Consider the following 237,962-nt stretch of genomic DNA (forward strand, 5'->3'; position numbering starts at 1 on the left):
AAATCAACAGGACAAACACAATTTATTAAATAAGATATGAGGCTTTTGTTACTCCATATGCACTTTTTGTATTTTGTTATGTATTTTGTAACTCTATGGTACATTTTCTAACTCTATATACTCTGCCACTAATTCACTCTTGATCAGTCCTGAATATTTCAGCTCTTCAAGGCCAAACTTGTATCATGGACAGGTTCAGGTGACGCCTCAAATTTGTGCAAATCTTCTAAGAGGTGTGTATATATTTTTCCTTGCACAAGTCACTAATACATGCAATACCTGGTAAAAATGCAGAAGTAGGAACTAAATTAACATGGACATTAATTAACTTTAAATAATACATGTGAAATTATATATCTATGACTATAATTTCTAACGTGTCATTTTATATATATGGTTTCATATATATGAAACTATTGAAATTTCAACTTGCATCAGCTTGACATACTGTTTACTAAGTTCCTATTAAAATAAATGCATCATCTTCTTCAAGTAGGTTTTTATAAAATTATCTCCTGTAAATGCTACTACATAAAGGCAGCATGGCTCATGTTCATGGCTTTTAGTCACCTTTATTACTTTAATGGCATTTATATAAATTTCTACCCAGTGATAGCATCAAAGTGAATAACTAATAAATTTATAATTTATTTACTGAGGAATAACAATTTAATATTAAAATGAGAGAACTTTTATCTTTCTCTCGTGAGATAAAAATAAGAATAACTTTGTTACAAAGTGTTGATTTCCCTTAGATTCCAGTTTTGGAAATGATGTCTTATTAATAGTTGAAGCAGCTTACTGATTCCTAATTTTTCTCCTGAATATTCTTTTTTTGGTTTTATCTTGCTTATTAGGGACTAGATCAGTTGGAGACTGGTTAGGTTGTTAAAATTAAATTGAATGTTTGTTTAAAACATTTAAACTAGAATGAAGAGACATATGCCAAACTACATGTGATGTTTGCTACATTGGGAAGTCTAAAGATAAAATTTAAGGAACATGAATTAGTCTATAGTCTTCCTGTGCATTTTTCTATTCTGACCCTATATGTTAATTCCTAGGAAAGAGTTGATTCTGAGCTGCCACCTCCTCTCCATACTGTGACTCCACCATAGTGTGGGGTTCCAAGTTCCTCCAACGGTCCTTCTGCATTCCAGCAGACAGTCAGAGAAGAGGACTAGCACATCTCCTGGTAGGGGTGCAGAAGCCAGGCCTGAGGTGACACATACCACTTCTGTCCACAAAATTCTGAAGACTGTAGTGACATGGCTCCACCTAAGTGCAAGGGAAGTGTGTGTCCAAATGAAAATGATGTGGGATTTGGTTAGCGTTCAGCGCTGTCTCAGTCACAGAGAGCTGTCGTGCATAGACACCTGTGAAATACGCACATCTCAGGCTGCCTGGGTGGCTCAGGCCGTTAAATGCCCAAGCCAGGCTCCCTGCTCAGCAAGGATACTGCTTCTTCCTCTCCCTGCCCCCAGCTCTTGCTCTCTCTCAGATAAATACAATTTTTAAAGAAGAAACAAACAAACAAACAGAAACCTGCACATATCTGTGTCAGTATCCAGCAGAGCTCTCATTCAATATGTGTTAATTAGTGGTAAAGTTTCTATTAGATATATAGATGAATAAAACAGTATATGAAGACTATATGTACAAGGTGATACTCAATATTTTGTTCTACTCTAACCTAAGATAACTTGAGATCAAATGGAGTCGTTTGACCCATTCACCTAGTGTTTCAAAACACAGCCATCAAATGCAAAGTCTGTTAGAAATTGTTGCAGAAAATTGTAAGCAGCAGTAATATTGATAGAAGTAATGTCAGATGATATACATATATTTTTAAAGATGGTATTTATTTATTTGTCAGAGAGAGAGTGTGTGTGCACAAGCAGGAGGAGCAGCAGGCAGAGGGAAAGGAAGAGGCAGGCTTTTCTGCTGAGCAAGGAGCCCAATGTGGGACTCCATCCCAGGACCTGGGGTCATGACCTGAGCCAAAGGCAGATGCCTAACTGACCGAGACACCCAGTGCCCCCAGATGGTGTATATATATTATAAACATTCCATCTGAAAATAAAGACATCCTCTGGTATATTACTAGGCAACTATGAACAACTTTGAATCAAAAAAGAGATAGAAATATGTATACATAACTCAAAATATCCAAATGAGGAAGCATAGAACTCTTGCTACAAACACTTGTGGTAAGACACCTTTTTGCCCGAAACAGGTATGTTTACTGCAGTTCTCTACAGAAAGAATGAGCTTTTTACAGAGAAAGTATTTCTGTGTGTGTATGTGTGCATATGTGTGTGTGTGTGAGGGGGGTGATTTTATCAGTAACCAGTTCTCTAAAAAATGTTGCAGGGGCGCCTGGGTGATTCTCTTGGTTAAATGTCCAACTCTTGATTTGGGGCCAGGTCATGATCTCAGGGTCCTGGGATTGAGCCCCACATCAGTGTCCCTGCTCCCTGCTCAGTGGGAAGTCTGCTTTTCTCCCTCCACATCCCTCCAAAATAAATAAATAAATCTAAAAAAAAAAAAAAAAGATTGACAGCATCTGCCCACTTAAAAAATAGGTTATTTCAAGGTTACTCCATAGGTGGCTAGTATGGTAGTATTGATTGCAATACCACTTTTTTATAGAACCAAATACATTAAGTTATAAATTTTTCAATTATGGTGAACTCATGGTAATTGTAGTAAAACTTATTTCAATATTAACTTGTCTTTGAAACTACTTGTTTAAATTATTTCCAGTACTATATATAGCACAGTAGATAACACTGCAATTACACTGAAAGTGAAACAATGTTTAAGGGCAATGTAGTGATATGCATAATAAATCCAAAGGGAGCAAAACCTCCTTTCAACAAGGTCTGAAAGGATGCATTAAAAATTAGGGGGTATTTCCTTCTCCTCAGTGGTGTGTCTATTGAAGTATCAGCCAAGTAGACTGAGACAGTTGAATTGCCCTCCTCAAAGGTTACTTCAGGAGGACTGGATTAAGGGCTAACCTCAGTTTGCTAGAGGAGATGTTACCTGGGTGAAGGACCATTTGAATAAATATGGAGTGGTTTCTCAGGTGAAAGTGATGGCTGGGGAACTTGATCTGCTTGAGTTGGAACGCTGGAGTTCTTGGAATGTCCTTTCCCCTCCTATCTCTGTGATTTTGGAACACAATCCCTTCATTATTAGAGTCGCGAATTTTTAAGTGCACATAAACCAATTTAACATGTATTTTCTTCAATTTGCTGTTTAGCTAGTGTTAAAACAACAAATTAAATGGACTCTAACGTGATTACTAATACAGTCCTAAAAGTGTTCATGGTGATGGAGGGTTCTGATGCCCTTCTGGAAATCTGTGGATTGTTAGCGCCACCTTTCTCTTTTACTTCCACACATCCCTCATCATCTCTAGTCTGTGCTTCTGGTAAGATAATTTGATTCGGTGAGACAAGGACAGACATTGATGCAGAAACTCGAGTAGGGATTCTAGGTGTGCAGCGACTCACTGTAGGTTCCGCGCTTTGGTTTCCGTATCTGAAATACTTAATTCACTGGGTATCTCTAGGACATAAATAAGATTATTTTCAAGCGCCGGGCACAGCGGCGTGAGACCGCAGGTAAGCGCGGCTGACCTTTTGAGCACCCAGGTGTGTGCCGCAGGTGCGCGCCTCTCGGCCAATGGGCGTGCCCGCTACGCGCCGGGCGGGACGGGGGCGGAGCCGTCCGGTGAAAACCGGCTCCCGAGCCGCGCCCTGGGCGCTTCCAGCAGCACTGCGAGTCCTTGGCTGCTTGCCCCGCTGGAGGCGGAGGCGGCGGCGGCGGCGGCGGCGGCGGCGGCGCGAACTGCCAGTACTCTGCGCGCTCTGCGCTCCGCCCTCGGGGCTTGCGGGCCGTCCGCTCGCAGGGAGGAGGGTGGACGCAGCCCGGCCGGCCGCTGCAGCGGCGTCAGGTGAGTGCGGGCTCCGCAGAGACCGAGGCGTTGCGGCAGCGCCAGGAGTCCGAGCCAAATTCTCAGCGCGGCCCAGTGCGTCCCGGGAAGAAGGGGACGGCGGGGCACTCGCCGAGGGGACGCCGGCGCCGAGCAGCCCGCAGTCGCCCCTCTTGAGTCGGACCGAGCGTGGCACGCAGGCGACGCCCCCCGGGGTCCGGTCACCCCGAAGGAGCCAGCCGGTCGAGCGCACATTTGCTGACGGACGAGCGTGATAGAGAGGCGGGAGCTGCGAGCGAACCCGGCGCGATGAGCGGCGAGGGCGGCTACAACTTCAGGCGGACGGCTATACGGCGGAAGCCCGGTCCCTTCTACCTGCCGCTGGGGACCCCTCAGCCCTGGAGACCCTCGGGGACGCACTGGGGACGGCCCGAGACGGACGCCTTCAGGAGCCAGGCACCTGCGGACTGCCCAGGTGAGTGCCCCGCGGGGCAGGGGCGGGCGGGGGCGTTGCCGCCGGAGAAAGCCGCGCCGAGCGCCCTGCAGGTGCGTCCAGTCTCCTTGCTGCTAAGGAAGCCCAGTGGGGGGAGCTTCCCAGACGCCTGAGCCGGGCCGTCCACCCCTTACCGATTGTGTCCCTTTCCCCCAAAGATTGTGTCCCTTCCCCCAAAGGACCTTGGGCAGGAACCCGCGGGGGGCTGAGCTTGCCCTGGAGGTCCCTTATCAGGGAATTCCGGGCTAAAGGTATTATTTTAAAAGTTTGGCTACGAAGTAATAAAGCCCATTCTTTTGAGACACTGAAGTTTAAGTTTCTTAGTTAAATTCGGCAGACCTCGTGAAGGACTAGTACAACACATGTAGCCTAGTTGTACTAGGCTGATGTTCCCCTTAGTCCGCTCGCGTACCTGTTAGTAACCTCGGACCAGCTATCCTGAGTGCTCCGGTTTTCGCTTTTGCAGAATACCCTTGACTCCCACCTTACGTGTGAAAGGCGGCGTCTCTCATAAGGAAACAGGTTCCTAGTACAAGAAATGGAACTATTATTGCTCTTTTCCTATAGATAAATTCAGCTGTCAGTAATGCGGTATTTTGAGTAGTGAATTCTCGTCGAATCTTAGAATTGGAAGAAATTCTAAAGATCTGTTCAAGCCCACGGCATTTCGGAGGGGAGCTTGAAACTATGTGGAACGCTAGGGGTTTTTTCTTGATTTGTTAAACTGTTCTTTAATCCCCTCCCCTTTTTTTGTGCTCCTATCATACTATAGCTAGAAAAGTTTTGTATGTAGACCAGTTATGAGACAAAACCCTCATTCACGCAGCAGAAACGCAAATACTTTTATTCACTTTCATTTTATTTTGATTATGCAAATGTGTCATGATTATTTAAATGTGATAGCTGTTGGAGTTTTAAAATTTCTCTAATCCTTGTCCTGAAGTTGTAGTTAGTAGTCATAGGGTAGAAAAACATGATGGATGATTTACAAATTTAAAGCCACATTAGATAAGGGCAGAAATAGTGATATGAGAAAATAATGCAACCAAGTAACTGAATTACAGTTTGTTACCTCTCAATTTCCTCTTCTGTAAAATGAGGACAGTGAAATCATCTCTTCTAGATTTACGTGTGATTCACTCTAAAATGAATGGAAGAGTGAAAAGAGTGAATATGTTTCTTAGTGAATATGTTTTGCTTTGTTTTGAAGTTATTTACACATTTTTTTTTTTTTAATGTGATCTCTACTTCCAACACGGGGCTCGAACTCATGAAGCCAGTGTCAAGACTCTCATGTTCCTCTGACTGAGTCAGCCAGGTGCCATGAGTTACCAATTTCTTAATCCCTGACTGTTTTCAGTTTTGAGGGCAATAGGATTCAAGTTCTTTACATCATGATTTTATTTAAAATTACATTACGTTCAGTTTCCAAACTGAATAGGTGAGCAAAAGATGAAGTGACTTAAAAGTAGGAATGAAAGGAGTTGTCTCAGGCTATATATAATCTTCTATAAAGTACCTTTGCTTATAGAAGAAACAGTCCTTTTTTTACTTCAGAGAAAATCCCAGAACACTTTTTTTTTTTTGAAAGATTTATTTATTTTAGAGCGTGAGTGAGTGCACATGCAGGGGGCAGGGCGGTGGGGGGGCAGTGAAGGAGAGGGAGAGGAAGAGAGAGTCTTACCCACCTCCACACAGAGCAGAGGTTTGATCTCAGAACTCTGATATCAGGACCTGAACTGAAACCAAGAGTTGGTCACTTAACTGACTGCCACCCAAGTGCCCCCACAGCACTTTTTTTCTTTTTCTTTTTGAATTTTTAAAAACTATATTTCTTTTACAGAGAGAGCAAGTGGGGGATGGATGAGAGAGGAGACTCTCAAGCAGAGTCCCCACTGAGTGGGGACACTGCCTTGGACTGGATTTGATGACCCTGAGATCATGACCTGAGCTGAAACCAAGAGTTAAGACACTCAACTGACTGAGTCACTCAGACACCCTTTTTGTTCTTTTTAAAATGGTAGGTAGGGTCATCGTAGGGAGTCAAGGTGCAACTCTTTTTTTTTTTTTAAATTTATTTACTTGACAGAGTTCACAAGTAGACGGAGAGGCAGGCAGAGAGAGAGGAGGAAGCAGGCTCCCTGCGGAGCAGAGAGCCCGATGTGGGGCTCGATCCCAGGACCCTGGGATCATGACCAGAGCCAAAGGCAGAGGCTTTAACCCACTGAGCCACCCAGGCGCCCCCGAGGTGCAACTCTTGATATCCCCATTAGAAGTTCAGACCCCATGCTGGGTGTAGGGATTACTTAAAAATAAAATCTTTAAAATAGGGGCGCCTGAGTGGCTCAGTGGGTTAAAGCCTCTGCCTTTGGCTCAGGACATGATCCCAGGGTCCTGGGATCAAGCCTTGCATCAGGTGCTCTGCTCAGCGGGGAGCCTGCTTCCCTCTCTCTCTGTCTCTGCCTGCCTCTCTGCTTACTTGTGATCGCTGTCTGTCAAATAAATAAAATCTTTTTTAAAAAGTCTTTAAAATAAAATGATATGTAGAGTGTAGCAATAACTTTTCTAGCCTGTTACATTGTCTTAATATTGTTTACACAAACTCAAAGTTCTTGCTGCTCTTAGTTTCAGGGTTGAAAAGTGAAAATGACTTAATCTTCCAAGGTAAGATTGTTCCTCTTTACCAGGATATATAAACTATAGTATCTATTGGAGAATGATCCAGGGTTCTGACAGGAAGTCTTAACCTATTGAGTGGCCACACCCTATTTAACTGGGTAGTGTAAAAACATTTTAGAAAGCGCTTCCTTCTTTGAATCAAATCTGCCTCCCTATTCAGTCTCCTCCAACCATTATTTTATAAGATCCTCTCCAAATCAAAAACTAAACCAGGTTTAAATCTGCAAGGAGTGCCAGTTTCACTGCAGCACTTAGAAAAATATTTATATATGAAACCACAGCATTTAGACCCATTACATACAGAGTGGATGTTACTCATAATTGTTACTTTCCCTCTTAAAGAAGGAACAAAAACTTGAGAGGTCAAGAGCTTAACAGAAAATTCAGTTTCATGGTATTGTTTTATATCTATGATTGTGAAAACCACTAACTTTAGAGTTTTGTGATTTTTTCCCAGGAGAAAAGAGAAAGTCTACCAACTGCATATGCTGTATATACCTGGCTATAAATTTCCTCATCTAGGTGAAGCAGAGAGTTGAGGTGATTAAGATCTAGGCTTTGGGGTCATATAGCATCCAAGTCCTAGTTGTGTGAATTGGACCAAGCCTCTTAATTTCTCACTTTCTTCATTTATAAAATGGAGAAAACAGTACTTTAAAAGATAATAGAAATAAATGGCACAAAGCAAACATTCCAGGTAGTATCATAACAAGGAATCTTTATTCTCTGTGTCTCAAAGAATCTGGCACTAGGATACTCTAAAAATACTTGTTGAATGAATGAATACCCTCCCCCTATAATGTTTATAATAATGATTTATTGAGTGTGTTTTCTGTATGAAAGACTATGTGATACACACATGTATATGTATATGAATTTATTTTATAACAGTCCTAATAGGTAGCACAAGTATGCCCATTTTACAACTGAAAAAAATGGAAGCACAAAGAGTTTTACTAACTTGCTTGGAGTCCTAAAACTGGTACTTGTTTTATTAGGATTCAAATTCAAGTGTGCTTAGAGTCAAAGGTGATGGTCCTATACATAAAACATGAATCATGTAATTCCATTACGGGAAAAAAAAATCCATAAATTTAAACGGTTACTTGTATACACATAAAGTAAGATGAAAATTTTCTGTTGTGCTTCCCCCCAACCCCATACTCTGAATACTGGTTGCCCTTGATGATGGGGACGAGTTGATCTAGTCAGTTCTTTGTTTTGTGTTTTTTTCTGCTATCATTCAAGGCAGCTTATTTCCAGAATTCTGTAGTTTTATGGGAATCCTGAAGGCCTTTATTGAAGATGACTTCCTGTAGAAAATATTTGTTTTTACTTGCAACCTAATACTACTTCTATTAGGCAGGCATTTCATGACTTGAAGATAGTGTAAATTTGAGTTCAGGCTTGCTCAGGGGAGATCAGCATCATTATCATCATTAATTTTTCCACTTGGTGTAGGGGCAGACTTTATCGTCAGTTTGCTGTGATGGCAAATTTTTCCTAGGCCACCTTTTTATTCAGGTGTAGCTCTTTCAGTGTGGAACACTGGTGTCCGGTTTGAGGTTCAGTCCTTTCCCATTTCACAAGGTCAAGGCCAGTCTCCCCTTCTCCTGCAAGCCTCTCAGTTCTTGGGCTTTAGGTTCTTGGGAATGGTATTGCCCCCAGGGTAGCACGGGCTTACAAATTAGTTTGCCATTCAGGTTTAGATTTACTGTTCTTTTTCTTTTTTTTCCCTCTTGTCCTTGGAAACCTCCTTTCTTATAATCTCAACAATAAAACTACATTTCAAAGCATAACTGTTGTAATGTATTCATCATCTGGGTACTTTGTGGCCATAGATGTTTCACATTGTATGATGTGCTAGCTTTACATAAGTAGAGTTTCTTTTTCTAGTTCTCACCATGGCTGGAGTACTTGGATTTTCAACACTTAACTCCAATATCCTGAGTGCTTTTAGAGAAATAATGTCACCACTGTTGGGGGGAGGAGGGATGGAGATTTGGGATCCCGGGATGAGCACTTACTGTGTATTGAACTCTGTCTCTGAGTCAGGACCATGTGTGTTTTACTTCCACTACTTATTCTTTTTTTTTTTTTTTTTTTAAATTTTATTTATTTATTTGACAGACAGAGATCACAGGCAGGCAGAAAGGCAGGCACAGAGAGTGGAAGGAAAGCAGGTTCCCCGCTGAGCAGAGAGCCCGATGTGGGGCTCAATCCCAGGACCCTGGGATCATGACCTGAGCCGAAGGCAGAGGCTTTAACCCACTGAGCCACCCAGGCGCCCCCCACTACTTATTCTTATGACAATCCTATAAGATAGGCTATATTATCCTTTTAGAGAAAAAGACCAAGTTTCAGAAAGTCTTAATTTGTTGCTGTACAAATGGCCTAATCTTCAGGGGCAAGATTTGAACCAGTTCTCTCTAGCATCAGTGCTCACATGCTTGACACACTAGTTTTGAAGGTTTCCCAGGGCTTTGAGAGGCAAAGTGCAATGCAACAATGATGTGTTATGTATTTAGGGCTAAGATTATTTGTGACGTTAATGAATATAATGATCTGAGCAAATAATTTATCTGAGGATTTAGAGTAAAATAGCAGTGTCCATCAATATTGTTTATGTTTCTTGGAAGCTGCTTAAAGATGGACTTTGAAATAAGAAAGTCCTTCAGAGGGGCAGGAACCAGGAAGCGTTTTCTTACTTGGATTTCCTTCCAAGAGCGGTTAGTCGTCTCTTAAGGAACAGCTCTGCCAACTTGTGAACCTGAGGACATTCAGAGACTTATTCCACATTTACTTATTTGCTTGCATTCTTCCTCTGCTGATGGTTCATAGATCCAACTGGTGACAGAAGAGGATGTGGGACTTTTGGGGAATGGAATTAAGGGTCTGCCCAAAGCCCTGGACTAATGGGGCACTGGATTCCTTCCTTGTTATAGTCAAGGTTGTACTGAAGTTCTTCTGTACATGCATCTGCTGAAAAGTTGCTTGAAAAAGGAGTCAAACATGATGCATTTAATTTTGTGAGTATAGTGTGAGATTCACTCCGTTTGGACAGAAGCTCATGAACCTGTACTTTTTAAAAAGTACATCAGATAATTCTCATCATCTGTTTGATTTCCAAATGTTCTCCTGATGGCTGCATCAGAGTTACTTGGAGTGCTAATTAGAAATTCCCAGCCGCACCCTAGGTATAATGAGTCAGAATCTCCAGGGGTAGGGTGAGAAAAGCCGTGTTTTTAACAAGTGCCCCAGATGATTCTGATGTGTAACCAGCTTAATGAACTACTGTGCATTCCCAAACATGGGCAAACCCTGCCTTCAGTCTTGGGCACAGGCAACCAAAATTTGCAGGTGCAAAGCAAAGAGTAATCTAGATGGCTTCTCAACTAGCACATCATCTGGGCCCTCTGTAACTTTTGGCAAATTTTCTGCCCCTAACTGGCTGATTTTTTTTTTCTTTTTTTAAGACTTTATTTATTTATTTGACAGACAAAGATCACAAGTAGGCAGAGAGGCAGGCAGAGACAGAGAGAAGGAAGCAGATTCTCTGCGGGGCTCAATCCCAGGATGCTGGGATCATGACCTGAGCCGGAGGCAGAGGCTGTAACCCACTGAGCCACCCAGGCGCCCCTAACTGGTTGATTCTTAATTGCATTTTTTTATATCTGTTACAGGTCTTTTCTACTTTGTCTTATTTCTCAGCCCCATCCTGTTCCTCTTGAAGGAGACTTTAATTTATGCAGATGTACAATTTATATCTGACTGGATTATCTGATATGAACCCACGTACCTTCCTTTCACTTCAGACTTGGCTTCTTTGTACTTGATAGCTGACCTCTTTCTCTGGTGGACAGATCTGGTCCTCAGCCACATTTCTCCTTTTTTACCTTCCCTGGGCTGCATGCCTCTTTACTATCCCGTCCCAGGCTTGTCTCTCACCCCCTCTTTTCCCTCCAGATGAGGTCTGCTTACTTACACTTTATACTTGGAAGTTCTTTGGAGCTATGACCCAACAGCTTTCTCCCTTAAACTACTCTGTACTTCCCTTGTTGCCTCCACTTCTTTCTTCATCCCGGTCACCCTGTCTTTCTCCCCACTTCCTCTTCTTTTTGGCTGGCTTCTCTTCCCAAGCTGGCATTGGTAGGTAGTCTAGGTCAGCTGTAGATTCCCAAGTATCCTCCTATAGGCTGTTTTTGGACCTTTTTCTTAATTTCTCTGTGGTGTTTGCTTCCTTTTTTTTTTTTTTTAATGTATTTATTTATTTGACAAAGAGGAAGAGGGGGAGGGAGAGAGCGCACAATGGCAGAGGGAGCGGCAGACTCCCTGTGCTGGAGCAGATGTGGGGCTTGATCCCGGGACTTCAGGATCATGAACTAAGCTGAAGGCAGGCACTGAACTGATTGAGCCATCCAGGTGTTCCATGTTTGCTTCCTTTGAAGGCACTTTTCTTGGTCTTGATTGTCATCTGAGTTTATTATTGCACCAGATCTCCAGGTTTCTTCCTCTGGCTAGTCCATTTTTCTTCTTGCCCCATTATTTCCTGCCACCTCTATTCTTTGGTGGTGTCATTCCCCACCCCCAACCCCGGGCTTCTCTAGCTTATCTATACTGCTCTGCGTTTTCAAGAACTGGCTTTTAATACATGTTAATGTGCTAAGGGTACCAAAGTGTGACTTCTTTTTCTGACAGCAGCACAGCCCCTCCTCCTAACTTTGCTTGGAGGTGTTACCAACCTTTAGGCTTCAAAGTTTATTTTAAATCTGCTTTTTTCTCTTGTCTATTTGCCACCCGGTCATCTGCCATTTCTTACCTTCATTTCTTGATGGTGACCTTTGTCTTATTTCAGACCAGCTTCTAACCAGTAGTGTTATTATCCACCTCACACAGTCCCATTAATTTTCTTAAATCTGGGTCTTGATCATAATCTTCACATTATCAGCCACCTTCTGTGGCTCCCGAACTGCCTGTTATTGATGTCTCTGTTCTAAAATGATCACCTTAGTGATTCTGGGTCAGACTTCACCAGGAACCTCTCAGTATGAAGATTGACCTTTTAAAATTCATGCAAATATTAACTCTTATTTGAACTTTGGAAGTTGGACTAGTCATACATTGATCGCACCTGAGAAATTGTGTGTGTGTTCAGGAATAAATTTGGCATGGTTTGAAGAGCATTGTCTAGAATTAGTTCTCTGTTCCTGGACTATAGTTGAAGGTGTGCACATCACAAACAAGTATTCTCGTGCCTGTAATCAATTTTGTATTGCCTCACTGATGCAGGAATGGAGTGGAGAAGACAAACCCAGCTGCCATTCCCCCTTATGCATACCCGTGCATTGAAACCAAACTCCGCTTCAGCATCTGCAGAAGCTAGGGAGCTGCCCCCATTCTGGGGAATGCATTGAGCCACCGGGCAGCCTTGCTGCAGACCAATCTGCCACCTGCTCTGCAAGGCTGGGCTGTTCTCTGGGACCTCTAACAGGATTTTGGGTTAGGCCACATGTTAATAGTAATCCTAAAAAGTGCAGTGACTTTAAGAAAAGGTTCTTTGTATTTTTAAAATGTATGCTAGTGAGTGTATTTAGGAGTGGAAAGTCCCAAATAAATAAGATGCCCTAACTGAAGGATACAGAGGGATCATGCTTATAGTTTCACATACAATGCAAAATGGTGTATGTGAGTTTATCAAATTATAGCCAAATTCAGTTAAAAATGCATTTAATTTTCCTATCAAGGATTTTTGTAAACAAAGTCATCTTCATTTTCCCTGTAAAAAGTTGAGTAACCTATACCTTTTTTTCCCCTAAATTATGCTACATAACAGTATCATATTGACAAAATACCATACTGATAAATGGTATCGGGAGTCCAAAGCTGAATGAGACAGATGCCGTGACCTTTAGTGATTTCCATCCTAGAAGGAGGAATATGATCTATAATAAACACCAGGGTGTACATTAGTATTGTTTATAAGAGCAATAATTAGTGTGCTTGTAGTTCAGGGGAAGGAAATCTATACCAGGTTGGAAAAACGATTTCATCTCCAAGTTCTATTCAGAGCCCTATGCCAATTACCTTCATCTATATCTCTGTTCTCTTTTCAGATCCCTGTATCCTGCACTCCAGAGTTTGCCTCCTATAATCCCACTAAAGCTAGGGATTCCTCAGTCCTTCAACAGATATTTCAGTGTTTACTATGGATCAGGCATTGTGGCAGGGTCTAGAAATCAAGGTGAGAAGAATCCATGATAAGAGCTGAGTGTGGGCTTTGGAGTTAGACTGGCTGGTTTTGAATCCTCCTCTAGTAATTAACTGGCTGATTTGGATCTCTTTTTGGCTCTGTTCTCTCATCTATAAAATGGGAATATTAATATTACCGCATCATAGAAATTTTGGCAGGATAAAAATTGATATTCTTAAAGGGCTTAGAACAGTGCTTAGGAAGTGTTCAGGTAAGTTTCAGTATTTTTGTTGGGATGAACACAAGTGCTAGCTTCACAATCTGGCATTCTCTTCTCATTTTCTGTGTCTTTCTAGTCTACTGCTGTTTCACAAGATTGTGATTAGTTGCCTCCAGTCATCCCCACAGAGTGCGAGCTCCTCCCCAAGCAGCAGGCTATGCTGGGCACATGTCTTCCATCCTTTTACATCCCCTTCCTGCTCAGCCCCACCCAGCCCCTCGTGAAAGTGCCTCTCACTGCTGACCTCTGTCCTCGGTCTTTCCTCTTGTGCTGTCTTGAGTCCCACTTTGATGTCAGACTTCCCTAAAGCCTGGATTGTGTCACAAAACCATCTCCCTCTGCCTCTGTTTCCTAACATTCTGGCCTTCTCCTCTTTACCATGCTGCTTTTCTGGTGACACAGGTAGCTGCTGGGCATCTTGCAGGATCGATCCACAGATCTCCTGGTCAGGATATGAGGCCCTCCCTCCCTTAACTTTCCCTGACTATTTGTTGTCTGTGTTCCTAGAAGAAAATCTTCCTGCACTCACTCTTCCCAGCCAACTCAAGTTGCTGCACCTGCTGTCCAGTCCCTAACTTGTGTGGTCCATTGCCATCACTCCTTAGGGGCTTTTTGAAGTCCATTTGAGGACTCAATAAATATTACGTACACAGAAGAACCCCGAACTAGCTTTGCACATTTTGGTTCAGCATGAGAATTTTCTGGCAACATTGCCAGAAAATGGAATTAGGTTCCTTTGCTGATTGTGAGCTTCTTATTAATGAGGATGCTCAAGGAGGGGCTGGGGGACTGAGCTGCTGAGCTTAGAGGAGATATGCTGTCTCTCTGGCCTGTGCACCTTGTGCACAGACCCTTCTTGCCTCCGTGCTTGTCTGCTTTCCTTCTGAGTCTACACAGTTCCTGTGCTCCCATCAGCAACATGTTAGGGAAGGCATGGGAGTGGTGTACTTGGTCTTTGAGAATTCATGTACTAGGTGTCCTTTTTAGGTTACCCCTTGTGCTTCTTCAGGCATTCTTTCTGCTGTTGATATGTCTTGAGTAAGAGACCATTGGAGTTGGGAGGACCTGGGTGGTTACTGCACTGGAAGACCCCGAGTGCTTTGTTGTAGAAGTTTTGTTCTCTTCTAGCTTTGCCTCTCGTTTTCCATTTCTGCTGCCCTTCTTTCTTCCTTGCCCTGTTTTTTTTTTCTTCCTTGCCTGTTGGGTTTCTCTCTAGTAGGACCTGTCTTTTAAGGTCAAAACTCTTCCCTCCCCCTGCCCCAAAACTCTTAATAATCATTGTCTTTCTGCCCAGATCTAATAGGCTTGTCTTAAAAGCCATCTGAGTGGTAGGTGCTAGGTATGATCAGAAGCAAGGTTTTAGCTTCCAGCTCTTATAGCAAAAGATGGGACTGTGGAGCAGCTGATACCTGAAATAGCTCTATATTATTTTCCAGATCGTAGTGTGTTTCATCAGATCTAAAATGTATATTTTATCACATTTTAACATCTCTGAAATGGGATGCTTTCTGTTGATGGCATTAAAAAAAATTGTAAGATGGTGAAATGTAGATTGGCCTGAATTTTAAAACATAACTGCACAATATTTACTGCTTCTAAATACTAGTAAAGATTACAAAATATATTCCTGGATTATATAACTGAGAACATCGACTAACAGCTTTCCTCTTCCTCTCCTCTAAACCCAAAACATACTTTGCATTGTTATCTCTCTGTATCTCTAGCAACTTCTTCAGCCTCCTTAATTATAATTACTATAAGAGTCATAATAATAGCTACCATTTATCCAGCACTTTGTTGGTCAGACACTGTCTTAAGTACTTCATGTGCATAAACTCACTCATTACAAATAGAATCCATAATCCCCACTGTAGAAAAATGGAATCAGGGTGCCTGGGTGGCTGAGTGGGTTAATCCTCTGCCTTTGGCTTAGGTCATGATCTCAGGGTCCTGGGATCAAGCCCCACATAGGGCTGTCTGCTCAGCAGGGAGTCTGCTCCCCCCCACCCCCCCGCCTGCGTCTCTGCCTACTTGTGATCTCTCTTTCTCTCTGTCAAATAAATAAATAAAATCTTAAAAAAAAATAAGAAAAATGGAATCAGAAGCCCAGGCAGATTCAATAATTTGTTGAAGTTCATATGGCTGGGCGAGTCAGGATGTAAACTCATGCCCTTAACCCCTGGACTTTTCTCTCTCTCTCATTAATTTCTTATTGCCAGTTTTTAACATCTCTGAACCTAAAGATATTAGTTGTTGGTTTTGAATAATGGAGGAAATACATTTCCCTGATAATTTTGTCTACTTTATCCATAGTATTAAAAACAAAAGCAATGCTCTGTCCCACTGTAGCTAGCAAGGAAGGAAAAAAAAAAAGATATTTTCAAGAAGAAAGAGAAACCTATTCTTAAAAAAGATTCTGGAGATGGAAATGGAAACCAGAAATAGCTTCCTGGTCTTTGCTGTGCAACCTGACTCAGGAATACTCACCTAATTCAAGTCCTCTACTGCTTTCTTTCTAGGAGGTTTTGATTAGACTAGATCCTACCTTTAGCACAGTGATAGTGACCAATTGAACTTGGATGGTACATGAATGGTATTGATTTTCAAGAATCCTGTTATTTGTAGATGTGCTGTGAACAGGCAAAACTACTTTTCTCCTACCTAATTAAAAAATAGAACTATAGTTTATGGTTATATAATAGATCATATCTACTATACACGATATGTGTATATGTCTAATGTTAAATATATCAATATCATGAACCTACTGGTATTTGCCATTTTAATTTTTCAAAGAGAATTATGCATAGCTCCCTCTTCCCCACTCCTAACATCTTAGTGTAATAAAAAACTGGGTGTGAGTAGTCACACTCAGATGCCCGCTGCTGTGAAAGAACTAGGCAACTGACAAGGGTGCTAATTAGAGCCCCTCTGTAGTCCTTTTATAGAAAGTGGCAAACTCAGTCCACTGGTTATGAAAACAGTGAAAAGAAGGGAAGAGAAGGATTCAGGGGGAAGCAAGGAGGAAACTGCCAATGATGGCAATCATTGTTCTGAAGTCAGTGTGGTGCCCAGTATAAGCTCCTTTTCAGTGGAGAACTAATGCCTGTTTCCAAGTTTGGGAACTGAATGGCCAACTTGCATGTTTCTGTTAACCTGGGAGATTTGCTTTAACCACATGGTGGGCACTGGGGAGATAGAACAAAGAATTCGAAAATTAAGATACTGATCTAATCCCTACTTCTCTTCCTCATGGTCTTGACAGTAGCTCATTTCTATAAATCCAAGAAAATTATATTGGCAATTACATGTATCATTTCACTAAAAGCTCTTGTTTTAGAATATTCATCCCTATAGATCTTTTGTTAATTGTCCATTTCTGGCAGAGATTTCTGGGTCCTATTATTTATACTTTTCCATCTGGAAAAGGTCTCAAAGCCAGTTCCTTACAATTAGTTCCTACAAATGTTATAGCAGCTCCTTCAGAAAATAAGCTTTTTCATGGACTTTTAGAAAAGCTTAATAGTTTATATCTGCTTATTTTCTTTTATCCAAAAATACCTCTGCAAGAACAGATGAATAAATTATTCCTCTTTATTTTTTTTTCTTATAATATTTCCTCTTTGCTCATGTGTTAAGTGATACAACTTATCGTAGACCTGAAAGTCTTGACTAATAGGAAGTTTTGGCCACTTGAAACATCATTTTTTTTTTTAAAGATTTTATTTATTCACTTGACAGACAGAGATCACAACTAGGCAGAGAGGCAGGCAGAGAGAGAGGAGGAAGCAGGCTCCCCGCTGAGCAGAGAGCCCGATGCGGGACTCGATCCCAGGACCCTGGGATCATGACCTGAGCCGAAGGCAGAGGCTTTAACCCACTGAGCCACCCAGGCGCCCTGAAACATCATTTTTAATGTTAAAAAAGTATTGAATTCGTCGGTTTCATGTGTTTACTTACATTTGCCTTTTCACTGAGGACCCTCCCTGATCACCTGATTTAATGTTGGAAGTCTCGCTTCCACACTTCTCTCCTTGATCTTTTGTTCTCTATGATACTTGCCACTATCTGTTTTTTTAAGTTTTATTTTCTATCCCTGCCTCTCCTGCCCTAGTGCATATACTAAATTCCATGAGAGCAGAAGGTTTTTGTTTTTAAGATTTTACTTGTTTGAGTAGGAGAGAGAGGGAGGGGGAGAGAGAAAGAGGGAGAGCTCCTGCTTTAGCTGGGGGGAGAGGGAGAAGCAGGGTCCTCCCTGAGCCAGGAGCCCAACATGGGGCTGGATCATGGGATCATGACCTGAGCAGAAGGCAGAGCTTAACCAGATGAGCCACTCAGGCACCCCAAGAGCTGGAGGTTTTGTCTGTTGCACTCTTTTTTTCCAAAGGCAGGGTACAGTCAGGATCCCCGTTGTGGAGACTGCCCAGCCTAAGCCTGCAGACTTGGGAGACAGGGAGGTAGGAGGTGGGTGTGTGTGGCGTGAGAGAGGGGGTGCAAGGCCTAGGCCCTTCCCAGAGCACTGGTGGCTGCAGCAACCCAAACACTCTTGGCTGAGGTTTTAACAGGAACAGGTGGAGGTAGAGTGTGGGGTCAAACTGATTTTAAGAATAAGGTAGAGACAAGAGTTGGTGTGAGGCCTTCAGTTCATTAAGTTGAAACTATGGATTCTTAGAAGCTTTCTTCATCACCTCTTTTAGTAATTTGTTAAATCACTTTGACATAAGATGAAACTTTTTGTTAGTATAATGAGAGCAGTGACTATTGGTCTCGTTCCCTTCCTGTTTCTCCAGTACCTAGAAGAGTTTCTTGTTCACTGGGTTTTTGTGAAATTGAGCAAGAGTATAAAAATGTAGCACTCAACATAGGCTTTCAATATGTCAGCCCAATATTTAGAAATCTGGCTAATACACACGTTTTATCGCATCTTACCTTAATGGTTTTCTCTACTCGGTTTCTTTATTTTTCCAAAATAGAGTTCCTTTAAGTAAGTTTTTTTTGGTGCTGTTGAGAAGTAATTCAATTTAAAAGTGTATAACTTTTAAAAGTTTATTTGTTTGATATACAAAGTATCCTTTAATTATAGCTGTTGAAGTTATATCTCTGAATTGTTTCTTTGAGACAGAGTTGTATCTTTGAAAATCTCCCCTGGGTTAGGGTAGGATGTGAAGAAAGAATCCTTTGACAAGCGGAGGGATTAGCTATTTGATGATGTACATTTAATCTGAACTACAAAACAAGCTGAGCCTTTTCCCTTGGTTTTCTAAGGTTTCTCACAGGACCCAGGAAGGTTTCTCCTTCAGCTCTTATTTAATAGTACATTCTAAACTTTCCATCTACATTTATATAATGGAGGAAGACCTTAAACCACGCTAATTTGTTCTGTGTTAGCTTGCAGTAGATCTTCCTTAGCTACGAAAAAGTTAAGTTATCCTGTAACTAAAACAGTAACTGCAGGTGAGCAGTTAATCATTTGAATACAAAACTTTTTATAGCTGGAATATCTAAAATGGTTTTGTTCTCCTCCCCATAAATTTAATGCACATGAAAATAATTTTAAATTCATAGGCTAAATTCATTTCTTAGCTCCTTTATAATAGTCTGGCCTTTTCACAGAAGAAAGCTTTAATTATGCTGTCCACAGGAAGGTCACTTCCTTCATGTAAATTAGGATTTTTGTGTATCTGGGCCCACTCTGGTTTCTTTATAGGCATAATTAACTTAATTGCCTTCTCAGTTCTTCGTGCCAGGGGGCAGGGAACGGTTTTAAACTTCTGTAGATACTGACATTTAGAAAAGGATTAACTTATGAACAGAGTTGAGATTTATTCTAATGCAAAAATCTGTACAATGTGATGAGGCATCATCTGGTGTTTGGACGAAACTTTGTCTGTGCCCTGGATATAAAGTCAGTAGTGGACAGCAGTGGAGTAACAGACAGATTACAGAAAAATCCAATACCATGATGAATGAGAGAAATTTCTTTTCTGAGAGGAGTAGCTTCATTTCTTGAAAGTGGGGCAAACTGGTTAAGAGTTCTGGCTCAGTAATCATCCAGGTCTGGGTTCAAATCTTGCCTCTGCTACTTTACAGCCTGAGCAAGTTGTCTTACCTCCCTAGGGGTTTCTTTATAATTAGGATTATAATGAATAATGAAAATATTCATAAGGTTGTAAGGGGTTAAATGAATGGCAAGTTTGGTACATTTACATATTCAGTCCTCAATAAATGCTGGCTACTAATTATATACAGACTATATATGTGTGTGTATGGTGGTGTGTACATTTTTTTTAAAAAAGATTTTATTTATTTATTTGACAGAGATCACAAGTAGGCAGAGAGGCAGGCAGAGAGAGGGGGAAGGAGGCTCCCTGCCAAGCAGAGAGCCCTATACGGGACTCCTCCCAGGACCCTGGGATCATGACCCAAGCCGAAGGCAGAAGCTTTAACCCATTGAGCCACCCAGGTACCCCGGTGTGTGCATTTTAACTGGTAATTAGAATTGGACTGGGCTCTTTTGAAGACATCTGCTAAAACTAATGTAGCAAAACTTCTAGACAGATACCCACAGCATTTAAGTAGAACTAGCAGATTTCAAATTAGGAAGTGTTTTTATTAGCTCCTAAAAATCTTACAAATCTTACAAATCTTACAGTTATGCTTACAAAGTTTTTTAAAAAACATATATATTCTCCTTATTCCTTGAAATATCCTTTTGGATGTTTCACATTTGACCTGTGTCTTTTCATTTTCAGTACAAGTGAAATATCTTTTGTAGACCCACAATCTTACTATTGCACATAATTTCACTCATTTTACTCTCCCATCATCCTCTGTACACTCTGTATACCACTGATGTATTGTCACCATGAAAATTATTTTTCATAATGTTGCTCTCCAATGTTAGGGTTAGGAGTTGGCAGACAATGCTTACTTCCTTTCATTTTAGAAAACAGTACATTTACATTTGCATTATAAAAATGGCTTGGAAATACATAGCACCTGACAGCATTGTACCTCTATATGTCAGTCTTGAGATAACAGTAGTAACTATTAGGACACCATCCCACCTTGGAAAAGGAAGAAATATCTGCTCTGAAAATAATGTTGAAAGCTCTGCACTTAATTCATGTTAGCCTTCATGAGCAAATTCTTTAAGCATGGTTTTACTTTTCCCCACTGTTCACAGCAGATGAAAAGCCACAAATTAGGAGAGGCAAGAAAGTCGGTCTGCAAGAGAGTGACTACAGGTGTGTGCTTTTAGACAATACACCAGAAATTACCTGATAATCTGGCATAAAGAATAGAAAAAAATTAGATACCATCCAATGTTTCATTAACAGGTATTCACAACTATATCTTTCTCAATAAAAATGTTAAATAATGTCCAACATTGTAGAAGGCAATAGTATATAATTTCCTTAAAATTTCAACTGTAATAGTTTTCAGGTATACCTTCATGTACCAGACTAGGATTATAGTGTAACATAATAGAAATAACAATCTGGCTGTTAAATCATGACCAGGCTTCTTCTTTTTTTTCTTCCCTGTGGTTTCCATTGGCCTATCTCTTAGGTCTTTGTGAGAACAAAGCAAACAGTATAGGTAATGGGTTTTAAAATTCTCTTCAAATGCTAGTGGTTGGTAAACAGGATTTTCTTTATCAACCCCAGTTATGATGTTTAAGAGTACTGCCGATAAGGAGTTTAGTTGGGGCAGAATTTCTCATCTGCACTATTGGCATTCTGGGCTAGATAATTCTTCGTTGTAGAGGCTGTCCTGTGCATGGGAGGATGTGTAGTAGCATGCCAGCCTTTACTCACTACATGCACGTAGCTCCAGACATTGACAGAATTTCCACTAAGAGACAAAATTGCCCCAGCTTGAGAACCACTGGTTTATTGTAAGTGTATTTATATTAGGTATAAACTTAAAACCAAATGCATTGCTAACATTGTTTTAGCCATGCAAAAATATCCAATCACCATCATCTTTTTTTGGTAGTTCTGGGTACCTTCTGTTCTCACTTTTTTTGTTGAGTGACGAAAGAACTGCCTATATTTGGATATTTGTTTCCTACTTGTTTTATGTTGTCCCTATTGTGACTTTAAAGTACTGAAAAAGATGTCTATGACTCATAGAGGGGAGTATACATCATTGTTTTAGTTTCTCATTATGAAAGCTTCTAAACTTTTTGGTGGGGCATATAATTCTTAGTAGAATGCCAAGTGCTGGTTGAAGAGGAGAGTATTTGTAACTTGCCGATTTGTAGCTGGTGCCCTGGAATAGCTGATACCCTTAACACTGGTCTCTGGATATGCCGATCAGCACGGACACAGTGGGGCAGAGTGCCAGAGAATCTACCAGGGAGATGAATGTTGCCAGCCTTTGCTTCCTGCCAACTACAGAAGGTGTGGAAGGCTGTCTTTCTCATTTTTTTCTTCTTCCTCCTCATTCCATCAGGAGTCACATCATTTTTGTAGTGGCTTTACAGAAGCATGAATTGGACCAGGCGGGTGGGCAGGAGAGCCAGAGAAGGCTGGGGCAGTGGGGAATGCTTTGAAGGAGAGCTCTGAATAGGTCCAGGAGCAAGTGCAGAGTGTAAGAAGCACATGGGAGACCAGAGAAAGCTTTAAGAGCTGTTGCTGTGGAGTGGGCATTGTATTCCTTGTGCTTGAATGTCTTCTATATGCCAGGTGTTGCGCAAAGAGCTTTCTATGTGCAACTTTATGGAATTCTCCCTTCAATTTGCTGAGGTGAGCACTGTTCCACTCATATTATAGATCAGGATACCAAGGTCTTGGAGAAGTGACTGACTTGCTCTGAGTCTCACAGCTAGTGTATGGTAGAACCACGTAGGTAGGTATTTGTAAGGAGATTACATACATGGTCACTGTTGCTTTTTGGTAAGATAAATGTAAAATCACCCAGGCATGTCTCAAACCATTGTTTCTGCCTACTGCCATCTTTATAGATCTCTGGATCAGTACTTAGAGAATTACTTTTGGTGATATCCGTTCATGAGCTAGTAGTCCTCTGGTTTTGTGGAATGTTTTTACAGTAAATTCCTCTGCCCCTCCTACTTAAAGTTCACTGAACCATCAGCCCTAGGATCTGGTCATGGTGGCTTAGCTCTTTTCTGTCCCCAGCCATTCCTTAGCCAAAAGTTTTATCTTTAGAGCACCATTCTTGTTTGTAAATTTTCATGTTTCTCAGTGTTCTTGCTTTATGACTAAGAAAAGGGTCAGTCAAAAAAATCTGTTTTAGGAGAGTTGTAGTACTTGATGTAGGAAAGATGTTAGGGTTCCAAGCCAATAGCCAAGAAAGAATTCTTGAGACATCTTTGGTGCAAAAAGGGGGTTTTGTTAAAGCACAGGGACAGAGTGCCTGGGTGGCTCAGTCAGTTAAGCGGCTGCCTTCAGCTCAGGTCATGATCCCAGGGTCCCGGGATGGAGTCCCACATCCGTCAGGCTCCCTGCTCAGCGGAGAGTCTGCTTCTCCTTCTGCCCCTCCCCCTGCTCATGCTCTCTCTTGCACATATGCACTCTCTCCCTCACTCAAATAAATAAATAAAAATCTTAGAAAAAAAAAGAAGAAGAAAAAGCACAGGGACAGGTCCTGTGGGCAGAAAGTGCTGCACTGGGGTTGGGACCGGTGACATACATACTTTCAAGTTTGGAGGGGGTTAAGGATAACATAAGTCTCTAAGGAATTTTGGGAGCAAGATTTCCAGGACCTTGAGGGGGCTAGCTATTGTTGGGAAAAGATCATTTATTACTGTCTAATAAAACCTTAGTCATGAGACCCTTTAGATATATATCAGTAGGTCATATGCTTTGGGGATGACTGCCAACATATATTTTGGGGGATAGAGATAAAGGAAGTTTCCAAGGAATTTTTATATGTTAAAGACTTACAGGATCCTGGGGGTTGGGCTAAGATTGCCTTTTGCCCTTAGCAAAGTATTAATATTAACATCAAGGCAGCTGAGTTCCTAGAGGAATGTCACTCTGCCTGCTTCCAGGACTTGTCAGTAGTGGACTGTAAGTAGTAAGGAAATTTAATGTTTCTTTTGCATTTGTTTCCCACATCAGTAGGGGTAGTCATCAAAAAAAAATGAAAATGAACCATAGTCTTTTGCACTTGATTGTGATGACAGTTTTGAAGAAGGAGCGGTATTTGAAAGGGCTTAAAACCAAATCAAAGTAATACGTTGTGAGGTAGTGGTTTTTTTTTGTTTTTTTGTTGTTGTTTTTAGAAAATTGACAAGGTCTCTTTTTAAAAACCAGCTTTATTGAGATATAGTTAAAATACTATACACTTTACTCATTTAAAGTGAATCAGCTGACTTCTGAGGTGGAAAAACTTTGGATTATTTCAGTATAGTTCCGTAAAGCTCTGAATTAGGCAATGATTTCTGATAGGAGTCTCCGTTCTTCAGAAGTGCTTAATTATGGAAAAGTAGGAATAAGGCAAAGATCAAACAAAATGGGTGGCATTTCTTCAGAGATCAGTGGAAAGTTTTGGCAACCCTTAAGAAGACACTCTGTCCCAAATTTGTAATGATTTAAGTGCTTTCTTCCAAACTGCATAACATTTGAAATGGTGATTGATAATGCATGAAGACATGGTTGGCTTATTAGAATATCTTTCACAGAAGCTTAGCAAATTGAAATAGAAAAGCAAGGGTCCAGGGTGCCTGGGTGACTCAGTCATTAAGTGTCTGCCCTAGGCTTAGGTCAGGTGGTGATCCTGCAGGGTCCTGGAATCACCGCACATCCGGTTCCCTGCTCAGTGGGAAGCCTGCTTCTCTCTCTCCCACTCCTCCTGCTTGTGTTCCCTCTCTCTGTGTGTCTCTCTCTGTCAAATAAATAAATAAAATCTTAAAAACAAAACAAAATAAAAAACAAAGGTCATTAATGAATAAGTTCCTGTGCAAACATTGGCTTTCTTTAACACTTCCCAGTTGAAGACTAAGGGGTGTGTCATGAATTGGCCATGAAAGAATGTGAGACAAATGGAGTATGAAGATGGTTCAAAGGTTCTTAAAGAGCTAGGAGAACATGTACTTGGCATAATGAGATTTATTAGAAAAAATGATGTCCAGTGATGTCTTTAGTGAAATCTCTTTAGTCCTTATCAGAAAAAAAAAATCCTTTAAAAGAATATACAATCTTCATAATACAACTCTTTAAAAGTAAGTTTTTACATGCTTAGTATTTGTAAAAGCCTGTGTCAAGGTTTTCTTTTCAATTTACAAAATAGGTATTTAGGAAGTTGAACTTTGACTTACATAATTCTTACCCTTTGACCATTGCTTAAAAATGATGAGGTTGAAAGTTGGAGTTTGCCTCTGGTACAATAGCTTTTTATATGGGTACAGACTGAAGGAAACAGCTAGCTCATGATATGATTATTGAATTAAATCTTTTGTTTCTGTGGGTGCTGAAAATGGCAGAAAACCTATTTCCTGCATTTCATCAGTAGGTCTTTATGCATTCATTATTTTGGGACTGAACTTACATGTTTCACGTAAGCAGTCACTGAAAGTGAGGCCCAAGTTGAGACTGGGAATTGGGCTATACTGTGAATTGGGAATAAGATACATATTCTTTCTGAGTTTGAAATTTCTTTGCTAAATTACTAAACATGGAGACAGATCTATCTATTTATGTATCTGTCTCTATGTGCTTCTGTAAGGACCTCCTGCCTGTGGAACTTCTGATTTTTCTACAGAAGACCAGAAGCGGGAATTGTATGTAAAAATTTCTTGATGGTTGCCACTAATGAAAAGTTACTTTGTTTTGTGGGCCAAACTAACCTGCTCTTTTTAGCGGTGTGCACTCTCAGGCTAGGCAGTGTGGGTATGATTCTCTCCTCCGTGGAGAGACAACAGCAGCACCTGTTCCACACACTCAAAGTTGACAAGTCTGGAGCACAGGGACGTGCTGCGCACGGTCCTGCAGCGGGACCCGGAGGAAGAGTGTAGATGGGAAGTGGCATTGATCTGGAGCCTGAAGCACAGGTCAGATTTAGAGGGGGGGTCAGTGAGGGGCACACATCCTGCCCAGAGGGGGAAAGCACCAGCCGATTACTGGGAGTAGCAGTTGTTCAGTTTGCCTCCAGCCTTCTGCTCTGGCGATGTCCCCAGGAAAAGAAGGATAAAGCCAAGCGCTTCCCATAATCTGTGTGCCCCCACACCCCCAGCCTCTCAAAATGATTCATGCACTATAAGTTAAAAAAGAGAATGTGAAAATTCAAAAATAAGAAAAATCAGCTTTAAGACAGGTCCCCTAGACTGACCGGATTGTTGATTCTTAAAAAGTCTCGTGTGGGGGCGCCTGGGTGACTCAGTGGGTTAAGGCCTCTGCCTTCAGCTTGGGTCGTGATCCCAGGGTCCTCTGCTCAGCAGGGAGCCTGGTTCCCTTCCTCTCTCTCTGCCTGCCTCTCTGCCTACCTGTGATCTCTGTCTGTCAAATAGATAAATAAAATCTTAAAAAAAAAAAAAAAAGGTCTCGTGTGTAGTGGAGCTGCTGTCCTGAGTAGTCTCACATTTTACTTTTAAGTAAAGAGGACATTGGCTGAGTACCAGCAGAATTAAAGGCTTTGCTCCCTTAAATTTTGAGTTTCCTTCACTAGACTTTCATATTTTAGAATCACCTTTATATTTCTCCGTAGTTTCCTGAGGTGTGGTTGGATGACTCAAGGTTACTAAAGTTACTCTTTGACTTTCCTGGAGTTCAAGTTTATTGTCTTTACTGTTAAACATTAGATTTCTGGTTTAAGGTGGCGCCAGTGTGCTGTATGAACTATTGGGTTGTATTAGGTGAGACTATCTGTTCCATTTGCAGTGTAGGAGATAATCTAACACAACTGAAATTAAACGTACCACGGAAAGGCTTAGCCTTTCTAGTCCTGGGTCATCCATTAACTTGCTCAGTGACCTAGGGCAAGTCACTTACCTTGAATGATGTGTGATGTTTTTCATCTGTTAAATAGAGATGGGTAGCCAGGTTAAATGCCTGATAGGGCAAGATTTGGAACAGACACATGCAAATGCTGTCCCTTCCCACCAGTGTCCTGTCTGATTTGTTCACCTTGGAATCCTAGTGTGGTGCGTCAGACATAGCAGGTTCTCAAGTATTTGTTGGATGAAATCAATATGGAAAAGAAATCCACCCTCCTACCCCACCATGGTACTAGAAGAGGCAGAGATAGGTATCTTCAGTGTTTGTTTTGATGAGTGTGTGTGTATGTGTGTGTGTGTGTAAAAAACTCAACTTATTGTGAGAAGGACACAGATACAAGACAGAGAACTGTGTGGCAAAAATTAAAAGTAATTGCTTGCCTGATCTGTTCCCAAATCTTTAGGTCCTGCAGATTGTAATCTTGGCCTTTTTTATGCCTTTACTTGCTCATTCACTTTGGTTGATGCATTTATTTATTCAGAACTCATTTCTTGAGCACCTGCTAGGTCTTGAGTCCTGGTTTAAGCATGACAGTGGCTAAGGTGAATTAGGTTCATACCATTAAACAGACCATCACCATTTTTTAAAAAAGATTTTATTTATTTATTTGACTGAGAGAGAGCATGAGAGGGAAGAAGGTCAGAGGGAGAAGCAGATGCCTTGCTGAGCAGGGAGTCCCATGCGGGACTTGATCCTGGGACTCCGGGATCATGACCTGAGCAAAGGCAGTCGCTTAACCAACTGAGCCACCCAGGTGCTCAAGAGGCTGTCATCTTAATAGAGAAATGAACAGAAGCAGATCACAGTGCTATATGGTGTTAGAGGTATTATGGTGAGTGTATATAGAAGAAATAGTGGAAATGCAAGTAAGGGAGCCATTGTATCTGGGCTCTTGGAGCAGAGTCATTTGGGCTCATAGAAAAAGGGGTACTTGAGCTAGGTCTTAAAATGTGAATGTGTGTTGGGGTACCTGGGTGGCTAAGTCGGTTAAGCATCCGCCTTACCCTCAGGTCATGATCTCAGGGTCCTGGGATTGAGCCCCGCGTCGGTTCCCCACTCCTCAGGGCATCTGCTTCACCTTCACTGTCTGCCTGCCACTCACTCACCCTGCTTGTGCTCTCTCTTTTTGCCAAATAAATAAATGAAATCTTAAAAAACCGTGAACATGTGTTGAGTAAGAGGAAGGGAAAGGTAGGGCACTGGGGATCACCTCCTGTAGGCTGAATTATGGGGAGAGACATAAGGGAGGGATGCAAGGAAAAACTGGGAAAAATCTGACACCATAAGATATCTCCTGAGACAGAGTTTTTCTGAGGTAGAGTTATAAAGTAATGTAGTTTTATGTTAAAATATTTCTTCCAGCATACTAACCTTTGTATTTTTTTTTTAAAGATTTATTTATTTATTTATTTATTTGACAGAGAGAAATCACAAGTAGATGGAGAGGCAGGCAGAGAGAGAGGGGGGAAGCAGGCTTCCCGCTGAGCAGAGAGCCCGATGCGGGACTCGATCCCAGGACCCTGAGATCATGACCTGAGCCGAAGGCAGCGGCTTAACCCACTGAGCCACCCAGGCGCCCCTAACCTTTGTATTTTTATGTAATTTTATTTTCATAATACTCCTGGAAAAATAGGCAATATTGTTTCCATTTGTAGACTGAGAATTTGAGGTAATCAAAGTCAGATGATGTGTTTAGGGTAATTAATAAGTACGGATTCTGTGTCTTTTAAACTTAAAATTTAACTTAACAGTTTATTTTATTTTATTTATTTATTTTTAAAGATTTTATTTATTTATTTGACAGACAGAGATCACAAGTAGGCAGAGAGGCAGGCAGAGAGAGATGGGTAGGCAGGCTCCCTGCCTGATCATGACCTGAGCTGAAGGCAGAGGCTTTAACCCACTGAGCCACCCAGGTGCCCCTAACTTAAAATTTTAAATAAATTTAAAATAGTATCAAATGTGCCAAAAAATTAAAATTATAGTACATAGAATTTTTTTTCCTGATTGATAGTGAATGGTCTACCTGATACCCAATCAACCCTGAATATTTAGTGCATATGTATGTTTTAAACTAAGGACATTCACCTATGTAGTCATAATACAGCCATCAAAATCAGGATAGTAAATTGCTTATAGCAATTCAGGTCCTGTTCAACAGGTCCCATTCAAGTCTCACCAGTTGCCCCAGTCATGTCCTTTATGGCGGGAGATCCAGTTCAGAATTGCCCCCTTGCTTTTAGCCACTATGTGTACTTATCGTCTCCTACAATCTGGAACAGAATCTTAGTCTTTCCTTCATTTTCATGACCTTGACACTTCCAAAGATTGAAGGCCAGCTGTTGTATGGAATGGGTTTGTCTGAAGTGTCCTCATGATGAGATTGAGTTTAGATGTCTTGAATAGGCATATCACAAAACTTACACTGCTTTCCTTCTAATTGAATCTTAGCAATCATAAGATGACTGATTTCTCTGTCTCATTGCTAATGCTGTTCACTTTGATCCTTGACTAATGTGATTTCTGCCAGCTTCTCTAAAGCAAATTTCTTTCTCTGTAATTAATTACCAAGTATTTTGTGGTTGAGTACTTTGAGACTGTAAATATCTCCTTTCTCATCAAACTTTAAGTTTATTTGGTTACAGTAGTATGTATGCATCATTTCCTGGTAGGTTTTTATCTGTTATACTCCTTTCACTTTGTAGCTTTTGTTCCTGTTTGACAAGTTCCCATAATTCTTAGAGCACTTCTGGAGGGCACAAGTTGTTCCAAGGTCATCTTGTTCTTCCCTTTTGCCTCCGTACTGGAATCATCCTGGAATCAGTGATTCTCCAAGGAGTCCTTGTTTTTCTTAGTGGAGAATGGTATGGAGAAACCAAGATCATGACTATGGGGGTGTTAACTGCTCTCAGGGCTTCTCAGCTAGGGGAATATATGCAGTTATATGCATACATACACACACACACACACACACACACTCTCTCTCTCACACATATTTATACATTCTCAATCTAAAAATTGTGAGCTGTTCATAAAGATATAGCTAGTTCTAATCTGACACCACAGGACTCATTCCAGTTTTCTCCCTTGCCATATTTGCAACTTCTTTTCAGAAAGTGGGTATTCTGGCTATTATCCTTAATGTATTTTCTTATTTGGTCAGTTCTGCTATACATACCCAGTCTACTGTTGCTGCTGCCTCTCCTCCCTCTGTGTTGTTGTCCTCACACTGCTTGGGCTCTGATACACTGTCCCATATTGACCCCATTTGGATACCTTCTTGATTGAACATGGGCATGACTCTAATTAGAAGAGTGACGAGACTGGAGGCACTAGGTTTACCTCTCTTGCACTTCAGATAAAGCTTGTGAAGGGGTAATTGAGATCTTGCCTGTATTCTCCAAATCTTATATTGTATATTTTTAGTCAGTTTTTTCATGTAGTTAGGTTTCTTTTTGTTTTGTACTTTGTACAAAAGCAATGAATGTATTTATATGTGGGTATTGTGATTCTTGTATAGTGCCTACATGTATCATTATTGGACAGCTTGTGGTATAAGTGGTGAAGCCATATGTTTGTGTAGTAACATAAAATGCAAAGATGTAAGAACCAGTTTCATCTGTAATCCTCTTTCTCATGGATTGCAATATAAATTAGAATACTGCACAGTGGGGGCGCCTGGGTGGCTCAGTGGGTTAAGCCGCTGCCTTCGGCTCAGGTCATGATCTCAGGGTCCTGGGATCGAGTCCCGCATCGGGCTCTTTGCTCAGCAGGGAGCCTGCTTCCCTCTACCTCTCTCTCTGCCTGCCTCTCTGTCTACTTGCAATATCTCTCTGTCAAATAAAAAAAAAAAAAAAAAAAGAATACTGCACAGTGTCATGATCCTTGAATTTTTTTTGAAGATTTATTTATTTTAGAGTGTGCATGTGTGTGCACACACATGTGAGTGGGGGTGGGCAGAGAGAGGGAGAAGAAGAAAATCTCGAGTAGATTACCTGCTGAGCACAGAGCCCAATATGTGGCTTGATCCTCGGACCTTGAGATCATGAGCCCAGCACCGTTCCGCTGCACTACTCTGCTCCCATGACCCTGAGATCATGATTTGAGCCAAAATCAAGAGTTGATTGCTTAACTGAGCCATCCAGGTGCCCTGTGTGATCCTCTAATTTTAAAATTATAGCAAAGACATTACCAGTGGTGTATCAGTTTCTTTTGGTTTATATTTGTGTTTTTCCTTAAATTTATTTTTCTTTTAAATATGCATAAGGAGGAAATTGCTAATTAAGGTCATGCCTGTCTTTTAAAGATAATAAGAACAGGGTTTCTTACTTTCCTGAACTGCATGCCTTTGGAAATCCTTCACAAGTCAATTTGTTGGGAAATAGAGCTTCCTGGACTTTCCTTTCTTGTGTGCACTTGTGTGTTCTGTAGGAAGCATATGTAAATGTGGGCACTCTGAATAGTTGTTGACTGATTGCCAATCTGATTGATTAAAATTGATTAAATATCATGCTGAGGGGCGCCTGGATGGCTCAGTCTATTAAGAATCTGTCTTCTGCTCAGGTCATGATCCCGGCATCCTGGAATTGAGCCCTGCATCAGGCTCCCTGCTTGGTGGGGAGCCTGCTTCTCCTTCTCTTTCTGCCTGCCACTCCCCCTGCTTGTGCTCACTCTCTCTCTGTCAAATAAATAAAATATTTTAAAAAATAAAAAGCATGCTCACATTGAGGTTCTTTTAAACTTTGCTCCTTAACATTTTCCATTCGTAAGTCTGTCCTGAAATAGCACTCTGAGAAGCCATCCTTTTTCATTGTTCTTGTGATTTGGGGAACAATTTTATAGGAAAATGTTTTGCATATATGCCCATGGTTCAGGGTAGCTCTTGAGGAGTTTACTGTCAGTATGTACCAGACACTATTCAGATCTCATCTTTCTTTCTTAGTGAATGTGGAGATCACTATGCACCCATGAACGGACAGATCACTCTTCATCCAAAAACAAGTTAAAGATTCATTTGTCTAAGAATGGCATGTTGGTTAAAAAAAAAAAAAAAGTGGGAATCTGCAGAAAAAAATAGCAATATACATGTAGGTACCAGTTTGTGAGGTGCAGTTCTATTGCAAAGTAATATAACCAGCTGGATTGGTTGGATGTGCTACTTTTTGGAAGTTGGGACCCTGAGGCAAAAGGTAGAGAACTTCAGGGATCATAAGATGGGTGAATTATTTGAGCATTTTCCCTGCTCTGAATTCTAGCCCTTCATTGCCCTATGGAACTATGTGATCCTTAATAGCTGAAGTGTATAAACACCTTATGCACAAAATGAACAATTTTTTTGTTATGGAAAATCTCTACTTTGCATAAGTTCGGAAAGAGTATGACCTCCAGTTCTATCACCCAGTTTTGCCATTTAACATATGGGCAAATGATTTTAAGTTACAAAGTATTTTTAAAACCCTTTGAATTTTAATGAAATGGGACTTAGAACTTTTAGCCTGCTATGTTCTCAGAATTAAGTAATTTATATTTAAAGCATCGTACATATGTAAACTTTGTCTATACCATGGCAAATGAGAAATTTTCCTTGGATTCCAGTTTATCATTGCCTTAGGTACAATTTATTCCATTTCTCCTTTTGTTTTGTAAAATCATTAAGATTTCTTTCTGGGAAAAAACCTTTCCTCAAGGCTTAACCAACAGTAAATAAAACAAACAAAAACATTAATGCACTGATGATTGTTAGTTGCCTGAATTAATCAAAGGAGTTCAAGAAGATGTTTGTGTAGCAAGATTTCTTTTGCTCCTGATTTTGTGGTATTCTTCTTTACTTCTGTGTCTGCTCAAACATCTACAGAACTTTTTTTCCATTTTCAAAAACTGTGGTAAAATATTCACAACATAAATTTTGTTGTCTTCATCATTTTTATGTGTACAGTTCAGTGGTATTAATTACAGTCTTGTGCAACCATCTCTACCTTCTACCCCCAAAACTCTTCATCTTTAATAAAATTGAAACACTATACCCATTAGACACCAACTCTCCATTTTCTGCACCCCCCCAAAAAAAACAACAACAAAAAAAACCTGTGGGTAATTTTTTTTTTTGAGTTTTAGGAATTCTATATATAGTCTAGATATTAATTCCTTATCAGAGTTGTAAATATTTTCTCCCATTATGTAGGTTGCCTTTTTATACTCTTTTGATAGTGTTGTGTATGCACAAAACCAGATTTTCATCAAGTCAAATTTGTCCATTTTTATTTTGTTACTTGTGCCTTTGCTTTCTTGTCAAATTAAATGTTGTGAATCTTTTGTCCTATGTTTTCTTTGAAGACTTATATTGTTTTAGGTCTTGAATTTAGGTTCTTTTTTTTTTGTTTTGTTTTATTTTTATTATTATTATTTTTTTCAATTTATTTATTTTCAGAAAAACATTATTCATTATTTTTTCACCACACCCAGTGCTCCATGCAAGCCGTGCCCTCTATAATACCCACCACCTGGTACCCCAACTTCCCACCCCCCTGCCACTTCAAACCCCTCAGATTGTTTCTCAGAGTCCATAATCTGAATTTAGGTTCTTGACCCATTTAAGTTTTTCCATGTGGTATTAGGTAAAGGTCCAACTTAATTCTTTTGCATGTAGATACCTAGTTTTCCCAGCACCTTTTGTTGGAAAGATCATCCTTTCCCCATTAAATGGTATTGGCTTCCTTGTCAGACATCATTTAACCGTATATGTGAGAGTTTATTTTTTACTTCTCTGTTCTATTCCACTGGTCTGTATATCTTTATGACAGTGCTACACTGTTTTAATTATTGTATCTTTGTATTTAGTTTCAAAATCAAGAAGTGTGAGTTATCCAGGTTTTTTTTCTTCAAAATTACAGCAGGTATTCAGAATCTGTTGAGATTTCATATGACTTTTAGGATGGATTTCTCTATTTCTGCAAAAAAAGTCATTGGGATTTCTATAGAGATTGAATCTGTAGGTTGATTTGGGTAGTACTGACATTTTAGCAATACATTTTTTAAGGATTTTATTTATTTGAGGGGCACGTGGATGGCTCAGCTGTTAAGCATCTGCCTTCGGCTCAGGTCATGATCCCAGGGTCCTGGGATTGAGTCCCACATCGGGCTTACTGCTCAGCAAGAATCCTGCTTCTCCCTCTGCCTACTGTTACCCCTGCTTGTGTTCCCTCTCTCGCTGTCTCTGTCTCTGTTTAGTAAAATCTTTAAAAATATATATTTTATTTATTTGAGAGAGAGAGAGAATAAGCAGGAGGAGGGGCAGAAGGAGAGGAAGAGAAGCAGATTCCCCATTGAACACAGGGCCTGATGCAGGACTGTATCCCACAACCCCAAGATCATGACCTGAGCCAAAACCAAAAGTCAGATGCTCAACCGACTGAGCGAGCCAGGTGCCACTCCATTTGTCTTTTAAAATCTCTTTCAGCAATACTTTATAGTTTTCATTGTACAGGTATTCCTAAGTAGTCTACTTGATGCTCTTGCAAATATATTTTTATAATTTTCTTTTCAGTTCATTGTTTACAGAAATGCAATTGAGTTTTGTGTGTTGACTTTGCAGAATTTATTTTTCAGTTATAACAGGGGTGTGTGTGTGTGTCTGTGTCTGTGTCTGTGTCTGTACGTAATCTTTAGAGTTTCCTAAATGGCCAATAAGATCATCATCTGCAAACAGATAATTTTACTTCTTCCCTCAATTTAGATGCCTTTTATTTCTTTTTCATGCCTGTTTGCTCTGGCTAGAACTTCCAGTACTATGTTGAATAGAAGTGGTGAAAGCAGGCATCCTTCCCTTGTTTCTGATTATAGAGGAAAAGCTTTTAGTCTTTCTCAAATGAGTATGATGTTCACTATCAGTTTATCATATGTGGCTTTTTTTTTCATATATGGCTTTTATTATGTTACAAAACATACCACACTCCCCACAACACATACCCTCCCTCTCTAGTTTTGTCTTGTTTCATTTTTCCCCTCTCTTACCTTGTGATCCTCTGCCTTATTTCTTAAATTCCACGTATCAGTGAGATTATATAACTGTTTTTCTCTGATTAACTTGCTTTGCCTAGCATAAAACCCTCTGCTTCCATCCATGTCGTTGCAAATGGCTACCAGAATTTCTTTATTTTTATTTTTATCATTTAGTAAATGATGAAATAAGACAATTACTGGGTGTTTCATGTAAAGTTTAAAATAAGTTATTTCTAAAACTAAGCTTTGAAATTTCTATTCTGACAAGATTTCTTAGCTCTTCAATGCACCTCACACTTACTTTTTTTTAAAGTGAAATATAGTTGGTATACAGTGTCAAATCCATTTCAGGCATATAACATAGTGATTCAACTAGTCTGTACATTTTGCTATGCTCACCACAAATGTAGTTACTATCTGTCTCCATATGATACTGTTACAATATCATTGACTATATTCCCTGTGCTGTACCGTGCATTCCTGTGACTTCTTCATTCCATACCTAGAAGCCTTTACCTTTCACTTCCCTTCACCCATTTTGCCCCTTCCCACAAGCCTACATTTACTACTTATTTTGATTTCTGAGGTTTGATTCATTTCAGGACTCTGCACTACATGGTCATCTGTCACTCTTTATCTCAGATTACTCAGAAACTGTTTGTTTCGTCTGTCTTCTCTACTGAATTATAAGCTGCAGGAGGACAGAAATCATGTGTTCTTCACTTACATATCTTGATAGTCTGGAATGTATTAGACACTTAATAAATATTTATTTTGAAAAATCAGAAATGTCAAATGTGACTGTCATGATGTGATAAATTCCATGTGCTCCTGAGTATTCTTTATTAGAGAATCCATGCAGTGTAGATGCTTTTTGAGGTGTCTGCCAGTCAGTCTCTGAATTGTTTCTTCTTTCCCTCTTCAAATGATAGATTTGAAATTATGCTTCTGCCTATGATGGGATAACTGAATTTACCCTCCCATCTAAAACAAAACTAAAATAAGCAAGCAAGCAACCAACAAAACAGACAAAAGACGTGGCATAAAGTAACAAGGAACAATGATCTTGAGAAGTGTTATCCCCAGGAGATGGGAAATAGATGAGGCAAGTATTAAGATTTCCCAAGTTTTACTGCTTTGAGAGTGTTTCTAGTCCACAGCTCAGGGAGGGCAAAGATCTCAGGAGGAGCACAGAAGATTCTTTGAGTTGAGAAGTTAGACCACTGTGGTTAGGATTTGTAGGACAGAGTACCAGAGCGAAGAGATCTGCAAAGGGAAATCTCCAGAGATCTGTAGGGAGACCCCCTATAGAATACTGATCATTGTTTACATATAAGGAAACTACCCAAAGGTCATGATAAACCACTGATATAGATTATAAGAAACAGTGCCCAGTGCTCAAAGGGAATAGTACTTTTTCTGAGTCATGGGACCTTGGGGAGAATACTCAGAAAGATTTTTGCCTTCATAGTACAGAATAAGTTGCCCTAGACTGAGCAATGCCTTGGACCTACCTAACACATCATAAAAGCAAGCCCTGAGAGGCACAGATGGTTTTCACTTAATTTCTAATGGCATTTTGGAACAAAACTCAAGAATATTTTTAGTAGTATAAAAATATCCAGTATCCAGAAGAATAACATTAGCAATGTCTGGCATTTAATCAAAGATTACTAGGCATGCAAAGAAACAAGAACATAATCCTTAATAAGGAGGATAATCATTTGAAACCAATCCAAAACTAATAGACATTGTAACGATCAGAAGTCATTAAAACAGGTTACTATATATGCATTACATGTTGAAAAAAAAGGCAAAACAAATGAAAAACAGACCTGGGAGATGGAAAAAAGACCAAAATCGAACTTTGAAAGATGGAAACTATAATATAAGATGAAAATCACACCAGTTGGGATTAATGGCAGATTAGACATTGCAGAAGAAAAGACCAAAGAACTTTTTAAAGAAGATTTTATTTATTTGAGAGAGAGAGTGTATATGCATGCAAGAAAGAGCATGGTGTAGAGGGGGGCAGAGGACAATGGAGAAGCAGACTCCCTGCTAAACAGGGAGCCCCACGTGGGGCCCTGTCCCAGGACCCTGGGATCATGACCTGAGCTGAAGGGAGGTGCTTAACTGGAGGGAGACACCTAACTGAATTAGTCTAAAAGACTAAGAAACTTTTGAGCATGATAGACATTATCTGAAATAAAATGAGGGTTGGGGGACAAGACTGAGAAAAAGTGAAAAGAAGGTAAGTGAATCATGGACAAATTTAAGTGGCCTGATATAATTTACTTGTAATCTTTGAAAGGCATAGGAGACAGAAAATAATTTTGAAGGAATAGCCAAAAAAATTACCAAACTTGATGGAAACAATAAATCCATAAATACAAGAAGCTCAGGAAACTCCAAACACTAAGTTACACAGAAGCACATCATAATCACATTACTTCAAATCCATGATGAAGAGAACATCTTAAAAGCAACCAGAGTGGGCCACCTGGCTGAGGCAGTAGGTAGAGCATGCAACTTTTTATCTCAGGACGGTGTTCAAGCCCCATGTTATATGGGAGTGGAGTCTACTTAAATTAAAAAAAAAAAAAAAAGGAGAGACATCCAGTGGGGAAATGATACCATACATACAGAGGAATAAAGGCAAAGGTCTTTGACAGCAGATTTTGTCTAAAAAATGCAGGTGAGAAAACAAAAGAGCAACATCTTTAAAGTACTCAAAACAAAAAAAACCCTAGAATTCTATATCACCAAAAATGTCTTTCAAAAATAAAGGTGAAATAAAAACATTTTAGACATTTTCAGATGTACAAAAGCTAGAAGAATTCATCAAGAGATGGGCTTCTTAGCACCCTATTTGATTGGGCCCAGATGACTTCCTTAGTTGGGCCAATCCAAATATTCTTCTCGGACCAATATTACACAGTGTGTTAACTAGAATGTATTTTATTTTTATTATTTTTTAACTGGAATTTAAATTAAAAAATATATTCTTGTAGGAATGTGAAACTTGAACTGAGGAAATCCTGTTACTATGTGAAATTGGGGCTTATGTGTAATAGTCCAGGGGAACTGAATAACAAAGGTTTTGAGCACAGAAAACAATTCATGAAAGCAACTTGGAGGCAAGAAGCAGACATTCCCATGGTTTTCAGTGGTCTTCCAATTCCCAGTTCTAGTCATTCTTGAGGCTGAGTTGCAGACCTGCATTTTGAATCTGTGAGAAGCCACTCCATCGTTAGGATAAATTTACCTCCTTTTTTTTTTTTTTTTTAAGATTTTATTTATTTATTTGACAGAGATCACAAGTAGGCAGAGAGTAGGCATACACAGAGAGAGAGAGAGGTGGAAGCAGGCTCCCCACTGAGTAGAGAGCTCGATTGGGGGCTTGATCCTGGATCATGACCTGAGCCGAAGGCAGAGGCTTTAACCCACTGAGCCACCCAGGTGTCCCTAAATTTACCTCTTTTTTAACATGTTCTTAGATACTTGTCACCCCCCCCCAAAAAAAAGATTTATTTTAATGTAAATTAGATGTCCTATCTAGGCATAAGAACAGAAAGAGGAGTCAGTTGTGAGGATTTAGCATTTTTAGGCCAGTCACCTATTTAGGATTGTTATGGTTTTCTCAGCTGTAAGGTCTTAGATTTCTGTTGAGTCATGGAAGGAAAAAGATGCTCTAGCATTTGCTTTTTTTTTTTTTTAAATAAATGTAAGTATTTAAATGAAAGGGTTTTTTTTATTGGAGCATATGAATTTTTTAAACTATTTTTTTATTTTTATTTTTTAAACATATAATTTATTATTAGCCCCAGGGGTACAGGTTTGTGAATCGCCAGGTTTACACACTTCACAGCACTCTCTATAAAGATGCTCTAGCTTATAAAGTTAGTTTTCTGTCTCACTATCTGGAGTACCCACACAGCCAGAAATTGTTAAAGAAATGAGGAAAACAGTGGCAAGAGCTTCACAGTGTTAATACAAGAGTCCCAGAGAAGTTAGGGTTTTCTGTATGGACTGTTTGCTTTTCTAACATCCTCCACAAGATGCCCCTATGCTCTGGTTGATATTAGATAAAATCTTTGACTTAAAAAAAAAATTGACTTTTGCCTTTCCATTAATCTCTAGTCTTTTTATTTTTACTGTTTTTAAAAAGGTTTATTTATTTATTAGAGAGCAAGAGTGGAGGGAGGGTCAGAGGGAGAAGCAGACTCCCCGCTGAGCAGGGAGCCCAATGCAGGCAGGGCTTGATCCCAGGACCCCAGGATCACGACCTGAGCCCATGCAGAAATTTAACCGGCTGAGCCACCCAGGGGTGTCCCTTTTCACTAATGCTTAAAAAAAATATATCAATGTGATATCCCAGCCTCTGAGTCTGTACCAAATGCTTGTTGTTTTAAGTAAGGTTTGGTTTCCATGTAGTCTGTATTTCTATCCTAGTCATTAGATATTATTTTCTTTTATTTAACTCAATAGGATCATAAGCATGCTTTTGACCAAATATTTTACTGCTAAATATCTGAAGTTGACTAGACTTCAATTCAGAATCTTAGAAAATTTAAATCTTTAAACAGTTGCTCTTTTTATCAACTTTAATGTTCTTGTATCTAACAATCTATTTTGTGATTCTTTGTAATTTTTCCACCTTTTGGGTAATGTGGCAGTATTAAAGTCTTTTTTGAAGGTTCTGGTGATCCTAAATATCATTTTGGGAGTGTTTTGACCTACTTGGAATGGCTTTTTGCAGTAGAGAGAATGTTTATCCCCAGGGTAACTCTGCTACAGAATTGCCCCGTGTGAATGCTCCGAAACTTCCCACTTACCAGATCTTTTATTATTTGAACACAAGGAACAGCATGTAGCCAAAAAGCAGGGAGGAAGATTGCATTGTTCTTGACTTCCTTGAATTAAGACATTTTATTCATCTAGTGTTTTCTACAGATTGTTTGTCGGTAATATCCTGAACAAGGATTTTACAACAGTTGCTTGCACGTGTGTTCCTTCTCAGTATGTTTGCTGTAGTGAGAAACAACTTAATCATTTTGTTTAATACAACATGATACTTTTAGATAAAATTTTACTTTATACCTTACCTTTCTTAGGTGTATGGCTCTATTAAGTATAGCATTGTAGTCTTTTTTGGTATTGAAAGATGAACTGTCAGGTCACATATTTAAACTTACAGTATACATTTTCAATGTTTGCATTTACTTTATGCCATATATTTTTTAAAGATTTTATTTATTTACTTGACAGAGAAATCACAAGTAGGCAGAGAGGCAGTTGGGGGGGTGGAACAGGCTCCCTGCTGAGCACAGAGCCCAATGTAGGACTCTATCCCAGAACCCTGAGATCATGACCTGAGCTGGAGGCAGGTGGCACACTGAGCCACCCAGGCACCCCTCATACACCATATTTGTGATTGACAGCAGAATATTTAGGTCATTTGCTTGATCTTTTCAGGTTTGGGTCATTTACAGTAAACATTTTTACCTACCCATTTCAGTTTTGTTTTGTTTTGTTTTGTTTTGTTTTTAAGATATATTTATTTTAGAGAGAGCACAAGCAGGGGGAGGGGGAGAGGGAGAGAGAGTCTCAAGCCAGCTCTGAGCTGAGCACAGAGCCCAATGCTGGGCTTGATCTCAAAAGGCTGAGATTGAGACCTGAACCGAAACCAAGAGTTGAAAGCTTAGCTGACTCTACCACCCAGGTGAGGCACCTGGGGCACCAGTTTTTTTTCTTAGTTTTTTTTTTTTTTTTTTTTTTTTAATGCAAGTATATGTTTCTACAGAAATGAGAAAGAATCACTTAAAGTAAAAAACGAGCAGGACATGTTTTGTTTGGTGATTGTCAGCACTTGAACTTGAGGTTTTGTGATGTTTGTTGAAAGTAGACAATTGAGATAAATGTAGTATTCTTATGTATTTTGGCCTCCAGGAGGCAGCAAGATCTAGTAAAATTTCTACATCCTAAGGATCCTTGGTCCTTTGTCATTTTAAGAACTTTTCATTATGAAAACATTTGCTCCTTGATTCATAAAGTTATACTGGGAACAAGTAACGACTGATAGTCACAGACTTACAGATGGAGATTGTGATTGTGTTGTTCTCTTTTGTGACTATTTAAAAAGAAAAAAGAATTGTTGTCATTGCCATAGTAGTAGCCTAATGATTGAGAAAACAAAGGACTTAATAACTTTAATGGACAAGTACTTTTCCATTTGCAGATCAGTTTTCTTATGGAAATGCTGTGTGAGCATTACTGTCATTAATAGTTTGGGACTCTTGGGACGCCTGGGTGGCGCAGTTGGTTGGACGACTGCCTCCGGCTCAGGGCGTGATCCTGGAGTTCCGGGATCGAGTCCCACATCAGGCTCCCAGCTCCATGGGGAGTCTGCTTCGCTCTCTGACCTTCTCCTCACTCATTCTCTCTTTCACTGTCTCTCTCTCTCAAATAAATAAAATAAAATCTTTAAAAAAAAAAATAGTTTGGGACTCTTATTTCTAGCTGTTGTTTTTGCTAAAATACTATGGTAAGTGTTTAAGTATAATTTGATTAAAATTACTGGCAAATGTTATGGCTCTCTTATAGCTATTAAATGCTATCTAAAATTGGCTGAAACTCAAGAACTACATTATGTTAGTATTTTCATTTTAATTATACTTTCTGGGTGTGATCAAAATGTGTTCATGACATTAAAACTATTGGCTTCAGGAGAACAGGAATTGTGAATGTGTTGTCAGGGGATAATGCGTGAACAGCCATTTTGACCTATTTTTCTTTTCCTGTTTTCATGCCCCCTGAATGATTGCTATTTAGTGACTTGGATGACAGTAATACAGTAGAGGAATAATACCCATTGCTTTTCCTAGAATTGCTACTTTTAGGAGAATGTATTCTGCTCAAAGTTCAAAAGTTGGTTCAGGGGGCAAAGGAACTGGTGGGAAGACTTACTTATAACCTTATTTATGATGTTGATATTGTTAATTTCAGTAATTTAGTTTTGGGTCTGTTTCAACCCAAACCTCAAAGTTCAGGTCACACTCTTTTGACCTTGAATGTACTTAATTCAGAAAGGATTAATCAAATACTGAACGAATTGATCAATGTGAAAGAAAATTAGAGTACCGTATATTCTGAAGAAGTCCAGTAGTTCTTTTTCCATAAAAGGATATAGTCCTTTAAAAACAGAAGTCTAAAAAAAAATATATAAATTATAAAAATGGAAATCTGAGCATAAAATCTGAAATTTTCTGTTTAGAATGGTCTCAGGTTTCCACCTCCCCTTTTGTATTTCTTTCTTTTTTTTTTTTTAAAGATTTCATTTATTTATTTACCTGACAGAGAGAAATCGCAAGTAGGCAGAGAGGCAGGCAGAGAGGCAGGCAGAGAGAGAGAGGAGGAAGCAGGCTCCTTGCTGAGCAGAGAGCCCCATGTGGGACTCAATCCCAGGACCCTGAGATCATGCCCTGAGCCAAAGGCAGTGGCTTAACCCACTGAGTCACCCAGGCACCCTCCCCTTTTGTATTTCAGATACAAAGGTCTACAGTCACCTAATGCGCTGGGCTGCTTTTTGCTTTTTTTTTTTTTTAATGTTCGTTTAATGTTTATTGTCTCTGCATTTTCAGGGTGATACTTGGGACAGATTGGAAATGGGAGAGCTAGAGCTGGCATAAGCTGTGTGATTTCTGTAATGAGTCAGCATGTACTTGAAGGAATTAAATCATTTGGAAATCTTTAGATTTTAAGAAGCAAAATAGAGTTTCTATCTCAAGTTTTTATGTATTCTGCGTTAGGTCACTAGAACGTTACTTACAGGAAAATACAGTTTCTATCAAAAAAATTGAGTATTCTATTTCAACATTGTTTAGTTTCTTGTTTTTCTTTTAACTAGAAATCAGAATTTTTTTTTTAAGGATTTTATTTATTTGAGAGGGAAAGAGGGAAGGAAGGACAGAGGGAGGGTGAGAGGGAGAAGCAGGCTCCCTACTGAGCAGGGGGCCCCATGTGGGACTCAATCCCAGGACCCCAAGATCATGAACTGAGCCTAAGGCAAACACTTAACCAACTGAGCCACCCAGGTGCCCTAGAAATCAGAGTTATATGAAGGAAAATCACTGTGAAACATTTTGTATTTTTTTTAACATTTTAAAACTTTTATTTATTTATTAGCATTTTATTTTTTTATTAAAGAGACAGAGTAAGAGAGTGCACAAGTGGGGTGAGGGGCAGAGGGGGAAACAGACTGCCCGCTGAGCAAAGAGCCCAATGCAGGGTGGGATCATGACCTGAACTGCAGGCAGACACTTAACTGACTGAGCCACCCAGGTACCCCAAACATTTTGTATTTTAGCCCAAGTGTATCTAGGGTTATTTTTGTCCATTAACTTAATTCAGGATTATTACAGCTGAAATAATAATGCTTAAAAGATGTCCAACTCCTCTTAAGATGGAGAATTGTAGTAACAAGATAATTTTTCTTACCATTTACAACTGTCCTCATTTCAAACCTCGTCTATCCAGCACGTGCCACAAGTATGCATTATAAATATATTGTAGTGTCGGTAGAGTGTGGGGTGAAATTTCTAGTATCTAATTGCTAGGATCTTTTGTAAGAAAACATAACTTATGCTTGTTTTGTCAAATACGGAAAAAAAATGTACTGTTAGAGCATTAGGTGTGCTTCAAGGATAGATTCAGGGGACCCAGCCCTCCAGGGTTGTGTTTTGTGGGTATGTTTTTATGTGTGAGTATATATACATGTGTGTGGGATGGGCTGTTTTCATTAAAATGGTCAGCTTATTACACGTTATTAAAAGCACAACATTGTTATTTGTGCCCAGAACATAAAGAATATAGGGATAGAATGCAAATTTCAGTGGAAACCAAAGTCCTAGAGCTTAAAGCGACCTTGGAGAGTATCCAGGTCTTTAGTCATCCATCTCTGCTCCCAGGAGCTGGGGTGAAGACTTCTGCTTTTAAAACTAAATTATCAAGTGATTAATAATTAAATTCAGTAAGGACAGGATTGCTTTCCTTCCTGTTAGATAATGAATAGCATTTCCTCATTAAATTTTTTTTTTAACTCAAAATTTCTTTTAACCTTTATCACTTCTTGCCATCTATCTGTTTGGCAGTATGAACTGAATTCACGGTGAAATTTGTATAAGTACATATGAATGCAAATTAACGGGAAAAACACAAACAGCCTATTTTTTTGTGGCCTTGTTTGCTTGTGGCTGTGATTTTCTTTCTTTCATTCTTTTTCTAATAGGTATAATAGAGTTACATTTTCTGGTAATAAGAGTCCCCTGTGTGTTATAACACTGAACTTGTTGGTAAATCAATATTTTATCCACAAGAACATGTTTTGCAAAGAGCATCATGAATTTCAAGTGCTCTATAGCCCAGACAATTACTATAGCCAGTGGTCTGGTCTGGTGTTTGTTCTTGGCAAGTAAGTCTAAGTGTCCGTTACAGTATTTTTCACATTATGCTGTAATCTTATTTATTTGATAATTGTGCTGGGAGTCTGGGCATTTGCAGGCAATGAATGACTGGGTCTTCCTTATTTTCCTCAATGCCTGGTATATAATAGGTAGCCAGTAAATGCTTGCTGAATGAGTGAAGGTATGCAAGACCATATGTTAGAAACATCTAACAATGTGGTAGGGCTCCAGAATAAGGCGTGGTGGAGGATTGGGAAGAGATAAAGCTGGATGTAGATAATATCCTTATCCATACCTTAGGCTTTTTATGCAAGGCCAAAGGCTTTGGATTTACCCTGTAAGGAGTTGTAGGGCCATTGAGGATATCTGAGAAGGGAGTGGATAACATGATTACTTTTATAATTTAAAAAGGTAACAGTTTTAAGCCGTGTAGAACGTGGACTGGAGGAGCTGTATCAAAAGCTGAAGGCCAAGTGCAGTGTGGGGGGTGTGTGTACTTGGAGGTATCTAAGACATTTCAGGCGTTGGGAGAAAATTTTCAAACTTTTGGTTATTTTAAAAAAATCCTTACCAGGAATTATTATATATGTTGAAAAATCGTTATTACATTCTGTTGATGGCGACTTCCTTGTGTGACTGTTACATTGTCGCATCCCATGTGTTAGGTAAGGCTTCCTGAAAGGAGAATCGCAACTCTGTGACTCAAAGGGGATGGCAGAGCTTTTCAGTCTTTGCTTTTAGTATTTTGCTAAACATTACAGTTCGTATGTACTCGGTTCAGCGGATTTACACGATTTGTTGGCTAGCTTTAAACTCTTACAGAATGATAACAAGAGTGCAGAAATACTCTTAAGGAAACCACAGTTTGAAGATAAGCCTAACAGTAAAATGCAAGTGAACAATAAGTCAATGGTAGAGCTTACACTTCCCTGTAGCTCCGAGTCACATTATGATGCAAATACAAGGTTTAATCTGATAGGACAAGAAGGTGACCAAAAAACTAAAATCAGAATTATCACAAAGATTGCAGTGCCTGGGTGGCTCAGTGGGTTGGGCTTCTGCCTTCGCCTTGGGTGATAATCTCAGGGTCCTGGGATGGAGGCCCCCCACATCCGGCTCTCTGCTTGGCAGGGAGACTGCTCCCGCCCCCCGCCACCCCCTGCCTGCCTCTGCCTACTGGTGATCTCTCTCTGTGTTAAATAAATAAATAAATAAAATCTTAAAAAAAAAAAAAAAAAAAAAGAAAGTTGACATCTGGGTGTTCGTCCAGTGTGAAGTATGTGCTTGGCTTAAGCTTTATTGTGCTTTGAAATATTAAGTAATACTATGAATCCAGTATTTAAAACTACTTTTCATTTTATCTTTATATCCTCTTACTAAAAGTTCTATTTTTGTGTATTCTGTAATATATTAGTGTAGTCATACATGTATAATTTATAAATGCTCATGTTCTGGGGTGCAGAAGCAGAAGTTTTAATGGGTTGTATGAAAAAAACTCAAGAAGATTGGTTTAGAGAAAGATACTGAAAAACTAAGGCAAAGAAGAGGCGGTGATCAGAGGATCTCCTTAGATTCTTCCTAGGCACTGTAGACCTTATGGTGTCCTTTGTATATTTTCTGTGATAAGTTAACATTACTCCCCTGAAATAGATACTGTCATTCTATAGACAGCAAAACTGAGATTCAGAGAAATGGAATACCTTGCCCAAGATCACAGTTACAATATGTATTACAGATTGAGTAGTTCAGCCCAGGTCTCTTAAAAATTCATGGGCTTTCTACATATTGTTTCTATTGAATAACTAGGGATTTTAAAATGCTATTAACTGAGAAAAAGAATATAAGTATCCCATTTTTTTCCGGCTGGTAGATTACTACTGAATTTTTAATGGAGTTGTGTTTATAGAAACCCTACTTAAAACATCTAATCCATAAACGATGTGTGTTATTCCTGTGTCTGAGGGTCCAACATTTATTCATCATGATCGAAGTCAATATGGATTTATCTAAGTTTTTGTATGATAATAGAATACCCAGTTAGAAAAAAAAATTTTTCCCTTTGGAATGTCTGTCCTAATTTGAACCAGGAACATATGGGAGGGGGGAACATAAGCACTATTCAAGCAACTAAAACTGATGTAAATACAAAATTTACTGTTGTATTTAATTAAGCCCTTGTCAGATGAAGGCTTTCATGGCTCCTTATGTATCTCCAGGCTTGTAATAAAAGTTCTCAAATGATTTCTTCAGTCTTAGAAGCTAACAAGGTGAAGAAAAATGCCTCAGAGCTTAAGAGGCTTTTACTTATTGAGTTCAGTAATAATATTTCCCTTGATTCATCTATTTCTCTGGTTCTTTTTGATCTCCTTTTGCCAGGTACTTAATTTATTTGCTGTGAATTTATATAACTAGCAAAAATGGAATTTGAGTCTGCATATTTTCACAGAACACTGAGAGGTGCTTCAAAGCAAACAGAAACCTTCCTGGGGGAATTTCAAGAATGTTTTAAATGGAAGTATCTGCTTGTTCCAGTTTATGCCCTCTGCCCTGTGACTATTATTTTGTCCTTTTAAAGGTTTTAACTATGCCCTTTTTGTTATGGATTTGGTTTGGTTCCTGCATGGTGTCAGGTGGTTAATAACAAGTAAACACTGCATATCTGTTGTAGGAAAGTTGGTAGAAAAACTACTTTTCCATCCACCATACGGCAGCCTGAAGTGCCTTCACAGCTTACTCCACGGTTTGCCTTTAATGATGATTGTCAGATACGATAATGCATTACTTCTTTTCCTGCCTATATCTTTTCCATCTATGAGGAAATGACTATATGCTTGTATTTAAAATAAAACTTAATTTTCATCTAAATAGGTTTGCAAGTATTTTTAAAAATAGACAGATTTTGAAGGCAGTTTTCTAAGTGCAGAAATGTTTGGGACCCAACTTAGCTCCCTAAATCTGCCGCCCCTCCCCGCCTGCCTCCAGTTAGAAAGTATAACTGGGGCCACAATAAAGGAGATAATCCAACCAACACATGCCAGCTACAGTGCATAGCTGTGTAGTACCCACTAGGAATGTAGTATTTCCATTTTACCTGGGAGGAAAGTAGGCTTCAGAAAATTTAAATGTGTTTTCAAGGTTATACCCTCAATAACTGACAAAGTGGGGATTGATTTCTGACTGTGGTCCCATTGCTTTACTTTTTCTCAAGAGAGATAACATATATATTAAAAAAAAGTCTTAGCTTGCTGTCTGTCGCTTGGTAGGTTCTTAATAAATGTAGATTCTCCTTTCTCTTTCTCTGAACTTTTGTACCTTTCACTGAAACAAACAGAAATCCCACAAAGGGGATTGGCTGCTGTTTCCCCCCTTTGGGGGAAGGGACAACTTGATTAAAAGAAAAGAAACATATGCTGATGCTGCTTTATCCCTTTTGGGCTTAGCATGAGGGGACCACTCAAAGAAACCTTTTCTTATCTTTTTAACTCTTGTTACTGAAGTACAGTTGACATAAAATGTTATATTATTTTCGGTATATAGCACAGTGATTCGACAACTCTGTATTACTCAGTGCTCACTGTAAGTATAGTTACCATCTGTCACATACAATGGTATTACAATATTATTAACTATATTTTCTCTGCTGTACTTTTCATCCCCATGACTTATTTTGTAATTGGAAGTTGGTACCTCTTCATCCCCTTCACCTACTTGCCCACCCCCGACAGAGTTTTTCTATTTTGAATATAAGTGGGAGCTGAACAAGAGGTGTAGGGAGCTAGAAGCCATTTGATCCCTTAATAATTAGGGTTATTATGAGAGACTATGGACTCTGAAAAACAATCTGAGGGTTTTGAAGGGGTGGGTGGTGGGAAGTTGGGTGAGCCTGGTGGTCGGTATTAAGGAGAGCACGTTTTGCATGGAGCACTGGGTGTGGTGCATAAACAATGAATTCTGGTACACCGAAAAGAAATTTAAAAAATTAAAAATTAAAAAAAATAGGGTTATGGGCGCCTGGGTGGCTCAGTGGGTTAAGCCGCTGCCTTCGGCTCAGGTCATGATCTCAGGGTCCTGGGATCGAGTGCCGCCTCGGGCTCTCTGCTTGGTAGGGAGCCTGCTTCCTCCTCTCTCTCTCTCTCTCTGCCTGCCTCTATGCCTACTTGTGATCTCTCTCTGTCAAATAAATAAATAAAAAATCTTAAAAAAAAAAATTAAAAATTAAAAAAAATAGGGTTATGGGCGCCTGGGTGGCTCAGTGGGTTAAGCCGCTGCCTTCGGCTCAGGTCATGATCTCAGGGTCCTGGGATCGAGTGCCGCCTCGGGCTCTCTGCTTGGTAGGGAGCCTGCTTCCTCCTCTCTCTCTCTCTCTCTCTGCCTGCCTCTATGCCTACTTGTGATCTCTCTCTGTCAAATAAATAAATAAAAAATCTTAAAAAAAAAAAATTAAAAATTAAAAAAAATAGGGTTATGGGCGCCTGGGTGGCTCAGTGGGTTAAGCCGCTGCCTTCGGCTCAGGTCATGATCTCAGGGTCCTGGGATCAAGTCCCGCATCGGGCTCTCTGCTCAGCAGGGAGCCTGCTTCCCTCTCTCTCTCTCTGCCTGCCTCTCCGTCTTCTTGTGATGTCTCTCTGTCAAATAAATAAATAAAATCTTTAAAAAAAAAATAGGGTTTTTATTTAAGGAAGGATTTGTTTGAAGATTTTTTTTTTTTTAAATGAGTAAGCGTTTCAGGAGCTTAGCTTTGCATATAAGGCCAGACAGCTCCTGTTGCAAAGAGAGAAGTAAGAGGGCGTTCTGACAAGTTTAGGTTCTCAAACTTAGGTATATTAAGTACTGGTGAGTCTCATCAGGACTCTTGGGTGTTTGCAAAAGGTCCATGCAGTGCCATTCATATAGGCTAGCTTGAGAATGCCCCATCAGGACCTCAGAGCTATATAGCACAGTGGCCTTGAATCTAATAGATGGATAATTTCCGAATAGAGATCATTTTCTATTTGTATGGGTGTTTAAGTCTCTTTAAAAATCCCATCTCTGTGTTTTACCATTTAAATAAATGGTAACAAATACAGTGGCTTCTCAATTGATGGCTCATCTGAAAGTGAGGTTTGTCCTAATGAAGACAGGCTTTGTGAGGTAGGTAGCATCTGAAGACTAGGGTCCAAGGGAGAGGCTCTGTCTCAGCAGGGGCTGAGAGAAAAAAAAGAAAAAACCAAAAAACCCCACAAAAACTTGCTTGGCTGTGGAAACGGCGCTTGAACACAGGGAGTCTACCCTTGACTCTGGTCATGTGAATCCTTGCTGCCACTAGAATCCTTGCTGCCACTAGGTGGCAGGACAGGCAAGAATCCTGGGGCGACCTAGAAAGTTAGGAAGCCAGGTCAGCCCTACCTGCAGGGGGTGGGAGAGGGTGGCATAGCCAGTCAGGATGCCACAGGGAAATAATTTGTGCCCTAGGGTTTATGTCTTTGCTACTTTTTAAAATTCTGTCCTTAATTCTGAGGAAATGTCTGGTGATGGGATTTATTACTTAGAATGTGTCCTTTAACGGTATGAATCATAAAATCTTTGCTGTCAAAACCTTGCAAAGTTTTGTGATCAGGGAGTTAAGACACAGTTATACTTATTTTATAGACACGCAAATAGAGGTCCATGGAGAAGTCGGCTTTCCCAAGATCTTACAGCAAGTCGCTGGCTGTTCTTACTCATTGAGTTCCAGTTCTGTGCCAAGTAAGCTGTTGTTTTAAGTGCTATTTATGGAAAAATCTAGAGATGGGAGGATGTTCTAAATTGTACCTTCTGGTTATCCATAACCCTAAAGGGAGGCCCTGTCCTACCCGAACCAGGCACTGCTGGTCCACGGGTGGTAATGACCAAACTTGTCAGTCCTGTGACTACAAGAAAATGACCTTCATTAGGTCATCACTTAAAATGCAGAACTGCGAAGTGTAGCTACCACACCATGATACTTACAGGATTGGGGGGATTAAAGGAGGAAATCTATATGTGCGCCTAGAATATAATCTAACACCATACCTAGAATTAGTAAAGTTTTTTTCCCCTCTGTACCTGCCCTCTCCTTCATGATTTGCTCCGTATCTGCCTCTTGACTCGAAGATATTTGGACCTATTAATGATCAGTTGGACCAACGTGCTAAAGGAGGAGGGAGAACTTTCTTCTTAACAGTTCAGCCTTTTAAACTGTCTTTGTGATAGCAATGACCTTTTAAAAAATAATGTTACCATCAGTGACTTATTGTCAAAAGGAGAGTAGTCAGTCACTGTGCTTTTGAATAGTGGTTTTCAAGCTTATGAACCACAACCCCATATGACACCATGTTTGTGTGGAATAAAACTTATCCTTTCTGTGTGCACACATAACTCTATTTTCTGTCAGGCCTGCTAATGGAATGAGACTGCACTTTGAAAAATCTTATGCCTTAGTGAAAAAGATGGTAAGAAAACGAAACATTCTTTTTTGGCAGATTGGCAACATCCAGGGCCGAATTCAAAGTGAAAAAGTGTTGGAAGGTCGGGGAGAGACAGTAAAGTATCTCCCAAATGGAGTGGGCACTTTGAGACGGGAAAATACAGCCAGCTCCCTTGTAGAGTTTACACAGAGCTTTATTCAAGGTGCCTGACGGACACCAGGGATCCGGGCAGAGGGTGATCCTTGGCAGCCACATAGGTGTTCTCACAAAGTCCAGCCCTTAGTCCACAGATTTTATAGGGTGAGGGGACACGCAGAAGGACACTGTAGTAGGATCAAAGGGTTCACATGCACTTCAAAGGGCTTGCATGCACTTACTTGACAGTTAACCCTTTACTTAGATCTGGTGGCATCCCCTGTGCATCAAGAAAGAAAGACTATGTTATCTCTAAGAGATTCATGAGAGGCCAAAATAAAGTCTTCCCCATCCTGGCCTTGGTGGGCATCTCTAAGGTATATATATTAATCTCCAAGGGGCCCAGGACACGTAGCCCCAGGAGAGGTCATCGAGCAAATATGAACAAGATGGAGTTAGTATTGTCAGCACTCCTACAGAAGAGGAACTTGAAACATGCAAGTTTGGGCCGTAGTCCTTGGAGCTTCAGATGGGGCGTTGTCTTTTTTATCAGCTTTCCCTACACGTACTCGTGCCAGAACTATGGTTAAAGGCAGTGAGAATGGAAAGAAAATGCAACATAGGTACTGTGAATCATAGCTAACAGTCTTGCTTAAACGTTTACTCCCCCTGTATTTCTTCTGTGGGTAGGTTTTTTTGTTTTTTTTTTTTAAGATTTTATTTATTTATTTGACAGACAGAGATCACAAGCAGGCAGACAGGCAGGCAGAGAGAGGGAGAGGAGGAAGCAGGCTCCCTGCAGAGCAGAGAGCCCGATGCGGGACTCGATCCCAGGACCCTGAGATCATGACCTGAGCCGAAGGCAGCGGCTTAACCCACTGAGCCACCCAGGCACCCCTGTGGGTAGGTTTTAAACTTATCTTGCAGTTCTTGGATCAGCGGACTTGTGTTAAATCACATCATCTAGCAAATCCACTTGAGACAGCTTGGAAATCCAGGTGTGAATGAAACAGACTGCTGCCACGGCTGCTGATGGAGGAGGGCAGCCGTGTTGACTGGTGCTGCCTTGTTCGTAATGTGCTGTGTGTGTGTGGCCTCATTTGCTCCTCATCATCCTGTGAGAGAAAAGATGAAATTGTCTTTTTTGTTCAGCGTGACCACCAGCACCAAAAGCAGACAAAGCGCAGGGATCTACAAGGTTAACCAGCTTCTCAAAGTCACGGAGCTAGTGGAAGAGATGCTAGGAAAAAGCTTCAATCCAGGTCTGCCTTACTACTAAAAATCTGGATACCAAAACCTTCTGTGATATGAGCTTGGAAATGTCAATGTCAAGAGTATTTTTATTGTGGATTACATACAAATTAAAATACTAGTTCTTTGGGAGACAAGTTAAAGAGCACAGCACATGAAATTGTCCCTCATCTGTCATTGTTTCAAGGCAAATAACCCATTCTTACAAACTTTGTACTTCAGATATTTAAGATGCCTTCATTGGGAGGAACATTGATACCATTCCCACAGATGATTTTTTCCCTCTGTGCAGCAAACTTGGAAGCCTGTGCCTGTGTTTCATAGTTTGTCTTCACTGTTTTTGTCTGAAAAACCTGTGCAGTAAGGAGACTTGTGGTATCCTTGTTGGCAATATTGAGGTCTGAAAAGGTTATGTGAGAATTTAAATGAGAACTTGGGTCTTCTGGGACCACCTGCCCACTTTTTTTTGGCAGAAGCGTTAAGCCATGTGGGCAGAGTAACTGAGTGTTTGGGTAAAGGCCCAAGGTCTAAAATGGCAGAGGAAAAGCACCACAAAATGTACCTGCCATTTAAGTTTAAAATGTAGTCATGTCAAGACTGATCAATGTTCTATAAAGTGACCCCATGACAGAATAATTAAGTTTTGCACTTACTGGCTATTTCACATATCCAGTAAGCAACCAACTCAACAGGTAGAAATGTTATTTGAGTTGTGATTTTTCCTTTCTCTCCCAACTTTTTTTTTTTTTTTTTTTAAAGTAGGCTCCATGCCCAGTGTGGAACCCAACGTAGGGATATGAACTCATGACCCTGAGATCAAGAGTCAGACATTTAACCAACGGAGCCACCCAAGCACCCTCCCCCAACTTTCTTTTAAAGTTTTTGCTAAGCACTTATTTGCATGTGACCCAATAAAGCATGTTATGTAAATAAACCACTGGATATATCAGTGGTTTTTAAATCTTTTTTTTTTTTTTTTTAGGATTTTATTTATTCATTTGACAAATAGAGATCACAAGTAGGCAGAGAGGCAGGCAGAGAGAGGAGGAAACAGGCTCCCTACTGAACAGAGAGCCTGATGTGGGGCTCGATCCCAGGACCCTGGGATCATGACCTGAGCTGAAGGCAGAGGCTTTAACCCACTGAGCCACCCAGGCGCCCCATATCAGTGGTTTTTAAATGTGTTTGGTCTCTTTCAGGTGAAATTCATGACTCTGCAAAAGATTAAAAAGGACAAGTGTGAGTAGGTCATGTATATCATAACCACTGAAAAGCTGATTTCATTATAAAACAGTAAGGAGAATCGATAAAGTTTATTAATATTTCCTATGTGTTAGGCAGTGTTCAAAGGTTTTATCCTTTTTATTTTGTGAAATCTCAAAACCCAAGGTCAATACTATTCTCGTCTTTACAGTTGAGGAAACCAAGTTTTTTGTTTTGGGTTTTGTTTTGTTTTTTTAAAGACTTTATTTATTTGACAGAGACATAGTGAGAGAACACAAACATGGGGACTAGGAGAAGGAGGAGCAGACTTCCCATTGAGCAGGGAGCCTGATGAAGGGCTCTTTTCAGGACCCTGGGATCATGACCTGAGCCAAAGACAGACAATTAACGACTGAGCCACTCAGGCGCCTGGGAAACCAAGGTTAATAAACTAATTGCTTCATATACTTAATTGAGGGTCATACTGTGATAAGTGGTAAAACAAGTATAATCTGACTTCTGATCTTAGGCTTTTGATAAAAAGGCTTTTTGATATATAGCCTCCTGGTGTAAAAGAAATTTAAGTTAATAGAAAAATTGGTCCTCATTGTCGTTTTAATAATTTGTAGTCTGAACTTGTACAAGTCACTTCATCTCTTTATACCTTTTTGTCCTCATCTCTAAATTGTGTATATTATCTAGTCGGGGGGGTGTCTGGGTGGCTCAGTGGGTTGGACGTCTGCCTTCGGCTTGGGCCATGGTCCTGGGGTCCTGGGATCAAGCACTGCCTCAGACTCCCTGCGCAGTGGGGAGCCTGCTTCTCCCTCTGCCTGCCTCTTCTCCTGTTTGTGCTCTCTCTCTTTCTCTCTCTGACAAATAAATGGATAGAATCTTTAAAAAAAAAAATGAAATCTTAAATAATCTATTCTCACATCTTCAGTGGGGATTAAAAACTAGAGTGGTATAGTGGCCCTGGAGCGGGATATATTGTGGAAATGAGAGGCAATGAGGAGGTAAAGATGATAGAAAGTGTAGGTTTAGAAAGCTTATCTGCAAGAAATATTCCAAAATGTTTGTGTGGTAACACTTATTTTTCTCCTAACATGGAAATGGTCAGGGTAGGCTGCAGGTACCATATTAATGGGAAGATGAAGAGCTGTAAGGAGAATGGAGAAGTAGCAGTTTCAGTGATCAGAGGATGGATGTATAGGGATGCCCTCTGGGTGCTGCTGCTCAGTGGGGTCGCCACATTAGAGAGCAGCAAGAGTGGGTCGTTTGCTTAACCAGGCAAATGTTGGTGGAGGGGGCGAGAGCTGGGTGGAGAGATTCCATAACTATGTAGATAGATATTTGGAAATTGAGGTATTTTGAGGCAAGCATGAATAATTCAGCCATTTGTAATGGAGAAAAAAATGTGTGTGATGCTCCAAAACAAAAATCAGTGTACTTTCTGGTACTGTCTGTTGTCTCTACCTGCCATTTTCCTTTCATTACCACCATGGCCTCAGCAGGTCATTGATGAGGCCAATTTATCTAGTTATGTGATTTTTTAATATTATGTTTGTCTTTTGAAGCTTTGAGCAAAGTATAAACTCTCTTCAGGACTCTTTCTCTTCTTAAACAGCATGATTTGCTGGCAACACCATGATTGGAAGAAGGGTTAGGCATGTTGTGGTCAGGAGAGGCTGTTTCCCCTCACTGAATTACTCTTCCTCTGTAGTTATTAAACTGCTGGTAGCCAGGCTATGTCCCAGAGGGGATCCCTGTATTCAGGATTTTCCAGAGAAACAATACCAGTAGGGTATGTGGGTATGTGTATGTGTACATGTGTGTTTTAAGGAATTGGTTCATGTGTTTATGGAGTCTGGCAAGTCCAAATCAGCAGGCTTAAGACCCAGGAGAGCCAACAGTGTAGATGAGGTCCGAAGGCAGTCTGCTGGAGACTTCTCAAGGGCTGGGTGTTTTGTTGTTGTTGTTGTAATATTGGGGCTGTCAACTGACTGAACAAGGCCTACCACATTATTGAGGGCAATCTGTTTACTCAGAATTCACTGATTTAAATGTTAATTTTCTCCAAAAACATTCTCCAAGTGGGCACATAGAATTAACCATCACACCCCTCTGTGGGGTGTGCTATAGGCAAGGCCTTCATAGAACATTAGAGCCTTTAACATCTCATCCTCAGAACATCTCTTAAATGCCAGCTTTTTTTTTTTTTTGTTCAGTGTATTAGGTAGAAATTCTATAACCTGTTTGAATCAAATTAACAGGCAAGAAGGTAATTTTAAAATTGTGTCATAGGGGTGCCTGGGTGGCTCAGTTGGTGAAGTGTCTGCTTTCAGCTCAGGTCATGATCCCAGAGTCCTAGGATCGAATCACTCTTTGGGCTCTCTGCTCAGCAGGGAGCCTGCTTCTCCCTTTCACTCTGCTGCTCCCTCTGCTTGTGCGTACGCTCTGTCTCTCTCTCTCTCTATGAGATAAATAAATAAAATCTGTAAAAAATAAAACAAAAAAACTGTAATAGTTTACAAATGCAAGGAAATTAGGGATGTGGTGAGGGGAGAGGGTGGGTACAGTTAAGTGTAAGAGTGTGTATTGCCACCTGTCATGATGAGTACAGTTTGGCAAGAGAACAATAGACCCTTGTTTTTGTGACTGGACAGCATGTTCCCATATACTGTGTATGTGTCGGGAGCTGCTTCTTAGAATCTTCTTAGATCTGCAGGAAAGTCCCGTCTTCATTCTGGGAAGGAGTGGCTTGGTGGGGGCCTTTGACACTCTGGTCTGCTACCTAACCATTGAATTCTTCCCTGCCGGCCATGCTACTGACTCCCTGAGAGGACCCCCTTAGTGGTGCCGTGAGCCCATAGGTTGAAGAATTGCATAGATCAATACAACTTGTTTCCATAGCAGCTATCTTCTGGGCTGTATTGTCTCATAAACCGTGGGAGAATCAAATGATTTGGAAGCGGTGATTTTGTTGCTAATACCCTTACAGATACAGCAACCACAATTTTAATTCTTCTAGTTAGTACAGAACTGTATTTTGCACCTAGTTGCTCAGGAAGGGTTTGGAAAGCTTTATTCTCTTTCTGTATTCATTCTCTTTTCTCTCTCCCTTCCGATGATCCCTGCAGCTCACATTTGAGTGCCTGTGATACGAAGAATGCTGTATTATTTTTTTCCTTAGGAGAAATGAAGTAAATAGGAGTTTTAGATTCCCTTGAGAAATTTTTAAAGGAGATTGGTCTCAGTATCAGGGTGGAAATAAAGTGGTTAATACTCCTTGTTACATACCCTCTAACACCTTTCAGTTTTTATAACTGAACTCTTTCATTTTACTCTAGAGAGTAAGCCTTTCTTTCGTTTGACTTGCAGAAGTGGTGGTGGTTTTATTTTCCAGTAAACTCTTACAGCAAAATGTTCATTAATTAAAAATAGCTGCCCCGTACAGGAAACAGCTCATTTAGCAGCTCCTGACACGGTTCTAAAAACAGACTTGAGCCGCTCTGAGTGCTAAAGAGGAGTGAACACTGAAGACCATGTGAGCAAACTCAGGTAAAAGCATGCTGTTTTTTAAGAAGGCTCTGTGTGCCTTTCTCTCCATGTCGTTCTGATGATACGAGTCATGTGCTCACTATTAGAAAACCAAATATTACAGCAATATGTTCTGTAGAAAGTGAAATTCTCACCCAGATTGTGGTGTCTAGTTAGTCTGGTGGCTTCTGGCAGATTTTTTCTGTGCATATACAAGCAGTATAGACATATTTTTAAAATGGGATTATATGTTCTTTCAACTTGGTTTTTCATTGATATGTATTGGAAATTTTCCACATCAAATTTTTCAAAATGCTCTGGCTTATTATTTAAGTTAGCATAGTATTTCACTGTATAGCTGTACTACAATTTGTTCAAACCAGCTCTCTGCTAATAGACTTCTGAGTTGATACTCTATTTTTTTCCTCGAAGATCATTGTTTTTAGGGTTAGATGCACTTGCAATTGAGCAAAGTTACCACATACAATATACTCATAGTGTAATATATTGAGAGTTTACTACCTGCCTAGAACTTTTCTAAGCATTATCTTGCGAAAATTAGAGTAATTCTGTTATGAGGGATTTCTTCTTGTCTGTATTCTTGAGATGCAGACATTCTTGAGATTCTGAGATCCTTGCATACCATCATGGCCATCCCTAAGATAAACTGAAAGACAGGAGTCACTGAGGCAGACACGTGAGCACTCTTTAAACCCAGAGGAGCTAAGCAGGACAGCAGGTGTGTCAGCATAAGAGAAAGCAGAATTGAGAAAATCTTAATGGTGTTACTGATGTTAACAAAAAAAAAAAACTTCGCTGGTTGTCATAACAACTGGCTTCGGAAGCCCTGCCATCTTAACCCTTGTGACTGTGCCTGGAGGATTCCCTGGTTGTCACCACAGACTGCTTGGTATTTGCGTGTCCCCACTTCTCTTCCGAATTCCTATTGTGAATTTGTCTGATCAGCAGGGCCTTTCCTCGGATTTGCCTGTGCTCCTGGAGTGCCTTACTGAGCACCAAGAGATGTCCGCTAAAACTGAGGGTCCCATCCCTGGCCAGTCCTCTCTGCTGGCTTATGTAGCTGCTCGGTGCTTACTACTGGAAATGGAAACTTTCAAGTTTTTGTCACTCTTAGAGACTTGGACTCTAAAATAGACTCTGTGAAAAGTCTCCTGAGACCTAGAAGGTATATTTCATTTGCTTAAATGGTTGTTGAATTAACCCTAGGTATAATAGGTTAAGTTTGTAGAGGAAAAAAAAGTGTACGCACATTACAGTTCTTCATAATTAAGTAGCCTAGTGTGACTAGAGAGAAGTAAAGCTTAAAATACCGCTAAAAGCGACCTGTTTGGGTTATTTATGGTTGTGTAATAAACCACTCCAAAATTTGATAGATTAAAACAGTGATTTATCTCATGATTCAGTGAGTTGACCAGGAGGTTCTGTTCTGTCGGTATCAGCTGGATGCTGGGATGGCTGTGGTCCTCTGAGACTTGCTTGGGAGCTGGGACTCAGTGGCTGTTTAGGTAGCCTTGTGGTGTCTCTCTTCCCAAATAGAAGTAGATGCTATCCAACCAGTTAAGGGCTTGGCCCCAAATTGGCACTGCATCATTTCTGCCATATTCTAATGGTGTAGGCAGTGATAGACCCAGCCCCAGCCCAGCGTCCGTGTGGGAAGGAACTGTACAAGGACATGAATACCCACAACTGTGGTTCATTGGAGGTGGTCACCAGAATGACAGTTTACCACTGTGTGCTCTCTGGCCCCTCACATGCAGACAGACTATACTCACCCATACATAAGACTCCCACAAGCCTCACTCCATTGCGATGTTAGCTTGGGTCCAGGAGCTCATCTAAATCAGGTCCAGGTACAGATGAAGCTCTTTGGGTACAGCTAGTCTCAAACAAAATACCTGTGAACTAAAGGCACAAGTTCTTTGCTCTCTTCTCCCCACCCAACATACAATGGCAAGGAAGGGACAGGAAAATTGCAACAGATACTCTCCTTCAAAAAGGTATTAGAGGGGCGCCTGGGGGCACAGTCAGTTAAGCATCTTCCTTCGGCTCAGGTCATGATCTCAGAGTTCTGGGATCGAGCCCCACTTCAGGCTCCCTGCTCGGCAGGAAGCCTGCTTCTCCCTCTCCCACTCCCCCTGCTTGTGTTCCCTCTCTTGTGTGTCTCTCTGTCAAGTAAATAAATAAAATCTTCAAAATCGTATTAGAGGTTTTGGAGAGGTCACAACACTGATACATTGCTGGTGGTAATATAAAATGGTACCATTACTTTAGAAACAGTCTCGCAGTTCCAGAAAAATTTTAAACATAGAGTGACCATGTGACCTGACAATACCTTTCCTAAGTGTATACATAAGAGAAAGGAAAAAATATGCCCACCCAAAACTTATACCCGAATACAACATAGCAACATTATATAGTCAAAAGTTGGAAACAACTCAAATAACTATCAACTGATGAAACATAAAATCTAGTATATCCATACAGTGGAATGAAGTACTGACATATACTGCACCATGGATAAACCTTGAAAATATGCTAGGTTCAAGAAGCTAGTCACAAAGAGCACTTACTATATGATTCCATTTATATGAAATGTCCTAAATAGGTAAATCTATAGAAACAAAGTAGACTAGCAGCTTCTTAGAGCTGGTGGGTTGGGCGTAGGGGGGTAATAACTAAGGGTACAGGTTTCTTTTTGAGGACATGGAAATGTTTTGAAGCTATCTGGTTGTATCTGTGGATATATACTAAAAAAAAAAAATCTGAGTTGCAAACTTTGGGTAAATTTTATGATATGTGACTTATATCTCAGTAAAGCTGTTTTTTTTTTTTTTTTTTAAAACAAAATAGAAGAGGGAAATGAGAGACACCTAGCAGTCCCTAGTCCACAATAGTTCTAAAATCCAGCTAGGTAAATGTCAGTGGTTCCTTGTTTGGGACTAATTTTTTTGTTCTTGTGTTTTGGGGTTTGTTTTAGGGGTTTGGGGAGAGAGAGAGAGAAGGGAGGGAGGAACAGAGGGAGAGAGAGAATCCCAAGCAGGCTCCACACCCAGCACAGAGCCTGAAGAAGTGCTCGGTCTCAAAATCCTGAAATTATGACCTGATCTGAATCAAGAGTTGGATGCCCAACTGACTGAGCCACCCAGGCACCCTGGGGCTAGTTTAGAATCTAGGTGGTTCTCTGTGGCTCTTGTCTCTATTCTCTAGGCTCTTGGTTATGTCCTCTGAATCTTATTTTTCCATAAGAAATGACTTATGTTTGTAGCCTCTTCCTATCTGAATAAGGGCCCTGATAATTTTCATTTTGAACTATGTCTTTTTAGTCCAGATCGATGGTCTTTCCATTCATATGTTTTTATTTAGAGTTTGAGTATTCCCATGGATTTCTTTGGGGTTCACAACATTAGATTAAAACTGTTCCCACTAATCTCTTTGAGACAGGGCTCTACCTCGAACTGCCTTTAAGTCAGGGCATTGTGTGAAAATACCATTAAAATTCTTACAAGCTCAGGGTGCCTGGGTGGCTCAGTTGGTTAAGTGCCTGCCTTTGGCTCAGTTCATTATCTGGGGGTCCTGGGATTGAGCCCAGTGCTGGGCTCCCTGCTCAGAGGGCAATCATTTTCTCCCCCTCTCTCTGCCCTTTCTCTCTCCCCCATTTGTGCTTTCTCTCTCAAATAAATAAATAAAATCTTTAAAAAAATTATTACAATTCTACTGTCTGGTAGAGATGGTTCTTAAGACACACTTAAAATCCTCCAAAGCCTTTTGGTCTCACACTGATTCGCAAAGTATGGTCTCTGTATCAGCAGCATTAGCATCACCTGGGAACGACAGGGGTCAGACAGCATTGCAGACCTACTGAATCAAACAGTGATTGGATGCAACAGTCTGGGTTTTAACACACACACACACACACACACACCCCACCCCACCCCACCCCCACCCCCACCCCCCAACAGCTGAGTCTGGTGCACATGAAGTTTTAGAGCCACAAGTCTTAGTCTGTGAGGAACCAACCACCTAAAATCTTTGAGGGCTCAAAAAATGTTTGGAGGCCACATTTTACTGGCACTATAGGATTTGATCTTTGCCTTGAGCCATGTTCTACTTTGAGACATGCTTACTTTGAGCTTGCTTTTTGCTAAGATGCTCAAATGAGGAATGGTTTTATTTTTGAACCCATCAAGTCCGGCTCCTTTTTATTTCCTCTAAATACTACTTGAAAAGGAACCACCCTGTTCCTTTTTTAGTTCATTTCACTACTCCCATATTTTATCATAGGCAGCTAACATGCACCATTTGGTACTTTCAGCATTCTTCCTGAAATTCTCCTTAGTCAGATCCATGAGTTCACTAGGCGCCCTTTCTATTTCCATGTTACTGCATGGTTTGGGTTTGCTAATTATTCTGCCAGCTTGGATGTAGGTTCCTTTTCTTCAGCCACCAATAACATTTCTTCACTTTTTCAGATTTTTATTAACTGTCTCCTCAAGATTCTTTTGATTTCTGCCCACCACCAGGACCCAAGGCCAGTATATATTTTAGGCTTTTTTTCCCAGGCTTTCTAGTTCTAAACTTTGTTTTGGTTATCTGTTGCTGCCTAATAAGTCATTCTTAAATTTTGTAGCTTAAAGCAACAACTATGTTTGGGCACCTGGGTGGCTCAGTCAGTTAAGCATCTGCCTTTTGCTCAGGTCATGATCTCACGATCCTTGGATCAAACCCCGGGTTGGGCTCTCTGCTCAGCAGAGACCCTGCTTCTCTATCTGCCTGCCTATGCTTCCTCTCTGTCAAATAAATAAATAAATAAATCTTAAAAACAACAACAACAAAAAAATTATTTTCTTGCTCATAGCTTTGGAATCTGGCCATGGTTTGGTAAGGATGACTCATTTCTGGTCTATGTGTTGTCTTCTGGGACAGCATATTTAGGGCTGTAAGATTTATTTCCAAGGTAGCTCACTTGCAGGCCTGGCAGCTTGGTGCTGTCAGCTGTGATTTTAGCTGGAGTCGTCAGCTGGGCCTTCATTCTTTCCCGTGGAGGCTTTTCTCATGTGTGTAGCTATTTGGACATTTTCATAATGTGGCAGCTGGACTCCAGAAAGGAAATAGAAATGGCCAGGCTTCTTAAAGATTTATCTCAGGACTGGTGCAGTGTCATTTCTGCTGTTTTTTATTGGATAGTCTTTCAAGGAGGGGGAAAAAATAGATCCCATCTCTTGGTGTGGGAATAGTGGCAAAGAATTTGTGGCCATCATTAACCCACTGTAATCTGTTAGAGATATTTTTGGGTTTTGTTTTTGGTGTTTTGGTGTTGGTTTTGTTTTTGTAATACTGAAAAGGCACTTGGCCTAAGTTATAAGTTGGTGGCAAGTAATTGTTTATTAGTTGGAGAAAGGTTCAAGCTCTGAAAGGGGGTGAAAGAAACATTTACAGATAAAGAGCCTCTCAGTATATCTGTGGAAATTTTAAATGTTGTACTTCACTGGTACACAAAAGTCATTTTTATGGGTAGAATTAAACTTAAATTCTTCATTAACAGAATATAGTTTTTAGCACCTTTGTTGTGTCAAGATTTGGATGTGACAGGGATGTCTGAATACATTTGTGGTTTTAATTGGTCTGAAAACAGAAATGGTTGTTTTTAGTACAGATGGCCTTATATATTACCAAAAGTAGAGAAATACCCCTCTTCTACAGACTTTCCTTTTTATAATAGGGATTAAATCTTGTTCAGGAATTGGGAACAATAAAAAGCAGACTCTGGGTCATTGTAGAAATGATTGTGGTAAAGGCAGAAATAAATAATGGGCTGAAAGAGTCCCAAGGTTTTCTACCATTTGGAACTTTTGTGTGCAGCTGTTTTGACTGGTGAGAGAGGACAAAACAGCCAGCAGAAGTGGCCTCTGATTTTGTTTATTCATCCGAATCACGTATTAGATTTGCTCATATAGCCTGGTAAATGGCTTCCTGAATTTGTCAGGCACTTGTGTTAGTAGATTTTTTCACTATTCAAATTGGAGCTCTATTTAAAAAAAAAAAAAATCAAGGAGTGCTTTATTCCAATGGTTTATTATAGATTTCGTTTAGATTCAAGAGTTTAAATACAACTTGTAGCTTTAAAATTAAAAGACTCTGACGCTGTTAAATCTTTGACCTTTAGTTCCTATTTTTAGCTCAGAATCAAACATTTGAATGCTTTTGGTTTTGGTTTATACGTTATCTTGATAGTACTGATAAGATGTTGTTAAACAGAAAATAAGTTGCATATTTTTTCTTTAATTTGATCTTTTGTAAAAATGTTTAAGGCAGCACTTGTTTCCCTTAGTTTTAGTTTTTACTCTTCTATATCTAAGTAGTTGTCAAGCTGACTAATAATGTACTTCCTCTTTTTTTTTTTTTCCCCCTCTCTCCTTGGTTCTTCTGTTTGTTTTTTCTTCTTTATTCTCCTCATACCCTGCACAGTCTGGTGTAGTGACCTATCCAGGAGTGAGATTATGGATAGTGTGGATAAGATGACCATGATACCTGTATTTGAGTCTGTGGAACAATCCTTCTACCTGTCAGAGTCCAACTTCCCTGGCATGATAATCATGACCAATGGTTTAGAAAATGATGCCCATGCTTTCGGTTTTTCAGAAATTGTCTTCCTCTGTTTCTCCACCAATTAGAATTCCGTTTGCTTTGGGATATCCTAGGGACTCATCCGCCCATCAAGCAATTCTTGTGTGTGAACTGATAAACATTCTAGGAGACAAAGGTAAGCAGGGATGTCACTGTTAATCGTTCCTTAGTCTCCAGTCCTCAGATTCTTCTTTATCCGTTAGATTTGAAAGCTGGGCGCGGTATTTGGAAGACTTGGATCATACACTGGTCTGAATTATTGTGGTGCTCTCCTATTTCACAAATACACTTCACAATTATACTCATCATGAATAGGACCTTACTTATTTGTACAATCTACTGAGTTCTATTTTGTTTTTTTTTTTTTGTTTTTAAAGATTTTATTTATTTATTTGAGAGAGAGACAGTGAGAAAGAGCATGAGCGAGGAGAAGGTCAGAGGGAGAAGCAGACTCCCCATGGAGCTGGGAGCCTGATGCGGGACTCGATCCCGGGACTCCGGGATCATGACCTGAGCCGAAGGCAGTCGTCCAACCAACTGAGCCACCCAGGCGTCCCTACTGAGTTCTATTTTGAACTCCAGTTGTTAAGAATGTATTCTTGTGTGTATTTTTAAGTTTTTCATTTCCCTTGGGTAGGTGCATAACTTACTAATTACTTTACAGGTATTTTCACAGAATTCTCATTTCTGGGCTAAATAATTTTAATCTCTTCAAAATTTTCTTGTATCTCACTTTTCCCTGCAGCTTTCATGGATTGTCCAAATAGTTACATACACTTCCTATTCAACAGAAGTTTTTCCACTTGACCTGCCCTTTGTAGATCTCTGAGCAGCAACGTTCACAAAGCATTATTTTCTATCACTTTTCAAAAATAAAATTCATAAAATACTGTCGGACTTGGAATGGACCTTTGCAAATGTGTAATTTAGAGCTCCCATCTTGCAGTGTTACTGCACTTGTAATGCACAGCTTTGATACCTAGAAAAAATAACATCAAGGAAGGGAAGAAGTGCTACTTGTAATAGGACGGTAGATATTCCATCCTTTAAACTTCCAATGTGTCTTATGTACTGTTTTAATTGAAGAATTACCTATATTGCCCTTTTATTTCTTTGTAAATGATAGGAAGCCAGTCTTTCAGCAAAATCTGCTTATTTGCCCCAAGTGAATATACTTGTGTTTGTGTGATTCTTGGTTATTAACTTTAGTTAGATCATGCTGGATTCCAAAACCTGTGTAGACTACCCCCTTTGTATTTTGGTGGCATTTATTTTATTTTTTTTTTTAAGATTTTTATTTATTTATTTGACAGAGATCACAGGTAGACAGAGAGGCAGGCAGAGAGAAAGGAGGAAGCAGGCTCCCTGCTGAGCAGAGAGCCCGACGCGGGACTTGATCCCAGGACCCTAGGATCATGACCTGAGACGAAGGCAGAGGCTTTAACCCACTGAGCCACCCAGGTGCCCTTTGGTGGCATTTATAAGGTATTTCTAGGTCACTTCTAGGTTTGCTTTTAAAAGATATACCCATGAAAACTACAAAGTGCTGATGAAAGAAATAAAAATCTAAATGAATGGAGAGACATACTGTGTTCTGGGGATATAAGTCTGTCAATACAATGAAGATGACAGTTCTCCCAAACTAACATATAGGTTTAACAACATTCCTGCTAAAATTCTAGCAAAACTTCTTATAGGTGTAGATAAGATTATTCTAAAATTTACATGGAAAGGCAAAGTAATCAAAACAGCTTTAAAAAAAAAAGTTTTGAAAAAGAAGCATAATGTGGGGAGAATCACTTTAATTTTAAGAAGTGATGTAGTTACTGTAACCAAGACTAGGGTATTGCCAGAGGGATAAACATATAGGTCAGTGCAACAGATTTGAGAACCCAGAATTAGGCCCACACAAGTGGAGCCAGATGATTCTTGATAAAGGTGCAGATACGGTGAACCTTTCAACAATGGTATCAGAACAATTGAATATCTATGGACTCTTCCCCCACCCACCCCACCCACCCCTGGCCAAAATTAACTTCCACCTAAACCTTAGACTGAATACATGAATTAACTCCAAGTAGGTCATCAATCTAAATGTAAAACATAAAACTGTGAAACTTTTTTTTTTTTTAAGATTTTATTTATTTATCAGAGAGAGAGAGGGGGAGAGAGCGAGCACAGGCAGACAGAATGGCAGGCAGAGGCAGAGGGAGAAGCAGGCTCCCTGTGGAGCAAGGAACCCGATGTGGGACTCAATCCCAGGACGCTGGGATCATGACCTGAGCTGAAGGCAGCTGCTTAACCAACTGAGCCACCCAGGCGTCCCGAAACTGTGAAACTTTTTTTAAAGAAAACCTAAGAGAAAATCTTCTAGACCTAGAACTCAGCAAAAAGTTCTTAGCCATGACACCAAAAGCATAAAAACCATAAAAGAAAAAAATTGATAAACAGGACTTCATCGAAGTTTAAATCTTTCGGCTCTGTGACTTTTAAAAAGGGCAAAAAGACAAGCTATAGACTGGAAACAAGTATTTGAAAACCCTATATTTGACAAAGATCTCTAGAGTGTATAAAGAACTCTCAAAACTGAAGAGTAAAAGAAAGAAAAAAAGAACAGGAAAGAAAGACAGAAAGAAAGAAACCCTAACAACCTAATTAGAAAATGGGCAAACACCACAAAAACATTCAGGTTAACAAGTGAAAATAAGCACATGTGGACACTCATCATATATGACACTCAGTCATCCCCGGATCATTCATCCCAGAGAAATGGAGACTTAGATCCACACTAAGGCTATAAACGAATGTTCATAGCAGTTTTATTTGTAATTGTCAAAAACTGTTAACAATTTAATGTTCATTGACATGTTAATGGCTGAACTCACTGTGGTATCACCACACCATGGAATTCTACCCAGTGAAAGACAAGGAACGGACTATTGATATATGCAAGCACTTGAAAGGGCCACAAGAGGGGTGCGTGGGTGGTTCAGTCGGGTAAGCATCTGCCTTTGGCTCAGGTCACGATCCTGGGGTCCTGGGATCAAGCCCCGCATCAGGCTCCCTGCTCTACGGGGAGCCTCCTTCTTTCCCTTCCACTCTCCCTTGCTTGTGTTCCCTCTCTTGCTGTCTTCCTCTGTCAAATAAATAAAATCCTAAGAAAGGAAGGAAGGAAGGGCCTCGAGCATTATGCTGAGTGAAAAAAAGCCAGTCTCAGAGTCACAGGCACATTCTGAGTAATTCCACTTATAGAGCGTTCTGTAAACATGACAACATGATAGAGAACAGAGTAGTGAGTGCCCGGAGTTAGGGACAGTGAAGAGAAAGTGTTGATGACTAGAAATGGGTAGTGTGAGGGAGCTCTTAGTGATGCTGGAATCCTTCAGTATCATGATTGTGACTGTGCTTACCCAGGTCTATACAAGTGATAAAGTGGCATAGAACTAAACACACACATTGTGCCAATGTCAGTTTCCTGGTTTTGATATTGTACTATAGTTATATAATATGATGTAATCATTAGGGGAAACTGGACCTCTCTGTATTATTTTTGCAATTTCCTGTGAGTCTATAATTGATTCAAATAAAAATTTGAAAAGACACCCAGATCTGAGGCCTATGCTGTCCATTAGCCACTGGTTGTTTTTAAAATTTCAATTAACAAAAATAAAATTAATTTTAGCCCTCTGGTCACACCAGCCATGTTTCAGGTGCTCATGTGACTACTTTCATATTATACAATACAGAACATTTCCGTCGCCACAGAAATTCAATTGACAGTGCTGATTTAGACCAGCTCAACAGCTCTGATTGCCATATGTGTGGGTACCAACCCATTTCTTAGTGTACTGTCTTAAATTTATATATTAAAGATCACGTTCTGCATCAATAAAATTTAGATAGAAGAAATGGATTTAACATGACACTTCTTGAAAGTATCAAACTTCTTGAGGCTATATCCCATATTTTAATAAGAAAAGGAAATGAAACTTTGCTTCATGTTTGAAATAGGAGTAAGTTTTTTTTCCTTATCTGCCAAAGCAGTTGCAGTTTCTTTCCATAATCACAATACAGGATATATAGGAAATGGGCAAAATAGAGGGGAGGGACAAGTTAGGGGAAAGAGATCAGCAAAATAAGTATTTTAAATATCCCATGCTTCTTGTTATTTTTTGTTTCTTAATAACCAGTCTACCAATAGTAGCTTACCATTGCAGAGGAAGCGTGGTTTAGCAACCAGACCTTAGACCAGAATTATATTTCTGGCTCAGAGTGGCCTTGAGAAAATGACAAATGTACTCTTCTCATTCTCCCAACCAATGAGCAAACTAAGCTAAAACGGACTATTGCTTGAGAGAACTAAGGGCTGAGGTATACAAAAGGAGGATCCTTTGTAAAACTATTGGTTTACAAGTAGATTAATTACAAAGTTTTGAGGAATTTGGTTATGAAAAGGTCACATGGAATAGAAAGCAGAAGTTTACCAGGTACAGACCGTTTCAGTTTTCGAGTTTGGGGTTGAATACAGGAAAACTCAGGGTGAAAGTTTTTCTTCTTCCATCCAAGGTTAATAACTTCAAGAAAGCTTTGGGAGACTAAGCAGACATTTTGGATTTTAGAGACCAGGTTTTGAAATTCAACAGTGCAGGGTTTGAATCACAGCTGCGCCACTCAGTCTCTGAGAAAGGTGCCTAACTTGAGTTCTCACTTTCACCATCTGTAAAATGGGGCTATAATAATCTCTCTTTGTCAGGTTTTTCTTGAGAAGGACACATACGTAAACAGCTCTAGTTACTAATAATTTTATCAAGTCATGGAACAGAATGATGGTGTTAGGAACAGTTAAATAGCCTTGTTATTTTCCTTTTTTAAAGGTATATTTTTAAAAAATATTTTATTTATTTGACAGAGAACACAAGTAGGCAGAGAGACAGGCAGGGAGAGAGAAAAAGAGGAGGGAAGCAGGCTCCCCGCTGAGCAGAGAGCCCGATCCAGAACTCTATCCCAGGACCTTGGGATCATGATAAAGGTGTATTTTTAGTTAAATATTTAGATAATGTTTTTGGAGGTAGGATACTAATTTTAGCTTTGTAATAGATTGGTTAATATCATGGTTTCTAAAGCCATTCTCAAATTTAAGTGATGTATATAGTATGACTAAACAGAGCAAATCTTTTTTTTTTTTAAAGATTTTATTTATTTATTTGACAGAGATCACGAGTAGGCAGAGAGGCAGGCAGAGAGAGAGAGAGGAGGAAGCAGGCTCCCTGCTGAGCAGAGAACCCGATGCGGGACTCGATCCCAGGACCCTGAGATCCTGACCTGAGCTGAACGCAGCGGCTTAACCCAGTGACCCACCCAGGCGCCCCAAAACAGAGCAAATCTTGATTTGAAGCTAAGACAGATCAATCTGTTCTTATAAAAAGCCAGTAGACCAAAATATAAGTAGCAAACTAAACAACCCCCCCACATTTATGAGAGAAATGTTATTTCAGTATAATTTTTGTAACCTGTTTCTACAACTATAGCCACATAGTATCTGAAAGAACTGTGAGGAAGAGTCTTAATTAATTATAAAGACATATAAAAATCTACAATATACAGGGTCAGATCATCAGAAAATACTTGCTTTTGATTTTCTTTTTCTTTGATTACCACACTGCTAAAACAGTGAAAAAGAGGTCAGGAACCAGAGCCAACCTACTCATTAGGATCCTTCTGGCCCTGGTACGCTTAGCGGAGGAGGACAGTTGCAGTTTAGCCAATACTTTACTGGCATGTGGTCAGTTTGAAGGGAACCAAGAATGCTGACATCCTCATTTGACTTCATCACTGGAGCCTAAGTACATATACCAGCATTTCCTGTATAAAACCTACCCTCATTCTGCAGAGGACACCCCAACCCTTGGCTGATCTGGGTAGGAATGATGGCTTGGCTTGGTGAAGCCCTCAGCTAGCTGGTATCCACACTATGTGAACATGTCATGTCTCACTGTACCTTTCACTTCTTAGAACTCAGCTTTCAAAGCTGATAATAATATTTATCAAAAGCAAGACATTGTTGCAGGTGGCTTACTAGCTCTTAAAATCGCCAATCCTTGGAAGTATTCTACTGGATAACAGCATGTTTAAGAACTAATTTAGAAATATAATTCTATGGAAATCATACAAAAAAAAATCTACCAGAAGATCTGGATTATATATAGCTTGTCTCCCTAATAGGTCAGTATGGCTACATCTACCTTGACACCTATGGTTTCTGTTTTCTCACCCACACAATGGGAGGGTTTCTAAATTCCTAAGACTTCATGATTTTAGTGTCTCCAAGTAGTTTCCTCTATACTTCTACCTGTTGGTTGATAAGCTACATGAAATGCTTTTTCTCTCCATCAGAATTTCCTCACATATTTTCAAGTTCTTTAAGGTAGCATGCTATTTTCAATTTGTCATTCTTTCAGAGATACAGTAATTTGAAGCAAAAGTGAACTGACCCTCAGTATTTAAGTTTGATTCTGACAATATCTAAATATCACATGAAAGGCAAATTAGCATTTGGATTATTATGTAAATGTTGAATTCACATGATAAACCATTAAGTGTCTTGAGAAGTCTATGATTTATTAACTAAAGCATTGACTTTAATCAGTAATTTTTTCTGATATAATATCTGGCAAGGATGAGAAATTTGTTCTTTCATACCGCTCCTCCTCTAAGATTCTGATGTTTTTATGAAGTTATTTGGCATTGTTAGGTAACCTAGGAAGGAAATAGAAGGCCCTTTTGCTCAGGAAACAGAGGGCATAAACACTATTTCACTGTGTTTTGCTTTACAGCATTCTTTATGACTTTCTGATGAATGTGAAAAAAATCCCAAGACCATTTAAAGCCTGTTTTTAAAGGAGAGTTTGTTATGAATCTATAGGCTATAATTGCAGTAAAATCACATGCCGTTGGCCCCATCCTTCCCATTCCACCCCAGGACCATAGAACTCTCTCACTACATTTTGAAATACCTTCATGGAATTTTGAAATGCTATACTTGCGTAGATCTTTGAGGCTACACCAGTGCTAGAAAAGTTATGAAACCTAGCTCTGCACTTCCCATTAGTTAGTTCTTCACCATGTCAGACAGAAGATGTGTGCGTGTCTGGTGTCTAAATACAGACTTGTAGGTTTTACCCATAAATCAGAGATCCAAATAATTGCTCCACAAGCAGGAAAAAAGTATGATTAATCAGAAGAATAAAAGGCACTGCTGGATGTTGTTGGAAAAAAGTCCTTTATGGGGGGCTGTGAGTATTGTCATTTTTGCAATTTCTATTTCTAAAATATCTCCGGTTAAAAACATTTGAAACTTTTAATATACAAAGTATATGAGTAGATGAAGTAACTGATATTTGTCTTTTGGTTACTACTAAATGACAAGTAATTTGTCACTATTAAAATTATCATGGCTCTTGTTTCGAATGGTTTCATGGTGTGGATTTAGCATGAAGGTGTACTTTTTCTTTTTTTTTTTTATGGTCCATGTCTAATACCTTGAAGTAATGGACCTTCTCCCTGGGATTTATAGCATAACAGTGCTCCCTTAGAGTGATGAACGTGAGCTGTGCTTTGAGTGAAACTGTTGACCCTTCTAATCAGAGACTTACAACCTCTTACTATCTATTTCTAATATCCAGTTCTTCCTTCTGTTTCTAATACATAAAAGCTATACTTCAGTCAATTTCTTAAAACTCCAATCAATTTCTTAGAACTTACGCGTGTAGTTAATGTTCTCTTAGTCATCAATTATTTGGGGATAAAATTCCCTGTACTTCTAAAACATTAGCAAGGTACACTGATCATGTACAAATTTAAGGATTTCTTGAAATTACATACTAGAGTCTGAATTCTAGTTGACTTGATCCTCTGTCATTATGGCTAAATAATGTTCTCATGGTCTTTTGTATTTTTTTTTTTTTTGGTCTTTTGTATTTAACTGAAAAGCTACTGAATGTTTTTATTCAAAAAAAGAGTTTTAAACAGATTATTCTTAGTAAGAAAGAAGATAAACACCAAGGTGCAACTAACATTTTGAGGTGTTTTTCCTCTGTGTTCTGTGAAGTTGAGGTCTTATTTTTTTTTTTTTTTAAGATTTTATGTATTTATTTGACAGAGAGAAATCACAAGTAGATGGAGAGACAGGCAGAGAGAGAGAGAGGGAAGCAGGCTCCCTGCTGAGCAGAGAGCCCGATGCGGGACTCGATCCCAGGACCCTGAGATCATGACCTGAGCCGAAGGCAGCGGCTTAACCCACTGAGCCACCCAGGCGCCCCTTATTTTTTTTTTTTTTTTTTTTAAGATTTTATTTATTTATTTGACAGAGAGAGATGACAAGCAGGCAGAGAGGCAGGCACAGAGAGAGGAGGAAGCAGGCTCCCCGCCGAGCAGAGAGCCTGATGCAGGCTCCATCCCAGGACTCCGAGATCATGACCTGAGCCGAAGGCAGTGGCCCAACCCACTGAGCCACCCAGGCGCCCCGTTGAGGTCCTATTTTATGTGGATTTTTTAATCATGCTTCTCCATTCCCATGTAACATTATATTACTTCTTGTTACTAAAAATCTTTAGTAAAAATTCAGTAACTGTATGGTTCCATTAAAAACTAGTACATTAATTTAGTTAACATGTCCTAGATATTTAAAATTTTTCAAGATTTTGGATTAAAAGTAACTGAGAATACCATCATTTTAAATTAGAAGATTATTTTGCAAAGTGTGGGAATTGCACTTTACAATTTAATTGCACTCGCAAACATTGCATTAGGATTTCAAACAAATGTGTTGGGTGCCATATTGCTTTAAACTATGGATTTCACATTTTTTTCAGTTTTTGCTTCTGTATGGCAGACAGCCTGTGCTAGCTGTTTTTCAAATGTGAATGACATTGCTTTCTTTAGAGAGACAAACTGGAGTGGAATCTGTAACACTTTTGCAAATAAATGGATCACTGAGGAAAACTAAAAGAGGACTTCCCTAACTAAGGTTGATTCTTAGATGCACAACATCCTATGAATGGAAGACTAGATCCATGCAACAAAATAAATTAAGTATGGGCTATGAAAATGTGCCTTGGAAAAACAGATTTACAAGGCTTTGGGCAGAGTTTTTCTCTTTGTTTCACTAGGATAGAAGTGGCCTGGGATTCTCCTGATAATTCATCCACAGAAGAAAAAAAAGCTTGTTCTTCATTCCCTTCTTATGGAGCTCCTATGTCACTGACTTGGCCAGACAGAGTTCTGACCTTTCTTGTGGAATGACTGGAACTGAGTTTAGAGTTACTTTGAATTACTCATAAATTCGGGGCGCCTGGGTGGCTCAGTGTGTTAAGCCGCTGCCTTCGGCTCAGGTCATGATCTCAGGGTCCTGGGATCGAGTCCCGCATCGGGCTCTCTGCTCAGCAGGGAGCCTGCTTCCCTTCCTCTCTCTCTGCCTGCCTCTCTGCCTACTTGTGATCTCTCTCTGTCAAATAAATAAATAAAATCTTTAAAAAAAAAAAAAAGAATTACTCATAAATTCTTTAATGTATCTTCTTTTTAAAACTTGATAGGCCTGATGATAAATTTTAATAGAATTGAACCAGCTATTCTATTTGACTACAGTCAAAATATGAAATTTTGGACATTTCTCTTCAAGAAACTATTTTGGATCAGGAAATTTGATTTCAAGATTTCAGGAGACTTATTCTTTTTTCTTTGCCCTACCTCCACCTTCCCCTTCCTAGTTTAGATGGCAATATAAGTTAATATCCTAACCTTTCTTAATAAATGAGTAAAAATTTTACTGAATATATATTATACTTAAGAATAGTAATTTCTCTTAATATTTATTATAACTTTAAAATTTAGGATCTGGTTGCTACTAAATACAAGACCTTACACACACACACACACACACATTCTTACATTAAGAAGTCGTCAATGTGAGATTTATTGCAGCACCTGTTTGTTTTAGTCTTTAATGACAAGTATGAATAGATTTATTTTTAAGACTAAAGTAGACTAAGAATTGGGCTGAAAACCGTAGTAGTACTAAGGGGCGTTTTGTTTTTCAGACATCCTAACCTGCATATGCTTCTCTTCAGAGTGTACATCCAGTGTGCATAGTTTCTAAGGATCAACTTTGTAACTGAACCATTTGGACTCCTGTCCAGTGTATGCACTAGTTGACATTTCTCCTGCCCATTTGTTTAATCTTTCCAACTCATTTGATCCTCTGGCATTAGAGGCGACAGCTGCAATTGCATATGGGTTCATGAAGTAGCTGAGTAATAAAATGCCATGAACTGATTCTTGTGTAGTTTTACCAGTGACTGAGTTGGCAACTTAGAAATGCTACAAATTGGTTTGGCAGGTCAGATGGAACATTATCTTCATAGAAAGAGAGTTTATGGGGCGCCTGGGTGGCTCAGTGGTTTAAGCCTCTGCCTTCAGCTCAGGTCATGATCTCAGGGTCCTGGGATCGAGCCCCGCATCGGGCTCTCTGCTTAGCAGGGAGCCTGCTTCCCCCTCTCTCTCTGCCTGCCTCTCTGCCTACTTGTGATCTCTCTCTGTCTATCAAATAAAAAAAAAATCTTAAAAAAAAAAATTAAAAAAAAAAAAAAAAAGAAAGAGAGTTTATATATTAAAAATTCTGGTATTGATCCTGACTGATAGAAGTTCCATTTCCTAAATCCTAGAAAATGTTTACTGAGCACCTATTAGACGTAGTGTTTTGTGTTATGTGCATATTACCTTTAATCCTCAGATTAATTATAAGAATAATCTTGTAAGACAGGTGATATGACCCTCTTTTTCAGATGGAGAAAGCAGGTCTACATATTTAGTATTACATGAGAAATAGCAGGGCTGAAATTCGTGTCCAGGATCATTTGTTTCCAAAGCTTGTGTCCAGTCCATTACACATTGTAGCAGTAGTTTTGTTCATTTTGAAGGGTCTTTATTTCCACGGATGGACATTGACCATTATGCTGAATGGTGCTATGAATATTTTGTACATGTCTTTTGGTGGAATTATTCGGTCACAGGGTATGCATATATTCAGCTTTAGGAGAGTCTAGCCTAAAAGTTTTCCATAGTGGTTGTAGTGTGTGAATATTTTAGTTACTCCAATTCCTTGCCAGTACTTTCTGCTGGTTTTAAAACATTTTAGTCATGTGGCAGATGTCTAATGATATTATTTTGACTTTAATTTGCATATCTCTGATGATTAATGATTTTTATGTACTTATTAGAGACCTTCTTTCTTGAAGTTCCCAGTCAAGACTTTTGCCCATTAAAAAAAAATCAGATTGTCTCTTTTGTCTGAGTGCTTTATGTATTCTGGATATGGTTCCTTGAACAGTGAGTTACAAATGTTTGTTTTTTCTTTAATGCTGTCTTTTTTATAGTTAGTGGTGCCCTTTCATCAATGATGTCCAATTTAAGTTTCATCCTTTAAAGTTAGGTCTCTGTGTTCTTTTTTAAAATTTTACCTATCTGAAGGTGGTGAAGGTGTTTTCATATAGTATTTCTAGAAGCTTATTGCTTGTTTATAATTGTTTAACCTTTTAGGTCTATGATTCTTCTGAAATGGGTTTTTGTAAAATCTGTGTGGTAGGAGGTCAAGATTTATTTTTTTGTGCCATGTGGATCTTAAGTGGATTTAGCATCATTTACTGAAAAGACTGTCCTTCACCTACTGTAACTCAATGTCAGTTTTGTTACACAATTTTAAGGGAGAATTCTGACATTTGACATTTCCAGAATCCAAACCATCTTAAATTCTCTTCATGGCTTTCCTTAAGTCGTCTCAAGTGTAGGCCATGTTTTCTATTTCCTCTAGCCTCACCTAGTATAGTGCCCTATACACACTGTAGGAAAGAGTAGAGAATTTGCCATTTGTGGAAAGGTTTTTATTAACAGAATGGCAGCCATTTGGGTATATATCACTGCAGGGGAAGGAAAAGGAAGTGGCTTTGCATTGCTAGGTGGGAGCAGTGTATGGGTTTTTTTGAGGCAAAGTCTTCCTGGCTGCACTTTTCACCTAAATTTCTTTACACGGAAAACTATGGAGGTTTGGATTATAGTTCTCACTGGACTGAAAGCAAGAATCACAGGACTCATTCACCGAAAATGTAGTTCTTTAGCTGCACTCTCTGATGCGTTCTATATTTGCTCGATAAACATACATGTTCCCCATAGTGGGGAACTACCCCCTCCCCCCATTTGTTTTGTTTCTTCGGTTTTTAATTTGATTTTTAAGTAAGCACAAAGAAAGCATCCATGAAGGATTTTTGGTTCTGGCCATGATGGAGTAATTGGTATTGGAATACTATTCTGCCATAAGAAAACTTTAAAAATGGAAAGATATATGCAGCTTCATGTGCTTATATTAGGAAAGAAGCTTTAGAATCAGTGAAGGTAAATACAAGGAAAGGCATAATAAACATGAAAGTGAACAATATGCAGTAGAGAACAGACAAGAGAGAAAATACAACAAAATGTTTCCCTGAAATATAGTAAGATTGATAAATCACTGTTGAGACTGATCAAGAATTAAAAACAATTCCAATATCAGGTTTCTTATAGATATTAAAGGGATAAGTAGTTACTATGAGCAACTTAGATGCAATACACAAATTTCTTTGAAAGACAAATTAAGGTGGCCCCTGGGTGTCTAAGTCAGTTGAATGGCTGACTCTTGATTTTGGCTTGGTCATGATCTCAATCAAGGTCCTGGGATTGAGCTTGTGGCATTCTCCTTGCTCAGCCAGGAGTCTGCTTGAGCTTCTCTCCACCCCCCACACTCCTGTATTCTCAATCTCTCTCTCTCTCTCAAATCTTTAAAAAAACAGAAATTAGAAAATACTTTTTTAAAAAAAGGAAAGACAAACTGAGGAAACAAAACAAATGGGAAGAAATAGGAATTTGAGTAGTCATAGAACCTACTAAAGAATTTGAGCTGGAAATTCAGAATTTTCAGAAATAATGATGTTAAAATGACGTTGCTGAACCCAGAAACCACTGTGTTAGGCTGTGAGGTCTATGAGGGCAAGGAATAACTTTCGAACCTCTTTATTTGCATGTGACATAACATTCTTGGGAAATGTTTGTTAAATAGAATTGATTGGATAACTCAGTACTAAGTAGAGAAATTTCTTCCCTTGAGAAACCCTACAATTCTTTACCTTTCTTTAGTAAGGAACTGAACTTTGATCTAGTTCATTTCAGAAAATGTGCACACCCTACTGAAATGAAAGCACTTTAATTCCTTGTGTTTGTGAAGCTATAGGATTCGGAAAGCCTCAGGGTATCCTTGGTTGAACATATAAATCATGTTGGGTGTAAGTGTGGGCTGTGTTGGTCCCAGACATGATCCTTTAACCTAAAACCATAAATCTTGCTGTCATGAATTAAACCAAAAGTAATGTGGCTCCTCTTCCTACCAATGGCAGTTTGGGGTGGGCTGGAAAGGGCAGATTGTGGGAGGGCAGCGTGTGTGTGTTTCCTGGCTTTACAGTTCTGTTGAACACTATGTTGCCCATTTAAGAAAAAAACCTTTTATTTATTTTGGTGGGGGGGGGGGAGGGACAGAGGGAGAGAGAGAGTCAGCATGGAGCCCTATGTGGGGCTCAGTGGACTTGAGATCATGAATGGAGCAGAAATCAGAGGCTTAGCCTACTAAGCCACCCAGGTGCACCTATGTTGCCCTTTTTTTTTTTTTTTAAGATTTTATTTATTTATTTGACAGAGATCACAAGTATGCAGAGAGGCAGACAGAGAGAGTTGGGGGGAAGCAGGATCCCTGTTGAGCAGAGAACCTGATGCGGGGCTCAATCCCAGGACCCTGAGATTGTGACCTGAGCCGAAGGCAGAGGCTTAACCCACTGAGCCACCCAGGTGCCCCTATGTTGCCCATTTTTAAAGAAAGAATCAAATTATAGCACTCCAGTTGCTGCTTAAAATTCATGAGTTTCATCTTGTATGAGATATTATTCAGCTAACAGTTAAAAATCCTCCAAAGTGAACAGCATTTAGGAGACTATTAGAAACCTTATTAGAAAGTCAGATAGCAACTCTGCACAAGAAATTAGCTTAACCTACAGAAGAAAATGGTACATCAGCTGAAAATAAGTCTCCTTTGAATTGGGAGGCAACTCTTCTTGGGTGGAAAGTTTTGTTTATTTGAAGAAACTTGAAATGACTATACTGGTATTTATTGGACTGTAACAGAAATTATGTCCCTTAGCTGTACCAACTACTACAACATGTTAAATAGCTTAATTATATATCAAAGTCACTTTTTAAAAATATTTTATTTATTTAAGAAAGATAGCACACAAGGAGGGGTTGGGGAGGGAGAGAGAATCTCTGGCAGACTCTGCACTGAGCACAGAGCCTAATGGGGCGGGGCGGGGGTGGAGGAACCTCGATGCCACGACCCTGGGATCATGACCTGAGCAGAAATCAAGAGTCGGAAACTTCACCAACTGAGCCACCCAGGTGCCTCACAAAGTCACCTTTTTAACCCCATCTACCCTGACATAATTAAGAATAAATTATTTATTTATTTATTTAAGAAGTTTGCTTTTTTAAAAAAATGATTTCGTAAAATTTCTTAAAAAAAAAAAGATTTTATTTATTTATTTGACAGGGATACAGTGAGAGAGGGAACACAAGCAGGGGGAGTGGGAGAAGCAGGCCTCCAGCTGAGCAGAGAGCCTGATGTAGGGCTCGATCCCAGGACCCTGGGATCATGACCTGAGCCGAAGGCTGACACTTAATGAATGAGTCACCCAGGTGCCCCTAAATGATTTCATAAAATTTCTTAAAGAGCACAATATTTAGGGCGCCTGGGTGGCTCAGTGGGTTAAGCCGCTGCCTTCGGCTCAGGTCATGATCTCAGGGTCCTGGGATCGAGTCCCGCATCGGGCTCTCTGCTCACCAGGGAGCCTGCTTCCCTCTCTCTCTCTCTGCCTGTCTCTCCATCTACTTGTGATTTCTCTCTGTCAAATAAATAAATAAAATCTTTAAAAAAAATAAAGAGCACAATATTTAGAAAAATTCCAATACTGATGTGTATTATATGAATGTTTTAAAGGAAAGGCATCAAAATATTGGTCATGATTATATCTACATGATTGCTTTATAGGTGATTTTTATTTTATTTCTGTAATTTCTTAATCTGTAAAAATACATTGCTTTTTAGTCATTAAGGATATTTTTGTTTAGTAATATTTTCAAGAGTTAACTAAAAGTAGAATTTTTTTTCACGGTGAGCATAGCAGTTAAAATTTGTTGTACTTTGGGGGTGGGGGAGGCTGGCTGGTTCAGTCAGTAGAGCATGTGACACTTTTCTTCTTTAAGATTTTAATTTATTTGAGAGAGAGAGAGAGAGAGCATGAAGAAGGAGGGGTAGAGGGAGAAGCAGACTCCCCGCTGAGCTGGAAGCCTGTCACAGGACCTGGTTTCAGGACCCTAGGATGGTGACCTGAGCTGAAGGTAGAGTCTTAATAGACTGAGCCACCCTGGTACTCAGAGCAGGTGCCTTTTGATCTCAAGGTCCTGAGTTCAAGCCTCATGTTGGGTGTGGAGCCTACTTAAAAAAAAAGAAAAAGAAAAAAAAGAAGCCATACTTTTTATTGAAATACACTTAGAAACATGTTAACATAGTGCATATCTGAAATGCTATAATTTTTCATACAGGTAAAGCAGGATATGTAATACACAGTTTTTGTAAAAATAAAACATTTTTGTTATATACATCTGTATGATATATGAATGTGTAGAAAAGAGTTCAGAATAAGTACCACAAGACAGTAATTAGGGGTTATCCGGAGATAGTAAGGTAGTGAGAGTAAGCTGCTTAATTGCCTTTTGCTTATTTCTTTAAAAAAATTTTTTTTCTGGGGTTGGTGCCTGGATTCTCAGTCAGTTAAACATCAGCCTTTGGCCTTAAACAGAGGCAGCCTTGCTCTCCAGGGACAAGGCAGTGAAGGTGGAGATGTATGAAGAGAATGTAACTGGAGGCTTATGAACTGACCAGCTATTTTCGACTCCCAGATTGGCTGACTCTGCGGTTTCTTGTTTGTTTGTTTTTTTAAAGATTATTTATTTATTTATTTGACAGACAGAGATCACAAGTAGGCAGAGAGGTGGGAGGGCGGTGGGGAAGGCAGGGGGAGGCAGGCTCCCTGCTGAGCAGACAGCTCGATGTGGGGCTCGATCCCACGACCCTGGGATCATGACCTGAGCTGAAGCCAGAGGCTTAACCCACTGAGCCACCCAGTCGCCCCGACTCTGCTGTTTTTGAGAGGAAAACCCTATAGTGTGATCACACTGGAATAGGATTAGGATTTAGATGACTGCCAGGTTTGTGTCGTGAGGTAAAGTCCGGGTCATAGCCAGGGAACATGGAGATCTGGTGTCAAAGTCACCAGTCACTGTCCAGCCACCCCGTAGGAGACCAAAGAAATAGGAAAGTGCCAAAAGAAAGTTTTAAAAATTTCCCTTGATTTACAGTTTGGCTAAGGCAGACATCTCTTTTTCACTTTTCCCACTGAAAGCATCTAGGATATTAGTGACCTCTATAGGATCCCTTATTATCTCCTGGGCTGCTAGCCATCTTTCTTTTGAGCCCCCTCATTTGTCCTGGACGAAATGTGATACCTGATGAGTCGAGATCATTAGTTCTAGACACAGGCTTACTGCCTGCTTGTTTAAGACCAGCAAACATACCTGCTCAACTTGCTTCAGAAATTTGTCGCCTATTTCCACTCCCATTCACTCAGATGTGTCAGGGACCTGGCTTCATGGCCACTTCCCACATAGGTTACAGTGGTGTAGCCCATCTTTACACGGTCTTCTTTCAGGCCCTACCCTTTTTTATTCTTTTCATTTGTTCTTGCAGCAAAGATTTAATGAGCATCTTCTTTGGGCCAGACCTTGAAGATTCCTTAGTAAACAAAACAAAGGTTCCTTATTTATGGAGTTTACCATCTAGGGTAGGAACCCGAAAATGAGTGGAAAAAGAACAAACATTTAATGTTGGGCAGTGATTAGTGCTATTAAGCAACAAAGAGACGAAGGTGTTGGGGTCGGTAGAAAGTCACAAGAGATAGGGTTGTGAAGTGACGTGGCATCTAAGCGCAGACTTGTATGGAGTGTGTTACGGAAGCAAGAGGAAGATTTGGGGAAATGTTCTAGGCAGAGGGAACTGCAAGCACAGAGGATCTGAAACAAGAATGAGGTTTGGCATCAGAATGTGGTTGGGAAGTATTTAAATTCCTGTACAGTTGTTGGGTGGACTATTATGAGGGCTGCTAAGGCCTTTACTCTGACTCACCTCCTGCTCTATGCTCAGTAAGATATCATTTACCTTGGTTTTTTTTTTTTTTTTTTTACATAAAGGGATGAAAAGCTTCTCATCTGTTAATGGGGTCCATGTTTGAACTGATAACTACATATTTTGCCCATGAATTGCTGTATAATATCTAAGCACATTTGCTTGGGATGTGTTTTATGAATTCATTCAGTGAACATTTACTGACCTTCTCTGATTAATTGGTTGTGACCAAAGAGGGGGAAGGTAGAGAAGGAGTTGCTGATAAAAGAAAGGAAAGGAGTTGCAGGAGAGCGTCCTGGAGAACCAGGAGAGGTGGTAGTGAGGTGGCGCAGGAGGAAGGAGTGTCAGAGAAGCACAGGGTCAGCACAGCCAGACGGATGCAGGAACTACCGTGTAGGGTACGGGAACGGAACAGTGCGACCTGCGGGTTGGGCAGCTGGAATGTCCCTGCTGATCTTGATGGGAGCAGGGTCGGTGCGTGTGGGTCAGACAGAGGTGAGCTGAGGAAGTGGAAGCAGTTGACTGTAGAGGTCTCACCTTTTGAGAAGTGCAAATGAGAAAGAAAGGAACAAGATTGGACAGCTTCACAAGAAAATGAATGAAGCTCAGAGGGGTTTTGTTTTTTATTTTAGAAGAAACTTTTAAGTGTGTGTGTGTGTGTTTCATGACAAGAAATGCTATACTTGGCTCACAGAGTAAACAGTTGTTTGTGTATGTGTCCACCACTCTACTTTCAAACATGTTTAAAACATCTTAGACCTGCATAGTTTTCCAGGTATTCAAAGAGAGTTCACCTGTGTGATCTTGAACTTCTTGAGAGGACGGTACCAAGTATTGTGCCTAGGTTTCTTAGATGCAAGTCTCAAAGCTCAGAAGTCACCCCACTAATATTTTAGGGACAAGAAGTTTAATCCTGGGGTGCCTGGCTGGCTCAGTGGGCTAAAGCCTCTGCCTTCGGCTCAAGTCATGATCTCAGCCTCCGCAGGGAGTCTGCTTCCTCCTCTCTCTCTGCCTGCTTGTGATCTCTGTCTGTCAAATAAATAAATTAAAAAAAAAAAAAAAAAGAAGAAGAAGTTTAATCCTTCCATCCCATCCTGCCCAGAATTCGGCAGTCTGTATTCACAGCATTAACTAACCATGATTTGCCCCCGGTATTCAGCCAGTTATCCTCTGGTTACCTCGGAAAAGAACCCAGGGCATTTAGAAATAATTTACAGGGCAGATGAAGAAACTTTTCAGAATATGCTGTTAGGTCCCATGTGCCACATACACCCTTCTCCCCCACATGTGCAGCTTCGTACGTATACCCCCTCACACACACACTCCTGCCACACATACCACACACGCACACACACACCTTCAAATGTTCACAGTTGAGTTTACCTCAGTCTTAGTCTTAAAGGATTCTTGCTCACAAAGCCTGGCTACTCTTTTCAATACTTTCCTCTCTGGGGTTTGGGCTTATGATAGAAAGATAAAGTTAGGTGGAGAGAATTGATTTTATAAGACCAGATAGGCCATAAATAAATCTCCAGGATTCAACAATAAAGGTTCGGTTGATTATTTTTGCAGGATTTGCTTTCCTTCCTAACAAAGGAAATCCTGGACAACTTAAGCTCAATAGTTTTGGATAAATTTGATCAAAAGTAATAGTGGTTTGCACGTGTTATCTTTCAGGATATTTATTTTTTGAGCTATAAGTGTTATTATTGAGCCTTGAGTTTTATAAGCACAAAACCTGGGTTGTCATTTTTCACTCTGGCCTTATCTCAGCCTCTTAAAATAAAAGAATGTTCATAATGTTGATCATTTTGATAATTTTATGGAATGACATTTGTGTGATGTATCTTTGCCACTTCCCTAGCACTATAAATCTATCACTGCTTTACCTTTTTTTTTTTTTTAAGATTTTATTTATTTATTTGACAGACAGAGATCACAATTAACCAGAGAGGCAGGCAGAGAGAGGAAGGGAAATAGGCTCCCTGCTGAGCAGAGAGCACTATGCGATGAGATATGGCGCTTGATCCCAAGACTCTGGGATCATGACCTGAGCCGAAGACAGAGGCTTTAACCCACTGAGCCACCCAGGTGCCCCCTCACTGCTTTATCTTGTTAGCACCATACCAGCTCTCACCCCTGCACCAGAGGTAAAACTGTTTCTTAAACATGCTGAGGACTCCTTTGGAAAAAGGAGCCTGTGTCTCCTTTTTCTTACCTATAGAGTTTAGGTTGGCACTTTGCAAACTGTGGAAACCTAATGTCTTGTTTACATAACATTCTTTGTTCTTACCCCGTTTTCCACTTATTGCACCCTCTCATAAACATTTAACTTAAATGTATTTACTAATGTAATTAATATAATTAGTACATTAGCAAAAGTGTATATTATACATATGTACTCCCTGTAAAGAGTCTTCAACTTTCATATATTTCTGGAATTTTCTTACACAAGAATTTGAAACATCTAGATTCCAACTTAAATGAATCACTTCTTTTAAAAAAAAATGTGGGTACGAATGGAGAATGGGGAGAGCAACAGACTAGGACCCAATGCGTGAGTTTTAGAGTCAAAGTGAAGGATTTGGAAGGAGAGGGAATATTACCCTATGGAAGACAGCAGTAGATAATCTAATGATGTGAAAAATTGGATCCTGTTATTCACATTGGACTATGACATTGTTCATCTGATTGTAAATAAAAATATCCCTGTGGGGTTCTTGGCTGGCTCAATTCTTGATCTCAGGGTCATCAGTTCAAGAGACACATGGGGTATGGAGCCTACTTAAGAAAAAAAACCCTGAAGCATTGGTAGACCTGAGTCTACCTGATAGTTGGACTTGCATGAAAAATTACTAGTACATGAGACCCCTGATATAGATTTATCCTCCTTATAATTGTTTTCTTTACAATATGGTAGCAAGTCCTAGAAAGGAAAGTACTTCTTTCAAATGCTAACCACAAGAGAGGAATGAAGGGCAATTAAAAAAAAAAATTGCTTCCATCAAATCAGACCAGATTTGTTACTGTATCATCTTAACCCCTTGCAAACTAGGCAGAAAATTTCCACTTATTTCATTTGTTTTCATTTATTTTCTTTTGTTCATAATATGCTCTTTACCCTGTAAATACATTTTTTAAAAAAATTATTTAAATTCAATTAGTTAACATAATGTATTATTAGTTTCAGAGGTAGAAGTCGGTGATTCATCAGTCTTATATAACACCCAGTGCTCATTATATCACATGCCCTTCTTAACGTCCATCACCCAGTTGCCCCATTTTCCCCATCCCCCCCCCCCCACAGCTACCCTCAGTTTGTTTCCTATGATTAAGAGTCTCTTATGGTTTGTCTCCCTCTCTGGCTTTGTTTTGTTTAATTTTCTCCTCTCTTTCTCTATGCTCCTCTGTTTTGTTTCTTAAATTCCCACTTAGGAGTGAGATCATATGATAATTGTCTTTCTTAGATTGACTTATTTCTCTTAGCATAACACCCTCTAGTTCCATCCATGTCATTGCAAATGGCAGGATTTGGAGGTTTTTTGATAGCTGCGTAATATTCCTGAGTTTGTGTGTGTGTGTATACCACATCTTCTTTACCCATTCATCTGTTGATGGACATCTGGGCTCTTTCCGTAGTATGGCTATTTTGGACATTACTGCTATAAACATTCAGGTGCAATGCCCCTTCGGATCACATCTGTACCTTTAGGGTAAATACCCAGTAGTGATTGTTGGGTCATAGGGTAGCTCTATTTTCAACTTTTTGAGGAACCTCCATACTGTTTTCCACAGTGGCTGCCCCAGCTTGCATTCCCACCAACAGTGTAGGAGAGTTCCCCTTTCTCTGCATTCTCACCAACATCTGTCATTTCCTGACTTGTTAATTTTAGCCATTCTGACTGGTGTGAGGTGGTACCTCCTTGTGGTTTTGATTTGTATTTCCCTGATGCCGTGGATGTTGAGCACTTTTTTATGGGTCTGTTGGCCATTTGGATGTCTTCTTTGGAGAAATGTTTGTTCCTGTCTTCTGCCCATTTCTTCGTTGGATTTTTCATTCCCCGGGTGTTGAGTTTGATAAGTTCTTTATAGATTTTGGGTACTAGCCCTTTATCTGATATGTCATTTGCAAATATCATCTCCTATTCTGTCAGCTGTCTTTTGGTTTTGTTGACTGTTTCCTTTGCTGTGCAAAAGCTTTTGCCATTGTTTCCTTTGCCTACATTTTTGTTCTAAACCATTGTTTTAAAAACTAATTGCAAAAAAAAGTCAAATTAAAAAAATAGAATGTTCATTAAGAATACAAAATTCTTGGTAACACGGTATAAATATCTGAGAAAATGTCACCTCTTTATGAATGTTGTATTTTGTGTTTCAGTGTCTGTACCTGGTTAGTGCTGTTGTTTAATTTGGTGCTGCTTAGGCAGAGATGATAAATTTGATTTCTAATCAGGATAGGTCATTTGAATCTGTTTCATTGTCATACTCCAACCCTGACAATATCCAGTCACTTAATCATACAAATCTTTTGTCCAGAGGAGTTTCATTAAGAGTAGAAAGTGCTGAAAGCGTGGCCCTGGTGACAGGGTCACTCAGAGTGTGCCCTACGTGGGATCCACTTACCGCCTTACCTGGTACTTCAGTAACACCTCACATTCAAAACTTTATCATGGCACACATGAATTTTAGTCTGGGTTTCCTTCTGGAAAATACTTGTTCTGGCTGCTCTAGCCCTTTCTCCTTTTCCTCCGAAACTAGTAAGAATGAGGAAGAACCCTCTTCCTCCAACATTCATTCTTACTGTTTCAGAAGAGAAGGAATGTTGGAGATGATCTAACCTAGCTCCCTTGTTTTGTGATGGAAGCGCACAGGATAGAGAGGACAAAATGGCATGCCTATGTCATGAGTGGCTAAGCAGGCAGTCCAGGCTTCTGGATTTCTAATCAGGGAGTCTTTCTGTCATGGGGCACTGCAAAATCTAAGAGCTTAAAAACATCATTGCCAAAATATGTCCCTATGCTTATGTGCTTGGAGGGCATAGCTCCCTAGCTCATTGGAGTGTGCTGCCTGCTGGACATTTTAACATTTCTAGACAAGCACCATGACATCTATCAAACACTGTGGGAACCATTAGCTCTAGGTGTTTCTGCTTTAGTATTAGATTGAACTGTATTTCTTTAGGAGACATCCAAGTTTTGCAGCGCTGGGGTGTTGGCAGGTTATTGTGATAACAAGCAAATACCTGTTAAAAATCCATGTGAAGCAGGAAAGAGGATGGCAAGGTCTACTATTAGATCCTGTGGTGTGAGAGGTTTTGCAGGACCCAAACCCAACAGGCACCCACATGCCATTAGTAAGTAGACATAGTGATTTAAGAGTGGAGTAAGAGTATTTTTCAGGGTATCTGGGTGGCTTAGTCAGTTGAGTATCCGACTCTTGGTTTCACTCTGTCAGAGTCTCAGTCATGGTGTTGGGGTTTTGGAATCAACCCCAAGTCGGGGTCCATGTTCAATATAGAGTCTGCTTGTCCCTCTCCCTCCCTCTCTGCTTCTCTCCTCACTGGCACATGTGTGCATGCTCTTTCTCTCTCTCTCAAATAAGTAAAATCTTAGAAAAATTTATTTTTTCTGAATGTTGTATATTGCATTTTCAAATGATGCTAAGTTGCTGGGTCAGAAATAGTTATTAAGTTGTTTATACCTAATCACTAAGTAAATGAGCCTGTTAGGGATGTCTGTTGGCCTGGAGTGCCTTGAGAGGCTAAGGGCTCCATAATTTGAAAGAGGTTGGGGATCTCTGACTTAAGAGTATCTTCCCGGATAAAACTTCATGCTAAGAAAGAGATAAAGGTTGACTAAGGGGGAATGAAACCAGGTACATTCAATAGTGAAGGGAGATAGAACTATGCTCACAAGGTTATTTCCTCCCTTAGCTGGCATAGTCGCTACTCTAACAGATTCTGGGCAGTGATGTTGCCCGCCCAGCATCTGAAGAAGATAAATTATTGGGCCTCTTTGCTTCCAACACTTTTTCACTTTGAGAACCTTTCTGAGGATTGTTGGCTCTGCCCCCTGCCCTACAGCTTACATTTGGAGGTCCTGTTACTAGATTCTGGGCAATGTGGCTTGAGGTGCTGTTGTTGTAGACGATGTCAGAGTGCCCAGAGTTGACTATGGTTCTGAAGAGGACACTGTTGTTGACATGCCTTTCTTGAATCTGCCACTGTTTTTTCTTTCTCATGAATTCCCATAGAATCAATTCTCAAGAAATTGTGAGTCAAGTTATTTTTAGATTTTTTTTGTTGTGACTTGCTACTTAGTAGATCCACCCAAGAACATAGATAGTGAAGAGGATGTGTAGTAGGAATAAATATTATTTTTAGAAAGTAATCATTCCTGATATTAGAAATTTTGGAAAATAGAAGAAAGGACAATATCACCAATATTTCTTCCTCACAACTGCTCTTATAATTTTGAGATAGGTAAGCCTAGGCTTTTGTTCCTAAGAATCTTTTCCTTTTTATGTAGTTGTTCATAGCGAGTGTTCAGTTATGTATTTATTTTTCCCCTTTTACTTCCAGGAGGGAGTGTAGCAATAATGACTTAGGCCAAGCTTTGGCCACAAATGAGGTTCAAATTTTAGCCTTGAGACATAGGGCATCGAGCTGAATTTCTGAGTCTGTTTCCACACTTAAAAAACAAGGATAATAAGATCTACTTTAAAGTCCCTGTGAAGTTTGAATAAAATATTTGTAAAGTGCTTATTACAATGCCTGGCACATACTAAGGACTCATTGTATATTGTTATTAATATGCCATCATCATTCTCCTCGTTTTTGTGACTTTATTTTTAATAACCACATGATATTCCATCAAACACGCATTCTTGTGTAATCATTCACTTATTATTAGATTGTTAGGTTGTCTCTGAAGGTGCACTGGAATAAAAAATTCTGCAGCAAGCTGTTACTCATTGCAGATTTAATAAGTGCTCGTGATATACAAGGACCTTTGCTTGGCACTGGGAGCACACAGTCCATGGTGGAAGTCCCTGGCCTTGAGGGGCTCACAGTCTGGTGGGGTTTGGGGGGATGTGTACAGATAACTGGCCTGTGGGAAACACCATCGCTGTCCCAGTTACTGAGAAAGTGCTGAGGAGAGGACAAAATGTCAGACTGCTTGGAGAGCTTGGGGAAGGCAGGAGAAGGTTGTAGGAAAGGAGTTGAGTGAGTTAATGGGATGGGGCCCCATTATCAAGGGCTTTTTAAGCCGTCACACAGAATGGGACTTGTATTAGTGCAATGGGAGTGGCAGTTTTGAGAAGAGAATTGGCATTATCTGTTTAGGTTTGTAGCCTGTAAGAGGTGAGATGGAAGCAGAGTTTAATTAGGAAGTTATTAAGGAGACCAGGTGGTAAGAAGTGGCCAGATTGGAAGAAATAGCTCATGACATGAACTGTCAGGTTGGATGAGAATGTGTCAGCGAAGGCTGGGAGGTGGGCTCTTGGGTGTTAGACTGAAGGATTGCAGGAGTGGAGTTGCCATTTCCAAAAACAAGGAAGGATACAGGAGGAGCAGGTTTGGGGAGACAATCAGAAGTTGAGTTTGGGGGACTTAGGTTTGAGATATTTATTAAACATCCAGGCAGAATAGGTAATTAGATGTAGGAATTCAATGAGAAAGAGGTTTTTCCTGGAGATATAATATGGGAGGTATCAGTATGTTGTATTTATAGCATGTTTTAAAAACTTGGTATAGTTATTTTACCTATTATTACTTATCTCATATAGAATTTTCTTTGGTATTTTCATCTTTTTGAAATCCACATAAACTTTAGAGCCACTTTGTTAAATTTATTTTCTAAAGTATGTTGGAAATTTTACTACTACACTCTACGGTAATTTGGGAAAACTTGGCATCTTTCAAATAGATATTTCTATTCAACAGAATACTAGGTGTCTTCATTTCATTTTCCTTTACCCCTTCTGGTAAGAATTCATTCTTTTTCCCCCAGGTAGTTCACACAAATTTCTTGCTACTATTCTGATGAATTGTATACTTTGCCTTGCCCTTGTTATTAATTCCCCTTTCGTTGGTATTCTGATAGTTTTTGCTCTTCTAAAGGAATTGTATTGATTTATTGGATAGTTCACTGAGCTTCTGGTACTATAAATAATAGCCTACTTGATTTCTGTTTTTTTTTTTTTTAAGATAGAATCATCATCTGCAAATAATTTAGTCTCTTTCCTTTCGATATTTGTCTCATTTATGTTCTTGCCAGGAAAAGAACTCCTAAATTTAAGATAGGAAGTAACTGTGAAGGCAATTAATACCTACTTCTAGTCATAACGTACAAGTTTTGTTTTCTTTTTACTTAAGCTTATCCTAATTATTTCTTTGCTGTTTTAAAAATTTATTTCTGATGGATTTTTGGAGTATTTGGAGTTTATCTGTTTTAGATTTGTGCGTTACTTCTGATAGTTGGTTTTGGTGTGAAGTTGTACTTGGTTTTCAGCCATTTTGCTCCTTCAAGGACTTACCCTCTGATTTCTTGAGCTCCATGGGTTGAGGGGAAAGCTGTTTCCCTGCTGACCCAGCATTTAACTTTCATGATTGCAGAAACAAATTAAACCTGTGGGAAGCACCTAACAAAGAGATTTCAATCCCATAATTGGGTGAGGCTCTAATGAAAAGTTTAAATTTAATAGCCTTCCCCTCAACCCCCAAAATCCACAAACACGGTAAAAATAAATATATACAACTTATTTTTTAAATGATTAGGTGCACATTTATAAAACAATTGGTTTTGAAAACTTATTTTCAAACTAAGGTAGTTCAGCAAATTTAAAAGTTATATTGTTTAAAATAAATCTAAATACAAAACCAGTTCCACTTCTCATGTGGATTGCAAATCAGAAAACGATTTGCTGATGCAGCTTAGATTTCTAGACTGCTTTATCTTGAATTTTCAAGTTAACTTTCAAGTGTTATTTTCTGTTACTCAAGTTAAGCTGCTTGTGACCTTTCTCCCTGAATGAGCAGTGGACATTATCTGAAACGTTAGGACTTTGAACCACCAAGGGTAGATTCGCTGAAAAGCTTTTAATTGGCCTGCATTGCCTTGTTTAAATAGCCAAACACCTGCTAGGCAAGCCCTTGCGCATGTGAGTGGCTATATGTTGCTTCCTTTAGGATTTGCAAGGCTGGAGCACAAAGACAGTGATTGTTACCCAATAAGCTGTAGTCACACACTTCTACCAATCGCCTTAGGAGGGCTGGTTACCATGGAATCCACCATCTGTTCACTCCCCGCTGGAATGTGATTATCCTTGCTGGGCTGGGAACTGGGAAGCGTGTGCTGTGTGAAATTATCTGCAATGGACTGGGTTAATGGGAAGCTAGATTTGGCTCGCTGGAAGAATAAATGAAGGGAGTTTTACTTAAACCATTTGTGACTTCTAATCAAGAGGAAAACATCCAGCTTTTATAAGGTAAGTAACCCCAGTTCTGTGTATCCAGTTTGTACTACATTTGGTGTGGGGCACTATCTCCATGTGGTCCCAGGAACCGGAGCTAGAAGCTCTTCTGGAACACATCTCCAGCATTATACACTTCTCTTGTATTGAATCTGAGCAGCTTAATAATGCCTGTACAATTTTATGTTGATGGAAAAAATGAAAGAATTGTGTTTTAATCATTTTAAATGCTTTGTGCCTGTGAAATTGTGTTATGACCTCTGAAAGGGGCAAAGAGGCAGTCATTTTTAATGGTGTCTGAGAGTGAGTTATACCCATATTCTTTTTGAAATACGCCCATGGCCACAGCATGTTCCTATGCCTGTTCGTTCAATAAGAAAATGTCTCAGGTCAGGGACATTTGTAGGTTATGGTTTAAGGATTATTCTAGCCCACATGGCTGACCTACCACTACTAGCTCATGTTTTGAAATGGATGTTGATGCAGTTTTATTTTGCAATGCTTTTGCACAAGTTTCGAGGGCCCTGAGCATGTGGAAACAATGTGACCGTGCTTTACCGGCAGGCATGCAGGCACAGTGATAAGGGCAGGGGCAGCGCTAGGGAGCTCGGTTTCTTTTTCAAGGGCTTCCTTTGTTTTTCTGGTTCAACAGCCCCTTAAAATGTGTGGTGCATATTGTAAGCAGTCGAAGGAGATTTTGGTGCTAACAAATGGATGACTGACATTTTTCTGTGTGGCTAAGAGGTTGGTAGCTCAAACAAGGGACTTCTATGTCCTTTGTAAAGCAGCATTGTATCCCCTTCCCCAAAACAGCGTCCTAAAATATAAAAGTGAAAAACAAGAAGAGTGCTGTCTATACTCCAGATACTCCTTTTGTGTTTTTCTGTCATTTAAACCATAGTACCAAGGGCTCTCTGAGTCTTGCTAGGTCTGCCATTTTTATTTGCTATAGGAAGGGTTGCAAAGAAAAGCTTTTACTTATGCAGCTGGAGTCCTTCTAATTGTGCTGTTTGGCTGTCACCTTAGACATTGATGTCAGTGGGTCATTGGCTGCCTGGAGAGCTAGAAAAGGTCATTGCTAATAGGCCCTACCTTGTTTGATTTTTTTTTTTTTAAATGATAGTTATAAAATTAGATAACCTTGTATTGGTCAAGGACTCATGGTCTTACTTCAAGAACAGGATTTGGGGCCTGACTGCTAGTTGTGGGTTCTTGGTATTAACTGTAGTTTACTTTAAAATCCTAACCTTCTTTTGCACTTACTGATCTATATACCTTATTATTATTTGAACTGTTTTTACTATGAAGAATTAAATTAGGTATATACCTGCTCTAAAAAGCATCTTTTTCAATAATAATGTCTCTCTGCTTGAAATTTTCCTTAGCATCTGTAAGAAATTTTAGGCTAATCTTGTATTACTGGGGTGAAATTTTCACCCATAAAAACACAAGCATTGTAAGTTTAAGGAGGAAATGAAATATTCAAAAAACATCCATATTTAGGATGTTCATGTTGCTTTAGTTACCCATTATCTTAAAAACCTGAAAAAGGCTCTGAGTAAATGAGCGTGTGTGAGCATCCGTGGGCCTGGGGTGTGGTTGAGCACAACTGCTTGAGCAGTTGAGGGAGGCTGGATCAATCTGTGTATTTCTCAAGTTCTCTAGTGTTTGTGAACTTCTTTACCATTTTTATCATTACCGAATTAAAGTTAAAAGTTTGTGTTTGCTTTCAGTGGGTATCCATGTCAGAATTCATCCCGGCGTTTTACGGATATTGGCAGGCACTTAGTCATTTATCTTCACTTGTAAGCATATTTATTAATATCACCCTTGACTGAGTTTTCCGAGTAAGAAATAGTGAAGCCACAAGCATATTTAAATGTGTTGAAAACCTCTTCTGTCAACCACGGACGTGAAACCTAAGGCTGCTCTTTCAGAAATTAATGAATAGGACTGGACACTTCTGGAGCATTTGAGATCCCTACCAGCATACCCGAGGGACGGGAGTGCACGTTCATAGAACTATGTGAGTTCGTTTGAGGGGATATGACTTTGGGACCTGGTGGTTCTTACTGCAGGCGGTGAGGTGTTTGTCTCCATTCACGAACACTGTTGGGAGTGAGACCCAGCATCATGTCCACAGTCTTGTAACGAGTTCAGACTGTACTCTGTTCTTGGGTCTCCTGCCAGGTGTAGCTTTCTGATTCTCACTGTCCTTACCTGTAGGTACTAGATTTTTGTGGTTTCTGAGCCTTCTTCCAACTTTTCAAACTGATGGCATGCTACTTTTCAGTCCTTCAGTACAACTTAGGATTTTACCAAAAGGCAGTTTTATAATGTTTGTTAACCCTGGTTCAGAGTTATTTCTTATGAAACTATTATGTAGATGATGTATTTTGGAAACTCTGAATAAATAGCTTGTACTGATTCAAACCCGGAACAGTCTGAGTAGACAGCAAATCAACCCACCACTACTACAGGGCAAGCAAGTGCTTCTGCTGTTTCCTTTGACACATTATACTGGAATGCTGCCTGACTTGACTTACATTTGAACAGGTAGACTGCAGAGGTAATAAATAGCACTTAAATGCTTACATTTTTCTTCCTGCATTTTATTGCCACATTCTTTGTAACTTCTAAACTGAGTCTGTCTCTTTGCTTTGGGAGTACAGTTTTCAAATCCCATTTTTTGAAGCTAATGCTTTTGGGCAGCCGTGGTCCATTTGGCCCTTGAGCTGTCTGAGATGATGGAACACTAGGGATTTGATGTGGAGAAGAAACTGCGGATGCTGTCATTGCTGATGCTGTGTTCACATGTCCTTGGTATTGATGCTGTTTGCATGTTACATGACATTTAAAAACAGGTTTATGGAAAAGTGCTCTCTTTTACGCTCTCCAACAATTCCATATTGCTGTGGTTTCAAGAAATGCTTAGAGTGAATGGATTTTATACACAAGTAAAATTTTGTGTTTGTGTTAGATATAGACCTATGGGATGGAAAGCCTCTATCTAATGTGTGTGTGTGAAAGATGCAAGCTCACCCAAAATCTATGGCGCAAACATTGAATTTGACAGGATGCTCCTCTGTATGAGTGTGCTGTATTTTTGATTATCAGAGGCTGTTTCTTCTGAGATGCTTCCTCCTCTGTGTTTGTAACTCCTGCTCTGCTTCTGTAGAAGGCAAACTTTGTAACAATTGGCAATGAATGGGTCTGTGGAAGCTGCATGTTTTGGAATGGTTTTGTGTAGCACGCACATCCTACTCTGGTTCAGTTGCCAACACTTTAGGTTTAGAGGAGGCTTGATGGAGTTGGGTTGAGGGTGTCTAGCAATACCTTATTCTTAGAAAAGTTCCATATTTTACAAATAACCCCCACACTGAGGCTAATTGTTCTTTTGTAACAAATGTGTTGAGTTACTGACTTCCCTTGTAAGGAGCTGTTTTCTTTCCTTCCCTCCTTTGCTTCCTTCTTCTTTGTGTAAATCCTGTGTTCTTTTTACTTTTTCACCAGTTTTCTGGTCCTGAATCCAGATTAATAAGATCATGAGGCAAGGTATGTTTTCCATAAGGCAAACAGATGGAATTTATTGGATTTTTTTTTAGATTCCTGCTATATATTGCTATTTATTTTCACATAATTTCATGTAATTTTCACATATTGTTACCTATTTTGGGGATCTGTCAGGATCATCTTGTTTCACAGCTCTCATTTTACAGAAAAGAATCAGAGACCTATAAAGATTAAGAAACATATCCAAGGTCACAAAATTGGAGTTGCAGAAATAGCTAATATTGAGTATTGCATGTTGAATGCAAAGATACAGGGTAAAGTCAACTGACTTCCTACACTGAAGCCTTATGTAAAGAGCAGAACATTGGGTTGTCACCATAAAGTCCCACAGGTGCAATTTTCAGTATGTCCAGAGGAAGAACAGCTTTGAAAGCTGGTTCCTCAATAACCAAAGTCATGAGAAAGAGTTTTTAAAACGCTTAGGCATTTTATTTATTTTTTAAGATTTTATTTATTTGAGAGAGAGACGGGGTGAGAAAGAGAGCATGAGCAGGATGAGGGGTAAAGGGAGAGGCAGATTCCCTGCCCAGCAGGGAGCCTAATGCAGGGCTCATTCTGGGACTCTGAGATCATGACCTGAGCTGAAGGCAGATGCTTAACCCACTCAGTCACCCAGGCACCCAAAGTTTAAGCATTTTTTAAAAAGATTTATTATTTTAGAGAGGCGGGAGGGGCAGAGGGAGAGAATCACCAGCAGACTCCTCACTGAACATGGAGCCTGAGGCAGAGCTTTATCTCACTACCCCGAGATCATGACCTGAGCCAAAACCAGGAGGTGGACGCTTAACCGGCTGAACCACCCAGGCAGCCCAAAAGTTTAGGCAATTAAATGAGAACTAAAACTTTCAAGCCAACTCGATGTTTGTGTTTTTTAGTTTGCATGTTTTCTTCCTTGTGTCCATATCTGTGGCAGAAGTAAAGTGATGATCAGAGTGTTGCTTGGTGATTACGGAGTGCATAGCAGGTGGGGGTGGAGCCTTGGGGGAGGATACCCTGATGGACAAGTACAGTTCCACTTGAGGGCACACTTGTCATCTGGCTAGTGGCTAGTTTATTTCTGATGTGGGCTAATGCATCCTCTTTGAACATTGCTGGAGACATACAGCCTGTGGTTACTGATCTGGCACCCCTTTTCTCAGCTTCCCACCATGCCAACCACCTGCTTCCCCTTGCCCAGGACCACTCTGTGCTACCTACTGAGACTTTCTTTCTTTGGTATGTTACAGTCATCAGTGTTAACCTTGCATTCACTCATTAAACATTTATTGAACATTTACTCTCTACTGGGCAGTATTGTAAGTGTGGAGGGTGGGGCTCAGAACACAAAGGAAAAGGACTTAATGAGAAGTATATAGTAGAAGGGGAAGACAGTACACAAATAAATGAAGACTGTTAATTTCAAATAGTAGTGACAAAAAATCGTGATGTATTGAGGAATTTTAGGGCAGCAAATTTCAGATTGGTTAACTGGGAAGTGCTTATGTGGGAGGTCTCATAAAGCTGAGACACAAATGATAAGAAGCCAGCATGAACTAGTGGAGTGGTTGGGGAGGCTGCTATCGCCACTTCATTCAGGAGAAAATTAAGGAGCGCCTATGGGGATCATACTGTGTTCAGTTAGTGCTTCAAAAGCATATTGCGTGTTGGCTTTACTTCAGGACTTACTACTGAATATATGCTCTCTTCCCAAGTCAGAGTTTAGTGGGCTAGCATGGGAAAGGCATTCAGTACAGTGGTTTAGAGCACAGGCAGCCTGACTCAGACTGCCCACCTGGAAGTCTAGGCTTGTTATTCTAGGCAAGTTACTTAACCCCTCTCATCCTGCATTCCCATTGTTAGAATTTATGGGGTTATCATGGACACTTTAGCTGCTAAAGATGATGGTGATAGTTCTGATGTTCTCTAGGGGCATGGGTGAATAATCCCATGAATATTGAAATATTTGCTCCTGTTTGGCAGTGAAAGACTGGACGTACGTTTAGCCTTCTCTCTATAGGGTAAGTTTTTCTTTGATCTCTCCCATCAGTTTCACCCCTCACATCCATTCACTCATCTCACATATTCATTTATTCAACAAACACTTTTGTTTTAAAAACTACGTTGAGGTATGAGTGATGTACAAAAAGCCATACATACTTGACATCTACAACTTGATGAGGTTTGGAGAGAAGTATACACTTGTAAAATCCTTTCCACCATCTATGCCTCCAAAAGGACGGTTTTTGCATGTTCATCTGCCCTTGCTAGCTTCTGGATGAAGGACTTAATGAGACGTGGTCTGTGCTCACAGGTGCTCAGTTAACTATCTGCTCATCAGGCAGTTGCATTCACTGTGGCTGGTGACTGAGGACATGCAGGGCACCGAGGAGCAGGTGATTGACGATACAGGTAAAGTGGGCTGGGAATTCTAGTCTGAGGCAACAAGAGCAGAGAGGCATGAGCTGGTCTGGCAAGTGCAAGTAGCTGAGTGCAGAACTTGAACTAAGGCAGGCTTGGGGTTTGTGAGTGCAGAACTTGGCTCGCGTAGACGTTTTTACTATCCTGTAAAGAATGAGGAACATGAAATATTCTGAGACTAGATCTCCAGTTTTGTAGTCTAGAAAGATAACTGGCAGCATAAATGATGGAAACCCTGGAAGGAATAATATCAGAGGCAGCGTAAAAATCTTCTTTTGCATCTTTATCGTCTTCTTCATCCACAGGAGGTAGAGTTTCTCTTCTCTTATCATCACCACAATACAGTCATCCTGTCTTACTCCTGATATTTAGATTCCAACATCAGCACATAAAGTAAAACCTGTCTAGAGCCCCCACCCCCAAAAAAAGTCCTTGAGAATTTTCTTAGGAAGGCATTGCTTTGGAGATCAATTCTTTAATGGAATTTGGCCTGGTGTTTTGTTTTGTTCCTAGGTTTGGAAGAGAGATCGCTACTGCTTTGCTTTGGGCATGAGATGAAATACTGACTTTGCTTGCATTTCAGGGCTATTCTGCATGAATATGAAGGAGCACCAGGTTCATGATTTCTAGTTCACGCCGATGACAAGGCGCAGGAGCTTTGGTTGCCTCAACAACTTAAACCATGGCTGCCATGTTTGTGCTGCTCACGTATAGCCGTTTTCTATGTCTGCAAAGGACATTAGTTCAGCAAGTTTCAATGCACCTACAGCACAATTGCTGCTGTTGCATTAGTACTAACTTGGAGTGTTTTCTGTGTCAAGCAATGCAAAGTGTATTCATCATCTCATTTAATGTTTAACAAACATGTGAGATGAGTGGGACTTATCCTCGTTTGAAAAAATTAATCTTGTTATGAGATGTATATTGTTCTCAAGTATACCAATAGTTAAGTGATAAACTGGGATTAAAACCTCTGTTCACTCTGGCTTCAATCCTATATTCATAGCTTCTATGCTGAATTTTCTTTAATTAGAAAACCATTGCTTTAAAACAGGCAGAAACAAAACAAAACAAAAAATAAAAAACCTTCTCCCAAACCTAGGAAACTTAAAGACTGCGGTAGCTGAAGGGGTAGAGAAATCATAAGATTCCAAAGAAATGAAGAGAGAATTGAGATTTACTGTCTTTAAGAAGACCATAGGTAGGTAGTAATTGTCAAAGAACATGAACAGTTATTTCAAAAAGGAAGAAACACAAATGACTCATACATGAGAAGAAAGCTTTGTATAGCTGGCAATCAAAGAAATACACAAAATAAATATTCTTTTATTACACTGGCACAGATTTCCTGAATGGTTATATTTTGGGTTGGCACCCTTACTTACTTCAGGTGACAGTGTAAATTGATAGAATTTTTTGGAAAACAATTTGATAGTATGTATTACCTTAATACAAAAACATTTTTGAAGGGGCGCCTGGGTGGCTCAGTGGGTTAAAGCCTCTGCCTTCAGCTCAGGTAATGATCCCAGGGTCCTGGGATCAAGCCCCACATCAGGCTCTCTGCTCAGCAGGGAGGATGCTTCCTCCTCTCTCTCTCTCTCTCTCTGCTTGCCTCTCTGCCTACTTGTGATTTCTGACTGTCAAATAAATAAAACCTTTTAAAAAATTTTTTTGAAAAAAAAATTTTTTTTTGCAGGAGATAGAATACCCTGTAACTTAAAAGAGGGATGTATAGAAATAATTTTTAAAAACTATCTTCTGGAGCCAACGGACAGTACACCCATTCAGGCCTCACAGGAGCCTGGAGCCAAGGCATATTACGGATATGGCTTAGTTACATTCTCTCTCTCCCTCAGACCAGCCTCTTCTGTATCTCTGTGTGGATGGCAGAAAACAGGGTCACTCTAAATCTCAGTCACACCACTTCCTAGTCCCAGTGCCCAGCAGAAACAAAAGTCCCCCCCCAAAAAAAGAAACAAAAGTCCCAAATACCGATCCTTGGAGAGAAACTCTGATGGCGAAGCATTGATCGGCACTTACCCATGATCCCATCAAATGTGGCTACAGAACACAGAGGTCATTTGTCTTATCTACCTACTCAGAATGTCCTGTGAAGCAGAAACTCGTTGAAAGGAAATAGTTAGGGTAGGCAAATACGAGAACACATCTGGTACATGTATCATGAGCTCTAAAAATGTTTATGTCCTTTGATCCCACAGTCCCAATTTTAGAAATCTACCAGTAGTAAGTTATCTAGTGATCCAGTAAATGATTCCTCACATCAGGTGCTCCAGTGGAATGGAGAGAAGTGGGAAACTATGGATATGTTCCATAATAGGGAAATAGCTACATGAATTATGACTTAGTCATGAGATTATATGTTACATAAATATTAAAAACAGGTTTTCAAAAAATATAGAATGTGCTTACAATGAAATGTAGTATGCATGCACTGTACTGTTACATTTTATATAATACACACAAAAAAATATTAGAGGGAATTAATGCCAAACACCAGTTACTACTAGATTTTCTTTTGTTTGTTTGTTTTTTTAAAGATTTTATTTATTTTACAGAGAGAGAGAGATGACAAGTAGTCAGAGAGGCAGGCAGAGAGAGAGAAGGAAGCAGGCTCCCCACTGAGCAGAGAGCCCGATGCGGGGCTCAATCCCAGGACCCTGAGATCCTGACCTGAGCCGAAGGCAGAGGCTTAACCCACTGAGCCACCCAGGCGCCCCTACTACTAGATTTTCAAATCCCTTTTGTCATTTACAACTTGTTTGTAGATATTATTTTTTTATTTTATTTTTTTAAAGATTTTGTTTTTAAGTAATCACTACACTCAATGTGGGGCTCAAACTCCCAACCCCAAGATCAAGAGTTGCATGCTATATCAACTGAGCCAGCCACTCCCCTTGTCTGTAAATTTTAAATGATTAACAATGACCTTACCATAATCTTAATATTAAAAAATAAACAAATATAAAATGACTCAAACTATAATCTGGTAAGGAAGATAAATCTGTCCTAAGTAAAATAACAGTAACTGATACAACCTCATAATGTATTTTTGTGTTATGGATTGTGTAAGAAAAGCTTAAAGATGGGTTTCCTAATAATTAGACTCTTTATAAATAGAATGGTGTATTCAAGAGCTACTTTCCTATCACTCATGGTATTCAAATAGAAATGAGACAAGCCCTTACAAGAACTGTGGAGAAGATTCATCTGTCATGTATGAAGAGTTAGATGGCATCTAAAGTCCTTTTCAACCCTAATGTTTTATTAGAGAAACAGGTTTACTGTGGTGATTGTTTAAAAAAAAATAAAGTTTGATGTTAGGAGACGATACACAAGGCAAGTAGCTTTTGTGAAAGAGATGTGAGGTTCTTATAGGGGAGATGTCACAATCTGTAGGATTAAGCAGGAAGCAATGAATTTGAGTCATATCTTGAAGGGTGTGATCGTCAGGGATTGGATTATGTGATAAAAGTCATTTTAAGGTCTGCTAATGGTTGATGCTGAGGCAGATTTGGGATTTGGCCATTTATGGATAAGGATAGTAACCAAATTGGTTTGCCAAATTGGAGAAGATTTTCCTTGTTCATTTTCTACTGAGATAAGTGAAATGGTACAAAACTTAAACTGCACAAGAGCAAAGTCAAGCCAGTCTGCTTGTTTGTGGCCTTGACAATATTCTGAGAAGAAAACTTCAGGATTATAGGGCATGATTTTTGGTGGGTTTGTTAAATTGTGGCAGAAATATACTAATAGCTATGCTATAAGTTCAACCTGCTTTTTTAACTCTCAGACATTAAAGTTTTTTGAAACTACACACAACTACACAGGAACCAAGGACCTTTAATTGTGTGTGTGTCTATGTGTGTGTGTTTGGGGTGGGGGAGTCATCTTTATGCCAAAGTAAAGTAATACTGAGCGCATGTTCTTTCTGTTCATTAGAAAACAGTGTAGGTCCTTAAAGAGTAAGCTGATCCCAGGGCTGACACTTGATGTAGCATTTTCTGTAAAGCTGATTTTCCCAATTGGAATAGGCATAAAATTATTTGCTGTAAAATGATCAATAATCTAGCTCTTCCTTGATTTATTTTTCTGCTTTCTGATTATTGCATACATTGAGTCTCTTCTGTGATGATTAACAACTTCTAGGCCAAATCTCTCTCTTTTTAAAAGATTTTATTTATTTACTTAATAGAGAGAGTTCACAAGCAGGCAGAGAGGCATGCAGAGAGAGAGGAGGAAGCAGGTTCCCCGTTGAGCAGAGATAGGCCAATTCTTATGAGTACATCTTCAACTCATGGTCATGACCACTTGGAAAGCTCTAAGGTGTAGAGTGTTTATGATTTTGAGCTCATGTAGCTTCAGCCTTCAGCTACCTGATAGAATTATAGCATTTGGCACTCCTTTTCCAAATTAGCACCCAATCCCTCGTTAGAGTTTGTCACGGCCTTTTTGTCGTAGAATATTGTCAAAGGAGTCTCTGTTCTCAGAAGAAGCAGCTCTGTACCTGGTATACTAGTCACTGGCTAATTCAGTAGTTTGACTACCTCAAATGCACAATTGCTTTGAAAAAGGCTGTTTTAATATCTATATTTATGTAAAATGTCTAAAATCTATCCAAGCATGGAATTAATTTGTTACATATATTTTAGTAGTAAAATATTGAAGCAGTGTGAATGTTGAGGCAAGAAATGGTTCTATGTTGTACGTTTTTGTTTTTAAACAACAAAGAAATTTTAGTGTTTACCGCACTCCTAAGACACTGCTGAACTACCAGTCTTCCAGTTAACCTTTCTTTCCAGTTGCATTCCTCTCCTCTGAGTCCCCGAAGCACTCTGTGGTTCTATCTGTTATCAACATATTTTGCAATTGGCTGTTACCTTGTCTCTCTACCCAACTGGATTGATTTCCTGAGGCCAGGAACTATTTTATTCATCTTCAGTCCCCAGCTTTTGGCTCTGCACAGAACCCATGCTTACACTTAGATCGCTGAACTGAACTAAAACAAATGAAAAAAATGTAAAGCAATTTACCCAAATTACCTGCAACAGTTGTGTGTTGCCATTTCAAAGATTGGAAGATAAGGCTCAGTTGATATAGCATGCAACTCTTGATCTTGGGGTTGGGAGTTTGAGCTCCACAGTGGGTGTAGTGATTACTTAAAAACAAAATCTTTTAAAAAAAGAAACAAAAAAATAAAATCTACAAACAAGTTGTAAATGACAAAATCCCCATAGGATTAGAAGAGTAACTGCCTCACCCAGCTCCTGTATTTCTTCTTCCGGAAAGAGCCCTTCCCCAGAAACGAGAACTAAGCAAATCCTCCTCAAATCTCTGATGGTTCTGGATCCATTATTGTCTCTTCGTGATTACATTGGGTGCTGGTGGGGGCCATGGATTTCGTTAATCAAATTTATGCGTATCATTGGCTAAAGCCCAGAAAACGGAAAGTGCTAGATAAAGCATCTGATGAAGGAATGAGAAGAATGAGTCATACCCAGAAATCTTCAAAATCTTCAAAATATTTGAAGAATCACTGGTTTCTCTGCCCTTTGGAATTTTAGGCATGGTTGGTTAAAAAGACCAAGATTATGTCATCATATGTAATTGTGACGATTACATATCTTAGATAATGTATTGGGATTCTGGCAATACTTGGTGACAAGTCATCGTAAACATCAGGTTTATAGGTTATTAATGGCACAATACTTCAGTGAATTGTCAGACCAAAGACCTCTTTGTCTTTTCTTTTGTAAGAAAACAGAAATGTTCCGCATTTACTAACCCTGTTAGAGAAGTGTATCAGTACATATTTAACAGGTTCTTACCTAGCAGATATATTTGAAAAAATAAGCAAAACCTGTCCTTTTGAGGTAAAGGTAACAGTTGAGTGAGTAAGAAAGTAGCTGCAATCAGCAGAGGAAAAAGTGCATTATGGACAAACATTTTTGAAAGGACTGTTTGGAAATGTTTCCATTATTGTGTCATCACCAAAATAGATATGTGTATCTTTTTTTTTTTTAATTTCCTTTAAAAAACTATTTCTGCATACACATTTAAACTTAAATACACGATCTTTTTTAGCTGTTTTAGAATCTTTGAGATAGTTATAGTAGATTTTAGACCAAAGGGGGAAAAAAAAGGTAACGCTTTCTAAGACATCAAGGCAGATGGAAATACACTAGAAGAATTTCAAGGAAAACTTTTGCATAATTGATGGATGGGATTTAGAAATCATGATTTAGTGAGTGCAGCCAGTGATGTACTTCTTCCCCTTAGAACAATGAATCTTCCTCTGCTAGGGGCAGTCATCAAAACCACGTATGGAAGTAAACCAACTTAGATCTGTTGTTTCAAATGGCTGGATCATCAAATATTTAACCAAGATTTTTAAAAAAGCAAAGCAGATTAAATCACACTGATCCTTCAAAAATAGTATTTTTTTAAAATATTTTATTTATTTATTTGACAGAGATCACAAGTAGGCAGAGAGAGAGAGAGGAGGAAGCAGGCTCCCTGCAGAGCAGAGAACCCAATGTGGGGCTCGATACCAGGACCCTGGAATCATGACCTGAGCTGAAGGCAGAGGCTTTAACCCACTGAGCCACCCAGGCGCCCCTCAAAAATAGTATTTTATCTTTACCTCATCTTACCTTAAGTTTAATTTTTGTATTTTACAGTATGCATTTTAGTGCATAATACTTGTGTTTAATGCATTTAACTTACGCACATACCAATGGATACATCCACACTTGAAGGTGCATTGCCTAATTTTCACACTGAGAGGGAGATGCCATCATAAAGTTTGGATGTCACTGTTCTAACAAGCCCATCTTGACCTCCCTAACCCCGTGGCAGTAACTGGGCCCCCCTCAGATGTGTCAGTCACTGTTCTACTTGTCTGCTCTCCCTTTGACTCCTTGGAGGAGACGACCATTCAATGAGATTGCATTAAGTGTCTGATCCAGCGTGCAGAGGGCCTATAGACACGAACAGGACAGTCATGGTCCTTTTTTTCGGACGCTTTGAGAATGGCAGGAAAGACAAATGCTGAACAAGGACACTGTATGAACTTTCATTTAATTACAGTTGTAAATGAGTATTCAAAGGAAACCTACAGGGGATAGTGAGACCTAATCATACGAAAGACCTTAAGGCCATAGGAACTGAAAAGAATAGTGTGGTAGAAGGCATATGAGATGCCATTGAAAGTGATGGTGCAGACTTCTCCAAAAAATTCCCAGGTACTTAGCAGCCTGCCATGTATACTGTATTAAGCCCCATGTAAGGGCTCAAAAATTCCTTGTGAATAAATGGATAAAACAATTTCAGAACAAACCTCTAACTGATGGCTCAAAATTTTATTTGATCTGCACAGTGTTTTTGAGTTATTTTGTGGTTTTGAAATTTTAGAAAAATTCATAGTCTAGGTTGCTGTAAGTAACTCTAATTCATACTGTTTTAGACTGCTATTCTTACCCATTTGTGTTATGTGCCTCGATGCGAGATCCATTTGCCTTTCTGTCCTCTATGTAGAGAATAAAGGTCATGCTACACAGTAAGCTGTTGACTAATAGATTATTTGAGTTCTAGTGATTAAAGTACAAACTAAAGTATTAGGTCTTAAAGACCATATGGTTATTTTATCATTCTTAGTATAATATTGAAAATCTCTTTCACCATTATTGGTAAAGTTCAAAATACACAGATTGCTAGGATAATAATTTGAAAATTTCAAGCAAGTAAATGTGTAATTTACATGTACTCATTCATCAATTTAAGGCCCTTATGATGGAAATTGCCCATTTTCTTTTTTCTTTTTTTAAGTTCTTTTTTTATCCTTGATCTTCATTCCTACCACTGAAAAAGGTATCTGAAAGCTTACTAAAATTTGGAAGGACTAATACTCTTTTTCTTTTTTTTGCAGTTTTCTTTATTTCTGTAATAGATTCCTGAGATGGCATCAAAAAGGAAATTGCATGTTTAAGTGAGTTATCTGTGGGCTAAGAGGGAAGAAATAAGAAAAATGGATGATTTGCAGATGGGATGGTGCTGGTTATATTTAGGTTATCTTTTCTTTCCATATTCTGAGTTTGTCCTTTAAGAATGTTTGGGCCAACACAAAAGGCTAAGCAGCTGCTGTTACCCCAGCAAGCTGTGCATTATGGTCTTGAGGAAAGGAAGACAAGTAATTAAAAGAAATCTGGATGAAGCAGCTGATCAAGAAAGGAGAGAAACAAAATCCCTCCCACTGTTCTCCCAAGTTAGTAGCAAGTAACTGGCTGTACTTTACCCTTTATCTGACCTGCCAAGGGCAAAGCCTAAGTTTTATTTTCTTAAAGCCTCAGAGGAGCTTTTCTGGAAGCTGTGTGGCTATTTCAAAGTTGGAAAAAATAATAGGTTCCTGTGGAAATTTATGGAAAGAAAACATTTTTCTTGACTTCCTTCTCAAAGCCGGTGATTGATAGAGGGAGCATGGTTTGGGAACATACTTTGACAGCAAAGTGGCAAGAAATGAGTCTAGAAAGGTAAGCAGGGGACAGACTTGGGCCTTTGTGTAGTTTGGATTCATTCTGAGCCCAGTAAGTAGCCATAGAGGATATCATCTGGCAAGTGATGAATAATTCTGCAAGCAGCAGCAATGTTTGCAAATCTGCCACAGATGTCTTCACCATACAGCCCGAAATCAGGCCCTTTCCTTCCCCTTTGCTGCCTAACAAAACCTCAGGAATCCTTCAAGGTAAAGTTCAGTCTTCTTCAGTGAAGGAGATCACTTGCAGATATATGGAAATGAGAGCGTGAAGCTGAAAGAGAGGTCAGTCCTGGAAATGCTTCCAAATCTTCTGCATAGTGGAGGAGTTGTAGCTGTCAGGTGGGCCCGTTGTCCAGAGTAGATACTGAAGAAAGAAGAATGCAAAGGAATGGTACAGGCAGTAGAGAGTAGGCGAGGGAGTTCATAAGCGTGAAGAACTAGATTGGCCGTGACAGAGATAGGCTGGCTGAGGTTGAGTGTCGTGAATCCATGGAGGAAAATGTTCTAGTTGCAATAACTTTTTATGGTGGTACAATATGCATGGCATAAAATTTACCATTTTTGCTGTTTTTACGTGTACAGTCAGTTCTGTAGCATTAATACGTTCACATTGTTCCGCCACGGTCACCACCAGCCATCTCTAGAACTTTCTCATCTTCCCTAACTGAAATTTTAGATCCAGTAAGATAATTGCTATAGTATTTTGTTCACACACAATGTCAACCTCAGCACCAGAACCCTGTGGGTAGACATTGTTGTGGTGCACACAGGGGAAGGAGCTGCGGTGCAGGACAAGCACTTGCCCGAGAAAGCTGTAAAGAGTGACTCTGTTGTGAGGTGGGTGAGGCAGGAGGACTGCGATAGGGGTGAGCAGAGAAGTGAAACGGATATGTAGTGTGTGTCCAGCATCATGTTCAGTGCTGTGTGTATGTTCTTTAATGAAGCTATTGTGAGAGCTAAAGAAGACGTTGATTCCAGAGTTTAGGAAAGGGAGGAATCTAGGAGGTGGCAAGATGAGGATTGTAGAATTTGAAACCTCAGAATTAACTTGCTGCTGAAGTGAATGTGATTTCCTCAAGGAAATGCACAGCTCTTCCAAGGTAGGGTAGTCACTAGGTATGGATCAAGTGGAACCCAAAGAAGTTGTGCAAAAATAATAATGATCATAATTAAAGAAGAAGCACTGTATTTATCAATTAACTTTGTTTCTCCTTTGAATTTAGGTAACACCAATTACCTGGGATTAAGATAAAGGCTAAATGAGATAAAAAGCATGACACCGAGCTCCTGAGTGGCAGTGTTTGTTTAGGGTCTGATTCTTGGTTTTGGCTCGGGTCATGATCTTGGAATTATGAAATTGAACCCTGCTTAGGCTCTGTGCTCAGCAGGGATCCGGCTTGAGATTCTCCCTCTCCCTCTGCCCCTCCTGCTCATACTTGCGTGCTCATGTGCTCTCTCTCAAGTAAATAAATCTTTAAACAAACAAAAAAGCATGCCAGATGTGAGAGGGACTGTAATGGGGGGAAAGGCCAAAAAGAGAGACATATCACCCACTTAAAGTGTGTTTGCTGTTGAGCTGTGTAAGCGAACATGTGAAATGAGTGGTGTGATGGAGGAAATTCATAGTGGTAAAATCAGACAAACAATAAATTGGGATATGGAGATGAATTCCATAATTTACGTTAGAGAGTAGTGTTTTTATTCTCTAGGATTACGCATTTTTACTTAGAGAATTATGACATTTCAGGTACGATGTTTCTTTTATATACCTAAAATATATAAGCTATCCCTATCCACATGCCATAAGAAAGATGTGTAGCTTTCCATGGGCTTCTGAAGTAGAAGAGTAATGGAGTTGTATTAGAACCCAGAGTGAACAGTAATGTAATCTAAGATTATATTATCATCCATCCAGAAACTCTGTTCTGAGGGGTGCTATCTACTTTAATACTGTGCTGTATGGTTGGGACTTTAAGCATCTAACTGTGGAATTAATATAAAACATTTATATTACATATTTTTTTTAAAGAATCTAGGTTCAGGGATAGTAGGCTTTCTTTGAAGATCTCTATAAAAATAATTTGGTACAAAATATTTAAGCCACAGCATTTACCTGGCACATATTCAAAAATATGTAGGTCTTACTTCATTAAGTCTCAGACATGCAAAATGGAAATTATGCATCAGTTGGTTGGCTTTTTAAATTAAAATGTGTTTTTCTAGGCCAACAAAGGAATCATTTTAATATCAAATTGTTATTTGATTTTATTAGATTGTTGTTAGAAGACTAAAGAGGGCAAAATGGGTTAAGATTTAGATTAGTTTGGGGACACCTGGGTCGCTCAGTGGGTTTGGCCTCTGCCTTCAGCTCAGGTCATGATCTCAGGGTCCTGAGATCCGGTTCTCTGCTCAGCAGGGAGAGTGCTTCCTCCTCTCTCTCTGCCTGCCTCTCTGCCTACTTGTGATCTATGTCCATCAAATAAATAAGTAAAATCTTTTTTAAAAAAAGATTCAGATTAGTTTTGTTCTGTGAAAATGGCGGTTGCCTCTCAGTTAAATAACATTAGAGAATGAGTATGAGGATTTTACTCCTTAGCTGATAATTGAAAGTCACAAGTACTTATTGTTGTATCTAAACAAACTAAAATACGAGTATTCACTTGGTGTAACTGTCCTGCTATTTATTGCCAAAATACGTTTATTAGTAAATAATTATTAAATCTACTTTTGCCATTAGTACATGGAAGTTTTCAATTACATGACAGATGATGTGCTAGATAGCTTTAAATAAAACTGCCAGGTCTAACAACTTAATCTACCACCTTTTTAAAAACATTGTAGATGAAAAATTTTGTTCAGGAAGTGCAAGTTGCATGGTAAAATTTTTGTTTTAAATCATTCCCATTAGAAATGGTAAGCTATTGAAAATAATAGAAGTAGGCTTTAACAGAAAAAGTAAACCAAGATCAATATAATGAAAAAAAAACAAGTGGTTATGAAATACCATCTGAATGTGGGGCAGAACTTTCTAAGTCATTATTCAATCAATTTGTGAAGAATAACCTTTCTTTAAGGAGACACATAAGAACAGAGGGTATTTTATGAATAGCTGTGAGTTGTTTAGTATTGATTTTGGGTATTTTCAGAGCTGATATCTGTGACAAATAATCATAATAAATTAATGAAATGCCATACACTATTGTAAACTTCAATTTTCCCAAATGGACTTTATATGAAACTAATTAGGTCACTTCTGAATTTAAGATTTTTTTAAATCACAGGAAACAGATAAGATGAACCAGTGATTATCTTTGCTATTGATGGGAAAGACAATGAATATACCCAAAATCATAGTTTTGGGTTTACAGTAATACCATTCATTTCATAGCCTATTGCTTTTTATTTGCTCCTTAATTTTTAAAATTAGAGGATAATTTATATACAACAAAATTCACCCTCCTGAGGGTAGAATTGAGTTTTGACAATTGCATATGGTCATGTAACCACCACCACAATGAAGATCTAAAGCAGCCCCATCTCCTCCTAATATTCCATCATGCTCTTTAAAAAATTTTTTTTTAAATTTATCATGCCCTTTTGTAATCAGTCAGTCCCTCTCCCCACCAGCTGCTGCTTCAGATTTATTTTCTGTCCCTATAGGCTTTCCTTTCCAAAATGTCATATAGAGTCATGTATGTGTAGCCTTTTAAGTTGGCTTCTTTCTTTTTGTTTCAAGTTTTTACTTAAATTCTAATTAGTTGGGGTACCTGGGTGGCTCAGTTGGTTAAGCGTCTGCCTTTGGCTCAGGTCATGATTCCAGGGTCCTGGGACCTAGTCCCACATCCAGTTTCGTGCTCAGCAGGGAGCTTCCTTCTCCCTCTGCCTGCCACTCCCCCTGCTTGTGTGCGTGTTCTCTCTCTCTCTCTCTGACAAATAAATAAAATCTTTTAAAAAAATTCCAATTAGTTAACATAGAGTGTAATATTGGCTTCAGGAGTAGAATTTAGTGATTCATTACTTACATATAATACCCAGTGCTTATCACACGTGCCCTATCATCCATTTAGCCCATTCCCCCCACCTCCCCTCCAGCAACCCTCAGTTTGTTCTTGATCTTTAAGAGTCCATTTTATAGTTTTATAGTTTTTTTTATAGTTTGATCGGTCTTCTTTTTAAATCCCCCTTCCCCTACATCATCTATTTTGTTTCTAAAATTTCACATATGAGTGAAATTATATGGTGTTTGTCTTTCTCTGACTTATTTCACTTAGCATAATACAGTCTAGCTCCATCCACATTGTTGTAAATGGCAAGATATAATTTTTTTTGGTGGCTGAGTAATATTTCATATATGTATGTATATGCATATATATGTATCTGTGTGTATACACACACACAAACACACCCCCCACATCTTTTGTGGGGGCAGGGAGGGACAAAGGGAGAGAGAGAATCTTAAGCAGGTTCTATGCCCACTGTGGAGCCTGAGGTGGGGCTGGATTTCAAAACCCTAAGATCATGACCTGAGCTGAATTGGATACTTAACCAACTGAGCCACCCAGGGGCCCCTTACTACATCTGCTCATCAATGGATGGATATTTGGGCTCTTTCCATAATTTGGCTATTGTTGATAATTCTGCTATAAACATTGGGGTGCATGTGCCCTTTGAGTCAGCTTTTTTGTATCCTTTGGGTAAATACCTAGTTGTGCAATTGCTGGGTCATAGGGTAGTTCTATTTTTATAAGTTGGCTTCTTTCTAATGCACATGTGAGTGTCCTTACGTGATTCCTTCTTATTGCTCAGTGTTATGCCATTGCATGGATTTACCACAGTTTGCTTATCCATTCACTAATTGAAGGATGAGTGGGTGTTTCCAGCTTTTGGTGACAATGAATAAAGCCCTGTAAGCATTCCTGTACAGATTTTTGTGTGAATGTAAGTATTCTTTTCACTTGGTTAAGTACCTTGGAGTGTGATTGCTAGGTCGTGCAGAAGTACATGTTTAACTTTGTAAGAGCCTTTCCTGGCTACTATTGGGGTGGCTTAGAATTTAGTACAAGTTTATGGTAGATGCTGAATATAATCACAATTTACCATTTGTGGACAATGAGAGTTGGTGACAATAGTTATACTTTATTTTAATTACCACTTACTAGCTGCAAATCATGTCTTGGTTTTCTGGCTTTCATCCATAGAACTTCAAAAGTGTATTGCATTATATCTTAATTTATTGTACAAAAGTGAATTTAGTTTCTTAAAGGTTGTCATTTTACTCATGTTATTGGCCAAAATTTTTAACCTCTTGAAACTCATTTTCTCTTCTACAAAATGGGAATTACTATTTCCTACCTTACCTGTATTATTCCTTTTACAGAAGAGTCTGTAAAATACTGATAAATTATTAATACCTTACAGTGAGAATTTAATGAAATGCTGCATAGAAAGTGCCTAGCAGTACTGGCACAAAATAAATACTAACTATAAAAAAAAGGAAAAGTTATTTATTTGTTTGAAAACCAAACCTGAATTTACAATCTAAACATTGCTATCAAAGCTAAGAAAGTACAATTTAAACATTGCCATCAAAGCTAAGAAAGCACAGAAGTTGGGGCATTTTTATGACAGGGAAGTGTTCTGTTTTTTACATTACTGTAATTTGCCAAGGTTAAGTGGTCTTGGAATCAAATATAGACAGTTTTCCTGCCGCAGTGAAATTCAAATCCATGGGTGGAGTTTGCAAAGGAAATAAAAGACAATTCACATTTCTTCTTTATTTGACTCCTTCTCTCCATGTTTCTAATTATCTATTCTTTTTAGATCAGTTGTAAAACCTATTTCCTTTATTAAGAGTTAAGTTGATAACCCCCACTTCCTAATGAGCAGGTGGCGGTTACTGTGAGTCTCATTTGAACAAATACATAGCCCGTCATACCTCATCCTGAACATTGCCCTCCTGTCCAGACATTGAGCATTTCCTAAGCAGGTGCAAGTGCCCCAGAGCTTTAGGACTCAGTGAGTGAGTCAAGAGTCCAGACAGGCAAGTCTCTGCCCCATTAGCTCTCCAAGTGTGGTCCGTGACGTGCAGACCCAGACTGGCTGTGTCTGGGTCACTTGGGAGCTCGTCAGAAAGGTAAATTCTGGAACTCCACCACAGACTTCCTGAATTCAACTCTGGAGACGGCGTTAGGCAACATATGTCTTAAAACGCCATCCAGGTGATTTGATGCAACTGGAGGGTGACAGCGATTGTGTGTGGACATCTGAAGAGGGGATTAGAGAGATTATTTCCAACCATGAGAGTGATGTCTGTGTAACCTGTTACTTCATTGTGATTTTATAAATGTCTTCATTGATATTTTCTGGTATTTCAGGGGATCAGGAATTTTAAAGCACTTAATGAATGATATATACTTATAAAGATATACAAAATAAGTAATAAATATTATACCAGTTAAAAAGTATTCGGAAATCACCTATAAAATTTGTTTTCCTTAGGAAATCTGTGAGTAGTATTTACTCACCAAGGTCAATGAGCTGTGCTAAAATGGAAGGTCAAAGTGGCAGAATAACATTTGTGATCATTCAAAATGACATTTTTAACATCTGAAGCCTGTGAATCCTGGATTCTGTAACCTCTTCAGTCCAAGGCATGGACCCAGTTAAAGTGGAAACAAACAGTTTTCATGTTGGCTTTTTTAGAACATTACTAATAGTTAAGGAATTAGTCAGTTTATAAACCATCCTATTCCCCAACGTATTTCTAGTTCACTCGGAGCCTCCATGTGCCTCCGTTGTTGTTTCTTTTACCGTAATAAATAGAAGTCTCCCATCTTCAGATACTTGGCCTCATGAACAGCACTGCGGCAGCCCTTCCTCTGGGGGAGGTGTGGCATATTATGCATGAGATTGTCTGAGCTGTAAGGTCTAAGAATGCCCTGAAGTAAACAGTGTCCTGGTGGGGCTTCTGGCTTGCCTGTGTGTGATCTCCAGTCTACCAAAGGCTTTAAGCCAGAGTGAGATTTTATCACATGATCATTAAGAGAGTAAAGGCAAATATTTTGTCAAACCTGAGTAGACTATCAGTATATGTGAAGTCATGTCCACTGATCAAGGTAAGTGGTTTCATTTTCTAGTGTATCTTTCTTATGTTTTTTTAGAGTGTGTGTGGTCAGTTGATAATTGAGCATGCCGAGGGGCATACAAGTGGCAGAGTGTAGTTTTGTTTCAATGTTAAGAATAAGGTTCCCTTTATTTTTCAACTTTAACATTAAAATATGTACTATGGCTCTTCCAACAGGCGTCTTCTGGGTTTGCAAAGTACAAATTTGTTTAAGTTCTGTTTCTCTGACTCATTCTTACTAACGTTAGAACAGTTTGAAAATTGAGTCAGTAAGGAGAGGAATGCAGAGAAGGAAAGCAAGAATTTTTTCTTTTTTCTTCTGTTTCTGGTGTGAACAAAGCTCACAGATGTTTACCACTGATCCTTTCCTAGAGCTATTGCATGGAGCAGCACTGTGGTCAAACAACCCCCCTCCCACCCGCCACCACCACCCCACTCTGCTCGTTTTGGTAAAGTTCAGGGGACTGAGTGTTCTGGGTTTTTCATTTTAGATAACATTGTAGAGATAGGCATGGGGTATTTTTAAATTGTTAGTGGTATTGAGCCTCTGTTGTTTCTTCCAGTATTCTAGAGAGCATATATATGGGAAATTATTCAAAGAAAAATGAAATTCTACTGTGTGGTAGAAATATAATCATGTGATAGGAAATTTCTGCTAAAAATATTTTTTAAGACTAAAATGGGTTCATTTTGTGCAGCTAATATTCCCTTTGTTTCTGCATGGACAGAATTCCTCCTAAAGAATACATCCATTGCTGAGCCAGGTGGGCTGCACCTTACAGCGGCTGGCCTGCATAGCTACCAGGATTCTCTTCCCTCTGACGTCACTCCTTACTTCTTGCGGGCAGGCTCACTCCGTGGGGTTTGCCCTGCGGGTGGAAGCCCGAGGGCGGGGTTGGTTGTAGCACTGCAGCAGGGAAGCTGAGGCTCCTTTCTGGAGCTGCACAGCCTTGGCTGGCTCTGCTCCCAGGCTCCCGTAGTCTAGAGAGGAAGGAGCCCAGTCGGTGCCTGCCCCTGGTCCCTCCATCATCTGGGTGGAAGCCTTCACTCCTTTGTGGGGGTTCTACTCTTCTTGCTTAAGTAAGTTCAGAGTTTGTGTCCTCTCTTCGTGGTTTACCAGCATATTCCAAATATGAAAATATTTTTTAAAGTGACAATAGGGAAGTATTTTCTTTCTTCGAGACTGATGTTCCCTCTGTGCTTGAAATAGCTTCTGTCCCTTCTCATTCCATTGTCAAATAGTTAGGGATAATTAGAGGGACTTGATATTCCCTCCTGGAAGGCAACTCTTAAATGGAGAGAGAACTACTAGAATTTTCTGCTCCGAAGGACATCTCCCTATAGCGAGTGACCTGAAATGTAGGCTTAAGAAGCTTCTTTTAAGGTTTTTAAACTGAAAGGACAGTAATAGAGCACTTCCTGTCCCCACCAGTGGTTTATTTTGTTGCTGTTATGTTGTCTAAGAAAACATTTTTTGCATGCATATTTAGTGTACATGTTATTTTGTAGAAGTTTTATCTCCTTTTAGCGACTGAAGAAATTTTCCTTTACAAAACCTGTACTTACAGGCAAACTCATATGGAAACTGAAAAGTGAAAAATAATATGAGGAGCACTCAGTAGGAAGTATTATTTAATCTTTGCAAGGATGATAATATGGGCTTCATTTCGTAGTCATCCAAAATATATGTAACTTACACTGTGATCCAAGAGTAAGATTTAAACTTTCCCAGGTCTCCTTAGACACTAGAATACCATTCATTAAAATAAATAAATAAATAAACAAACACACCTTGTTTTTTTCTTCCTGCATTTAAGGCATTTAACTTTGAAATTGTCCCATAGGAGGAAAATAAGAAAAGAATGAAGATAAAATAAAATGTAACCATCTAGAAATGTTTCCTCTTAATAAGTTCTTGTAAAGCTTGATTTAAAGGGGATAGAAAGCCAATTCATGGATTAAAGTGTGAGAATTATTTATGGGTTTATCCTTCATCCAGTTTCTTTCAAAATTCATCTGGATAATTGGAAATTGACCAGCATTTAAAAATTTAGAACCAGGAGTTAAATTCTGTGAACTATTATTTGCTATGCGATAATATATTTCTCAGAGTAGTAACAATGATATGTTGCTGGGTCACATTACTGGGAAGTATGAAATCTATTTTGAATATAATGAAAAGTATATAAAGCTTGACTTTATATACTTAAAAATAATTATTTTTGTGACTTTGCAAATATAAACCCCCTAATGACTATTGAACTGGTGAAGTTACCTATTTATAAAGAATATCACCAGTTTTTCTCTTTTAACATTGCCCAACAAATTTTTTTTTCTTGATTAACTTCCGTCAGTGTTGCTAATTCAGAATGGAAAATAGCAAAATACAGAATGAAATGAGTAGCAAAGAAGATATTTTTTGTACTCCTTTATTCTAAAATTCACTAACTTATTTAGATACAGGACAATGTTAAGGAGACATGATTAGGGATAGGGAATATAACTGTACAGTAGTTCCCCTTCACCCAGGGTTTCACAAGCAGATGATCCTTCTTTTGATGTGTCGTCAGAAGGTCAGTAGTAGCCTAACAGTATGTCACAATAACTGTGTCATTCACCTCCCATCAGCTTATCATGCAGACGTTTTATCATTCCACATCATCACAAGAAGGGTGAATATGGAGCAATAATATACTTTGAGAGACAGAGCAAGCACAGTCACATAACTTAGCATAGTATGTTATAATTGTTTTATCTTATTATTGCTAATCGCTTATCTGTGCCTAATGTATCAAATAAACCTAATCATAGGTATGTATGTATAGGAAAAAGAGTAAATATAGACTTCAGTACCATTTGCAGTTTTAGGCATCCACCTAAGGTCTTAACATCCTCTGTGGATAAGGTTGGGGGTGGGGCAGGGAACTAATGTATTCACTAGACCCAATTCTTTTTTTTTTTTTTTTTTTAAGATTTTATCTTATTTATTTGACAGAGTGAGAGAGCACAAGCAGAGGGAGAAGCAGACAGAGAGAGAGGGAGAAGCAGGCTCCCCACTGAGCAGGGAGCCCAATGGGGGGCTCTATCCCAGGACCGTGGGATTCCAGGGTCCCAGACCTGAGCTGAAGGCAGATGCTAACCTGACTGAGCCACCCAGGCGCCCCTCACTAGACCCAGTTCTAAAAACCTTCCACTATTTCTGCCTTCAAGGAAGTTTAAGTATGTCTCTACCCAGACACAGATAAAAGCAGTGACTATGCCTGACAAATGTAATAATATAGATACAAAATATGTGTTTGGAGAACAGAAAAGGAGGAACAATGACTGATTAAAGGAAATTTCCTCAAAAAAGTAACATTGGAACTAGAGTAATATGATAAAAGACTTTCAAGCTAAGGGAACCAACATAGGCAAAAAATACAGAGACCTAGGAAAAGAATATAATTATGTTATTGAAGGTAGAGTGCTGGGTTGTGTATGGCTGTGAGTAGATAGACATGAAACCTTTGTGGGTAAATGTCTAATGCTAAGATGTCTGATGTTGAAGAGCCTTTTATGCAAATTAGAGTTTTTTCCATGGCTCTTGCAATTCTGTTAAAGGATTTTAAGCTAGGGGAGGAACAAGATTGGTTATACCATGGAATGAATAAAATAAATTTGGTCTTTGTAGGAACAATCCTCTTAGACTTAGCTAAACATGACACATATAATGCAATTTTAAAATTCAGAACTAGAAAAGTGGTTATATATGGTAAATTGGCTTACTTTTCTTCCTTCCTCTGTCAGCCGGGGTTGGGGGGGGCAGAAATAATAGAAAAACTAGATGGAATATTTGCTTTTTAAGTTTTCATGACTGAAACAATCCCCTACACTGTTAGAAGCTGAACACACAATGCTATTGTGCTCTGCTCTAGAACCCAGCCAGGGAAAAATACAAGGCCGCGAGGCCTGCTGGTCTGATTACATAGCAGGGAAAGCAAAATCTAACTTGTTAAGGTGTTAAATATTACATATTTAGTAAAATGGGATTTATATTAATGTTTGGGTTAAAAGAAAGGGTAGTAAAAAAAAAAAAAAAAGGTGGGGTGGGATAGATTAAAGACTGTCTCCAAACCTTTTTGTGGAAAGCCACCTACCTTGTCAGAGTTTTTAAAAATTGCCACTCTTCAAATAGAAGTGTTGAGGTCTGCGTACTACCTACCTGTGACCCATAGCCAATCAATGATATACAGCAGTAAAAATTTCTCTCATTTATAAAGGTAAGTAACTTTCTCATAGTCACAAAAGTAAATAATCACGTCAAAACTTTGGCCTTTTACTAATCTACCCTCTTTTCTCTTAGGAAAAAAATGCCCTTCCCAGATAAATATTAGCCTTGCTTCCCACAGCAGGTCTGGCTGGTGTCCTGGACTATAGTGATTGTTAGTGTGTTTAAACAAGTAACTTTCAGGATGAAGGACTTGCTGGCCCTGAGGAGTTTTTCCTATTTTGTAGGGGTTGGTTTTTTTTTTTTTTTTTAAAGATTTTATTTATTTATTTGAGAGAGAGAGAGAAAGAGCACAAGCAGGGAGAAAGGGAAGGGAGAAAGAGAAGCAGACTCCTCACAGAGCAGAGAGCCCGACGCAGGTCTCAGCCCCAAGACCTGGGACCATAAACTGAACTAAAGGCAGACACTTAACCAATTAGCCACCCAGGTGCCCTGCTAGAGTTCATTTTTACCCATGATTGCTGTGAAGCTAAATTTAGGTTTGAAAACTGAATGAACAGTGTCAATAACCGCATAACGAAGTGTAAGAAGACAGTGGGCTGAGAAGTAGAAGTTTGCCAGTAATTTTAAGGAAGCAATGTGAAGTAGGCAGAAGCTTACAGACACTAGTTAATAAAGAGTGTTAGTCTGGAAGGTTTTAGCTGCTGGAAATCGGGTTTAGAGAAATCAAGTTCAGAAAAGCAGGTACAGAATTAAAATAAGCAAAGTCAAGAAGGATTTGGTTATGAAAATGATTTTGTGTGTGTGTGAAGAGAAACAGTAGTCAGTTTTTGGTTGCTTATGATGAAGATAATTAACAATTCTGCTTGGTCTTAGCAACATCCTTGTCAAACCTTATGCAACACTGGCCAGTTTGATTTTCTTCTTCCTGGATCTTCAGATAAATTTATTGTGAATAAATGGAAAATAGTTTGGCAGTGGGTAGAAGGAAGAGGAAAAGCCAAGATTCTGGTTAATTTATAAACCAGACATCTTGAATAAATGAGTTGGCTATAGCTCTTAGAAAAAAACAACTTTATTTTGCCCTTCAAGTTCTTTTCTTACATCTGTTTTTATTTCTTTCAGAGTTTTTGAAGTCAATAAAATTTTTTAATTTTATTGTTTCAGAAGTCTCCTTTCATAGCAGGGCTTTCCATACTTGGCCAGAATAATCTCCCTCTTTTGAATTCTCAAGCTTCTAATTGATACCTGTTCAAATATACAGAGGATGTCTAGATTTTTGGCGTTTTGTGGTATTTTAGAGAGAGCATGTGCATGCACACAGATTGGGAAGGGGGAAGAGGGAGAGAGAATCTCAAGGAGACTCCATGCTGAGCACAGAGCCCATCATGGGGCTCGATCCCATGACCCCGAGATCACCACCCAGGCTGAAACCAAGAGTCAGATGCTCAACTGACTGTGTCACCGAGGTGCCCCTCAGTAGTAGATTCTAAAATCAGATAATTTACTTTATCTACCATATAGCAAAGAGGGCCTCATTCTTGAGATTAAATTTTGGGTTTACCTTAAATAGCCAGTTTATAGCAGCAATGGCCACGGTCGCCAAACTATGGAAAGAACCAAGATGCCCTTCAACGGATGAATGGATAAGGAAAATGTGGTCCATATACACTATGGAGTATTATGCCTCCATCAGAAAGGATGAATACCCAACTTTTGTAGCAACATGGACGGGACTGGAAGAGATTATGCTGAGTGAAATAAGTCAAGCAGAGAGAGTCAATTATCATATGGTTTTACTTATTTGTGGAGCATAACAAATAGCATGGAGGACAAGGGGTATTAGAGAGGAGAAGGGAGTTGGGGTAAATTGGAAGGGGAGGTGAACCATGAGAGACTATGGACTCTGAAAAACAATCTGAGGGGTTGGAAGTGGTGGGGGGATGGGAGGTTGGGGTACTAGGTGGTGGGTATTATAGAGGGCACGGATTGCATGGAGCACTGGGTGATGAAAAAATAATGAATAATGTTTTTCTGAAAATAAATAAATTGGAAGGAAAAAAAAAAGATCTCAAATAAGCAACCTAACTTGACACCCCCTGATTATTGCAGTGTTATTTATATAGCCAAGATGTGGGAACATCCCAAATATCTATTAGCATGTACATTGGAATATTATTCAGCCATAAATAGAAGAAAATCCTGCCATTTGAGACAATATGAATGAATCTGGAGAGCATTATGCTAAGTGAAATAAATCAGACAGAAAAATAGAAACACTGAGTGTGGTGAAAAAATAATGAATACTGTTTTTCTGAAAATAAATAAATTTTTAAAAAATAGCCAGTTGATGCTGTGAACCTAAAAAATTTAAAAAATTCATTTCATACAGCTTCCAGTGAAAATACTAATTTGATCTCTGCCTGTTATGATATCAGAAACAGTGGATCTCAACCTTGACTATGCCTTGCAATCACTTCAAAACAGATACCTTGGGACACCTGGTGGCTCACTTGATTGAGTGTCTGCCTTCAGCTTGGGTCTTGATCCCAGAGTCCTGGGATCAAGCCCCAAGTGAGGCTCCCTGCCCAGCGGGGAGTCTTCTCTCCCTCTGCCCCTCCCCTGCACTTGCTCTCACTCGCTCTCAAATAAACAAAATCTTTAAAAAATACAAAAATAAAACATAGATACCTGGCATCCCTCCCAATGATTTCATTGACTTGGGATGCAGTGCAGGTATCGCAGGTTTTATTTTTTAAAGCTCCAAAGGTGATTCATGGGTGAGCACGATTGACCAAGAGCATGACCTATTGATTTATTAGTTCAACATGCTGTAGATAACTGGAGAAGATAATTTTTACTAAAAATACTAGGAAGGCAACTGAATTAATAACATAGTAAGCATGTGGGATTTAGATCAATGAGAAAGTCAAGATCATACCCTGTAGCACTATTAGGTTACCCCAAAGTCATCTGTAAGCCCAGATGTGCTAGGTGAACTATGTTAGATCAATTGTGCCATGATGCCATTAATGAGTTTCCTGAAACCTAGAAGTTTTTACTCAAAGAGGTCACATGGCTAGCTGGGGACAGAACCAAGAGTGGTTCTGGAAAATTATAGTGCTAACGTAACACAGTGTATACGAATAATAGTGTGATCATATAGCACTTACACCACTAATCCATAGTTTGTTGACTTGAGTATTTAGATCAAGGTCTGGAAACCTTTTCTGCAAAGGGCCAGATCATATGTATTTTAGGCTTTGCAGAACACAGGGTTTCTGTCACAGCTACTCATTTCTGCCAATTTAGTGAAAAGGCATCACACACAGTATGTAAAAGAATGAGTGTGGCTATATTTCAGAAAAATTTTATTGACAAAAATAAGTGATGGACCAGATTTGCTCTGTGAGCTGTGGATTGCAGACCTTGAGTTCAGGTTTATTTTAATTTTCCCACTGAGGGACCTGTGGGCTGTAGCTTGTAGCCCCCTGATTCAGGGGCATTTTAAACTTCTTAGTTGAGAGCAGGGTGAGAATCCTGGTGACCCTAAACACTGATCACTCCACTGGCACTCATTGATCCTGTTTCGATGCCCTCTCTTGCAAGGTGCTAAGTACACACTTACTGAATTAATGTATACATGCAACTTTTAAACTTTTTTCTATTATGTTCAACCAACCTGTGTAACCAGGCTTCCAGTCAGGGAAGAAGTTGGCACATATGCCAGCTATGGAGAAGAAATGCACTTCTGTTCTTTGAAGTCTGTGGCAGGCTGTAATTGCTGGGTTTGGTAGAATTCTCCAAGTGAATAGGGATCTGATTTGCTCTGAGGACATTTATTATCCTAATTTCTTAGAGCAGATTCTAAGACTTTATTTCTAAAAAGGCATTCTTTTCTTTTTTAAAAATTTAAATTCACGTTAGTTAACATAGTGTATTATTAGTTCAGGGTAGAATTTAGTGATTCATCACTTGCATGTAACACCCAGTGTTCATTATATCCAGTGCCCTCCTCATTGCCCTTCACCCATTTAGCCCATCCCCCCCCTCCCCTCCAGCAACCGTCAGTTTGTTTCCTGTAGTTAAGAGGCTCTTATGGTTGGCCTCCTTCTGTGTTTTTATTTTTCCTTCCCTTCCCCCATGTTTATTAGTTTTGTTTCTTAAATTGCACATATGAGTGAAATCATGGTATTTGTCTTTCTCTAACTTATTTTGCTTAGCATAATACTCTTAAAAAGTATTTCTTAAACTTGGTTTTGTAATAACTAGGGTGTTGTTAGTGATTAAAGAGTATGTTTAGTTTCTCAGAACAATATTTCAATTCATTTGGATTTAAGATCTCTATCATGCTTGTATGTGGTGAGTGGAGACTTTGGCAAAACAGAGCAAATACTGGAACTCGCACTTCAGATCATGAGTCCATTTGCAGTACAAAATACAAACGGGCCTGACCCTAGTTGTGCTGGAAATTTAAAGCCCTGGTGTGACTCTTGGCTTTACCACTATTTACCAACCTTACTAGAACATGGAGATCTCTGTCCTACATGCTTCTGTCCATGCTGAAGATCGACAGTGGTGAGATCTATGGGAAAGTGCTTCATGAGCTCTTTCCTAGCCTCTCCTTGTAGAGTCTGAGTCGACTGTAGCAGGAACCACAGAGCACCCCCAAGCTGACTAGGACTGCACTGTCATGGAGGGAACCTGAGAGATATGCCCACTGGTACTCAAAGAAAATGTGTAAAAGTATATAATGGTGTGGCCTTCTTGGCCTCAGTAGAAGATGAGAAATCTCAAAAATTAAAGGCCAAGTGAGAAGAAGGTCAAAGCAGGTTAGAGGCAGAGAAGTCTGGAACTCTGTCTTGATCTGTTTAGTTACCCCAAATCAAAATACACATTTTTTTTTAAAGATTTTATTTATTTATTTGACACAGACAGAGATCACAAGTAGGCAGAGAGGCAGGCAGAGAGAGAGGAGGAAGCAGGCTCCCTGCTGAGCAGAGAGCCCAATTCAGGGCTCCATCATGACCTGAGCCGAAGGCAGAGGCTTTAACCTACTGAGCCACCCAGGCGCCCCTTAAGTGGGATTTCTTGAACCTCCTGGCTACCTAGCGTTGACTGAAATGGAGGCACAGGATCAAGGCAAGTGGCTGGAATATAACAGATGCAATCACTTGATGATCTTCTAAGTGAAAGCCAAAGAATTATGTACTAGAGTCCTTATCCAGAGTGTTTACAAACTGTGTGTGGATGTGACCTCTCACATTAGCCTAGTCACTTAACCACCACCACCTCCATTTATCACTGCCTCCATTTACCACCTTCATAAATGACACAACAGTGCCTGCCTGCCTTTATCTCATTAGATTGAGAGGAATTAATGAAATGATGCATATAAAGTGCCTCACATTCTGCATACTTGGCTCAGAATAAACAATAAACAATGTTATGTTTTTTTTTTTTACTACTGCGGTTAACAGTATCTGTTGTATACTGTGTAAGTTTTAAAGCATGAGGAAATCCCAAGTTACGATTGTTAATATTTTTGTGATATTTAGGGAAACAACCCGTGTATGTTGCTGAAGGATATGTATCTTGGCATCAATGTATCCCTGTCTGAAGCTATGCATTGTACTGCGTTTATCCAAATGCTGCTTCCTGTCTAGAGAACAAATCATTTGAGAAAAGGCCATTTTGAATACTAGTTTTTTTCAGGGAGCATAAGCCTATTCTAATTCCCTGTTGGAATTTTGGGTTATAAGTCTTCAGGAAGAAGTCAATCTTCCTATCAAATGCATTGTTTTGCCTGATCTTGGGATTTAAACCCCAGGGAGGTCACAGCAAAGGAGCAGTTGGATCTGTTTGTGACTCAGCAGTAAAGGCGAGTGATGTGCTTTTATACTCAGGGGTCTTAGGATATTTTTCTCAATGAAGTAAAACTGTCCACAGTATTCTATGTATTGCTGTTCTCTGCATGGTTAATTATTGTAATACTTTACATCCTATTTTATAGCCACTTTGAAGGGGAAAAAGTCCCTTTGGAGATTTTTCTGTGTTTGCTAAGTTTCAAGTCTGCTAGGCTGTGAGATTTTCCAGGTGAGGGGAGGAGACTGGGGGAGAGACAGTGGACTAGCAGAATTAGAGAACTGTGATCTCACCTGGGCTCTAAAACTCTAGTTTTAGATTACAGAACTCAAACATCCAGGGCCTGGTGCTAGTGATGCTTTTTTGGTCAGCACATTGTGTTGTGGGATTGGGCAGCCACAAAGCTGGGGGCAGCAGCATCACCTCAAGAGCCGAGGAGGGCAGCTTAGAGTTTCAGCTCAATTTTAGTCATGAGTGCAGCCAAAATGAGGGTGAGGTCAGAAAGAGATGCCAGTAGCAGAGATGGGGAAGTTGGGGGGAATAGCCAAGCCTATAGCTGTCAGAAGGCAGGAAGGATCCTAGGGCCACTTTTCCCAAAATATGTTCCAAGACACATTAGCCCTGTGGGATGTTGTCTTGTAAATCTATGATGGCAGGTTTTCCTGGACATATAGTGGGTTCGAAGTCAAACAAGTTTTTCTACTTTAGGGCTTGTTGTAGCCTCTAACATGCCCAGTGGTATCATGCAAATACAAGGTAAAGCTGTAAAATTTAGCAGGTCACTAGTATTTCACACAGAATCATTGTTTGTGATGGGGGTAGTGGGAGATGGAGTGGACAAGAGGGTTGCAGGGGGTGGGGGGTGGGGATGAGAGATGCTGTTGGCAGAGTAGAGTTTCCCAGAGCACACTTTGGGAGAGGCTGCCCTAGGGTATGTGGCATGTGCTGTGAAGTTTGCTGTGGCTTTTCACCTGGGCTCTTGAGTGGACAGCTTGAACCCTGTGGAATCCTGAAGAACCCACAAATACCCACAAATTTTCCCCAGGCTCTCAATAACTGTTCTTGTTTCATCTCTCTAGCCTCATCACTTGACTAATAATTGTTACTGCTATTAATAAAATTAAGGAAATTAATCCTCATATAAATAAGGTTAAGTGATTTAACCCGTAGTTACTGAGACCAAAAACAACAACAACAACAAAATGGGTCAGAACTTATGTACCGTTGGCCCTGCCTCAGGCATATAGGTCTACCCTGCTCCCTTAAAAGGCAACAAAAAACACTTTTTTTTAAGGTTTCAAAGGGAATACATTTGAAAATTTAACAATGAGTTTGAAAAATGAGGCAGATGGCGTGTTTAGGAATGAACTTAATGAATATCAGGGCATACTGTTCATTCAAGCATTCCCACAGGCTTCTGGAACTGAACACGCAACTGTATCCTTGCATGCTTACTTAAAATGAAAGGCACTGTTTCCTTGTCACATTAGCCAGGAACCTGAGCAAGCATCAACTTACTCTTCTCTGTCCATCTCTTCTTCAGCCAGGACCCTCCCTGCCGCCCTCAGGATGTCTCACCAGGCGCTCCTCTCCTCTCTTCAGCCTCTGCCATGGGCATGGTGCCAGTGCTTAGCCTACGCTAGACCAGAGCAGTTAGCAGGGGGATGCGGGAACTGGGGGAAGGCGAGCATTCCAGATACCCATGGATTTGCACATACCTCTTCTCTCGTGTAAATCATGAGTTACATGAGGGTGCAGATTATGGCTTATTTGGTCTCCTGTCCCCAGTAGTTAGCAGAGTCCTGGGGCATTTTTAATTAGGGAGTTACTGGTACATTTAAGTAGACAGAAGGAAAAAGCAAAGAATGAAATGAAGTAGGAACTTGATAGGGTCTGTTAATCCCTTTGTGGCTGATTATTAGATATTTTCATTGCTGACAGAACAGCTTGTATTTTGGAGGCATAAAGACAAGACCTGCTAAAATTAAATACCAAACTTCTTTAAGTGGTCATAAGTACTTATCTGTGCTTTTCAGAAAATTGTCAGATTCATTGTCAAATTTTCAGAGTCATTGTCAAAACGGCAGTTATGATTAATGTCTAATGGAGGAAAATTGAAAAAGGTTTATGGAGTCCAGGACATGGTAAAGGGTGAAAGACAATGATTAAATCATTTGGGATTGAAATTGTCTGCAGTAAATTCTCTATAGCAAATATCAGACATCATTTTATCATTACGGATGCTGTTACCTTTATTGAATAAAGATTCATGTTTGTAGCAGGCCATGTGCTTATTAACTAATTATTAATTTGCAGAAGGGCCATTATGTGGCTTGATTGAACCAAAGTGGTTTATTGGGCCTCCTAGAAGTAACAGAGGAACTGGGCACTGAAGCACATGACAGGTGCTGAGAAACTAAGCCAGTATGAGCAAGTGCTAGGTAGTAAATCGAAAGTTGGGTAGTGGTCAGGGCAAATACAAGCAAGGCAGGCAGAGAAGGAGGCAAGCGAGGAGGGCCCGAGGAAGCTGGAGGGAGGAGAGAGGGAAGGATCTGGTTCCCTGATCCACTACCCTGACATCCTATAGCACTGAGTATTCAAGGGGAGGGAGAAATTCTCCTCTGTCTAGGGTTCTTCTAGCTGGACTAACAATTAAATTTACATGAGACAGATTAACTGGAGAAAAAGCCATACCTTTATATGTGTGTATGAAGGCCCAATTATAAAATTGAGACCTAAAAGGATGAGCAAGGCAGGCAGGTTTTATACTTTTGGGCAAAGAGACAATAGTGAGAAATTGACAAGACAAGGAAAACGTTAGAATTCCCTACTAGCCAAAGCTCCCAAACAGAACTTGGGCTGAGGTTGTAGATTAGTAAGAAGTCACCAGGGTGGTTTATGCAGCCTCTCAACTCTAAATTCCCTATCTCTATAATAAATATATCTCTACCTCCTGGAACAGGGAGAGATACCTTCCACATAGAAGCTATATTTTCTGCTTTCAAGACGACAGAGGAGGGTCTGAGTGTCCTTGCACAAACTGTCTCTTAAGTAATTTTTATTTGAAATAATCAGCTTATGCAGAGTGTTTAGATAAATCTAGGTCCCAGTTTAATCCACCTGGTTACTTCTTACTTTGCAGTAAGAAGCAACTAAGAAATGGGTGTAATTATAAATTGAAAACAACCGATCAGATAAAGCACAGCACCTCTTCTAACTCTAGGTGGTGAAAACTAGAACCACCCTTTGCAAGGAGGCAAAAAGAAACACATACTTGATTGTGGTTTCTGTTTACTCCCACCTTCCGCTCTAGTCAAGGCGATAGACAGAATGATCTTTGTGCTTTAAATAGCCAGAGCTTTCTGTAATCTTGACCAACAGTCTCAGTTGAATGTAACAAAAAAGTGAACCTCCATAAGTGCATGATTTAGGGGTGGAAGAACTATCTCTCCGTCCCTTCCTGATGCAGAAGGGTGCTGGAGGAAGTTCAGTCTCTACGATCATACCATGCCAAGGGCACAGCAGAGCTATCCCAGCACCGATACAGAAGTCATCATGGAATGTGTACTTTCAACACGTCTATGCAGGAATTCATGGGACCTAACAAATGGTCACACTGAAAGGGGGAAACAGATTCAGAAGCCTAGCACCAACATTTAAATTGTAGTAGTAAAATGTAGTCAGCAACATAACAGGCACTCTGGTCCTGGGCCTCATGCTACTCAAAACTGGAATTTTGACAAGCTTCGTACAGTTTGTTTCAGTTCATCTAACAGAATTCTAACTTTTAAGGGAGCAGACAATAGCATTCTTTAGAAATGTTATAGCTTTCATTCCTTATGCATAACAAAAAAAGAAAAAACACTCAGTAAATAATTATGGAACGTATTTCAGGAACATAAATATTTCTCTTTTGAAAGCATTATTTCTGTGTCTTTAAAGGCTGTACATTTCTTTCATCTCATTGCATTCATGTAATGTTGCATTTGATTAGGAAAAACGGAGTAGTCAACAGTTGCCTTTTTATACATTTTATTTGGGCTCATCCAGCTATGGGACCTTGAAAATATTGACTGTCTACAGTTACCTACCTTCAAGCTTATTTTGAATTCATACTGCTTTTGAACTTTAAAGACATCAAGCTATCTGCTTTCTCTGATAGTATAAAGTTCTGTAATTTTAGGTAGCATCATCTGATGAGGTCTGAAACATTGGCAGCCTACATTGCCTATTAGTGATTCTAGTAAATGTAAACAAAATTACAGATTATGATGGATGGAAGCATTTGAGTCAGTTGCTGGGATTTTTAGCTGCTGCTGTTTTTATCAAGACATCTGGATAGTTACACAATTCCAGATGTTTAGAAATCTGCGGGGTTGTGAGAAACATTACTTGAGTAAAAGGTTTTTCCTAGATACTTAGAATTTGTGTAGAAGTAAACTTGAATGTTTTAAAACTTAGATAAGAATGGAAATGTTTGAAATTTCATGTAGAATTGGTCTCTCAAATAGTTATATGTACTTATTATTGAAATTTAGAAAACATCTCTCATGGGGATGCCTGGGTGTCTGAGTTTGTTAAGCATCTGCCTTTGGCTCAGGTCATGATCCCAGGGTCCTGGGATCAAATTCTGCATTGGGCTCCTTGCTTAGCAGGGATCCTGCTTCTCCCTCTTCCTGCAGCTCTCTCTGCTTGTGCTCTGTCTCTCTCTCTCTCAGATAAACAAAATAAAATAAAATAAATTATTAAAAACAAAACAAAACCCAACAAAACCCTCTCTCATGAAAGGCAAATGAAGTTAGGCAAATGAAGGGAAACTTGCCTAAGGTCTTTAGAGTTCATTTGTTCAAAACTATTTATTGAGCATCTACTGTGTGGCAAGTGATATCAGAACAAAGGTCACTGCCTACTCAGAGCTGACATTCTAACCAGGGGTCACAGATAATAAGTAAATTTGGCATTGATTTAATTTTATTGAAGTATAATTGATATACAACATATTAGTTTCAGGTGTACAACATAACTCAATATTTGTATACATTGCAAAATGTATACAAATATACATTTGTAATATGCATATTTTGTAATATGCATATACATTTGTAATATGCAAATATACATATGTAATATACATATTACAAATGTAAGTCTAGTTACCATCCTCACCAAAGTTACAATTTTCTTTCTTGTGATAAGAACTTTAAAGATTTTACTTTCTTACTTTTTAATTTTGCAGTACATTATTGCCTGTAGTCACCATGGTGTGCATTACAATCCCATGACTTATTTTAGATCTCTAAGCTTATACCTCTTGAATCTCTTCACCCTTTTAGTCCACCACCCTAGCCCTTTTCCCTCTGGCAGCCACCAATCTGTTGTTCTCTATGTATGTATTAGATCCCACAGATAAATGAAATCATATAGTAATTATCTTTGACTTATTTCACTTAGTATAATACCTTCAAGGTCCACCATGTTGTCACGAATGTCAAGATTTCATTTTTTAAAATGAGGACTATATTCCATTGTGTGTGTGTGTGTGTGTTTGTGTGTGTGTGTTTATCCATTCACCCAATGAAGAACACTTAGGTTTTTTGCATGTTTTGGCTATTGTAAATAATCCTACAGTGATATAGGGGTCTATATATCTTTTCAAATTAGCAAATTCATTTTCTTTAGGTGCTGGAATTGCTGGATCATATGGTAGTTCAATTTTTAACCTTTTGAGTAACCTCCATACTGTTTTCCATAAGTACTGCACAAATTTGCATTCCTATCACTAGTGCACATGGGTTCACTTTTCTCCACATCCTTACCAACACTTGTTGTTTCTTGTCCTTTGGATACTAGCCAATATGACAGATGTGAGATGATAGCTCATTGTGACTTAGATTTGTATTCCCTGACGATTAGTGATGTTGAGCGTCTTTTCATGTGTCTTTTGGCCATCTTTGTATCTTCTTTGGAAAAATGTGTATGCAGATCATTTGCCCTTTTTTTTTTCAATTTATTTATTTTCAGAAAAACAGTATTCATTATTTTTTCACCACACCCAGTGCTCCATGCAAGCCGTGCCCTCTATAATACCCACCACCTGGTACCCCAACCTCCCACCCCCCCGCCACTTCAAACCCCTCAGATTGTTTTTCAGAGTCCATAGTCTCTCATGGTTCACCTCCCCTTCCAATTTACCCAAATTCCCTTCTCCTCTCTAACGCCCCTTGTCCTCCATGCTATTTGTTATGCTCCACAAATAAGTGAAACCATATGATAATTGACTCTCTCTGCTTGACTTATTTCACTCAGCATAATCTCTTCCAGTCCCGTCCATGTTGCTACAAAAGTTGGGTATTCATCCTTTCTGATGGAGGCATAATACTCCGTAGTGCATATGGACCACATCTTCCTTATCCATTCATCTGTTGAAGGGCATCTTGGTTCTTTCCATAGTTTGGCGACCGTGGCCATTGCTGCTATAAACATTGTATTTGCCCATTTTTTTAAATTGCATTGGCTTTTTTGTTGAGTTATAGAAGTTTTTTGTATATTTTGATAATAATCCCTCATTGAATACATGACTTGCAAAACTTTTCTTCCATTCAGTAAGTTGCTTTTTAAATTTTTTTTTTTTTTTTTTTTTTTTTTTATTTGAGAGAGAGACAGTGAGAGAGAGAATGAGCGAGGAGAAGGTCAGAGAGCGAAGCAGACTCCCCATGGAGCTGGGAGCCTGATGTGGGACTCGATCCCGGGACTCCAGGATCACGCCCTGAGCCGGAGGCAGTCGTTTAACCAACTGCGCCACCCAGGCGTCCCGCTTTTTAAATTTTTATTGGTGGTTTTCTTCATTGTGCAGAAGCCTTTACTTTGTTGTAGTCCTGTTTGTTAATTTTTACTTTTGTTGCCATTGCCTTTGGTGTTAGATTCCTTACCCCCCGCCAAATAAATAAATAAATAAATAAATAACCCAAAAAACCAAAAGACCAATGTTAAGGAGCTTAGCCATTTATGTTTTCTTTTAGGAGTTTTATGGTTTCAGGTCTCTAATCCATTCTGAGCTTTTAGTGTATGTTATAAAGAAAGTGGTCCAGTTTCATTCTTTTGCATGTGGCTGTCCAGTTTTCCCAATACCATTTATTGAAGAGAGTGTCCTTTTTTCATTGTATATTCTTGGTTCCTCTTTTGTAAATTAATGACAGTACATGCATGAGTTTATTTCTGGGCTCTGAATTCTGTTCCATTGATCTGTGTGTCTTGTTTTTATACCAATACTATGCTGTTTTGATTCCTATAGCTTTGTAATACAGTTTGAAATCAGGGAATGGTATGCTTCCATCTTTGTTCCTCTTTTTTAAGATGGCTTTGACTCTTCAGGGTCTCTTTTGGTTCCATACAAATTTTAGGATTGATTGTTCTTATTCTGTGAGAAATACCATTGGATAATTTGATAGGAATTGCATTGAATCTATAGATTATTTTGGGTAGATGGACATTTTAACTATTAATTTCTTTAATCTATGAACACAGAATAACTTTCCATTTGTTGGTATCTTTTTCTATTTCTTTCATCAGTGCCTTACAGTTTTCAGTGAACAAATCTTTCACCTCCTTGGTCCAGCTTCTTACTGTTTTATTCTTTTTGATGCAAATATAAATTTCTTAATCTCTCTTTCTGATAGTTTGGTGTTACTGTTTAAAAATGTAGCAGATTTTTGTATATTAATTTGTTTATTCTAACAGTTTTTTGGAAGCCTTCAGGGTTTTCTCTATATAATAAAACCATGTATCCAGATAGTGACACTTTGACTTGTTCCTCTCCAGTTTGTATGTCTCATTTTTTTTTCCTGCCTAATTGCTCTGGCTAGGACTTCCAATACCAAACTGAATAAAGCTGGCAAGGGTCGGCATTTGTGTCTTGTGCCTGATTTTAAAGAAAAGCTTTTAGCTTTTCTCCATTGAGTATGACATAGGTGTGGATTTGTCATATACGGCCTTTATTATATTGAGACACATTTCATCTATACCCACTTTGTTGACAGCTTTTATCATAAATAGATGTTGAATTTTGTCAAATTTTTTTTTTCATCTATTAAGATTATCATAGTGACTTTAACTTTCATTTTGTTAATGTGCTATATCACATTGATTGGTTTGCAAATGTTGAATCATCCTTGTATCCCTGGATAAATCCCACTTGATCATAGCGTATGATCCTTTTAATGTATTGTTGAATTCAGTTTGCTAATACTTTTAGGGATTTTTGCATCTATGTTCATCAGGGATAATGGACTTTAATTGTGTGTGTGTGTGTGTGTGTGTGTGTTGTCATTGTCTGGTTTTGGTGTCAGGGTTATGCTGGCCTCATAATGAGTCTGGGAATGTTTCCTCCTTGTCGTTTAGTTTGTTGTTGTTGTTGTTGTTCTTTGTTTTTGTTTTTGAATAGTGGGGGAAGAATAGGTATTAAGTCTTATTTGAATGTTTGATAGAATTCACCACTAACACTTTCTTGTTCTGAACTCTTGATTGTTGGGAGTTTTTATTATTATTATTATTATTATTATTATTGATTCAGTTTTCCTACTAGTGATTGGCCTATTCAGTCTTAGAAGATTGTATGGTTTTTTTTGTGATTTATCCATTTCTTCTAAGTTGTACTATTTAGGGTGAATAATTGTTCATAGTAGTCTCTTATGATCCTTTATACTTCTTTGGTGTCAGTTATAACTTCTCTTTCATTTCTGGTTTCATTTATTTGAGCCCTCTCTTTTTTAGTCTAGCTAAAGCTTAGTCAATTTTATTTCTTAGATACAGTTCTTAGTTTCATTGTGCTTTATTTATTTTAGTTTCTATTTCATTTCTTTTCACCCTGATATTTATTACTCCCTTTCTTCTAACTTGGGATTTTTTTCCTTTTTCTGGTTCCATTAGGTGCAAAGTTAGATTGTTTATTTGAGATATTTCCTGTTTCTTGAGGTAGGCATGTGTCTCTATAACCTCTTTTATCCCATTGATTTGGGTATGTTATATTTCCATTTACATTTCTCTCATGATATTTTTTAATTTCTCCTTTGATTTCTTTGTTGACCCATTGGTTGTTTATTGTCATGTTGCTTAATCTCATATTTTTTATTTTTTCAGTTTTCCTCTTTTAATTGATTTCTTGTTTCGTGCTATTATAGTTGGAAAAGATGTTTGATCTAACTTGAGTGTTCTTAAATATATTGAGACTTGTTTTGTGGCTTAACATGTGATCTATCCTGGGAATGTTCTGTATGCATTTGAAAAGAGTGTGAAGAGTGTGTATTCTGTTTTTGGATGGAATATTCTGTATATAACTGTTAAGTCCAATTGGTCTAATATGTTGTATAAGGCTGATGTCTCCTTATTGATTTTCTGTCTGAATGATCTATTCATTGAGCTAAGTGGAATGATAAAGTCCCCTACTGCTATTGTTTTGCTGTCAATTTCTCCCTTTATGTCTGCTAATATTTGTTTTATATATTTAGGTGCTCCTGTTTTGAGTGCAGGAATATTTATAGAAATTATATCCTCTTGCTAGATTGACCCCTTTGTTGTTATGTAATATCCATCTTTGTCATTTTTATAGTCTTTGGCTTTCTTTTAGCTTGCACTTACATACAATGACTTTTCCCATTCCTTCACTTTCAGTCTGTGTCCTTACATCTGAAATGAATCTCTTGTAAGTAGCATTTAGGTGAGTCTTATATTTTCAATGCATTTAGCCATGGAATTTAGTCCATTTTTTTGAACCTAATTATTGATAGGTGTGCACTTACAGCCATTTTGTTAATTGTTTTTCTGGCTGTGTTGTAGTTCCTCTGTTTCTTCTTTTCTTGCTTTCTTCCCTTTTGGTTTGAGGACTTTCTAAAGTATTATGATTAGATTCCTTTTTTGTTATCTTTTGTGTATCTACTATAGATTTTGGCTTTGTGGTTACCATGAGGCTCACATATAACAGACTACATATATTATATATATAGTGTATATATATTCTAACTATATATATTTGTCTAATATTTAGAGATATTAGTCTAGACTAATCTCTCTGTATATGCATGTATGAGTCTATTTTAAATCAATAGGAAATTAGGTTTGTGAATGCATTCTAAAACTTCACTACTCCCTACCCTCCATGGTTGTATTTTTAATGTCCCATTTTACACCTTTTTTTTTTTTTTTCCCAGAAGAAAACTATATCCTGGGTGTATTTCCTTCTCAATTTTATTTTACTTTATTTTATTTTTTAAATTTCTTTTCAGTGTTCCAGAATTCATTGTTTATGCACCACATCCAGTGCTCCATGCAATACGTGCCCTCCTTAATACCCACCACCAGGCTCACCCTCCCATTTTACATCTTTTTATTTTGTGTATCTCTTAACTAATTTTTTTTAAGACTTATTTATTTTAGAAAGAGAGCACAAGTGGGTGGGGCAGGGAGAGGGAAAGAATCTCAAGAACTCTTGGAGTGTGGAGCTGGGCGCAGGGCTCAGTCTCACAACTCTGAGATCATGACCTGCCGCCAAACCAAGAGTCAGATCCTCAATTGACTGTGCCATCCAGGTACCCCTCCCTTAACGAATCATTATAGTTACCGTTATTTTTACTACTTTTGCCTTTTGAATTTTTGTACTAGCACCGTTATCATTTCCATATATTTACCTGTAACAGTGAGGTTTTTACTGTTTTTTTTTTCTTACTACTCAGTGTCCTTTCTTTTCGGTGTAAAGAAGTCCCTTTCACATTTTTCTTAAGGCCACTTTAGTGGTGGTGAACTCTGCTAGCTTTTGTTTGTCTGAAAAGTTCTTTATCTCTCCTTCAAACGTAAGTAATAACCTTGCTGGATAGTGTTTTCCTGTTTAGAAGTTTTTTCCTTCAGCACTTTAAATACACCATCCCACTCTCTTCTGGCCTGTAAGGTATCTGCAGAGAAATCTGCTGGTAGTCTTATGGGTGTTCCCTTATATATAACAAGTTATTATTTTTTTCTTATTGTTTTTAAAATTTTTAACTTTTGATATTTTAATTGTAATGTGTCTTGGTGTGGGTTTCTTTGGGCTCATTTTTGAGGAATTCCTTGTGCTTTGTGGATCTAGATGTCTGTTTTCTTCCCTAGGTTAAGGAAGTTTTCAGCCATTATATCTTCAAGTGAATTTTCTGACATTTTCTCTCTCCTCTGGAATTTCTATGATGAGAACGTTAATCTGTTGTCCCATAAGTTTCTTAAACTATATTCACTTTTTTTTTTTCTATATTCACTTTTTAAAGTTCTTTTCTTTTTATTGCTCTGTGGGATGAGTTCCATCATGGATGCTTTTGTTTGTGTCATCTATTTTGCTATTGAATCTCTCTACTATATTTTTCAGTTTAGTTATTCTGTTCTGTAGCTCTGTGACTTCTGTTTGCTACTTGTATTTCTAACTCATTTTTGAAGTTCTAGTGTGTTTATCATTCTTCTCCTGAGTTCATTGAGCATCTTCATGGCCAATATTTTGAACTCTGTATCAGATAAATCTCATCTCTGTTTTATTAAGTGTTTTGGTGGCGGGGAGAGGTGAATGTTGTTCTTTCATCTGGAATATATTCCTCTATTTTCCTATTTTGCTTGATTCTCTTTTCACTTCTGTGTATACTATGTGAAACAGCTATGTCTCTCAGTCTTGATGAATGGCCTCATATAGATGATGAAACTTATTGCTAACCTTGTCCTTTATTATCTCTCGAACCTTTGTGATTGTCGAAGCAATGTGATTTATTCCTGATTGGCCACAGGTGTTGAGGGAATGGCTAACCCTTTGAGTCTTCCAGAAAGTGGAATCTCAGTCAGCTCCTAGCTCTAGGCTAATTGGAAGCTTAACTCTCAGGCACAGAGTCACCATGGCCACCAGAGAAGATTCACCAAGAAAAGTGATGAAGCCAGGGAGATGCACCCTGCTCTGGATTTGGAGCAAATCCCTGTTCATGCGGCCGGCCCTGCAGAACCCCTGCCCCTCCTCCTTTGCCCATCAAAGACTACAAAATCTAAGTGGGCTTTTACAGCACTCCAGTGAAGTTGGGGTGTCTTTGAAGACTGTCTTGGAACATCTTTGTTCTTTCCTTTTTTCCTTCTCTCACGATCACTGAGTGGTGTTTATCCTCACTAATGCTCTTAGAGCAATCTTTGGTTTTTCAAGTCAAGTCTCTGACATACATCCACATTTGATCTTTAATTTGTGTTGTTCTATAGCATGTAGTCAATTATATTTGAATTTTAAAAAATGAAGCTTCAGTGTTTGTTATTAAATCAGGATGAATGAAAATCCAGGAATCTGTGACTCTCAAGTTATGAGCTCCAGAGAACCATGAGATATTTTGGGTTTTCAAAACTCAGCCTGGGACACTACAGTTTTATGACCTTGTGCACTGGTTTAACTGAGCTGCATCCTGTCTGTTGGTGCCAGGCTGATTGTGGTTCACATTTATGGACAGTGCTTTTAGGAGATTTAAGTGAATTTCCAAGATGTGTTTTTAGGAGATTTAAGTGAATTTCAAACTCTGTAGTAGAAGAAACCCAACCTGAAAAGCAGGCAAGTGCAGAGTGGAAAAGAAGTCTGTTGCTCAGATCCCATGTAAAAGAAACAAAAACAAAAACAAAAAACAAGGAGCACAAATATATACAGTCTTGTGGGACCACAGCTGTAAACCCTGCTGGCCTCCAGACCAGGCAATGTGCAAGTGTCTCCTTGGTGGCAGTTGGAAAGACTGGGGCTCCAGAATAGTGTATAAGCTCATTCTGGGAGGAACAGTTAAGTTGTAGCAAGACCAAGGGAGTGCACAAAGGTCATGTCCCCTGGCCTGCATACCCTGAGATCATGTCTGTGGCCTTTTAGTATGTAGTAATGCTAAAGTGTGTCCTTCTTTCTGAAGTTCTAGGACAAGTAAATGCCGTTTTTCACATGAGAGTGGGGTTGTGTTTTAGTCTGCTGTCTCTGTAGTGTTCTGGGGATAGGAATCCATCAAAAACTGTCACTCCAATGTTTCAAACCTGCTGGGACCAGAACCACAGTCTTCCCTGGCCCCAGAGCCAGGTGCTCAAGGGACATCTCTGTGAGGGGTGTACCTACCTTCACTAGCAGGTTAGAGGGGAGTGCAAAAATGGCACCCACCAGTGCCTCTCTCTCTAGAGAGAGTCCTAACCACCTTTTGGCAGATACTCTAAGATTAGCAAATGAATCTCATTCACATATGGACTAGGTGCTTTTCAAACTGCTGCCTTTGTGCTGGGTCTCAGGGTGGGTGAGTCTGCAGTCAAATGCAAGAATGGAATCTCTGTTTCCTAGAACCATATATTCTTCTGAATGTAAGCCCTCTTGGTTTTCAAAGCCAGCTATTTTGAGGGCTCCTCATCTCTCTGATATAGGTTACAGGGTCAAGGTGCTTCATGGGAGGCATGTCACCTTGCTCCCCAAGGAGAAGCTCCATATTTGTGACATCCTTCCTAATTGTGGGTTGCCACAGCAAGTGTAAGGTTTTTGGTGAGACCCTCTCTGCTTCTCCTACCCATATTGATGTGGCCCCGTAGTTGCTTGTTATAGAGGAGATGTTCAGTTAGTTTTCAGGTCTTTTTCAGGGGGATTTATTTCATAGGTAGCTATAAATTTGTTTATGGGAGGTGAGTTCAGGGTCTTCCTGTGCTGCCATCCTAAATTGCCTTCCTGAATAATGTAGTTTCTAGAAGGTGATAAGTGCTGTGGAAAAAAATAACCTATACAGCTAATAAGAGGAGTAGATGTACTGGGATGGTCAGTATAGTCCATACTGACAAAATAAAATTTGAACTAAGATGTGAAGAAGACAAGCAATTAGCCAGCAATTATATGGGGAAGAGCTTTCCAGCAGAGAATGCTAGACCGAAGGTGTACTTGCCTGTTTGAGGAACAGCAAGGAACCAGTATGACTTACCAGTGAACAAGGGGCAATATTAGCAATGAGGTCAGTGGTAAGAGGACAAAGACCCAATCATGTAGAGCCTGTCAGCCCTTTTAAGGAGGTGAATTTTTATTCTGAGTGAAATATAGAGCCATTGGAAAATTTTTAGCACAGGAGTGACATGATCTGATCAGGTTTTTAAAAGGGATGTCTCTCTGTCTGAAAATATGGACTGTACTACATAGGGGGTTGGGGGGAGGGTAGGAGCAACGAGACCAAGTTGGAGTGTTTTGCTCTAATCCAGTTTAAGTTTATGGTCATTTAGGCCATAGTAAAAGCAATGGAGAGGTAGTGGTAAATGGTGGAGTTGGCAGAATTTCTCGATGGGTAGGATGTGGAATGTGAGCAAAAGAGGACATGAGGTTGCTTCCAAGCTTTCTGGCCTAAACATCAATGAAGCTGCCATTAGCTGAAATGGAGAAGACTGTAAAGACAGTGGTTTGGAGTCAGTGTTGAGAGACAAAGGTGTCAGATTTAGGTATGTTGAGTGTGAGATAGCTCTTAGACATACTAGAAGAGATGCTAAGTAAGCAACTGAATGTATTAATACTTCTTGATCTTTTCCTCAATAAGCAAGTGATATGGTTTTTATTTTTGTACTTTATTTTATTTATTCATTTTAAAGTATGGGGCTTGAACTTATGACCCGGATATCAAGATGTGAACTGAGATTAGGAATCCAGTACTCAACCAACTCAGCCACCCAGGTGCCCCTTTATTACTTTTTTGGGCAGGAATATTTTTAATTAATTTTCAATATATATATAGTTTTATTCAAGTTTTTCAACATTTTTCTTTATTTAATTATATCTTTTAACCAGTTTTTATAAACTACCAATTTTGAAAAAAGTATTGCAAATATGTTTACATCTAAATGATCATCAAATCCATTTTATGTTAGAAAATGTTTTTTTTTCCAAATTTTTAACTTATATTCAGTTGATTAACATATAGTATATTACTAGTTTCAGAGGTAGAGTTTAGTGATTCATCAGTCTTAAATAACACCCATTACATCCCATGCCCCCCTTAATGTCTGTCACCCAGTTATCCTATCCCCCCCCACCATCCCTCCTGTCCAGCAACCCTCAGTTTGTTTCTTGTGATTAATAATTTCTTGGAGTGCCTGGGTGGCTCAGTCAGTTAGGCATTTGCCTTCTGCTCAGGTAGTGATCCCAGGATTCTGGGATCAGCCAGAAGCACTTTTCCCTGTCCTACTGCCCCTGCTTATGTGCATGTGTGCTCTCTTTCTCTGTCTCTGTCAAATAAATAAGTAAAATCTTAAAAAAAAAAAAAAAAAGAGTTTCTTATGGTTTGTCTTCCTGTCTGATTTTATCCTCTTTTATTTTTCCTTCCCTTTCCCTATGCTTCTGTTTTGTTTCTTAAATTAAATCACATATGAATAAGATCATATGATAATTTTCTTTCTCTGAATGACTTATTTCACTTAGCATAATGCCCTCTAGTTTCATCCACATCATTGCAAATGGCAAGTTTCATTTTTTTGATAGCTGAGTAATACTCCATCATATATGACCCAGATCTTTATCCATTCATCTATTGATGGACATCTGAGCTCTTTCCATAGTTTGGCTATTGTGGACATTGCTGCTGTTAACATTGAGGTGCAGGTGCCCCTTTGGATCACTACATCTGTATCTTTAGGGTAACCATCAGTAATGCAGTTCCTGGGTCATCGGGTAGCTCTATTTTAAATTTTTTGAGGAACCTCCATACTGTTTTCCAAAGTGGCTGTACCAGCTTGCAGTCCCAACAGTGTAAGAGGGTTCCTAGGTGCCCCTTTAAATTAAAGCCTTTTCAGTTATTTTTTTTAAAGATACATACAATTTGCCATCTTAACCATTATAAGTGTATAGTTCATTGGCATTAAGTACATTGGCATTGTGTGATACCTGACAACCATCCATCCATAGAACCTTCATCTTGTAAAACTGAAACGCATTACTCATTAAACAGTAACTTTGCATTCTCCTGTCTCTTCAGTCCCTGGCAATGCTACTTTCTGTCTGCTTCTTACTTTTCTGTGTAACTGGTGTAAGTGGAACAAGACAGTATTTGTGTTTTTTAACTGGCTTATTTCACTTCACATAATGGCCTGATGGTCATCCATGTTGCGTCCTATTTCAGGACTTTCTTCTAAGGCTGAATAATATTCTGTTACATGTATATGCCACATTTTGTTTCTCTGTTTGTCTGTTAATGGATAGTTGCATTGCTTCCATGTTTTAGCTATTGTGAATAATGCTGCTGTCTATAGAGGTGTGCAAACATAAAGGATATATATTTTTAAATCTTTAATACACCCGACTTTCATAGATTTTCTCTTTTTCATAAATAATTTCTAAGCACCTTTTCATTATAAAAGATTTAAATGATACAGCTATATAGACACCAAAACGTGAAGGTTCCTGTTCATCTTCTCTTCCTACTCCCACTTCTCCCAGTTAAGTTTGCCCTGTTACTAACATCCCTTTCTAATGCATTTATGCACATTTGTATGCATCTTTCTTTTATAATGAGGATCCTACTATACATATTTTTCTATAGTTTGTCTTTTATTTAATAATGTCTTGGAGATCTTCCCAATCTTATTTTTGTTTTTCTGTTTTTAACAATCATTCATATGTTCCATAAAGTTGCATTGACTAGTCATATACTTCTGTATATGTACATATACATATACGTACATATACTTTATGTACGTATATGTATATGTACATATACTTTTATGCACACAGGATTCTTTCTGTACATTCCTAGATGTCGAATTCCTAGGTCCAAGAAAATTTCTTAAATTATTATTCATATTTTCTTTTCTAAGATCCTTTATGGTTTGCTTGTTTTTCTGGAAAAGCTCTTATGGAGCTCTAGAAATTTGGAAAATGTATTCTAAAATAAATTTCCTGGCTATGGCTTTGTTCCCCTTTGTAGAAGAGTTGTAAACCATGAGTTTTATAACCTTAATGTGCTTATTAAAAAAAAAAAAAACTTGCTTGATCTTTTTTTCTTTTTTTATTATGTTCAGTTAGCCACTGTATAGTACATCATTAGTTTTCAACGTAGTGTTCAATGATTCATTAGTTACATATTATAACACCCAGTGCTCATCACAAAATCTAGGTATTTTAGGTAACACATGGGAGATAATGACCCTTATTTGAAATTGTAGGACAAAAAGAGATGATAAGAAAACATTGTTGAAAATGTCTTTTAATATTTTTAGTGTAGAAACCTGGCAGATACCACCTTACCCAGGGTCCAGGGTTAATATCACATGTGTTATTCACATTGATAACATGCCATGATGTAATACGTAATATGGTGAGATGGTAATACAGTGAGGTGGGCACATTGTCTCTATGACGTCCTGCCCTCAAACTCATAAACCCAATTTAATCATGAGACAACATTAGAGAAACTCAGTTTGAGGGACAGTCTACAAAATACCTGACTGTGACCCTTCAAAAGTGCCAGCATCATACAAAACAAGCAATGACTGAGTAACTGTCTTTGGTTGGGTGCCGTAAGGAGACAATGAGAACTAAATGCAATGTGGTATTTTCGATTGGATCCTATAACAGACAAGGGATATTAGTGGAAAAATTGATGAAATCGGAACTGAATCTGTGATTTAGTATTTTTTCAATATTCTTAGTTTTCATAAATGTACCATGGTTATGTAAATGCTAATTTTAGAGACCTGGGTGCAGTTCCCTGTAAACCTAAAAATACTTCAAACAAGTTTTGGGGCGGGAGTGCAGATCATGCTTGGGTGGCTCAGTCGGTTTAGCATCCGACTCTTGGTTTCCACTCAGGTCATGATCTCATGGGTTGTGAGATTGAGCCCTATGTCAGGCTCTGCACTCAGTGGGGAGTCTGCTTAAAGATTCTCTCCTTGTGCCTCTCCCCTAGTTCATGCTCGCATTCTCTCTCTCTCTCTCTCAAATAAAAAATCTTTTTTTAAAAAGTAAATTGTAGGGACGCTGGGGTGGCTCAGTTGGTTGGACGACTGCCTTCGGCTCAGGTCATGATCCCGGAGTCCCGGTATCGAGTCCTGCATCGGGCTCCCAGCTCCACGGGGTGTCTGCTCCTCTCTCTGACCTTCTCCTCATTCATGCTCTCTCTCAGTGTCTCTCTCAAGTGAATAAGTAAAATCTTTAAAAAAAATTAAAAAAAAGTAAGTTGTAGTTTTGTTTCCTTTTTTAAGGTATCATTTTGCTCTGGACAATGTACCCCTGAAAAGTTTGTCGTCTCTAGAATACTTCTTACCCCTTAAGCCCGAGAGACCCTCTTGTCCCAAGGAGGGGAGTCCATTGAGCTTTGATAGACTTGAGACTTGGCGCAGTTGGAAGAGATGTCATGAACGGTTGAGGCAGTATAGACACGGCCATGGCAAGGCCAGAAAGATGTGATCTAGGGAAATGGATACTACAGCAAGAGAGCAAGCCTGAAGACTCACAGAACTGAGTGGACTTTGCTTTGAGATGGATGGCCAAAGACTGTGAAAGAGCTATTTGAGAATGATTTGGCAAAATATCACAGTTCAACACAAAGTTTTCCAAATAGGAGACAAAGTCACCCTTACCAGTAAGAGAGATTATCTACCACTCCCAAGTGATACAGAAAAGACAAACAAATGAAAGTGAAGCTGCAGTGGTAAGCTCTCCGGCTACAGTCAAAGACGAGGCTGGATTTATTAGCTGAAAATATCTGAGGCCTTTTGCAGTTAGTATATATCTAGACATTCCTTATAGATGTGACCCAGCAAGCACGAATCAGTAACTCAAATGCAGAGGAATGCAGAATGGGTAGGACCAGTGGCTGAAAAGATCATCGACCCTCAGGAAGAGACATTTTTTAAATAGGCCGCCTTCCCTTACACTAACATCATGTAACTGTTGTACTTTTATCTGAACCCAAGATTAACTGTTTAGTCACTCTTCTCGGTAAGCTGGACTCTAAAAGTTAATATTAAATTTCTTGAATAGGTGAACCATCTGGTTGCAATTTTGTTTTCGGTTCCCTGTTATGCAACTGGCACCCAAATAAGAACTGTCTCCAAATGTGAGTAGGCTGAGTCAGTCATAAACACTCAAAAAAAAAAAAAAAAAAAAGTTTTGTTTTGTATTGCTATTCCAAGATTAGTTAGAAGATGAAATATTTAATGAAATGGCCCTTTTTTAAATGGCAGGTTTCTTTACCATGATGTGTTTAACCTAGAGTAGTGGTCAGCAAACTTTTCCTATAAAGGGCCAGATAGTAAATATTTTTGGCTTTGGGGCTCCTGGTTGGCTCAGTTGGTTAAGTGTCTGCCTTCTGCTCAGGTTGTGATTCTGGAGTCCCAGGGTGGAGTCCCATATCGGGCTCCCTGCTCAGTAGGGAGTCTGCTTCACCGTCTACCCCTCACCCTGCTCTCTTTCATATGCGCTCTCCAACTCTCTCTCTCAAATAAATAAAATCTTCAAATATATATTTTTGGCTTTACAGCCGCAAATGGTCTCTGTTGCCTATTTGTCATTGCTTTTTTTTTTTTTTCTTTAATCCTTTAAAAATGTGTTTCCTGTATCTTTCACCATATTTTCATACTTTGTGATAGTGGCTAAAGTTTGTAGACTGGTATTAAGCAATGATCTAAAATCAAGTTTCTGGTTGTAGATTTATTGCCAGTGAGAAAAAAAAAAAAAAAGAAAGAAAAAAATTATAAACATGATTTCAATGGATTTATAAGAAAATGAATATGTAGTTGATTTCTTACTGCAGGCATTTTGGCACATTCATGGAAGATACTCTAATAAATATGAGACTTGGGTAAAACCCATCATACCCTGAATGTTTGCTATCCAGAAATAAAGAGCATAGTTTTAAATTTTAAGTTACTTATTCAAGACATCTTTTGTTTCTAAATAGGCTAATTATTAGAGTAGTTTCATCTTTTAATATGTAAGTTGGTGATCTATTTTTCAAAGCTTCAGTATAATCTGTTTTCTCATTTAACCCCTTAGCTACCTCCTTTTTACAGTGTTGCTGCTGTAAGCGACATTCTTGCTTTCAGTGCCTCATTTTACAGTCACATTATAGTTTGTGCTTCTGATTTGGAGCTAAACTCTGGCTTTTCACTGTTTCTGTCCCAAGGCCATCCTTCAGACCCCAGCTGGTGGCCTTTAGGCCCAAGAAGCCATCATTGGGATCACTGTGGAACAAACATCCTAATGCTCCTAATAAAAGGCTGAGTCGTTGGATATCATGCTACCGATTTTAGAGTTATACTTTGCCTCCCTCACATGGTGTTTCTAAAAAGGTCGATAGGGTCCCACATTTAAGGACTTGAGCTTTTATTGCTTCTGTTTGTATTTGTCATAACATACTGTCAAAAAATCTATAAATCTTGCATTCAAAGCCTTTGTTCTGTTTGTCTAAACAGTGCTTCATCCAGCTGGCAGGCCGTTTGAGCAGAAGGGTGCCTGATGAAAACCCATTGACTTTGTTGTCCCACTGGATCTCTCAAACTTGGCGACAGTACTTGGAAGGGTTAAGACCTTCTAAAATTTGTTTTACCAGGATAAATTTCAAGGAGAACACAGAAAATAAAGCAGCATGTGCAGTTTTTAATTAATACTGCTTAAGAATCAAAATAAAAGAGAATCATTTTACTCAGTAAAAAGGTGATTAGGTTTTATTAGCATTTCTTGTTTTGAATAATTAAGGCTTTTTATCTTACAGTTCTCTCCACAGATATTTGGATTCTGTAAAAATGGAACTATTTTTTAAAAAGATTTTATTTATTTATTTGATACAGAGAGAGATCACAAGTAGAGAGGGGGGCAGAGAGAGAGAGGGAAGCAGGCTCCTCGCTGAGCAGAGACAAGATGTGGAGCTCAATCTCAGAACCCTGAGATCACAACCCAAGCCAGAGGCAGAGGCTTAACCCACTGAGCCACCCAGGCACTCCTGAGACTCTATTTTTTAAACAGTGATGGTTTCTTAAGTGGAATACTTTTATTTAGTTATCACCATATTCCTGGTAGAAATTTTATTTTCTCCTAAGCAGGGTCCAGTCTGTTGTTAATATCATTGTGTCAGCTAAAAGAAAGGGAAATTTAATACAAGTGGTATAAAGAGAAAGCAGTGGAATATGATTTCTTAAAAAGTCTCTGAAATTCAACAATTCACTTCTTGTATCAGGAACCAAACAGAAAATTGATCTGTTTTCCTCCATCTATGTCTTACAATGTATTTCAGTCTCAACATTTTAGAGTTTTGAGTTTTGAGCTGTAGATAAGATTGTATAATCTGTATAATCCTTTTTTTTTTTTAATATACGGGTATTAGCTTGGATGTGTAGATCTGGAGTCTGAGTAAGCTCATGAGTGAGAGGGGCGTGTGTTCGTTTCTCACTGACCCATTCTTCCAGAGTCTTTAGGTCAGCTGTCATGTCGCTGCTTTCCTGCTTTGTTCTTTGGAGTCGATGACTGGTGACTGACTGGCTGCTGGAAGAGACACTTGAACAGATGAATACTGGGGCCTCCTGTCCTCGCCTTCCCCTGTAGCAGCTGCATTCTGCCCTTTCTGTGGCCTTGCAAGGAAAGGAGGGAGAGAGGGTGGGAGTGTGCGTGTGCGTGTGTGTGTGTGCGCCCGGCGATCTCTGTCAGTATGCATTACTGGGTTTCTCGAGCACATGGAACGAGATCTTTCCCAAGAAATTCTGTCAAGGCGGGCATACACTGGAGATGGGTTGCTCTGCTTAGTCTTAGATCTGTGATTGTTTTTATTTCGTGGGGTAAGAAGAAATTGAACTCATGGGACAAAGCTGTGTTCCACCTCTCTATTTACCTGTTCTTTCTTTTTGAACTCTCGCAGGCGGCAGTACCTGTCCAAAGATCACTGTTGTTTCACCTTATTTGAAAAGAAGCACGACCCCACAGGTTGATCAGAATGTATCTAACGAAGAGGCTCAGGGAATAAATGGAAAAACGCCCGCGAAACACTCAGCTGCAAGTCCAAAGCCACAAGGTATGTTTTGGTGTTTGTTTTCTTTTTGTTTGTTTGTTTTTAATCAGGTTGGGTGTTTTGTTATTGATGAAGGCTACCCAGAAAAATGATAATGACAAAAAAAGGGTTTTAAGCTTTAAATGAGAGATATTGGGTGGATTTTTTTTTTTTAACCCAGGAAAAAAAATCAGTCTCAGGCAGAGTTGGGTATAAAACACCGTATATGTTTTTCTAATATGATTCTTTTCTCATTGCAGAAATTTACATGTCCCCTTAAGGGGGACATGTTATGCCTGACTTAGTACTTACTATTTGCATAATAAATGTGTGACTAATGAATGACTACTGTCAGAAAGTCAGTGTGACTTGCTCAACATCAGAGGATCTGTGAAACAGATAACTGTAAAACTGTGCTTAATATACTTAGTAAGAATGTGATTTTATACTCTTCAGGAACTAGGGCTTGAAAATGCTTCTTAATAAAGTCATCCACAGATACTAAAATAAGTGGCTCCTCCATTCAAGAATTGAGCAGTTAATAAGGGGAAAAACAACTATGATGGTGGAAATCTTTGACGGTTTTGTTCAGGGACCATTTCCTTTCAGCAATAAATTTCTGGTGAATGGGGTATTAGCTTTGAGGAGCACAAAACTGCAGTTTTGATGACAGAGAGCAAGGCTTTGGAAACATTAACACAAAGCTGAGCCCTACTGTGATTTAATGTGTAGTTTCTTCCCAATAGATCTTTATTTATACCAAATGAGGAACATTCAGCCAAGAAACAATACTGGGCATTTTCAGAATTACTACACTCTGGAAAAAATTTCTATTTGATTTATGTGGTATTCACTTTTTGGTCTCTTTCTTGTTCTTTGAAAGAGAAGTTGTTACAGAGGCACCTGGGTGGCTCAGTTGGTTAAGTAACTGCCTTCTGCTCAGGTCATCATCCCAGTGTTCTGGGATCGAGCCCTGTGTCAGGTTCCTTGCTCTGGGGGGAACCTGCTTCTCCCTCACCCTCTCCCTCTGCCCGCTACTCTGCCTGCTTGTGCTCTTTCTCTCTCTGTCAAATAAATAAATAAAATTTTTTTAGAAAAAGTTGTTACAGAGAACACGTCATAAAAGAACAAGTGTTCTTTAAAGTTCTTATGTTTTTAGGATTTCTGAAAAAGTCTTAAAGGTGTTTAAATAGAAAGAGGCTTAAAATAGAATCTGACAGATTGTGGGACATTTTTCTTTTGTTCTCACTACTAGCTATTTTTATGGTAGTATGGGGGTAAGGCTATCAAGTGAAGTCAAATAATTGGTGATTCAAATGAATGACTCATTCATGAGTTCATAACCTTTTCTTTTGACCATATTCCTCCCTATGTAAATGATATGAATATGAACATAGAAATTTTTGTGATCATGATTTAAGCTATTTTATTTGCAAAATACAAAATTCCATCTTGCTTATTAGACCTGAGCTGACAAAGATCAAATGAAGTAAGAATATGAAAAACAAATGTAATTCAGTTTTATTTAATTGCCCAGATCACAAACAGGAATTTCATTATTTATAAAGCCTTTTTTGGGAAGATGTTTTACTTCTTTGTGTTTCATAGTCCATTGAGATAAATTACACCAGTGTCCTTCTGAGTTGTTATGTGCCAAAATAATCGTATTCCTTAGGGAGATAACACATGATCTTGCTTTTGCTGTTTGGAATTATATTAAAGTCAACATACTGATATTTAAATACATTTATACTTCCTGTTCTGAATATGGATTAAGACATATAATTTTAGGGGCGCCTGGGTGGCTCAGTGGGTTAAGCCTCTGTCTTTGGCTCAGGTCATGATCTCAGTGTCCTGGGATCAAGCCTCACATTGGGTTCTCTGCTCAGCAGGGAGCCTGCTTCTCCTCTCTCTCTGCCTGCCTCTCTGCCTGCTTGTGATCTCTTTCTGTCAAATAAATAAATAAAATCTTTTTTTAAAAATACATATAATTTTATAAAACTATAAGGGCTATTTCCAGGTGTTAAATAAATCATTTAGAGAAAATTGTGCTTTTTGAAAGTACTATCATTCATTGTTTGCTTCTTCCCTCGTTCCCCAGCTAAAATTTTAACCCCACTGTCACCTTTGACATTTCATATTTCCTCACACTTACTTAATTTTTTTCTCATTCACTATCATTTAACCTACTCTTTATGGCACTCCTCCTTCTTAGTTTCTTTCTGCCTTTGTACTGCATTCCCTTGTTGCTTTGCAGGCCTTCAGTAATCCTTATTGAATGACTCCCTGGTCCATTGCCATGTTTCCTCTACTTTGTTTCTACTGTTCTTTGTTTAAAACTTGGAAGAATGTGTACTATATAGAGAGAAACATTTGGGAAATGAGGCTACACCTTGGTATTGTCAGATCAGCTGCCAAACAAATTGGGCACTACTTACTTATGGGCCAAATAAAAGAGTTTCCCCACCCTCTAGTGGAGAGAAGCTTGCTTTTAATTTCTCCAAACCCTTAAGAATATTTGGGTGACTGAGGCAAAGAAAGGAAGGGATTATTAATGGGGACTTCCTGTACAGATCCAGGGATTATCCCACTGACACCTTTATTCTCACTGTGTGGCAAGTCCCTTACAAATTTATGAATGGTGAGCCTAGTGAGGCTTCAAGATCCATTATGTAACTTTAAGGTTCTTACTTTATTTATTTTTAAAAATTTTAAGTTTTTATTTATTGAGAGAGAGAACAGATAGTGATAGAGATAATGAGAGAGAGCACAAGCAGGAAGGAGAGGGTGCCCAATGCGGGGCTCGATTCCCAGGACCCTGAGATCATGACCTGAGGTGAAGGTAAACACTTAACCAGTAAGCCACCCGGGTGCCCCTAATTGAAGATTCTTATTTTAGATAAGTGTTTATTATCTTATTTTAGATAAGTATTCTCAACTGGAGATAATTTTGCAGCTCTCCTACCCCCACCCCATGGCCTGCTCTTGATACTGTCTAGAGACATTTTTGCTGGACACCACGTGTGGCAGTTTCTGAAGGCAGCTAGTGGGGAGAGGCTGGGAATGCTGTTCAACATTGTACAGGGCACAGGCCAGCCCCCCTAAAACAGAATTATCTGTCCTGAAGTGTCAGTAGTTAGAGAAACTCTGATCTGGATCCTCAAAAGAGCTCATAATTAAATCTTTGTTTTTTTTTTTTTTCCTCCCGTGGAATGCTAATAGTATCATAGCTACCATTTATTTTAGTGATATTTAAAGGAGAGACAATATTGAATACCTTTATTAGTGGTGATTATGTAGTAATGTGTCTGGAACAACATTAGGTTTTTATTTTTATGTTTACTAATAAGTAAGTTATGAGGATATAGTATATAGCTCAGTGACTATAGTTAATAATACTGTGATGTATATTTGAAAATCACTGAGAAGAGATCCTAAAAGTTCTCATCACGTGAAAAAATTGTGACTGTGTGGTGGATGTTAGACTTCAGTGATCATTTCACAATATATACAAATACTGAATTATATTATACACCTGTAATTCATATAATGTTGTATGTCAATTTTATCAATTAAAAAATACCAACAAGTAAGTATTTTTGAACAATCACAGTTTTAAAACAATGAAAGAGCTGAATTTTAGATGAGATAAGCTTCTATTTGAATCTAAGTAAGAGTCTGTTGCTTGTGAAATGGATTCCTTTAATAGTTAGGGCTTGTTTTGCCTCAGCCTCAGAAAATACCCTAAAGCCGTGGAAAACAATGGTTTATTCACTTCATATTAATCCTACCCTTCAAACAAATAAATTACTGAGCAACTTCCAACATAAGTCTTTCTTCTTGTTCACCACTTTCTATATCGGCCTATTTCCTGCCATGCTAGACATAAACTCAAAATAACTTCTTTAGCAATTAAAGCTAATAGTTCTTTTTCTCTCAGGAGCTTTGATCCACAGCATTCTCCATAGTTGTTTATTTTGTAGAGCCCATATATCATCTCTCATCAGTCATTAAAGCTTAGTGTTTAAAAAAGTTTCATGAACTTTGAAAACCACATTATTGTTTGAATAATTTAAATGTGAGGTACTCAAACCTATTTCATTTGCTTCTAATGTAAAGCATCCTATGTGTAATGTTCCGTTTTTACAGTATAATATGTTATAAATTTATAATGTATTAAAAATAGCGACCTATGTAGGGCACCTGGCTGGCTTAGTTGATAGAGCATGGGACTCTTGATCTCAGGGTTGTGAGTTCGAGCCCCACCTTGGGCGTAGAGTTTATGTAAAAATAAGATGGCCAGCTGTTATTTTCCATAGTAAGTAAAATGAGACTAATCAAAATCCACTGGCAATCCCCAAACTTAAGCTGGCAATTCATTTTTTTCATGCTCGGTAATTATCTCAGATGATTAGAAATTTTTAAATTGTTTTGTTCTATTTACGGTCTGTAAAGTTGGCTACAATAGGGCCCATTTTCCTTACAGTCAACTAGATATCTCAAAGTTAGCATGTCCACAACCGGACTACCGATTTCTCAAAAAATTGCTTTATGTGTTGTGTCAGTTGGTGATAGTTCATCCTTCCAGTGGTTCAGGCCAAAGGTCTCCAGAGTCATCCTTGGCTCCTCTCTCTCTCATACCTCACATTTATTCTATCAGGAAGCCTACTTTTAAAGCATACTGGAATCCTACCTTCTTCTAAGTACCATTATTTTACCTGAATTTCTGCACTAGTCTCCTGACCCTGTTTCTGCCCCATTTCCACCCTGTTTCCTGACATTCTCAACAAAGCAGCCAGAGAGACACAGTTGGTTAGAAGTCCTGTCATGTTACTCCTTTGCACAGAACTCCAGTGACTTCTCATTTCACATAAGTCACTCTCCTTACAACGTGCCACCAGCTTCTGCATTGCCAAGTTACCAGACCCTCCCTCTGACCTCTGTACCTTCTCTTGCCTGCTTGCTGCTTTGGCTTCAGTCACATTGGCTTCCATTGCCTCTAGCTTGGTCTCTGCTGGATGGAAATACTCTTCCCAAAATAACTCGCTCAACTTCAAGTCTTCTTCAAATCTGAACTTTTCAAAGAGGCCCACTTTCAGTACCCTACTTAATATATACTGCAATCTGCCCTTCTCCCCATTTCCTATACTCCAAATCCCTTTAAACTTGTTCTTGCATTAGCCCTCCCCCATTTTTTCTTAGCTCTCACCACCTTCTCATAAATGGTTTACTTACTAGCTTTTTTGTTTCTTATCTTTCCTTTTGTTCATTGATAAGATCAAATACATAGAATTTAATAGTTATTCATTAAATACTGAATTAATGAAAAAGTGAAAATTTAACAAAACCCTGTAATAGGAGTGCCTGGGTGGCTCAGTGGGTTAAAGCCTCTGCCTTCGGCTCAGGTCATGATCTCAGCGTCCTGGGATCGAGACCCTCATCGGGCTCTCTGCTCAGCGGGGAGCCTGCTTCCCCTTCTCTTTCTGCCTGCCTCTCTGCCTACTTGTGATCTCTCTGTCAAATAAATAAATAAAATCTTAAAAAAAAAAAAAAACCTGTAATAGATATGTAAGAATTTCTGTAGGATATGTATTTTGTAAATGTCAAGTTCTTAATGCTTCTGTTAATTTAAATTCCCTCTTGAAATACATGAGATATCATATTGCTTGATATCCTCACTGACTCTTGGTATTGATTTAAAATTTCGGGTTAACCTGATGGGGCTGAAGTAGAATCCTATTTAGATTTAATTTTCATTTCCCTGATTATCAGTGAGGTTGAACACTGCTTTTCCTATTTACATCCATTAGGCTGCAGAGGGAAGAAGTAGTAGGTTGAGTTTAAGACAGATTCAATGGAGGTGCTGCTAGAACACCTAGGAGATGTCCAGGGAGCATTTGGAAATGTTGACCTCCATAGGGTAAACGATCAGAAATGTTGAGAAAGGGGGCAAGGGAGGGGAAGAGGAGAGTATTTTTACTCACCAGTTATGTTTTTTTGACCAAAGCACACATTATTTCCCCCTAAGGCAGTGTTTATGACACTGTAGCCATTCATGTATCATCTAGAAATTTGTGTCATATACATGTAATATTTGTGTTCTTTTATTTAAAATGTGCATATTTACTTTATATTCCATTTGGGTTGTCTCCCTTGATGAGATGCCTCCTCTGTGCTTCTAAAATAACAGTACCCGGTGCCCACTTTTATCAGCCTCATTAAACTGTCTCCTCACTAGACTATAAACTCTTTGATGACATTTTTTTCCTTCACATATTCCACAGATTTGCCAAACACTGTGTATGTGGTTACTGTGAATATATTTGTGATCAAAATAAACTTGTTTCTTACCCTCACAGAACTCCAGCCTTGTGGAAGAGAAAGCTTTACATCTGTACTATACTTAATATTTTATTTCTGGTTTCTTTAATACTATTTATGACTACTTAATCATAATAATTTATTATAAGCACTTTGGAGACAAAGTACACAATGCTATGAAACAGTTTAGGTAGGCATAATTAAGATGGGAGAAGTTAGTGGAGTTATCTCTGAGAAACTGACAACATATTATTTGAGTTTTCTAAGCATCTAACAGTGTCTGATATGTAGTAAATAATATTCACTGAGTAAACTCTAGATGGATGAATTAAAACAATTTTATAACAATTTTTGTAATAATTTTTATAGAATTATTAAGAAAGAGAACACATTCTCTTCCTTTTTTGAATATTCTAATTAGGAATGTTGAAATTATTCCTAATATTAAAACTGCTTGTGTGTGTTTGTGGTGGGAGGGGTAATATTGTCATAGTTTGTTATTTTGGTATAATTCTACACAGGAAATTTTTCCTTAAAATTAACCAATACCATGCTTATATAAGTCCCTTCTTTCTCAATGGATACTATATTTAACCATCCCCCATGAGCATTTCTTGGAAAATAACACCATTTCCATAAAAAGAAGCATGTCTTTTTTTTAATTGGGATTTTCTTCTTGTGTTGAAAGGGAATGAGGTGAATTAATTGTCATACCTGTAGCATATTTTTTTTTCTTTCTTTGTAAGAATTGATAGCTCACATAGAAATGATGACATCTAGGCCAGTGAGCATCAGGCAACTGTCAGCCGAGTTTATAGAAGAAATAAGAGGACTGAAAACCAGGGTAACCAGCTGGGGGAAAATGGGGCATGTAATTAGAAGGAGACATGATTCCCTACCCTTCCTTGGGAAGTGAGAACAAGGATTTAAAAAAAGAAAAACAAGGAATTTATTTGATTTGTTAGAACCAGTTGTAGATAAATGCATACAAGTTATATAATCCTTTACCCAGAATGTTAATCTAAGAGGAAAATTACATTGGCTTTCAAAATTGAAGTAATTCCTATACTGATGATGCAGGCACTTAGGATGTATTTTCTCCTCTACAGAATTCCTCATCTGTTAGAGATATTCCATAGATTTTAATATTTCAGGAAATGATCTGTTAACTGAGGGAAGGACTTACTACTAAGCAAATAATTTGTGGTAGTAATGCAAGCCAACTATTAACGTAGCAGACAATAATAACAGAACTCCTATAACCCCCTATTGCTGGTTTTATACTTGGGAGCAGTGCTGACAGAGGAAGGAACTAGAGTCTGGGTACCAGTCATAAAATCAGATCAGTCTTTTTCCTCTAGGGCAAGCATTTAACCACTCTGAACCTTAATAGACCTAAGAGGTAAATAATGCTACCTATCTCAAAGGACTGTAAAGTGAAAATTTTCATCTAAGATCAAATGAGGTCAGGAGCTTTTGTTAAATGGGAAGATGCTATAGTAATTACTGTTGTTTGATGTTGTTTTATTGACTTTTAGGTCTAATTTACTAGCTCTGGATTCTATTATATTAGTTACTACTCTATATTTAGAAACTGTTTCATAACAAGCAGTGTATCCCTAGGAATTAGTTTCAAAGTTAGTACTTTCTTTTCTCTGTTTAGATAAATAACTGCCATGTTATCTCTAATAGACGGTGGAAGTTCACAGCAATATGTAGATGGCTAGATGTTTAATAAAGCCATATTTAAAATGAGTTAAAATTAAAAGAACCACTTGAATCTTGGAGATGGGATTTATAGAGGTCACAGCAAATGTCCTAGATAGAGATCCCTTGGTTAAGATTCAGTACAAATTTGACCCCTTTACAAAAATTTGATAATGCTGAAGATTTTTGCACCCAGGCCATCAGTTTCATTTGTTATGGAATACGTATCCATGAAATACTGAATTCTTTTAATCCTTCTTCTACAGTGCCTCCAAAGCCATTGCATCTGCAGAATTCACCTTCGTCCAATATACACCAAACCCCCAGGCATAAAGCTTTATCTAGTGAGAAACCAAGGATGGAGGAAGTTAAACCTGCCTCTGCTTCTTGTGTCTCAAAAGAAAAACCCAGTAAGGTATCAGATCTCATCAGTCGCTTTGAAGGAGGCAGGTAAGAGCTAATTCACAATGGGAAGAAGAGGAGGGGAGAAGAAAGCTGGGCTGTGTGTGTGTGTGTGTGTGTGTGTTTTAAGATGATAGAGTAATAGATTTTCTAAATTATAAGAATTTTATTCTACTAGGTTTGGGAGGCCTTTAGAAAGAGTAAATTTTAAAAATACTTAACCTTGCCCTAGTATGAACTGTCATTTACTATATATTCCCTGTGTGCAGCAGGGTCTCTGCTGCCAGCTTTTTCATCACATTGTGTGTGGTATAGATCAGTTGATAATGTGCTCTCATTTCCTTTGTATCTGCCTATGTCACGTTGTGTTATGCCTTGGGGTCATGCCATGGGTAGCTAGATGTCTGGGTTGGGAAAACAGGAGGTTGTCTCTCCTTGTTTCTCACTGTGCATGTTTGTGACTATAATTTCTGCTGGTCGGTGCCATCTCTGTGGCCTTCTTTCTGACCCACTTTTTATTTAACATGAGTCTTCAGTATCCATTCAGCCCCCATACCCTGATCCCCACTCCCTCGTATCTTACTAGGTTTTGTGAGGAGACATTGCCAATAGCAAAATAAGTTTCAGTTTTGTATTTATTAGATACAATTTTATATTCTTTAGTCCTAATGTTTCAAAAAAGGTAGGTAAAATATGAATTTCTCACTTAAAGATAAAAATAAACTCCCATAAGTTGTTTTTCTCCTTTATGACTTCAATTGCTTTTTCTTAGAATTCCCATAGCTGACATAAATAGAATTTTTTTTTTTTAAGATTTTATTTATTTATTTGACAGACAGAGATCACAAGTAGGCAGAGAGGCAGGCAGAGAGAGAGGAAGGGAAGCAGGCCTCCTGCTGAGCAGAGAGCCCGATGCGGGACTCGATCCCAGGACCCTGAGATCATGACCTGAGCCAAAGGCAGCGGTTTTAACCCACTGAGCCACCCAGGCGCCCCCATAAATAGAATTTTTTAAAAATTTTAATCAGAATGATTTTAATTTACCTGTCACCAGAAGTCTGTATTTAATTAAACAATGTATATAAACTCCCTTTCATCCTTGAAGCCAAATATTTCCATTCATTGCAGTGTAATATTTGGGAATGGTTTCCTGCTAGGTGATCACATTATTTATTTGCAGGATTTATTGTTATTTACATAGTGGATCATAGCTTGGAAGTACTTCAGAAATCTTCTGAAAATTGTGACCAAGTATAAAACTTCAGTGTCCTTCATTTAAAATGAGACTATATTTAGAAACAAGTTCTTAAGAAGAAAAGTAGTTCAGAAGCCTGTCTTCATTTTCATCCCCAATCAGTTGTGGGAACTTGATTCATAAATATTTAAACTTCAACATCTCTCCCTCTAAAGTAGGAATTTTAATACCTTTGCTAACTTAAATTCTAGTAATCTTTACCAGAATGATTTTTTTTAAAGATTTTATTTATTTATTTGACAAAGATCACAAGTAGAGAGGCAGGCAGAGAAGGGGGGGGGAAGCAGGCTCTCCACTGAGCAGAGACCCCGATGCAGGACTCGATCCCAGGACCCTGAGACCATGATCCCAGCCAAAGGCAGAGGCTTTAACCCACTGAGCCACCCAGGTGCCCCTACCAGAATGATTTAATTCCACTTTCAATTTTTTTTTTCCCTCAGGGCAACTTGATTCAGTAGCGAAGAGTCACCTTCCATATTTGCAGTTCTCAGGGCCATGTCCAATGACTGCATAATATCTGGGAGGGCTGGAGCCCTAAGCCTTGTCTATAGTGCATACCAGATTTGGGGGCAGGTGTGGGAAGCCCTTAAGCCAATACTTAAGTCAGTATTGACTTAAGTCAGTTGAGCCTTCTGGTTCTCACCATTTTGGTAACCCACTCTTTTCATTCCTCCCCATACACAAAATGTACAGTTTTTCTGCCTATTAGTACCAGTTTTCTTTTACTCTTTCAGACCTCACAGATTCAAAGTCATTTTTCGATGCAGAGTTTGAAGGTTGTTATCTAAGGAGTGGTGTGTTGTAACCTAGACGTTTTAAGCAAGCTTATTCTAAGTGCAGATAGGATGTAATTTGAGTATTTTGGCAAATCTGGTGAAGGAGGGTGTTACTTGTAGCAGTCTACTGCCAATATGAAAAATGATTATATGCTCTTAGTGAGGCATTACTGGTAGGAACTGACCCTAAAAGTGTGTGAATGGGTTAGTGTTGCACTGGGTCTCTAGGACTTGAATGGGAAGTTGTATTTCCTGTTGAGTGTTGTCTGTATGCCTATGGTATGTGTAGCTTTCAGGTTTTACCCCAGTTGTTACAGTTTAAAGTAGCATTTTGGGGAATGGGAATTCAGCAGACCGAAGTACTGCCATAAACTCACAGGAAGAGTGGGGTCAGAGGTCACCAACTATTAGACAACACTATGAATCAGACGGTATATCAGAATTTTGCTCTTTGCAGTAATGCAAGTAACACTATTAAGATGAGTGATTTGGAGCACCTGAATTTTATTTATTTACTTATTTATGTATGTAAGTATTACTACGGTCCCACGCTTCCTTTCTTCCTCTCTTCCTCCTCCTTCCTTCCTTCCTTTCTTCTTCTTTCTTTCTCTTTCTTTCTTTCTTTCTTTCCTAGTGTAAGAGAAACTAGCCTTTTTAACCCATGAAAAGATTTCAAGATTTTAGAAAGAAATAACATCTTGCACAAAACTGAACACTGGTTTTTCCCGAGGACACTTCAAGGCCATCTGTTTTTCCCCTTGGTCTGGGATCCACAAAACAGCAGGAATATACGTATAGGTTCAACCACTGATTTTCGTGACCTCTCACCACCTTATCTCTTCCCCACCTTAGTGTTCATGTCCCCTGGAAATCACTTATTACAGGAAATTCCTAACTTTTTTTTTTTTAAGATTTTATATGTCAGAGAGAGAGCACAAGCAGCGGGGAGTGGCAGGCAGAGCAGGTAGAGGGAGAAGCAGGCTTCCCACTGAGCAAGTAGCCCAAAGCAGGACTTGATCCCAGGACCTGCGATCATGACCTGAGCTGAAGGCAGCCACCTAACTGACTGAACCACCCAGGCATCCCAAATTCCTACCTTTCATCCAAAACAGTCCTTTCCAAAAATCCTAAACAAGCCTAAAGTTGGTTCAGGGGATCTGCTGAGGAACTTTCTGCTGGGTCTCTGGACCCTGATGTGGGCAAGGAGAGGAAGACCGTGCCATTCAAATCACCAAGTACTGCTTGAGAAGTCGTCTAGGCCAAGGAGTGTACTCCCCTAGAAGGCACACATTAACGGTGGAGTATGTGACACTTACTTACATTGACAACCACCAACTTTTATATATATGGCATTTTTCCTACCAAATTTTTCCTTCCCTTCCTGTGGTGCTGAGCTTACCATGTCTTTTATTAACATTCTTGCCATCTGTGGCATCTCTGTTCCAGTCTCCGTTCCAGATCAGCAGTGTCTGGGAGGAGTAGAATGTGAAGGGAGAAGGTAACACACATCTGAGCACTGTCCATGGGCTGTGCTGCTGTGTCCTCTAGCCTGTAACCTCTCCCTGCACCAGGGAAGGTCTGGCCTGGACTTTCTTCCCGCGTTCTGTGTGCAGGCGACTCACCTGCTCCTTGTTCCCTCCTGCATGTTCTAGTGTATTACAGTGTGGGGTTAAGACCATGGATTTAGAGTCAGACTTCCGGGTCAGACTGTAGCTGTATCATTTCTTAGCCGTGTGACATCACCTTATCATGCAAGTTCCTAAGCTTCAATTTCTCTATTTTGGGGTCCTGTTTTACAATTATTATGAGATTGAAGCAAATAATGTAAAGCATACCATGCATTTTCTAGCACTTAATAAATGCTATCTGCTGTTGTTGAGTGACTGCCACAATCACCATTACAGTTACTCTTACCAATTATTGATCCCTGACCACTTTCCAGATGCCTAGCACTGTGCTACGAAGTGGGAAGAAAGCAGAGAACAAGATAGGCGTGCTCTGCTCCCTGACAGAGTGTTAGTCTGTATTCGTCTTGTCTCCTTATTAGGTCATAGGAATCTCTCCAAGATTGCAGCCCAGAGATTTATGTTTTTCCTCCCCTGCAATCCTAGATTAAAATGTTATGCAAACATTTATATAGGGACATTGTAATATATTGACAGTTAGGTTCTATTGTACTATTAGGGTTATATATATAATATCAAGTAATAACAAGGGCTTTAAGAAAAACTAAACGAGATGTGAGTTTATAGCAGAGTGCACTTACAATAGATAGAATAATCCAGGCCTCTTTGAGGTGAACATGTGAGCAGAATCCTGCATAATAAGAAGGAGTCAGCCACCCCGATGTCTTGGTGAAGGTCATCCTGGGCAGAAAGAAGAGCAGCTGCAGAGACCCTTAGATGCACACATTGGCTTGTTGGGAGTGTGGGAACAGCAGAGACAGGACTGGCAAGAGATGGTGAGTGAGGACAAATAGAACTGAATGGGGCTAGGGCAAGTGGGGGCTCATGTGTACAGACTCCTAGGCCAGGGGCAGGAGGCCATATTTAACTTCTAAGTGTACAGGGTGCTCTGGGAGAGTTTAACCTCTACGGCTGACCCGGAGAAACTGGGTTTGAGAGGATGGAGACTGGCAGCAGGGAGGTCAGTTAGGTTATGGCAGCAGGGCTAACAACATTTCTGAGACTGTGTTCTGCTTCGTAAACAGAAGGAACTTTTGGTTTCTAACCTGTTCCTAAATTGGGATCTGAAGATAACTTTTAATATGTACAAAAGTAAAAATCTTGGCAAAAGATGGCTTTCACTATAAATACTTCTCACATTTCAGTCCTTACTGATGTGCTGTATTGACAAACAGCGCAAGGAAATGTTCCAGACCCTATTGCAAATGTTCGGTCTTCCCATCTTTACTTGGATGTTTACTTAAGTGTGTGTAGCATCCCAAGAGACTGCGAACTATGCCCGACTATTCCAATTCACGTTTCTAAAACCATCAGAGCAAAAGTCTTCACTAAATATCTCCTTTCCATTGGAATAAGCTGGTCTTTCTTCTAGAACCTTTCCATGCCAGTGTTCACATGCTTCTCTTGTATTTTATCTTTCAGCACATTATCAAATTACAGTGATTTGAAGAAAGATTCTGGTGTGAACCTGAATGTTCCTAGGACCCCAGGAAGGCACGGACTGGCAACCACCCCTCAGCAAAAGCTCCTCTCCCAGCACCCACCACCGAAGCTAGAAAATGACACTGATCCAACTCAGGGTGTACAGACTGGTGTGGCTAATGGCGTGACAGCTGCACAAAACCAGATAGAATGGGAGGAGGATAAAGCGGCCACTCTTAGCCCAGAAACTCCAGTTCAAGCTCTGGAACCCTTGCTTGCTGTGAGCCTAGTGAACGGAGAAGGAGAGGAGGAAGCGACCACAGGCCCTGCATCCCCCACAGCAAAGGATGATGACGGAAATGCTGCTGACAATAGCTGCAGGACTCCCAGGGTCAGCCAGGTGCTCCCCCTGGAAGAAGGAAGGGCAGACACGGAAGCCCAGGTGCAAGAGCAGGAAGATGGAGAAAGCCCTCTGGAATCGGACCAGCTGGACCCGCACCCCGAGATGAAGGTAACGCATGGGACTGGGTCATAAGTAGAGGAAGCACCAACTGCTCTACTGGTTTTAAAACTCTATTTACTGGGGTACCTGGGTGGCTCAGTGGGTTAAGCCACTACCTTCGGCTCAGGTCATGATCTCAGAGTCCTGGGATCAAGCCCTGCATCAGGCTCTCTGCTCAGCAGGGAGCCTGCTTCCTCCTCTCTCTCTGCCTGCCTCTCTGCCCGCTTGTGATCTCTACCTGTCAAATAAATAAATAAAATCTTAAAAAAGTAAAAAAATAAAACTCTACTTACTAGCACCTGTGAGATGAATGAGTCAGATCACTCGCACCACCAGTAAACAATTTTTAAGCATTAGCTGCTGATGAATGTTACCCCTACTCTATGAGGAAATATTTTGCTTTTTCTGGTGTCGTTTCTGTTGATCTTTCTATTATGATTTCAAGAGTCAGAACATTCGGAAGACATCCATATAGGAAAGCCACAAGCTTGTTGTTTTTACTTAGAGAGGAAGAAAATGTTCTTTGTTGCTCTAGATGTAAGAGCTAGATCCCTAATATTTATGGACTAAGCAAGAGGAAATGGTGTAATTTTCGCTTTTCACACATTTCTAGTCTAGACCTGAAAGAGTAACTTGCACTAGCACACGCTTCATTTAAGGACACAAATAGGGGAGTGCTCACAAATGACTCAACAGATTGTAACCATAACTCTTTCCAGGCTTCTAATCGTTTGTCATTTTTTAAAAAATTTCTAATTAGTATAGTTTTAAAGCAGTCGACTTAATCTTGGATTTAAAAGCCTCTTTAAAGATCATCTTAGGAGCCACCTAAGCGGCTCAGTCAGTTAAGCGTCTGCGTTCGGCTCAGGTCATAGTCCCAGGGTCCTGGGATCAAGCCCTGCATTGGGGATTGTTGCTCAGCAGGAAGCCTGCTTCTCCCTCTCCCACTCCCCCTGCTTATGTTCCCTCTCTCTCTGTGTCTCTCTCTGTCAAATAAATAAATAAAATATATATATATATATATATATATATATATCATCTTAGTTAAGCAATTCATTTATAGAAGTAGGGACAATTCCAGAAAGCCAAAGTGATTTTTCAGGTCACAAAAGCTTGGACCCTTGTGCCCTGACTGGCAGGCCAATATCTGATACAAAAATATCACAAACTTAAGTGCCTAAACGCAGGATGTATCAACGAATACAGTGTCCACGAATAATGTACTAGAGAGAGGGGAAACTCTGACAAACTAGAACTTTCGATCCTTTCCAAAGAGGGCTGCAGTTCAGTGAAACTGATTCAATGGCATATCTGTCTGTGTGCAGAATCTAAGCTTAATAGCTGATTTGCTGGTAAGATAATTCCTAATTCACCTGGGCTATAGGGAGACTTTGATACAATTCTAGGAAAAAACCATTGTATTTGTATTCTTTATTTATGTCAATAAGATGCTTTGGAAGAATTAATAAATACAACTTTTACAAAATACCTGGAATTTCTCAGATCAAAGGTGCAATATAAGCATCATCATACAGTTCACTGGAAGACAAAGTTGTTTATGTGTCTGAGGACCAAAAACACACACAAAAAAACCACACACACACACACACACACACAAAAGTTCCTATTGCTCAGTTTCACTTTTTAATTATAAATAACAGTCTGTGTAGGAGAGTTGAGAATTGAAAATTTGGCAATTATAGGAAAATCTGTCAATGACAAATCCAAGTTCTAAATTTATTTAGGATTTTTTATGGTGCTGTGCCTTATGTGGCATTAACAAAGGGAGAAATTCAAAAAGACTGGTACTAAAATATCAGAGTAAAAAGCAATTTATGTATTTACAACTTTAACTAAAATGAAATCCATGTTAGGGGACAGCTTTTACTAACCCTGAAAAAGGTCCCAAATAGACAAAAAGACTGGGATTTATTTTCTTCCAGTTAGTGAATAAATTTTAAGTGCTGACTGTCAGGCAGGGAAAGTTTAAATAAGGAAGTGGGTGGAAGAAAAGTGAGTCATCCTTGGTAACGTTCTCTGAAACATTAAAGAGACAGAGCCCTGCAAAGTGAATCTCTTCACTACATCTTGAGGTGGTGCCGCTGTGCTTGAACCATGGTGAACAGAAGAGGAGGTTAGAATCAAGAAGCTCGAGACTCCTTTAATAGTTGGGATGATGCCACCAGCAAGTGCTTATAAAGCAGTAAGAACTATTCTTATTAATATTTTCATTGGTCATGCCTTTGGTTACTGGGTAGTACTTTTTTTCCCCTGACCTATATTATTATCTGTACATTCTCATAGATGAGTCATATTTAGTTTGGGAGAGACTTGAATAGGGGCTTTGGTGTTAAACTAGTGCAATGAAGTAGCACAGCTGGCTTTTCTCCCATATGGGAGTGAGTAGTGGACAGCACATGCTGTGTGTAGGAACAGAAGTGCTGTTCTCTCTGTAGAGCTATTGATACAAAATACCACATGTGTCTCTCCTTCGAAAGGGAGTACTGGGGGGACGCCTGGACGGCTCAGTCTGTTAAGCTCTGCCTTCGGCTCAGGTCATGGTCCTGGGATCTTGGGATCGAGCCCCACGTTTGGCTCCCTGCTCGATGGGGAGTCTGCTTCTCCCTTTCCTGCCTGCAACCCCCCTGCTTATGTGCTCTCCCTCCCGCTCTCTCTCTCTCGCTCTCTCTGTCAAATAAAGAAATCTTTTTTAAAAAATAAAGGGAGTGTTAGGATTTAATTTCTTTGTGGTGATAATGTTTCTCCTTTGTTGCTCTGGTGTCTGTTACATTGCCTTTGTTCAAATACGCAAATATAAATGTTAGTAATGTTAAGATGGTAAATTTTATGTGATATATATATATTTTGTCACAGTTAAAAAAGAAAAATGAAATGTTAAAAATAAGTTAGTCATATATAGTAGAACCATTGGAGCCAGGAAGTTTGGGTGCTGCTTTGGCTCACCCACTAACTAGTGGTATGACCTTAAACAAATCAAATTATTTGTGCCTTTAGTTAAAGAATATTAACTAGGTGTGATTGTAAAGCCCTTTTCAGTGATACTGTAATAATCACTTTCTGCTGTTGTTGATGAGTATCTTCCTTTGTTAGCATAGCCGGTATTGCCAGCTGCCTCTTGAACTGTCTAATGTATCAAATCTCTTAAGATAGAAAGGAATATCTGGGTTTCACTCTGCAGGCAACTGAAAGAAATTACTTCGGACTTTATATAACTCAAGGTAGAGACATCATGATAGTCTTAGCTAAGTTTAAGCCAGTATTAAATGTAATGGCTGTTTCTTAAATGCTGGCCAAGAATGGGAGAAAGAGGGATTGGGGGATGAAGGGGTAGGAGCAGAGTAGAATTGCAAAGATTGTCCAGAAAAGCAGATACACACTAAAATAGATCTTGAACAGTCATTATTAATAATGAGAACTGACTTGAAAATAGTCTCAGCTTCAGTAACTTTCACTGATATCTGATATATTATTGTGATCAAGAATCACTTCAGTGGTGAATACAGAATATTGTTACTTTTACTTTGTAAAAGATAATACCTACCTCACTGAAACTATTGTTCTTACCATACTTTAGCAAAACTACACTTTTCCAATATTTAAACTTTTCGCAGCATCAGTGATCTCGAATACAGCCAGACACCTCAAAGTAAGCAGATGGTTTTTTTAAAAGCCTCTGAAGTAAAGGAAAATTGTGAGCACTTTGTGATACCTTTAGCTCTTACCCATAAGGTGTTATCAGTATCTTTAAATTAAGGTGAATTGTGTGTTACAAAAGATTAAAAGACTGAAGTCTGCTAAGGGGGAGATGTCATTAGAAGGAAACCTTAAAACCCCTAAGCGACAGGGGGCAGGAAACGGTCACATGTGCCTACGTACTTGAGGGCTTCGGTACTTCAGGGGTAACAGTATTATAATCCCTGTTTGACATGACTGATTTGGGTTATCATAAATAGCTTAACTATATTAAGAGACTCAGGTAAATGGGTCAGGACATTTTAGAATGAATTTATTTAAGAATGGATTTTTTTTTTCTCAGATTTATGTGCTTCAGTGAGTAAGCTTCATTAGAAATGCATGAGTATGGAATGCATTCATTGATTATACCATTTAATAAACACTTCTTTTTATAGTTTTCATGAACCTTTTAATACCCAAGATCTACTTTAACAGGCTGTAGTTGTAAATCTCCCTGAGGCTTATTACTGTTACCTTCCTCTGTATTTCATATTGTAAGCCAAATATAAACCTTCAGATGTATGCTTTCTAAGACTAAAGTTGATAGAAATTACAAATCTGCTATTGGCAACGTAATAATAAGTCTAATAATAGCAGTTTTATCAAAAATATTATAGACACTTTTTATTTTATTTTTTTTAAGATTTTATTTTTTTATTTGCCAGAGATCACAAGTAGGCAGAGAGGCAGGCAGAGAGAAAGAGGGAAGCAGGCTCCCTGCTGAGCAGAGAGCCCGATGTGGGGGCTCAATCCCAGGACCCTGAGCTGAAGACAGAGGCTTAACCCACTGAACCACCCAGGCGCCCCTACAGACACCTTTTTAATTAATCCTTCATTTCACCAAAAATGAAAGAAATTATATAATAAGGTGAGGAATTGATGAAGATAGAAATTTAATACAATTGATAGAGAATTGACAACATAGAGATTTACAGAAATATTTTTTTTAAAAAATTAAGTTTTTTTCCTAGTGCCTTGTTTTTTTAATTGCCATTTTACTTATATTTTGACATAAGCCTTGAGAGTTTAAAACCTTTGAACATACTCAAAAGTTAAGAAGATAATCTTTTAAGGAAAAGAATGACAGAGAATCAAATTTAGAAGTAGTGCAAATAGAAAACCAATGCTATAATCCAGGTTAACTCACTTTCCTTTTTTTTTTTTCTTTTAACTTCACTTAATTGTGAACCTTAACACTGTTAATTTTGCAGGATATAATATAAGGTATCAGAGTTTTCTGTGAGTTAAAACATAATACTAACCTTGGTTGTCTCTTCCTTATGATGGGCTACAAGTTCTTTTTTTTGTGAGGCTTTAAATATCTGCTCTCTTTTGAAAAATAAAGGGGGCAGCTGTTGAGATCATGTTATACCTGAAGACAAATAATAAGTTACTCCCTAGCTATTTCTTCTCTTGCCAACTCAGCTTCCATTCTAAGAATGTGAAAGACAGAAGAAGCAATGGAATTATCCAGCTTCACTAGTCAGTCTTTGTTTTTGCTGGTATTACAGTGAAAGTTCTCACTTAGAACTGAATGGTGAATTTAGAAAGTTCTTTATTTTGTGGAGGCTCCATTTAGTATAGTGGAAAGGTGTAAGAAAGTAAAATGAGAAAAAAACGAACTTCACAGAGACTGTACCTGAAAAAAACACCTGTTCCATTTGTAAATTCAGTATGTGGGGCATACTGTGCTAGGTGCTAGAAACAAATGAACAAGACCTACCCCACCTCCAAAGCCTCGGTCTACACAGTAGAGAGACATAAGTAAATCCCCATACTGTGGTATGATCCATGCTTCGCAAACACAGATAAGGAATGACCTGTGCCTGGGAGAGGGCTGAGTGGGGGTGCAGACTGCTGAAAAGCAGTTGAATTTAGCTTAAAGCAAAATGATGGGGAAGTTGCTGGGTAGTTGAGAATGGACAGGAATGTGATGAGGTAGTGAAGAGTGGCTGTATCTAGTCAGAGACAAGTGGATAGATGTCATATTTGTGGGTGTTTCTGGCCTGATAAGAAGAGGCCAGAGGGACAGAGAATTGTGTGTAGAAGGATGGGTTTAAAAAGAAAACATAAGCTATGGATTGCAGTGGGTTTGTATGCTTAAACTGTATTGTTCCTTGCTGAAAACTGGGGTTTTTTTAAATTGTGGATAGAAGTTAATAATCCTCATAGAAAAATCAAGAAAATGCAAAGAAAATACAAAGATCACCCATATTTCCATCACCCAAAGAGAGCTGCTTTAGTATTTAACATTCCAGCTTGTTTTTCTGAGCTGATTTTGGGGGGAAAACTTTTTATTTTTTTCCAATAGCCTAGTATATGGTTATTCTGCATCCTGTTTTGTAGGATTAAACATAGGAGTTTTCCTGTGTTATTTCAAACGTTCCATAAGTCTAATACTATCTGGCCTCTGACCTCTGAGGCACTTAATTAAAGCATGGAAGTGACATGATTATACATCTGTGGGTTTTAGAGAAATGAGTCAGATAAAAGGAAAACAGATGGAGCAGTTGTAAGCAACCGCAGTAATCCAGGTGTGAGAGGATGAGGTCCTGGACGGATGCGGCGGTAGGTTAGGACAAGGAAGAGAGATTTCTGAGGACCTCCTGGATGGAGGTAGGGAATGAGCCATGTTCAACTCCTAGCTTGGAGGAAGTGGCAGATGGTGTATCACCTACTGAACTACAAGAGAATAGAAGGAGCAAACATATTTGGGAGGGCAAAAATTTAATTGGGTTTAGACATACTGATTTGAGGCACTTGTGGACTGTCCTCATGAAGATGTCTCAGACAAAAATGAAGTACTCTGGAAACGTTACAGTCAACTGGTTAAGGATGAAGACTTTAGATTTAAAAAAGAGATGAGTTCACACTCCAGCTTTGTCACTTACCAGTTAGGTGACCTCAGACATAGTACTTTACTGTAATTTTGGCAGGTCTTGGTTTCTCACTATGCTTCACTTGATCTTAGCCAAAAGGCCGAGAAGCGATTGGTTTCTCACTATGTTCATGAAATGGTTGAGGTGGCTGACAGGAAGGAACGTAATTGTGTTTGGAATGATGGGAGGGAGCAGAGTTGCTAATTAGGTGAGTTTTGTACTACTGAGTTTATGGTACCTGTAGGACGTCCGTTGGAGATATTAATGAAGCAAGTGGAAATACAGATCTGGAGCTCAGGAAAGAGGATAAGAATGTAAGAGAATGTACATAAGGGTGTGATTAATATTGCTAAAATAGAATGTGCAGGAACAGGAAGAGAAGGGCAAGGACTGAGCCGTGGAGAGCACAAACATTATCAAAAGGGGAACATACTGAGTTGTGTGAGAAGAAAAAAAAGAGAGAACAATGTCCTGAGAACCACAGGATTTGGGGGAGGGGGGCACAGGATTATTGGTGAGCTTGTAAGAATGGTCATCATTTAGAATAAGGAATCTTGAAGCCTTGGCCTTACGGGGACAGTATAGCTAACTAGCTCAGAGAACCTGGGTAACCAAATTAATAAAAGCAGTACATTTACATTGTGCATATACTGTTTGCAAGGCACTGCAGAAAGTACAAAGAGGAAACAGCTGAAAAGGAGTATTGAGATAAATAACCATCATGTAAGATATCTTGAGTCAAAGGGGAAAAGAGAACTCAAAGATAAAGTCAAGGTTCAGAGCATGGCTGAGAGGGTGAATTCTTCCTTGTTAGCATAAATCAAGGAGTAGGGAGAGTCTGGAACTCAGTGAGTGAGATACTAAGACTACAGTTTAGAGGTGACTCTTAGGCTTGGTGCTGAATGTGTCCGTTAGGAAAGTGCCCCCAGAGAGGCCAGTGAGATAGCCTCCAGGGGTTGAGGACAATGGAAAAGGTTAGGTCTCATGGTAACTTGTGACTAAGATTCTGAAGGTCAAGATCAAAGGTAGTGGGCATAATCAATGGTCTCCCCAGCATTGCTGAGTGGCCTGAAACTCAAAAAAAAAAAAAAAAAATCAAAGGTGCAGTGGGAGTGAGGCAAGTGAGGTACTGCAAATCAGCAATACCAAGAGAACAAGGAGATAATGGAGTCAAAGATGGGGTTTAGGGGCGCCTGGGTGGCTCAGTGGGTTGAGCCGCTGCCTTCAGCTCAGGTCATGGTCTCCGGGTCCTGGGATTGAGTCCCACATCGGGCTCTCTGCTCGGTGGGGAGCCTACTTCCTCCTCTTTCTCTGCCTGCCTCTCTGCCTACTTGTGATCTCTCTCTGTCAAATAAATAAATAAAATCTTTAAAAAAAAAAAAAGATGGGGTTTAACAGCATGTTGACGTGAATCAGGAGGTTTGGGAAAGCAAGGTGTTTGGAGGTCACAATGCATATAAGGACATTGTTTGGCATAGGTGGGAGAGAAATCTTAAAAACACAGCCGTTGTTGTATGTGCCTTAAAACAAAACCAAAGAAAATAAAACAAAAGCAATATAGCATCACCCTGGGGGTCAGGAAGACAGGCTCAAAAGCCAGACTTTCTAGGTTTGCAACCCAGCTCAGCCACTTACTTACTAGTTGTATGACCTCTAACAGGTCACTTAAATCTCTCTGTACCTTAGTTTCTTCATCAGCAACGTGGAAATAATAATACCTGTCTTACACAGTTATTACAAGGCAAAAATCATTGAATCATAAAGGATTTAGAACACTGCCTTAAAACATAATGTGAGCTGTCTGTTAGAAAAACATAAATTAAAATCCTGTTTCCTCATCTGTAAGTCAAGATGAACAGACTCATGACCTGAGATATCCCTTGATAGATCCAATGTTCAGCATATCCTGCCAGGTGACTATCCCAACAGCTGTCGGTTCCGGGTAAAGCTGACGTGCTCCTTTGTGGGATGCACAGAAATAATTTTGCATGCCACTTCCTTTTTTTAACCCTGGTTTCCTATATTTTGTTTGTTTCTCTTGCTTGAGTCCACATAGTGCACTCACTTATGTGCATGAGGTTTTAACTCTAGGGAACTATCATCAGAAACGCTTATTAGTGACCTAATTACTTTGATCATCTGCTTGGACTTGGGATAGGTGAATTCAGTTATTGATTGTGAGCATATATTAAATTGTCCTTAGTGCCTGATCTTTAATTTCTGCAAAAGGCAAAAGACAATTTAGTCTAATGTATACTAAACTGGGCATAAGAACAAAGTTCTCTATTTACTACCACTTACTTCCTGTCTGATCTTGTGCAAGTTTAACTAAATTGTCCTTCTCAGTCCAAGCTCTCTTTGTCCTTCTCCCTGCCCTATCTCAAAAGGATATAATGTAAACCTTCTGATTAAAACTTCTCACTTGACTATTCTCTGTTTTGAACTGAATAAATAGTGTAGAGGACATCAGATTGGAAAAATAGTGGTGCTGGGGCAAAAGTAGGCTTGGACTTTGCTCCCAAAGCTTCCTGAAGGATCATGCTAAAGTAAAAACTGTTTATTCTTGTGATACTATACATTAAAGCCCTGGGAAAGGGAAAACATGTGTGTATCATAGTGAGTATTCTTTTTCCTGTAATGTGAACCTGGTGATAATTTCTTGCTGATTACAGATCTTCCCTGAGACATGTGACCTTCCTTATGGCATTATTATATGATCTTAATTGAACACAAAATCTGTACTTTAGTCCCTTCTTCTTTTTTTTTTTTTTAAATACAAGAGAACGAATCTACACCTTTATTTACTTTTCATTAAATTTAAATCCTTGAGGGGTACAGCATCACACGGATTCTGTGGCCAATGGCTTTAGCAGGAGGGTTGCCTTGGAATTTCGCACAAACCATGCCGCTGTTTCCATGAGCACGAGTTACTTTTCTCCAGATTACTCTGGTTTTGTTTGGTTTGCCACCAGGAGTCACTGTGTTGTAGTTTGCTTTGTACACGTAAGCACATCTCTTGCCTGGATAGAATTCTGTTTCATCTTGAGCATATACACCTTCGATTTTAAGAAGAGCTGTGTGCTCCCTCTGGTTGCGGAGACCCCGCTTATAGCCAGCAAAAAATGGCCTTGGACCACAGCCTTCCAGACGTTATTCGGCGTTTTAGAGGAGTCCTGTTCCCAGCAGGCCTCACTTACTTGCGCCCAAAGTTCAGCAACAAGAATTCCACTCAGCTCCCTCCCTTATCTTCTTATCTCACAAATCCATAGGGGCGTCTCTTAAAGAGCTGTAACAAAGCAAGAACTTTATTTTTACAGACGAAGATAGGAATCCTGGTTCAGTCACTTCCTAGCTATATGATTTTAGGCAGGTTCCCCATCCTCATTAAGACACTGCTTCCTTATCTATAAAATAAGAAGATAATGATTTCTGCTTCCCAAGATATGAGTAGGATTCCACTAGATAATTCATGTGAAACATACAGTTTGCCTAGCACCCAGTAAATCCTCTCTAAATAGTTGGGGCCGTCACTGTCTCTCACTTGTGATCTCCTCCCTTGGCTTCCCTGATCTTTAGTATAATGAGAAAAAAATCTGTATGGTTCTGGAATATTGGAATAAAGGTATCAAGACAGGTTAGAGACTTTAAGATGCTTTTTGAGATGATAGGCCAATTATGTGACATTGAAATATCATTGTCATCTCATTTTAAATTATCACCTGGAGCCACATGGAAGACTTTAATGTCTAGGAAGACATTAAAAATGAGCTATCAAAATGTTGATGCATCTCACGAATTGTACAAAATCACGTGTTTATTCCCTAAGTTGACTCATCTTACTTTGAAAGAATGGACTTCAGGGAAAGCAGAAACATACGTATTCATACAAAGCCACATTTGCCTTCTCCGTGGAAGAATTTAATTAATTGGTTAGAAACTTCCAGGACCTAGAAACATTCATTCTGGTTGTAAAAAACCCAATAATTTATATACATATTATTTTAAATATAACCTATAATGAATATATGGAAAGAACTGTAAGAACTTTTAATAGTTTTGATTCAATGTATTTAGAAAAAAATTCTTCCTGCTTAAAATAAAATCATGAGAATATGCACTGAAAAGTTAAAAAGACAATTGAGTAGGAAAGCATGAAATCAATATCTGATTCATTTTTATGTAATTGAAGGCTTTGCCCTTAAAGCATCTTCCAGAAAACTCTAATTGTTGATGAACCTTTATGAAGTTCTTTCCAAAATGTCTTCTCCCCTACTTGGTGTTTTGAGGCATGTAGCAATGCGTATGGCACTGAAGAATGAATTGCTGGCTCCACACAAGCGTCTTCTGCCTACCCAGTAAATGAAGTCTGTGAGCAGCAGTGGGGGCTCTTTGTCTGGGCTCCTGCCATATGGAAGAGTCATGCCAAAAGGTCTGAAAAGGAGCAGCAGGAGCTGGTGACATCTGTAAGTGAGGAGGCAGAACCGACAGTGCTGCACATTCAGGAGCCAGCAGGCACAGTGACTCACCACCAGGCTGAACCTGACCTAGTGGGAAGGCAGAGGATCTCTGCTGAAAGGTTGCCACACGTGCGAAGGCGCACAGTCCTAGCCTAGCAAGTGCACTGTGCGGAGAGGAGAGAGAAGCAGAGGAAAGTAAATTGTGTCCTTTTTTCCTTTAAGAGGCATGCATCTCACCTTTTCAGTTGGGATCGTTTAGACATACTCTATTGTATTTTTGTTTGAGGCAGTACTCTGAGAATCAGCTTTCAGTGTAGGGATGTGGTGATTCTTTGCAAGTGAAAAAAAATCTGCTTATTTTATAGAGGAATATCAAAGGTAAGATGGCTTTTCTATAGCATATTCTCATTATGTTAAGTGAAGTCTGTGTATTAGGCTAATGGGATTTTTTTTGTTGTTGTTAAATCAATATTGTTGGCTATTACTATTTTCCAAAAAAATCATTAAGAATATATGACTGTTAGGGACGCCTGGGTGGCTCAGTTGGTTGGACGACTGCCTTCGGCTCAGGGCGTGATCCTGGAGTCCCGGGATCGAGTCCCACATCAGGCTCCCAGCTCCATGGGGAGTCTGCTTCGCTCTCTGACCTTCTCCTCGCTCATACTCTCTCTCACTGTCTCTCTCTCTCAAATAAATAAATAAAATCTTTAAAAAAAAAAAAAAAAAGAATATATGACTGTTAGTAAAGTGCTGAGCACAAAGTAGGGATATATAGTTTTGAGTGGCAAATAATATCAGACAATATTATATAACTTGACATATTTAACTTTCTACTTAAAAAAACTTCCATGCTGGGGCACCTGGGTGGCTCAGTGGGTTAAACCTCTGCCTTCAGCTCAGGTCATGATCTCAGGGTCCTGGGATCGAGCCCCGCATCGGGCTCTCTGCTCAGCAGGGAGCCTGCTTCCCCCCTCTCTCTCTGCCTGCCTCTCTGCCTACTTGTGATCTCTGTCAAATAAATAAATAAATAAATAAAATCTTTAAAAAAAAAATCATGCTGTATCTCAAGTGTTTCAGCAATTTTAAATTTTAAATTTAAATTTAAATTTTGTTATTTAAGCATAAGTCGGACAGAGTAGTAGAGGCCCATGCTCACAGACGGATCAGGTATTTCTCCCTAAATGTACTCACAGATGAGTTTCAGTAAATAATTTTTTAAAGATAGAACCCATCAGGGGTGCCTAAGTGGCTCAGTCTGTTAAGCCTCTGCTGTCGGCTCAGGTCATGATCTTAGGATCCTGGGATGGAGCTCTGCTTTGGGCTCTCTGCTCAGCAGTGAGTCTGCTTCTCCCCCTCCCTCTGCTCCTCACCCCACTCCTTCTCTCTCTCTCAAATTAATAAAATACTTTTTTTTTTAAAAGATTTTATTTATTTATTTGACAGACAGAGATCACAAGTAGGCAGAGAGACAGAGATCACAAGTAGGCAGAGAGGCAGGCAGAGAGAGAGGAGGAAGCAGACTCCCCACTGAGCAGAGAGCCCGATGCGGGCCTCGATCCCAGGACACTGGGATCATGACCTGAGCCGAAGGCAGAGGCTTTAACCCACTGAGCCACCCAGGCGCCCAATAAAATACTTTTTAAAAAATAAAATGAAATTGGGAGGCTCAGTCATTAAGACTCTGCCTTCGGCTCAGGTCATGATCCCAGGGTCCTGGGATCAAGCCCCACTTTGGGCTCCCTGCTCGGTGGGAAGCCTGCTTCTCCCTCTCCTGCTTCCCCTGCTTGTGTTCCCTCTCTTGTTGTCTCTCTGTCAAATAAATAAATAAATAAGTCTTAAAAAAACAAATGAAATGAAATAAAGTTAGAAACCATTATATCATTACATCAAATATGACTGAATTTTTAATATCTGATAATTCTTTTTTTTTTTTTAAAGATTTTATTTATTTATTTGACAGAGAGAAATCACAAGTAGGTGGAGAGGCAGGCAGAGAGAGAGAGAGGGAAGCAGGCTCTCTGCTGAGCAGAGAGCCCGATGCGGGACTCGATCCCAGGACGCTGAGATCATGACCTGAGCCGAAGGCAGCGGCTTAACCCACTGAGCCACCCAGGCGCCCATATCTGATAATTCTTAATAAATGCTGAGAAGCCTGTTATAATTAGAAATTATATTAGAGAAAGAATGTGTAAATTCAAATGCCTGGTAGATACCGCATTTCATTTTCAAGTGGGTAGTTTATAATTTGTTAGTCTGTATCCCATGCAGACACTTATTACAGTCTTGTTTCTAGTTGCAGAGAAGAGTAAGACAGAACCATAACGTAAAGTCCCATGCTTTCCTATGTGATTGGAATCGGATTCAGTTACCTTTTAACTGTGTGACTTGGGACAAGTCACCTGGCCTTTCTGAGCCTTGGAATTTTTGTTTTGTTCTATGTGTGTGCTGCCTATAAAACAGGAATAATGTATCTATGCTATAGACTTATCATAAGGCTTATTCAACTTACGTAAATAAAATATAACAGTGTCTTGTGCCTAACAAGCGATCAGTGAATAAGTGTTAGCTGTTCTTCTAGTGAAATTGTTGTTTGGGTCCGTGATTTCCTCACCTCCACCACAAAAATCCCTAGTAATTTTTCATAAACCTATATGATGTGATGAAACTGAATGTCAGCAAGTTTACTCTTGATTATCTTGTGTTGGTTTTGGCAAGGTCAGGGACTTGACATTAGAAGACCATCTGTGTGGAAGGACACAGGTTTTTGCTAATAACTGCTGACATCTACCTTGGATTTTGCAAATTATGATCAGAATACCTTCAATTTGCCAAGTTCAGCTAAAGTATGATTTAGAGTCAGCAAAAGATCGTTTATTATAAGCTTCCTATTTAAGATCCTGTAGGATGTGGAAGACCTCAGGAGTAACTTCACTGCATAGCAATAACTGACCATATGACCTGTAGGTTAATGAATTTGCTGACTCATAAAAGATGTTTTAAAAGATGGCACAAACTTTGCTGGGTGGTTTTCTTTAGAGATAGAATCAGAGCTTGTGAAAGTATGTCAATGAGTCAAAAAGATACAGTAGTATCACTATTAGAATAAAACTAAGGGCTTGGAAAGAGCCCCCACTAATACTAATGACAACTAGGCTGTGTCTCAAATGCATTTTGAGAAGTGGAAGACACAAGTCTCAAAAGGCACATACTGTGTGATTCCATTTACACAACATTCTGGAAAAGAGCAGCTCCGTTAACAGAAGCTGGTGATAGGAGAAAGGCGTGGGGTGGAGAGGAGGGAGACCCGGTGCATCTACCCTCGTGTTTCATTGGCTCCTGAACCAGTCACTCTGTATTCTCGATTTCATACCAGTCAGGGCCGTCCTTTTGATCTGGGGCATGAGGATAATTTCTCCAAAGGAAAGCCTACACATAGAACACTGAACAAATCTGGATATCATTAAGAAATGGAAGGAAAGGATGTCAAATAGGCAAATGATAATGCTAATACTTTAACCTGAATTTGTTGTTTAACCAAAACCTTGGCTACTTGTGGGATTTAATGACTACATAGTTTTTATCTCAATATTTTTGAGACCACTAATTATTTACATAGTATTATGTTACTTTACCTGAAGACTTCACATAAAAATCCTCATTTCAGTGCTGCTGTAAAAAGCAAAATAATAATTTTTCATATTCGAACAGATATTGCATAGGGGCACCTGGGTGGCTCAGTGTGTTAAGCCTCTGTCTTCAGCTCAGGTCATGATCTCAGGATTCTGGGATCAAGCCCTGCATGGGGCTCTTTGCCTAGCAGGGAGCCTGCTTCCCCATCTTTCTCTGCCTGCTTCTCTGCCTACTTGTAATCTCTTTCTGTCAAATAAATAAATAAAATCTTTAAAAAAAAAAACAGATATTGCATAAAGCATAAAAGTAGACCTCATATGTTGAACATAGTGAAGCATTCCTATAGCTTAATAGCATTTTATACATAGTTTAAAATGTAGCCTTCACACAAATTAGACACTGGTTTAGAATATACTTTGTTCTGCTTTCCTATTAGTTTTTACTAAACACTTACTGGGCTTCATACTTGCCTAGAATGAAAAGGATACTTTAGCAAGTAGCTAGGTAGAAAGTTTTCAACAAAAAGATGTTCAGATATAAAATACAAAATGAAAAAAAGGGGGGGGTAAAAAAATAGAAAATGAGTTCTGATAGGACTAAGCCCAAGAGCTTTGGATAGTTGAAGAAGGGTCCATGGACGGGACGCCTGGGTGGCTCAGTTGGTTGGGCAGCTGCCTTCGGCTCAGGTCATGATCCCGGCGTCCTGGGATCGAGTCCCACATCAGGCTCCTTGCTCATCGAGGAGCCTGCTTCTCCCTCTGCCTCTGCTGCCACTCTGCCTGCCTGTGCTTGCTCTCTCTCTCTCTCTCTCTCTCTCTGGCAAATAAATAAATAAAATCTTAAAAAAAAAAAAAAAAAAAAAGAAGGGTCCATGGGCAAGGAATGGAAGAAATTCAGCAGGCCATCCAAAAACAAAGTAAGTCTTAATCACCTAGAGAGATAAAGCAAGAATGTATGCCATGCAGAGAGGATGGAAAGAAGAAAGGTTTGGGAATGGACATGTTTGGATAACAGTGTATTAGATTGGTTTGTTTGGAGGGAAGGACACCTGCAGAGATACAACAAGAAAAACATCTGAGGAAGTGAGTAGAGATGGGATTTGAACAACCTTGAATGATACACAGAGTCTAAATTTTATTCTGCTGATGAACAGAGGACTGTTGGAAGTTTTCCTTCTATGGAAAGTAGAAAGATCTTGGCAAAGCAGAGTTAGAAAGATTGCTCATACAACAACATACAAAGTGGGTCTAACGAGCCAAAAAAAAAAAAAAAAAATGGGCGCCTGGGTGGCTCAGTGGGTTAAGCTGCTGCCTTCGGCTCAGGTCATGATCTCAGGGTCCTGGGATCGAGTCCCACATCGGGCTCTCTGCTCAGCAGGGAGCCTGCTTCCCTCCCTCTCTCTCTCTCTCTGCCTGCCTCTCCATCTACTTGTGACTTCTCTCTGTCAAATAAATAAATAAATAATCTTTTAAAAAAAAAAAAAGGTAGGGGCACCTGGGTGACTCAGTGGTTTAAGCCTCTGCCTTCAGCTCAGGTCGTGATCTCAGGGTCCTGAGATCGAGTCCCACATCCAGCTCTCTGCTCAGCAGGGAGTCTGTTTCCCCCTCTCTCTCTGCCTGACTCTCTGCCTACTTGTGATCTCTCTCTGTCAAAAAATTAAATAAAATCTTTTTTTTTCCATTGGTATTTATTTATAAATAAAATCTTTTTTTTAAAAAAATGGTAGAATCAGATCAACTGGGAGCTGGTGACTGGCCTGGACTTGAGATATGGTATGAGCAAAACTGGGTGGCAGTGATAATTTAAATGTTGGATGCTAATATGAGTAGGAGCTCATAACAGCTGGATTTTGTGGTAGGGAACTAAGTTTAGAGTGATTCAAGATACCAAAGCCAGGTAACTGGAAAGGGATGGAACCATTACCAGACTGGTAAAGTTCTGGTGGGGTGGGGTGGGTGGCATGGTAGTAGGAGAGAGGTTTTCCTGAAAAGATGAGTTTGGTCTTACATTAACAGCATGCCAAAGTGGTAATAAATGTCCAACAGTAGCTAATTTTGGATGATTGTTACTCATTCATTCATTCAGCAATATTTTTTTGAATGCCAGTATTTTATTGAAGAAAGAGAGTTACAGTGTTAGCAAGAAAAAAATGTTCCCATTCTCATGGAACTGGTGAAACTATACAAATATATTTAAGGGCTAAGTAAACATATACTGAGGAAATAATAAAATGTTTTTATTTAAAATAATATGGGTAAGAGGGAGGTGAGCATAGATGAAACAAGATTAAAAATGAATTGATAGCTGTTAAATCTCAGTAATGGGTACATACTGGTTCATTTTACTGTTATATGTGATTGAAGTTTTCTCTAACATTTTTTAAAAAGGCAAAAAGTTGGGTGCATAATGCTAATAATTAGACAAGGTATCTGATAGATTGATGAAATCACAACTGGAGTGTGGTCTGAGAGAGGCGGGAAGAAAATGAGCCAAATACACTGTCTGAGAAAGATAAAAGTTGTTTCAAGGACAAAGATGATAATGTTAATTTTGACTAAATTTAGGCTAAAGATGTTATAAGTTAAACCTAGCAGATTGTTTATTTTGAATTTTGTTCATTTCTGGTTGGATGGTCCTTCATGGCTGAAAGGAATTGAGTACCCGAGAAGCTTGAGAAAACTGTTTTGACTACTTGATAAGGTTGTTTATTACTTGAAAAATATGTCCAGGATTTATTTTCTAATATGTGAACATCTATTGTATTTTTAGGAAACTAATGAGCAAAAGCTTCACAAAATAGCCAACGAACTTTTGCTTACAGAAAGAGCTTATGTCAACCGACTTGACCTCTTAGATCAGGTAAGATTTTCCCTTTCAGGATAATTTTTTGGCATTGTACATCATTTTTAGTAATCAAGGGGTTTTAGAAACTATAAAGGACATGACTGTTCTTGGTCAGTGGAAGCTTTTTCTTTAAAAAAATCTTTAGGATATTTAGCTTTGGCAGTGAATTCACCAGACACAAAGGGTTTTCAATTCATACGAACAGATTCAAGGACTCTGAGTCACAAAATGCCTTGATCTGTATCTTTCAAAAATCAACACTACTATGTTTCTTGACCATTTATTATGATCCTAGATCCTTAGGATCTATTATATTATACATATCTATTACCATTATAATCCAAATAAGAGACTGGCGATTCTCATTCGTACATGAATATGTCACTGATTCTGTCTCATGCACTCTTCACCCCCATGTGAGTCATCTGAATTGATGGAGTAATAGGGCCAGAAGAATTTTGAGCCTTCACTTACTTGTTCAAGCTTGTAGGAGACCCCTAATACAGTGCCTGGTGTAAAGTTGCATGGTCAATATTTGTTGGAAATAACATCCTACTTTCTCACATTTTGTACTCTCATCATGGTGGAGCCTTGAGTATCATTTCAAATACATGTACATTTACAAGCAAAATTTTAAAATACATCATAAGCACTTGAAAACCAAGGCCTCTTATTATTGTTTTAATGATAAAAAAATAAGATAATTGATAGATTGCTCATAGAGTCTCCTCTGACTAGAAGAGAAAGTTGCCATGTTTGAGTGTTGTTTCTAAAAAGAATTGTCCGACTTCTGCCATTGGAAAACTGGAGCTTCAAGGGAACATGCCATCCTGGGCAACCTTCTTATCATTGGTTCCTAGAGTGAACTCTAGCCCTGTTAGAGTGAGCCTTAAGGGATCAGATTAGGGTTCTGTTCTTTGAAATAATGAGTTTGTGACTTAAACACTAACTTTCCAAAGAATTTCACTGTAAGTCCGTCAATTCATGTTGAGTTGGTACATTTGAAACAATTTTTCTCCTCATGGGCATTACAGACCTGAAATATTAGGTATTCCTATGTGTTTTCCTCTTAATCAGGTTTTGTGGTTTTTTGTTTTTTTATTTTTTGTTATTTTAGCCATATTAGCTTGTCAGCTACTATTGTTGACCTTTTAGAATTTTAGAGTATTAAATACTTACAATATCCTATCTATTGGAGTTTTTAAGGACATAATTTTGTGTTCTTTTTTGCCTCCCAAGAAAATGCAGTGGAGGTGAATTTAGAAAATTAACAACCATCTGGACATTTTGAGGGCACAGACCTCCTTCTGCCTACATTTAACAGAATGGTAATTAAGAGGTATAGTAGCTCTAGTGGAGTATAGCTTAAGACTGCAATTATTTTTTATTGTTTTTAAGATATTCATTATTATGTGCAGGGGATCCTTTTATCCTCTTTTAAGTGTTCAAGTTATCATGCATTTTTACTTAAAAGCAGGGAAACATCTGTGAGCTGAAATACTTTTTCTTATCCACTGACCAGGTAACTTGCTAAGCACCTGTTCTGCTGGGGGAACCAAACTATGATGGCCTCCCTCCCCAAGGGGGCATACAGTTTTAATAGGGAAAATGAGATTTATGCCAACAAATTACAGTAAAGGGCAGTATGATATACATGCCACAAAATCATTCAAAACATAAAGAGGAGTGAAAAATACCACAGTTGTTGTATATCAAGTTTTCCATCTCTCTTAACTCTACCTGTAGATAGGAGTAAATCCCTTTCCCTCAGTTGGAAATTCTCTGGTATAGAAAGATTAAAATCCCCTAGATAGAAGCATGGCTTAGGTTAGAGTCAAGTTTTCTAATTCTAATTCCTTCTTCTCAATCAAAGCATATATTCAGACATTTCAAAAATGATGTATTTCTTGAACCATGAACCTTTTTGTTGATTGAACAAAAGTTACTGAGAGCCCACTCTATGCCTAGCACAGTGCTGGGTGGGAACCAATAAATTTAAAGTAATGTTTGCTTTATTCTCTTATTCAGGTATTTTACTGCAAATTATTAGAAGAAGCAAATCGAGGCTCATTTCCAGCAGAGATGGTGAATAAAATCTTTTCTAATATTTCATCAATAAATGCCTTCCATAGTAAATTCCTTTTGCCAGAGCTGGAAAAACGAATGCAAGAATGGTAAGAGGAGTAGATGGCAAATGATATGTCTAAGGCAGTCACGTTAGGTGCTGTGTTATTTGTTTTTAAATTGAAACAATACTGCACAGAGAGCTATAGCCAAACATGGGTGTTAAATTTTTACCATAAAGACCACTGATAGGGATTGTGGTGCACTTTTAGCTTTGGTTGAAAAGAATTTCATCTCTGCTCTCCAAACTATCTTTTGACTAGTGGAGATGAGATATCAGGGGGTAATCTGGAGCTTTAAAAACTCCATAGCAGGTCTTTTTACTATGTCATTCCTAAACTCCCTTTAAAAAGGTACTACTTTATTCTCTACCCATCTCACAGCAAGGTGGGTCTGATAAAGCACAGGGAGTGTATAGAAAATGATCACTTCATTTGGAGTCCTATTAATTCACATACTCTGTAAGAAATCTTAATGCTTTGTTTCTTTGTACAGGGAAACAACCCCTAGAATTGGTGACATCCTTCAGAAATTGGCACCATTCCTTAAGATGTATGGAGAATATGTGAAAGGATTTGATAACGCAATGGAATTGGTTAAGAACATGACCGAGCGTATTCCCCAGTTCAAATCAGTAGTTGAAGAAATTCAGGTAAGTGGACTCTTCTGTTCAAGGCTATGAGTTAATTTTTCTGTACAAATCATAAGGTCTTCTGATCTAAATTTGAGATTGAGACATCTTGTGAGGCTCTATGTCTCAGGGGTTAGAATATTGGTCTTTTAAATTGAGACATCTGTCTGAGACAGCCAAATTCCATGCTATTCTGAATTATGCAAAAATCATCTCTGCAAAATTAACATATTTATTGAGCACATGCCTTGTGCTAAGTAGTAAATTCTCCATTTACATTTGAGCCTAGCTTTTATAAAGATCCACATAAATTTATAAAGTGAGTTCCCATTTGGGTCTATGCTTCTCTTGCTTTCTTTCAGAGTTTGAGATGATAGAATGAATATATAAATGAATATAAAGAATGATTGCCATAAACCGTGACATTCTGCAAACATTATTATTCTGGGTGTGTGTGTGTGTGTGTGTGTGTGTGTGTGACTTTATATATGTATACTGATTTTTTTTTCAATTTCACCAAACCTGGATAATATGCTTTGATAACAGCATAGTAATTTCTGTTTGATTCTCTAGTTAAAGTTGTTAATGACTTATTATTATTTAATAAAGTTTAAAAATCAAAAAGGAATTCTATAGATCACATAAGATTTTTATGGCAGGAATTCTGTTGCTCCTTCTCTGTTTTCTTTTGTGCTCGATAAATATTTTTTATTTTACCATTTTAATCCTTTAAATTTTAAAACTGTTTTTCATTTTTTCCTGCTGTTTGTTGGAGGAATTATAATATGTATTTTAATTTATCACAGTCTACTTCAGATTAATACTGACCTTAATTCTGTAAAATAAAGGCATTTTGCTATGCACCATGCTTTTAGTCGGAGATACATTACCCTTGTATGTTTTAAATCGAATAATACAGAGATGTAATCATTTCTTATAACTTTATGTCTTTGAAGGAAGGGAGGATGTGAGAAAAAAATATATCTATAAATATATTTATTAAACCATATATTTGCCATTTCTGAAATAAGTTTCTTTCCACATAAAGTGGTAAGTGTTTCTTGCAAGGCAGAGAATGAATAGCAACAAATTTTCTTGGTCTTTGTTTATCTGGGAATATCCTTATTTTTTCTACACTGTTGAATTGTGTTGCTGGATACAGAATTCTTGGTTAATACTTTGTTGTGTTTTTTTTTTTTCTTTCAGCAAAATGAGTATTATTTCACTGTGCTCCGTCCTCTCTTGTTTTATATGGGAAGTTAGGAACTGTATTAATATTTCTTGTATGTGATGAATTGTTTTTCTCTTGATATTTTCAAATTTATTTCTTTACTTTTGTCTTTCAACAGTTTGAATAGGATGTATCTAATGTGACTCTGTATTTTTCTTAGGGTTGAATTTCTTAGATGTGTAGGGTTTTTTAATCAATTTGAGAAGTTTTCAGCCATTATGTCTTTAAATAATTTACTCCAATTACACATATGTTGGTATTTTTGTTATTCTACAAGTTTCTGAGATGGTTCATTTTTCCTTATTCATTCTTCTGTTCTTCAGATTGTATCATTTCTCTGAGTCTTTTTTTGAGTTCACTGATTTTTTTTTTTTTTCTCCTGCTGTCTGGAATCTGCTGTCAAGTCCCTGTGGTGTATTTTTCATCTCAGCTCTTGTGCTTTTCAACTCCAGAATCTCCGTTGGTTCTTTTTTTAATGCCTCTTTCCTTCTTGGAAATTGCTATTTGTGCATTCATTGTTGTTATGCTTTTCGTGTTTTTCAAACACAATTTCCTTTAATTCTTTGAACATATTTATAATGTTCATATACTGGCTACATCCAGTATCTGTATTCAGAGACAATTTCTTTTGATTGCCTTTTTTTCAGTTTACTAAATAGTAATAGTTTACTATGTCTTCGAATGTCTCTCTCTCTCTCTCTCTCTCTTTTTTTTTTCCTGCTGAATATTGGACATTTTAGGTAACCTATTATAGCAACTCTGTATTCTGATTTCCTCCACTGAAAGTGGCTTTGGTTAGTTTTGTTTGCTTAGTAACTTGCTTAGACTAAATCTATAAAAATCCTCTGGTATGCAGTTGCCAATATCTCTACTCACTATATGGTCTAATATTTCTGTGTGTGTGTGTGTGTGTGTGTGTGATCCCAGCCTTCTAGGGCTTGCCCCTATGTCTGTGTAGGTTATGGGGTCAAACAGTTATTGAACAGAGATGACTAAACAAACTACCTAGAGCCAGTAAGCTCTTGTCTGCTGATAGACCAGTCTACGCAGAGGGGAATGCATTTTAAAGATCAGACCATTTTCAAGTCTACTGGACTCTTTTACATCTCTTGTTTGCATGTTCAAGCCTCATGGTAGCCTGGAGACTGTGCTGACTTAAGCTGTCTTCTGTCTCTACTGATCATTCACACAGCCTCAGCCAAGAATATTATTATCTAGCCTCCTCTTGCCCCAGCTTCCAACCGCAACTTCAGGCTAGTAGAGCCATTGGTCTTCCCCACTCGCCCACCTTCACTTTGACGGTTGGTGTTGCTGGATGAGTGCATTGCCCACCCCTCCAAATCTAAGGAGCCCTCTCAGCTTTAGCAGAGACATGCCAGTCCCACAGCCAGTCCCACCCAAACTGAGTCTTCCAGTCATTGAATCTTCATTTGCTAAGGGAGGAATGGGTATGACCCCAGGCCAGAATGCCACAGATTCTCATTGTTCTTACCCAAAGGTCAACAGTTTTTATAAACGCTTTTCAGATTGTTCTGTGCCTTTGGTCTGTTTCCAGATTGCCAAAATGGTGGTTTTATCAGTTTTATCCAGCTTTCTAGTTGCTCTTTCTAGGGAGATTTTTTACTGTCTTTTCCCTTAGCCATAGACAAAAGCCCTGCCTCTTTCCATTCACTCTTTCTTTTTCTTCTCTTGTGATTACACACTCATCTACCTTTCCGAACACTGGCTCCTTTGATTCTTTTACCAGCCCCATTGGCTTAAACTGGACAGAGTAAAGGGTTGACTCCTCACATTCTTCTTGGCCTTTACACCCACATACTCCTGGTCCTCTGTCCATCATGTCCTATAGGTGCCTCTAGGGTCGTTGTTTCTAGTTATTTCCTACCTGTAAACTGTCATAGTCCTTGGGAATCAACCAACTAAGTTTAGAAGTTTGCAGCTTAGTCCCTGGACTTCTCTGAGCCAGAGTTTCCTCATGTAAAAATGTGGGGGTCTGTAGTATTTTCCTATATTTCATCTACATATAATATATATATTTCCTGTACACATATACAATAGAATAAAATGTAATGACTAAACTTACATCATTAATATTTTATACTTAATTAAGGAAAGCTATTACTTCTTCAGCTTCCATGTTGATTTCAGGTTCTTTATACATTTTTTTCCTAGTCTGCACCATAACTTCCAAACCAATTTCCCCATATCTTGCTAAAGCCATACTGCAGTAGGTTGATATTAATACATTTCCTATCTAATAATATTGTTCTCCTGCATGAAAACCTGCATTAGAAGAAGCAAGTCTAAACGCAGCTTACTTATTACCCCAGACTTTTTCTTCCTCATCCCCTGTTTATAATATATATATCTTATTTTATATTTATATTTATATTTTCCAGCCAAACTCAATGTTACATGTCCCACTGCCATGGGCCTGCTCTCCAAGGCCCTCTTTCTGCGCTTGTCCCTGGTCTTCCTTTCCCTTCCCAACAGAGGCTACCCTCCTTGGAGTTCATGTCGAAAGCTGTCTTGTCTGTGAAGGCTTTCGCTTCTTTGGATGCAAACATTATGTCTTAATACAACTTTAACACCCGATAGTGTCTTGATTGTGGTATGGGCTCAATAAATATCTTAATGGGATTCCTGGTTTATTTAATATGAACAGGAACACATCTTATTTTTCAAGTAATCTTTTCCCTGTCTTATGTTAACAGTTTATTAAAAATAAGTGCTATAGACTCAATTTTGCTGTAAGAAAAGGAGATTTATTCATAGAGTTCAGTTTCTAATGGAAAAGACTGACATGGCCTAATAAAAAATTAAAATTTTCTGAGAAATAATAAGATGCTCAGATCTTATTCTTCTATGTGGAGTCTTTTTTAAGTTCAAAGGAAATGACATTTATGGTAACCTTATTATTAAATAGTCTCTGTTGAGTCCAAAGTCATTTAAAACAGTTGTGCTTAGTGAACCTCATTAAATATATGCATCTTTTAAAAAGCTCTGAAGTGTGATTCAATAATGTGGCCAGACAAACCCTTCCAGTGACTAATTGAAGTGGTTGCCAGCAATCTGGAATTTTCTTTCTTCCTTCCTTCCATTCTACTTGGTTTTTCTTTCTGTTCTTAGACTAGATTGATGGGGCTTAAATTTTAATGTTCTAAGAATATGCGGTATTTTAAAATGCATGTTTGCAGGCCTTAGCCTCAGAGATTCTGTTTGATAGGTCGGGAAGGGGTTCAGAATTTGCATTTTTAACAATGCTTTAGATCGATCTGATGCAAGTGATCCACAGACCACACTTTGTAGGGAAATACTGCCCTTGAGGAAAGTTCTGCAGGACAGTGAGTTTTTACATTGGCTGACTTAATTTTTTTTTCCAATTTATTTATTTTCAGAAAAACATTATTCATTATTTTTTCACCACACCCAGTGCTCCATGCAAGCCGTGCCCTCTATAATACCCACCACCTGGTACCCCAACCTCCCACCCCCCCCCCCGCCACTTCAAACCCCTCAGATTGTTTTTCAGAGTCCATAGTCTCTCATGGTTCACCTCCCCTTCCAATTTACCCAAATTCCCTTCTCCTCTCTAACGCCCCTTGTCCTCCGTGCTATTTGTTATGCTCCACAAATAAGTGGCTGACTTAATTTTTAAATCTTTCTTCAAAAACCTTTCTCATTGTAGAAACAGAAGATCTGTGGGAGCTTGACTTTGCAGCATCACATGCTGGAGCCTGTTCAGCGGATTCCCCGGTATGAGATGCTCCTGAAGGACTACCTGAGGAAGTTGCCCCCTGATTCTCCGGACTGGAATGATGCTAAAAGTAAATGCTTCTCTCCCGCTTCTCTCTCTATTATGGGGTAATCAAGTGACAGGCAGCCTTGTGGTTAACAAGCAAGATATGTCTCACAGCCAATTTAGTAAAATATTGTTGCCAAAAACTAACCTCCCTGGAAATTGTCATCAACATCTCAGTTAGGCAAGCACTTCTGAGCCCAAATCACAGGTTTAGAGCAATGCAAATCGCATTTCTCCTGCTGATTTCACGTTAATCATTAACTTGAAAATCTGAAACTATAGTCTTAGAGACATCTGGCCTAGCAATACATAATTACCCTCTCACAGGAAGAATACAACCATTCAGAATTACTGGTGCTGCTGGTTAATTAGATAGGTTGATGTATACCAAGAAAGCTAAAATGACATTTACTATGTAAAAATAACCTAAGCAAAGTTGGCTCTACCTACCCTGAAAGAGAAGAGAAAATGATGCTTTTTAGTGTCAGTTAACGTCTTCCCAGGAAAACTTTATTCCTATTCTTCTCATTGTCTTCTGTTTTTTCATTAGGTCCTAATGAATGGGTTTTTTTTAAGGCTCAGGTGTTTCAATACTTGAGCTTTCTCTTGTACTTTTAAAAAATCAAAGCCAATGACTCTTGATCTCTAGGGGTCATAAGTTCAAGCCCCTCATTGGTTGTATAGCTTACTTAAAAAAAAATAATTTATAAGGGGGTGGCTGCCTGGCCCAGCCAAAAGAATATGTGACTCTTAATCTAGGGGAGTACAAGTCCCACTTTGAGTGTATAACTTACTTAAAAATTTTTTTAATTAAAAAAAAAAATGAAGGGCAGAATGCAAATTTAAGGGATAGAAATGGCTTAGTGTCAAGAACTAACAATGCTGCTGTACAATCTTAAAACATAGATACTTTGCTAATAATTTCTTGTCTTTATTATAAGTGTATCCTGGCAAGAGATGAGGAATACAGTCTTTGGTCTTGGCAGCCTGGGTCTTTTTTTTGAACAGGATGCTTTCTCTGATACACTTCTCCCACCACCCAAGTGAGTCAACAACCACAGGAACTTCTCTTCTTCCCTTTTACCCTTTACAGTTTAGAATTATCCTGACTTGACGTCTTCCACTTTCCACTTCATGCCCACTTCCCACTCATCTGGGCTGTGTGGTTGGTTTTAGTGGCAGAAGAGGTAGTAGTAGGGTCACCACTCCTCTCTTCCAACTGCTGATCCCAGGTTATTTTATTCTGTCTCCCTCTACCTTGGATCCTGTAGGGAATGCACAGAATTGCCCCAATCAGGATAGTCCTCCAAAATCTAAATAAAAATTCAATTTCTTCTATACTCAAAGACTTAGACTTGCCCTAAGGTGGCAGTGTCAACATGAGAAAGTTAGCAACACTGTAGGGTATTTTATTACTCTCTTTGGTTGCCCATTGCTCCTAAAATTGTAAGGAAATCACAGAGGTGCTTTTAGAGACCTAAAGGAGAGAAGAAAGCAACACAAGTGCATTTTGTTCAGCCATGGAACAAAGAAGGCAGAGAATTTGGTCTAGAAGAAATAAGGTTGTTGTAGTAACAGAATTAATCAGGCTGGTATTCATAAGATAGAAAGGAAAGAGCAGGTCATGATTTAGGATTGAGGGCATTCCCTGGGGTTGATCCAGCAGGAGGCCTCAACCTCCACAGCTCTTTGCCAACAGTGCTGGAGGCCCTCCCTTGCCCATACCAGGCAGTTCCCATTCCCATCTCTCCCACCACCTGTTCAGCATAAAACCTTCTATCAGCATTGGCATCAGAGGATTCCCTGTCACCTGAGCAAGACTAGAACTGTGAGTGTGTTTTCCCGAAGAAAGTTGTTTATGCTTGATGGTTAGTTTGCTCATAAAACTCACAAAACAGTATTCCTGCTGAAATGTTGTAGAACTTTGAGCCAGAAGACGTAGGTTGCAGCATGGCCCTAGAGTATCATAGTTGTGTGACCTTAACCAAGCCACCTCACTTGCCGTTTGTCTCCTCTGCCAGGCAGGGCTAGCTAACCGACTCTCCATTCAAGGTTGTGTCAGAATGAAAAGACATAATATATATGAAAGCGTCTGGCAAAGCGCCTTGTGCCAGTCTAGTGTACATGTATTTGTTAATTTTGAAGGTTCATTATATAGGTCATATGTATTGTTGTATATGACTATTTATAGGAAAATGCCCTCATGTTCCAAGTAATCTGCTTACAAATGAACTCGTTAAAGTTCTGTTTTGTAAATGGAAATTGCCCCAGCTTTTGGTGTTAGATGTGGTCATCAGTCTCAGATTTCTTCTTATTGTGGTATGTTATTCAGCTACCTAGTAGCATAGGAACAACAAAATACATTTATTTAATTTCTTTTTTTCCATTTAGAATCACTTGAAATTATATCTACAGCAGCAAGCCATTCTAATAGTGCAATAAGAAAAATGGTAAGTGATTTTCAAAGGAGATGGGAATCTTCTAGTTAGATAATTGTTGATAACATAGCGTAATGTAGGTTTGGACCAAAATGAATTGATACAAGTGAACCAAAAAGATTCTTTATTAAATGTTTAGTGTTGTGGAGAATAATCCTCTCCCCTCTTCTCCCAGGTTTCAATTTGCTCATAAATGACACATTTTATACCAAATTTATGCTTAGTCCCAATCCCTTCTGAATTATCCAGATTTTAGCTAAGGTCATTGTATTATTAAAGCCACTAAGGTAAAACCTCCCTTTATGTGGTCTTGCTGTGTTTTGCTTTAATTTTCTAGGAGAACCTAAAGAAACTGTTAGAGATTTATGAAATGTTGGGAGAGGAGGAAGACATTGTAAATCCTTCAAATGAACTAATAAAAGAGGGACAAATCCTCAAACTCGCTGCTCGGAACACATCAGCACAAGAACGCTACCTTTTCTTAGTGAGTATTATAGTGTGAGCTGATCACATAAGAATAATTCATTAACATTGTTCTGTACATGTTGGAAAAGTAGGGTGCTTGCTTGCTAACCAAAACAGTTCTGTCTAACCTGGTTTGGTCAACACTGTCAGGATTCCACAAAAGTGAATGTCTTTAGTAACTAAAACTTGTTCTTTCAAGGACACAAATCTTAGAGTATTTTTAAAATATTGTTCTGTGTACTTACCACATATCAGTTACTTTAGTAACACACAACTGAAGACAATTTGACCTGTCCATCATAATCTTAGCTATAAATATACGGGGGAAGGTATGATGTATTTTCTCAAATGTTCCTTGTTTCAGATTCACTCCTTCCTTTAATTCTTATAGGTGAATGGGTACCATTTTCTGACCGGAGTTCTCTTCCTAATCCTCTCTGATCGCTACTTTTGATCTTTCCAATTTGAGGAAATGTATCCTCAAGCTTGTGAAGTTTGTGCCTAAAATATCTCTGTGAAAAGTACATGAGTTTGCCATATAGTTCCTTTTCACTGGAGTAGGTCCCTGTCCCTTCCTTTACTTCCTGGAAATGACATTTAGTCTGCGGCTTATCTCAAATGTAAGAGCTCTTCCTGGGGCATCCAGGCCATTATGTTTTTAGTCTTCTGTTCATTCCTGTTCCTTTCTCTATCGGTATACTGATAATCACAGTAATAGCCAATGTGGAGTAACAATAAGTTAACACTGAGTCGTAGCTCAGTAGATGTTAGCTGCTATTATGATTGTTATTAGAGTCACAGAAACAGAGATGCATTGGTCATGAGGCTACCCAGTGCCTGGCACATTCTCAGTATGTGATTCACGTCTGACTTTGGGGACAAGGCAGTCATCCCACCACAATATGAGTTTAATTGGGAGCTTACAGGTTTTCATTTTCTGGGTACAGCCTCCTTAGAAAGGAAAACTTACAGGAACTAAATATCACGTATAGGGGTGTTCAGGATCTCTCATTTTCCAAAAAGAACATTTGGTCACCATATTATCTAGCTGTTCTCCCGAGTTTGTGTAACTCAAGAAAATTGAAAATATATGTCTACACAAAACATGTTTATGAATGCTTACAGCAGAATTATTCATAATAGGCAAAATATTTGGACATATGGATATAGTGGTATATCTATGCAATGGAATGTTGTATGGCCATAAAAAAGAGAATATTGGTACATGCTACATGGATAAACTTTGAAAGCGCTGTAACAAGTGAAAGAAGCCATTCATAAAAGTCCATTCTATATGATTTCATTTATATGCGATGTCCAGAGTAGGCGAATGCAGAGAGGCAGGAGATATAAGTAGTAGTTGCCTGGGGCTGGTGAGGAAGAGGAAATGAACATAGGGTTTCCATTTGGAATCATAAAATGTTCTGGAATTAGATAGTAATGAGGATTGCACAATTTACAGCTATATTAAAAACCAGAAATTATACATTTTAAAAGGGTAAATTTTCCATTATATAAATTATGTCTCAATAATTTTAAAAATTTATAGATTTTGTCCAATTTAACTGTAAAAGTCTTCGTTTGAGCACAACAAAAGTACTTCCCCTCTCAGAGGTTATATAGAGGGCTAAAAATGGAAAGCAAGGATTGTGATGTCCTGTCAGGGTTCAGAGGCCTATTTATTTTGAAATACGGATTTTATTACTCGGGTGTGGTGAGGCCACTGGATCAGGAGACAGTTGCCATGAGAAACATCATTATACTCACAGATTCCCAAAGGGAGAGGCATGCCATAACATGGGGTTACTGAGAAAACAGCGGGGTCCATAAGGGGGCAAAGGGAACACATGTGAGCAAGAGCCTTTCTTATGGTTCAGTGAGAAAGAAGGGGCAAGACAGCATAAACAGGTTTAAAATCTGCTAGTTTAAATAATTCTATCAGGCTCTGGGGCATGCAGGGGCTGCTCTCTGGTACCTGGTCCTGGCAGGGGAATACTGGCCCAGTAAGGGCTTATGAAAGAAGACGGTGGGGGTGGGCTCTGGATGGGTTGCTTTCCACAGGAAAGGCGTGCCTGTAGGTGAGTCATTTACTACTTCTAGGAAGTGGGTAACCCTAAGAGGGACAAGTTCCTCTGTTGTCAGCAAAGCCCCAAGATGTCAAAGCATCAAGAAACAGATCAAAAAAGACATACTTAATATACTATTTTGGGTAAAATGCATAGAAGTTCATGTCTCTTCCCTTTGCCTTTACCCTTCCTTTAGGTGCTTTGGTACTGTTCCTTTCCTGTCTTCTGGATTATACTACAGTTTCAATAGTTAAGCTTCTAGCTCTGTGTCTAACTGATTGCCTGGGCTTAATTTTCACATTTGAGAATTATTTTGGAAATTGTTTAAGGTTGAATACCTTGTTGCAGAGCCAAATTAAGCAGCTCTTTGGAGGACAGATGGCAAAGAGCCTTGGGGGAATACAGCCATAGTGACTGAAGAAAGGACCCATCTTGTTCCAGTTATTGTAAGCTATTAAACCTCTCTTTGCCATTGCCTCCCTGGAGGATGGAGGCATAGAGCAGGAGTTCCCGGAATTCGTCATGGGAAGACCATCTTAGAAGCATGTCTGTAGGTCCGTTCTGCTAATCCCTGCATGCCGCCCACCTCCACCCCTGCTCTGTCTTTGTCACACACGCTTCCTCTTCGCAACACACTTTTCTTGCCATAGAGCATCTTGGTTGTTTGTATGTAGAAACTTCAGAAGTACCATTTTTATCCTTCTGTCTCTAGAAAATGAGGGCTAGTTTTCGGGTCCTATCTGAAAGGGGTCCTATCCTACCCTGGTGATCTCACATTTCTCCAAAGAGCCCAATTGCATGTAGAATCCGATTTCAGCTTTCAGCTGAGCCTCCCATGTTTGCTCATTCACTGGCCCCCACACCATGCTTTTTTCTGTTACTGCTGGATACTCTGTTGACTAAATTAATTAATCACATACCTGACATCTGAAAGTTTAAAAAAAAAAAATCCCTGAATTATCCCATAAAATGGCCCAAGAGGTTTTATTCTTGGCCCTTTGTTGTTCTAGTCTTTATTTCCTTATAGCTTAGCAGCTTTCAGGTTTTTGCCCCTTGACTCATTTAAACTTTGAATACAAGAGCAGGTAGTGGGAATTTTTTCCAATCATGTACTTTTACAAACTTTAAAGCAAACTTTAATGACACTGTCTCTGGTGAAACATAACATTGAATTGTTTCACTCGTATATTTCAAGACCTTTGAAATAAGTAGCTGAGGACCACTGGAGATGAGGAAGGGGGACTCTGTGCTTTTAATAAAATCAAGGCTGCCGTCTAGCTACCACTTTCAGAACTTACCCCACCAGCCAGAGATCACACATTCCTCACACCTTCTGGCCATGGATAAAAAGCAGTCTCCTGCACTGAAAGGGAAGGCCATCTCCTTGGTGCTGCAGTTGCTCTGAGTTCCTCTTTGAGCAGAAACCCACACGGAAGGGGATGGTGGCTTTTGCCACAGCAGCAAGGTTCACAGAGGGAGCAGAGGACATCTACGGCTTGGTAAACAATATTTATGTCCGTACGCTCATACTTGGACCTCTAGAAAGAAGAAAAAGAGTATTTATGGACTAGCATTAGATTGTGGTAGGAGTTATGTAAGATTAATAAATTAAACTTACATGTAATAGTTATTGACAGTTTACAATGTAACGTGCCACTTAGGAAGCATCTGTAATTGGGGAAGTGTAATCCTGCAAGCATAAAATGGAAAGAGAAACGTATCATTTATAAGAGAGTCTGTCATCTTGTATGAGTGTCACCACAAAAACCACATGCCTAGAACTTCCATATTCATGGGCTGTTTCTGTAAAATGACAAGACTTTGCTGAACCTTATAAAGTGAACTTGAGTACAAGTAGTAGATAACTCAGAAATTTTATGCCACAGCATTACATTTGTCACTCAGTTTGCGGAAGCATGAGGTGGTGATTGCCATCCTGAAGGTTGAGCCTTGGAGCCCCTGGGTAACTCAGTCAATTAAGTGTCTGACTCTTGATTTTGGCTCGGGTCATGATCTCAAGTCGTGAGATGGAGACCCACATTGGACTCTGTGCTGGGCGTGGAGCCTTTCTGGGATTCTCTCTCCCTCTGTCTCTGCACCTACCCACTCTCTCTCTCTTCCCCCCGTCAAATAAATAAATCTTGAAAAAAGAAAGTCGAGCCTTGTGCCTGTTGGTGGCTGCTTTGCAGTTCCATGTGCACTGTTCACAGCCTTGACCAAATCCCCTTCCGAGAAGGCCTTCCTACAAAATCGGAAAAAAGTGTTAACAGGAACAGTTAGCAGCAAGCCGTTGTCTTAATCAAGCTGGGGTGGGGAGGAGAGCCTTTCTGAGTGTTTTCAAGTCCCTGAACCCCATGTACTGCAATGAGGCTGGGGATTACCACACTTAGAACGCAGGGGACAGTTGATGGTAGGTCGTTAGGGTTCCCTGCTGGCAGTGGAAATGTGAAATGTGGTACCAAGGTGCATGTGCTCAAGGGTGTTTAGTACCCTTTTATTTCTGCATTATCCAGTGTGGAAATTAAATTTATGACCCTTGGTTACAGGAACTTGCAAAACAGAGTGCAAGGAACAGCTGATGAGAAATCTGCTTTCAGAATGAGTGCGGTGGGCAGTGTCCCTTAAACTGGTCAAAATGTTTTAGAAATCCGTGCACATCTCTTGTCTTGATGACTCTGTGGAGCTAAATGGAACCTGGCAGAACAGGACATTTTTCTGGATTTAATCCTCTGACCGAGACTTTCATATATAGTAATCCTCAGACATGAAAGGTTACATAGTGCACAAAGTTTAAGTCCCCAGTTGTTCTTGTCTTTGAAAAATATATGTAACTCTAGAATCAGTGTCAGAAACAATAAATATGAAGGATGTAGAAGATAAGTATGGGCCTTCTTTAGGAATCCACCTACAAATTAACCTAAATATTTAGTCTTTGCTCCTTTTGCATGTTTCAGTATTTTCAAAAGTGAATTAAAAGTCTCCCCAAACTTACTCTTTGGTCCTAATTAGTAGGAGTGGTTCATTTTTTTTTTAATTTCTTTTCAGCGTAACAGTATTCATTGTTTTTGCACCACACCCAGTGCTCCATGCAATATGTGCCCTCCCCACTACCCACCACCTGGTTCCCCCAACTTCCCACTCCCTGCCCCCTCAAAACCCTCATGTTGTTTTTCAGAGTCCATAGTCTATCATGGTTCACATCCCCTTCCAATTTCCCCCAACTCCCTTCTCCTCTCATCTCCCCATGTCCTCCATGTTATTTGTTATGCCCTACACATAAGTGAAACCATATGATAATTGGCTCTCTCTGCTTGACTTATTTCACTAAGCATAATCTCTTCCAGTCCTGTCCATGTTGCTACAAAAGTTGGGTATTCATCCTTTCTGATGGAGGCATAATACTCCATAGTGTATATGGACCACATCTTCCTTATCCATTCATCCGTTGAAGGGCATCTTGGTTCTTTCCACAGTTTGGCAACCATGACCATTGCTGCTATAAACATTGGGGTACAGATGGCCCTTCTTTTTACTATATCTGTATCTTTGGGGTAAATACCCAGTAGTGCAATTGCAGGGTCATAGGGAAGCTCTATTTTTAATTTCTTGAGGAATCTCCACACTGTTCTCCAAAGTGGATGCACCAGCTTGCATTCAGGATGGTTCATTCTTGAGTAGAAATGGAGCATTATACATAATTTGATTCAGTTTCAAAATAAAGTCCTTCTTTTTAAAAGAAGAACTGGTAAAGCAGATCTTTAAAAATTTTTTGCTAAAATAGATGACTTTTCTATCCATACATGATGAATTCTTAAGATGTAGGCCAATAAAAAACAGTAACTTAGTTTTTTACGTAAGGTTTAGTGTGTTAATCCCACATGTTCTAAAATAATAACGGGTTTTTTAAAACTTAATATTAAACACACTGGCAAAAATAATTGTTAAATAATACTTGTTTCCTCTACCAGCTGTTGTAGACAATTAGAAATTTTCTTGCCTAAGGCCTTCAGCTTATACGGTTGAGAACTTCAATTCCTGGTGTATGTAAAGTTCTTTATAAATTGTTGTTGAACTTAATTGAACTTATTTTCTTTATAGTATAAAATGATAATTTGTTTACTTAAATATCAATAAAATATGAACCAATAAAGGGAAGTATAAATGTTAAAATAAGGTAATTTTGATGCAAGCATAAAATCTCAATATAGTGTTTAAATAATCTTGCTCACATAGAGGGTATGATATTCCCTAGGGCTACTTGTAATACAGGTTGCTTCCTTCCTCCTTGTTTTCCTATTTACTGATGTGTGCCCTGTGTCCTTGTAGTTCAACAACATGTTGCTGTACTGTGTACCAAGATTCAGCTTGGTGGGTTCTAAATTCACAGTTCGAACCAGGGTTGGCATCGATGGAATGAAAATTGTGGAGACTCACAATGAAGAATATCCACACACTTTCCAGGTGTCTGGGAAAGAGAGAACACTGGAACTACAAGCCAGGTGAGAGAAGCCTTCCTATCACACAGCTTTCCAAAAGCATCAGAATGAGTTAGTAGGACTGAATAATTCTGAGGATCTTTCCCAAATGAATACTACAGACCTCTGGGAATCTGGATGGACATAAGTAAAGAAACAGAATCTCTTAAAATGCAGGAATCATGTTATCCCTTTTGATTCTTTCATTAGTGCCTAGAGAGTAGTTTTCAGACAGTAAGAATTCAGTACATTAAATTGACTCTTCAGATTTGCTAGGTGCTCAGAGAATGAAGTGGTTGCATTCAAGCCAGAGTTTTGAGTCTTGTAAGAAAGGGTGCTCCACCAACTCCTCCTCCCTCCACCCTTCCTCTTGGTGCCAATGTTCGTTGATGCATCAGAGAGGTAGAGTATAAAAGGTAATGATTCTCCTGCCACATTTGGAGGATATAGGAAGGGGGACCGTTTGGGGTTTTAGTGGCCTCTAGAAACTAGGACTTCTGGAAGGCATGCTTCTCATACAAGCTTTGTTGAGTTGGGAAGAAGGATGGGGGTTCTGGCACCCATCTGTTTAACATAACCAGGTTTGGAAAGAAAAAACTATGAGATACAATGGCTTATAGCTACCTTGTGTGTAAACCTCTGAATGATAGAGTGCTGTCAGGTTTTGAAATATCTGCCTGAGAAGACTGCCTTCCATCTCTCCTACAAAGGCTTATTATCATGGTGCGATTTGGGAACCTTCAGAAGGTCACACAGATCAGGGGGTTAAGTATCAATCCTGACTCTCTGATGGTTCTGATATCCGAGAATCTGGAGACTCAGCACTTCTGTTCCTTTTTGTTCTCTTACACCAATAGCATATGGCTGCCTAGATGAAATCATCCTGGATAGTACATAGTACACAGATAGTACATAGTACACAGTACATAGTAACTGTGTCAAAGTTTGAAGTTCAGACTTTTAAAGGAGAATAATTCATTTTAGCAGAAATCTGCCCAGGGAATCAGGGAATTGGTGAAATTACAGTGAAGGGAAATAGGGCAGGCTGGTACAGTTTGAAGAAGTAGCCCTTTGGTTTCCCACAGAAAATCTATACTGAACCTGCCATTACTTAGCTGCCAGAGGACTGGCCTAAGGACTAGAAGGTGGCATTTTAAGCATAAGTTAAAAGCGTAGAGGACTTGGCTTTGCATGGCATGCTTTTCCTACCTTATAGTGGGATTTGGGCTCCAACCACCAAACCCAAGGGAAGAATGTATTATGTATGCTGTGTTTGGAGGCTCCTGACCTGAGTCCTTGCTCAGTGCTTGGTTTACTGAGCAACTGGTTCTGGCAACAGGGAGGATGCATCAGTAGTTCTGACCATCAGAGGAGTCTTCATTGCAGAAGAACTAAGACACCACTGCTCTGAAATCCAGCATACTTCCAAATCTGCAAACCCAGGAGAGGTGTTAAAACAGCAAAAGAAAGATTATCAAGGTTTTTGGGGGGTTGGCTAAATGGAAACCTTAGCTACCTGATGAATTTTCTTAAGTACAGACAGTAATCACTTTGTAGAGTTCCAATATGCAGTAATGGATATATTTTAAATAGCATTGAAAACATAGAGTCATTTTCCCTTAAATTTCTTATTCCCCTAATCTCATTGCTCAGTTATATTTATGATTATATGGTGAATTGAAGAGCTGAATTAAGTGATTACTTTTCATCTTGTCTATGATTCTTTCAAGAATAAGGACAAACATTGAAAGTCTCCGAACATCAGAGTGTTATGGGGATTACATGAGCCCAAAATTCAGTATGTATTTGGAGATATTTAAAGATCATTCTCTTCCGAAACCACCTGTGAAAAAAGGGTTCTGCTTTTCCTGCTAAATGAGTCAGCCTGAAGACTGACCTTTTAAACTCTGCTTCCTCTTTCATATTTAAAAGAATATTAAGTATTCTGTCTTGTAGACTTTTTATGTAATTATTTTATATTGCTAAATGAATTAAAAAATAGTAGGTAAATTAGAGGAGTAAAAATTCTGCATGACTTGAGAAAGTAGAACAAAAAGGATTAAAGACTTGTCAAGTTTCTTTGCATTTCAAAAGCTAGAAGCATCTAGGAAATAACTGTGTTTCCAGAGCAGCCACTCATTTTATCCAGGCAGGGGACTGCAGTAGTGAGAAATCTCTTTTGAGGGACAAGATTGAACGCCCCTACCACCAAGGCTGTTGGTCCAAGGATTCCCCAGGTGAACAACAAGCAGACTCTTCCATTTGACGACATGGATTCCAGCAGCATTCTTGGCACATCTTGACGCTTACGAAGAAATTTGCATGAAAGGTAGATGATGTCATAGGAGCAAAACTCCGGCCAGACTCATCCTATGTGATACCTGGGAGTGAGGCATGTGACCTTCAGGCTGGAACTCCAACTTAGCCCTAGCCTACCAAACACATGCAAATAAACAGAGCCCACTTTTGGCATTCTTCAAATTCCTCCAGCATAGAGATCTAGCTCTGTCCAGAGTCTACTAAAATGGGGACTTTTCTAATATACTCTGTGACAGCAGCCAGCTGGATAAGCTACCTGCAAGGGAGATGAAATAAATAAAATTTGCCTCAATAAAAAAATAGATTTGACTATAGTCAAGGAAAATTTTTCCCAATGGAAAGTATTAAATACTGAAGTACGTCCATTAACCCGTGAAACTTCCTTCCTACAAGCATCTAAAATGTTTGCTTTGCTTTATCTGTAATAGGTTAAATACGGTATTGCCTAAAGCTTTCCAGCAAAATTGTGTATCAAAGGAAATGTTAAATCGCTCCCTGAGGCCTTACAAAGATGTATTAGATTCTAGAGGATAATTATAATATTTTCTAAGATGGTTTGTGACCAGTAGCCTTCAGAAGCCCCCTGTTTTTTCCTAAAGGTGAATTGGAAGACCGGTTATGCATCTGGTACAATGCTAAATCTGCAGTTGCTAACATACTGAGCTAGATGGTGGTGGTTAAACTTAATATTAGGGCAATTTATTAGTGGAAGCTAAATGTAACTCTCCCAGTCAAAAGTTACGTGTAGCAAAGTGGGTGGTGTAAAACTCTGTTTTAGGGGTGCCTGGGTGGCTAGGTGGTTAAGTGTCTACCTTCCTTTTCAGGTCATGATCTCCAGGTCCTGGTATAGAGCCCTAGAGCAGGCTCTCTGCTCAGCGTGGAGTCTGCTTCTCGGTCTCCACCCCGCCATGCTCGCTTGCTCTGTCTCAAATGAATAAATAAGATCTTTTCTAAAAATTAAAGATAATAAAACTCTGTTTAAGAATTTATTTGTGCAGGGATGCCTGGGTACCTCAGTTGATGAAGCACTGACTCTTGATTTCGGCTCAGTTCAAGATCTCAGGGTCGTGTGTCAAGCCCCCAGTCGGGCTCCACACCCAGCTTAAAATGATCTCTCTCCCTCTGTACCACCCACTTTCTCTTTAAAAAAAAAAAAGTATTAGTTTGATTGCCAGCAATTCTGTTTAATTTTTATTATAACTACTTCCTAGGCATCCCTGAATTTTCCAGAAAGTTGGAACAGCATTAAAGCATAGTTTTATTCATGAGGTGTAACTCATTAATGTTCTGTATTCACTTGAATTTTGTTTTGTTTTAGTTCTGAGCAAGACAAAGAAGAATGGATTAAGGTAAACCATATATCTATTTTTTATTTTTGTTTTTTGGTAACCTTCGTCTATATGCACAAACATGCACATATAAGAGTGTACACATGCTGTCATCAGAACAAGGTCATTTAATTTTTAAGATCATTCTTACATCACAGACATTTGTTTGATAAAGCATTTTCAATAATTTGCATATGATATTTTAATGTGTGCTCTGAATCTCCTTTATATTTTAGGCTCTTCAAGAGACCATTGATGCTTTCCATCAGAGGCATGAAACCTTCAGAAATGCAATTGCAAAGGATAATGACATGCAGTCAGAAGTTTCTGTAAGTTGAAATGAATTCTTTAAGTTCTTTTCTCTTTGCAGTTGCAGATCTGTCTAATCATTTGCTTATGTTGCCTTTTCTCTTTGCAATGCCAGACCTGGCTATTTAGACAGAATCTCATTCTTTCTTACATGAATACAATAGTGAGTGCCTTTGTGTGGTGCTTAAACTTCTTTATACCTTTTATTTCTTTTCCTAGGTCTTGAGTTTCAAAGCAAGATATGAGCAGTGTTGTCAAAGTGCTTTTTAATAAATAAGTAAATAAATAAATACATAGATGGAAATGACAGCTTTTTCTATTAAAACTCGATCCTATTTAGACTGCTGAGCTGGGGAAAAGAGCTCCAAGATGGATCCGAGATAACGAAGTAACAATGTGTATGAAATGCAAAGAGTCTTTCAATGCACTGACAAGAAGAAGGCATCATTGTCGAGCATGTGGACATGTAAGTGAGATTTCTTAATGATCATAAGGTTGCTGGTAACTAGATAGGTGTTATATAATCATCAAGTTTGAAAAGACAAAAAAAAGTCATTTAATTAATCAGCCACCTAATTGATAAACTTATTTTGGGGATGGCTATTTGCAAAGCACTGTGCTGGGTCCTGGAGAAAAATGGTAAGCAAAATGATACCCTTCTTCACATATCTTACATTCTAATGGAGAAAATAACAAAAGTCAAGTAAATAGACAAATAAGCATTTCAAATTACTATAAAAACAATAAAGAGGAAATGAAGAGGTTAGAATGGAGAATAATGTTAATGTAGGAGGACTTAAAACCACTTTTACTTAGAAAAATGAAGACCTTGGGCACCTGGATGGCTCAGTTAAGCATCTGACTCTTTATTTCACCTCAGGTCATGATCTCAGGGTCATAAGATCAAGCCCTGTGTCCAGCTCAGTGCCCCAGCAAGGAGCCTGCTTAAGATTCTCTCTCTTCCTCACCCTCTGCCCCTCCCCTCTCCCTGTCTCCTTATTAGAAAAATAATAATAAAGGAAAGAAAAATAAAGACCTATCTGAAGGTTGTTACTTAAGCTGATGAGGGTGAGAAGGAGCTAACCACGCCAAGGGAGGTGGGAAAGGTGTGGAGTGGCACTCTATGTCAGAAGCCCTGAGATAGGAGAAGGTTGGGTCTGCTCTTGAGGTGCCAGAGGTCATGAGGCAGGAGCCCGATGAGTAAGTGGAGCTGTGGCATAAGAAATAGTTAAGAGGTAAATAATAACCAAAGGAGTTGATGTCTTTGAGAAAACAAGAGACGGAATGTAAATAGCATAAGTGGAAGTTCAGGCTTCTGCTGGGAGAGGAGACTTCCCTCCATTATAACAAAAAAGAAAAAGGTAATGATGGGTGCAAATGTGGGTGTGTTTTTGATTTTGTGGTAGGAAATTTTCAGCATAATGATAACTATGTTGTCATTGAAGTATGAGGAAGAGTCATCGGCTGAAAGAAAAGGGGTAAGAGTGGAGGGGGGAAAGAGTCAAGAAAGAGGGCTCAGTATGAAATAGTTGTCTCTGGGCAGGGGAGTGAGCGTCCCCAAGGAACAGGTGTGGACTGCTCTGTGCCCATTAGAGGTTTATGGTTATGCATGTAAAGGGACACTCAGTCCATTTACTGGCAAGGTTGTTCTCTCACAAAATTCAATACCTCTGGCCAGAGAAGGCAGGTGACAGGTTTTCAGTGATTTGAGTTGTTTCATATAGAAAGCGTGAGGAAGAAGAGGCATGAAATGAAGCAGGAAAGAGATAACAGGTTTGAGATAGCCTTGTAAACCAAGCTGAAGGTGATATACTTTCTTCTAAAAAGTGACAAGTAAACAGAGAAGGGTAGGCGTTGTAGTGCTGTGATTTAATACATTACTAGTATGCTAAAGTGCAAAACAGTTCGTATTGATAGTTCTTTTAGATTATTCTCTTACTGCAGGTTTATTCTTCCTTTTTTTTTTCCTGAGTTTTCACTCATTGAAACAATTCCGTGATCAAATTCAGTTTGATAGCAAACAACTTTTACCCTCCTCATGGTAAGACTTTTTGATCTGTCATTGAGTTTGCTTGAAGTGATTTCAGGCATTGACTGGTAGTCTTACCTTCAGTAAACAAATAGAAGGGTATTTGAATGTGGATTACCAAAATACTATAATGTGACTTGGAAATAAATAAGGTGGTAGCTGATATGAATGTGCAGATGCAGGCATGTCTAATTCCAAATCCAACAGTAATTTCATTGTGATTTTGAGAAAACAATGAATAGTTCTTTATCATGAATTTACATGCTATGAACCCAAATGAAGTTTTACTAATATTTATATGTTCATAAAGTTTATTATAAATTGGGAAAATATGCTTCCAGAAGCAAGAAGATAATTTTTTTTTACAGATTTTAATTAAATTCCAGTTAATATACAGTGTAGTATTAGTTTCAGGTGCACAATATAGTGATTCAGCCCTTACATACAACACCCAGTGCTCATCACAGCAAGTGCCCTCCTTACTCCCCATCACTGTTAAGTGCCTTCCCTACCTCCCTCTGGTCATGATCAGTTTGTTTGCTGTAGTTAAGAATCTGTTTCTTGGTGTGGCCCTCTCTCTCTTTTTTTTTCCCTATGCTCATTTGTTTTGTTTCTTAAATTCCACATATGAGTGAAATCCTATATTTGTCTTTCTCTGACTCCTTTTGCTTAGCATAATATTCTGTAGCTCCATCTATGTCATTGCAAATGGCAAGGTTTCATTCTTTTTGATGCCTGAGTAATATTCTAGAGGGGGTGAGTGTGTGCGCGTGTGTGCACACACACCACCACATCATCTTTATCCATTCATCAGTCAGTGGACATTTGGGCTCTTTCCATAGTTTGGCTATTGTAGATAATGCTGCTATAAACATTGGATGCATATATCTGTTTAAATTAATATTTTTGTAATCTTTGAGTATAATTGCTAGGCCATAGGGTAGTTCTATTTTTAAATTTTTGAGGAACCTCCATACTGTTTCCCACAGTGGGTGCACCAGTTTGCATTCCCACCAGTAGTGCAGGAGGGTTCCTTTCTCCACATCCTCTCCAAAACCTGTTGTTTCTTGTGTTGTTTATGTTAGCCATTCTGACAGGTGCGAGGTGGTTTCTCATCATGGTTTTGATTTGTTTCCCTGATGACGAGTGATGTTGAGCATCTTTTCATGTGTCTGTTGGCCATCTGTATGTCTTTGGAAAAATGTCTATTCATGTCTTATGCCCATTTTTTAATTGGATTAGTCATTTTTTGGGTGTTGAGTTTTAGAAGTTTTATACATCTTGAATACAAATCCTTTAACAGATATGATATTTGCAAATATCTTCTCTCATTCACTTGGTTGCCTTTAGTTTTTTTTTTTTTTATTGTTTCCTTCACTGTGGAGCTTTTTATTTGGATGAAGTCCCCAGTGGTTTATTTTTATTTTTGTTTCTTTTGCCTCAGGAGACATCCACTAAAAAGTTGCTATGGTCAAGAAGATAATTTTTTTTAACTGGAAGGGTTTTTTTTTTTCTAACAGTTATCCTGTAGTAATCAGAACAAAATACTTTTCACTAAGAAATAGCAAGCATTTGCACAGTACTCATTTATTGGCATTCTGTAAATGTTCATGGGATGCCTTATGAGCAAAGTATACAAGGACAATCTCTCACAGAGCTTATAGCCTAGTGAGAATTACAAACATAAACTGTGAATAATCATACAAGTATATGGTTAAAAATGAATCAGTGTATCAAGAAGAGTAAGGAACTTCATAGCATAGTGACAAGAGATAGTGCTCTATTCTGGAAGTTGGAGGAGTCTTGAGGAAGTGAGAGTTGAGTCAACATTTGAAGGATGAACAAGAGTTAATTCACTGAAGCAGAGATGAGAGACACTTCAGGGGCTCTAAGACGCCTGTGTCACAGGGGATACAGAGAGGAAGAGGGGTAGGCCATGGGGATAAATCTGTTCTTTAAGAGCAAAAGGAAAACTGTAAAGATTTTAGAAAGAGGAGAAACCTATCAGATTAGCATGTTTAAGACAACATCTGGTGCTGTTTGGAAAATAGCCTGGAGGATTATTAAAATAGAGGCTAGAGAATGCTCCGCTAAGAATTCCAGTAAGCATGCTACAAGGACCAGTCATGAGACTATAATAGTCCAAATTATGACATTGATAACTTGGATGTGGAAGGAAGATGCAGAAAAATAGACAGATTGAAAAAATATCAAGATAGGGGCGCCTGGGTGGCTCAGTGGGTTAAAGCCTCTGCCTTCGGCTCAGGTCAATCCCAGGGTCCTGGGATCGAGCCCCACATCGGGCTCTCTGCTCCGCGGGGAGCCTGCTTCCTCCTCTCTCTCTCTCTGCCTGACTCTCTGCCTACTTGTGATCTCTGTCAAATAAATAAATAAAATCTTTAAAAAAAAAAAAAAAGAAAAAATATCAAGATAAAATCAGCAGGACTTTGTAATATGGTGACTCGATGGGACAAAGTAGAGGGAGATGTTGAAGACGATGACTCCTAGGTTTCTGACTTGGCTTGACTGGTTAGATGGCTGTGCTATTTTCTACAATAGGCAGCAGTAGATGGGAAAAGGTTAGGAGGGGAGGGATGGGTCAGGAGAGATCTGAGGGCAGGGAAGATCAAGATCATTAGTTCATTTGAGGAGATATTGATGAAACATCCAAAAGTATGAAGGGTAAAGGTCTGGACCAAGCCTTTGAAGGTCTTCTTTAGAGTGAGGCAGACAAGGATGAACAAGTAGAGCCTATCACCAACAGAATTACAATACCATGGTATATACTCCTGATGTTCATAGGGCGTTCTTAGTCTAGTATAAGTTTGTGTTAAATATTTAATTCTTTCTTTTTTATTATTACTGTGATTATTGCTCAAATCGTTGATTATTCACTCTTTTTAATTTAAGGTGGTTTGTTGGAAGTGTTCTGATTACAAAGCTCAACTTGAGTACGATGGTGGAAAATTAAACAAAGTTTGTAAAGACTGTTATCAAATAATAAGTGGATTCACAGATAGTGAAGAAAAAAAAAGAAAAGGAATTTTAGAGGTATGGAACACTTAATGTTTGATAATGTTTAAATTTTTATGCAAGGAATATAGAATTGTCTTTTAACCCTGAAGAATACAAAAGCATATTTTGTTATTTCTCTTAATATTTAACAATTTGAAGAACAAGCAAGATTCATACTTTTGTCCTATCTTGCTGAATTTGGGGATCATACTCAGTTGTGTAGAAAGAAGAGGGACAAGTGCTGTATTTTAATCACGTGCATTTGAGAGTGAAATATAATGCTTTTGTGACGATGGCTATAATCAAATATTAGAGTATTAATTGTCTCTTCCGGTGCCTAACTTATGGTATATTTTTTAATAGAAAAGCTTTTCTGTCAATTTTATCATATCAGCTTCAAAAGCCATTGTCTAAAATTATTAGAATTCATATTAAAGTATTTATTACCTGAAAATATCTACCAACTTACTGCATTAAAAGCATCATTTAATAGCCAGTGACACTAATCTGGTAACTGCATTGAAATATTATTGAAATGTCTTGCAAATGAATTTGACTCATGTTTTCAAACTAAAGTCAGAGCCTCCCAAGCCGGGGAACTATAATGCAGCTTGTATCTGAAACGAGTTTTACACTCAAAAGACATTAATGTAAGAAATAAATTATATAGTAAGGCCTTTGTGGCAGAAAGTTCAACATAGCCTGGAAGGTCTGCGAAGGATAATAGGCTCATGATCAGACTCCAATATATCTAAATTCAGAGACACACTTGGTTTATAAAGAATTTCCATGATTTATTAAGAATCAATAAGCATTTATTGAGCATCTATACAGTGTAAGCTTACAAAGGTCATTTCTGTTAACTGAAAAAGAATCCTAAACTTCAGTGTCCATTGAAGGTTAAAGTATAGGCTGACAAGCTGAAAGTATAAAACTGAATCCTTCTAGGGTATATATGTTGCTTACAGGCAGACCAAAATGGGGCTTTCTCCAGCAGGAAGGTGGAGACCCATTTCATTGGCTCCCAGGAGCACAGCCTTGAGATTTAAACACAGCAACTGATGAAACTGGCATAATACAGTGAGTCAAATAACTTGTGTTAAGGGATGAATTTCAGGCTGTATCTATGAAATAAAAAAACTCTAGGTAGTTTTCTCAAAAACCCTTTATTGGGAGGACAAGTTACCAGGTTAACCCTTTTAATCAAATAAATATATAATGTGAGGTCAAGATAATATATATATGTGCACATGCACACACGTACACACATATTTGAAACTGGCTTCATGCGAGCAGGTTTGTTATGTGCTCTAGACCAAAAGTCAACAAACTTATCCAGTAAAGAAAGGGTCAGAGAGAAACTCTTTTAGTCTCTTCAGGCCAAGAGGAAAAGCGGAATATTCCTTCTATAACAAGAAAAAAAAAAATATTTTCACAATTTTTTGAAAGAATTCAAAATTTAGTAATAACTTAATATAACTTTTTATAATATGGCAATAAGCCTGGAATTCTTTGCAAGTAGGGGAGAGTGCAGTTCGTTTAATTGGAGTCCAGAGTTAGTGTTCGCTTTCGTCAAATGGATTTTAGATGTTCATCCTTAAAAACTATTCTTAGCTCATAGGCCATACAAAAACAAGTGGTGGGCTGGTGAGCCCTGGTGTGCCAGCCACTGCTTCTTAAACTGTCTGTGAGGAAGGGCCAGTTTTATTTCCAAATCACCACAGCTCAATATTTTTGTGACAGAATTATGTTGCCTGTGTGTTGTCACAAAGCCCAGTTGCTCTAAAAGTTTCTAAGTGCTTACTCTTATTTTCTGTGTTTTATATTGAAGGGGTAGCAAAATAGTCAACCAGCACTGTTCGGTGGTGGGCCTGGAGTAGCACTACCCTAATGATTAGAGCAATTGAAAATAGAAACCAACCACTCGCTTCCCCTCATGAGCATTAAAAAAAAAACATTTAGTCCTAGATTTTTGTTTTTGTTTTTGTTTTTTTAACCAGAGATATAGGTATCAGGAGACAAAGCAGAAAACTGTAAATGGGTCTACAAAGAATGGTTGCCATTTTCAGAACTTTTAAATTATCTCAGATTCCAGGACAAAACTGGCTTTTTGCTGTTGCAGTGTCACACAGTGGAAGCTGGTATAGCATGTGGTAAAAGGGCAGGCTCGGGATCCAGACCCAAATGCCTAGCATACCGGTTCCTAAATGTGAGACCTGGGGACAGTTACTTCATCTCTGAACCTCATAGATAAGGGAAGGAGTATCTTCTTGGTGTCAGTATAAGGATTAAATGAAATAATACACATAGTGAACTAAAAAATGTGCCTGCATAGCAAGCAGTCCGTGAATGTTTAACTTTATTTAAATTTCAGGTCTGGTGCTACAAAGAGTTAAAATTCACTTAAATATTTTCCCTGGCTCATGAAAAATCTAGATGAGTATTTAAATCAACATTGCCATGAACCTTTTTGGACATTCCCAAGAGAAATTTTATATGAATGTATTGTACTTTGTGATTATTCCCTTAAGGCGAATTACTTCTCTGCCTGTTTCATTTTGTGTTCTCTCTCTATCTCTCTCTCTCTCTTTCCATTATATTTTTCTAGATTGAATCAGCAGAAGTATCTGGAAACAGTGTAGTGTGCAGCTTTCTTCAGTATATGGAGAAGTCAAAACCTTGGCAGAAAGCTTGGTGTGTGATCCCCAAACAAGACCCTCTTGTGCTGTACATGTACGGTGCCCCCCAGGTATCTAACCTGTGTCTTTCTGAAGGGGCAGAGGTCCTGGGGCACAGGCGGAGGTGAAGAGACACTGAACTCAAAATCCTTCCATTACTACTCCATAGAACAAGAGAGCTCAGACAGTTGCATTGTCTTTCATTACAGTTGAACAATAATTAGGAACTAAAATTCAAGTTTAAACTATTTTTTTAAGCTTTTTTTTTTTTTTTTTAAAGATATAGCCCATAGTTTCTTCATCCTGTGCAGCATTTGCCTTCTCCCCTCCTCTCATTCCTATCCAGTGATTTGAGAAAGGATTCGCTGGATTAGGAAGGGGCATGGGAAGCAGGAGTGAAGCAGAGGAAGAACCAAGGAGGAGAAGGAGCCTGTTTGGTGAAGGGAAATAATTATAGGTTTGGGTTTTGTTTTGTTTTGTTTTTCCCAAATGGATGGATACCTGAAGAAGAAAGGAATTTGAGAGGAAAGGGAATTTAAGTCAACCTCAGATTTTCATTATCCAGTAACAAGTTTCTAAGAACCATGTATACATGAACCTGAGCTAAACCTGCAGGAGTAACAGAGACGCAGGTTTAGCTTCTAACCAGAACAGCACCAGGCACTGTGGAAAAACACCTGCATTCACCTGGAAATAGATAAAATCTTAAATGTACCTGTTGTATTTTAGCCTATATCCATATTAAGGGCTGGTAAAAAAAAATGTTTTAGAAATAAACTTAGCACCTGGCTGGCTCAGTCAGTTAAGCGCCTGCCTTCAGCTCAGGTCGAGATCCCAAGTTCCGCATTGGTCTCCCTGCTCAGCCAGAAGCCCGCTTCACCCTCTCCCTCAGCTGCTCTCCCTGCTTGTACCCTCTCTCTCTCTCTCAAATAAATAAATAAAATCTTAAAAAAAAAAAAAGAAACTTAAAATACCAAGGTATATAGTGTCTTCTATTTCATTGTTTTTCCTATACCCTTTTCTTGTCCTTAAATAAATTGATGCATGAATGAATGGATCACCAAATAAAACAGTTCGGTAATCAAATCATCATTAGTGTTTGGTGGTTTTGTAGAGTAAGATGACTATTATTCTTTCCCCTTTTCATCTGAATGAAGAGCTAAATGGACTCCTTCACAGGGGGGTGGGGTGTAGGGTCTGTGAATCTTGGCTGATTGAGGTATCTGCTCTCATTCATTAATTCACTCAGCCAACATTTTCAGTGACCTCATGTCTGGGCAGTATGCTAAGCCTTGGATCCCAGTCTCTGTCCACAGAGAGCTCATAGCATGTGTCTTTGTGGAACAGCAATAGGGAAAGGGTTAGTGGGAGCCAGATCACAAAGGGCCATGGATAACAAGCAAATACATCTCACAGTCCTGTGTACCATGTTTTTTCCTTAGGACGTCCGAGCCCAGGCCACCATTCCACTCCTCGGTTATGTTGTGGACGATCTGCCAAAGAGTGCAGACCTGCCCCACAGTTTCAAACTGACCCAGTCCAAGTCTGTGCACAGCTTTGCTGCAGACAGTGAGGAACTGAAACAGAAGTGGCTGAAAATCATCTTTTTAGCTGTCACAGGTGAGACACCAGATGGTCCCAACAAGCATCCAGCCACCTTGGATGATCATGCTGAACCTAAGAAAAAATTAGAATGCTGAACTCCAGGACCATCCATGACATGGAGGTCTCAAGATTTACAGCCCAAGACATTCCCAGCCCTCCTTATTCATCTCTTAGCACTTTATGTTGGAAAATATAGGCTCATAAATGCATCTTTTGGGGGACTATTTTCCTGTTTTTCTGTACCCTTAGTGAAACTGATGTGCAGAGCCATTCTACCGATAAAAGTTTGAAATAATGTGAAAATGGAGCATTTTTTAATGAGCTATTCCTTGCATATGTACTTTTGTCTTGAAGAAGATGGTATCAATGGATTCTATCACTATCAGGTTAGAATAGGCCACTTGCATCTAAGGTCCTTCCATTTCTTCTCCCTCACAGGTAGGACTTGTAACAGTTTGAAAGATATACCTCCATGTTGCCAAAATAGATCCATGGTATTAAAAAAAAAAAAAAATACAGGGACAGTTTAGGCTATTCACTTATTTAATTTAGTTTATAAAGCTCAAGCTGCATAAACAATGTAAGGTCTTTTAAAACAAAAAGGACAAATTGTTGACATTCAAACTTTCAACTTATTAAGAAAAGATAGTACTTGTTTTTGTAGAAATATTCCTAAGAAGAAACTATCTCAAGTATATAGCAATTATGTGTATATAGTATTAAGTATGGATATAATTATATTATACATGCTTTTCTCTTCAGCTTTAGGTTCATATTTGTCTCTAATTTATTTTTTAAATATAAAGCATGTTTTATCTTGGATTTGAACAATTCCAGAAATGTTTTTGGTGGTTTATGTTTAACTGATTGACATCTAAGGGTATTGATATTTTTATAATAAGAAAAAGCAGTAATTTATGTGGCATGGGATATATTAGTTCCAACAGTATTTTTAAAGTACTATTTCTTTCGTTCTGTGCCTATTTAAAACAGTGCCTCTCTTTGAAGGTGCTAATAATACCTATTTAAATATATAATGAGGGTTTAATTAATGCTTCAGTCTTGAGTATTTGGCCACTGAGGTGGTCGAAGTCACAAGGTTATTTTACCTTTCACAGTCCTGCAATTGTTGCAGCAGTTAATATCAGCATGTGCAAAAATGTTCACAGAAACCTAAACTGTACAAGATACCTGACTTTATATAGAACTGGGACATATGGAAACTGCGTTTATTGTAATGTTTTTCTATTCTATAAGGCTATTAAGCATGGTTAAATGAGGACTATACATAATTAACACTTAGATAACTGTGTGGGCCTATGCCTTCATCAGATGGGAAACGAAATTCACATGTGATAACCTGTGTTTGAGGGGTAGGTAAATAGAAATTAGAGGGAGCTTATGCTCAACTCTTTAAACCACCTCAGTGAAGAAAAGGAGGGGGAAAACACAGTAATGAAAAGCAATATTTTAATGGCAGGTGTGGGAGGTACAAGATGTTTGAAGAGAGTCTGAGCATTTTTTCCCATCATTTGGGGAATTCTTTTTTTTTTTTTTTTTTCATTTGGGGAATTCTTAATAGTCAAAACATGATTTCTTATCACAAAGGCTGCTCTTCATTATATTGTGGTTGTGATTAAGATCTCACATTAAGTTGGCTATTTAAGTTAATCTTTTTCTCAGATTAGGTATTTTTTTACCCATTTACCCTGTTAAGCCCCAAACATTATCACTTTTAAATGCCTAAGTCTGCTAGAAATCCACAAGAATGACCCCACTATCTTGGCTTTTGAGAATTATGTCTTTTTTATTTTAAAGATTTTATTTATTTATTTGACAGACAGAGATCACAAGTAGGTAGAGAGGCAGGCAGAGAGAGAGAGGAGGAAGCAGGTTCCCCTCGGAGCAGAGAGCCCAACGTGGGGCTCCATCCCAGGACTCTGGGATCATGACCTGAGCGGAAGGCAGAGGCTTAACCCACTGAGCCACCGAGGTGCCCCAAGAATTATATCTTAAGTGTAGAATGGATTCACTCAGAATTTAAGACAGCCACACATTTATTCTGGCCTGTCTTTTTAAGAAATATTTGAAGTCTCTCCTTTTTCCCCCCACTCCAAAGGCGAAGGTAAACTAATTATGGCTGACAAAGTTAGATTGCCTTCCTCTATAAAAAGAATTTCAGCCATGATCATTAACATTAAACCAAATATTTGGAATCAGAAAGAGATAAAGTTGTAGCTTCTTAAGCCCTATCACATCAGGGACCCACTGAAAGAAATGTTACATTACTTCTCTTTTCTAGTTGCGAATCCTATGGGGGGAGGTGGTGTGTGTGTATGTACAAAGTATATATTCAAGGTGGCTTTTGAGATGGTTACACTATAGCTATAGGTGATATATTGGCATTCTTAATCTCCAGAAAAGAGAAGCAATAAAAACATAGCGAGATTATCAGGAGAACATGACTTTTGTAAATTGTGAATAGAGCAATGGAAACAAAAGGGCCAGTTTAGAGGATTTATGGGCCAGATTGTTTTTGAAAACTATTTTGAACAGTGAGAAGATTGTTATCCTGCAATGGGAGTAACATGGATACACTCAAGTTTTGGCTCAGTAAATATCATTGTTATTTAATTTAGATTATCAAAAGAGTACGTAAAAAGAATATTGTCATGCCCTTAACATTATCTTTAATTTTTCCAAAAAATTAGAAATAATAGTACTAGAAGAAAATTTCTGGTTATCCAGTTACCATCTTTCATGGCACACCCCGTGTTCTTTAGACAAGCACAAAGAGAAGCATTGAGGCAGGCTTACCTGTTTCTCATAAAGAGTCACTAGTGCTTTTACTTGGAGGAAGGCAAGAGAATACTCTTAGGCATTTAGTAAACATCCAGCTAAACCGAAAGATGTCAAAGTGTGATTGGTTTCAAGAACCATCATGTGTCTTGGTTTCTGAGACACCTGAGCAGCATGACAAATTGAACATAAAAAACCAATTGATTGCTTTCCAATTAAAAACAACATTCCATATAGGTTTTATTCTTTATTTTCCCTAATCTGGTGCTTTCCAAGTCATCTTCAAAGTGCCCTTTCTCCAAACTTTGATAAAAACTGCTATTCATTACAAAACATTCCAATTTTTTTAAACTTAAATTTTGCTTTTACTGAAAGTCTACCATTTGGTATATGAAGTATGAAATGTAGTGCAGACTTATCTCCAGGTTTTAAGTGGGACTCAATAATGAAAAATGCCACCAGCCACTTTTGTAATAATGGCATCTACAATGCCATCATGTATGCAAGCAATAAAATTCTTCAGGGTATGTTTTTATACTGAAATTTTAATAAGAATGCCCCTAGCCACAAGGATATAGAGAATTAACTTTTAGAAATGATACTATAACTCAAATTGCTGGATATAGGGAAGGGAAGGGGGGGCATTATTCCTTGGATTGAAATAAGTGTCAAAAGCATTTTTCCTTTTGCAAAGGGTATGGATGGTGAGAGAATTAAGCACATCTGCACTACTTCATCAAGCTACATTTCATTTTCCGTGAAGTTTAATACAGCATACAGGTTGGTGTACTTACCTTCATTGGGTGACCTACCCCAATTAAAAAAAAAAAAAATACTCCAACCTAAAAAATTACTAAACTTTTTACGAGAATTAACCTTTTAAATGTGCCCTGTCCCCATATATAAATACACATTTGGATTTTTTTAAAAGAGTACTTGTCGTAGTCATAAGTATATAAACTACAAACTTCATAGTACTGCAGGGTTGTTAAAGATTCATTGATGCCTTCTAAAAACCTTATATCAAAAATACTTTCGTGAGCTCACAATTCTGTTTTACTTTCCCTTGTCTACTTTGTGGAAACAGGGTAGGTTTTTTCTGTTTGTTTGTTTCCTTCCAAAGTTTAGATCCCATTTATGATTATATTTAAAGCCTTAAGTTCTTATTCTGAGAATATTATCTGTGATAACTCTAATAATGATCTTTCTGGACTAGATATATCCAGAGGAAAAGGCACCAACAGGAGCAAATAAACTTCTAAGGAACAAAGGTCTTATTTTTTGCAGGTATCCTTGTATAATGCAGAATAGAAGATTAATTAAAATTTCCTACATCATGTGGTGTTCGTGTTAGCGGGTCTAAGATTAAGCACATGGTATTTATAAGCTAAAATTAATTCAAAAGGCAAGAATGTCTTAATGTTTTCATTCTTCAATTTTGTATTCTTTAAGAATGTATTAATATAAAAACTGTGGCTAACCAGTTCTTATTCTCTAGAACTGTATTGACACCAGTAGTGGATCGTGTTACTTCTTCATTCTCATCCAATTTTAGTAGAATCAAATTGCTTTTTATTTTCGTATTACTATCTACTATAGATTCTTCAGATGTAGAAAATGAGTAGGATATATAAAGACCACTAGATATACTTTTAAAACTCTTTCTGTGAATTTATGCATATATGTATATATGTAAAAACATTGTTGATTTTCCAATTGTTTTTCCATAGGAGTGAAATTTTTATAGAGACTGTTCTTTTTAACTTAAATATTTTAACATAAATTATTTACATGGGTTTTTAGTACAATTCATTCTTGTGTGTGCCCTGTAATCATGTTTCCAGAAGAAGATTACTTTCTTTATTGATACGGTAAAAAGGAGTAAAAAATTAGGAACTGAAATAAACAAGAGTGAACAGAGAAGTGGACAGAAAGAGACTTCTGATCACCAGATCAGAGCAGTATATGTTAGGACAAAAGAAAAAATACCTAGACTGCAGAAAGGATATGAACTATAAAAAAGAAGTCTTTGTAGTTGAGCACTGATGGGATTTGTTGCACCAAGGCCTTTCTCCATTAATTACTTTTTCCTTCAGACTTAAAATTCTTTCATCCTATGGGCCATTTTCTGCACTGTATACTGAGGTAATAAAATTCCTTTAAAGTCAATCATGGTTTTTCCACTTTTTGACCGAGCATTTGGCAGAATGCAGTATTTTTTCTGTTTTGAGATGAACTAGCACATGGCTCCTACAAGATAGTTTTTAAGTCATTGGGGTCACTAGAAGTCACATGATGGTATACTTCTTCCTAAAATTTGTTATGGTAGATTTAGTGAGAAATTAAATCAAGAAATTTCATTGTAGCATATTTTAATAAGTGAATACCAAATACATAGAGTGAGATATATATACACATATATATATCAGTTTGGAAAGAAACATAATAGTCTTGGGGACCATTATGAAAACGGAATTGCATTATATATTACATATTATGTGGATGTTGGAATGTATCACTAGGGGGAGGGGTCTCCATTCATTAGCAATCATGTCTGTATATAAAACTTTTTTTTAACCAAACTAGCATTTTATTTTGTGATTGACAATTGACTGATATTTTTGAATGAGTGTTATCTGGGTTTTGGAATTGTGATCAGTTTGAAAAGGTATGTTAACCAGAATTTTAGAGTTAACTCCAATGTGAAAAAGTGTACACAAAAAGTAATTCTTTTCTAGCTATATGAATGTAAAATACTTGCATATAGTGTATATATTGTGTAATATATGTATATTTGGTCATAAAGGCTAGAGTTGGAAACATTGTAAAATTAAGCACTTTAATTCCTATTAAATATTAAACATTTGTATCTTGTAAATAAATACATCCTTACATGAATTATAAAGACTTAAATGTCATTTCACTTAGGACTATAGATGTTCACAATGATCTCGGTTGTCAGAAATTTTGGTTATCTCACAGAACAGTTACTCCAATACAGTGCCAATGCTCCTTCCCACTTCCAAACCCCACCAAAACCTGTGGAAATCTTTCAAGAATAACGCAGTGACAGAAGCCAGGGCTCCTCAGTTATAGAACTGGGGACTCCTCCCTGTGATAACTCCAGGATAAGGTCTACAGGAGCCACAAAAGCAGTTCTACTGTTCTCTGAGAAATGACTGACTGCTTTACTACATTGTTTATGGTGTTTGCCTGCACTGCTGAGTCTTAGCTGGTGAAACAGACATAAAAATGGAAGTCAGAAGAAATGCATTTGAGTCTTAGTCCTGCTGTTACTACTATTATGTGATCTTAGACAATTTACCCGAGTCCCAATAATAAACTCTTATAGTCATTCCAAGAAATATGAAAAATGCACTTGGTGACTACAAAACACTATATACATAAGTATTTTATGGAATACTTCACTGGGTTTCATACAGTTACTTTACTGGCTTTTTTTTTTTTTAAAGATTTTATTTATTTATTTGTCAGAGAGAGAGGGAGAGAGAGCGAGCACAGGCAGACAGAGAGGCAGGCAGAGAGGCAGGCAGAGGCAGAGGGAGAAGCAGGCTCCCTGCCGAGCAAGGAGCCCGATGTGGGACTCGATCCCAGGACGCTGGGATCATGATCCGAGCCGAAGGCAGCCGCTTAACCAACTGAGCCACCCAAACGTAAAAGTTATCCCAAAAAGGAATGTGTGAACAGTTTGATTTAAGAGAGAAAATATTTCCGGAGATAATCCTTTTTAGAAATTAATATCCTTGTTGAGGTCTCAGTGAATTAATTTATCACTTGGTTCTTTAAAGCAATTAGCAGGGTGCATGGGTGGCTCAGTTAAGTGTCTGCCTTTGGCTCAGGTCTCCTGGGATTGAGTCCCACATGGGGCTCCCTGCTCAGCGGGGAGTCTGCTTCTCCCTCTGCGTCTCTCCCTTCCTCCTCCCTCTCTCATGAATAAATAAAATATTAACTTAAAAAAAAAAAACAATTGGCATCAGCTGAAGAATTTCTTGAAAGTTGTCCTTGGCTTAGCAATATGACGTGTTTGAGTGCACCTTATACCAGAGTAGAAATATGGCAAAGAGACCCAGTATGGCCTAATTCAGAACTTCTCAGACTAATGTACGTGGGAATCATGGGGGGATTTTGTTAAAATGCAGATTCTGTTTTAGCATGTCTGTGATGATCAAGTTCTAACAGGGTCTCAGGTAATGTTGAAATTCTTCAAACCTTCCTTGGAGTAGCAGCTTATACTGAGAAGGACTTTGTCATAGACAAGTGACTAGAGGTCCCTGACTCTATCACTTTTTGTGACTTTAGACATAAACTCTTCCTTGAAATGTTTTGGGACTTGGATAATATTTTAGTATATTGCCTGGTCTATATGAGGCATTCAGCACATTTTACTTTTAATTGAACTATAGTTGATAATATTACTTCAGTTTTACAATATAATAATTCAACAATGATATATACCAGGATAAGTGTAGTTACCATCTATCACCATACAAAGTTATTATAATATTATTGACTATATTCTCTACACTGTACTTTTCGTTCCTGTGACTTATTTTTATAACTGGAACTTTGTTATTTCTTAATCCCCTTCACATACTGCTCGCATCCCTCCTCCCCTCTGGCAACCACTGGTTCTCTGAGATTTTTGTTCGTTTTTTAGATTTCCCATATAAGTGAAATCATATAGCGTTTGTGTTTCTCCACATAATACCCTGTAGGTCTATACATGTTGCAAATGACAAGATTTATTAAAGATTTATTATTAGGGACGCCTGGGTGGCTCAGTTGGTTAAGTGGCTGACTTCAGCTCAGGTCATGATCCCACTGTCCTGGGATTGAGTCCTACATTGGGCTCCTTGCTTCGCGGGGAGCCTGCTTCTCCCTCTGCCTCTGCCTGCCTCTCTGCCTGCCTGTGCTCTCTCTCTCTCACTCTAACAAATAAATAAATGAGATCTTTAAAAAAAAAAAAAGTTATTAGAGAGAATGCATGGGGAAAGGGTGAGGGAGTGAGAATCTCAAGTTGACCTCACTGAGTGCACAGCCCAATGTGGGGCTCCACCTCACGACACTGAGATATGACCTGAGGTGAAATCAAAAGTCAGACACTTAACTGACTGAGCCACACAGGCACCCCAAGGATCTTTTTTATGGCAGAACATTCCATTGTATTCATATATACCACATCTTTATCGATGAATACTTAGGTTGCTCCCATATCTTGTCCATTATAAATAATGCTGCAATAAACAAACCAAAAAAAAACCACATCTTTTTAGATTACTGTTTTATTTTTCTTTGGGTAAATACCCAAAATAAAATTAATGGGTGTTATGATATTTCTGTTTTTAACTTTTTGAAGAAACTCTGTGCTGTTTTCTTAAGCAGCTTCGTCAATTTGCATTTCCATCAACAGTCATGAGGATTCCCCTTTCTCCATCCTTGCCAAGACTTGGTATTTCTTGTCTTTTTGATAGTCATTCTGACTGTGTAAAGTGATACCTCATTGTGGATTTGATTTGCATTTCCCTGATGATTAGTGATGTTGAGCACCTTTCCATGTGTCTGTCATGCATCTATAGATCTTTAGAAAAATACCTTTTCAGGTCCTCTGCCCATTTTATAATCAGATTATTTGGCATTTGTGTGTGTGTGTGTTTTCTTTACGTATTTTGGGTATTAACCCCTTATTTAATATATACTTTGCAAATACCTTCTCCCAACTAGTAAGTCACCTTTGTTTCCTTGATGGCTTTTTTCACTGTGCAAAAATTTATTAGTTTGATGTAGTGCCAGTTATTTATATTTGCTTTTGTTCCCCTTGCCTGAAAAGACATATCTAGAGAAATATTGCTAAGGCTAATGTCTTTGAGTTTACACCTATGTTTTCTTTTAAGAGTTTTGTGGTTTCAGGTCTCAGGTAGGAGTCTCTAATCCATTTTGAATTTGTTTTTGTGTGTGGTATAAGTGGCCAAGTTTAATTGTTTTGTATGTGGCCATCCAGTTTATTGAAGAGATTGTCTTTCCCCATTTTGGGTCCTGTTTTAAATTTATTTACAATATATACATGGGCTTCTTTCTGGGTTCTCTATTCTGTTTCATTGATTTATGTGTTTGTTTTTATGCCACTGCTGTACTGTTTAATTTACTAGAGCTTTGTAGTATAGTTTGAAGTCTAGAATTGTAATACATCTAGCTTTGTTCTTTCTCAAGATTGCTTTTGCTTTTGGGGTCTTTTGTGGTTCCATATAAATTTTAGGATTATTTGTTCTAGTCTAAAAAATTCTATTGGTATTTTGATAAGGATTGCCTATGTTCTGTAGGATTTTTATGGTTTCAAGTCTCACATTAAGGTCTTTCATCCATTTTGACACTTACTTATTTTTGTGTGTGGTGTGAGAAAGTAGGCCAGTTTCATTCTTCTGCATGTTGCTGTCCGTTTTCCCAACACCGTTTGTTGAAGAGACTGTCTTTTTCCCATTGGATATTCTTTATTAAAGATTAATTTGACCGCATGGTCGTGGGTTCATTTCTGGGTTTTCTATTCTTTTCCAATGATCTGTGTGATTATTTTTCTGTCAGTACCATATTGTTTTGATCGCTATAGCTTTGAAATATAGCTTGAAGTCTGGGATTGTGATGCCTCCAACCTTGCCTTTTCCAGGGTGCTTTGGCTATTCTGGGTCTTTTGTGGTTCTGTACAAATTTTAGGGTTGTTCTAGTTGTATGAAAATATGGTGGTGGTATTTTGATAGGGGTTGCATTAAATATGTAGATTGCTTTGGGTAGTATAGACATTTTTTTAATTTTTTTAAAGATTTTTTTTCAATTTATTTATTTGACAGACAGAGATCACAAGCAGGCAGAGAGGCAGGCAGAGAGAGAGGAGGAAGCAGGCTCCCTGCTGAGCAGAGAGCCCGATGTGGGGCTCGATCCCAGGACCCTGAGATCATGACCTGAGCCGAAGGCAGCGGCTTAACCCACTGAGCCACCCAGGTGCCCCTAGTATAGACATTTTTAACAGTATTTGTTCTTCCAATCCATGAACATGGAATGTTTTTCCATTTTTTTGTGTGTGTCCTCTTCAATTTCTTTCATCAGTGTTTTATAGTTTTCAGAATACAAGTCTCTTACATCCTTGGTTGGGTTTATTCCTAGGTATCATGTTGTGGGTGCAATTGTAAAGAGGATCACTTCCTTAATTTCTCTTTCTGCTGCTTCATTATTGGTATATAGAAATGTAAGAAATTGCTCTATGGTGATTTTGTATTCTGCAACTTTACTGAATTCATATATTGGTTCTACCAAATTTTTTGGTAAATTCTTCTCTTCATAGAGAATCATGACATCTGTAAATAGTGAAAGTTTGACTTCTTCCTTGCCAATTTGAATCCCTTTTATTTCTTTTTGTTGTCTGATTGCTGAGGGTAAGACTTACAAAACTATGTTAAATATGTTTAACATAACATGTTAAACTATGTTAAATAACAGTGGTGATAGTGGACATCCCTTTATTTTTCCAGACCATAGAGGAAAAACTCTCAGTTTTTCTCCATTGAGGATGATATTAGCTATGGGTTTTTCATATATGGGCTTTATGATATTGAGGTATGTTCCATCTAACCCCACTTTGTTGAAGGTTTTTATCTTGAAAGGGTGTTGTACTTTGTCAAATGCTTTTTCTGCATCTATTGAAATGATCATATGGTTCTTATCCTTTCTCTTACTAATGTAGTATATCACATTGATTTGCAAATATTGAACCACACTTGTAGCCCAGGAATAAATCCCACTTGATTGTGATGAATGATTCTTTTAATGTACTGTTGGATTTGATTTGCTAGTATTTTTTTTTTTATTTGCTAGTATTTTGTTGAGAATTTTTGCACCCAAGTTCATTAGAGATACTGGCCTGTAGTTCTCTTTTCTGAGGAGTCTTTGTCTGGTTTTGGAATCAGAGCAACACTGGCTCCACAGAATGAGTTTAAGAGATTTTGTTCCATTTCTATTTTTTGGGACTGTTTGAGAAGAATAAGTATTAACTCTTCTTTAAATGTTTGGTAGAATTCTGTTAGGAAGCCATCTGGCCCTGGACTTTTGTTTGTTGGGAGATTTTTGATTACTGATTCAATTTCTTCAGTGGTTATTAATCTGTTCAAATTTTCTATTACTGTTTCAGTTTTGGTAGTTTATATGTTTGTAGGAGTTTATCCATTTTTTCATATAGTTTTTCATAATCTTTTATAATTATTTATATTTTGTGGTGGTGTTATTTCTTCTCTCTTTTTACTTATTTTTTATAGATTTTATGTATATATGTGTGTATGTATGTATGTATTTTTGTGATGTTATTTCTTCTCTTTTCACTTATTTTTTAAAGACTTTATTTATGTATGGATACACACATACATAAATATGTATTTCAGGGCGCCTGGGTGGCTCAGTGGGTTAAGCCACTGCCTTCGGCTCAGGTCATGATCTCAGGGTCCTGGGATCGAGTCCCGCATCGGGCTCTCTGCTCAGCAGGGAGCCTGCTTCCCTCTCTCTCTCTCTCTGCCTGCCTCTCCATCTACTTGTGATTTCTCTCTGTCAAATAAATAAATAAAATCTTTAAAAAATATATATATGTATTTCAGAGAGTGAAAGAGAGCCTGAGCAGGGGGAGGAGCAGAGGGAGAAGAAGAAACAAACTCCCCGCTGAGCAGGGTGCCTGACATGGGACTTGATCCCAGGACCCTGGGATCATGACCTGAACCAAAGGTAGACACTTAACTAACTGAACCACCCAGGCGTCCCCTATCTTCTCTCTCTTATTTTTTATTTATTTGGGTCCCTTCTCTTTTTGGTAAGTCTGGCTAGACGTTTATTAATTTTATTAATTTTTGCAAAGACCCAGCTCCTGGCTTCATTGATCTGTTCTATTGCTTTAAGTTTCTATGCCATTTATTTCTGTTCTAATCTTTATTATTTCCTTCCTTCTGTAGGCCTTAGGCTTTATTTGTTCTTTCTGTAGCTCCTGTAGGTGTAAAGTTAGGTTTGAGATTTTTCTTGCTTCTTGTGGTAGGCCTATATTGCTGTATGCTTCCTTCTTTCCTTTTGCTGCATCTCAAAGGTTTTGGACTATTGTGTTTTCATTTTCATTTGTTTCCATGTATGTTTTTAATTTCTTCTTTGATTTGACCCATTTATTGTTGTTTAGCCTCTGTGTATTTGTGGTCTTTCCAAATTGTTTCTTGTGGTTGACTTCTAGTTTCATAGTGTAGTGGTCAGAAAAGGTCCATGGTATGATCTCAGTCTTGTATTCGTTGCAGCCTATTTTGTGAACTAATATGTAATCTATTCTGGAGTATATCCTATGTGCCCTTGAAAAGAATATGTATTGTGCTTAACAGAATTTATCTGTTAAGTCCATTTGGTCCAGAGTGTCCTTCAAAGCCATTGTTTCCTTGTTGATTTTCTGCTTAGGTGATCTGTCCATTATATAACTATTGTGTTAAAGTCCCTTACAATTATGGTGTTATTATCAATTAATTCCTTTATGTGTGTCATTATGTGTTTGGATGCTCCTATGTTGGGTGCATAACTATAATTGTTATATATTCTTACTGGATTGCCCCTTCTTTATTTCTTATTACAGTCTTTGTTTTAAAGTCTAGTTTGTCTGATACAGGTAATGCTATTCCGGCTTTCTTTTGACATCCATTTGTGTAATAATGACTCTCTTGGGGCACCTGGATTTTAAGCATCTGCCTTCACCTCAAGTCATGATCCCGGAGTCCCAGGATCAAGCCCCACATCGGGCTCCCTGCTCAGCAGGAAGTCTGCTTTCCCTCTGACCCTCCCCTTTCTCATGCTCTCTCTCATCTTTGCTCACTCTTTCTCAAATAAATAAAATCTTAAAAACAAGTCTCTTATAGGCAACATATAGATGGTTCTTGTGGTTTTGGGTTTTTTTTTTTTTTAACCCATTTTGATGTCCTATCTCTTTTGTTTGGACCATTTAGTCCATCTACATTCAAAATAATTATTTTTTGTTAAGATTTTTAAGTAATCTTGGGATGCCTGGGTGGCTCAGTTGGTTAAGTGTCTGCCTTCAGCTCAGGTCATGATCCCACAGTCCTGGGATTGAGTCCAATCAGGCTCCCTGCTCAGCTGGGAAATCTGTTTCTCCCTCTTGCCTGCTGTTCCCCCTGTTTTCTCTCTCTCTCTTTCTCTCACACACACACACACAAATAAATTACATCTTCAAAAAAGATTTTTTGAAGTAACCTTTACACCCAACATGGGGCTGGAACCTATGACCCTGATTCAAGAATCATACACTCCACCAACTGAAGATTTTCTCTGATCCTTTGTCACTTTTGGTCTCTCTTTTGCAGTAAAGATTCCCCTTTAATATTTCTTGCAGGGCTGGTTTAGTGGTTACAGACTCCTTTAGTTTTTTGTTTTTGTTTTGTTTTTGCTTTTTGTTTTGTTTTTAACTAGATTCCGTGCCCAGCATGGAGCCCAATGTGGAGCTTAACTCATGACTCTGAGATCAAGACCTGAACTGAGATCAAGAGTCAGACACTTAACTAACTTAGCCACCCAGGCTCCCCAGCTCCTTTAGTTTTTTTGTTTTTTTCTGGGAAACTCCTTATCTCTGTTTCTATTCTGAATGACAGCTTTCCTGGATAAAGTATTCTTGGGTGCAGATTTTTCCCATTCAGCACTTTGAATATATCATGCCACTCCTTCTATCTTGCCAAGTTTCTCTTGAAAAGTCTCCAGTTAGCCTTACGGGTCTTCCCTTGTAAGTTAAGGGTTTCTTTTGTCTTGCTGCTGCTAAGGTTTTTTTTCTTCATCACTGTATTTTGCAGTTTTAATTACAGTATGTCTTGATGTTGGCCTGCTTTTGTTGATTTTAATGGGAGTTTTCTCAGACTCCTGCATCTGGCATTCTGTCTCCTTCCTCATATTAGGGAAGTTTTCTGATATTTCTTTCTGCTCCCCCCACTTTTCTCTCTCTTCTTCTGGGACTCCTATAATAAAATGTTATTATGCTTGATGGAGTCACTGATTTCCCGGTTTATTATTGTGTTCCATAGTTATTCTATTGTTCAGCTTCATTATTTTCCATTATTTTGTCTTCTATTTCACTTATTTGGTTCTCTGCTCTTTCCAGCCTATTTATTGCATTAAGTCTATTTTCCAAATCTCATTTATTGGATTTTTTTTTAAAGATTTTATTTATTTATTTGACAGACAGAGATCACAAGTAGGCAGAGAGGCAGGCAGAGAGAGAGGAGGAAGCAGGCTCCCCGCTGAGCAGAGAGTCCCATGCGGGGCTCGATCCCAGGACCCTGAGATCAATGACCTGAGCCAAAGGCAGAGGCTTTAACCCACTGAGCCACCCAGGCGCCCCTCATTTATTGGATTTCTGACTCAACTCTATTATCTCTGTGGTAAGGATCTCTTCTGATCTCTTCCATTATCTTTTCTCAAGTCCAGTGAGTATCCTTATTGTTGCTTTGAATTCTCCATCAGGCATGTTACTTACATCTCTTTTGCTTAAATCTCTGAAAATGGCCTTCTCTTTTTCTTTCATTTGGGATAAATTCCTCCATCTTGGCATTTTGTCTAAGTCTCTGCCTTCTTCTGTGGGTGAAAAAAGCCAGTTATGTCTCCTGATCCTAAAAGTAATGGCCTTATGGAGAAGAAGTCATGTAGTACCCAAGGCCTGGTGCTTCAGGGAATGTCTCTGGACTGTGCTGCATGTGCTCTGCTGTTGGGTTTGGGGGCTCTATCCTTAACGACAGTCATCTGCAGGGGCTCTTCTTGCATGCTGTGCAGTTTTTGGTTTCTGGCCTGAATGTGGTAACTTTTAACTAGGCCTGAACCACCATCACCTCTTGCCTACATGACTGCAATAGCTTTCTAATTAGTCTCCAGGCTATCATGCCACCCCTCCATTGTCAAATGATCAGCCAGGGGAGTTAGGTAAAGCACAAGTCAAATCGTGTTGCTTTTCCTCTCCAATCCCTCCAGCAACTCCCCATTTCACACCCAATAAAGCCTAGGGCCTTGAGTGGCCTCCTAGGCCCTATATGTCTCCCACCACCACCACCACCCTGTACCATACATCTCCTTGCTTTTCCTTAAAGAAGCCAAGTACATGACAGCCTTATAACACATACACTGGCTGGACCCTCTTCCTGCAATGTTCCTTCCCCAGATACCTACATGAGTAACACCCTGCCAGTTTAAGGTTTTTGTTCAAATCTCACCACCTCAATCTCCCTTGAACATGTTATTTTAGATTACAACTGCCTTCACTACCAATGTAACTCTCCCATTCCTCATCTATTTTTTCCCATAACACTTAGAGCATCTTGTAGCCAAATAATTAGCTCTTTTTATGTTTATTTTTCCTATCTGCTCTACCTACTAGTAAAAAGTTCCAAATAAGGTCCATTTATCTGTTTTGATTACTGATGTCCCAAATCTACAAAACAGTGCCTGGCACATTTTAGGAGCACAAGAAATACTTATGCAGTGCACAAGCTAGGTTATGTAAAAGGGGAAAAAAGTGAACAGAACATTTCTTCCCAAGTATCAGATTGTGACTCTAGACTTTTGGAACAGAGGTCGAGAGGAAAGGAAATCAACATTTTATAAGCTAAACTTCTTTAATACAAAACCAGATTTCTGATTAAGTGTTTAAAACATAGTCAAGGACTTCAAAATGTAAAAATCTTGGTTAATTTTTTCATACTGGATTTTTGCTTTCAAAAATCAGTCTCAACCCACTATCATCACCATCACCACAGCACCTCAACTGCGGAAATTAGAGGCAGCTGGTCACTGCTCCAAAAAGAGCCAGAGGCTCTGAGAGACACATGTCCTGAGGAAGTGGGACTGACAGGGGGGACCTCATCCAAGGTTTGGATAATGAGTGCCTAGTCTGCAGCCACTTCATAGAGGAAGTGATTCATGGATTGTTTTTGTCCTGCATTTAAGCAAAAACAAAACCAGGTTGCTTTGTCTTAGTAAAGGAAACTCTCTGCTTTTATACAGTAAGATTGGACCTTATAGTCCATTATGTTTTTTTCACAAAAAATAATATTTTAAATCACTTAAATATATTATTATCATATACTGTGAAAAAATTAAGAATGTTCTTTCTATAGAGAATCATGTCCAATGTTGGAAGAAACATACCTTGTCCTAAATATCATCTTGTAGTTTTTCCAATATCTTCTCCACAGTACCTGCTTATGTATCTGTGTATATATGCTTGAGGAGTGGGGAACAGGCAGGCAGGAATGGGACATAAGGAGAATGAATCAAAGGATCCAGGCTCAGTTATAAATATAGGAGAAGGAATCTTCAAATATAAAAAAAATATTTATGGGGCACCTGAGTGACTCAGTCAGTTAGGCATCTGCCTTCAGTTTGGGTCATGATCCCAGGGTCCTGGGATTGCACCCTGTGTCATCAGGCAACCTGCTCAGCATAGAGTCTGCTTCTCCCTCTTCCCCAACCTTCCCCTCCCATGCTAGCTTGCACTCTTTCTTTCATAAATAAAATCTTTTTAAAAAAAATTATTTGCTAAAGCAGTCATGATGCTTTTCTTTTTATTTATTTTCAGTGTAACAGAATTCAATGTTTATGCACCACACCCAGTGCTCCATGCAATACGTGCCCTCCCCAATACCCACCACCTGGCTCCCCTGACCTCCCACCCCCCACCCCTTCAGAACCCTCAGGTTGTTTTTCAGAGTCCATAGTCTCTCATGATTCATCTCCCCTTCCAATTTCCCTCAACTCCCTTCTCCTCTCCATCTCCTCCATGTTATTTGTTATGCTCCACAAATAAGTGAAACCATATGATAATTGGCTCTCTCTGCTTGACTTATTTCACTCAGCATAATCTCTTCCAGTCCCATCCATGTTGATACAAAAGTTGGGTATTCATCATGATGCTTTTCTAAATATACCTTTTAGTTGAGTGTTGACTTTTGAACCATCTTAATGTTTTATGTACACACACATAATAAAACTAAAATTGTAAAACAAAACCTAATATGGAATACAAATGCAAACAAGTGAACCTATCTGTATATCAAGTAATAGCAAAAGAATAACACAGCCAAACTAAAGATAAGAATTAGAAGAACTAATGCACATTTTTAAATGTAAAATATTGACTACCTATTCTTAAACTAAAGAAAAATAGACTTACAAACAAATATTGAATTCTAGGTCTTTGGTTTGTTTTTCCCAATGGTATGGCTTCACAATTCTAACATTACTTTTGCTGAGTTTTGGAACCAAGAAAATCAAGTAGTATGTTGAGTATAATGGAAGCCAAATTTCTGTCAGAAAAGGCAGTATGGAAAGGGTGAACATGATAATAAATCCTGTTTTTTGGACTAGAATTGCAGGAATCAGCATGAATACATGGTTTTATAAAATTAGCTAGGTGGGTATAGTTATACAGATATAGATATATTGATCTGTATAGATATATAGATATGTGTGTGTTCATATATTTCCAAGCTGTCTGCTGCAAGGTCTAGAAGCAATAACACCCCAGTAATAATGAGCATATCTATGTTGGTTTCTAAGTACCACTTTCCACTAAAAGAAATCAGAGGTCCTTGGAAAAACAGCCAGTTCCAGGGCTAGGGCAGAGAACATTCAAAATAAATCTGGAATATTATATTGTGCCAGAAAGTGGGAACGTGCCCAAAGAATAATGGGGACATGTCAGAAGAACCAGTAGTCAGCTTAAAGAGACTCCCACTGGTAAAATCTGGGATAGTCAAACATGAAAATAAAAATGGTAGTAGTTATATGTCAACTTTTTTTTTTTTTTTTAAAGTAGCGGTGTCCAATGTGGGGCTTGAACTCACTGATCCTGAGATCAAGACCTGAGCTGAGATCAATAGTTGGATGATCAAAAGACTGAGCCAACCAGGTGTCCCAGTGATATGTCGATTATATCTCAATAAGCCCGAGAGCCATGGGAAATGATGATAATGGATTAAATTCCATTCAGTAATATAGGAACACAAGAATTCAAGCTGATATGAATGAATAAGTGAATGAATGAATGAATGAATGAATGGAGAAAAAGGAAAATTTCTTCCCCATAATAAAATACAAACAAATGTAGAAGGAATGATGAAGTTTAAAAAATAGCATTTTTAGCTGTTAAGCATCATGAATTCAAGCCCAGGACACTCCATGTGGAGCCTACTTAAGAAAAAGGTATTTGATAAAGCATAGTAATAATTTAGGTAAGAATTATCAATAGACACTATAACAGATGGGTAAGAAATTCTTGAGAACAAGTATATCTCTACAGTCTCAAAATTGTACCCACAAAATTCATACTAATTACAAAAAGAAAAAAAAAATTTACAATGGAAAAACCTGGGGACAACACCCTAACAAATTAGTATCACCAGTGAATACAAACTGGTATCATGGGCTATTGGTCTGAAGCATTAAGAAGGGCACAATATCAATTCTGTGGTATTCCTACCAAAAATACAGAACCTAATCTAATCAGGAGGAAATACCAGACAAGCACAATTGGAGGAATATTCTACAGAATGCCTGGTCTATATTAAAAAATGTTAAGGTCATAAAGTACAAAGACAGACTGAGGAACTTTTCCAGAATAAATGACTAAAGAGTTAGGACAACCAAATGCAAGGGTATGTAATCCCAGGTTGGACCTAGGCCAGAATATTTTTTTCCTTCCATCAAGGATATTACTGAGACAGTAATTAACATTTGTAAGTGAGATAATTGCATGTGCTAATTTCGCCATTTCAGTCATTGCAATGTGATTATGTAAGAGAATAGCCTTGTTCTTTAAAATACACACACAAGTGTTTGAGACAAAGAGGCATCAGGTATGCAACATACTGACAAATGGCTCAGCGACAAAAAAATCAAAGATTAAGCCAATGAAATAAAATGCTTCTAGAGAATCTGGATGAAGGATAAACTAGATTTCTCGTAATTCATTTCTAACTTTTCTGTAAGTCTACATGTATTTCAAAAAAATTTTTTTTGGGGCGCCTGGGTGGCTCAGTGGGTTAAGCCACTGCCTTCGGCTCAGGTCATGATCTTAGGGTCCTGGGATCGAGTCCCGCATCGGGCTCTCTGCTCAGCAGGGAGCCTGCTTCCCTCTCTCTCTCTACCTGCCTCTCCATCTACTTGTGATTTCTCTCTGTCAAATTAAAAAAAAAATTTTTTTTCTAATGTTTTTATGGAGTTTAACCTAGTCCTTTATTTTCCTGAATTGTTTGTAAGCCTACATATTGCAACCTTCCTTTTCTTTATCTCTTTCCATACAAATAAAAAATTGTCTCGTAAAGATATATAAAGAAAAAACAACTGTAAATTGTCCCAGGAAAAACAATAGTTTCAAGAAATAGTTTATCTTGAGTCATCCATTCATTCGACATCTAAATATTAATTGAATGCTTTCTGTATGCTAGTTGGTTATTGTATCAATATTTAAGGTCTAAGATTACTCTGAATATACTGAGAGTAGGTTTCTTTTTAAATTTCTCCAAGCACACAAAGAACTATTCCCGTATTTTGTCATTCCTCTAATCAGAAGATGTGTTCGTTGTAAACCAAATACCCTGGATTTTTAAAGTACATGAGCTGTAGTGTCACAAAAATGTGTATTTGTCAACATTCATATGGAAAAGTTTTGACCCCATACTTGTCAGCTGTGGTTCAACCTATAAAGTAAAATAAAAACAGGAGAAGCATCCTATTTTAAGCACAGTGGAAATATGTATCAACAACTATGTGGAATGTTATAAAAGTATACAGTTTTTCCTCTTTTTGCTTTCCTTTTTTAAGTAGGCTCCACACTAGACGGAACAAAGGTCTTGAACACATGACTTGAGATCAAGACCTGAGCCAAGATAGAAAGTCCGATGCCTAACCAAGTGAACAACTCAGGGGCCCCAAATTACACATTGTTTCAAATAAAAGGAACTGGGATTGATACGAAAAGTATTGCCTTGCTACATATTAATAATTGGTTTATTTAAGGCACCCAAAAAATGGTAATAGATTTTTAGAAGAAAAAACTGTGTGAAAGGCAGAGATAACAAGCTGGGTAAATCTGTGACCTTTCTACCTTCCTGTGTGCATTTGGGCTTCTCAGACACACCAAGGGGTTGCATAAATGTATTTCGTTTACTCTTAAAATGCCAAATTCCAGAGGGTCTGAGGTTCTATTGTTTCCAAACGACATTAGAAAAAGTGCAATAGGACAAGTTGTACATTTCCAGATTCAAAAACCAAACCATGAAACCAAAATGGAATTAGAACACAAAGTCCAGACTTCGAGCAGCCAAAGTAAAGATATGTAAATTTAAAGCTGTGGAATCCTGAGTAATTTCATCTTAACTTTTCTTCTCTGTATCTTCCATTTTTTCTTAAGTCTAAAAATAGAGTCAGAAATTAAGAAGAAACATGCCATTATTAAGGAAATGCTGCCATCCCCCTACAATTATACAACCATTAGTAACAGTCACTTGCCAGAGTTTGGGGCAGTGACAGTGGCCAGGCAGAGAGAGTCCCCTGCTCCCAAAGTTTGCCTTAGTATTTGTCATCTAAGCCCCAGTTATAGGACGCAAGTCTCTCAGATCTTAGTATGCAACAGATTCCTTGGCCAACATAACAACCGAAATGCAACAAATAAAAATTCTTCAGTTTCTGCCAATGATTTTGGTCTTTATGAGCTCTGAAGAGGGGTGGGCCTGGGATCAGGGCCAGATGGAAGGTACAGGCTCCAGGGAAAGTATTAATTTGGTGCCTTTTAAAACTAATACTTTTAAATACTTGCTTAACATTTAGTTAGAGAAAGAAGGAAGGACAGAGAAGTAAGACTTCTGGGGGCAGCTGGCAACCTCTTCTATTGTGTTCTGGGCTCTCCAGTTTTGGCAAGAGAGCTGCATATACTTACTATTCACAAAATGAAAAACCGGAATCAGCTGGACCCAGTTTCACTAGAAAGAGGTGTAGGGATCATTTACTCACCCGCGCCCCCTGGGGGTTTCAAACTGTGACAAGTGACTTTAACCACATTTGGTACTCTGAGTTTTGGTAAATACAAGTTTCCCCCAAAACACTGTTTTCTACTATAGCTAGCGCTCACTGATTCTTTAGCATCCCTTGTGCAATGGCAACACAGGTGGCTCACCTGCTCGCCCGTCCTTAATCCAGCTCGGCTGGGAAGGAGACAGTCTCTAACCCAGCTGCTCTATGATCCTCCCAGTTGTCTGTTCTCCACTCTGTTCTCTTATTTCTCCTTAATACCAGAGGAAATTCTTCAAGTGTGTCTCCCACCAGTCATAATGAAATCTAAGAGATAGACTGTCACAGCTCAGTCTTGAGTTGGGATCCCCAGATTATGGGTAACTCTTTAAAACACAGGGATCCGGGGTGCCTGCGTGGCTCAGTTGGTTAAGCAGCTGCCTTCGGCTCAGGCCATGGTCCCGGGGTCTTGGGATCCAGCCCCACATTGGGCTTCCTGCTCAGCAGAGAGCCTGCTTCTCTCTCTCCCTCTGCCTGTTGCTCTGCTTGCTTGTGCTATCTCTCTGTTAAATAAATAATAAAATCTTTAAAAAACAAACAAACATAGGGATCCACTATTTATAGCCTGAGGTCTTATTATTTTCATTCAACGTCATACCCTAAGCACTTCCCTACCTCCAAAAGCAGTTTTTCATAGTCATAGCAAGCATTTGAGGGCTCACTATGTGCTGAGCACCATTCTAGGCACTTTATAAGAATTCTTTCGTTTTTACTCCTCCACAACCTGTTTAGCAAATCTCCTACATCCTATTTTTCACTAGTTAAGATAATGCTTCAAGGAACATTCTTTTTAAGTTTATTGATTTATTTCGGTAATCTCTACACTCAGTGTATGGCGGGAACTCACAGTCCCGAGATCAAGCATGCCATGCTCTTCTAACAGAAACAGCCAGGATCCCCAAGGAACATCTTTAACTTGTTATTGAGAGCGCACCTGTGACTGAGGTTAGGTGTCGTAGAAAACTTCTTAGGCAGGTGGTTCTTCCGCGAGGAGAGAGTTGCAAACAGGCACACCCATCCCGCGCATGCGCCTGCTGGCATGTTTGATGTGTCTGGGGCTATATGCCTGCAGGTGGTGGACAGGGTTATATCATTTTCTCCCAGGTGATTCTGATTCACCCCCTTCTTCCTCTACCTGCTCACCTCCATTTTTCAGAGACACGGTGATAGTCAAAATTGAGGTAAGCAGGTGAGTTTTCATATTGCTCTCAGGCTGAATACCACAAGCCCTGCCGGGATGAGACCTCACCGCTCGGACCTGCGCCCTCCTGCCATCCTGCTCACCTCCCAGATGCGGAAGGGCTTCACCAATGGTCTCGGGTAGGTCGCAACCTGTCATGGGGTGACTAGGATGAAAACAGAAATAGCTCTCCAGCTGCAAAAGATCCATAAGGGATCTTCTAACGGATTCATAAAGAACCTTTCTAAAAAGGTAAAATGTTTATAAAGGAGAAAAAAAAAATTTTTATAAAGGGAGAAAGGGAGGAGGCAGATGTCCAGGGTATGTTCCTATCGTTTGCTTCCTCACACCCAAGCGCATCGGCTCTCAGCCTGTTCTTTCATCTCCTTTCTCCTGCCTCAGCAGGGACATTTGGCAGAGTCTGGAGACATTTTTGGTTTGTCAGCCCTGGGAGAGGAGGAGTGGTGCTACTGCATCTAATGCAGAGAGGCCCGGGAGGGTCCTACAGGGCACAAGGCAGCACCTTGCCACCAACAGCTCTGCAGTCCGAAATGCCAGTAGTGCCAAAGCTGAGAAGCTCTGCTCAAGAGCCTTTACTTGCCTATGGCGCTCTCCTCCTTTCCTTGGTCCCCTTGTCCAGAACTCGCCTTTAAGTCCAAATGGAAAGGGGATCTAACCAGAGTGCTTTAGGGGTGTCAAGCAGTTTGCTTATGTTCTCAGTCTGTAGGTGGTATTTAGTAATAAGGTTCTTGGAGCAAAATTCCTTCTCTCAGCTATGAAAACTGCGGACTCGTGGAGACGCATGGCTCGCCTAAATCCTGGTGGGCTGGGAATGTGTCCTTTGACCAGCAGAATTGGAAAGTTCCCTTCCTTAAGTGGCCTTGAACTATGAACTTTTCTTTCAGAACTATGTCTAGTTCTCTAGCTTAACAACTTTTTAGGATGTTTTTCAGTTTTGCATTCCTCTGGGCTGCGATTCAGCCTCCCATAACTACTTCCCACCCCCCACATGTCATTATAGTTTGTGTTTCTACTGAACTTGTAAATTCAACAGAGAAATAGAATTGGCATTAGCTGTTATTCGATAACTTAAGAAATTAATTTGCTGAGAAAATGTACCCCTTGAAGGAAGAAGTCCTCTGGGTTTTTGGTTGTTGTTTTTTTTTCCTTAAATGATTAAATGATTAACATTCTGCTTGAATACATTTTATCACTATTCATTACATCTCATTACACTTCCTGTGAACTATTGGGTAAAACAGCCCATAGAAAGGACTTTAAACATTTTAAAGGACTTTCACAATGGCAAAAGGGCACAGGGGTTTTGACTTTGAAACTCCTCTTCAACACAGCTACCCTAGAGTTTAAATATATTTATCTGGGGGCACCTGGCTGGCTCTGCTCAAAGAGCATGAAACTTGATCTCAAGGTTGTGAGTTCGAGCTCCATGTTGGGTGTGGAGTCTAGTTAAAAATAAATTAAATAAATACACCTCATCTGTGCATGATGAGCTGGGAAGAACCTGATGGGTGCTCGCATTCAAAGACCTGAACACAGTGCGAAGTGCCTGTATGTACCATGTTTTGGGAATGATGCTAAGCATCTCGTTTCATCCTCACAATCCTATAAGGTAGGTTGAGAAAAGTAAATTCAGAAACTTTAAGAGAACTCCTCAGGAACATGTATCTAAGGACTGCCAGAGGCGGATTTTAAGCTCAGGTTTATCTGGCTTCAGCGGTCACATTTGACAGTAATTGCTACTATGATTGAGCACATTTAATGAAAAACACACTCTGGTAAGCCCTTTATATGCATTATTTTGTTTTGAATCACATAGCTATTTTTTCATGTACTTCTTTAAAAAAGATTTTATTTGTTGGGGTTCTAGGTGGCTTAGTCACTAAGTGTCTGATTTAAGCTCAGGTCGTAATCCCAGGGTCCTGGGATCAAGTCCACATTGGGGTCCCAGCTCAGTGGTGGGCCTGCTTCGCTCCCCCCACCCCCCCACTCATGCTCTCCCTAGCTCGCTCTAAGTAAATAAAATATTTTCTTTTTTAAAAGATTTTATTTATTTAACAGAGAGCGAGAGAAAGCCAAAGAGCACAAGCCAGTGGAGGGGGGTGCAGCAGGGAATGGCAGAGGGCAGAGGAGCAGGCTTCCCTCTGAGCAGGGAGCCCATGTGAGCTCAATCTCAGGACTCTGAGATCATGACCAAACCCAAAGGCAGACACTTAACCCGCCAAGCCACCTGGGTGTCGCTATTTTCTCATGTATTTTGTAGATGAGCAAATAGGCTCAGAGAGTGTACATCAGTCATTCCAGGTTAGAACTGGTAAACAGAACTTGAATTCAAGCATGTTGTGTCTGCTTATAAAACCCATGCTTTAAAGAATACAGTATACTGTCCCCCAAAATGCCATTTCCACCTCACCAGGTAGCCCTATGTGCATTATCTCATCAATGCTAAAAAATGTTGGTCCCTTTTTGCAGATGGGAAAATTGAAGCTCAGAGGCATAGGTAACCTTCTAAGGCAACACATCTTTCCCCATATATGGGTTATACTAGGCAAGGAACATTTGCTAGTACCCATTCCACCAGTAACTTTCAAGTTCTCTCTGTGTGGGTGTCTTTGAGGCTCCAGTACAATTTAAAAGACAAATGAAATCATAAATTGTGTTCTACATATATACATACATTTAAAGGTGTTAAAAGGAATGAGGTGATGCTATATACATTGATTTGGAAAGATGCCAACAAGACACTAAGTGAAAACTTAAAAAATTATTTTTTTAAATTTAATTATAAAACAATATGACTCCCCCATGTCTGGGAAATTTCTGAACGCACACAGAAACCTTTAATAGTATTTAATATTTAATAGTATTTACCTTCAGAGCAAGGGATTTGATGAGATGCCAACAGAGTTCAGGTGACTTTTACCTTCCTCTTTATATATTTCATTATTATTTTTAAAATTATTGCCACTCTTTCTTTGAGGTGAAAAAAGAAAATCTAAATCAGCCTTTAGAGAATCTCCTAGCTTGAGAACATAGCCTAGATGGGGTGTGATACAAGTAACATAAAGGTTGTCAGCATGTTGTTGTTGTATAATGGGATCCGGAGAGTGAGACGTGCAATCTCCAACACACCGTTGGCCAGATGGGGCGGGGAGGGCAGGAAAGTGGCTTTTAGAGAACCTATAGATTAGGTTCCAGGCCACAACTGGCTCTGAGTTGCTAATCCTGGGATTTGATTGTTTATGTGAATTTAACGTCGGTGGGCAAAACTCAGAAATGATACTTCCTGGGGCTTTGAGTTGGCTTCAGGGCTTGGGTTTACCATCTATTGAATAGCGCACCTCAGCTGGTTGTTAGAGACGCGAAATAGTTGTGAAACCCTGATAAATAAACTATCAAATTTTAATTCTGCAAAAAGTCACGTTTTAAAATGTGTGAGGTTTGTTCTTGTTTGCTTTTAATTCCAGAGATATTGTGGGATGCCTGGGTGGCTCAGTCGGTTAAGTTGCTGCCTTCAGCTTGTGTCTTGATCCCAGCATCCTGGGATCAAGTCCCACATCGGGCTCCTTGCTCGGCAGGGAGCCTGCTTCTCCCTCTGCCTGTGCCTGCCACTCTGCCTGCTTGTGTTCTCTCTCTCTCTCTGACACATAAATAAATAAAATCTTTAAAAAAAAAATCCAGAGATATTGGAACTCCTAAATTAAGGAGGTTTTGTCAAATTGAGAACTGAATTCTAATCCTGTCTTTGCTAGTAACTGGAGCCGGTTCCTCTGTGAGTTTTCTTTAATCATCACAAATTTTCTGCAGCATTGTCCATAAAAAGAAATTTGAATTGATTTATCATGTGTCCAGAGAAAAACTTAATTATCATAATCTTTACAAGCAAATACTATTCACCTGTTTGAAAGAGTATTTTGGGATTTTTAGGCACTGATATGGATGATATCTGTAATATAGCAATAAGTGAAGAAAAATCATAATGAGCTTTTTCCACAATAAGTGAAAAAATAACTATAGGTGTAGTATAATCTAATTTATATTATATTTGTGTCTGAATGGTAAAACGTGGGAGGAACAGAAAGAAGCTACTCACTCTCCCATCTAGAGAGTGAAATCAGAGGTGAGGAGGGGCACCTGGATGGCTCAGTCAGTTAAGTGTCTGCCTTTTGCCCAGCTCATGATCTTGGGTCCTGGGATCAAGTTCTGCATTGGGCTGCTTGCTCAGTGGGGAGCCTGCTTATTATCCCTCTACCCTTCTCCCCTTGCTTGTGTTCTGCCAAATAAATAAAAAAAATCTTAAAAAAAAAAAGAGGTGAGGAGCTCCTCCTATTTTATATTATTCATTCAATGATATTATAGACTGAATTGTGTCCCTACCTGTCCCAAATTTATATGTTAAAGCCCTATCCCCCAATATGACTGTATTTGGAGATAGGGCCTGTAAAAAAAGTAACAAGGGTAAATGGTCATGAGGGTGGATCCTAATCCTACGGGCCTGGCATCCTTATGAGAAGGGGAAGGGACACCAGAGAGCTCTCTCCTTCAACTTGTGCACAGAGGAAAGGCTATGAATGAAAATAAGGCAACCATCTCTAAGCTAAGAACAGAGATCTACCATAAACCAATCTTGCTGGCTCCTTAATCTTGGATTCCTAGCTACCAGAACTGTGAGAAAATAAATTTTTGTTGCTTAAGCCACCCAATCTGTGATATCTTGTTTAAGCAGCTTGAGCAGACTAATACAGCTATAGAGATTTTCATACTCTCATCCCTGAATATTCTTTGTTGGGAGACGCTCATGCCCCCATGCCTCCCCACCCCCCCCCTTTTTTTTTTGCAGATAATTAAAAAACCCACTTCAAGACATAAGCTGCACCCCAAGATAGAAACTTTTCCAATAAGGTGCCCATTAAGGTTAGGCTGCTGTGGTAAGGATAATTAACACCAAATGCTGCTACAGACCTCTAAATCTTAGTGTCTCTAAACCACAAAGATTTTTTTTTCTTGCTTATGCTACATGTCTGTTATATTTTGGCAGAGGACTCGATTCTACATAGTCAGTCAGGGACCCAGTCTGACTAAGGGTTGACCATTTTGGAAAAATCACTCTTTCAACCTTTGTCCTCAGAGATTGCTAAGTCAGGAAAATGGAGCTAAAAGGTTGCACCAGGCTTTGCACTGTCCCAGCTCAAAAGACACACAGGCCACCTCTGCTCACAGTGATTTGGAGAAGTAGTCACAAGCCTCCAAGCATATTGCAAAGGAAGCTGGGAAATATAAGAACTATTAAATACTTAATGAATACCAAATGTTCCATCATTCCTGTTATGGACTGAACTGAATTTCCCCCAGAAGATATATTCAAGTCCTAAGTTGAGTACCTCAGAATATGACCGACCTTATTAGAAACTGGGTCTTTATGGAGGTAATCAAATTAAAATTCCTTTGAATTAAAATCCTTCTGTTGTCTTCTCTTTTTATCTTTTTGAAGATTTTATTTTATTTATTTATTTTTTAGATTTTATTTATTTGACAGAGAGAGAGACAGACAGGAGATCACAGGGAGGCAGGGAGAGAGGCAGGGACAGAGAGAGGGGGAAGCAGGCTTCCTGCTGAGCAGAGAACCCAATTCTGGGCTAGATCCCAGGATCCTGAGATCATGACCTAAGCTGAAGGCAGAGGCTTAACCCACTGAGCCACCCAGGTGCCCCTATTTTTATTTTTTTAAATTAACATATAATGTATTATTTGTTTCAAGGGTACAGGTCTGTGATTCACCAGTCTTAGATAATTCACAGCACTCACATAGCACATAGCCTCCCCAATGTCCATCAGCCAGCCACCCCGATCCTCCCACCTTCCTCCCCTAAAAATTTTTTTTCTGAGTAATTTCTACACCCAACGTGGGGATTGAAACTACAACCCAAGATCAAGAGTCTTACACTGCACCAACTGAGCCAGCCAGCAGGCACCCCCTTCAGTCTTCTCTTAATATGAGGTCATTAGAGTGAGTCCTAATCCAGCAATGACTGGTGTCTTCATAAAAGGACATTTGAACACAGAGACAGACAAACACAGAAAGAGGATGGTATGAATAGGCGGAAAGCAGATTGCCCTGTGAAGGTGGAGCCAGAGATTGGAGTCATGTTGCCACAAAAGTTGGGTTCCCCAGAAGCTAGAAAAGGGCATGGATTCTCCCTCACCACCTTTAAAAGGAACCACTCCTGCTGGCAACTGGATTTTGAGTTTCTAGTTTCTAGAATTGTGAGACAATAGATTTATATATTTCTTTCTTTTTTTTAAGTAACCTCTACACACAACCTGGAGCTCAAACGTAGGACTCTGAGATCAAGAGTCACATGATCTACAATGAGCCAGCCAGATGCCCCAAATTTCTGTTTTCCTAAACCAATGAGTTGGTGGTACTTTGCTACAGGAGCCCTAGGAAATGAACACACTCTATCAAGTTTATGCAGAGAGCGATTTACTGCATGGAATTAGATGTTTGTGAATCTGCTAGAATGACTTGAAAATGAGCTCTAGGCTAGACATCCAGGAATTACTCCCAGAAAAACTGGTCACCAAGAGTTACTGATACATTTACTACAATTAGGAGCTGGTTCTCAGGATCTCCTCACCTTAGCCACTATCTGAGAATCAGAAAGCATCATCAGAACCATTAACTCTAGAACCACGTCATGCCCCTCATACCTGCACAAGTAAAATTCCATCTTCTCATAATTTAGATCAGAGTTTAAGCCTTGAGTGAATGTACCTGTTTTATGGAACTAAAATTATATATGGAACACTGAGTTGTAAAGATATTGAGAAATGTAGTTTATAGCTTCTGGAGCAAAGAAAAGCCCACAAGAAAGAGGTTAAAATATATTTTGCACAAGCCATTAAAAAAATTTCCTTTTTATGTTTTTAGGTCACTATTTTATAGTTTTTCTAACATCCTTCTGTCTCCTCTTAGATGTTCCTATTGCCCATTCTTCCCTTGGCCTTTTTTTTTTTCTTTATACTATCTGGACAAATTCATCTATTCCAAATTTCTCCAGTTCCAGCAACCCACCTCCATTATTCCCACCTTAGTATACATTACCATCCTCTCAGACTTGGATTACTGTACTACTCCCTATCTGGTTTCCCAGTCTCCCTTACCTTGCCCCAATCCAGTGGGATGTGGCTGATCTTTATAAAACTCATAAGATAATGTGTCTCTTTGCACTCTTCTGATTTTCTCCCTTACCCTGGGTATCCATCTCTATGTCCTCACTCTCATGAATTCATCTCTGACTGGCGAGCTATTAGTCTGGGCACTTAGCACTCTGGTACAGACCCTCATGCCCTGTATTTAGCCACATGGAACTATTTAAAGCATTGAGAATGCATCATGTGCTTTCCTTCCTCTTCATTTTTGCACAAGCTGCTCCTTTTGCTTGGTTTTAAAAGTCCTTTCTCTTCCTCTTTGGTCAACTCCTATTATTCATTCGATCATCCACGAAGCCCAGGCGAAGTCTTTTTCCTATGTGCTGACTGATTAATTATGTTAATTAATTAATAGTTATTAATTAATTTATCTAATTCTGGCCACTTGCCTGTTTTCTTCTTGAGGAGAGGAAAAGAGAAGAAGGGAGTTTTGAGGAATGTCAATGGATGTGTTTTGTTCACTTTTATATCTTAACACCTAATTTAGTATTTAATAGTCCTTTTTTGTTTTCATTTTTATTTCGTTTGCTTTTGTGTTTGCTACTCTTGTGAATCGTGGCACACATTTGAAACTGCTCCCTGGGTTTTGGGCACATCATTTTCTGTCTTTCCATTAACTCACTAGTACTGCTAATTCTGTTTAAAAACTTACTTCTGTTTAGGTAGTAGGTCACATTCTTAGCAGTTATATTATTACTCCTATGTCATAGATCAGTGGTTAGGAGTAAGTAAAACTTCTTAAAGAGGTTGATTAATTCAGAATTCTTTTCCTCAGTCTGTACTAGTTCTAAAATGACTTGTTAGTCCTTGGCTAGCCCAGAAGAGGATTTTTAATATGCAAAGCATCTAGTCAATCATTCATTCATTCATCCATCCATCCATCTCCATTCATCCATTTCATCAAAATTCAGTAACTGAAGAAGAATTACAATAAAATTCATTAGAAACATAAGTCAACTGCTGGATAAGCCTTTTTATATATTATACATAATGTACTTAGTACTTTATGTTATACTGTCTTATTCACTAATTTTACAATCATGTCACTGATGTATAAGTTTTATCATCCATCACAATTGTGCAGCATGTTTATAAAGTAGGTTCTTATGAATTCAAATCTACTCATGCTACCCATTACTGGTTAGATGGGCTGGTTGTGCAATTAGAAAGGAAAGATGTTCAAAGTCTATACCAGGCCTGGCTCCTAATGGAAGAAATTCCGAGTAGAAGTCCCTTTTGTTTACCACCGGGTACTGGTAAGCCTTTGGATATGCGAAGGTAGCTAACCAAGGACTGAAAAACTTGATTTCTCTTTACCAAAAAGTGTGAGCTAATTGAGTTGGTATAGGGAAGACATAAAGGAAGCCTGAAAAACAGAGGATAGAGGAGATTTGCAGAGCTTCTAAGAAGGTCAAACAACATTTTGGGACCCTGGAATGCAGTTGGAAAGAGGCCAGTGAGAAATTTCCATAGACCAGGTGAGAAAGGTAGTTTAAGGGCAGGGATGTCTAATGTGTAATTTTCAGTTGTTGGAAAGTCACTTTGTATCTCTAGTAGTTAGTGAAATATACATGTTTTAAGGGTGGGAGGATTTAAAAAATGGCGGAGTTCCACTGGTGTATGCGAAAGGAGGAGAAGACCATCAGCTAGGGAAAGGAGTCAGCTCCATTACTCTTAATTGTGTTGTCACGCTGCCCTCTACTGTGCTGTCAGTATCTCCCCAGATTTCATTGCTGGCAGCTGAACCACATGACCTGCCCCACCATCTGTGGACAATTTCCGGCACCTACTGACAAAGTCTGTGTTAAGCTCGCGGCTCAGAGAGTAGTACAAATTGATTAAATCTGTTTTCTTTATCGTCTTTCCAAAATACAGGCAGTTTCCAAAATATAACAAAGAGGCTTCCCCATCAGAGTTGTGTATTTTATGTTCACATTAGGTCTGCATGTTCCACTACGATTTGAAGGCATGGATAGTGGCAGCTTGGCTATGATTGATGATCAAAATGTTGGCATAAAATGATACCGGGCAATTATGCTATTAAAAAAAAGTCTGCCTGAGCAGACTGGATGGTCTGCAAGAGCTATTAATAATTTCTAGTTATTAATTTAACTCAAAATGAACTTCCTCTCATCTGAGATATTGAGTTAGAACAAAGCCAGCCTACTCCCCAGCAAAGTAATTTGTCAGCTATTCTGATGAGTCTTCTGCCAGGCCAGCCTGCTATGTTTCAACTGGGTTTAACTGCAAATCCTAGCTGCAATTCTGCCAATTCTGACCTCCTTAAATCCTTGCTATTCCAGAATTTTCAAGTAAAGCAGAAGGAACCCACCCCCTTCACTAGAGTGATACAGTGTAAGAAGCATCATACTTGGTAGTGGAGATAACTAGCTGTATAAGACACCCCCTCTGCCCTCCTTGAGCTCACTGCTGACCAGGAGGGAAGGGCATTCTATTGTCATGTCCACAGTAACTCCTTTTCTTTAGCAAATATAATGCCTGGCGCATAAGTCTACAAGGTACATGATAAATATGTGTTGAGTAAGTGAGGGAATGAATGAAGAAACTAGGCAGTATGTGTAAAGGTAAGGAGTTGGCCAAATAGCCTGTTTTGATCACAGCTCTGCCATGTACTAGCTATGTAAATGTATCATTTTATAAATAAATCCCTGAAGCATCTGTTCAGCATCTGTACAGCCATCCCACAAAGCA

General features: G+C 38.9%; 1 protein-coding gene and 1 pseudogene across 6 annotated transcripts; one reads left to right on the forward strand and one right to left on the reverse strand.

Moving 5' to 3' along the window:
• Nucleotides 1–4,124: 4,124 nt before the first annotated feature.
• Nucleotides 4,125–206,208, forward strand: FGD4 (FYVE, RhoGEF and PH domain containing 4). 6 transcript variants are annotated; one of them, XM_044228923.1, is made up of 18 exons: nucleotides 4,125–4,418; nucleotides 49,641–49,736; nucleotides 143,627–143,779; nucleotides 152,050–152,233; nucleotides 157,324–157,834; nucleotides 175,317–175,406; nucleotides 177,420–177,565; nucleotides 178,011–178,167; nucleotides 183,066–183,204; nucleotides 185,571–185,629; nucleotides 185,955–186,101; nucleotides 192,475–192,647; nucleotides 196,261–196,291; nucleotides 196,507–196,599; nucleotides 196,920–197,045; nucleotides 201,519–201,659; nucleotides 204,232–204,372; nucleotides 205,744–206,208. In XM_044228923.1, exons 1-18 carry the CDS (start codon nucleotides 4,253–4,255, stop codon nucleotides 205,999–206,001), a joined length of 2,811 nt encoding a protein of 936 aa, XP_044084858.1. In that variant the 5' UTR covers nucleotides 4,125–4,252; the 3' UTR covers nucleotides 206,002–206,208. The 6 variants fall into 6 exon arrangements, with proteins under 6 accessions (XP_044084858.1, XP_044084859.1, XP_044084864.1 ...); XM_044228924.1 differs by lacking the exon at nucleotides 49,641–49,736 and having other exon boundaries at nucleotides 4,126–4,418; XM_044228929.1 differs by lacking the exons at nucleotides 4,125–4,418; nucleotides 49,641–49,736 and adding an exon at nucleotides 23,599–23,625.
• On the reverse strand, nucleotides 167,235–173,011 carry LOC122892276 (annotated as a pseudogene).
• Nucleotides 206,209–237,962: the final 31,754 nt, after the last annotated feature.

This window comes from Neovison vison, chromosome 12, assembly GCF_020171115.1.
Source record: "Neovison vison isolate M4711 chromosome 12, ASM_NN_V1, whole genome shotgun sequence".
Taxonomy (NCBI): Eukaryota; Metazoa; Chordata; class Mammalia; order Carnivora; family Mustelidae; genus Neogale; species Neogale vison.

Bases quoted from the DNA above. Each gene is read 5' to 3' on its own strand.
- FGD4 (XM_044228923.1), top strand. From the start codon at position 4,253: ATGAGCGGCGAGGGCGGCTACAACTTCAGGCGGACGGCTATACGGCGG. The intron at 143,780-152,049 runs GTATGTTTTGGT...CTTCTTCTACAG, and splicing joins TGCAAGTCCAAAGCCACAAG to TGCCTCCAAAGCCATTGCAT. The intron at 152,234-157,323 runs GTAAGAGCTAAT...TTTATCTTTCAG, and splicing joins AGTCGCTTTGAAGGAGGCAG to CACATTATCAAATTACAGTG.